At 32.5% G+C, this 282,475-nt stretch overlaps 8 protein-coding genes and 3 long non-coding RNA genes across 17 annotated transcripts; 5 read left to right on the top strand and 6 right to left on the bottom strand.

Annotated features, from left to right (window-relative positions):
- Positions 1-4,415: 4,415 nt before the first annotated feature.
- Positions 4,416-27,325, bottom strand: LOC127731185 (proteasome activator complex subunit 3-like). The gene is made up of 10 exons (XM_052240133.1): positions 27,213-27,325; positions 21,166-21,198; positions 19,107-19,169; positions 17,026-17,118; positions 15,232-15,292; positions 13,785-13,897; positions 12,988-13,056; positions 10,795-10,917; positions 7,587-7,673; positions 4,416-6,428 (listed from the first exon to the last, which is right to left on the bottom strand). The coding sequence occupies exons 1-10, from the start codon at positions 27,264-27,266 to the stop codon at positions 6,345-6,347; spliced, it is 780 nt and encodes a 259-aa protein (XP_052096093.1). The 5' UTR covers positions 27,267-27,325; the 3' UTR covers positions 4,416-6,344.
- Positions 27,326-27,372: 47 nt separating this feature from the next.
- On the top strand, positions 27,373-63,564 carry LOC127731183 (natural resistance-associated macrophage protein 2-like). 2 transcript variants are annotated; one of them, XM_052240130.1, is made up of 15 exons: positions 27,373-27,491; positions 30,307-30,498; positions 32,339-32,461; positions 32,959-33,124; positions 35,716-35,776; positions 36,483-36,621; positions 39,992-40,147; positions 41,438-41,596; positions 42,272-42,319; positions 43,700-43,732; positions 44,131-44,250; positions 45,127-45,350; positions 49,873-50,029; positions 51,494-51,544; positions 60,162-63,564. In XM_052240130.1, exons 2-15 carry the CDS (start codon positions 30,325-30,327, stop codon positions 60,282-60,284), a joined length of 1,734 nt encoding a protein of 577 aa, XP_052096090.1. In that variant the 5' UTR covers positions 27,373-27,491; positions 30,307-30,324; the 3' UTR covers positions 60,285-63,564. The 2 variants fall into 2 exon arrangements, with proteins under 2 accessions (XP_052096090.1, XP_052096091.1); XM_052240131.1 differs by lacking the exon at positions 60,162-63,564 and adding an exon at positions 53,597-55,477.
- Positions 33,163-33,831, bottom strand: LOC127731184 (uncharacterized). The gene is made up of 3 exons (XR_007995547.1): positions 33,764-33,831; positions 33,686-33,724; positions 33,163-33,491 (listed from the first exon to the last, which is right to left on the bottom strand). It is a non-coding gene; the product is annotated as an uncharacterized LOC127731184 (long non-coding RNA).
- A 2,315-nt stretch (positions 63,565-65,879) lies between the features above and the next one.
- Positions 65,880-118,436, bottom strand: LOC127731181 (ATP-citrate synthase-like). Of its 2 annotated transcripts, XM_052240125.1 has the most exons (30): positions 118,035-118,193; positions 108,619-108,774; positions 106,296-106,418; positions 101,685-101,747; positions 100,814-100,912; positions 100,271-100,362; positions 97,773-97,852; positions 97,356-97,486; positions 96,442-96,560; positions 95,206-95,342; positions 94,750-94,811; positions 93,977-94,094; positions 92,005-92,150; positions 89,526-89,555; positions 87,986-88,227; positions 86,425-86,477; positions 85,508-85,623; positions 79,593-79,697; positions 78,582-78,673; positions 78,154-78,258; positions 75,861-75,942; positions 75,088-75,326; positions 74,446-74,539; positions 74,069-74,223; positions 72,979-73,129; positions 71,601-71,744; positions 71,102-71,215; positions 70,661-70,743; positions 69,497-69,573; positions 65,880-68,881 (listed from the first exon to the last, which is right to left on the bottom strand). In XM_052240125.1, exons 2-30 carry the CDS (start codon positions 108,763-108,765, stop codon positions 68,763-68,765), a joined length of 3,318 nt encoding a protein of 1,105 aa, XP_052096085.1. In that variant the 5' UTR covers positions 108,766-108,774; positions 118,035-118,193; the 3' UTR covers positions 65,880-68,762. The 2 variants fall into 2 exon arrangements, with proteins under 2 accessions (XP_052096085.1, XP_052096086.1); XM_052240126.1 differs by lacking the exons at positions 89,526-89,555; positions 118,035-118,193 and adding an exon at positions 118,349-118,436.
- Positions 118,437-131,244: 12,808 nt separating this feature from the next.
- On the top strand, positions 131,245-140,357 carry LOC127731182 (heat shock 70 kDa protein 12B-like). Of its 3 annotated transcripts, none has more exons than XM_052240127.1 (5): positions 131,245-131,282; positions 136,004-136,361; positions 136,782-137,009; positions 138,041-138,197; positions 139,196-140,357. In XM_052240127.1, exons 2-5 carry the CDS (start codon positions 136,026-136,028, stop codon positions 140,266-140,268), a joined length of 1,794 nt encoding a protein of 597 aa, XP_052096087.1. In that variant the 5' UTR covers positions 131,245-131,282; positions 136,004-136,025; the 3' UTR covers positions 140,269-140,357. The 3 variants fall into 3 exon arrangements, with proteins under 3 accessions (XP_052096087.1, XP_052096088.1, XP_052096089.1); XM_052240128.1 differs by lacking the exon at positions 131,245-131,282 and adding an exon at positions 131,310-131,364; XM_052240129.1 differs by lacking the exon at positions 131,245-131,282 and having other exon boundaries at positions 135,972-136,361; positions 139,179-139,321.
- A 10,560-nt stretch (positions 140,358-150,917) lies between these two features.
- LOC127728844 (perlucin-like protein) lies at positions 150,918-156,809 on the top strand. Its single transcript, XM_052236440.1, has 5 exons — positions 150,918-151,150; positions 152,826-152,920; positions 154,532-154,613; positions 155,099-155,310; positions 156,722-156,809. Exons 1-5 carry the CDS (start codon positions 150,970-150,972, stop codon positions 156,728-156,730), a joined length of 579 nt encoding a protein of 192 aa, XP_052092400.1. The 5' UTR covers positions 150,918-150,969; the 3' UTR covers positions 156,731-156,809.
- A 6,748-nt stretch (positions 156,810-163,557) lies between these two features.
- On the bottom strand, positions 163,558-189,464 carry LOC127731180 (heparan-alpha-glucosaminide N-acetyltransferase-like). The gene is made up of 17 exons (XM_052240123.1): positions 189,290-189,464; positions 183,158-183,318; positions 182,224-182,357; positions 181,599-181,714; positions 181,021-181,090; positions 179,682-179,754; positions 179,258-179,385; positions 178,597-178,704; positions 177,360-177,508; positions 174,681-174,793; positions 172,340-172,461; positions 170,854-170,980; positions 169,214-169,300; positions 167,302-167,376; positions 165,790-165,860; positions 164,733-164,845; positions 163,558-163,871 (listed from the first exon to the last, which is right to left on the bottom strand). Exons 1-17 carry the CDS (start codon positions 189,315-189,317, stop codon positions 163,696-163,698), a joined length of 1,851 nt encoding a protein of 616 aa, XP_052096083.1. The 5' UTR covers positions 189,318-189,464; the 3' UTR covers positions 163,558-163,695.
- A 23,577-nt stretch (positions 189,465-213,041) lies between these two features.
- On the bottom strand, positions 213,042-215,400 carry LOC127731178 (uncharacterized). Its single transcript, XM_052240122.1, has 2 exons — positions 214,312-215,400; positions 213,042-213,418 (listed from the first exon to the last, which is right to left on the bottom strand). The coding sequence occupies exon 1, from the start codon at positions 215,386-215,388 to the stop codon at positions 214,318-214,320; it is 1,071 nt and encodes a 356-aa protein (XP_052096082.1). The 5' UTR covers positions 215,389-215,400; the 3' UTR covers positions 213,042-213,418; positions 214,312-214,317.
- Positions 215,401-223,326: 7,926 nt separating this feature from the next.
- On the top strand, positions 223,327-238,092 carry LOC127731179 (uncharacterized). 3 transcript variants are annotated; one of them, XR_007995544.1, is made up of 2 exons: positions 223,327-223,424; positions 237,122-238,092. It is a non-coding gene; the product is annotated as an uncharacterized LOC127731179 (long non-coding RNA). The 3 variants fall into 3 exon arrangements; XR_007995545.1 differs by lacking the exon at positions 223,327-223,424 and adding an exon at positions 223,992-224,054; XR_007995546.1 differs by lacking the exon at positions 223,327-223,424 and adding an exon at positions 229,781-229,865.
- Positions 238,093-263,592: 25,500 nt separating this feature from the next.
- On the top strand, positions 263,593-266,053 carry LOC127731176 (frizzled-5-like). The gene is made up of 2 exons (XM_052240121.1): positions 263,593-263,823; positions 264,876-266,053. The coding sequence occupies exons 1-2, from the start codon at positions 263,654-263,656 to the stop codon at positions 265,552-265,554; spliced, it is 849 nt and encodes a 282-aa protein (XP_052096081.1). The 5' UTR covers positions 263,593-263,653; the 3' UTR covers positions 265,555-266,053.
- Positions 266,054-270,332: 4,279 nt separating this feature from the next.
- On the bottom strand, positions 270,333-271,272 carry LOC127731175 (uncharacterized). Its single transcript, XR_007995543.1, has 2 exons — positions 271,003-271,272; positions 270,333-270,802 (listed from the first exon to the last, which is right to left on the bottom strand). It is a non-coding gene; the product is annotated as an uncharacterized LOC127731175 (long non-coding RNA).
- Positions 271,273-282,475: the final 11,203 nt, after the last annotated feature.

The following is a 282,475-nucleotide window of genomic DNA, read 5'->3' as shown; positions in this document are numbered from 1 at the left end:
TATTTAAATTGTTTATTCTTCATTTAATAGTTGTGAATACAAATTGCATGCAAAACAGAACATTTCTGATGTCTCCCTTTAAGTTGTGATGGGACAATCATTTGGGACAAAGAAAAAGTCCACAAAAGTAGTACTTGGAAAAGATAGATAAAAGTGTATGGGTAAATATTATCATTTATCGCACCGCAGGTAAATTATCACGTTGTGATTGGTTTAACGCCTTCACGTGGTGACCCCCTATGGATCCGTAGGGGGTTAGTAAATTTCATAGGGGGTACATGACGTCAGGTCTACTGTTAATGGTGACGTCATCTATTAATGTTGTTGTGTTTCATTGTTTATTTTTCTACAAAACACAGCAGAAAAAGTCCCGCGTGCGATAAATTCGTTATACGGTTCACTTCTGACTCCCTACGGACCATAGAGGGTGAATAAAATCCATAGGAGATTTGGCCTTCGGCCTCACCCCCTATGGATTTTACTAACCCTCTATGGATCCGTAGGGGGTCAGTAGCAAACCATATAACTTATAATGTATTCTCTATCAAGGGAGGTAACCCATTAATAAAGGAAAGGGTGTTTATAAATTGTATTAAATGTGAAATCTCTTTTAAATATTGAAATAGATACTTAAATTCTAAAATATTGATTTAATTTGAATTGTTTAACATTTGTTGATACATTTCATATATAAAGTTTCAGTAAGAAAGGAATTTGAATTAAAGCAAGCTTTGTTTTGGTTTCATAGAAATAATAATTTATTAAATTTTTTTTTTTCAGTATTTCTTTGATTTTGAAAACTTATAAAAAAGTACATTGAGCTTAAACTGAGATTAGATAAACAAACTAGTTTAGAACAATAACAACGTTATATAAGGTAGAAACATTAAGTTTTATACATACTGTGATATATATTGTCACTATCTAGACTTATTTTTATCAATAATAAAATTAAATGCTGGTCCCAAAGCTATACTAAAAAGATTGCTACATAAATTATATACTTTGAGAGTCTAGAATGTGTCTTGTTGAAGGAATTCTGCTTATTAAAATACATGAAAAATTATAAACAGACTTGTTGTATAATGGCATGATTATCATCTCATTGTAATAACAATAGAAAACACTAGCAAAGTATTCACAGATTCAAACAGGTTGTTCAAAAATCACATCATTTGACCATCTTTTTTGTTATAAGTTTTCTTGCAAGTTGTCTTTCATTTTGAATTGTTACAGTACCCCTTTAAAAAATGTGACCAAACTAGAATAGAACTGCTCATTTTATGAGTTACCTATTCTTAGATGACTATGGGAGCTCGAAATTCAGTAAAAACAATTACCGTTTCCTCGTGATACTAGCTGTTTGATTTTAGTTACATTTTTTGGCTCTTTAACAATATGTAAAAAACTGCTTTTGTGACATAAAATGTATAACCTTAAGGGATAGTATTTGCTTGTACTTGCTGTGCTTCAAGTTTGCTCTATATGGTATGCCTATGCATAACTATTTGGTTATTTTTGGCACTCCAAGTTACATTGGCACAATACATTTTTACATTCCTCTTTTTCTGTGAAATGCATTTTGGACAAAACTGAGTTAAGAATTAAATACTTTTTAACATTAATTTCATAACAAATGTTGATGAATATTCAAAGTATGAAACACAAATGATGAGGAGATAATTAAAAGGTTAAAGTACAATTATTATGGACAGATACAATGTATTACTGGGTCATAGTTCACCTTTTTAATGGTCATCTTATGATGCTGTTAATGATTAATTAGATAAATAGGCTTCATTTTTTCTTTGTCATGTTATCAATCACTATCTTGTGGTTAACCATTTAATCATTACAATCATGATTAAGCTGTGATTGTATGTTCATCTGTTTCCAGTGTTTAATCATGTATAATCACCTTAATCATTAAAGATTGTATGTTCTGGATTGTATGCCTCCTGAATTCCATGTCCATTGCTTCAATAGACAAATGAGTTATATGTTATGAATGCAGAAGTGCAATGCATAAGATAAAAAATAAAAATATTTATCAAATTGTGTTTATGATTTTAAAGAGAGGAATGACAAGTACAATGTATTTTCATAGTACATTGTAATATCAAAATAAGGAGATGGTGTATGATGGCCATTTGAGACATTGATTCACAGACATCCTAAGAACAATGATGTAAACAACTACAGGCCACCCTTGTATGGCTTACAAAACCAGTAAAGAATAGTAAGCTATAAAAGGCCATGGGAAGCTAAATGTGAAACAATTCAAAAGGGAAACCAAATGGCCCGATTTAAACTCAAACAATAATACAGGCAGCAACAAACAACTACATGACTACAGACTCCCAACTTGGGACAGGCCCATGCATAATGTGGTAAGGTGTTACATTGTGTTTATAATATCTTTGTGATTGCACAACCCTCCCCTTACTTGGGACAGGCCCATGGATAATGTGGGAAGGTGTGACATTGTGTTTATAATATCTTTGTGATTGCACAACCCTCCCCTTACTTGGGACAGGCCCATGGATAATGTGGCAAGGTGTTACATTGTGTTTATAATATCTTTGTGATTGCACAACCCTCCCCTTACTTGGGACAGGCCCATGGATAATGTGGCAAGGTGTTACATTATGTTTATAATATCTGTGATTACACAACCCTCCCCAAATTGGGACAGGCCCATGCATAATGTGGCAAGGTGTTACATTATGTTTATAATATCTTTGTGATTACACAACCCTCCCCCAACTTGGGACAGGCCCATGCATAATGTGGCAAGGTGTTACATTATGTTTATAATATCTTTGTGATTGCACAACCCTCCCCTTACTTGGGACAGTGATGTAAAAACACAACATAACACACTATATTGATCAGGGTTGTGTTCAATATCGTAGCGGCTACATAGGGCTACGTAGATTTATGACTATTGACCGTGTAGCTAGCCTAGCTGCTACATAGATATTGATAGCAGCTTGGCTAGCTACTCGTTCAATAGTCATAAATCTACGTAGCACTACGTAGCCGCTACGATATTGAACGCAACCCAGAAAGGGTTTGACTCATCAGATCAGTACTTAGCACAAAAAACAATGAAATAATAAAAAGACAAAAGCCAGCAACCTTTAACTGTAAATTGACAAAAAAATAAATGGGAGAATGTGTCCATGGGATATGCATATAACATTATAAAGGGACATAACTCAAGAGCGGGAACAACGATGTCACCCAAATTTGAACCTGATCAGAGTTTTGTGGTAATAAGCATTGTGTATAAGTTTCATAACATTCGGTTGTGGTAAACTGAAGTTAGAGAACTGTTTTTTTTTAATTTTTAAATGACTGTTAAGGCATACTCAAGTTATTGTGTGGCTGTAAATTCTTTTTTGTTCCTTTTGATATTCCAATTATGGAGATCAACATGACCAACACCAGGTCTGGACCTGTAGCTCCATGCAATTGAATGAAGTAATACCGGAGCATAACTTTAATATTTCCCTTTAACTGATGCCAAGAAAACTTTTGACAAAAATTTTTCTTGCAAAATGAATTTTAAAATTTCAAACTATTCGCAAAAAGGAAGTGCCTACATGAGAGATGTAAAAATTGCTTACTCGCTACAACTCAATATTATGAGACTGCAGACCAAATACCAAATATCAAATTATTCCCGTCAATAGGAGCCGAAAAAACTCTGACAAAAATTTTCCTTGTACAATGAGTGTTGAAATTTGGACAAAAATCTTCCCTTGTACAATGAGTGTTGTAATTTGGACAAAAATCTTCCCTTGTACAATGAGTGTTGTAAAATTTCAAACTATCGGAAAATAGGAAAAGGATATAAACAGCAGATGTAAAAATTGCTTACTCACTACAACTCAACGTTATTATGATGTAGACCAAACATTAAATCATTCCCTCCAATAGAAGCCAAGAAAACTATGAAGAAAATTTTCCGTGATTGTAAAATTTCACACTATAGGCAAACAGGAAGTGGACGCATGGCAGATGTTAAAATTGAATACTCGCTACAACTCAACATTATAAAGCTGCAGACCAAATATTACATCATTCCCTTTCATAGATGCTAAGAAAAATTTGAGGAAAGTTTTCTTTTGGACGGATAGAGTCGAGCGGTTACTAGACCAGCTTCTGCCTTTCGGTGATGGAGGTAAAAAATGGGAGGCCTGATGCTAAAAAAAATAAAGCTTAATCACTGACATGTGTTTGGGCTTAGTGGTAACCTGATCAGTGTTTGTCTTTTGTGATATTTAGAAGTCTTTTCTTCCCAACTGAATTAGGTGATCAGGGTTTTTTTTGTGTTGTTGGGTTGCTGTCTCACTGACACATACTCAGTATAGTATATAAACTATTTATTTCTAGGTATCATCAACTTCATTTTTTGCAACAATTTTATTGGTATAACATAATGAACTATAAACAAGATGACAGCCTGGTAGATGAAAATGATAATATCAAGCAATGGACTGAAAATGTATACAACACAAATAAAAATTTCTGTCATAGCACTAAAAACTTTAAAATACAGTGTGTTTTACAGATATAAAAAGATAATTCCCTCATTGAAAAACTTCATACAGCAGATAATGTTGATACCGTTGAAGAGATAATGTCACGGTTACAGAATGTAACTTATAACATTTGATAAATTCATTTGGAAGACTAAAACTGTGTCCAGTATACAGTAAGACTAATTTTTATCATGAAATGAAATATTCAAAACATCAAGCAAATCTAGTATATCTGGAAACATACAAGATAATGGCACTTAGAGGATTAAATGAAATGATGGAGCTTAGACAATGACTTCATACATAGGTTTTTGGGGAGGTTAAAGTTGTAGCCTTTCTCACATTTGTCTAATCCATTTAATAAATGTTATACAGAAGATAAATGCAATCAGGCCAAAATGGCAGTTACTGGTTTGTTTTACACCATAAATCATACAGGTATTAAAAGTTTGATACAGGTAACTGTACTATAGATTTACCAGAACTTTACCTGAACAATCTTTATTTAAACATATTTATTTAAAAAAAACTCTTGTATCTGACTAGAATTGAATACCAGAACAAAAATTGATAAATTACACTTATACAGTATCATTAAATCTGTTGTCTCTATTTTTCTTAGTTTAATTCAAAGTGTATTTTTTCCCTAAAACTGATTTAGAATATGTTTAAGTTATTACTGTTTATTTTTTTATTATTGTATTAAAACACATTCATCTTTAAAGATCTTTTTTAATATATAAGTATGCCAAAAATAATATCAGTTAACCTCTTCCTCTGCATTTAAATGATTAAATGAATTTATAGAAACAAAATGAACAAATTATTTCTATTTTAAACTGACCCTGAAATTCTTGAAAATGTGTAATATCAGATTATTGTATGAATTAATGCTATTTAATTATACTCTTATTTTTTACCAACAAAATTTTTAAAGAATTCTGAAAAAATTGATTAAAACATATATTGCTTTTTAAATTTTGTATATTTGTTCAATTTATATGAGTATAAACTAACAAATTTATGTGTTACCATGGCAATTACCAATGAAATAATGATACTTGTTTCTGTACACTATGTTACACATATACACTTAATGCTGGATTGATATGAAAATGTCACAAATTAAATGCATCCTTTCAATCAGAGGCTACAGTTACAATCATTATCAACATTCTCAAACTTGCTCCCAAACGTTAAATGCTAAAATCTAAGACTGACAATTATAAATAATTTTGACATGCTTTAATGAAACATTTCAAAACCTTTATTGAAATTTCAAGTCATTTGGAACTATATATTTATGTCTTCCAAGTTTTATGTATTTGAAACTGGAATAAATTTGGCCAGTGCAAAATGCTGATTAGTTTCAACAGTGAATTTTTTTCTCATACCGATTTCTTAAATTTCTTGTGGGTTAGATATTCAATACACGCAATTTGTTTTTTTCAAGTATACCACAAGGTCTAAAATGACACATGCATATAAATGCTATTTTTTGTTTGTTGTATCCTTAAAGTTACTGAAAAGTTAAAAGTTTATTTTTAACTAGTGTTTTCTTTATTCCCAGATGTTCATTTGTTTCTATTTTCAAACTTATTTCTGTTTCTATTTTCAAACTAAAAATCTTTGAACATGAATGTTTACCTTCAATTTCACTTTAATAGCACTTTATTTGCATTTTTTTTTTTTCAAATTCTGTCTGGATGTTTTTAAATAAGATATTTTCATAAAATTAACAACAACAATTTATCTGTAGAAAAATGTCCTGCACCAATCTAAATCAATAAATATTTAGTACAAGTTTTGGTGTGCATTGGCAGATCTTGGTTTCTTGATCTTTTCCATATTCTTCAATATAATATCATGTAGACTTGCCTAAAAGAAAAGAATATTCATGTACTGTAAATTCAGAAATTATTGCAAATTCATCTTTTCCTGAAATCACAATAATTAATCTCGCATATTTGTTCATTCTTCAAAATTCACAATAACTAGATATCATTGAGATGGGAGCCATCTCTGTGGGCCCCGCTGTGAATAATGTGTGGTAAAAAATTTGTATCTTTATCATTGGACATGGGGTTGTCAACTGAAACCAAAGTTTTTGACCTTGACCTTTGACCTAAGAAGTTGTACATAAATTATGACACACCCTCTGGTGTTGGTTTATATACATGTCAAGTATAAAGCGGACACGATCTTTACCATAGGACATGGGGTTGTCAACTAAAACCAAAGTTTTTAACCTTGACCTTTGACCTAGGAAGTTGTACATACATAATGACACACCCTCTGGTGTTGGTTAATATACATGTCAAGTATAAACTTTGAAATCATAACGGTTCTCTAGATATAGAGAGGACACAATTTGTTATGGACGGACAGACGGTACGACGGACAGACTGATCACTATAGGGCGTCCGCCATTCGGCGGGGCCCTAATAAATGCATGCATAATTTCTGTATTGCAGACATATTTTCCCCATCATTTTTTTTTCCATATCTGCCTTGTGTTTATTGTAAACTGTCGGCCAATTAGCTGAAGGTACCTATATGTGACACAACTGACACACTGGATGGATCAAGAAAAGTTATGTTCCAATTCTTCATTTCCAAAGTACATACAGTTTCCAATGTTAGAATTTTGGGCAAATGGAGACAACTCTCAAGTAGGACTGACTGTCTTACCAGTGAAAACTTAAGGAGCATTCTTTGAATTTTCATTCCATAACCACCTTTTTATCCAACCCCTCTTTATTATAAATGAATAATGGAACTTAAAATATCAAAATTATTGTCAGATTTAGCACGTCCTCAGTCTAGTGCCACTTAGTTTATATAGACAATGACCACACCTAAATAGGAGTTATTTCCCTTTGCAAAAAATTCTTAACTAGAAACAGTTGGTTTTTTGAAAATGAGCTATTACTACACTTGATTTTGAATGTTGAAGGACAACAAACAAACACAGAACAAAGTTATAGAAACTGGACCACATGAGCAGGAAAACACTTTTACTTAAGTAATACTTACGTAATGGTTACGTAATTCACAGGAAATGAGACGTATGCTTATAAATTCCTTCTCATCCAGCTCTCTTACTGATTGTCTGTAATCATCCTAAAAAAAACAAGAAGAAAATTATCAATGAAACCAATATACTTATCACATGAATTAACAAGAATGTGTCCATAGTACACCGATGCCCCACTCACACTATCATTTTCTATGTTCAGTGGACCGTGAAATTGGGGTCAAAACTCTAATTTGGCATTAAAATTAGAAAGATCATATCATAGGGAACATGTGTACTAAGTTTCAAGTTGATTAGACTTCAACTTCATCAAAAACTACCTTGACCAAAAACTTTAACCTGAAGCAGGACAGACGGACAGACGAACGAACGAACAGATGCACAGACCAGGAAACATAATGCCCCTTCTACTATCGTAGGTGGGGCATAAAAAGTTTCAAGTATAAAATTTTCTAACATGAATAATAAAATGCTCCGCTGGGCGCAGCTTGATACGACCGCAGAGGTCGAACCCTGAACAGTTGGGGCAAGTATGGACACAACATTCAAGCTTGATACAGCACTGAATTTGGATTGTGATTAAATATTTGACACAGCATAGGTTTCTGACAAAGAATGAATGTGGTCTAAGAACTTAAAAAAATTTAATTTACCTATTCAAACCATATCATTATTATTTGCTTTTATATATAAATCAGAAATAACCAATTTAAAATGGAAAATTTTAAAGAAAAAAAAAAGAAAACCCCCCCCCCCCCCCCCCCCCAATTTTTTGAACCCCCTTATGATTCATCACCCCCAAACTCAATCCCAGCCTTCCCTTTGTGTTATGGTACCTTGCAGTACAATTTCAGAGAGATCCATACACTTGAACACAAGTTATTGTCTGGAAACTAGAAAAATGCTTGTTTTTTTGCCCCTTTTTGGCCCCAAATTCCTAAATGTTTAGGGCAATTACCCCCAAACTCAAACCCAGCTTTCCCTTTGTGATATGGAACCTTGTAGTACAATTTCATAAAGATCCATACACTTACACATAAGTTATTGTCCTGAAACTAGAAAAATGCTTGATTTTTGCCCCTTTTTGGCCCCTGATTCCTAAAATTTTGAGGCAATTACCCCCAAAATCAATCCCAGCCTTCCCTTTGTGGTATGGTACCTTGCAGTACAATTTCAGAGAGATCCATACACTTGAACACAAGTTATTGTCTGGAAACTAAAAAAATGCTTATTTTTGGCCCCTTTTTTGGCCCCTAATTCCTTAAATTTTGAGGCAATTACCCACAAAATCAATCCCAGCATTCCCTTTGTGATATGGAACCTTGTGGTACAATGTCAGAGAGATCCATACACTAACACACAAGTTATGTCTGGAAGTTACAAAAATGCTTATTTATGGCCCCTTTTTGGCCCCTAATTCCTTAACTGTTGGTATCATAACCCCCAAAATCAATCCCAACCTTCCTTTTGTGGTATTGAACCTTATGGTACAATTTCATAGAGATCCATTCACTTAAACTAAAGTTAGAGTGCGAAAACCAATGTGTCTTCGGACGACGACGCCAACGTCATACCAATATACACCGCTTTTTTGCTGTTGTATAAAAATGGTATACGTCATTTTGAGACAACAACCCAATGACACAATAAGGTCAACAGGTTGTCTAAAATCCTATCAATCACCCTCTAAATCTATATCAATTAAATTTGGTATGATTTTATTTCTGTTTAATAGCATCCTTTTATAAATCCTTTTTGAAATGGATAAGTTCTGGAAGGACTCATCTTAGTATCTCTTCCAAGACTTTTTGCTACCATTTTCTAAGGTCCACAATATTGTAATAAAATAAGTTTTTGAATACAGGAGCCAGCGATTTTGCTAGCGCTCGTCATTTTCGTCATTTACGAAACAGTTTTCAAAATGACGAAAGTATTCCAAATCAATTTCGTCACTTGAATTTGGATAGTGTAAAAATATTTCGCATTAAAATACTATAATTCTACCTGTCTTATTGTTTCTGACAAGTTTATGACCCTCAGCTATTATAAGTTGTGATTACAGATAATCCGCTTATCGCCATTGGATGGGTCACTAATCCGTTAATTATTTATCAACCTCATAATTGATCATCATATTATTTTCCCCAGTAAAATCAGTCAGTCGGCATTTCAATTTCAATATTTATCAAACGAGCACAATTTGCAGTTCGTTTGTTGTAGTTTCGTCTTTTGAAGAAAATTGTTTTCCCTAGGACAGCATTTTAATTTCAATATTTCTCAAACGATCACAATTTGCAGTTCGCTTGTCGTAGTTTCATCAAATGAACGTATTTTCGTCATATTTGATTATAACTTTTAATCAAAAACTTTTCGACAATTTCGATTAAAAAGATAGAACTTTATTCATAACATTCAGAAATGTTTTCACGAGTCAGACAGGTGCTGCCTTTACGATGAACTGCGCATGCGCGAAAGTATTCTTATGAATTTAAAGACACTAAAACGTAAAATACGAAATAATTAAGTATCAAACTAATTGAGAGAGACAAATATAGTTCTTATTTAACAAATTTAATTTAAAAAATGATAATTTCCTGCCTTTTTTAAACAAGAACCAATCCGTAGATGAATCCGGATTAATTCTGAATTTATTATCCACTTTTCACTTCCCGTTTTCATTTCATTTGGAAATTGAAAGTAAACGTGATCTAATCATGATAAATTTACAATTTAAAGTCATTAGAATTGTTCCAATAAGGATTTGTACAAATCCTTGGTTCCAACTTTATAGAATTGATTCTAAATATCGCTTTAAAACGCTTTTTAAGGATAATGAGTATGAATAATGCTTTGAAATAGTCATTACAAGTTCATTTATGCTGTGATTCCTGGTTAAAAAAAAATGGATCCCAACTTTTGTTGATTAGGAATGTACCCTGAAACTATCTGAAGTGAAATTATGAACTAGATTTCTAGATCTTATATCCTAATCTTCGTATTAAAGTGCCACATCAGTCAAATCATGCAGTAACTGCCTAGTATGCCTAAGTCCTTCAAAGTCTGACAAAGATGTAAAGATAGAAATATACATCCTAGGTCCCTTGCTGCTACCCAAAATAAGATTGATTTTCATACTGCGCAAAAGTGACTAAAGCCCTCAAAACCCTAGCTTAAACCCTGAGGAGCACCATGGTTTACAATACTTACAAGGTGAGGATACTTTGCTACTTTAGATACTAATTTAGCTCTAGTTATATAATATCTAGAGATTTGGTCTAAATATGATGCTGCCTCACTTTCTACTTGTCTAGCTTCACCAAGAGTGTCTTCCTAAAATACAAATAATGTTCATGACACAATCAAGATAATAATTATCTGGTCATTTCAAGGAAAAAAAATAAACTGTTATCACACAGATATGTCTCTCCTTTTTGTAGTTTTGATATTGCAAATATTGAAATTAAAATAGCAATACTTTAACATGTAAGTTATGCAAATATTCAAAGTTGATGAACCATGACTGAAGGTACATGGCTAAACAATCTCCATGGAACGAGATGTGCCAATGCTAATACAACTGCATACCAAATACCATTGACTTATTATAAGTCGTTTCCTTTAAACAAACCTAAACACAAACATTAACTTGTAAACTATGTAAAAGTTTCAAAGTCAATGAACCATGGTCAGGGGTGGGGCTATATAATCTCCATGGAAACGATACTTGCAAATGTCAATTCATTTGCATACCAAATATCATTGACTTAACATTAGCAGTTCATCTTAAACTGATCTAATCACAAACTAATACATGTAAACTAAGCAAAAGTTTCAAAGTCAATAGACCATGACTGAGGGGGCGGGGCCAAATATTTTCCATGGAAATGAGATGTGCTAATGCTTATACAACTGAACACCAATTAACATTGGCCTACCACTAATGGTTTCCCTTGAACTGACCTAATCACAAACTAATACATGTTAACTTAGCAAAATTTTCAAAGTCTATAGACCATGACTAAGGGGGCAGAGCCAAATAATCTCCATGGAAATGAGATATGCCAATGCTTATACAACTGCATACCAAATATCATTGACCTACCACTAGTGGTTCCCCATAAATTGACCTAATCACAAACTAATACATGTAAACTATGAAAAGTTTCAAAGTCAATAGACCTTAACTGAGGGGGCGGGGCCAAATAATCTCCATGGTAATGAGATGTGCCAATGCTAATACAACTGCATACCAAATATCATTGACCTACCACTAGTGGTTCACCATGAACTAGACCTAATCACAAACTAATACATTGATAACGCCGACATCGGAAACCGCATACCTATGTCTCGCTTTTTGACTCCGTCAAGGCGAGACAAAAAAATAAGATAGGTAATATTTTTTTTACTAGAAATGACATTGTGAATATTAATAAACTGTTGACATAGAGATATGTCTTGCTTGTATGTTATTTTGAAAGTAAAATGTAAATTATGATATTCAAATGGCAATACTTTAACATGTAAGCTTCATAAAACATTCAAAATAGATGAACCATAACTGAAGGCACGGGGCCAAAAAATCTCTGTGGAAATGAGAAATGCCAATGCCTTCATGACTATGTCATGGCCAGACAAAAACTAATACAATTTTTAAAGGAACCATGAGACATATTTTGAGTAAACATGACAATTCTAAGAAGATGTTTTTTAGCCCACTCTTAACTTTCATAATAATGTTCAAGAGATCAAAACCATTGGTGGAAAGATTGGCAGAGTTTTGTGCATAATTTAAAATCACATTTTAGTCTTCTATTATTGTGGTGGACAAAAAATAGATATAGATCCATTGCATTTAATTGTGTTATTGCAGTTCTTTAGAAATGTAATATTTTTTTACTAAATAAAAGGAGTTGAATGTGTGTAAATGTCAGTTGATCAATAAATTTTCTTTAAAATTTCTTTTAAATTGCAATTTAATATTTCTAAGAAATCATGTTCACATCTGAAAGTTTTTTTGAAACAGATGAAATTTCCAAATATAGATTCATCAAATAAATGTAGTTTCTGGTTATTCAACCGGAGATTATTAAAATAAAGAGACTTAGGATTAAGATCTTTGTCCCAAAAATATTTACCTTTTAGAGGGTACAGAAGACTCAAGGGAGCTAATTCTTTTAAAATCAGCAGAACGTTTAAAACACATACTATTAGTAAGGAGAAATAAGGCTTCTCAATGATCAAAATTAGTGTTTGTCAAACTGCTATATATCCAATGAAACTATTCCTGTGAATTGTGTGGTTCAAATTTCTTGCAATTTTTTTATTTTTGTCAACAGGTCAAAGAAGATATTTACAACAATAGTTAAAACTATATTGACAGGCAACTAGTTAACATACCTGCACAGATACACCAAAATTGTTACCATCTTCTATCTTCGGTATCAAGAGTGTAATCCACATCTTCAACTAAAATACAAAATGTAAATCAAATATATTTCACCTTGTTTTCACTGTTTTTCTTTTCAGCTTAAATAGATTTTTTTCTAGTAGTTTAGAATGAAGACCTTTAAATATTTCTAAGTTAGCATCAAATATAAATCAAGCAACTTATTTTTAAATTCTTAATTGCTGATCTTTTTATTTGTCTGGTAATGCCAAATATATATGCTTTTAAAATAACCTCAGAACAGATAAATCAATTTGTTAATTCTTTTAGTGTTTCCAAAAAGTTTTTTCTGGAAAATTTTAAAATATTATAGAATAAAGAAAGTAACTTCCCCTGGTAGAAAATAGGGACTCAAGGATTAGCTGCTTCTAGTCAATTAGCACTGAATATTTGTTTTTTTTTCATTTTAGAATCAATTATGACATGTTTTACTTGCAAATAAACCTCAATTAAAAAGATCTGAACTTTTGTATATTTAGACATATAATAAAACTTTTTTAATTTCTCACTTTTGATGTGCTTTACTGTGAATCAAGGATGTACCCAAGCAAGGATACAAACTTGATTAAAATCATTAATGGGCCAAGTTCATAATTCGTAAAATAAGTTTTGGGATAAGCAATTCAATATCTTAAAATTGTAAAAGTTGTTTCCTTAAATGTTGCAATAAACTGTCAATGAAAAAAAAACACTGTTCAAACATGGTACACACTGCAATTGGTCAGTGTATTGTAGTGGAAGAACTTACAATATTAGCATGGTCAATGAGTTCCTGTATATAAGGCTTTATTTTATCTGCTAACACTGCTAATTTCTTATTACAAGGAACTGGACCATTTGGTAAAATCTGAACTTTTGTACCTAAAATAATTAAATTATTCTTCATGAAATCATTAATGAGAAAAAATATAAAAAGACATCTTATATACTTTAGTGTCCTAAAATGGATTTTAGTCTGGTGGTCAAAATCTTTGGAAAAATTAAAGCGTATTATCATAAAGGTATCTTTTGGCATATGGTGATTCCTGATATTGTGTTTCCCCATCAGGATTTCCACGACAGAAGGGTAAGACTGAGTTCAAGGAAGCTGCTGGAGCAAGGATTTTTAATGGTCAAATTATAAGGTGTTAAATCGTGGCATATGATTATTTTCTATGCATGAATAATAAACTGTGAAAGTTAACAATTTTTAACTTGTTGTTCTTTCTTATGTTCAGTAAATCATCTTCACTATAAACCACAAGACACAAGGCACCAGAAAACTGGTCTTGGCAATAAAATATTCTTTACAAGTCCTTAAAACAGAAACTTAAAATGCTGTCTTTTCAGGCTTTTATATGATTGCCCATTTTTTATTTTTAAAGTTGACTGTGCTATCTACTTTTGTTCAAATTAATAACTAAAATAAAAATGTAAATCCCACATACAATTTGATATATTTTTTGATATAGTCTTGGGCTTTTGGATAGTGGTCCTTAACAGCATTTCCAAATTTCAAATGAGATGTTGAGTCTTACTCAACTTGTTGTGCAGAAACCAAACATTTAACAATTTTCCTCATATGGGGTTGTAATCTTTTTTGGGGCCCTTTATAGCTTGCTGTTCGGTGTGAATCTGTTTTGAAGGCTGTACTTTGACCTATAATGGTTTACTTTTACAAATTGTGATCTGGATGGAGAGTTGTCTCATTGGCACTCATACCACATCTTCTTAGATCTATAATGGTTTACTTTTACAAATTGTGACTTGGATGGAGAGTTGTCTCATTGGCACTCATACCACATCTTCTTATATCTATTAATCTGGAAAGACAAAAGTGAAATAGTTCATTTGTGAACTAAATCTTTGTAAAGTGGTCTTTAACAATTCATCATTTAAAATGATTTAGTTGAGAGTTCCTCTAGATAGGGACATCATTGAAACAACTAGACAACATTGAGATGGGAGCCATTTCTGTGGGCCCCTCTAACCTTGAACTTTGACCTAGGAAGTTGTACAAACATTATGACACACCCTCTGGTGTTGGTTAATATACATGTCAAGTATAAAGTATGAAATTATAACAGTTCTCTAGATATAGAGGACACAATTAGTTACGGACGGATGGAGAGACTGATCACTATAGGTCAACCCGCCACTAGGAGGGGCCCTAATTATGTTTTAAATAAATGGTTTCAGTTAGAGGACCACATTACCTGCTATATCTTCTACTTTATCATCATTATTGTGTTCTAACTTCTTCCTTTTACGTTCAGGCTGATAAAGAAAAACAATGGAATATACGATAAAAAATAAATGACATTATCTCTCCTGCTTAGTCATTACATGACTTTGTAATTTTAAACTAAACAGTTCTCGCATAAAAAGATAATTTTGCACAAAAATGCAATTACAAGTAGGATATTGTTATAAAGTATATATGATTTTACTCTTTTATGCATCTATAAATTAGTTCAGGTCAAAAGGTCAAAGTTAAATTGACCTAATCTGACTGATAAATCACCTTCCTGTAATGCATCTGCACACTTAGTCAGACTCACTTTGGTTAACCTAAGTTCTCTGGAGAACTGTTATTTCCCAAACACAAATAATTATCAGACGGGTCAAGGTCAGAGTGACCGGACTTTGGTATATATGACACCCCACACAATGATGCCACTGCATTTCAAGTTTGGTTAATTTAAGTTTAAGGGTACAAATGATATGAGCCAGACACAAATTTGACAAGGATTTACCTTATAATAGGGGTCAAGGTCAGAGTGACCAGACTTTGGTATTTTATACTACCCCAGGCTCTGATGCATCTGCATACCAAGTTTGATCAACCTAAGTTCAATGGTACAAAAGTAATGCACAAGACATGAAGCGTGACGGATGGACAAATGATATTGATATCTTGCCTTTCATTTCAAATTTTTAAGCCTAATACTTTATAGATTTTTATTTATATAAGAACTATAAATGTAAGTTTGTTTATTCAAAATTTGTGTCGATAGTCTTAACCATTTTCATTTAGGGCCAAATTAATTGTGAACAAGCGTTCTGCGAGTATTGAATGGCAATACATAGTCCCCTACCGGTTAAAAATTCCTTGTATTGGAACAAAATTCTAACTTGATCTATAACTTGTCATGGTGTAAACTATATAACAAATATCAAGTCAATATCTTCAAGCATGATGAAAAAAAGTGTTGAAAACTGATTATCTCAGTGAATTTTCTAAGTCCAAGGACCTAACTCTGCACAAAATCATCAGACCAGAACAAAATTCAAACTTGAACTGTAACTTGTCATGATAAAACTATATACTAATTATCAAATCAATATCTTCAAGAATGACAAAAAAAGTGCGGAAAACTGATTATTTTAGTGAATTTTCTAAGTCAAAGGACCATAACTCTGCACAAAATCATCAGACCGGAACAAAATTCGAACTTGATCTGTAACTTGTCATGATAAAACAATACACCAAATATCAAATCAATATCTTTAAGCATGAAGAAAAAAAGTGTGGAAAACTGATTTGCCGGACTGACGGATGAAAAGACAGACAGACGGAGTGCAAACCTAAAGTCCCCTTCGACTAACTCGGTAGGGGACTAAAAATAGATGGTAGTTATAACATAGAGCCAGCATTGGCTGTCTGAAAAAAATGCACCCTAAGTAAGGACAGACACATTCTCTAAAATGTAAAAGAACCCCTGCAATAACTGGTGGGTCTGTTTGTGACCTTTCACAATGCTAAATTTCTTCACCAACCCAAATTACTTTCTTTTTCACCAATTCTAATATTCATTTTTTACCCTCAATTCCTGTTATCCCACTTTGAAGTATCAAACTAATGTTCACACTTACACTTTGAAAATGCATGAAACACTAGGTTTTAAACAAACAAGAAATGGCAGCTCCTATCAGTCTGTGTATAAAATTGTATGGACATCTAGTTATGCCTTTTTAATTGTAAAGATTGTAACAATAGCATTGCATACCTCTGATGTATCATTATTGTAGAACAAAACTGGATCAGGAACAGGTATATTCAAATCTGTGTGGTAATTAGAAGCTTCTGATACATGTAACGACTATAAACAGAAATCAAATATTACAAATCAAGATGGATAACAGCGGATTTGTATAAATTGTATGGCAGCTACATGTTTGATAAACATATCCACTGTTTGAAGCCTGTACTTTATTTGACATATATATATATATATATATATATATATATATATATACAACTCGTCTTATGGATAAATCTGTTGTAGAGTTGTCACTGGTTCAGACGTACTTATTATATATATATATATATAAGTTATATATCATTAAGATTAGTTAATTTCAGTATGGCCCACAAAAATAATTGTTATCTGCCTCCCAACGACCATCCCTATGTTTGAAGGCCAACACTAAAACATTTTATTGTCATGCACAAAAGAAAAAAGAATTTTATGTCATTAGAGTAACTTATTTAGATTTGTAATGAAATTAACCAAAATAGAGTGAAAAAGTTGTCATTACATTGGAAATGGCAAGAAAACCATATCGCATGCACACATTACCAGATGTGTAAACCAGGATTGTCACCTGTTGTAAATATATAACCAGTTGTCCATCTGTACAGTATTAAGATGAAATAAGGGATGAATATCTATTATGATCAGAAACATGAATAAATACGGTTTAATTATCAGACCTTATGCAAATGTTCAAGTTATAATGGTCTGGTGACAGTTATCGTGCTTTGGTTTTTATTGTCTACGAATATAGTCCCTAGTGTGGACAGTGTACTACTTACAAATGTTTTTCATACACCTTCCACATTCAACTCTCTATATTTTATGCATAAAATATTGATGGGGAGAAATTTCATGTAAAATAAATTTTGGTCATTTATTTCAAGGTAAAGTAGTGATTTGGTCCAGTTGAAAAAGGTCAAACATGAGTATGTCTGAAGCTGTCGAACTGAATTATAGACCCCTCAACCTCAAATTGTCCATATTTTGAGTGAGAGCTGTTAAACTTTTCTATAAATTTGATTTAATTTGTCCCAAAGTAATACACCACACTGTAAAAATATTATTGAGAAAAAAGTAAAATCACAAAAATACTGAACTCCGAGGAAAATTCAAAAAGGAAAGTCCCCAATCAAATGGCAAAATCAAAAGTTAAAACACATCAAACAAAAGAGCTGGTGCAATTTTTTCAATTTGCATTTATTGTTCTGAAGAAATGCACTACAAAATAACTGTGTTCTCCAGTCTATTGTTAATAACTTACCTTATGTAAACATTAAAGTTCTAATGTCAATATCAGACCTGATGTAAACATTAAAGTTCTAATGTCAATATCAGACCTGATGTAAATATTCAAGTTCTAATGTCATTATCAGACCTGATGTAAATGTTCAAGTTCTAATGTCAATATCAGACCTGATGATAATGTTCAAGTTCTAATAATCAATATCAGACCTGATGTAAATGTTCAAGTTCTAATGTCAATATCAGACCTGATGATAATGTTCAAGTTCTAATGTCAATATCAGACCTGATGTAAATGTTCAAGTTCTAATGTCAATATCAGACCAGATGTAAATGTGCAAGTTCTAATGTCAATATCTGACCTGATGTAAATGTTAAAGTTCTAATGTCAATATCTGACCTAATGTAAATGTTCAAGTTCCAATGTCAATATCAGACCTGATGATAATGTTCAAGTTCTAATGTCAATATCAGACCTGATGTAAATGTTCAAGTTCTAATGTCAATATCAGACCTAATGATAATGATCAAGTTCTAATGTCAGTAACAGACCTGATGTAAATGCTCAAGTTCTAATCTCAATATCAGACCTGATGATGTTCAAGCTCTAATGTCAATATCAGATCTGATGTAAATGTTCAAGTTCTAATGTCAATATCAGACCTAACGTAAATGTTTAAGCACCAATGTCAATATCAGACCTGATGTAAATGTTAAAGTTCTTGTGTCAATATCTGCCCTGATTCAAATGCCAAATATATGATGTAAACTATGAATGTAATTAAAAGGTTCTAATATTAATTTCTCACCTGATATAAATCTTCAAGTTCTAATATTTTACTTGGGAAGACATGATGTACAAGATGATCTCCCTAAAACATATAAAGTTATTACGTAATATAAGCAAACATATTTATATACAATTTTTAAATGATTTGTTTTTTGCTAACTCATTTATACAATAGTTCTTGTATAGTTACAATAGCCTTAAACTGATTTCATATAAGATAGATTTTTATATATTTTTTATGGCTCCAGCTAATCAGCTCTCCCAACAAATGGAATTTTCTACCAAGGTAGGTCAAAATCAGGGTTTTACCAGATATTCTGGGTAATATGAATCCAGAATGCAGGTTGAAAAGTTGTCTAATTGGCAATCATACCACACCTTCTTATTCTTATATTGAATCTTTAAGAGTTACAAATGCAATACATAAAAGATATATATGATACATAAAGTTATAATTTATAAGTTGACTTGCAGTAATGTTTCTCTTACACATACGTACATATTGCATAAAAAAAATCTCATTTTGCACCATGGACCTCATTTGGACCCAAAATCTCATGGCTGGTCACATATAGTGCCCCATATTACTTATTTTTACCATAGTGCTTTACTTATTTCCTTATGCAATGCATGTATACATTTGATTCATTAATAATATAAATTATGTTTGCAATAAAAGAAAATTAAATCATATATTGGTGTATTTACATCATAATCATTTAGAAACTGATGAATTATCAAGACACTTTTTTAATGTTGTGTTTGTGTTACCTTATATTCGGTAAAAAGCTCTCAAGAGCTTATGTTTGTATTGTTATATGTGAACCTAATCAAAATAAAACTTTCGTATTCGTATTAGACTCTCCATGTCAATCTGCATAAAATATGTATATTTAGCAAAAAACAATGAAACAACAATATTTCTTTACTACTTTGTGTAAAAAAATAACCTTTAAAAATAATATTCCCCATTATTAACCATTTCAAGGAGTATTACAAAGCCTGGGAATACTTTCCCAACCCTGTTTTCTACACATGAACATTTCACATTTCAACTTTCATAGTCATGATAGTATTTTTGTTTAAAACATGAAAAAACGAACTATCAGATACCTGTAGTGTAAATCGAGTGTATATCAACATCTACGCTTTTAGTTTTAGAAGTTAGATGCAATGCAGCATGATATTTTTATTATAAGTAATTGGATTTGAACTACCTTTCAGTAACTGTGAGTACTCTTAGATCTACCTGTATACTTTTGAGTCTTTTGTGTTTTTGTGTTTTTGCTGTGTATCGATGTGATGAATTATGCCCTTTTCGACAGATTTATAAACTTTGATCTTATGTTGTGCTGTTCCACCACTGTCACTGTTTAGGGGAGGGTTGGGCGCCCACAAACATGTTTAACCTGCTGCATTTGTTTGCACCTGTCCTAAAGTCAGGAATCTGATGTTCAGTAGTTGTCGTTTGTTGATGCGGTTCATAAGTGTTTCTCGTTTCTCATTTTTTATATAGATTAGACCGTTGGTTTTCCCGTTTGAATGGTTTTACACTAGTAATTTTTGGAGCCCTTTATAGCTTACTGTTCGGTGTGAGCCAAGGCTCTGTGTTGAAGACCGTACTTTGACCTATAATGGTTTACTTTTTTAAATTTTGACTTGGATGGAGAGTTGTCTCATTGGCACTCATACCACATCTTCTTATATCTATTAACCCCACCACATGCTGTATACATGTGCCTGTCCCTAGCCATGCAATTTTGTGGATGTCGTTTGATGCTGTATATCATATTTCTTTTTTATATAATCTAGGCAGTTAGTGTTTTTGCTTGAATTGTTTTATATTTGTTATTTCAGGGCCTTTTAAAGCTTGCTGTGCGGTGTGGATTTAGCTCATTGTTGAAGGCTTTCTACCTGATCATACCTATACATACTATAGTTCTACGTCATTTGGTCTCATTGACAATCACACCACATTTTCTTATTTTGATCATATGATTATTGGACAGTAGATTATACTATGAACTAATATTCTCTTAATGTTTTGCTTTTGGACAATTCTTTCCTTCTGTACTCACATCTGTTTTAAATTTTTCCTTAAAATCTTCAACCTACAAAAAAAAAACCATACATTATATATATTGACAAACTCTCATCACATGGAAATAGCATTTTTATAAGGATTAATACATGTACCTGATAAACTCTTCCAAATACATTCAGTCATTTTGTAATTGAATGGAAAGGAAACCTTAAAAGGATTATTTCAGCAAATATATTTACATCTGTTTTCATAAGAAATGATGATTATTTATATGAATGTAGCTGAGTAATCAGTAATACATGTATATTTAATTGGATTTCTTTAAAAGCAAATTGTTTTCAACGTACAAATGTAATGACAATGAAATTTAATTTACACCTAACAGCTGAACAAGGGGTGTTGATTACACTTTTTGCAGTAAATGTTTAGGAATAATTGCTGCTCAAACAGTTTAAAGCAAGCATTAAAATATTAAACAAATAAATGGAGAATGTGTCCACGGTACACCGATGATGCCCCCACTTGCATATAATGTTATAAAGGGACATAACTCGAGAACTGTAAAAGTGATACCACCAGAATTCCAAATTTTGTCTGTGTTTTATGGTAATAAGCATTGTGTATAAGTTTCTTAACATTTGGTAGAGGCAAACTAAATTAGAGAACAGAAACGAAAAAAGTGGCATAACTCAAGAAGGATCAAAGTGACATCACCCATATTCGAACTTGATCTGAGTTTTGTGGTAATAAGCATTGTGTATAAGTTTCATACCATTTGCTTGAGGCAAACTTAAGTTATAGAACATAAACAAAAAATTAAGCAATTTTTCCATTAATGAAGGGCATAACTCAAGAACGGAAAAAGTGATGCAAACCCAAATTCAAACTGGTTATGCATTTTGTGATAATGAGCATTGTGTATAAGTTTCATAACATTTGGTTGAGGCAAACTTAAGTTAGAGAACAGAAACTAATTTTGGGACGTACGTTCGTACGGAAGGACAGACAAGGGTACCATTTAATGCCCCCTCCGCCGCGACGGAGGCATATAAAACAAAATACTTTTTTATTAGTTTTGGAAACATAAAACAAATAATCTTTCTCTACGGCTGCAAATCAATCACAGACCCTCAAACAAGTAGTTACATGATGTTTTGAATGATCAGTGCACCACTAGCATGACTAGACAGGGAATAAGCTTTACAGGGGCCCAGTAGCCAATGCTACTGAAAATTTGGCTGGGCCCCTAACATTTTACAGAATATTCCCATATGGTCAATAAAAATTATTCACCTTTTGTCAGTTGGCCCCTGGAGTGAAATTTTAAAGCTTATTCCCTGCTAGAATCATGTAAATACTGTAAGGATATTCAAAAATCAGTATCATAAATTCATATTGATCTGTTACAAGCTAGAGTTGAGATTGATCTGCTTTCTTGTCATGCAGGCAATTATGTTATACAAACAGATAAAAAAAGAATTTTATGGCTTCTTTAACTTGTTGTACTGCATTTTATTTCATAGATTTTCTTTTCTAGCAAAACAATTCTTGTCACAGCTTTGAAAACATTTGTTTAGTCATATATTTCTCTCTATTCCAATGCTTCATATCCCTAAATCTATACTACTAAAATAATGAGGTCCAATTTGTTAGCCGGCATAACGTAAAAAACGACGATTCAAAGCATTCAACTTTATATATCACCAATATAGGACAATGGTGTTGTTTAAAAATTACACCATTCCAGGCCCTTTTGTTTTCCACATAATTGATATTACCAACAATGAACCAGTTCCGGGTTGAATCCAATAGCGATACCAATAGTATATGTCACATGCAGTTTCTGGTTGTAGCTACCTGTTACCTTCTGTAAATCCCTCATTTATCAGGAGAACCTGGAATTCTTCCAGTACTTGTTTATATCTATGTTACATTATAGTACACTATTTAATAAGTCTGTTTTCTTCCATCTCAATACACGTACCACTATTAATTTTGGTTAATTAGTTAAAAAATTAAATTTAGTTTATAGTAAGTTTTATTGTAGTAAGAAAATCAGGACAGGTTCAAACAGAAGGATTTTGAAAACAGAGAAAACTGCACTTTACAATCAGCATGACTTTATCAGATGACACTATGAATACTAAAAATCAAGGCTGAAAATAAGGAATAGGTACTTTAATTCAGTCACGGTCCGCAATGTCGTGGGTGTGTTCTAGTATTACACTTAAAATGACTTTACAATAGGGACTTACTTTTTTTATTTACTAATATTTTGCAACCGTCATCTTCATGAATCAAAACTAGATGTGCAGTGAAATGAACAATAGGCAGTGAAATCATATTTTTTGTACTTATGGAAAAACCTAATCCGGAAACTCAGAGTCAGAATTTAAGCAGTACCGGGTTGTAGTCACAGCTATTTTAGAAGTGAAAGATGGCAAGGCCTAAATTAATATATTGTTTGTTTCCCCAATCCCGACCCTGCCAAGCCAGGTGTGGGTAGGTAGGTAGGGTATTTTTCCAAAAGGCTTGAACATTGAGAATTAAATTACTTCTAATTAAACAAATTTTTAGATGTTTGACTGCATCATTTTTCTGTTAAAGTCGATTATAAATTAAATATATTATATATAAAGAAATATTTAACATTTGTTCATGTCTCTTTTCTTGTTATTGGTCCGAGTACACAGTTATTTCGTAGTGCATTTCTTTTAGACAATAAATGAAAATAAAAAAAATTCCCACCTGCGCTTTCTCAATAATATTTTTACAGTGTGTTGTACTACTTTTGGGACAAATTATATCAAAATTATAGAAAACTTCATCGGCTCTAACTCAAAATATGGACAATTTTATGTTAAGGGGGTCTTCAAATCTTTTGACAGCTTCCGAAGTGCTAATTTTTAACATTTTTCAGCTGGACCAAATCACTACTTTACTTTAAAATTCATGACCCAAATTTTTTTAAAGTGTCATTTCACCCCCCTACTTGCTATTTGAGTCATAAAACATGGAGAAATAAATTTGGAAGGGGTATAAAAAAATTGGCAAGTAACACACTGTCCACACTAGGGACTATATTCGTGGACAACGAAAATCAAAGGACGACAACTGTGTACTCGAACCTAATAGGGTAGAAAAAGTTGACCAATCTTAATGAAACTTGGTATGACCAAAGCTTAATAAATTATAACACTGCTTACAAAGTTTCATGGCAATAGAATATATATTATAGACAAAAAGACTAATTCTATATTCAACTTTGCGTGTTAAATTTAGACGTTAAAATTGAAAAATTTCAACTATCAACATTTGGGGCTTAAAAAATTAAAATATTGCAAAAAAGTACTTTTGAAATGCCTTAATATATAATATATTATGTATTAAGAGCAATTGAGTACTCATTTGATTTATCAGACTTATCATATTTATTAAAAAGTCAAATTTATATGAGCCTGTGCCTAAAAATGGAGGTTTTCCAATGAAGGGAGGCCTTACATGAAGATGTAATATTTTCCAGCAATTTTAAATTTGTTAAGCTTTTTGGTTATAAATAATCCTTTTATATGTATTTAATGTACTTTAAATGGAAAGAAAACTCACAAATAACATATCATATTAGTTTAAAAGGGTCTTAGGCCAAGTGAGACTGAAAATAATTTAGGGTCAATTTAGGCCGTAGCACATATTTACATTTAAAAATGCATATTGAAGCTAAAGGAAATAAAAATTTGTGTCTTTTCTATCATTTCTATACTCAGGTGACATGATACAATAAATCTGAGCACAAAAAGACTCTTGCATTCAACTTTTTTTGCAGACAGTATGGTCTGATACAAAGATTTTTCACTTTTTAGTGAAAAACATGCATGCAATTTTAGTCTCAACAGGCTTATATTTGAACCACTTGCTATCCTACAGAAGAAAAGAAAGATATTATGTGAAATGAAACAGGTACAGAAGACATTGTAAAGTGCTTTTTATACAAATTTAGTGAGGTCTTTATTATGGACTTCAACTTTTATGTTCCAAGCTCCTCACATTTAACTTGATCCAAACAGGGCGTTAGATGAGGGTCATATATACAACACATTTTGCACATATTGTCTGAAATAATCTTCTTTTCTGTAGATTCAGAGTTCACAAATGAGTAATACAACTGGATTGAAGCATAGAAACACAAATATTGACACATAAAAACCTGTCAGATAGAAAGTCAGAATGCCACTTATGCATCAAAATTGAAAAAGCTATGAAATGCTTATTTTGACCATAATATGCCCAAATTGGTCATTTTTGAAGAAATTCTATCAAATAAAAGTTTAAATCCTTTAGTTTTATGCTATTTGACAAATTGACACCATCAAATCATTCAGGGAAGTTGCCAAAGTACAGATTCTATATTTCCTGATTTCACCTCTTAGGTCCGAGTACACAGTTATTTCGTAGTGCATTTCTTTTAGACAATAAATGAAAATTTAAAAAATCCCACCTGCGCTTTCTCAATAATATTTTTACAGTGTGTTGTACTACTTTTGGGACAAATTATATCAAAATTATAGAAAACTTCATCAGCTCTAACTCAAAATATGGACAATTTTATGTTAAGGGGGTCTTCAAATCTTTTGACAGCTTCCGAAGTGCTAATTTTTAACATTTTTCAGCTGGACCAAATCACTACTTTACTTTAAAATTCATGACCCAAATTTTTTTAAAGTGTCATTTCACCCCCCTACTTGCTATTTGAGTCATAAAACATGGAGAAATAAATTTGGAAGGGGTATAAAAAAAATTGGCAAGTAACACACTGTCCACACTAGGGATTATATTCGTGGACAACGAAAATCAAAGGACGACAACTGTGTACTCGGACCTAATATGGTACAACTATTTTATAAAAGAAGAAAACAAATTATTTGAGGTGTCCAGTGGTGGTTTGCAGAGTTGTAGTGTTATAGACTCTCCTTTTCTGTTCGATGTAGATATTTGTTCTCTTAACCTTATTATTTGTTGAATTAATAACTTAAATATTATATTTAGGTCACATTTATAACAATAAGAGTTAGAAAAAATAAATTTTTTGGGTGTTCGAACTTCGGTGGTGTTCGGCGGTGTTCGGCAGGTCAGGAATAACCACCAATTGGTGGATTATACCTCAATTGACGTATAATCCACCAATTGACATATAATGGTATAGACCAATTGAAGTATAGTTCTTTGTATTTCAAAACAAACTATACAACCAAAATGGAGCATTGTTTTCTTATAACCATATTATGGTATGAAAACATGTCAAACATTCCTAGTTAAGTATAGTGACATAACATATTGCATTTAATCAATAATTGTATTTGCAGTTTCTTCTATTGTTATCTTGTCAATTCTTGATTGGTAAATTTTCCACTAATCACCGGTCAATGGACATCAATACTGTCTTCAGTCATGTGATTTTGAGTACAACTCACCAGGTGAATGGAGCTCTTTGTTAATACTTGACTTTCATTATTAAAAGTCAATCATGGCCAATAGTACAGATGTTTTAACAAAAGAATTGTTATACACATGCATTCTCAAGAGATGCAGCAGGCTTTGACAAAACTAAAACTTTAGGAGGATTCAATAATGGTTATAAAATAGGTTGCAAGTTGCAAAATGATGCTCCTATCCCAGACTAGCGTTTTATTACAAAAAACTTGCATTATACGTCAATTGGTCTATACCAATATATGTCAATTGGTGGATTATACGTCAATTGAGGTATAGTCCACCAATTGGTGGTTATTCCTGACCTGTTCGGTGGTGAAAAGACCTAACGAATCATTTTTACTAGAATAAAAAATTTCAACTTGATCTTTGGAAAAAAACAACATAGTCAGATTGAGTGGGAACTTTGGAATAAAGTGGTGGTATGGGTCATAAGTAGCAAGAAAGTAATCTTTCCCTAAACATGATGGATATTCAATAGACAATAAGCTTCAGATGTTCAGTTTATAGACAGAAATTGTAAGAATTTGGTCACACTATCGACCTATTTGACCAAATATCACAAAATATTGAAGGTTCTCGAAGGGATACAACCTTTTTGTCCAATTCTTCTCTTTGTTTTGCCGATTTTTTACCATCTGTTGGCATTTTCTTCTGGAAAATATGTTTTCTGAGCGCCCAATGCGGTCCAGATGAGTTTCTGACCCTTTTAATCTTCTCTGTAAAAGATTTAATCAAGGGGAGGTAATTATTATATCACAGATCAGGTGCCCGTCTGCACGTTCAAAGGTAGATCCTGTATTCAACTGGCACTGTAACCAAGTAAAAATCTCAACGAAATGTAATATAGTCATTTAATATTCAGCTTTTAAGGTATTGTTATGTTTTAATATCATTACAAGACAAATTACAAAATGTCTCCATCTATATTATGTATTTTTAATATTTTGAGTGTCGTGTCATGACTGTCAGTCATAGACATTAGTTGTTGACACTTCACTTCAGTTCATCGGGTTTAAACGGAGTCTATTTGTCATTAATTTATTAATAGTTTTTGAAACACGTGGAACGTTATTTTCATTAAATTTTGACTTATTATTTCATTTGTGTGTGTGTAGCATTTTTATTGTTAACAATACAACACACAGGCACTTGAGAATGCAATGATAAAGGGACCACTATTACCAGCTATCACTACACAATACAATTTTTCTACAGATTGCCATTAAACGAATTAGTTTTGTACAGCAGAGAATTTTTTAAGTGATTGTAATTGTTCTAAAGTAAAATTGTAATTAATTACATTTCTAAAGCATGTATTAAATTTAAGTAATCGTAATTAATTACATTTCTAAGTAATTGTAATTATGTAATTAATTACATTTCTAAAGTAATTGTAAATAATCATGTTTCTAAAATGGAAAATGTTATTTTATTTAAATTGAAGCTTTTTGCAATGTAATTGATTGGTAATTAATTACTTTGATTGTAATTGACCCATGCAATGCCTGAAAGGTATACTTACGGTGTCAGCCTTTCAGCTTCAAATATATATTCCTTGAATGCTAATCAAAACCTCTATAACAAGAGGTTTAATAAAGGCATACTTTTAATTATGCAAAGCTTCTAAAACCTTTACACCCAAAACCTCATGATGAGACTGACCCTCATGAATATATTTCATCATACAGTAAAACCAATTTAATTGAAATAGATGAATAAATCATTGAGAAAATGTACAAGAAGTTTTGTAAGTTTGCTTTTGATGTAATGGAATATTTGTAATATTGAGTATGAAGTGTACTTGGGAGACAACCGATGCTTTATTTTGTCATTCTACAATGGACCTATTTATCAAATTTTAAGATTTTTGTTGAGCCTGCGACTTTTGTCGCAAAAGCGAGACATAGCGATCCTACATTCCGTCTGCGGCGGCATCCACAAATATTCACTCTGTGGTTAAAGTTTTTGAAATTTTAATAACTTTCTTAAACTATCCTGGATTTCTAACCAAACTTGGACAGAAGCTTGTTTATGATCATAAGATAGTATCCAGAAGTAAATTTTGAAAAAAATAAATCCTGTTTTTCCATATTTTACTTATAAATGGACTTAGTTTTTCTGCCAGTTAACATTACATTCACTCTGTGGTTAAAGTTTTTAAAATTTTAATAACTTTCTTAAACTATCCTAGATTTGTACCAAACTTAGACAGAAGCTTGTTTATGATCATAAGCTAGTATCTAGAATGAAATTTTGTAAAAATATATTTTCCTGTTTTTCCGTATATTACTTATAAATGGACTTAGTTTTCCTTCCAGTTAACATTACATACAGTCTGTAGTTAAAGTTTTTAAAACATTTATTAGATTCATAAACCATTCTGGATTTTTACCAAACTTGGACAGAAGCTTCTTACAATCAAAAGATAGTATCTATAACAAAATTTTTAATAATTTTTTCCCCATTTTTGTTGAGCCTGTGACTAACAGCAAAAGTAGGCTAGACACTGGGTTCCACAGATGTAATACTGTGAATAGGGGAGGACATACATTGTTCTCTTGTAATCGATGTAATACTGTGAATAGGGTAGGACAGACATTGTTCTCTTGTTGCAGATGTAATACTGTGAATAGGATAGGACATACATTGTTCTCTTGTTACAGATGTTATACTGTGAATAGGGGAGGACATACGATGTTCTCTTGTTGCAGATGTAATACTGTTAGTAAGGGGGGACAGACATTGTTCTCTTGTTACAGATGTGATACTGTGAATAGGGGAGGACAAACATTGTTTTCTTGTAACAGATGTAACACTGAATAGGGGAGGACATACATTGTTCTCTTGTTGCAGATGTAATACTGTGAATAGGGTAGGACAGACATTGTTCTCTTGTTGCAGATGTAATACTGTGAATAGGGTAGGACATACATTGTACATTGTTCTCTTGTTGCAGATGTAATACTGTGAATAGGGGAGGACATACATTGTTCTCTTGTTGCAGATGTAATACTGTTAGTAAGGGGGGACAGACATTGTTCTCTTGTTACAGATGTGATACTGTGAATAGGGGAGGACAAACATTGTTCTCTTGTTACAGATGTTACAATACTGTGAATAGGGGGGGACAAACATTGTTCTCTTGTTGCAGATGTGATACTGTGAATAGAGGAGGACATACATTGTTTTCTTGTTGCAGATGTAATACTGTGAATAGGGTAGGACATACATTGTTCTCTTGTTGCAGATGTAATACTGTGAATAGGGTAGGACAGACATTGTTCTCTTGTTACAGATGTAATACTGTGAATAGTGTAGGACATACATTGTTCTCTTGTTACAGATGTAATATTGTGAGTAGGGTAGTACAGACATTGTTCTCTTGTTACAGATGTAATACTGTGAATAGGGGAGGACAGACATTGTTCTCTTGTTACAGATGTAATACTGTGAATAGGGTAGGACAGACATTGTTTTCTTGTTGCAGATGTAATATTGTGAGAAGAGGAGGACATACATTGTTCTCTTGTTACAGATGTGATACTGTGAATAGGGGAGGACATACATTGTTCTCTTGTTACAGATGTGATACTGTGAATAGGGGAGGACTTAAATTGTTGTTGCAGATGTAATACAGAAAGGGATGACATACATTGTTTTTGAAAGTCTATCTTTCTAATTGCAGATCTGATGTAATATATAGATGATGGCAGATTCATCAGATGTGATTGATAATGATCCTGGAAATGAAGGTGTGATGGAGAAGAATGATTCTGGTAATGGAGATGTTCAACAGGATGGACAAGAGGAGAAACAATTTACTTCTGTGGCATCCACATATTTTGACCAGAAAATCCAAATACCTGATGTTCCTCAGGTAAATGTGCAGACAACAGATATTTGAATAAACATTCAATCACTAGCAGTCATTGACTTAAATCTAAAGGCAATCAATAAAAATCTGTTGATATAAAAATATGGATGTGGTATGATTTTCAATGAGACTACTATCCACTAAAGTTCAAATAAAGTGGATGTAAGCAATTATAGGCACCGCACAGCCTTCAACAATGAGAAAGACCCATACTGTTTAGATGGCTATAAAAGGCCCTGACATGAAAAATATGAAACAATTCAATTGAGAAAACTAACGGCATAATTTATAACAAAACAATTTACAAAAAACAAATATTACAAGACATGAACCAACGACAACCACTAAACTACAGGCTCCTGACTTGGGACAGGCACATAAAGAATGTGGTGGGGTTAAACATGTTTGTGAGCGCTCAACCTGATACTTTTTGAATATTTTTGTTGTATGTCCTGTATGTATAAAATAAATTGATTTTAAGTGTTTTGCTATTAATTTCTAAAGTGTTAACACTGTTATTTTAAAGACTGAATGTTTCTATTTTTTCAGATTACAGCAATTGTGTTTTATATATATATATATATATATAGAAGTCTATAAAAAGGACCAACCAGCAAATTTACTATGTACCGGATCATCTAGAATAGACGATACTGTGCAGATAAGGAAAAAATTATATAAGTCTCTAGACTTATATATATATATATATATATATATATATATATATATATATATATATATATATATACAACTCGTCTAAACATCAGCCCAACAATGTTAGATCTGTAAATTTGCTTGCGAAAGCAAATTTACAGATCTAACATTGTTGGGCTGATGTTTAGATGAGTTGTATATACAGAATGTACACAGCCATGTATCACCATCACTGCTGGTGATCCGATGGATAAATCTGTTGTAGAGTTGTCACTGGTTCAGACGTACTTATAATTTTTGCACCTCATGTTTGCGGTATACTATCTTTTCCGCAATTTATTGTTTTCTGTTTGGTATTAAATTAATATAATTAAGATCCATTGTGTTACATCTGTGATCCGTTTATTTGGCAATCGCCATGGCAGTCAGCAGGGTTTAAGTACATCCGTTGTTCGACCTGCCAGTCAAATGCGTTTTGTTAAAATATACTTTTTCTCTTTTTTGGTCTTTTGGAAAATGTTGTTTGTGCTGTATTTAGACCCCTCTAGAAAGAAATTTGTTTTGCATGCACATGTATAAAAATTGCGGTTTTTATCCAACGCAATCATAGGTTTGAATGTTGTTTTCAATTTAGACTTGTTTATATATATATATATATATATATATATATATATATATATATATATATATATATATATATATATATGTTCATTAAAAACATTTGATTGATTTTTATTTTATGCATTATGTACTTTGCATATTCAAGATGACATATTTCAAAATAATGATATTTGAAAACAAAGTTATTTTAAGTAGGATATAAGTCGTGTTCACACTGATATTTCAAATGAAAGATAGTTTTGAATCCTGCAGGGCTCATACTGTAGATCATTTCTATCGTGGGTACACATTTTCATGAATCGAATAGACCTTTTCTTCCATTCTGAATAGTATGTCAAGCTTTTAACATATTGACATTCATAAACATGTGATGGCAGTTCTTTGGCTGCCACTAATAATGTGGAGTGGTAGGGATGAGCCGCTGGCATAGGGCACTTTTTTTGCAGACATGTTTTAGCTAGAGAAAGTTGTTGGCTTTCACAAGGCCTGGTTTCCTTATGAGTATAGCATACCTTGACACCAGGATAGAAAATTATCACCTAATATTTTGTATGCTTTTATTTTGCAGACCCGTTTTAGCTTTAGAAAGTTGTGGGCTTTCACAGGGCCTGGTTTCTTAATGAGTATAGCATACCTTGACCCTGGAAATATAGAATCAGATTTACAAGCTGGTTCTGTTGCTAGATTTAAAGTAAGTTTTATGATAATCCCCCCCCCCCCCCCAGATGGTCATATTATCTTTATGATAATATATAAGTTCTGCTAGGAAGACACAGATTGTTTGTTATAATACACAAGTACCAGTTTACCTTATAGTTGTTTGGCTACTAGGCCACCTTTGAAAATTGATCTGTCTTGATGAAAAGTTTGAAATTAAATGGTTTTTTGAATTTTTCATATATGTATAAAAAATAATTCAAAGAAGCTATCTTTTGCTCAAATATTCATCATGAACTTTGAAGGATCAGCAAATAATAGATAGACACCTTAATATGTACATTGACCATCTTTCAACACTTAATGAATCATTTAAATTTGCAAGGATCTTCATTTTATTTTCTTTTACAAATTAAAACCCTTTAAAATTGTGAATTTTATTTTTATGGTCTTAAACCTGTATGCATACTTTACAAGTAATTTTTTGAAATAAACATATTTGATTCTTCAAGATGTTTCTTTTTTTTATAGTTGTTATGGGTGCTAATGTCTGCCACATTTCTAGGACTGTTGATGCAACGACTTTCTGCCAGATTAGGAGTTGTGTCAGGTTTCCACTTGGCAGAAATTTGCTATAAAAGATATGGGAAAGTTCCTCGTATCATCTTATGGATAATGATAGAAATAGCTATTATAGGTAAACTTTTATATTATATTATTGCTATAAGATGGATTTCAAGCAATCTTATGACCTACACCACCAGTTCAAGGCTTTCAAGCAATCTTATGACCTACACCACCAGTTCAAGGCTTTCAAGCAATCTTATGACCTACACCACCAGTTCAAGGCTTTCAAGCAATCTTATGACCTACACCACCAGTTCAAGGCTTTCAAGCAATCTTATGACCTACACTACCAGTCCAAGGCTTTCAAGCAATCTTATGACCTACACCACCAGTTCAAGGCTTTCAAGCAATCTTATGACCTACACCACCAGTTCAAGGCTTTCAAGCAATCTTATGACCTACACTACCAGTCCAAGGCTTTCAAGCAATCTTATGACCTACACCACCAGTTCAAGGCTTTAAAGCAATCTTATGACCTACACCACCAGTTCAAGGCTTTCAAGCAATCTTATGACCTACACACCAGTTCAAGGCTTTCAAGCAATCTTATGACCTACACTACCAGTTCAAGGCCTTCAAGCAATCTTATGACCTACACCACCAGTTCAAGGCTTTCAAGCAATCTTATGACCTACACTACCAGTCCAAGGCTTTCAAGCAATCTTATGACCTACACCACCAGTTCAAGGCTTTCAAGCAATCTTATGACCTACACTACCAGTCCAAGGCTTTCAAGCAATCTTATGACCTACACCACCAGTTCAAGGCTTTCAAGCAATCTTATAACCTACACCACCAGTTCAAGGCTTTCAAGCAATCTTATGACCTACACCACCAGTTCAAGGCTTTCAAGCAATCTTATGACCTACACTACCAGTTCAAGGCCTTCAAGCAATCTTATGACCTATACTACCAGTCCAAGGCTTTCAAGCCATCTTATGACTTACACTACCAGTTCAAGGCTTTCAAGCAATCTTATGACCCACACTACCAGTTCAAAATCTCTTACAGCAACTGTTTTATGCTTTATGCTTTATATTGTTGATTGAAAGGGAAATAAGCTGAGGACCACCTCCAGGTGCGGAATTTTCTCGCTGCATTGAAGACCCATTGGTGGCCTTCAGCTGTTGTCTGTTCCTTGGTCGGGTTGTTGTCTCTTTGACATATTCCCCATTTCCATTCTCAATTTTATTATTAAGTGGTATCTTCATGTCTTTAGATAACAACAAAAGCATTCTTTGATTATTTTTAAATCAAGACCCCAGACAGAAGATATTGAATAATTTCCCTTCAAACAAATTATATCACCTGCAGGTAACAGGTTGAAGAATTAACTTTCCAAAATCAGGAGATTTTAGTTATTCAGTGGAAAAATGGATTACCTGTACATAAAAATTTAAGGAGAATTTAAGTTTTTTGTGTTTAAAGGTAGAAATATATTGTTTTTTCAAAATTTTGGACATATAGATATAAGAAGATGTGGTATGAGTGCCAATGAGACAACTCTCCATCCAAGTAAAAATTTATAAAAGTAAACCATTATAGGTCACAGTACGGTCTTCAACACGGAGCCTTGGCTCACACCGAACAGTAAGCTATAAAGGGCCCCAAAAAATTACTAGTGTAAAACCATTCAAACGGGAAAACCAACGGTCTAATCTATATAAAAAACGAGAAACGAGAAACACTTATGAACCACATCAACAAACGGCAACTACTGAACATCAGATTCCTGACTTAGGACAGGTGCAAACAAATGCAGCGGGTTTAAACGTTTTAATGGTACCAAACCTTCACCCTTTTTCCTGAAACAATAGTGTAACATCACAACATAGAAAGACACACTATAAAATATCAACTGAATGTATATATGTAATGTATATCTTGAATTGTTTTACATTTTGTCATGTCAGAGCCTTTTTTATAAATATTTAGGAGAAAATGAGTAAACCGTAAAGTTGAATGTTGTTGCAAAGTTTAAATTGCATGATTTCTGGTTCAAAACATGTTAGCGAGGTTTTATTTTTTCTTGTCTTCACATCATTGTAATAGAAGAACAAAGGATAATGGGTATCCATCCATGACACAAAATCAGTACATGCACAGCAAAAAACACACAAAATGCAAAGGAACAGCACTTTTATTGCTGTTCTTCATCTCAGTGTCACAGTGAGGCCTTCAACATGGAGCAAAAAAAAAAAAAAATCTCTCACATCACTGCAAGTTGAAGACGGCCCCTAGCACAGGTTGGAATAGGATTCTTTGCAAAATAATTCGGATAGACTTTGTAAGATGTAACACCACCAAATCGGGCCTGGTCAAAATAGAACATACTGGAAAGTAGTACATATTTAAAACAAAAAGGTGAAGGACTGGTGATCGTTGTTGAATACATATTGACTGATAATTTTGAATAATAAAAATTCTAAAATTGAGGGCATATATTGCCCTTCTTTAAAGAAAAAAAATATGCAAGGGTATTTTTTCCTTATTTTATTGTGAAATTAGAGAGAAAAAAAACCCTTGAAGTTCCCCACTTTACAGTACATATATATGATAAATGATAAAAAGAGATGTTTACCTCATATTGTCTAATGTCATTTATTCAACAATTTGGAACCACAGAAAATTTTAAACTGCTTCATTATTTATTTATTTTAGGTTCTGATATGCAAGAGGTTATAGGAACAGCCATCGCATTTTATTTACTGTCTAATGGAAAGTAAGTTATACCGTTTACATTTGTACATCACTGTCAAAGCATATGAATCATACTGAATCATTCCATCAGAATATTTAATGAATGTTTGAATACTTTTGTCTCACTTAATGTCAGTGAATAGTTTTACTCCACCAACATTTGTTTCATCATCAATGACAGGTTTACATTTCTTACCAATGATTATTTTCTTCAAAAAAGTTTATGGAGGACTATTTAGAGTATCTCTGGTGTACACATCCATGTCTATATCTGCATATGAGTGCACAGCACCATTCAGTTCCATGAAAATAAGGGTCAATCATTACTATATTAAAGAAGTTAAAGGAAAAGAAAGGTAAATCATTACTGTATAAAAGAAAGAGTATAGGTCCAATTATGTTACACTGAGGAACCCCAAAATGAATATCTCTTGAAATCATTTCTACATTATCTTTTATTACTTTTTGCAATCTTTCTGACAGATATAAAGTGAACCATTGCATCAAGTCAAAAAATAATCTTAATAGTAATACTAATGGTTTATCATATGAAACATTGTCAAAGGCTTTTTTTAAATCAAGAAATACCAAAGATACCCTTGGACATGTTGGATGGTGTTGGCTGTTTATTTTTTGGGGCCTTTTTACATTTTGATGCTTTGAAACATTATTGTTGCAAAGATAAATTTGTATTAAATTGTTATCATGAATAACGTTTTTAATTTTAGAATACCATTGTATGCTGGTGTATTGATCACAATTTTTGACACTTTTACGTTCCTGTTTTTGGACAAATTTGGTTTACGTAAATTAGAATTCTTCTTCACATTCCTCATCACAGTGATGGCAGTAACATTTGGTTATGAGGTATGAAGCAAAAATATTGTACATATATAGTAAAAATTTACTTTTTCACTTTTTTGGTCTTTTGAAAATGACTAAATTGAAAACAACGTTCAAACTTATGATTGCGTTGGATAAAAACCGCAATTTTTATACGTATGCATGCAAAAAAAATTTCTTGGTAGAGGGGTCTAAATACAGCATAAACAACATTTTCCAAAATACCAAAAAAGTGAAAAAGTATATTTAAACAAAACGCATTTGACTATTAGGTCGAACAACAGATGTTCTTAAACCCTGCTGACTGCCATTGGCGATTGCCAAATAAACGGATCACAAGATGTAACAATATGGATCTTTATTATTAATTTAATACCAAACAGAAAACAATAAACTTGCAGAAAAGATGGTATACCGCAAACATGAGATGCAAAAATTTGTACACCATATCCGGATTTCGACAATTAATGTCTCTTCAGTGATGTTAGGAATCGAAACGGTATTTAGAAGGCTATATAATTTACCTCAATTTAGGATAGACTCTTGAATTTTGAAGAGTTGAAATAGGATGAACGGATCATATAAACCGTATATATTGCCATATAAGGCAAATATAATATAAGCCCAAACGAAAAAATATGAATAAGTCTAAATTGAAAACAACGTTCAAACCTATGATTGCGTTGGATAAAAACCGCAATTTTTATATATATATATTATATGGCCTTCCAAATACCGTTTCGATTCCTAACATCACTGAAGAGACATTAATTGTCGAAATCCGGATATGGTGTACAAATTTTTGCACCTCATGTTTGCGGTATACCATCTTTTCCGCAAGTTTTTTGTTTTGTATTTGGTATTAGATTAAAATTAAGATCCATTTTGTTACATCTGTGATCTGTTTATTTGGCAATCGCCATGGCAGTCAGCAGGGTTTAAGAACATCTGTTGTTCGACCTGCTAGTCAAATGCGTTTTGTTAAAATATACTTTTTTACTTTTTGGTCTTTTGGTAAATGTTGTTGTGCTGTATTTAGACCCCTCTACCAAGAAATTTATTTTGCATGCACACGTATAAAAATTGCGGTTTTTATCCAACGCAATCATAGGTTTGAACGATGTTTTCAATTTAGACTTGTTTATATTTTTTCGTTTGGGCTTGTATTATATTTGCCTTCGGGTTTATATGATCCGTTCATCCTATTTCGACTCTTCAAAATTCAAGAGTCAATCCCAAATTGAGGTAAATTATATGGCCTTCCAAATACCGTTTCGATTCCTAACATCACTGAAGAGACATTAATTGTCGAAATCCGGATATGGTGTACAAATTTTTGCACCTCATGTTTGCGGTATACCATCTTTTCCGCAAGTTTTTTGTTTTGTATTTGGTATTAGATTAAAATTAAGATCCATTTTGTTACATCTGTGATCTGTTTATTTGGCAATCGCCATGGCAGTCAGCAGGGTTTAAGAACATCCGTTGTTCGACCTGCTAGTCAAATGCATTTTGTTAAAATATACTTTTTCACTTTTTGGTCTTTTGGTAAATGTTGTTGTGCTGTATTTAGACCCCTCTACCAAGAAATTTGTTTTGCATGCACATGTATAAAAATTGCGGTTTTTATCCAACGCAATCATAGGTTTGAACGTTGATTTCAATTTAGACTTGGGTATATATATATATATATATATACATAAAGATAATCAGCGAATTGGATTATTACAGCTTGGTTGCCAGTTATTAGATATAAAAGGTGGTATGGATGAATTTAGCAAAGTAAATGCAATGCATAGTAAGTGAGGAACTATATTTTGACATATGAAATGATTGTAAGGTGTACACGTCCTTCTGGGAGGGTTCATATGAGCTTGATCTCATTTTCATGCCTCATTTGTCAATAATGAGTTTTTTGTGGTCAATTCCATATCTCTGATACTATAAGCAATAGCTCACATATATTTGGCATATGGAATGATTGTCAGGTATACATTTCCATCATGCAGAGTTTATCTGACCTCATTTTCATGGTTCATTGGTTAATAATAATTGTGGCTAGTTCATGTTTCTCAGATACTTTAAGCAAAAGGTCAACAATATTTGGTGCATGGAATGATTGTAAGGTTAACATGTATGTCTGGCAGGGTCCTTCTGACCTTGACCTAATTTTCATGGTTCATTTGTCAGTCTTAAGTTTTTGTGGTTAGGTCTTTTTCTCAGATATAATAAGCAATAGTTTAACTATATTTGGTGTATGGACATATTGTGATATGGATCATCAATAATGTGTTAAGTTTAAGTGATACTTGTAGAAAAACCTATATCATAAAGACATTCAACATAAGTGAAGCAAGCAAGCCATATTAGTGTACAAGTGTGTACTCTTAGTGTTGTTGGGTTGCTGCATCATTGAAATGCACTCCACATCTTCCTTCGTATATTTCTGAATGTTTTATATATTGTTGATATATAACATATATATTGTTGATATATAACATATATATTGTTGATATATAACATATATATTGTTGATATATAACATATATATTGTTCATATATAACATATATATTGTATGTTAGTATATGTGGGCTGTGTCAAAAGATTTTGAAAAAAAACAAACAAAACATCAATTCAATTTTTATCTTGCTTGAACAACTACATTACCACTATATATGTAAATGTCCATCACTGATATACAGAATACAGTATACATATGTAACTTACATTTTTCTGTAAGGTAGATCAGGTATTTTTTTCTTAACATCCATTCTGGGGATTTGCAAAAATACTCTTTTGGTTTAGAAATATTTTACCAAGTATCATTCAACAGACAAAAGTAACATATAAAACTTCAAATTTCAAGATTAAACGATCAAAAAATTAAGTGACATTAAGTGTATTTAAAATTTCAGAACAAAAAATCCTTTTAAAATCAAGGGCAAATAATTACATTGAAATTGATAGGACAATTTATGTTTTTTTTATTTTTCCAGAAAATAAGGCCCATGACCCCTATTTTTATTTGATTTTTCGAAAGTATCTATGAAAAGCAATTCTCTCGTCGAATTTAAACCAATTCTATCGTTTAATGTTTCCTCAATAAGGAAAAATTGAATATTCCCTATATAACCCTTATAAAATAACTGTGATTTCCTTAATTTCAAAATTTCAATGCATTTTAACAAAAAAACAAGGTCGTTAATCGTGACCCCAGTTTTTATATTGTAATTTGAGAGTACATTGCCCCATAAGTCTTTTACAGAAGTTAAAGAAAAATCTATTGTCAAACATTTAGACACCCCAGCTATCTTAACAGTATAAATCATAGTGAAAAACCTTGGATTATAAAAGGTTGTTAATGCTATAACTTGTTATTAATTTCTATTACAGTATGTTGTTGTCGCTCCAGACCAGCCTTCACTATTAAAGGGACTTTTTGTACCAGGCTGTGCAGATTGTGGACCCAAACAAATTTTACAAGCTGTAGGAATAATTGGTGCTATTATCATGCCACATAATATATATCTTCATTCTGCTCTTGTCAAGGTAGGTTTAAGTTGTACATAATTACAGGTAAACATAACTTCAATTTTCTGCATGTCCACTTAGATAAATTTCCAACACAATTTTGATATCATGTCTATATAACATATGGTCAGGGCTGTCAGATATGTTATTTAAAATAAAAAATTGTTTTGCAATACCAAATTTTGTGATTGTAAATTTTGGGAATTTGAAAAAATAAAAAAATGAAACATTCATCTTAATCAAAAACACCTACTTTAAATATCATGAACTTGTACTCACTGATATATTTCATAAGTAAATGATTTATCTTTGAGTTAACAAAAAATCATTTTGGCTCTTTTTCGGCCTATAAATCTTCTGTGATTTTCCATAGTATTTTGAAAACAATACAATGTATACACTTTGCACATGTTTCTTAAACATTTTGATACATTTGTAAAACAGTATCATAAAAATAAGGAGATGTGGAATGATTGTCAATGAGACAATTTTTCAAAAGTTCAGAAGACATAAGCAGTTATAGGTCACAGCTCAGTACAACAATGAGAATAACCCATACTGTATGGTCAGCTATAAAAGGCCTTGACCTGAAAAATAGGAAACTATTCAAAAGAGAAAACTTGTAACCTAATTTATAACAATTCAATATACAAAAAACAATTATGACAAACATGAACCATCAGCAACCGCTAAATTAAAGGCTCCTGACTTGGGACAGGCACATAAAGAATGTGGCAGGGTTAAACATGTTTCTGATCGCTCGACATTCCCCTAACCTGGGACTGTGGTGTAACAGCACAACATAAGAAAAAATGTAATAATCCATTGCAAATCGCAAAAACTCGGTAGATCGGTAAGAAGCACAACATGATTAAATCAAGTTCTCCCAGACTTAAGCATCAATCAGTACACATCCAAATGGATTTAGTGTAAAGATGTCATAAACAATCTAAATGAATGACCTAGTGCCAAAATATAGGTAAACAGCTATATAGATAGAATGTAAGATCACAAGTACTCATAACTGTACATCTATTTTTAGTGATGTTTGAATTTTTCAAAAACAATGTTTAAAGATTATGCTAAGGTGTCAAATTGATAAACTTGAAGAAAATTAGTTTTTCATGGGATCAATGAGTTTACATGGATCTTATCTTTACAGGCTCTATAAACAACATCAACTTAAAAAATTAGGAAGTTATGTCCTGTTTTTAATAAGAATTCTACAGGTATAGTCTACATTTCACTCAAAATGATTAAAGTATTCAATAAGGAATGCCTGATTATTTTAAACTGTTATAATTTCAGTCTCGAGATGTAGATAGAACAAAGAAAGAAGAAGTGAGTGAAGCCAACAAATATTTCTTTATAGAAGCAGCCATCGCCTTACTGGTCTCATTTATCATTAATGTCTTTGTTACATCAGTTTTTGCTGAAGGTTTCTATGGCCGTCGTCCTGAAGATATAGTAAGTATGGGTTGTCTCACTTACTTTAACGCAAGAAACTTGATTTGAAAACTTTAGAGTTGAGTCTTATTTGAACATTTTTACATGAATAAGTTCATTTGAGTGAAATTTATTGGAGTGTAAATGTTAGTTGTAAACCAACAGCCTGCTTTTCCAAATTAGTGTAGTTATAATGACAGAAAATAGTGTTTTTCTTAAGAAATATGTTTGTTGTTTGAAAAATAAGTCTAAAGTGTATAACTGATTTTAAAATCTGTACAATTGTATGCTCGCATTGAGTGTTTTTTGTCTTAAAATCTTTTTAAATGAATGGTATAGCTTTTAATAATATCATAATTTTCTGTGATGAATAGCAAAACACAAATAAATTTCAAACTTTAGATTAGAATTTTGTGCAGAAATTTTCTTATTTTTCTAATTTAAATTTATCATATATATATATATCCAAACAAATTTTTACAGAATGGAATATGAAATATAGGCATAATTTCACAGGTAACATTAAATTTACTTATAAACAATGATAGTTTTAGAATTATTATTATGATTTATGCACACAGGCAAAAGGTCCATGAGTCATTTGTCAAAGTTACCCCTGTAAGTTAAATAAAAGGATATGAAAAATATAATACACTAATAGATACAAGATTAATAAACTTTTTTTTTCACTTTCAGTACAATAAATGTTTGGCAGAAGGGAATCCTTATGCACATTTATTTAATGTAAGTATGAGCAATGATATTAGTTTGGTATTTGTCTTACTTACAAAAAAAGTTAATCCTTTTCAAATTTTAATTTGCTGTTTCTCATGACGAAATGGAAGTCAAGATTTATATTAAGGATGTTGCTGTTTGGGAGTTATGGTCCTTGATTGATTGGAAAACAGAACTTTATGTTAATTCCATGTGATAACTTGAATTTTAAATGTTAAGGTTTTTTTGCTTAAGGATGTATTCCTCTGACATTTCAGTCTCGTTGAAATTTCGTTCTGAAAATATTTCCAAAACATGTGATACAAGTGGAAAATATCAATGAATTTAAAAAATATTATAATCAAACTTAACTCTATGAAAAAATTGTGTATTTACAATGAGTAGTTTTTGAGTAATAAAATTTTCAAATTTTATAACCAATCAAGTCAGTCTCATTAGCCAAAATGTTGAGAAAATAGGTGAGGGGTACAAGAAATGATTTTGCCAGAAACATGTACATCCCATATCATTTTTTTTCTTTTTCAAATTTCTTAGATATGTATTTTTTCAATCATTTATAACAAAGAAGTTGAAATAAAAAAAGAGAAAAATCCCAAATTTACAAAATTGACAGCATGGTAAATTTGACACGAAAAAGCAACAAAATTTTATAGAACTTTCTTATATTAACACCTACCTATAGTTTTTTAAGTTAAATTTATTCAGATTGGTGATTGTGAAACTGATTTTTTTCATAATAATAGCCCAAAAAAAGGTAAAAATTGATGAAAAATGAGAAAATCATCAACATTGGGTACTTTCGAATGGCCGTAGCAAAAAAAGAAGTGCACCACCATATGATTTTTTCTTCACCAATTATTTTTTTACAGTCATATAAACCCGAAAATCAGGTTAAGAAAAAAAGTTTAATTCTAGAAATGTTTGGCTCCTCAGAGGTGTACATCCTTAAGTTAGTTTGATAGGAACTACATATGATAGACAATGATAATTTCAGTTATCAGTACATATCAGTTTGACAATCATTTTGACAGGCTGCCCTCTATGTCATGGTTCAGCAACTTTGAATTAATTAGCAATGTTGCTGTCCATTGAAGACATATCTCTGTGTCAAGAGTTTATTTTATCTAATATCATTAAGTTTATATCAGTAAAAAAGAGAAGTGTCTAGTGTTGAAAGGTGAAAGGTCAGGGATTAATATAAAAATAAGAAGATGATATGACTGACAATGAGACAGCTATCCACCAAAGACCAAATGACAAGGATGTAACTAGCCACCCTATTGTTTCCGTTGTGTCCTTAATTTCAAACTAATTTAGATAGATTAGTTGTAGATTATACAATATAAGATGAAATTTCCAGTGTATAAAATATGTTTCCTCCATTTGCAGGTAACAGAGGTGAATGTTGATATTTATAGAGGGGTATGTATAAATTATTATCTTTACCATTTACAATTATCGAATCACATTTCTCTCTACAATATTTTTAGTACTCAATAAAAGCAAAGGTTTAGAAAAATAAATTTTAAAAGTATTAGCGTATACTTACTAAGGATTCAACTGTTAAAAAAATATTCCTTTAGGCTGTCATTTGGCAGAATTTGTGAACACCATGATAAAAAATATTTTCTTCATCCAAGAAAATTGATAGATTGAAACCAGGAAGCGAAATACTTGTGGTAATACCAATTTTTGAGACTTTGAAAAGGTGCAATCATGAATGAGGGTACCCTTCAAAAGTTAAAAAATTTAATCAATGAAAATTTAAACCAACAAAAATTTGTACATATATACAGTCAAAGACTTTTTCTTGATTTTAGGGTGTGTTTTTGGGATGTCAGTTTGGGATAGCAGCAATGTATATATGGGCAGTAGGAATTTTAGCAGCAGGCCAAAGTTCTACCATGACAGGAACCTATACAGGACAGTTTGTCATGGAGGTAAGATTAGTATACAGACATTAAAAGAAGACAGAATTGTTTTGTTGTTGTGGTTACTACCATAATTCACTTGATTGAACTGATCATAGTACAAGTTATATTGATTATTTATAGGCCGTTTTGGTATTATAGCTTCTTATGTATTTGAACAACAATGGCTTGCTAAATATTTTGTTCTGAACCTTATACAGATGAAAATCTGTATATTTTTAATTCTTTTTAATGTTTTTGATGCTTCCTAAAAAACTTACTCATCATCAAAATTTAAGTACTTACAACAAATAGGGGTTAAAATTTGTACGGTACCAATGACAATCTCCATGATGAAAAATAATTATTCACTTCAATAGCATGAAACTTTTCCCAATAATTTTCAAACAGTTTTCTGTCTACAACAGCTGTTGCTTGTGTGGAATTAAATGTTGTCATAACAAAGTTGAGCAATTGCTTAAAATTTTGAAGGTTTTGTTTGTGGTTTTTTTAAAAGTTATATAAACTTGATAAAATGGTTATATGGCCACTTCCTTCTCTCTGTTTGTTCTTAAAACCTTTTTGTCACATTTTTTTTCATCAACTACAAATCAGACTACTTGATAATTGCTCAGTCTTTAGTTTTCTATGTTGTGTTTTGTGTATTGTTGTTTGTCTGTTTGTCTTTTTCTTTTTTAGCCATCTCTTTTCAGTTTATTTTCGACTTGTGAGTTTGAATATCCCTTTGGTATCTTTCACTTCTCCACTTAAGACCAAAGGTTATTTTTTGTTATGACAAATTCTGAAAAAAATTTCCCTTTGGTATCTTTCACCTCTCCACTTAAGACCAAAGGTTATTTTTTATTATGACAAATTCTTAAAAATGTCTTATGTATTTATTTACAGGGTTTCCTTAATTTAAAATGGAAAAGATGGCAGAGAGTTTTATTAACCAGAACTATAGCCATTGCTCCAACGATATTTATATCTATATACGAGGGTATAGAACAACTAAGTGGTATGAATGATCTCCTCAATGTATTGATGAGTCTACAGTTACCATTCGCACTGATACCAATCTTAGCTTTCACAAGTTCTACTGATATCATGGGAGATTTTAAAAATGGGATGTAAGTATTAAGAGGTGAAAATGCTGGTAATTAAAATAAAACTTTTATGATGGTAAATATTTTATATAGACACTTCAATAAGATAAACAAATTACAGAATATACAAGTCAGACAACAGAACAATAAAACTATGATGATATACACCTAACAAATTACAGAAAGTAAAATGGAGTATTTGAAACACTTATAGGGCAACTTTGCACTTAATTGTCAACAAATCACCTATATATATTTTTCAGTATTCTATATTAGAAATATGTGTTTTATACACCTTCATGTCATGTAACTATTTTGTTTAGTGGAAATTTGAGTGACAAGATAATATTTCATTTTCATATAAAAGAGGATATGCACTAACAGAACTATTTCGCTAAAAATGATGTATTGCAAAATTATGTGATATAGGGGAAATTCGCCTAATTGCGGACACTTTTTCAAATCCGGAAGTTTGGATACCGTCGAGGCCAATTGCGGACATACTGGTGGTGGCATTTGACAGGAGAGGATAGAGGGGTATCAAATGGACTATTTCCCGCGTTTTCAGGTCTCCTCTCTTGATTTGTAGATTGCAAACTCTTAAAACCCGCGGAAATGCCGAGTAGGGTAAATGCGGACAGGGGGAGTTAAAATACTGACACCTTGTCGTCAAATTGCGGACACTTATTTTTAAACATTTCTTGCTATTCAAAACGCAGGTATTATGCATATATAACATCAATTCTCATGAATACCCCTCAGGAATACCCTTTCAGTGCATCTTAAAGCATGTTTGAGAATGTTTTTCTCGCATTAACTGGTAATACATGTGGAAAGGTGAGAAAAAATAAGATTAAAAAAGTTCATTAAATATCCTATACCACACCAATTATTAAATGATATAAGATGGTACTGACAACTTCCATCGGGATATTGTCTTCCAAGATGCATGCGTGCATATATACGAGATATAGTTGTGATAACTTTCAATTTCAAATCGTATGGCATTCATTGTAATGTGTTTTAATGTCCTAATCACTTAAAAATCCGTAGCCCTCACTCAAGAGCATAAGATGCCTTGAGGCGAGATTTTTTTATTTGCATTTTCCGATACTTATAAGATAATTTTATTAAGGCCCCGCCGAATGGCTGACGCCCTATAGTGATCAGTCTGTCCGTCCGTCCATCCGTCCGTAACAAATTGTGTCCGCTCTATATCTAGAGAACCGTTATGATTTCAAAGTTTATATTGACATGTATATTAACCAACACCAGAGGGTGTGTCATAATTTATGTACAACTTCCTAGGTCAAAGGTCAAGGTCAAAAACTTTGGTTTCAGCTGACAACCCCATGTCCAATGATATACACATTTTTTACCACACATTATTCACAGCGGGGCCCACAGAGATGGCTCCCATCTCAATGATATCTAGTTTATCCTCGGGTTTCTATGTACTCTTTGACAAACATGATTTTTTGCGGCCCATCCAACACCATGAACATCTGAAAACAGTTTATGGGATGGGTAAAAAGACTTAATTTTTAAGAATTGTTAAATCAAAAATGGGAAAACGCAAGGTGTGAGGGAACATGCAAATTTTGTAAATTGGAATGTTAAAAAAAAAATAAGAATATAGAAAAATAGACACCAAAAATTTTAAGGAATTATGGAAAAGTCAGTATTACGTTTAGTTTTATATGTATTGTCTATCATTTGTTGTTTCTAATGTATTGTTCTTTTGTTGGGCAATGTATGACAAATATATGTTGAAGAACCTAGCCCGTAATTATAAATTATGTAATTCATTGACCGCTCCCGACATGTGTAACTTCAAAGTATAGTTTAGCGGCAATCGATGTCTTTCAAAATTACTGCACTTTTCTTGTATCCCTGGTGCTTTCGACTTGAGAACTGTCGTACACAAGCATCGCACAAGTTGGCACTCCGAGGCGGGTAGGGAGCAAAAAGGTGAACTTTGGTTTATTTTTATCAATAGTACCGCTTAAGTCGACGCTAGGGGCCGTCTTGACCTTGTAGGATATGAATGATTCATTTATTGTTGAAGACCCTACTTCAACTGTCAAGATGAAGAACAGGAATAAAAGCCCTGTTCATTGATAACTTTTTATTTTTTTCTATGTATTGTGTGCGATTTTGTCCCATGTACATTTACTCTATATCCTTTATTTTCTTTTATGAATACTGACCCATGTCACTCCTCAATGAAGGGTCTTGCTGGCTTAAGTCCAATATCTCGAAAATATAAAGTAAACAAAAAAATGAAAGGGAGCTTCCCCTAATGTTACTAAGTGTTGTGCTAAAATTTCTTTTAAAATCTGTCGGAGTAAATTTGAGTTATCCTACGACATAGAAAGTGTAGACGGACGGATGAAAAGACGGGCAGAGTGATTACTATAATAGGGCACCCGCCAAAAGTCGACAGGCCATAATAAAGACGTAGTGCTGGAGATTGTGGTCACGCATGATGATACGCTATTGGCGTTCGTTGCATTTCGTCACATATACTTTTTTCTATATAATGCCTGTTCTCTGACCAATAATGACATCAGATTTTATCCGACTGGCGAAAGGATACCAGCGTGTGTAGAACATGCATGCCTAGTTCTGTGCCTTAGATGAAATGTCTAAAACACAACAGGTTAACGTCGTTCACATGAGAAAATTACCGAACCAAATATGGAAGATGCAGGTGATAGAGTTTCACCCGAGGAGGAGGATGAGGACGAGGAAGAGCTTATCAAAACTTTTTAGATATTAAATAGTTACATTTGAATTGTTATATGATTACAAAGCTTTTAGTTTATGATTATTTCATAACTAAAGAAAATAAGTTTTTGATTACCAAAGCAAATATTTAATGATTATGTGATTATTCTGGCAAAAATTTGGTGATTATGCGATTACTGGTATCTCCCCATGAGGGGCCTCGTTTGTTTTTTCGATTTGCCACAGACGGATGGACAAACAGACAGACAGACGACTGGATGCACAAAGTCGTTACTGTTGGACGCTCAGTCTAAAGAGGTCTTTAAAACCAATGTATTAGTTACATTATTTCTATCATGTTTTGAAAAGTTTTATGAAAACATTTCTTTCAAAAGAATATTCGTGATATCAATAATTTCATCTGTTTCTTCCGCAGTACGAATGTCCAACTCTTTACCTCTTATACTTGATTTTCTAGCAATAAACACAATGCTGCTGAATTCATTTCCCTTATCACTTTTCGCATAGTAGTATTGATACATATTCATGTTTTGATAAACGTATTAATTTCATAAATAAATAGCCAATAACATCATTGTCAAATAGCCACTCGTCTACGAGACATTGTTGCAATTTCATTCGGGTGATTGTTTTCTGTACATTTTATTTCATTCCATTTGCTTTCGCAAAATGTCCTAAACATGTAGACATTCTGTAAAGAAAGAGAAATAGATTGGCTTGCCATCCCGGGGATGACGTTTACAGTTTTTGACCTATTGAAGATGTGTGCAAGTTGCCAACTGGAGTGGAAATCAGACTTGTAAACGCATTATGTTCGTAATATGCAAAATGAAAGCAAATCAAATAAACCCAAATCAAAACTTTATTGATATAAATGTACCGGATTGAAACTAGTAATGCTAGATTATAAGAGAGTTTTGTTTATTTCCGTCATCATGGTATGGATATATGCACCACTGCACGTGTTAGTTGTTCAAAATATCTTGTGTCCGCATTTCGGCTATCATATTTTTTTCGGTGGTGAAAATGCGGACACTTGCTTATTCCTGTTTTGTAATCAAAATTTAGACAAATCAGTAAAAATCATTAAAAGAAATGTTTCCTTGCATAAAATACGCAATGCCTATCGCTTTTCAACACATAAATTGCCATTCTTACATGAGCAACTGTGTATTGAATGTGACACGCTGACTTTGGACCTTTTTCAAAATTTTCCGGTTTTCAAACTTGTTGACATAAGCTATTTATAGCATGCAATTTCAATCACATGACATAAAAAGTAAATCGTAAGCAATAGACATAATAACTTTATTGCAACAAAAAAGAGATTCAATTGTAAACAAAACACCTTATTTCTTACATATCTATTTTATTTCAATTTTTCATAATTTTATTGAAAAGTGAGATATTCGTTTTCCGTCCGCATATCGGCGCTGTCCGCAATTAGGCGATTTTCCCCTATATTTAAAAATAATTAAAAGGTATATGCAATGTTTAAACTGAAAGGTCTGTTTAATATTCTGAATATTCACTATGATGCCAAGGATGAAAGAAGACATAAATTTATTTTTTGTTCTTTTGGTGCATATTTGTAAATGATAAAAATCAATACATGCAAAATGAAGTAAATATTTGTATGAGAGGTGTTATACATACAGACAAGCATCTTGGTAAAGTATGAAAATTATTTCCTTTGATCTATATAACTTGTGGAATAATGAATGTTATATCTTGTATTTTAGAAGCAGATGTAGAAGGAATTATTTTGTATGACCTATATCTTTAAATTTTGTAGAGTAATGAAGATAATATCTGGTGTTTTAGCAGCAGTTGTAATAGGAATTAATATGTATTTTGTGGCAGTCTATATACAACAGTTACCCAACCATTGGGCTATATACCTGGGTGTAGCTGTACTTATTTTCTTCTACTTTGCATTTGTTTTGTATCTGGTGAGTAATCTAATATATCTTTTAACTTCGTTTTATGGGTTAGTTTCATTGCTTGAAAAACAATGATGTGTACTACAATATAAAAATGAGGAGATGTGGTATGATTGCCAGTGAGACTACTATCCACGAGTTAAAATGAAGTGGTAGTCAGCAATTATAGGCCACTGTACAGCCTTCAACAATTAGAAGATTAAAAGCCTGATATTAAAAATGTAAAACAATTCAAATGAGATTAATTTATAACCAAACAATTTACTAAAAACAAGTATGACCGACATGAACCAATGACAACCACTGAACTACAGGCTCCCGACTTGGGACAGGCACATAAAGGATGTGGGGGGTTGAGTATGTTTGTGAGCACTCAGCCCTCCCCCCAACCTGGGACAGTGGTGTAACAGTACAACATAAGAACAAACTAAAAATCAGTAGCAATTGGCTCAACTCAAAATATTGTTAGGAGGCACAAAAACAACTAACATAAAAACAATAGACACAAAACACCAAAATAAGAAAAATGGCAGTTATTGAAAGCTACTTTAAAGCCAATTACAACTTATCAATATATCATGTTCTCCCAGATTATAGTATCAATCCGTACACAACCAACTGATTTAGTGGAAAGATGTCAAAAACAGTCTTGAGAAACGCATGACCTTGGGCATTACCAAAATATAAGTAAACAGTATCAACAGGATGTGGGAAATTAAGTTATGTTTTAATTTTTCAAAAACAAATCAATCTTAGAATGGATAAAAACAATATTTTAAGATTTTATTACTGTGTTAAATAGATAACCTTTAAAAATAAGTTTATTCAAAGGATCAAGTTAGATGTGATATCCTGTTTTTAATAAGAATTCTACAACCAAACTTTCTAACCAAATCTTTGTATCTATGATAGAATTTGGTAAAGGTTTTAATTAATTTATAGTTACAAATTAACTGACTTAATAATTTACCAGCTATACATATATAAGTTGAATAGAAATCATACAAGCATATTTATTATGGAAAACTCATTTAACATGATTTGTTGATAGTTTGAATCTGAAACTGTTTAAATATAAGTCTTTCCCAAACTTTCTGAATAATGCTCTTGTTTTGGTTGATTGATTGGTTTTTAGTGCCACTTTCAGCACTGTTGGCTATTTCATGGTGGTCAGTTTTTATTGGTGGAGGAATCCAGAGTGCTTGGAGAGAACCACCAACCTTCAGTAGGAAAAATTACAATCCTAGTCAATTAAGATTAGAGTTGAACATGCCTAGCATGTGCAAGACTCAAACTCACAACCTCAGTGTTGACAGGTTTAGTGAAACAGTAGTTAAACTATTAGACCACCGAAGCCATTTATTCATTTGATTTCATTGTCTGAAGCATGTGTAGGGATAGTTGTCTCATTGACAATCATGCTACATCACCTTATTATTATATAAAACATTTGTATTACTATTATTATTTCAGGTATGGCATTGTTTAGTTACTATGGAAATAGAAATATTTTCCAGAATACCAGTAAGTATATAGAACATCACATAAAAGTTTTGATAGATCACAGATTAATGTACACGGTAAAGGTTTAACATATTAACAGGAACACTGAAATTTATAGTCAAATTAATATTCCTGGGAGTTCTTATTTGCATGTATTATATCATTTAGTTTCAATATTTGTCCTAGTAGATAGAATGACCAACATTTGATTTGGTAAACTGGGAGAATGGTAGCAGATATGGTTCTTTTCTGTATAAACTATTGTCATTTAATTATGTTTCATTTGGGGTGTAGATGCATTGTTTTTACAATAGAAAAAATATGCTGTATCTCATTCAGTGATCTTTTAAGATATATAATAGTGATAAAAATAAACAAAAGCCTCAAAAGAGAGCTGAAATTAAAGAGAGCATTTGAGTCTTTAAGCTATAATGTTCGTGAAAAACCTTCAACTACATGGCTCCTGTTATATGATCTTGTGTGAGAAATTGCAATAAACTTTGTTAGAAAATGAAATAAATATATCATTATCACTTCTGTGCAGACATTCTGTTATTAGACCATACATTGCAATATAAAAATGATTTATGGAGCATTAAACATTGAACAAAAGGGGGAGGTGAGCACCTGACAAGTCATGTGATATTGTTGCTGACAAGTAAAAACAAACAAGTTCAAAAGATTCAATAATATACAGGAGCCCCATAAGGTAACACTTGCTTCAGAAAATGATAGTTGATGTTTCTCTCCATAGAAATTTATAACTGTGCAAGTAAATATGAAGTTTTTTGCTTTGCTGTATTAACTAGTGATTAAGTACTGTCAAATCCAATGAGGCTTTTGTTTTTTCAATGCAACAAAGGATAATTGGCCAACAATCTTGAAACTTACCATTTTTAACCAGGGTTTTCTTAAGTAAATCTAGTTATAGGGCTGTACGGTGGATAGCAGGATGTTAGGATAAGAGGCGATAAGTCTCCAGTACTAGTTGTTTCCATGCAATAACTAATAAACCCTTCAACCAATGCTTTTCAAATTTTATTTATTTTATTTAGTTGTTACTGATGATCGCGATCGACAAAAAGGAGTTTAAGTATGATATTGGAGTTGTGGTCTTTGATTGATTGGAGAATGGCACTTTATGCCATTTCCATGCATAAACTAAGAACTGTTTTATGCTTGCCCAATCTTTAAAATGTTGTTTCTTATGTTAAACAAAATGGAGGTTAAGTTCAATAATTGATTTTCACTTTTGCCGTTCAGGAGTTCTGAACAATTCAACCATTTCTTATTAAATGTTAATATGTTGTTGCTGATGACAAAATACAGGTCACATTCAATGTTGGCAATATTTAGTGATTCAGGAGTTATGGTCCTTGACTAATTTGAAAATGACACTTTATATTGTTTCATTTCAGTAACTTATAAACCATTCAACCAATTATTTTCAAATTTTAATATTTTGTAACTGATGACAAAAGTGAATTTGATTTCACCGTACCTTCCCTCCTATACAGTTCAGCAATAGTTACCTCCACATACAGAAAAAACTTGGTCTGCTCTCATTTTGACAGCTCATTTCTTGTTTTTTAATTTAAATATGACAGTATATTTTGTGTTTCTATTTTAGAGATATATTTTGCCTGTACATTCAGTTTATCAATTGTTTAAGGGTTACTGTCACCTTTAAGTATTATTCTAACATGACTGATCATAAATAAGTTAGCTATCTTGCATCCCATGCCTATGCATTGTTTTCTGTCCATTTTGTACTGTGCCATGAGTTTTATTTAAACAGAAACTATAGATCATTTGGTATTTGAATCTTTCTCATCTTGTTATTGTTTATTCTTTTCCTTTAAACCAATCATAAGCATTTTATGTTTTCTGAATGGTACTGATAGTTTTATGTATATGTTGACTTGAAAAGCTTGGAGAAGTCCATTGATTAAAGTATCACTACCAGGAACTTCAGTATTGTTTTCATAGAATATTGAAATCCCTTATAATCCTTCACTCTTCCAAACACCCCTGCAAATAACCTTACCGTGTTATACCTTTTCTATCCTACAGCTACTGCGCAGATTTTATCCAAGATACCAACTCCTCATCTCAGAATCTAATTCAGATCTGCAATATTCTACATTTTGATATTATCTATGACTCTTTATTAACCCAAGAAGATACAAGGAAGATACCAGTACTCTACATGTGATACACTGTTTTAGAATGGTTCTAAGATGCATGGCTATACTTTTGAATTTGACATTTTGTCTGATACAACTGTGCAAAGAAGATCTTCTAAAGATCCAAGAAAATACCAATGTTTTATCTTGTGATATTTTCTGTGACCTTACAATAGGATGACCTTTAGAGGATCCAAAGACCCAAAGATGATATTTTACATGTGATATTTCTCTAGCATTACAATAAGATGACATTTTACATGTGATATTTCTCTAGCATTACAATAAGATGACATTTTACATGTGATATTTCTCTAGCATTACAATAAGATGACATTTTACATGTGATATTTCTCTAGCATTACAATAAGATGACATTTTACATGTGATATTTCTCTAGCATTACAATAAGATGACATTTTACATGTGATATTTCTCTGGCATTACAATAAGATGACCTTTTAAGGATCTAAAGATCAAAAGAAGATTTTTTCAAGAGAAAATAAAAAAATACATGGCTTTTAAAAAAATTGATGCCAGTGTGGAACATAAGATGAGGGCTATTCCATTAAAATGTATGTGGGAGGGTAGGACGGGACTTTCAAAATATCCCTACAACCAAGAACAATTTTTTAGATAATTTTGCATAATAGTGGTAATAGACGCATACCGAAAAAAGACCCATGACCCACATTCGATAATTAAACTTCCCTTCCTACCCTCCCACATACATTTTAATGGAATAGCCCAGGCATACAATTGTGCTTTGCTCTTTTTTTTTATCTCATTTGAAAGCACACTTTTGTAATACTATATGTTGACATGACGGCAATAAAACTCATAGAAGAAATATATTTGAAATGCATGTAACATTTTTTGTCAGGCATTCTCAAGTTTAATTAGTTACTTAAGTAGTTATTTTTTTACATTATTTTTTTTTAAGTATTAAAATGCTGAAGACTAACAAGAATAATTATGACCAAATAAAGCAAAAACTTAGACTGTTCTGCATAATTCAATACCTAGTTTGTTAAAATCTAACCATAAATGCCGCCAAATTATTTTTTTGAAAATATGTGTTTTTATATAAAATATATAGCAAAATAGCAAAGGTAAGAAATACATAAGTCCACGCACTTTACATTTGTTTTGAATTCAGCTATTTTGGTGGTGTTTGTTTGTTTTCAATTTAATATAATATGTATTTAAGGAATGACTGTAATATTTTTTCTGTCTATGAAGAAATAACATCAAAAATGTGGTGCACACTGAATAGCTCGTGTAGCGGGTTATTTAAAAGTGCACCACATTTTTTAGGTTATTTCGAATAGACAGAAAAAATATTACAGTCATTCCTTATAATTTAATTCTAAAAAGGAGTAAATCATGATAAAAACGTTGATGACGTCACGGTCACATGACAAAATTATGTCTATGAGCTGATAGACAAAACACTTTCAGCCAATCAGAAGACGTGTTACATCCAAAATTAAATTATTTTGAAATAATAGAAATTATGAGAATACAATTGTTTTAAATACAACTATGGTATTTATCTGAATTATGCATGACATATATGTATCTATTTATACTCCTGGTGGATACCAGTTTTACTTATATTGTGTCATTTAATGATCATATAAAGATTGTAATGCTATGATATTTATTTATATTATATATTTATATTTATTAAATAGTAATCAAAATTGACAACAACACTTCGAATGGTCTGCAACTTTATTTACTATGGTCTACATGTTTCACCTGCAAGGCAGGCATCATATTTATTAAAATGTAATATTTATATTTATTAAAATGTAATATTTATATTTATTAAAATGTAATATTGATATTGAAAAGTACAAATAATTAAGCAGCTGAACAGGTTTTGGTTTGTTTTCAGACTGAAATGTTGAGATCAGCAGTGTAAAATGATATTTGTGAAGATTTTAGATTTTTGATTTAATCTGAAGATATCCTAGAAGCATGTTTCTTGTGAAAAATATGGAAGTTATTCTATGCACATGAGCAAATCTATATAATAACACAATATGAACTATTAGTTCTATAAAATGAATTTAAGTGCTATTACTTTTGGTGAACTGTTTGATATCAATATTTGAGGGAATGGTCTCTTCTTTGTGACTTTTGTTTTGAACATCTTCAGCAGGGTATACTAATTTGTAGAGTGCACCTATTGTTATTAAGAATTATTTTAAGAGTAGTTGCAACAAAATTAGATGCTAAGTTATTAGTTTTCAATATGTAAATGTGTCTTCATATAAATCAGTGTTCTAGCTAGTGTAATATCATGTACTACACCCACATAGAAAGTGCTGTTTGTCACAATGCCCTGCCTTTTTGACAAGATAGTTTCTATTCTCAAACTGAAGTTCTTAAAAGCTTTTCCCCAACATATCAGTTGTTGTCAACTTATGTAATCAAAATACACGACAGAATTGTTCAAAACCATGTTCAATTATTGTCAGTTTGTTCATTGACAACAACATTTTGCGTAATGTATAACTGAATTCAGTGCAGACATTGTATTATCCAGGTTATGACCATCAACATTGACTCTACTGGGTTTGAGGAGATTTTATAGGTAAACATTCATCCAGAATGTTCAGAGTCAAACGTTAAGAACGGTGTATACAGGTAAATGCATGCCACTGTCTTAGTTGTTGTATTTTTCTCAGTTTTAGATTTAGAAGACAATATTTTATTCATGAATGATGTATGTACCATGTTTTAGTCCCAGATATTTCATGCATTAATAAAGTCATGCATGTTATTTGTGGCATTGAAAAGTCCTTTTCAAAACCTAGCTAGAACACTAAATTTAACAAATGTATAGAACTCTCAATGTGTATTAATGATATTTTTATTTGGAAAATTTTATAGACTGAGTGCAATACATATAGACACACTAAGTCATATTTATATACTTCCAAGCTTTGTTTTATACGTGTATATTTATCAGATCTGCTTTTTTGTATTGACATATTTTTGACAGCTTGTACTTTATTTTTGCAGTTACAGGTTTTATACATTTTATGTAATAATTTGTGATCGTTTTCATTGACAGAACTTTATTTTATTCTCTAAGCTATTCACATCTTCAGCTTAAATTGTGCAAGCTAAAAGGTTTCAAAATTTTTATTTTTATATTCCCCTTTTCAAGTAGAGAGGAGCTTTCAATCTGCAATGAATGTACAGAATGAATATTTATAAGTAACAAATGAATTTCAACTCTTAATATGCCAAAAAAGACATTTTGGTGAAAGTTGACAAAATTGTCTTTTTTCAACCCCATTTAGGCCTCTAGCACAAGGTTGGACAAACTAAATATTCAAGGTAATTTGTTATAACAAACAAAAATAAAAGATCTTTTTTGTCAACGATCGAGCTTCAGTGTATATGTTTCCAGTCCTAAAACTCAATGGAAATTGAACCTGTTTTCATTGAATGTTTGGCAAAATCAAATATTGTGCTAATTGTGACGTCATGAAAAGAATGCTTATATGTAAGTTTTCAACAAAAGATCTGTTACCTATGTGTTATAGCTATGACCCATTGTGATAATGGTTAATAAATCTTAATTTGAAATTTTAGTTACAAATTGGGGCCATTTTGGGTCCTCATTGAACCTACTTCTTTTGGCCTTTTTCATTAAAATATTTTATTTTTTCACTTTGCATTTAAAAAAATTACTTTCACTTCAATTGTTACACCCTGTAAGAATAAACATAAAAGGCTTCCTTTAATTTTGACAATTTTATCTATTTAAGCTTTTGCAATTCATTGGTATTTTTGTTGTGCCTCAACGAAGTCAGGAAGGCAAGACTTAGGTGTTCAGTGTCAAGCGATTTTAACAATATATTAGTTTTTCAATCTGGTCAGTTTAAGGGGATCCATTTGTGGTATGTCAATGATATTTGGTATGCAGTTGTATGTATTTGCATTGGCAAATCTCATTTCAATGGAGATTCTTTGGCACTGTCCCCTCAGTATATTGACTTTGAAACTTTGCATAGTTTACATTTAAAAGCTTGTGATTAGGTCAGTTTAATAGGAACCACTAATGGTTAGTCAATTATATTTGGTATGCAGTTGTATTAGCATTTGCACATCTTATATCCACAGAGACTATTAAGGCCATCCCCACCAGTCCTTGATTTGAATGTTTTGCACAATTTACATGTTGAAGTATCGCCATTTTAATTTCAATATTTTCATTATACTATTAAAGTTACATGCATGTGAGACATATCACCAATATCTGTTAACTGTACTAAAAGGGGATATCCTGATATTTAAAAAAAAGAAATTATGCACGAGTCCAGAAAAAATGTGCTCATGTGTGTTTGTAGGTATGTGTTAGTGAGTTGTCTTCAATGTGCATTTTTCTTTTTGCTGAATGTGTTGGATGTACCGATATATGAAATGTTTTAAAGGTAGAAAATTTAGTATTTGGATGATAAACCGAAACTGATGGGGAATTGTAGATATTATAAAGTTATTTAAATGTAAAGGTCATTTCACATTTAATGTTGGATAAGCATATCATATACTCATAACGCATGTGATTATTGTTGTCCTGTTATTTTTTAGACTGTTAGATTGTTACCTTCATTTTCATATTATGTGACATTCTACTGGTGAATGCTTTGAAGCCAAAATAAACGTCTTTCATTGCTATTTGTCAATCTTTATAGTCTTTAGTCTATATTATAGCTCTCCAAGTTTTTTTTTATCACAATCTTTCTCCAGCTAGGGTTCCAGTGATGTGTTTGATATACTGTGTTTAAGCTACTGAAATTCCAGTGTTATTTATTTGAAACAAAAAATTGATATTTAGAAATACATCATATCCCATCTGCTGTAAATGACACCTTTCTCCAAAGAAAAAAAGACAAGAGGATGAACATCTACCCCTTTCTTCAACAATGAGGTTCATATAGTAAGATAATCTATTATAAGGTACTGGAAAATAAAATGAAAAATAATAACTGTTAATGACGTCTTTACACTAAATCCATTGGATGTTAGATGTGTACTGATTGATATTTTAGTCTTAGATACATGATTTGTTTTTATTAGTTGTTATTGGTATGAACTAGCTGTCAGTAACTGTGAGTACTCTCAGATCTGTACTTTGTGTCTTTTTTGTTGTTATGGATGAGGGATGGATAAATAACCTGCAACGTCTGGTCTGTGTTTATGTTTGATGATTTTCTGCTTTGTATCTGATGAGTTAAGCCTTTTTCAACTGATTTTTATAGTTTGTTATTATGTTGTGCTGTTACACCACTGTCCCAAGTTAGGGGAGGGTTGAGCACTCACAAACATGTGCCTGTAACAAGTCAGGAGCCTGTAGGTCAGTGGTTGTCATTGGTTCATGTCGGTCATATTTGTTTTTCGTAAATTGTTTTGTTATAAATTAGGCCGTTAGTTTGAATTGTTTCATATTTTTCATGCCTGAGCCTTTTATAGCCAACTATACCGTTTGAGTTTTTCTCATTGTTGAAGGCCGTACAGTTGCCTATAATCGCTTACATCCACTTTATTTGAACTTTGGTGGATAGTTGTCTCATTGGCAATCATACCTCATCTCCTTATTTTTATATGAACAAAAAACCAAACAATAAAACATTACGCCAACAACACTTGACTAAGACATGAATATACCTGAAGTATATGGTGAGGTTATACAAGTTCAATGAATGTTCAGTCTGTCATCAATTTTGGATAGTGGTGAAACAGCATAACAATGGTTATCGCACTTTCATATGTTATTTGGGGATGGCTGCCAAAAGTTACCTAGCAATAACTTATGAAGTGTTCAACCAATGCTTTTCAAATTTTAATACGTTGATACTGATGACAAAATGGAGGTTGAGTTTGATATTCACCATTTTACAGTTCAGGAGTTATGGTCCTTGATATATTAGAATATGGGATTTTATGTCGTTTCTATGCAATTACTTTTGAACCACTCAACCAATGCTTTTCAAATTTTGATGTTATCACTGATGACAAAATGGAGGTGAAGTTTTATATGAACAATTTTCCCTTACAAAAATAGATCTCTTTCCCTTAAATAATTTACCTCCTGGGGTACTGTTTGGCCTAATAAATACAGTACCTTGTCTGAATAGAATGGTAAAGTTAAATTTGTAATGCCTCATGCAGGGAGAGTACCACACTCTGTAAGTGATAGAACCCATGCAATAACTCTTCAGGGTTCCATTGATGACCATTTATACAGTAAGATTTCTGTTCCTACCCATTGTACTCTATTGTTTACCATGGCAATCTTCATTTGTAAATTTCCCTCCCTACATTCTTGATTGACCCTCTTTGCAGAACCTGAATATATAAAGGTGGTTGCCACTGTAAGCAAACAAGAATCAATGAATTACTCTTAATATAACATTTTTGTGTTTCAGTGTCCATCATTCTTGAGAACAGTACCAAATGATACATATGAAGAATTCCAAGATGAAGTGGACTTTGAACTTAGTGGGGAGCGAGAGTTGAATATACAGGAATCAAATAATTATAACCAGTGATCTTTAAATATTATACCACATATCTGTCAAAAGTCTGGAATTCTAGGTACTATATAACAGTACAAACTATTCAACTGATGATTTAGTGTCTTTGATGCTAATTTTACTTACTGTCTTTTTGTTGTATTTCACATAAAAAGTACATAAACATTGTCATGAAATTAAATTGTCGGTGATGACATACTTTAGAATCTTCACTGTTAACATAGTTACAGCTCTGATGTTGACTTTAAGATAAGTACAATTTGTATAAATTTAATGCTGAGGTTTAAAGAAGATAAATAAATTGAAATTAAAAGCTATAATGGTTTTGCACTCTTGTGTGAATTGTAAGTACAATACTCGAATAAATTTTATGTCTTTTAAGCAATTTGTATTACTGCTTTCTTCATAAATATTTTAATATTGTTGCATACATTTATATTTTTTTTATCAAAAGAATTTTTTCATACTCAATATCTTTGTGATTTATTTAAAAAAAAAATATTTTACACTATTTGATATGAAGTCTTAAGGGGATATTCACCAGTTTCATGGCTACCGTTTATTTTCTCAAAACTAAAACACAAATACTTTTATAAATGTTTCTTTTTTTTAGTGATAGAATATATGTATACAAATATGAAAAAAAAATATGACAATGTGTGAATCAATCATTGTAATTGATCAACAAATATATACTGTTGGTAAAATTGATAAAAGCCAGAATTACTTACAAGTTATATTTTTGTTAAAAAGAAACTTGGATAAAACTGGTAGATATGTCCTTAACACAGCAATATTACTTAAGTCTTTTAAATTATGTTGTACAACTTTATACATTTTTATATTTATGAGTTTTAATGCAGCAAGATCAATTATAACATGATTATCTTTTTTTCAAAATGTTACATTCAATAATTGTTTAGTAAGTGGATTTATAAAAGGTGTTTAATACTGTCCTGTGCATTCACTTAATCTGTTTTAATCTTTATTGAATGATTTGCTTTTGTATAAGGCAAACTAGTGGGAACCATTGGATGGTAAAAAGTTGTATTAGATATTTAATGGTAAGGGGTAGAAAATAAAGGACATTAGACACTTTGATGCAACAAGTATAATGTTATTGCTTGCAACACTTAGGGAGCTGCCATTTGATTTTTATGGGGGGGGGGGAGGTTGGGCTAGGTTGAAAATTTTGTCCTGCATTTTTTTTTAGTTGTAATCTCTGTCCTGCCTTTTTATTTTTCACTCTATTCGGTCCTGCCTTTTTTTTTAGTTTATCCTGACTTTTTTTTACATAAATTGTCATCTTGCCTTTTTTTTTTGGCAAAGTGTCTCATCCTGCCTTTTTTTTTTACTCAAAACTCTGGTCCTTCCTATTTTTTTCAAATTTCATCCTAGCACCCCAATAAAAATCAAATGGTAGCTCCCTTAGGCATTAGTTACATTGACAACAATTGATACCACTACAAGTTTTAGAAAACTTTCTATTGCTGAAGATGAAGAAACTTACAGAATTGAAGACTATCGATGGTCTTCCAAAGGAAAGGGTGTTTCTTAGCTACAATCTCATGAAAGGGCAATAGACTTGAGATGAGATGTAGCCGAGAAACATCCTAGAGTTTGAAAGACCATTGATAATCTGTTTATCGCTATTTTCCTAGACAATGCCAGTGGCGGATCCAGAAATTTTCATAAGTGGGGGCCCACTGACTGTCTAAGAGGGGGCCCGCTCCGGTCATGCTTCAGTGATCCTCTATATAATCAACCAAATTTTTCCCCCCTAAATCCGCCTCTGAACGCCAATTACATAGGCTCATGACATTATATTTTCTCTTTCTCTTGACTAAGAAAAAAATACGTTGTTGGTAACGGGCCTTAGATACTTGCAATAATTTTCTATTTAAAGTGAGTAACACAATATGAAAAATTATCACAAAAAAAGATCAATGAAAAAATACACAAAATAGCAATAATACATATTCTCTGTATATATACCTTGAGCCATGACAGATCTATATATCTAGCAATGCTAGACTTTCTTTTAATATTCAAGTGCTTTTAGTAGAATGTTTAAAGTTTTATAGAAAATGAAACACCAAGACTTACCAATTTTGCATATAGATGCCTCTATAAGGGCTCATATAAGTTACTTTTGACATTGACCTTATTTTTACAATTGACTTAGCCATGGTATTTTATTATAAATTCTATTAGTTTTAATTGTAAGGCACCTGGATTTGGTCTGTGTTTGTAAGGTGGCAGATTGACATGTTATACATGTTATTCTTTAAGCAATGGAACATTTGTACGAACTAGGGACTGTAATCACTAAAACATTACATTATGAATACAAGTGACATTACAGAGGATTATGAATACAAGTGACATTACAGGGGATTATGAATACAAGTGACATTACAGAGGATTATGAATACAAGTGACATTACAGAGGATTATGAATACAAGTGACATTACAGGGGATTATGAATACAAGTGACATTACAGAGGATTATGAATACAAGTGACATTACAGAGGATTATGAATACAAGTGACATTACAGAGGATTTTGAATACAAGTGACATTACAGAGAATTATGAATATACATGACATCACAATTCAATTCAATATTTTATTTAAGTCTCATCTATAAAAAAATATACAGTACATCATATAACAATAAATCGTGTCGCTTTTTAGATGAGTTTTGGGGAGAAATATTGGAAAAATTCAGATTGGTAAACAGTGACTTTTACTGAGATAGCTTTATCAGTGGAGTTATCGTTAACACTGAGTGCAATAGTGTTGTTGAATAAAAAAAAATGTTAAACCGGACCCTATTTTTTCCCCAATTAATTTATTCACATATATTTTGATGATTGTATTAGTTTTTCAAAAGTTTTATCTTAGACAAATATATGTATATCCAACTAAATGATTTAGAGAGGCAAGTTTGTGTGTCCACACTTATTACACATCAACAAAAACTATCAATAACTAAGCATCAGTAGATTTAGGTGGTGGAAACATGAAATCTAGTTATCATGATCTTCTGTTGTCAAGAGGTCTTCATTTTCTTAATTCTTTTCATAAAATATCAAACTATATATACTTAAATATATTTAATTTTGAAATCAATGGGATAAATTTCTGAAACTGTGGCATTTTAATTCCTACTTTTAATATATATTTACAAGTAAACTGTCTTTACTTTTATAACTGTTATGTTATACTATATTCATAAATGTTACTTGTTAAAATATTTATAAAAAATAAAATTATATTTTGTTTTGGTATATCCAAAATTTGTTATGCATTGTCCTATCAATATCTAGCCCAGGAAACTTGAAGACTACATGGAATTACTGCTCTTGGACTTGTGCAATTGTATAATTGCAAAATTATTCCTATGTCCTGTTGTGTCTGCAGAATGAATTTAGGGATAAAGTTGAATGCTGGTTTGAAATAATTCTACATTTAATTGATCAGCTTTGATGAAACAGAAAATTATAGGACTTGACTCACTTGAGGTATCTGTACTGTGCAGCATGACCAATTTTCCCTGAATTTGATCAAGGTGGAGCGGTGGACATAGATATACTGGGTGTCCGTCAGGTCTTGTAAGCATTCTCACATGTACAATTCCTGCAACATTTTTATGAAATTTATATAAATTCTACAGGAAATTGAATTGTTAGCACTCTCAAGCCTACATTTTTTGTCATATTTTTATGAAATTTATATCAAATGTTTAGGTATATGAAGAATGTCTTTGGAGGAGTTAAAAAATCAGTGCTGATCCAGTATTATTACAGGAAATGTGTCACTTTGAAATGTAATTTATATTGAACATTGCATAAACCAATTATAGCAGCCCCATTGCTTATAGTATCTGATAAATAGACCAAACAGGAAAAAAGTTAACATTGTCCATGAACCATGAAAAAACGGTCAAGGTCAGATGAAACCTGCCAGATATATACACCTACATCATTCCATACACCAAAAACAGCTGATCTAATGCTTATAGTATCTGAGAAATAGAGCAACCCTAAAAAACTTAACATTGACCAAAGAACCATGAAAATGAGGTCCAAGTCGGATGAATATGCCAGTCGGACATGTACACCTTAGAATCATTCTATTCACTAAGAATAGTTGACCTATTGCTTATGGTATCTGAGATATAGACATGTCCATAAAAGTTTAGCTTTATTTTTTCTTCTTTTACAGATGAACAATAAGGCAATTCAGTTAATTCACCAATGGTGCTTATGTAATTTTTGTGTATTCGTTGAGTTTGCCATGTGGTATTTTGAACAATTTAATATCACTGATGGTTGAGTTTGTACTACCAGAGCTTGTTTCCAAGTTATCTTTCCTTGTTATGTAATGCACTGCATGGTTGCCTTTGTTTTATCCTAGTTATCTGTTCTGTAAATTGAAACCAAACTAAATATTATTGTGGTACACATATGTACATTTAAGGTTCTATAATCTGTCGATATCTATATTTTGGCATTGCACAAGGTCATGTTTTTCTTAGACTGTTAATTACATCTTTACACTAAATCTATTGGATGTGTAGTGATTGATATTTTAGTCTTAGACACATGACTTTTATTAGGTGTTATTGGCTTTGAACTAGCTTTCAGTAACTGTGGGTACTCCAAGATCTGTATTTTGAGTCTTTTGTGTTTTTTGTTAGGATTATTTGTATCGATCCAAAATCATTAAGCCTTTTTCAACTGATTATTATAGTTTGTACTTAAGTTGTACTGTTACACCACTGTCCCAGGTTAGGGGGAGGGTTTGGCACCAGCAAACATGTTTAACCCCATCACATTCTGTATGTGCCTGTCTCGAGTTAGGAGCCTGTATAGTTGTGGTTTGTTGCTGTATATCATATTGTTTTTTGTTCATTGTTTTCTTCATAAGTCAGGCAGTCAGTTTTCTCATTTGAATTGTTTACATTTGTCTTTTCAGGGCCTTTTATAGCTAACTATGTGGTTTTGGTTTTGCTCATTGTTGAGGGCCGTTCAGTGACCTATAGTTGTTAACTTCTATGTCATTTGGTCTCTGGTGGAGAGTTGTCTCACTTGCAATCATACCAATTCTTCTTATTTCATATTGTTTTGTGATTCACTGCATAGTTGCCTTTGGTTTGTCTGAGTTATCTGTTCTTGTTTTGTGATTCACTGCATGATCGCCCTGTGTTTTCTGAGTTTTCCAAATCTTATTATCCTTTTGATTTCTGATGTTAATCAGTCTTTTCCAGGTGATAACACTTTATATATATGGTAATATTATTTTGTCTATGATAAAAAGTATCCATGTTTTTTCAACTCTTAGGCACGGACCATTTGATTTTCTAGGGGAGGGGAGCTGGGTTTTAAAAAAAAAGAATAATCTGGCCTATTCAGCAAGTATGCAATGTATGATGTAAATTTGAAAAAAAAATTTTTTTTCTTGCTTTGGATAGACTGAAAAAAATTAATCTGGCTTGATATAAATCCCCCCACCCATCCCCCAAATCAAATGAGTCCATGCCTTATGTATACATTCCTGAGAAGAAGACAAAGGCTAATAGAAATTAAGCTATAAAATGAAGCCCACTGTTGTATATTTTATTTAAACCCAATATACAGGGTCAACCACACTAATACATCTTGTATAAATATTTGATTTCACTGAAACCTTAACAACATAACTTCTACAAAACAGAGACATTAACAGATTGTACATTTCTAATACATGAGACAAAATCTATAAAGACAATGAATGTGATTACAAAGTCTATCTCTAAAACATCTTTTCACACACCTATCTACCAGTAGATATGTTTTATTCAAAACTTCAATTTGTGATTTATTAGGAAATCCATGGACATTAGTGGCATAAATATCTTAGTTTATTAAGATGTATTATATATTGATTGTTATATAGGCAGCAATTTTATCAACATCAATAGTATAATCTAAATAAGTTATCACAGTTATGGCACACTTTAATGGTTTAAACACATTTAGGCCTAAACATCATATGATATTGCATTTGATGACCTCAGTCAACACTTTTATGTTAAAGGTCATGGACAATTGTGAATAAAGTAAAATGCATAAGTTAGTACATGTATATGTTCGAGATAATAAAACAGTATCAAAACAATATATCAAAACAGAGAACAGCATTTATTACTTATTGTTCAAATTAACTTGCTTTGTAATACCTACGACTCATTTTGGAGGACGATCAAGGACTTGTAATATGTCATTTAATTACCAAGAAAACAATTCACAATTAAATCAGTGAACATCACCAATGCATTATATGTATGGGAGATAGGTCAGGTACTTTAGTAAAGTATAAAGACTTCTCTAATAAACATATAGGTTCTGTATAAAATATTGGCAATATTTAATTTGATGATTTTGTTTAACTACAAAATAATCAACTACAGTTAACTCTCATTGTCTCGAACTCGATTGACTCGAAATTTCGGATGAGTCGAAGTTTTCCCATGGTCCCGAACTTTGTTCCATATAAATGTATGTATTTCGACTCCTGATGAGTCGAAATTAGATGAGTCGAAATTTCGGTTGCCTCGAACTAAATTTACGGTCCCAAGGTTAACAAAAGCCTTCAAAATTCATTATTTATCTCGAACTAATACACATAAGTCAAAACATGACCTCGGGGATTTAAATGGATTGAGCAGTTAATCTGACAATACACGTGTAATTAGATTTCCGGTCACTGACCACTGTATTGATTTATGACATTCTGTATCCACGAGTGTTTACCTAAGATTATCTTTGATCACCATGATGAATAATTAGTGATACTTTATTATAGTTTATGAAAAATTATTCAAAATGTTTTAAAAACAATTAACTGTAATCATACACTAATGAGCTTTGTTGTGTATAAAGTATGAAGTGTATAAAATATGACTTCCGTTGTTGATCAACTCAAAACTCCTCAATCGGCGTCTTTAATCTTTTTGTATTATCTCTTGCAGAAAAAGATTGAAATAAAAGAAAATGAAAACAAATCTAAATTTTCTAAATCTCTTGTATACGAGAATGAAGAATTTTGTCAACTTTAAATAACGTTTATATCGATTGAAAATTACTCTTTCCGCTCATAAACCACCAGACAAAATTGTAACTGGACAAAGAAATAAATAAAAGACCATAACATACAGATACATCGATCTGAGACCAGAATATCGATCCCCAACCCATATTCATTCGGATTTATTTTAGCTTTACCAAGCTAAGCAAGAGTTGTGTCCCTTGGTCTGTCAAACTTCCGGTTTTCGTTTGAGTCGAACTACGGCTATCTCGAAACATTTCTCTGGTCCGGCAGACTTCAGATTACGAGAGTCGACTGTATATGATAAACCTTATATATAGATTATATCACTACATCATAAGCGGTACTATATTTCTCCACAAAAAAGTTAAATTTTCATATTTAAAACATTAACATTAAAGGATTGATGAGCTTTTCAAATATTAAAAATTTAACTTTCAGGTGTAGAGAAATATCATAATGCACGAGATTTAATGGTGGAATCTGCTCTTGGACAATACTTAGACAAATTTTATCGTTATTATTCAATGATCTGTAAATAGATGTGTTCTTTATATGTGACGTCAACAGGCATGGTAGCCTTTTCCATGACGTCACAATTGGATATTCAGAGGAAAGCAAGAAAATTTTGGAATTTTGATCAATGAAGAACCGAGATCAAATGATCCACACGTCGATTATAAAAAAAAATTTAAACTATTGAGAAAAGTATAAATTGGTTAGAGAAAAAAATGAAAAACTGTTTTTGTTCATATGGACTACAACATATATTATGCTATGATTTGCCCTTATATCCATGTGACATTTACAAGTTAATTACAACCTTATATAAGACTAAAAGACTTCTGTGTCACATAATTGCATTAAGTACAAACAAATTTGCATAGTATAACTATTAATGAATCAAATTAGTTATTTATTGATGGATTATCTTACGTTATCACAACTTGGTTTGGGAAATCTTACTTGATATATTGAAATAATAAAGAATAACAAAAAGCACTAAACAAAATAAAATTAAAACAAATCAGGACTGGAGATCACTTCTGAATGTATAATTATACCTTATTTTATTATGAATCAACATAAATTAGAAATATGAGGAATGTTACCATTGTAATTACATGTTTGATATAAAATAAATTATGAGATTCTCAGTACACTATAAATCTCTATTATCTTATACTGCTTAGTATACACTGAATATTCCAGTTTTATTCATCATTTATCAAGCCCTCACAAAAAATCTTAAAACTGGCATAATTCATTTAACATTTATAATAACGTATATTCTTATTCTTCTGGTATAATAGACAGTAACAATTAAAATAAAACCTCATTGTACAAAATAAAAATAAAGAGACAAGTATAATCTAAGTAATGTTTGATAAGATAATTAAACATTGTCTGTGTCAGTGCCCATCAGTCCTGTTGTTTCAGGCATGATGTATGATATGTCGTCCCAGGGATGTCTGTATAAACCTTGCTTTAATCTCTTTTGATCCAAGAAATGACCTGAAACAGATTGTATTTATAGATACCAATTCATTCAATTTAAAATTATCTATACAAGCAGATTTAAATTTTAAGCCATCTCTAAGAACAACCATTTTACACCTTTTGGCAACACTACCCCAGTGAAGGTTTGGATCTGGTGCAGTGGTTGACCATCCTTTAGTGTGATTGACCAACTTTAACAAGAACTAAATTATTTAGTACTCACCGAAGGCCTTCAAGGCCTTGAGCCTTCCATACAAGACCTATTATGGTAGTCAAGGACTTGAACCTTCCAAATGAGACCTAATATGGTAGTCAAGGCCTTGAGCCTTCCAAATGAGACCTATTATGGTAGTCAAGGCCTTGAGCCTTCCATACGAGACCTATTATGTTGGTCAAGGCCTTGAGCCTTCCATACGAGACCTATTATGGTAGTCAAGGCCTTGAGCCTTCCATACGAGACCTATTATGGTAGTCTAGGCCTTGAGCCTTCCATACGAGACCTATTATGGTAGTCAAGGCCTTGAGCCTTCCATACAAGACCTATTATGGTAGTCAAGGATGTAAATTACCCCAATCATATTGTATCGTGTGTTATGTCCAATCAAATGAAATTTAAAAAGTAATGCATACCTATAAAGCCCATGCTTCTTCCTAATACAAATAATCCATTCAAAGCTCCTATATCTACAAAGTCTTTAGATTCCTCTCTGTAAATAAAAGATTTATAATCAGATTTAAATAAAAAACTTCAGCAAAAGAAACAAGAGGCTCTAAAAATGTGTCGTCATCAATGACCACTTATAAACATTATAGACTAGTAATCAATTACTTAATTATTTTCTTTTATCTCATATTACTAATAATTTTTTTTAGTATACATTTTATTTATATCTACTATAATTTTTTTCAAAAAACACAAAAAAAATTGGTAAAAATCCTTATTCAAGTGCAATAACTAACTCCTGGAAGAAGTGGACTGCCAATTTCCACATGGTTGACCTATTTTTAGATGTTGTCTTGTTGATCATTTTTGATTTGAGATTGTGTCTCATTTGGTTCCAATTGGCCCAGTAGTTTCATAGAAATATTTTGTAGAAGTTAACAGACTATGATGGATGCAAAGTGATGGCAAAAGCTCACACTGGCTCCTTGGACAAGGACTGCTAAAAAGAAGTGTAAAACAGATTTAAACAAGAGGTTGCACATGATGTTGTGCAAAGTCTACCCCCACTCATTGTAACAAAATGATGAAAACTTCCAAAATAATTCGCCTGTAAAGCAGTCTCAACTAGTTAACAGATCCACATAGGCTATTTGTATAAGACCATCAGAAATCATTAAAAATCTAGATATATGATGATGATGGATGACTGCTTAACGTCCAATGGCAAATGAATATGCATATTCAGGACGAGAACATGTGTAATATGAATATTTACCCTGCTTTGTACTAGACCGACACTCAGAGCCGGATATACAACATGCTAGTTCACAAGGTAACAGTCCGCAGGAAGACATGTTACCTTACCCGGACACATTATTCTGACTCCGAGCCGACCAGTCTTTGCTCTTACTCCTTATTGCCGTGTGCTTAGCAGAGAAGCAGCAAATACCAAATTTAAAGTCTTCGGTTTGAACCAGCCGGGGTTCGAACCCACGACCTCCTGCACTCGAGGCGAACACGCTACCATGAGACCACCGAGGCAGTTCTAGATATAAGAAGTTAAGCTAATAAAATAGCAAAGACCACTACAAAACCACCAACCAATACCCCTAGTAATATGATTAAGTTACCTTGTAAAACAGCCACAATTATTTAACAGATCTACAAATGCTACTCCTATGAATCCATCAACATTCAGTATCAAGTTGGGTTTCTGAATATAAATAATACACATGGTGTATCACTGTTGGAAAGAAATATTATATCACAAAAAATACAACAATGTTAACATATGTCAATGTGTAAATAAAATGTCTATATATTATAATAAACAAATTTGTATGTTAATCAGCTTTTCACAGTAGTACTAATTGTAAGTGTAATGGCATCAACCTTTTTCATAATCTATGACTGTCAAGGAATATTACTTGTCTTGAACTAACAAAAATAAATTTGACTTTTATTTACATAACAATGTGTTAACATATTTCTGTTTTTAATGAAATAATTTGATGTTTACAAATGCATACTCTGGGTTTATTGTCCTCTAACTGAAAATAGTGTATACCTACCTTTGATGTAGTTATTTTCTCTACTTCACTGGCATAATCTAGAAGAGGTGTTGATGGAAAATTCTTCTGTGCATAATCTCTTAATATCACAACTCTCTTGTCTGGATTATTGATCTATAAATATTAATTCATTCATGTATCTAGGGGCACTATGACCAGTATTCTTGATATTGTAAGTTCAGAAATTAATGTGAAAAATGCAACTGGATGAACTGGACAATAATTAAAATCTTCACTTTAATGTACAAAATTGGCATTAAATCATCTTGCATAATCTTCAGTTGTTCCAAATTGGCAATCATAAATGTCCATTAAATTCTGAAAAGGCAGTACTGAATTGAAAAACTACATCTGAGATTCAATAACAATAAAGCATATTTGTTTCTTTTCATTCTGTCATTCTTTTAAAAAAGTTTACGAAAAAATTAAAAGCAAAGGTAGACATAGTTTTATTTTACATTAATTTGTTGCTTAAAATTTCACTGTAACTTATACTTACAGATTTGACTCTATGTCCTATACCCATTATAAGTTTTCCTTCTTTCCTCATCTGGTTGACAAACTCCATTGGAATAAGTTTACTTTCATATGCATCACTAAACTGTTTGGCTGCTGCATCTAATGCACCTCCAAATCGATCTCCCTATAAAGTAAAATATATCATGCACTACCAAATCTATCTCCCTATAAAGTAAAATATATCATCTAATGCACCTCTAAATCTATCTCCCTATAAAGTAAAATATGTCATCTAATGGACCTCCAAATCTATCTCCCTATAAAGTAAAATATATCATCTATTGCACCTCCAAATCTATCTCCCTATAAAGTAAAATATATTATCTATTGCACCTCCAAATCTATCTCCCTATAAAGTAAAATATATCATCTATTGCACCTCCAAATCTATCTCCCTATAAAGTAAAATATATTATCTATTGCACCTCCAAATCTATCTCCCTATAAAGTAAAATATATTATCTATTGCACCTCCAAATCTATCTCCCTATAAAGTAAAATATATCATCTAATACACCTCCAAATCTATCTCCCTATAAAGTAAAATATATCATCTAATGCACCTCCAAATCTATCTCCCTATAAAGTAAAATATAACATCTAATACATCTCCAAATCTATCTCCCTATAAAGTAAAATATAACATCTAATACATCTCCAAATCTATCTCCCTATAAAGTAAAATATATCATCTAATACACCTCCAAATCTAAAATATATCATCTAATACACCTCCAAATCTATCTCCCTATAAAGTAAAATATATCATCTAATGCACCTCCAAATCAATCTCCCTATAAAGTAAAATATATCATCTAATACACCTCCAAATCTAAAATATATCATCTAATGCACCTCCAAATCTAAAATATATCATCTATTGCACTCCAAATCTATCTCTCTATAAAGTAAAATATATCATCTAATGGACCTCCAAATCTATCTCCCTATAAAGTAAAATATATCATCTAATGCACCTTCAAATCTATCTTCCTATAAAGTAAAAGATACTGTATATCGCTATACTTTTGGTCCTTTATGATTTATCAGCTCTTCAATGTTAGTATTAGATTTCTGATTTCAAAAGTGTTGGCCCAAAGCATCACTGAAGAGACATTAATTGTCAAAATTGGCACAAGCTGGTTCAGTAAAATAGGTAACGTAAATGTTAGTATCTAAAAGATCTTAAATCTTACATGTCATGTTTTAACAATCATTTAAAGCACTTCTATATTGATATACATGTAAAGGTAACATAAGTTAATACCAAATATGATGTTTGATTTCAATGCAATGATCTAAATTTCCTCTCATCACTTTAAACTTCAAATGCAGATCTTTTCTATTGTCAAACTTACAATTGTCAACAATCCAGATGCCAGACTGGAAACAAGGTCTTTACCAGCTCGAGCACATACAATGGTATTATGGGCACCAGATACAGCAGGACCATGATCAGCTGTTACCATCAGACACATCTCTATAAACTTTGTAGCATATCGTGGAAGTCTGTGACACAAATAAAAACTAACAGTTAATATACTTTTGCCAGAAGCAAACCAATGTATCATTAGAGGACAAAATTTTCTATAGAAGAATAGAAGAAGAATATTTTTTGTTCCAATTAAGGGCCCTTGATGGGCAGCATGATATTTATACGCACAAAATAATACACTGTGATTTTGTAACAAAATACACAATTTTTTTTTTTACATTGAAATGAAACATTAAATGTTCATAAAGTTATAAAGCTACATATATTTCTTCATCTTAAATAAAGCATGTACATTTTATTCTAGGCAGGACCAGAACCATAAATCATTACAATAATCATCATTATTAAGTATTTTAATATAAGTTTTGTCTAACATCTAGACATTTAATAAATATATATCTATATAAACCTGAACCAACGTATGAATGAAAACAAGGTAAATTTAACCAATCTTTTATTGATGTTGACCTCATCACAAAAGGCCCCTGGAAGCAACTTTTTTAAAGATTTGTCTTATTTCTAATAACATCCTGAAGTAACATTTATGTCAACTTCGGGCAAAAGGAGCATAACTACCTACATCAAACTAGAACATATCTGTATGCAATCTTTGGCAATACTGAAACCCATATTAACTCATTCACTATGTTTGTATAAAATGTAAGTCATACCAGTGTGAAAATAGGTCACGGTTGTCTACTTTAATTATGGATTTAATGGTTTAAGATCAACAGCATTGTACAACAAAATGAAACTATCTGTAACAGCTTCAAGGAAAATTCAAGGGCAAACTCATGCACATGCTAGTTGAGGCTGACCTCAAAGTCCAAGAAAACTCAAAAATAATGTCAAAGAAATATATTTTTTCCATCTAAATAAGAATTTGAAATGTGATTTAAGTGCATTATTTGGATAGCTCCTTATATTTTTTTTCAAATTTTTTGTTTACTTGCCTTCTCTGGAACCAAAGCAGACTCAACACCCCACCAATACCCATGTCTTCTTTAAATATATCTGTTATAGGTATCCCAGCATACAACAGTTCCTGTCCTCTCTCGTCACATATACTTGTCATAAAAGATGCTGGCTTTCTAATTAATCCTAATTCCTAAAAAATATATATATATATAGTCTTTACCTGACTGAATATGCAATATTTTGATTGATTGATTGATTAATGGATGCTAAATGTCCAGTACCAAATATTACATGTATGGTAGGGGTTGTATATTTATTGTCAATAGACACACTATATGCTTACACTTGCAATTGTATAGTCAAAAGAAACTGTATTGTGATATTACTGTCTATAAAGATAATATATTCTTACCCTTGCCCAGGTAAAATCCATAGGTACTGTAGGAGGGGGCACCTCTTCCTGTGGGACTATAACACCATCATTAACCAACTTCTTGTATAAATCACTGTAATAAAATAATAAACCTATTACAATCCTATGCTTAAGAATGTGAACTTTTATCTACATATTGCCTTTCTAAAGCTATTTCTAATCTCAAAGAGTCTCTATTTAAAACAAAGTCTGGCTTGAAATACTTGACATATTCATTTTGTTTGACATATGATTTGTTTGCAAAAGGTACTTAATAATGGTTTGTACAAGAAATGAACAACAACACTTCAATTAAAGACACATGGATAGCCTTCATTTGATGAAAAGCAACAAATTATTTCCCTTTGTGATTTATATTGTTGGGAAAGACATATGCTGTAGAACACATATTTTAACAATGATCAATAAATCAAATATCCTGTCGTAAAGCGGTTATTTTTTGTCCTATCTTAAGGTTTTGTTGATTTTTTTTATTTCAGAGAATTCGCAGTTGATGACAGATTATTGATAGCCTTTATTAAATCTATTTACTACTTTAGACTCTTGAAAATTCTGAGCTAGACATATTATCTCCTTTATTCAGATTTAAGAGAAGACTGGCTTTAATATACAGGTACCCACCCAATCAATTGTCCTAATTCATCAAAGCTAGTTGGTACATGACATCCTACTTCTTTTAAAGCTTTGTTTTTCTCCACAGCAGTCTCTGCCTCAGCATTAGCACAAGCCCCAGCGTGACCAAACTGTACCTCTGATGTAAACATTTTAGCACATGTTCCTATACACCATGCTACTATAGGTTTAGTTATCTGACCATCTTTGATAGCCTGGATAATCCTATATTCCTCTGTTCCACCAACCTAGCAATTAATAATTCCATGTTGTAAGAGCTTTATAAATCAGACTTTTTTTCAAAATAAGACCATCTGATTTATCAGGATTAGACCATTTGATTTTTTTCAGGATTAAACAGTCTTCATTTTTCTGCTGTAGCTACTAATATCTGATCAGACTGACACATAATGGCTGTTTGTAGGTTTAAACTAAATTGACTGGTCTCACTTTCAATTTCAAAGTTTTAGGATTTGTATATGTCTCGATATTTTTGTTATCCGTAAGTATTGTTAGTGGGATATCTCATTGATGTTAAGCCCATATTTCCTTCACTTCACATGTGATAATGGTGTTGCTGGGATGATGTCTCATTAATGCATCCCCCAAATATCCTTTTGTCCATATTGAATGTTAGCCCCAAAAAATCAATTGACTATTCAAAATGTTTATTAGCATTTTCAAATGATAACTGAAATAAGCATAAAAACAACAGAAAATATTTGGAGGAAAAGTGAAATTAAATGAGATGGTTTTAGACATTCTATAATCTACTGACTTACCTCCCCTAAAACAACGATCATTTTGACATCTGCTTCGTTCTGGTATCTCATGATATGGTCCAAAAATACAGTTCCTGGATATCTGTAAACATATCAAACAAGAAAAAAATGCTGTAAATTATTGCATATTTTTATTTATGTGATAAACATGACTTTCAGATTCAATAAGTCAAAAACTATTATTTTAATTCTATTCATGATAAAATGAGATTAATTCTATTCATGATTAAATGAGACGACACGGTATATGTCATTGAAACGGTAATCCAAAGACTCAATCAATCAAAAGACATGAATAGTCAAAAAGAAACTCAGATATAACTGATGCACATTCCTTAATTTGACATTTCAACCACTTTTTTTATAGGCATCAATAAATGCAGACATTACTTTCTGAATTGAAAATTTCATATGGTATTGTACACAGAAAAGCTCAGCAAAATACAGTATGAACAGAGACAAGATTATTGGGGTAATTTACATTGTAACAGATTTCATATTCTTTAATATTAGTTTTACAGTTACACAATAAAATGCTCCGCTGGGCGCAGCTTGATACGACCGCAGAGGTCGAACCCTGAACAGTTGGGGCAAGTATGGACACAACATTCAAGCTTGATACAGCTCTGAATTTGAATTGTGATTAAATATTTGACACAGCATAGGTTTCTGACACAGAATGAATGTGGTATAAGAACTTAAAATTTTTTAATTTACCTATTATGGTCCAATATCCAAAATCTAAATACATGGTTAGATTCAGCATATCAAAGAATCCAAAGAATTCAATTTTTGATGAAATCAAACAAAGTTTAATTTAAACCCTATTGACCTCAATGTGGACCAATTTGATAACGGGGCCCACAAATCAAAATACATGGTTAGATTCAGCATATCAAAGAACCCCATATATTCAATTTTTGTTGAAATCAAACAAAGTTGAATTTTGGACCCCAACTTGGACCAACTTGAAAACTGGGCCCAAGAACCCCAAGAATTCAATTTTTGTTAAAATCAAACTAAGTTTAATTTTGGACCCTTTGGACCTTAATGTCGACCAATTTGAAAACTGGACCCAAAATTAAAAATCTAAATACACAGTCAGATTCGGCATAACAAATAAATAAATGTGGTCAAAGATTTTACAAATCTAATGCGCCATACTGTGCAATTAAAGATTACTTCTTGAAATTTTTCAATATTTGAAATTTAAAAAAAAAAATAATTGAAGAATAATTCTTTTTAATTTCTGAAATCTGAAATGAGAAAAAATTGACCCCCACAATTTCTTTTTACCCCCCCCCCCCCAATTTTTCGGGGGTTTCCCTCATGATATGGTCATAATCTCAATTCAAATTTCCAATGCAATTTGCAACCATAATTACCCATTTAAATTTACCATAGTGTTAACTTAATCTATTTTATAATAGAATTTTAAATATGGTGTCAAATCTTTCATATGGATTTTTTTGTAAAAAAAAAAAGATGCAACATTTGCAGATATTTTTACTGGTCTTCCTTTATAAATATGCATTTCTTTAAACATAATTTAAAAGCAGTGTAAGGGAAGTAATCAAAACATTGTATTTGGATTACCTCCCTTAAACTGTTTTATATTGTCTTAATTGTTCATTAACCATAACTTTATACATAATTTAAAAGCAGTGTAAGGGAGGTAATTCAAATGATGTATTTGATTTATCTCCCTTACACTGCTTTAAATTATGCTTTGTACTAAAGTATTTGTCCATTAACCAGGACAACCTTGTTTTTCCCCCTTTTTTGCCCCTGATTCCTAAACGGTTTGAGCGATAAGCCCCCAAAGCAAATCCTAACCATCCCTTTGTGGTATGGAAACTTGTGATATAATTTCAGAGAGATCCATACACCGTTCCACAAGTTATTGTCTGGAAACTAGAAAATGCTTATTTTTGGCCTCTTTTTGGCCCTAATTCCTTAACTGTTTGTACCATAACCCCCAAAATCAATCCCAACCTTCCTTTTGTGGTATTTAACCTTATGGCTAAAATTTCATAGAGATCCATTCACTTAAACTAAAGTTATAGTGCGAAAACCCATGTGTCTTCGGACGACGACGACGACGACGCCAACGTCATACCAATATACGATATAAAAACCTTTTATTTCACCATCTATTGACAATTATTAGTTCTAAAACCAACCAGATTCGCAATTAATCTAAAATAGCCTTCAAGGTATCTTAAACAATTGCCCTATGACTTTATCTCCTAGCTTTACTTGTCATATTTTCCTATAAATATACATGAATTACCTATCTCCACCAATGGCTACACCTTCAAACACACCATTCGTATTGAGTGATATAATGTTGTTTAACTCGTTGGACATTCCTCCAGACCTCGAAACATACGAAACACTAAAAATACAAAAATCTTATTCAGTACAGATTGTAAGGGTTTACTTACTTTTAAAAATTAATTTAATTTTGAAGACCAGACAAAAAAAAGTACAAAACTGTCTCACCTCTAAAGCTTTACTTTTACCAGAATGCATCAATATATAATATTTATTCATTATTAAAACGGGAAACCATGTAAAGTATTATTTTCATAACTAATTTTCATTGCTGGTTCATGTGGTCATTTTTGCATTGAGTCAAACAGATAATCACTTCTATCATCAATTTATATAGAAACTCATTGACTTCAATAAGTGAAATGTAGTTTTGTTTAAACCTACCTGCCAGGTCTGTAAAGTTTAGAAGCAAGGATATTGTCCAACATCCCTCCTGTATTACCAATCTTAAAACATCCAGGCTTTACACCACCAACCTGTGGAATAAATCAAAAAATCTGAATTAAAATGGAACACAAGGTTTAGCAGAAAAATAAAAAATCAAAAGCAGACTGTAAACATGTGGTTTTTACTTAAAGAATAAATAAATACTGTAAATTCAGAAATTATTGCGATGTTTTTATTATTGCGAAAAATGCGACAGTGTTATAATCGCAATAATTTAAACTCGCATTTTGAAATTTTTTATTTGAATTAAACAGGATTTTTCTCAATATCGCAAAAATTAAAATCGCATTTAAGTCTAAAATGACAAAATCGCAATAATAAATACACGCAATAATTTCTGAATTTACAGTAAAGTAGAAAATGGGGTCAAAGTCACCCTCAAACTGGTGCTATATTCAAATGTATCCTTACATGCTTAATATACAATTGACATCTAAAGTTATTTGAATAAAAAAAAGAAAATACTACAAACAAAAAAACAATGATATTTGTAAAATCAGCAGCAATTACGGTGTTAAAAATAAGGATTGGGACAAAATGTTTTCAATGTTTGTGAATCCCAAAAACATACTTAAATAACAAATATAAAGACAATATCTCAAAGTCTGTTAAAAACATCTTAGAAAACAGAAGGAAAGATGGACCTATAGCTCTTTCAGTTTTGTCAGTATGGGACTACTATTTTACCATTTGAAGACCAATGATTGGCAGAGCTATTCTCACAACAAATATAAAAACTCTGTTATGTAAAGTTGTTCTGTAGATTCATTTATTTTCTTTGATTACTTCATTTTTAATTTTGTTGATTTGTCAATCTGTATACAAGCCTTTAGAAAATGTGTACTTCACTGAAAACTTAAATTCATGGTAAACCTAAAATGAATTCAACGAAAAATTGGTATCCAGCAAATAACAATGATCCCCAATACATCTACATTGATAACTTACAGTTGCAGGACCAATGATAGAAACACCTTTCTCGTCAGCAATCTTGATTAACTGTCTTGTAAGATTCTCAGGAATACCTTCAGCAATAATTGCTATTGTTTTAATCTGTAATGATAATGTTAACTCATAGCAATACTAATATGTTGACAAGTGAAAATGTTAATTTAGAATAAAAATAATTTATATAAATGTGTAAATTGAAAATTAAATTAGCCCTAGTATGTTTTTGCTTTCTATAGATCTGATCCGCCACTGTCCCAGAAAAGGGTGAGGGTTTGGGCGCACACAAACACAATTAACCCTGCCTGTCCCAAGTCAGGAGCATGTAATTCAGTGGTTGTCGTTTGTTGCTGTATATCACATCATCATATTTGTTTTTCGTTTATTGTTTTGTATATAAATCAGGCCCTTAGTTTAATCTTTTGAATTGTTTTACATTTGTCATTTCTGGGCCTTCAATAGCGTGCTATGCAGTATGGGTTTTGGTCATGTTGAAGGTCGTATCATGTCCTAAAGTTGACAACTTCTGTGTCTTTTGGTTTCTTGTGGAGAGTTGCCCTCATTGGCAATTATACCACATCTTCAAATTTTTTATAGTCCTAAAATACACATGATAATAAATGGGGAATGTGAACATGGGACACAGATGATGCCCCTGCTTGCATATTATATAAAGTTATAAATGGACATAACTGAAGAACGGTAAAAGTGACGCTATCCAAATTTGTACTTGATCTGAGTTTTGTGGTAATAGGTATTGTGTATAAGTTTCATAACATTTGGTTGAGGCAAACTTAAGTAAGAGAATGGAAAACGAAAATATTCAGCAATTTTTCCATTTGTAAAGGGGCATAACACTAGAACAATAAAAGTGACACCACCAAAAATTCAAACTTAATCTGTATTTTGTTGTAATAAGCATCGTGTATAAGTTTCATAACATTTGGTTGAGGCTAACTTAAGTTAGAGAAAGAAAACGAAAAAATTCAGCAATTTCTTCATTTGTAAAGGGGCATAACTCTAGAACGGTTAAAGTGACACCACCAAAATTCAAATTTAATCTGTATTTTGTTGTAATAAGCATTGTGTATAAGTTCCATAACATTTGGTTGAGGCAAACTAAAGTGAGAACAGAAACGAAAAATTCATCAGTTTTTCCATTAGTGAAGGGGCATTACTCTAGAAGTTAAAGTGACACCACCAAAATTCAAACTTGATCTGTGTTTTTTTTTTGGTAATAAGCATTGTGTATAAGTTTCATAACATTTGGTTGAGGCAAACTAAAGTAAGTGAACAGAAACGAAAAATTCAGAAATTTTTCCATTTGTAAAGGGGCATTACTCTAGAACGGTTAAAGTGACACCACCAAAATTCAAACTTGATCCGTGTTTTGTGGTAATAAGCATTGTGTATAAGTTTCATAACATTTGGTAGAGGCAAACTAAAGTTAGAGAACGGAAACTAAAAATTCAGCAATTTTCCATTTGTAAAGGGGCATTACTCTAGAACAGTTAAAGTGACACCACCAAAATCACAAATGATCTTTGTTTTGTGGTAATAAGCATTGTGTATAAGTTTCATAACATTTGGTTGAAACAAACTAAAGTTAGAGAATGGAAACGAAAAATTCAGCAGTTTTTCCATTTGTAAAGGGGCATAACTCTAGAACGGTTAAAGTGACACCACCAAAATTCAAATCTGATCTGTGTTTTGTGGTAATATGCATTGTGTATAAGTTTCATAACATTTAGTTGAAGCAAAATAAAGTTAGAGAATGGAAACCAACTTTGGGTTGTACGGACGTACAGACGAACATGGGTAAAACTTAATGCCCCCTCTAGTATGGCGGGGGCATATTTAAATAAATGTGGATAGTGTCCACATGTGGACACAGATGATGCCCCCACTTGCATATCATATAGTTATAAAGGGACATAACTGAAGAACGGTAAAAGTGATGCTACCCAAATTTGAACTTGATCTGAGTTTTGTGGTAATAAGCATTGTGTGTAAGTCTCATAACATTTGGTTGAGGCTTACTTAAGTAGAGAACAGAAACTAAAAATTCAGCAATTTTTTATTTGTAAACACGCATAACTCTAGAACGGTTGTGTATAAGTTTTATAACATTTGGTTGAGACAAACTAAAGTTAGAGAACGGAAACGACATAGTTTCCACAGTGCTGTCATAAGCAGATCTTAACTTACCTGAGGATATGACATAGTTTCCAGTGCTGTCATAGGCAGATCTTAACTCACCTGAGGATATGATATAGTTTCCACAGTGCTGTCATAGACAGATCTTAACTCACCTGTGGATATGACATAGTTTCCAGTGCTGTCATAGGCAGATCTTAACTAACCCGTGGATATGACATAGTTTCCACAGTGCTGTCATAGGCAGATCTTAACTTACCTGTGGATATGACATAGTTTCCACAGTGCTGTCATAGGCAGATCTTAACTCACCTGAGGATATGACATAGTTTCCACAGTGCTGTCATAGGCAGATCTTAACTCACCTGAGGATATGACATAGTTTCCACAGTGCTGTCATAGACAGATCTTAACTCACCTGAGGATATGACATATTTTCCACAGTGCTGTCATAGGCAGATCTTAACTCACCTGAGGATATGACATAGTTTCCACAGTACTGTCATAGGCAGATCTTAACTTACCTGTGGATATGACATAGGTTCCACAGTTCTGTCATAGGCAGATCTTAACTCACCTGTGGTTATGACATAGTTTCCACAGTGTTGTCATAGGCAGATCTTAACTCACCTGTGGATATGACATAGTTTCCACAGTACTGTCATAGACAGATCTTAACTCACCTGAGGATATGACATAGTTTCCACAGTGCTCTAAACTTACCTGTGGATATGACATAGTTTCCACAGTGCTGTCATTGGCAGATCTTAACTCACCTGAGGATATGACATAGTTTCCACAGTGCTGTCATAGACAGATCTTAACTCACCTGAGGATATGACATAGTTTCCACAGTGCTGTCATAGGCAGATCTTAACTCACCTGAGGATATGACATAGTTTCCACAGTACTGTCATAGGCAGATCTTAACTTACCTGTGGATATGACATAGTTTCCACAGTACTGTCATAGGCAGATCTTAACTCACCTGTGGTTATGACATAGTTTCCACAGTGCTGTCATAGGCAGATCTTAACTTACCTGAGGATATGACATAGTTTCCACAGTGCTGTCATAGGCAGATCTTAACTCACCTGAGGATATGACATAGTTTACATAGTGCTGTCATAGACAGATCTTAACTAACCCGTGGATATGACATAGTTTCCACAGTGCTGTCATAGGCAGATCTTAACTTACCTGTGGATATGACATAGTTTCCACAGTGCTGTCATAGGCAGATCTTAACTCACCTGAGGATATGACATAGTTTCCACAGTGCTGTCATAGGCAGATCTTAACTCACCTGAGGATATGACATAGTTTCCACAGTGCTGTCATAGACAGATCTCAACTCACCTGAGGATATGACATAGTTTCCACAGTGCTGTCATAGGCAGATCTTAACTCACCTGAGGATATGACATAGTTTCCACAGTACTGTCATAGGCAGATCTTAACTTACCTGTGGATATGACATAGTTTCCACAGTTCTGTCATAGGCAGATATTAACTCACCTGTGGTTATGACATAGTTTCCACAGTGCTGTCATAGGCAGATCTTAACTCACCTGTGGATATGACATAGTTTCCACAGCGCTGTCATAGACAGATCTTAACTCACCTGAGGATATGACATAGTTTCCACAGTGCTCTAAACTTACCTGTGGATATGACATAGTTTCCACAGTGCTGTCATTGGCAGATCTTAACTCACCTGAGGATATGACATAGTTTCCACAGTGCTGTCATAGACAGATCTTAACTCACCTGAGGATATGACATAGTTTCCACAGTGCTGTCATAGGCAGATCTTAACTCACCTGAGGATATGACATAGTTTCCACAGTGCTGTCATAGACAGATCTTAACTCACCTGAGGATATGACATAGTTACCACAGTGCTGTCATAGGCAGATCTTAACTCACCTGAGGATATGACATAGTTTCCACAGTGCTGTCATAGACAGATCTTAACTCACCTGAGGATATGACATAGTTTCCACAGTGCTGTCATAGGCAGATCTTAACTAACCCGTGGATATGACATAGTTTCCACAGTGCTGTCATAGGCAGATCTTAACTTACCTGTGGATATGACATAGTTTCCACAGTGCTGTCATAGGCAGATCTTAACTTACCTGTGGATATGACATAGTTTCCACAGTGCTGTCATAGGCAGATCTTAACTCACCTGAGGATATGACATAGTTTCCACAGTGCTGTCATAGGCAGATCTTAACTCACCTGAGGATATGACATAGTTTCCACAGTGCTGTCATAGACAGATCTAAACTCACCTGAGGATATGACATAGTTTCCACAGTACTGTCATAGGCAGATCTTAACTTACCTGTGGATATGACATAGTTTCCACAGTGCTGTCATAGGCAGATCTTAACTCACCTGAGGATATGACATAGTTTCCACAGTGCTGTCATAGGCAGATCTTAACTCACCTGAGGATATGACATAGTTTCCACAGTGCTGTCATAGACAGATCTTAACTCACCTGAGGATATGACATAGTTTCCACAGTGCTGTCATAGGCAGATCTTAACTCACCTGAGGATATGACATAGTTTCCACAGTACTGTCATAGGCAGATCTTAACTTACCTGTGGATATGACATAGTTTCCACAGTTCTGTCATAGGCAGATATTAACTCACCTGTGGTTATGACATAGTTTCCACAGTGCTGTCATAGGCAGATCTTAACTCACCTGTGGATATGACATAGTTTCCACAGTGCTGTCATAGACAGATCTTAACTCACCTGAGGATATGACATAGTTTCCACAGTGCTCTAAACTTACCTGTGGATATGACATAGTTTCCACAGTGCTGTCATTGGCAGATCTTAACTCACCTGAGGATATGACATAGTTTCCACAGTGCTGTCATAGACAGATCTTAACTCACCTGAGGATATGACATAGTTTCCACAGTGCTGTCATAGACAGATCTTAACTCACCTGAGGATATGACATAGTTTCCACAGTGCTGTCATAGACAGATCTTAACTCACCTGAGGATATGACATAGTTTCCACAGTGCTGTCATAGGCAGATCTTAACTCACCTGAGGATATGACATAGTTTCCACAGTACTGTCATAGGCAGATCTTAACTTACCTGTGGATATGACATAGTTTCCACAGTTCTGTCATAGGCAGATATTAACTCACCTGTGGTTATGACATAGTTTCCACAGTGCTGTCATAGGCAGATCTTAACTCACCTGTGGATATGACATAGTTTCCACAGTGCTGTCATAGACAGATCTTAACTCACCTGAGGATATGACATAGTTTCCACAGTGCTCTAAACCTACCTGTGGATATGACATAGTTTCCACAGTGCTGTCATTGGCAGATCTTAACTCACCTGAGGATATGACATAGTTTCCACAGTGCTGTCATAGACAGATCTTAACTCACCTGAGGATATGACATAGTTTCCACAGTGCTGTCATAGACAGATCTTAACTCACCTGAGCATATGACATAGTTTCCACAGTACTGTCATAGGCAGATCTTAACTTACCTGTGGATATGACATAGTTTCCATAGTACTGTCATAGGCAGATCTTAACTCACCTGTGGTTATGACATAGTTTCCACAGTGCTGTCATAGGCAGATCTTAACTTACCTGATGATATGACATAGTTTCCACAGTACTGTCATAGGCAGATCTTAACTCACCTGAGGATATGACATAGTTTCCACAGTGCTGTCATAGACAGATCTTAACTCACCTGTGGATATGACATAGTTTCCACTGTGCTGTCATAGGCAGATCTTAACGAAGCAAAACTGACTAATACATCTGCAGTGGGGTGCTTCCCCATGGCATCACCCATACTCTTATATACTGCAATAAATAAACCCATTTGTATATTAGTATAAAAATAATCTAAATTTGTCTTCACATATGATAGATAATTGTCTCATTGACAATTATACCACACCTCCTCATTTTTATATTAAATGTATCTTTACATATTTTTGAAAGCATTTTTAACACTATATACATTCAATTGTGTTTCACATTTTTTCATGTTTGGGCCTTTTATAGCTGACTTTACTGTTCAAGTTTTGCTTAGTGTTGAAGGGCTTACTGTGACCTAGAGTTGCTTAAGTCTGCTTCATTTGGACTCTGTTGGATAGTTGTCTCATTTGACACCATACTACATCTCCTTACTCTATAAAGAACATTGATAAGTGTCCTTGTTTGTTAGATGGACTATTAGATAAATGTTACTTTTTTCATAACCTGCTGAACAGGTAACAAAAAGGATGTCTGAAAAAAACTACTCTATTTAGTAAGTACACAGTAAAATTTAAGTCTGAGTCCATGCTATTCCATTAAAATGGATGTAAGAGGGTTAACGTTTGAACAGAAGTTTTTAGACATGTGTCATTTATTAGTGTATATGTTCATTTGTTTTATTCCAAATTACACAAAAAATTGTGTGTTGGCTGTTGCCTTGAAAGTCCTTTCCTATCTCCCATTTTACTGGAATAGTAATTCCAATTGTCCAGATTTTGGGGAATATAACTATGTCATGCCTTTGCACATAAAAGATTAATTGAAAAGTGCATTTCATTACATTAAAAGTTGTCATTAAGTCAATCCAGAAATTTAAATGCTAGTACTACAACTAGTATTTACCTGGTATCAATATTTCTTTATGTCCCCAATAAAACTTCTGTTTGTGATCACCACTGAAATTAAATAAAACTCATTTTTTACTGAGTGATTTAATATTACAAATAAATCATGTAAAGCATTTGTATTAGAATGGTATATGAAATAATTCAATGTAACATGATTAAAAGATTTATTTTTACTTCAAAATAATGTCTACTCCTTCATTTGTGTCAACAGTTAAATACATTGAAAATTAAAGAAGTGGATTTTGTTTAATAGTATAAGGAAAGATTTTCTATGTTGCAAAGGGGAGTGACTCTGAAATTAACCAAATATGAATTGAATGAGACTATAGGAGATCATGCATTCTGAAGGTTTTGTGATGAACAAGCATATTTCTTTAGTAACAAAAGGCAGTTATGCTGAAAAAATTATACAATACAGCAGTTTAAAACAAATCAGTTATGGAGTAAATATAGAGAAAGCTGATACAAACATTTATAATTATTGCTGAACACCTTGATCTACAATAGTCATGCTAAAACATACGATTTTTTGAAAATACCATGAGAGTAAAACATACCTGCCAACTTTTGCAGTGTTTTTTGTGTGCCCTGTTTTGTATTGTAGAAAAAGTGTGATATCTTTTTTTTTTTAATAGTATACTGATGACGAGCTTATAAGCCCATTTGCATGATTCTTGGACTTATATTATTGTGTAGAAAAGATGAACATATAGCTAGAATACAAGGAAATATTTTCTTGTGTAGGAATATTAAAGTGACTGTTGACTTTTCCAATTTAAAAATATGCACACAGAAGGACATCTATCTAGATTCCTTTTGAAAAATAAAAGATAGTACATTGTACTTTAAATGATTTGATAATTTAATAACAAAAATGACAACACTGTATGATCTGTTACAATAAGTGTAATGTCCATAAGCTACTATTTATCTGTTTATTATGTTTATGGTAGCACTGAATCTTTGTATTTTGTCAATCAGCCATGGGTTTCTTCTCAAGGTGTGCAACAACCTTCATGCAGATGAAAATTCACGATTTTTACAATTCTGACATACAGACAGAGGAATACAACTCAAAAGTTCCAAACAAGTTCAAATTTTTGCATGTTTGGCATGCCCAATAATCATGAGAAACACCAACTTTGATTGGCTTATTAACGTAATAATGAGAAACACAGACTTTGATTGGCTCCCTTGGGAAAAGTTCAAAATCAGGAACAATATTTCTTTTCATGTATAATTTCACAAAATCGTGTTTTAGGGCTTTTTTTTACAATCACCATTGTGTAGTTCACGTCTAAATTGTGAAAGTTGGCATGTACTGTGGATTCATTATTATTCGTTGGATACCAATTTTCGTGGATTTCATGGGTTCAGGAGAACCACAAATTTAAATGTTCAACGAATTACAAGTTTTCTGAAGGAATGTATGCAGACTTAGTAAAAACAACGAAATCAAATATCCACGAAAATGCTAGTTTTCCTCAATCCACGAAAATTGGTACCCACGAGTATGCAAAAACTGGAACATATTATATGAGAATTTGAATACATACGTGAAAGGATAAATCATAGCAACAACAGAGGGATCTTTCCTGGAACAGACATAATCAAAATCTAACATTCCTTGGACTGCTCTCTGTTGCATTCCCCATATAATACATTTTGTTCTGTTTGTAAACAATGTTGTGGTTGCTCTGATACCCAACTGATCACCAGTAACTACTTGTGACAGGGAACTAGTCTTTGAGCTGGTTCTTACTTCAGATAATGATTCTCTTCTACTGGAACTTGGTGACTATAAGAAACACATGAATCCTATGTTACTATAACACATCACACACATAGTATTATTTCAGGTCAAGTCAACACGGATGTTTCACATTTATACTAAGACAAAAGGTAAAATGTTGATGTTGTGAGATAACATAATTGCTTTCACACAAGTAATTTTATATCTTGTACAGTGTAACTTCAGAAATTATTGTCATATTTTCTATTAAAACACAAAATGTTTTGGAACAATAGAAAGGTGAGGTGCATTTTCCATAACATCATTTACTAAATTTTATTTTCTAACAAAAATTTCTAATAATCTATCACACCAGATAAATCATACACAAAATATTCTCATTCAGAGAATTGGTTACTGGTTACTGATAGCAAAAATTTAATCAAACTAGTTTAGACTCTTCTCTGATTGATTTATTTAGAGCTTAACATATTGTATGGACAACGGAATATATAAAAATAAGGAGATGTGGTATGATTGCCAATAAGACAACTATCCACCAAAGTTCAAACAAAGTGGATGTAAGCAATTATAGGCAACCGTACGGCCTTCAACAATGAGAAAAACCCATACTGTATAGTCGGTTATAAAATATGACTTTTTTTTCTTTTTCATTCATGTTTTTTTGGGTTGCGATCTAATTGGGAAATAGTCCACAACTCCTTTTATGTATATTATGCTATATGATGGAAGAGATCCTACTGTTTAATGTAAAATTTATAAGAAATGAAAATGATACTGAAGATGAAAGGTGTTTTTACACATATTTACAGACTACAACAAAACAAACATGCTAAGACTTTCATGTGACAAGCATCCAATATAAAACTGACTTCACTGTCATCAGATCACAAGGTCAGGTTGTAACAGACAAGGTCATGCTTGATACACTCAGATTTTACACAACAAAATGAAGAAAAGAAGATTTCAGATACAATTTTCATTCTGACATATAGTGGTTTTATAATAACAAGTATTTACAATGTACAACATTATATAAATCAAATAACACATCCTTGAAATTTTGGACTATAATTTATATACAGCATTGAATCTGAATAATCATAGTTTGAAACAAACAGTAAAAAACATAAAATGATTCAGCATGGTTCAGCAAATTAAATACATTCAAAAAGTTTCAACTGAAATGGGTTTTTTATAAAGGCATTTGCTTTAACTTTGACAACTATTCAATATTGGTAGTATAAATGATACAGAAAGCTGACATAGATGTAAAATATCTATAAATAAAGTAAACTGACAACATTCCCACTCAGACAAGTAAACAATATACACAGACATACCGAACTCATACTACTATTAATCCTCGGTGTCTGAAACAGTTTCAAATTTCAAATTATAACTTTCTCTGTGTAATGTAAATATTAAGCTTCAACCTTTTTTAGACTTTGAAGTCACAATTTACACAAGGTATATATACACAATTTACACCAAATTTTTTTATTTGAGAATAAGCTGCAAATTCTCAAATAATCAAACTAATTTAATATTAAAATATTTATAAATAAACAGCTGCGCCATGAGCACATGATACACTTTTTCAATAGATATAAACCAGTCACCAAAGTTTAATGAAACTGCTCAAGGCATTTTTGAGTAATTGTCCAAAAACTGGAAATTCCCCTTTTCTAATGAATAAGACCCCATAAAACGTAAAATCTAAATTTTATTGAATTTGAAAGGGAGCTCACATCAATAGATATAAACAATTCACCAAAGCTTCATGAAAACTGTTCAAAGCATTTTTGAGTTATTGTCTGAAAACTGGAAAATCCCCCTTTTTTAATAAATAAAATCCCGTAACTCGGAAACGTAAAATCTAAAATTTATAAAAAACTAAAGGGGGCTCACATCAATAGATATAAACAATTCAACAAAGTTTCATGAATACTGTTCAAAGCATTTTTGAGTTATTGTCTGAAAACTGGAAAATCCCCCTTTTTTAATAAATAAAACCCTGTAACTCATAAAAAAAGTAAAATCTAAAATTTATAAAAAACTAAAGGGAGCTCACATCAATAGATATAAACAATTCACCAAAGTTTCATGAAAACTGTTCAAAGCATTTTTTAGTTATTGTCCGAAAACTGGAAAATCCCCCTTTTTTAATGAATAAAACACCATAACTCGGAAACGTAAAATCCAAAATTTATAAAAATCGAAAGGGAGCTCACGTCAATAGATATAAACAATTCACTAAAGTTTCATGCAAATTGATTAAAGCATTTTTGAGTTATTGTCTGACATGTTGACGACGGACGGACAACGGTATACCATAATACGTCTCGTAAACAGGCGTATAAAAATGATAATAAGCCAGAAAAATTTTTTATATGGAAAATTTGTTGTGTGGACTAAAAAGACTTAACTATAATTATGTTAACTATGTGTGTATCCTATGATGTTGACAGGTAACTGCGTTAGTTTTGTGTATCATGTGAGCTTAACGCCGAACTATAACCATTTACTTTGTGTATCATGTGATCTAAACTCCTAACTAAAACTGCTAATTTGTGTAAAGTCTGATCTTAACTCCAAACTTTAATCATTAATGTTGTGAATCGTGTGATTTTAAATGCCAGACTTTAACAATTTAAACCTTTAATTTTGTGTATCTTGGGATCTAACCCCATTATGAACTTGTATCATGTAATTTTGATTCCTAAACACAACTGTTAAATATGTGCATCTTATGTTCCTGACATTTAAGTGTTAATCAAGTGCATTTTACGTTTCTGACACTTTAAAACTGTTAATTTTGTGTATCTAATTCTATCTTTTAGTGACACTATATCTTAACACTTCATTGTAACTGTAAATCATGTGTATATTGTGTTCCTAACACTTAACTGTTAACCATGTGTATCTTGCTGTTCTGACATTAATTTTTTGAATCTCCTTTCATCATGTGTATCCTTATCTTGTTAATTTTGTGTATCTACTTCTATGGTTTAGTGACAATAAATATTTACACTTCATTGTAACTGTTAAGCATGTGTATTTTTGTGTATCTACTTCAATATTTTAGTAACACTATATGACTGTTAGTAATGCATTGCTGTTGTACAATACAGAATATAAAATGGAGATAGTCACAATACCATTTATTTACCTGAACTACCTGAAACATGTCAAAATATCATAAGTGGTAATTGTACTGTTATCATATCTATTATATAAAAGTTTGTCATAGTTGGTATGCCTATCCAAGGCTTTCTCTTAACAACAAAAAATGACTTTATATCCTTGGCATTTTGTTAATGTAACTTGTAAACACAGGAACTCTCTATCTATTGGAAAGTATACACAGACGTCCTGCTGAATGGGTCCCTTTATTGATACTTAAAATGTATCAATTGGTTGCAATTTCACCTAGGTAAAATGTCAATGGGTCAGTAATTTTCCTCTTTTGATTAGATTTTTGTATAAATGCTGTTTAATTGCTTTAAATACAAGTAAGATGTCAAAAATTGTATATGTGATAATTGAGAAATATGTGAATGAGTTATGATTTAGCCAAGAAATCTTTTCATGGGTCATAATTAGCAGGACTTAAATAAGTGTTTTTCAAATCCCAGCTGCAAGTCTGTACCCAAAATTCTATTTTAATATATCAGTTAAAACTTGCACTGTTAGAATCAGATAAACTTCATCAATAAATAAAATAATATTTATGTATTGATGGAAAAGCCTGTCAAAAGCTATTGATCAATAAAAAAGATCACAATCAAACTGAATTTATCTGTATATGTATATACTAACCCCTCCTGTTGGCAATAAGAAGTTTGCTGTAGTGTGCATTTGTTTTGGTGATTGTGGAATTTCTTTCTTCCCTAATGCCATACTGACTATCGATGTCATGTGAGTCTCAGGTCCAAATACATGGATTGGCACCCCTAAGGTGTTACCTTATAAAAAAACAAAAAATATTACCCAGAGTCCTCAGGAGTCATACAATAATACAAAATATGTCCTCTTCAAAAAATGCATGCATCATAGAGAGGAAGAGAATTATTTATCATATCTATATAAAAATCTTTTTATAAACATTAATCTCTCTATGGAATCATAAACCTAACTAAAAAACACACATTTAAACTTTCTTGTTTAATTATAATAAGAGTCGGTTACTACAGTCGAACCTCGTTGTGTCGAAGTCGAAGGGACCGGACCAAAGTATTCGACTCATCCGAGGTTCGACTCATCCGAGGTTGAGTGTGTCGTCATAAATTTGGAATGCATGAAATACGGTATGAGATTTGTGTAAACTAGATACAATGAACAGTGTGCCTTTTTTTCGATATGACACTTTATGATTGTGTAATCAATTTCCATTTTCGGTCCTTCGTATTAATTAAACAGATACAAATCATGCACAAATAAAATCAATAGTCTACACAAATATTTACAAAGGTCAGTCACTATAAATTACGAAATCACTCGCGGCACAAAATAAGTTCTGAACGGTCTCTGATGAGGTGTGCTTTACATTAAATTATCATGAATTTATTATAATTGTCCTAATCCTTTTATTTTTTGTAATTAATGAGTTTTAAATCTAATGATTCATTTATTCTCGGATTGGGTCATTTAAATTCGTTTCGTTTTTATCTCAGGTAAAAAATGTTCAACACACTAACATTCCGCTTGAAAGATCAACAAAGGTGTTAATTAGCGGTCACCATAAACATGTCATTTTAACTGTTATACAAACAAGTATGTTTACTCAGCTTTAATCTCTTTTGAAAATGATTAGGTGACATAAGAAATACATCCGATTTGAATTTTGATCATTAGGTCTGAATCTTTCGAAAATTCTTGGTTTAGTACTTCGAGACATCGGGGTCAATTTACATTAATTTTACTTCAACGGGACTATAAAATTTACTCGACTTAACCGAGTATTCGAATCAACCTAGTTCGACTCATCAGAGGTTATTATGCATTGATCAAACGGGAATTTTACCGGGACCGAGAAATTACTTAGACTCATCCGAGTTTTAGACCCAACCGAGTTCGACACAACGATGTTCAACTGTACTTTTTATACATCTTTTGTACGCCAGTCAGTTTGCTGGGCCTTGAGCTGTAGTTCCAGGGGCAGAAGACTAACCCTTTGTGAGTAGCTGACAAAATTACAAAACAAAAGTACATGTAGAACATCTGTTCCAATTACTACAGTGGAGACAGGCTTAGTACACCATGAACAAACTGTCTAAATCACCTATTACCAGTATTAAATATAAAAATAAGAAGATGTGGTTAGATTGCCAAAGAGACAACTCTCCACAAGAGACCAAATGACACAGAAATTAACAAATATAGGTCACCATACGGCCTTCAACAATGAGCAAAACCCATACTGCATAGTCAGCTATAAGAGGCCCCAAAATGACAAATGTAAAACAATTCAAACGAGAAAACTAACGGCCTAATTTATGTACAAAATAATGAACGAAAAAAAATAAATATGATACATAGCAACAAACGACAACCACTGACAAAACATTCTTTAGACATGTGTCAAGTTCTTATTACACCTGGATCTCAGTTATCTTATTTTTTTCTGTGGAGTGAATAATATATTAGATATCAGTTAACATCATGTGTGTTACCTTATGATCAGACCTTATCTAAATCATATGTATGCTTCTAATGGATGTGTACTTCTTCTTGATATTCATTTTTATATTAACTTGTCCTATATTTTACTCAATCTATAAACAAAAATTACCTAATTCTCTCATTATTCTTAATCCCTCTTGGTAATTAGGTCCTGCCCTTCTAACATATATAGCGACCTTTCCTTCTATTAACTTCTGTTGGTATTCTCTCAAAGCTCTAACAATACCCTACAACAAAGTCAAAGCATCATAGAATGTATAGAATGTTATATACAATGATATATATACTTTGACACTCTTAATTTGAAGTATTATAATTTGAACATGTAAGTATACATATATTGATTCTTCATTATGTCTATCAAATTTTGACTGCACTTGTATGTACACAAAATTGCATTTATCTGGAAACTGAAATTTCCCTTGAAAATTGTCAATGGTAGATATTTTTATAAGACATAAATGATTAATTAAAGCACATGACAGCAATGATCTGAAAACCAGCAAGTTTGGAAATATTTTCAAAATTTGATAATGGCCATTTCAATACAGAATGGATGGATGCATTCTAGTATTGTTTGTATTAAAACTCGAAATTTTCCACTAGTAAATATTTTCTATTGTAGTAAAAAGCTATCTATTAAGAAAACATTAATTGTACCATTGTTACAAGATACTTTTTATCTCAGATATTTAAACCTATCACCTACTTAACATCACAAACTATTAAACAAAAATATGTTCGTACATCAACAATGACATTTTAGTCCAATCAGAGAACAGATAGGCAACAACGCCCACTCAGTTACAATAGTTTAGCATCATTTAGATCAATGGGAGACAATTCAAAGTTATTATCCACTGTGTCGGAAAAATGATTTACCTTAAAGGTGGCTGCTACATTGGTAAAGTTTGCTATTCCTCCTCCTACTATCAATATTTTACCTGTAATAGAAGTAATAAATATCATATACACAGCAAATCTATATTGTCATTAGACCAAGTTCTGTGTAAGTATATTCATATATTGTTGTTTGCAAAGTGTTAATATCTATACTAACAAAGTTAAACCCAGTAAGGGCACAACATCAAAAGATCAATGTAGGATAAATAGTTTGGGGGTGGGGGTCAAACATGATGCAAATTTTGTTATCCTACATTGATTTTTTTGGAGTTATAGAAACACAGGTAATCAATATTTTCCAAATTATGTTACAAGAGGGTCCAGGAAAAATCTATGTGAATTCAGTTTTTTATCCTACATTGAACTTTTGATGTGGTCCCTAACATGCCAGCGTATTCATATGTTTGCTTGCTAAGTGTTAATATCTATACTAACCATCAGGATGGATCTGTTCTGTCATAAGACCAAGTAACGTATTAGCATATTCATATGTTTGTTGTTCACTGGGTGCACCTGAATATTCTCCATAGTTTGCTAACTCTGATGTTCCTCCAAGATCACAAATTGTATCACTGAAATTAAATATTGAAAGTATAAAATATAAAAAAAAGAAGATGTGGTAAGATTGCCAATGAGACAACTCTCCACCAGAGACCAAAAGACGTAGAATGGCATCAAATTTTCTCAAATCAAAAACATACAGATTAAATGTAAATCATTTATTCATAACCTGTTTTTTAGGGGCTGAATCAATCAATGAAACCTGTCTTCCTGCTGGTGCCTTTCCTTTGTTAGCTGACTTTCATTTTAGTCACTGTCCAGACTTACTGAGCTCATGCGCAATCTATCACCAACAAAGGTTAATACGAATTCAAATTAGGTTGAATTATTGACTTGCAAGTCAATAATACATCAACAATGTTCTTGAGCATGTTTTGACAAAATTGAACAACAAATGAGGTTGAATTGTTGACTTGAAGTCAATAATACATCAACAATGTTCTTGAGCATGTTTTGACAAAATTGAACAACAAATGAGGTTGAATTATGACTTGCAAGTCAATAATACATCAACAATGTTCTTGAGCATGTTTTGACAAAATTGAACAGGATGACTGCTAATAGTGAAATATTTTTTCAATATTCTGCTTTTATCAATGTTTGAAACAGAAACAAAATTATATTTTAATTTTTTGTCTAAATTGTAGCTAATGCCCTTTTAACATGTCATTAATGATTTAATATGGATGGAAATAGGATTTTCAAATGATGGTGCATTGCAGTTTTATTTAAATTATATTTATTTCATATTCTCCAGAAAAGGGCATTGAAAATGTGTTTCTTCAGCAAATTAAGAAACTAATTTTATAAAAATGTGGGTTTAGTCTTCATTGCAAAATATACACATTCTGTTTTCAACTATATAAAAACAAGAAGATGTGGTATGATTGTCAATGAGAAAACTCTCCACCAGAGACCAAATGACGTAGAAGTTAACAAATTAACCCAAACTTTTCAGTTCATATGTGCATATGTACACAGACATGAGATTTATTGGGAACTATTTTCAGTGTGTATAGATTTAGTAGCTTATCTGGAAATTTCCTGTTTGGGAGGCCGGTGCCTTAGGAAAGAATTGGAGCAATAGTTCCAGTCTTTTCAAAAACTTACGCATAAATAACTGATGCTCCACCACCAGCAACCATTGTCCAGATCCTTCCAGATTTATTCAGAATTGTTAATTTTAATGACGCTCCACTTTTGGCATCTAACTCAGCTATATAGGCCTCCTATAAAATAAACAAAACTTATATATTGATGCACCAATTTTGGCCTCTAACTCAGCAATATAAGGACGCAGATGGACAAAACAATGTTTACCAGAATAAAATACGGGGGAGTAATCATTAATAGGACAACCAGAAATGCAGTCTTCTATTTAGTTGTCCTGTTAAACTACCTAATTCATCTTTGAAATCTCATTATTGTACCTTACCTCAGACAGTGCATACGAATCTATACCTCTTAGTTAACATTATATAAATAACACATAGCTGAGAGGGTGATAGAGCAGATTGTTACCCCGAGAAAACATTGTCAACTGAGGCGAAGCCAAGGTTGACAATGTCTTTTCGAGGGGTAACAATCAGCTCTATCACCCTCTCAGATATGTGTTATTTAATTTATTATACTGAATGTTCTGTTATTACTGTCGATTAAATTTCAAATTCAAAGTAATAAACTATGACGTCTTGTACATAACAACCATCCGTATTTAATAAAGTGCACACTTGATCAAGCGTCTCCGTGAAGGGTAATAGAGTATTTGCCATAGGATAGAGTCGTATTTAATAAAGCGCACACTTGATCAAGCGTCTCCATGAAGTGTAATAGAGTATTTACCATAGAATATAGGAAACTAACACCCTCGTAGAAGCCAATCAAAATATTGCATTTTTACGTGAAGTATAATAAATTAAAGTAGTGCATTACTTCAAAAGGTTGAAATTCTATTTCTCCTCATTACTTTAAAAATATTTCATTGTTTCAACAAATCAATTACATTTTTAATGTTGTAAGCTTACCTCAGGAAGTGCATCTCTACCAAAAGGAGGAGGGAATTCTACCTCTCCCCATTTTGCTTTACATAAATATTCTGCACACTGGTCAATTTTAGCTGCTAAGTCTAAAATGTAGATCTTTCCTCCGGTGAATACTGAAAAAAAAAATTAAAAATCTATGCTTAAAATACTAATTTAAACCCTGCAACATGTCCATGAGCTTGTCAATGTCAGGAATCTGATGTGTGGTTGTACTCAGCAATATTTTAATGTTTCTTCCCCTCTAGGGGTATGGTGGTGAAAGCAGTCCTTTGGTGTTCTTTGTTATGCTGATTCACAACTTTTCTTGAATTTGGACTATTTAGAGCTTTAATTGTATAAAAAAACAGATGACATAAATCAAAAATTAAACCCTTCCCTAGATTGATATAATAATCTTACCGAGTGGATTTATTTCTAAGTAAGTAAAATGTAGATCTCTATATGTTGTGTATAATGAGAGGATGAACTTTATCAAACATCTAAAAATAAAGGAAAAGACTGTATTATTCATTTCTTTAAACGAATTCAATAGTTGAATAAATCTTCATTATTACATTTTACCATTTTAAAACAGAAACTTTCGATGAGTCTTAAAATTCACCATTTACTATTTCTCATCAGGCATCTGATAACCATAGTATTATTCTAAATATCAACACAATATGATCAATTCTCTACATATGTTTACACTATATACACTATTTTACAATTCACTCATTATTTATTGTTCCAGAAGTTTGCTCTATAGATCCAACTTTATCTAAAACAAATTGTTACTTAATTGCTTACGACCTGTCTTTTCAGCAATTAGATGCATATGGCTTATTATGGCATGGTTTATAGCTGTTAACAAGGGTCCGGAAACGGTCATATATGCCAGACATGACCGATTTGGAAACTGAAAAGACCGAAATGATTTATTGGGATTTAGGTCTTTTTTTTTTTTTTTACAGAAATAATTTCGGTCATTTCATTGAGATCAGGGTTTTATCGGTCGCCATTTTGAACTTATTTTTGTTTTCAGGTCATCAAGAAAAATAGATTTGTTTGAGACAAAATAAAATTTTTATTGATTTGTGTTAGTGATTTAATAATATTTATCATTAGTCTGTTGTTTATTCTATAATGTAAGTGAAAACAATGTACAGGACTCTGTCGAGTCACACCGTGGGGTAAGTCTGGGTTCAAGCCACTAGGTTTGTTTACATAGTAATTATCACCACTTGAGGATAGTAATCAATGTCCAGGAAGTTTGAATTCGGCTTGGGTGTCGTTATTGTCTTGATTAAAGCCATAAAGGCCATGTACACAAATCTCACCTGTAAACACCTGTTAAGCAATAAAAACAATATGGCGATTTGCTGTGCATCAAATTTAACGTTTTAACCATTCTGACCTAGATTTTCCCAAAAAGATATTATTTTATTCATTAAAGAAGTCAAATAACACTGTTGACTCGAGAATCTGTCCATTTTTATCCAAATAAAACATATAATCCATTTATAATCGATCAGCTGATTTGGTCAACGTTTGTTAAATATAGATTTATGTTTACTGAGTTTGCGCATGGAAAATGGGGATCAAAATGATGATCTTATTTGAAAGATCGATTTTACTGTTAACTTTTCGGTAGGAAATGGCAGATAAAGATATTAATAGATTTACAAAAGTGGTAAAGCGTATAATTTATAGGAATGCAGAATTAAAAAAAAATGTTTAAAAAAGGAATTAAAACTAAATAACGTAATTTAGATTTGAAGCCATACAGCCTATTTAAGAAATATACTCAGCGAATGAACAATCTCGATCCCTTTTTGTTTTTTTTGCACTTCCGATTTTTTGAAACCATCTTACTCACAGAATGTAATGGGCGTTATCCTTTCTTTTATTTTCCTGGCTAAACTTCCGATTTTTACCCAAGTGAAGCCATACATCTCTCTGGACTGTATTACAATGCAATTGTTTTTCATTGAACTGTTGTAATTGTGTACAAACTTCTGTTCAGATAAATTATTTATTTATTTAAAATCATGAATTTTATTATTAAATTCAATTGTTATCACTATACCAGACTTGAGTTATTTATTCAAAGAAAAGTTGAATCATAGTTTCCCCTTTTTGATCCTCTTATCGTAAACCAGGTGAATACACATTATCTTGTTGTGTATTAGGTAATCACTTACACTCATCCAAACAGCAGCAATTTGAACAATACAAACGATATCTTGTACATGCAATAAGAAACTCAACACAGTTTATTAATTGGTTTACATAACTTTATTTCAAAATGATGAAACATGCCGTAATTATTCCTCTTTTAATTTATGCAAATTTAAAGGGTTATGCATACGACCTCAGTGATGCAATACACAACAACAAAACGTCTCCTCGTGTAGTTTCTAACTCAGAGACATCACTGTTACTGTTAGATCAGGGTACAGTTACACTTGTTTGACCCAATACTTCACAAAAAAGGACTTTACTTGTCCATGTGCAAGACTTGTCACCCTCAGAAAAATGCATTATTGTGCATCACGATATTATTACATCACAAAAAAAAATGACCGAAATGACTTGGGAAAATTTCCGGATCCTTGGCTGTTAATCGTATTTGTTTTTTGTTAATTGCTATGTACATAAATCAGGCTGTTGGTTTTCTTGTTTGAATTGTTTGAATTGTTTCACATTTGTCATTTCATGCCTTTTATAGCTTGGAATGCAGTATGGGTTTTACTCATTGTTGAAGGCTGTACGGTGACCTATAGTTGTTAATTTCTGTGTCATTTGGTCTCTTGTGGAGAGTTGTCTCATTGGCAATCATACCACATTTTCTTAGTTTTATATTAACAGTAGTAATATAGCCCTTAACGTTTAGGATGCCTTGAAATTATACTCACTCTTTACTGTTATCTGGAGCATTGGTCAGTAACGTAGATCTAATTTTATCCTCTGTCAGATCGCTTCCTACTGGTACTTCTAACTTAACAGCCTGTTGTAAAAATATCTCTCATGAAAGCTCTCAAAGTTAACTTAACATTCTCCTAATAAAGCTCTTAAGTTAAACTTTCTACATAATCTTTGGTATGCTTTATTTTCTCATACAATCATGCATACCTGTACATTAATATGAAATCTTTTTTGTGTGCAGTCAGATTATTCATGCTCAATCGTACCTTAAAGCTCTTTTGCATATATACTGTGTTAAACAATCATGCTCATATTTAATATCGTGTGGTTTTCTGTGTTATCGGTTTGCTATCCTATTGACCTTTAAACCTCATCTCCTTTTGTTCACATTAATCTGAGAGATTTACTTGTCTTGGAATTATGAATGACCTTGAATTTTTCTTTAATCTCAACATGATCTAATTTCCACTGAAATAAGTGATAAGCCATGACAGTTTTTAATATTTTTCTTACCTAATTTTAGTACCACTCACCTTGGCATCAACATCACCAATATCAATTCCTCCTTCGTGGTGAAATAAAATGGTGTCTGCTGTACGGTGGGAATAGATACATATATAGAACTCTTCATTCTGTAAAACACAGGTAAATAAGATACAGTTCAAGTATCTGATGCTCAATAATGGAGCCTTTAAAGCCACATGGCATGTTTTAAGTGAGGAAGACCAAGGGTTAACGTATATACGACTATGACCTATTCACGGCAAAATCTGCTATAAAATATATAGAGGCACTGCTATAAAATACATTCAAATACATTAAAAAAACAGGAACATAAGTCTTAATACACTTTTAGAATAAAACCCTAAAAAATTATAAGGTTTCAAACTCTGCTATAACAAATACACACATAGTGGTATTATAGTCTAATGTGCCATTGATTGCAATGTCTATTTTCATTTGACAATGTAATTTATTCAGCAAGTTTAATCTGAACCTATTTGCTAGAATATTACTACCAGTCTGAAGTTCTTTGAGCAGACAAAATTAAGCCTTCCCAATACAAGGGTAAGAATGCCATACATTTAACACAAGCTTTCTCACACCTGTGTTTCTTTATGTAACACGTTTCGCCCTGTGTTCTTGCCACAAGTGTAAAATATGTATGTCTACAGAATATGAAAACATTGTAGTGTATTTGAACAACTGAAAATGTAAATATTTTTTGCAAAGGAAATATTTTTGTTATGGTTGCATATTAGCATGTTTACTGAAAAACAGAAATATTCACAGAAATATTATAATTGATGTTGGCAATTTATTAGGTGACATTTTTACCTGTTGATGTTGTACAAATGGTGACATTTTTACCTGTTGATGTTGTACAAATGGTGACATTTTTACCTGTTGATGTTGTACAAATGGTTCTATGATGAAGTTCTTTAGCCTTCCTTTGCATGCTCCTATCTATAAAGAAAAATTAAATTAAAATTACAAAATGAAATATAAACTTATTTTTCTATATACAAGACAAAACTGATAATGAACAAGAATGATACATGTACTATGCAGCAGCTGAGTCTCCTTAAAGTATTGAACCTTACAACATGATAATTTAAGAACCTTTAGTCAGCCAGCTCACATATCCCACACTCTCACATATAAAGTTGAGTATATGGGTCATTTTTTGTGTGTACATTATTGTGTATTCTTGATCAATGAATATTGTACAATAAATGTACACAGAAAATCATTTTGAAATTTACGGTACCCAATCACACAAAGCTTTCAAAAGCAATGCTATTAAGCCTCATTTTATAATCGTAAGTACTAAGAAATTCCACACTGACCGACATCCAAATGTAGAAATGGAAAAGACAATGTTTTGCTGTGGGGAATGAAAGACAAACTATTCCGTTAAAAATATAAGTTTTAGGTGCATAACTAGGTAGGTGTTATATTTGGTGTACATTATGTATCTTAATTGTTTAAAGACTTGTGTACATTATGTATCTTAATTGTTTAAAGACTTGGTGTACATTATGTATCTTAATTGTTTAAAGACTTGTGTACATTATGTATCTTAATTGTTTAAAGACTTGTGTACATTAGGTTTTCTTAATTGTTTAAAGACTTGTGTACATTAGGTATTCTTATTTTGTATGAAAATAAGACGATGTTGTATGATCTCCACCAGAGACAAAATGACATAAGTTAGCAACTATGTTACTTTTACAATCATTATGTACAGTAACCTTACTTTGATTGATCTAATGCTTAAATTATAGAAAAGTACTTAATTTTTGTGAAAACCAATGATATTGTGAAATATCAAACATTAATTTCATTACATGTAAGGCCTTAAGAAATCTCAGTGTAATTAAAAATTGCTGTTAAGATGCCAACCAATATTCTAGAAAGATAAGTTGAAGATGATGTGAACTTTAATCTTATGTCTCTGGTCCAGTAATTACAAACAAAACTTAAGCATATAAATCATCCTTGTTAAACTGTAATAACCAGTATGGTGCAAAATCAATGGTATCAGAAACAAACCTAACTGCTTGTATCGGAAATGTAAAATATGTCTTTAATTTTATATTGAACCAATTATAGATTTTTGGAAGAAAGGAACAAATCTTTGGCTTCATTAACTGGATCAATGTCTGTAGGTTTGTCACTTAAGTTAGCTGTAATGGGAATGTCTGATAAGTTCTATACTAGTCGTTACAGGATTAATCAATACACTTTACTTTTCCTTCACTGCTTCAAATCTTGTTACAATCCTTAATAGTTGTTTTTATTTTGAATAAAAAGGAAAATCCAATATAATTTGTATATTTAAAACTGTAAAAAATCACAGAAACAACAACACTATTCAAAATTTTCTAATTTACTTTCCTTTTTTCACTTTCAAACCATAAATTCTTTATTTTTTTACATCTCAAGGAACTCATAAGAACCTAGACATGAAACAAAATATGTTTGGTACTGAACAACTAAAACCACGGCAGCCATTAATGATAAAAGTGAATTCCATTTGGCGATATCAATCTTAACAAGATTTATTTTTTCTGAAGGTATATAATTTGTTGACCAAATACTATTATATCTAAGATGCATTGAACCCTTTAACTACAGTATGAGCATGCAAAAGTGAAACTCAAACTCTTAAAAACATTTGACTGATCTTGAATTATAATCATAAAATAATGAACCTAGATAAAATGCCAATTTTTCTTAGGAACAACACAACCTATTTGTATCTTTGACATAAATTTCTTATTAAATATAACCATTATATTACAATATATTATAAAAATCAAACCTTTGTATTACAAAAAAAAAAACTGGAAATAAGGAGGATTAGACAGGTGCTGTGAAATGGACTCAAGTGTGTAATATTTAAATTCCAGCTTCTGAATTGATCATGTATAGAAATCAATGTCAGTTGTGAGAGAATCAAACAAGGAAAGAAGTTGACATCTCTTCAGTTAGTCATTAAACCATTATTTAAACAAATTGATGTTCTTATATAATATTTAAATCAATCTGTTTAATCAATACCATAAGTGGCAACTAATCATTCAAACACAGAAAACACATGCTCCACAAATTACACATACTCAACATAAATATTCTAGACTTAAATGTTGAAGTCTGTATAATGTAGATGTCTTTTGGGGTTTGTTTTATTTAGCTGCTGTCTCATTGATGTAAATCTGCATGTCCTTTTCTATATTGGCCCTTTTATCATCCCTGGATCTATATGAGCCATCAGCTTTTGCCTTGGGCCGATATGGGATTCTTGGTCATGTTATAATCTATAATTATGCTATGATAATTTCCAATGATCAACAATCAATTAAAGTATAAAATGTTATCAGTTATGGATTTTAGTTTACCTCCCTTTAAATATATGATTGGTGGATGGCTGTTTATGTCCAGTGGCAGATTAAATGCATATTTACGAAAGGAACATGTTAATGTGATATGAATGTAAATGTGCTAGTTCCCAAGATATTAGACCAGAGTCAGACATGTCACCCTACCAGGACTCATTATTCTGATCAAAGCTGACCAGTCTTTGCTTTTACTGGTACTTAGTGAAGGCAGCATATACCAATTTTTAAGTCTTTGATTTGATCAGGCCAGGTATCAAACCCACCACCTCCCCCATTTGGAGTGGTGCTCTACCACAAGACTAATAAAGCAGTTCCTTTAAATGTAAGGAATACCTTAAACAACCCTTAAAATAACCATTTTTTATGTTTAAAGTATACACACTTAAGTATTACAAAAGGGAAAGTCTCTTACTAAATTCTTATATGAATTTATGCGCATAAGGCCTTTTCAAGAAAAAAATCCCTAAACGTGTCGGAAATCCACTTGATTTTATAAACATAGGTGGAAAGTCAATTTTCATCATTCCAAAATAAAAACTGAGTTCTGTTGGGAAACTGTTGAAATTATAATTGTAAAATAAGAGAAGCATAACCTAATGTGGTATGAAATATATTTTTCAAGTTTCATTTCTTTCCTATTTAAAGGGGATTAACTTCTCCATATACCCTGTGAAATCTATTTTTATTGCCATGGGAAGACTTAAACAAATGTATTTTCATAAAGCTACTCTAAGACGATGGCTTCCCTGGCTATTATGACACGAGGGAGATCTTCATATTGAATATCAATAAAAACTTGTCTGTACTTATGTTATGTCTTTATTTTATTCACTTACACCATGTGCACAGTTTTGTTCATGTTTTGATAATTTTTTCATCATAAAAAAATCAAAATTTGCAAATTTTCGGCATTAAACAGATGAAATTCTCAAATTTCAACTTTTTGACCCAAAATCGTAATTTTTTTAGCCAAAACGGCAAAAGTTTGAAAAATTTAACGAGGTTGTACAAATTCCTTACACCGAACGATGTCCATTCCAAGTGTTTTTGTACATAAAATGGCATTATGTCAAAAAAGTATACTAGTCTGACTTCAATTCTTCCATATTCTTTCAAAAAAATGTTTCCTTATTTCAAATTCTAGTAAAATCTGTAAATTTCATCTGATTTTGACACAGTTTTCAACAAATTGAAGCGCCATGTTTACACTTTCATCCGTGTATTAAACAAAGAAAGATAACTTGTGTTTGCAATGTGTTTTAGCGTGAAATGTACAAGAGGTATTCCAATCCCAGTAAACTGGGACTAGTCGTCAGCTGTCTGAAGCGTGAATCCCGATAAACCGTAATTCTTATTATTGCGATTATAAACCAGTCGCATTATTAGCACTAATAAAAACCTTGCAATAATTTCTGAATTTACAGTATATGCTTTGCTTTAAACAATATGAAAATACTACAAATAGCATTAGAACTGAAGACATGCTAGTCTAATGTAATATTTGTAATGTTTTTGCCTTACATGAAATTCTTTGCCTAGCTTGTTGCCTTACATGAAATTCTTTGCCTAGCTTGTTGCCTTACATGAAATTCTTTGCCTAGCTTGTTGCCTTACATGAAATTCTATGCCTAGCTTGTTGCCTTACATGAAATTCTTTGCCTAGCTTGTTGCCTTACATGAAATTATTTGCCTAGCTTGTTACCTTACATGAAATTCTTTGCCAAGCTTGTTGCCTTACATGAAATTCATTACCTAGCTTGTTGCCTTACATGAAATTCTTTGCCTAGCTTGTTGCCTTACATGAAATTCTTTGCCTAGCTTGTTGCCTTACATGAAATTCTTTGCCTAGCTTGTTGCCTTACATGAAATTCTTTGCCTAGCTTGTTGCCTTACATGAAATTCATTACCTAGCTTGTTGCCTTACATGAAATTCTTTGCCTAGCTTGTTGCCTTACATGAAATTCTTTGCCTAGCTTGTTGCCTTACATGAAATTCTTTGCCTAGCTTGTTGCCTTACATGAAATTCTTTGCCTAGCTTGTTGCCTTACATGAAATTCATTACCTAGCTTGTTGCCTTACATGAAATTCTTTGCCTAGCTTGTTGCCTTACATGAAATTCTTTGCCTAGTTTGTTTCCTAACCATTCTTTGATTGCGTTGAAATCAGCTCCTGCTTTAATCAAACCAAGCTTCCCTCTTCTCTTTATCAATTGATCTGGTTTACATACAAGTTTCTGAAAAAGTTATTTTTCCTTTATCACAAAAACACATTATAATAATGATAATAAATAATAAACTGTTAACACAGAGATATGTCTCCCCTTTTTGTAATTTTGATAATGCAAATGTTGAAATTAAAATAGCAATACTTTAACATGTAAGTTATGCAAATATTGAAAGTCAATGAACCATGACTGAAGGTACATGGCTTAACAATCTCCATGGAAATGAGATGTGCCAATGCTAATACAACTGCATACCAAATACCATCAAAAGTTGTTCCCTTTAAACAAACCTAAACACAAACATTAACTTGTAAACTATGTAAAAGTTTCAAAGTCAATGAACCATAATGAGGGGGTGGGGCTATATAATCTCCATGGAAATGAGACTTGCAAATTCCAATTAATTTATATACCTAATATCATTGACTTAACATTAGCGGTTCATCTTAAATTGATCTAATCACAAACTAATACATGTATTTACTAAGCAAAAAGTTAAGTCAATAGACCATGACTGAGGGGGCAGGGCAATATATTCTCCAAGGAAATGAGATGGGCTAATGCTAATACAACTGCATACCAATTAACATTGACCTACCACTAGTGGTTCCCCATAAACTAACCTAATCACAAACTAATTCATGTAAACTAAGCAAAAGTCAAAAGTCAATAGACCATGACTGAAGGGGCGGGGCCAAATAATCTACATGGAAATGAGATGTGACAATGCTAATATAACTGCATACCAAATATCATTGACCTACCACTAGTGGTTCACCATAAACTGACCTAATCCTTATCACAAACTAATACATTGTTGACGCTGCCACCGGAAAACAGCATACCAATGTCTCGCTTTTTGACTCCGACAAGGCGAGACAAAAATGTAAACAAAATTGCTAAAACAAAATATCTGTTTTCTGGTTAGTATTTTTTCTTTGAAAATATTTGTACTAATGAAATACAAATAAATCAAAAAGCAATCTGATCCCTCACAAATAATCTGATATCAGGATGTGTCAACAATGTCTTAAAATACAAAACAATCAAAGAAAAGCTAGTATTTTCTTGGTTCTTTAAATGACCTTCTGTTTTAAAGTGACCTACTTAAGGGCATACACATTATTATACAAAAGAAATGCTACATTTATTCTTCAAGAATTTTTGACACAGAGTCAATTTGAAAATATATATATAAATATATTGCATGTATGAATGCACATTTGAATAAATATACGGTCATGACATAATTTTTTATTGGAGACATTTCAGTTTTATTTTGGTGTTAGAAGTACAATGAAACATAAATTTTGATTTTATAATACAAAAGATTTTTTCAAAGGAAAAAAGATAATTTCATGAGAATTTTGTGAAGTGTTTCTTTGATTATAAACCCATAATTACCCAACTGACATTAAATCCAAATTATTATTATGAGATTATGCAGTTATAGGTGACAGAAAACAGTAGACTACTTTCTTGTTTCTAAATATACATGTATACAAGAAGAAAAATCACTATTGATGCAATTCTGACAAAACAATATTTATAGAGAAAAGTGGAGGTCCATGTGTTTTGTTTAAGCTAATTGCAAAAAACTTAGTTTGCAAATGCTGGAGATTCCTTTACATATTTTGCCACTATTATACAATATGACAGTATAGTCTTATGCAACAAATTTATGTAAGCTTTCCAGCCATTCATGACAAAGTCACAAATACAAATCACTACAATTTATCATGTTAATTAAAATTTAATGATAGAAAGGTAACCACCAACTTAATTTGCATTGAGTAACATGCCCTGTGGTAGATTTCATCTGCTTACATAAATGGTATGTTGTCATCATTCAAAATTATACAATTGGAGATGATAATGGCAGTGATTATTTTTTTACATTTTGTATGTCTGTTATTAACAAAGTGAGAGAAAAAAAAAAAAATTACTTTCGGAAGTGTTAATATCTGCCCCTGCTACTTGATGTTCACTTAGTATATTTTAATATTCAAATTCTGTATGACTGTGAACTTTTACAGTTCATCTGTAAAAATATAACAATTTCAAAATACACAAGTAAACAGACAGAGAATGTTCATGTTATAACATTGTTTTTGATTTTAAATGTAGTAAAACTGTACTTTTATAAATGTTTTTTCTACTCAAAAGTTCAATACGTATAAAAACACTTTAGACATAAATATCCACAGACCTCTGATTCTAGCCATGAATGTTGTGATTTCAGGGATTCGATGTCAGTATCTTCTTTAACTATAGCAAACTTGTTCTTAACTGATCCATTCAGGAATTTGTTGAGTAGGTCCTTCCCCTTGGCTTCACTAATAGCTTTGGCAGACATACTTTACTGCTGTAAAATAATGGGCTTGTTAGTTAAACCACCTCAAAAAAGATATATTTCAAATTCAAAACTCAACTTAAAATGTTTTACAGTTCCTGGTATCAACTGTACTATTATACAGCATTTGTATAACATTTAAATAGAATATTGAGATATACTTGATTTATTCTTGGAAGTAGTATAAATAAACTGTTGACACAGAAATATTTCTGGTCTGTCAGCATAAAATTCAGAAAAAGACAATCTGATGGACAGCAACATTGATAATTAAATCAAAGTCGCTGGACCATGAACTAGTGGGCAGGTCCTCGAAATGGTCAACAAACTGAGATGTTCAGACAGTAATGTAACTTTATAGAAAATATTGTTGTCTACTGTAAGGAGTTCCTATTAAACTAACTTAAGCAGAAAACTTGTTATTATTGAAAATTGCTAATTAAATCAAAGTCACTGGACCATGACCTAGGGGGCAGGGCCTCAAAATAGTTGTCAAATTGATATGTACTATTAGTAATGCAACTTTATAGAAAGTATCATTGATCTATCAAAAGTTGTTCCTTTCATATTAACTGAAGCAGAAATCTTAACATTGAAAATTGGTATGAACTGATCGTAATGTAACTTTATACAAAATATCATTGAACTATAGATCATAAGTAGTTTTTATCAAACTAACTTAAGCAGAAAACTTAAAATTGAGAATTGAAGATCTTTTGACGCAGGTGAGACAAAAATAAAGGCAAAATATACACTGAAGGCCCCACCATTAATTATTACTGTTTATATCCAAATTGCTTTGTCTTTTCACAATACATGTACCAACATTGCCAATTGGCTAAAATCAATTTTTCCTTGTAGTTGCAATCAACTTGTCAAAAGTTTTAGCCCATTGCTAGTGAAAAGTTATAAGAATGAAGCAAGTGCAGTGTGATCAAAATGTCCAACTATTCAATTATAATGATAGCAGTCAACATCAGGAACACTACTTTGAAAACATTATGACTTGGATAGAAAAACTTCTTAAAAAAAAATGAAAACGACACTATATATGCTATATAAATTTTATGCATTTGAAGAGCTTGTAATTCTAATATTTTTTCTGTAATAATTACTGAAGAAATGCAATCAATAGCAGATACTTTAACAGAAAAGTTAACAATATGTAATCTACATATCTATTGATAACACTACCAAAGATTGGCTCACCTACATTATTTTTTCTCAAATTTTTAACTCGTCTCAAATAAATTTCAGTTTTTTTTTTCTGAACACATTAATAGTTTCATTATAACAATTTCAACAATATTTAGAACAAATTACTTTAAAACAGTCATTTTGATGGAATTTTTCAACCAAGTCATTTTGATTTTGACTATCTGTTCAGTTGAATCAATATATCTTAACAAAATAGTCAATCACAATAAGAATATTTTAGTTAACCCTACACTTGTATCATACCAACAACAGGGCTAAAAGCTGTTAAGTTTCCATTCCCAAGAGAAAAATGTGGTTGTCTGATATCCACACTGACATTAATATTGTGGAATCAGTCAAAATACATCATGTACAGTGTAAGCAGTTATTTTAATAAAATTTAACAAGACTTAGGGACATTCAAGTTTAGTTATGTAAAAAGCATGCTATTTCAAATATTTTTATTATGTTGGATTGCTGTCTCATACAAGGTTAGCCACTGAAGGTATCTGATGTGGAATAAGAGCGTTCAACCCTCCCCCACAATTATATATAGTCTGCTTCAAGTTTGCCCAGTGCTAACAGAAATATTTTTTGAAAAAGTTAATTGAAAGACAATGGACATCAATTGATGACAATGGCTCATTCTGACTTTTAGTCAATGTGAATTGTTAAAAAAACATTGCACACCATAAGCACTTGGTATGTTAATAAAACATTGTTATCAGAATATGTTACAGACAGAAATCTGAGTTTTCTTCATGGAAATAAATCAATTCCTAAATCAATATGTAACTGACATCCATATTTGTATATTGCAACATCCAATCAGTCCAAACACAGATTAATATTTTACACCAACCAATATCACAGTATATTTTTAAAAGTCAGATATCAAAAATTAAAGAAATTACCTAATGAACATAGTCAATGACTTTTGCTAAAATGTTATATTTTTTTAGTTTTAAATTCAAACTTTTAAAAACAAAATATGAAAAAAGATGTAAAATCTTCCTTTAGAACTATACTTTACAAATTACCTTTGACTTTACTTGTACCAACCTATACTTTCTGTTATATAGATATAAAACCTGAGAGTGTCTTACCTACACCTATCTGTGATGGTTATCACGAAAGTACATGTAGACGTTGAACATCTATATATCATGTCTGGTCAGGGACACTTACATTTTTATTGTTATTTAACCTTGTCAAACAACCAATGCATGATAATTAATGCATCAATCTGTTCGTCCAGAAATACTACCATGGTTTGATAAATTTGTCAAGTGATAAAGAAATATAACTTTACTTATATCTTGCCTTTTCAGATAGTTTTATTTGAAATAAAAACAAAATACCCAAGTGTGCATGTATATTTTTGAAAATAAGTTTTCTTCTTTATCAAAAGTTCAAACAACTGTCAGTACTGATAACTAAATCTATTTAGTAATTAAAGCAAATAAGTAATAAAACTTTGGTAAACAAGCTTTTAGTGTTAATTGTTAAAAGAAATCCCAAGATTTCAAAAGTTGCTTCATGTCTAGTTGTAGATATTTCATTGAGAACAGATTCAGGACAAAAAAGGGATTATAGGAAAAGAATGATTAACATGATTAAAATTATGACTTCAGTATAAAAGTAAAAAGTCTTTATTTACACTTTTTGATCATTTGTAATTATTTGATAATGTTTTAAATAGTTTTTAAACTTAAAGTCATCACAAAGCTTTTTTTTTACTTACTAACTTAAGAAAACAATATACTTATAACATGAGTAAAGATTGTATGATATGTAGTATGATAAAACAGGACAAACAATGCATGATATCAATAACAAGAATCAGAATACATTTAAATAACAAAGAATTATAAAGAAAAGCATGTCACTAATTCATGCATCACTTTAGAGCTACTTAAAAACATAATTAGAGGTATAGATCACTTCATACCTGTCTGTAAGAGTTGGTGGAAATCCTAACAAAAACCCTACATAAGAGTTAGACTGCACAGTTAATCAGAAGGTCACTTCACACTTAACAAATAGGTTAGGGATCAATACAGGAAATCAATCTTACTATCTCATTGATCTATAAACAGCTGCTGGAGAATAGCAATCAGCTGATAAAGTTCAATATCTAGATCATTAATGAGGTTCTACAAATCCTATGGGTGGGTCTGTAATCATCATTTGCTAAGGATCAATCTTTATAACCTTGGGCTGCTATTTATAAATGATATACATGTAGTCAAAAATTTTCACAATAAAAATTCAAAACCCCTGAGAATACTAAATTTCGATATATAGCTATAGGAAGTCTTTTGTTTGCTGATGACCTTATCATATTATCAAATTACTGTTATGGTCTAAGAAAACAAAAAATAATGATCATCCAGCAAAGAACTACAAAACTGGATCCATATATACTATAATAGTAAGGTTCAACAATGAAAAAATAAATAATGTTACAGAATATAAATTTCTCACTAAATATTTTTGAAGGCGAGTGCAGGGACTAGTCATTTTTGGCCATGGCGAGTCCAACAGTGAGAAGAAGATGACATTTTATTGCTATTTATCTTATACTTGGCATTAATATGATATTTTTGCATATGTGTAACAAGCGGAAGTAAACTAGCCATAAATTCACATCCAGGCTGATAACCCATATCAGAGGCCTCTCGTGAAAATAACCTGTTACAGTACCTCTCGCACAAGTTACTTCCGATAATTTGGTGTCATCTGTTTACAACTAATATCTGACACACAAAGGCATGACAGAGGGTGATTGGTTTGTTAATGTTGCAACTGTGCTATTAGAGCAGTCAAATTGCATTGACGGTCTATTCATATGTATCCCGCGATGGTGGTAAGTCGTGCACTTAAGGCCATTTTTTATTTTATTTTTCTGTAGACTTAACTTTGTTTTTTTATTACTGTGTATTGTCAAGCTTGGTTACTCATAATTGTTTCTCAGTCACTGAATGTACAATGTTGTTCCATACTGCAGCAGCTGACCCGGTTTGTTTACATTCAAATTCTAATGGCTTCAAAACCAAGTGACACATTGAATCGTTATATCCAATCAAATTGCTCTACTGTCAATTAGGTGATTTTTTAGTACAAGGCAATTATATTATTTGTTTGTATGATATTGCTTTGAAATAGTTTGCAATAAATTGGGGGTTTATTCAATAGGAAATCTCTTTATTAGCCATGAAATTTGATATCAATGGAATTTTATATGAATATTTACTTATGGTCAGAATATCGATCTCTTTATATTGAACCAATTTTTTTTTTTATGAAAAATATATGTATATTGTTTTTTAATGACCTACTCTATATTCATGAACCAAAATATGGCATGATTATCGTTTGTTTCCCAAGGTTTTTCTTTCAATTTGGATGGGTTTTTTTCGCGGGAAAATCGCGTAAGACGTAAGGTGCTTGCCATTTTGAAATTCTTAAAAATACGATTTGCTTGGCCTGTTTGGTCTGCCATTAAGATTGATGACGCTAAATGGAATGTAAACAAAGCAATGGAGGCCGGAAGAGGGGATTTCTGAAGTTCTGGAATGTTTATAGGCATTCGGAAGTCAGGTTTGAAACGGCCATTAGAAAATTGGCATTTTTGTACAATACTTTAAAATAACAATGAAAACATATCTTTAGAAATGTTTGTTTATTTAGAAGAGTAGAAAAAATGTATTCTGCACTAATTTTGTACGCTGGCATTAGCGTAGTGACGTCAATGCGGAGTTTTCCCGTGTGATAAGTACAATAACAAAATCCGAACGAACCAACATTATGACCGATTATAGACTACGGTAGGATATATATAGTCACTCACTGTAAATCGCCTTGTTTATGACGTTGAAAATGTGTTTCTGTCCAGTTTTTTTATGACGTCAAAACAGAATATAGGTTCCCAGAAATTTTATAACATTCGCATCAAATTGATACATGTTACTTGCCTCATGAAAAAAAAACAATTTGTCGAAAGTATATGATAAAAAGATTAATATATGTCCCTTTCCATTTCGGCCCGGGTATCATCCCTCAACTAACGTCTCATGCTGATATGGGGGTCTTGGGATGATACCTGGACCGGTATGGAAAAGACCATGCATTTGCTATATAATTCATATGTCAGGCCTTGTGACAAAATAGAGCAATGAAATGATATCAAATTAAGAGTATTTTTAAAGTTTTCTTATAAAATGATGATGTAGATGTGCTCAGTTGATACAACATTTTACAATCTTGAAACATCTTTGTCTCATCAGTTTTGAAAACGACGAGTCCAGACAGATTTTCATGAGCCATAGTGAGAACCAGAATATCATTCTTATTATAAAGCAACAAACAGATTTAAATCCCAAAACAAACCTATAAATAATTTCCAATATATGGACAAGATTCCTTTCGAAAAGGTTCATGTTAATTGCTGTACATATATTCTAGGTACCAAAAAGACATCTTTTAATTTAGGGGTTAAAGCTGAACTTGGCTTTCCCACCAGCAGTAAGCTACACCTGATGGAAATTTCATATTTTGCAGATTAAAAAAATATCCAAAAGCATTTTGAATAAAATCTATAAATCTAGTATAAAAATAATCTTAAAATATGTATTTTTACTGAAAGGAAACTTATGTGTTTGCTTAAATTTTTTACAATAGATTTGATGTGAAGTGAAATAAAATTGGACCTTCTAAGAATAAGGGAGGACCTTTCAATTTTTCTGGTCAAAGGTCCTGGACCTTCTATTGCCTAAAGTAAATTTGAACTCCTAAAGGATCTTATACAATGTAAATGGTCCACTTTAAATTTGAAAGATTCAACACAAGAAATATTGATATACAAAAATGAGTTTGCTGTCATAATAAGAAAGAAGTTTTAAAACTTAAAGACGTGGTTGAAATCATCCCTTTGTAAATTTTACGAGTTGGTTGACCGTTATGGAATAACGGTTTCACAAATGATATCGGATATGTTCCTTATGTTGTAATTACAACCCACTTCCTTTTTCACCACGAATGTGACTTACCGGATTTGTAATAACATGAGCAACACGACGGCTGCCACATGTGGAGCAGGATCTGCTTACCCTTCCGGAGCACCTGAGATCACCCCCCGTTTTTTGGTTGGGTTCGTGTTGCTTAGTCTTTAGTTTTCTATGTGTCTTGTGTACTATTATTTGTCTGTTTGTCTTTTTATTTTTTAGCCATGGCGTTGTCAGTTTATTTTCGATCTATGAGTTTGACTGTCCCTCTGGTATCTTTCACCCCTCTTTTGGAATGAGAATATTTCAAGCAAATTTTATTCAGAACTACAATGTACTAGGGGAAAAAGTAAACAGTTTAAAAAAAACAACAAACTTTTTCTTTATAAAAGCATTAAAGTTAAACAAGTCAAAGAATTCTATCTTAGATATCCAAATTTTGAAAATAGATGTTTATTTACAAAAATAGAAATCAGCCATCACAACTTACTTATGGAAAAGGGCAAATATCCAAATATACCTTGAAACCAGAGATCATGTCTAACCTGTAAAACCATAGATGAAAACCACTTTCTCCTTTACTGTCAAAATTGCTTATGTTATTACGTCTCAGTAAGTTAAACAATTGTTCAATGATGCCATTTACACTGATTGACCTCACGGGGTCTGGACTTGTGTCACTGAATTTAATAGATTGAGGTAAAATTGAGAATGGAAATGGGGAATGTGTCAAAGAGACAACAACACGACCATAGAGCAGACAACAGCCGAAGGCCACCAATGGGTCTTCAATGCAGCGAGAAACTCCCGCACTCGGAGGCGACCTTCAGCTGGCCCCTAAACAAATATGTATAACATTTATACTGGAGCATAACTGATCCTTTCCTTTCACTAAAGCCAAGTAAAATTTGGCAAACATTTTCTTTGAACAATGATTGTTGTATAATTTCAAACTACAAATGTATAGGCGAACAGGAAGTGGATACATGCAGATGTAAAAATTGCTTACTCACTACAACTCGTATCCTTATTTGACTGCCATTGTATGTATGTACTAAGATCCCTCCGTGAATGGAGCACCCTCCATTGCTGCGAGGGTACAGTGGAATCCGTGTACACTCCCTATCAGGATTAATGGAGATGTGTCACTTACTTATTAGGACACCAGGAAGTCTGTTATTATGGTGGAAGAAGCTGAAGTACTCAGAGGGAACCACTGTGCTTCTCGGAGGGGAACAGACAAACCGAATAGATATCTATAGATTGATCTCCATGTCAAAGTGGGGGACCACTTTGACCAACAGAGGCCCCCAAAGTTCCCATTCTAGTTTACACTCCGGTCTGGGTACCAGAGGCAGTGATGTGTGTGGGAGGGTGAAAATCACCCTACTAATTTACTGAAATTTCCAGCGCCCCCAGTCAGGTTCTTACTTGGGACCTTCTGCATTTTAGCCTCAGTCTTAACCACTATGCCACAAACCCACCTTACCGGCCATCACAGATGTTCCTGTAAAATTTAGTAACATCATTAGAGAAAATGTCTGACACATCAATGCAAAAGAGATTGTTGTATGCCCACCACACATCATTAGTTCAAGTGTCACAAAATCTCGAGTCAAGTGTAAAAGATCCAAAAATAGTAATAAGGTCTCTTCTGTCTTTCTACAGATATTCATTTCTTTGGGTCTCACTAATTAGCGACAAGAAGCGTCAAGAAGCGACAAGAAGCGACAAGAAGCGTCAAGAAGCGACAAGAAGCGACAAGAAGCGTCAAGAAGCGACAAGAAGAATAAATTTAGCGACAAGAAGACTATTTAGCAACAAGAAAACTTAAAAAAATTATTATTAAAATCAAGGACGTATAACTTTACGTCCTTGTTAAAATAAATATATTTAAAAAAATATGCATTGACATTTTTATTTTAATATACGGGCAGTTATGAAGTGCTTTTCATTTTTTTTATACTGATAGTTGAAGAAATTAAACATTTTTAAAGAAGAAAGGGATTGCATAGTTTTATTAGATAAAATATGTTTAAGATCATGTATGTTCTGTTTTCAGCCAAGACAAAGGTATGAATAAATGGGTCAAGATAACACTTGGTGGTTTGCCTGTGGTCTGAACAATTTCTTTCAAAAAAGGATGTTTGGCAGAATTAATATTGATGACAGTTTGCATATATATCATCAGCAATATTTTGTTTGTTTAAAGGATTTTTTTTTTATTATTTATATAATACTTTACGTGCTAAACATATTTTGAGTCACATGGCTGATGTTCAGAGTCAAAGTTATTAACAACAAAAAATTTGACTGATTTACCAGCTTCTATCTCTGGTCTAACATGCGATTTAGTTATTTTAGCGTTACCATGCTTGTTACCTATTTTAATAGGATAGGTACCTATGTATTCTGTTATTGCTTTATCATGGTTTCAAGAGATTGGCCAGGAATTTCGAACCAACTGATTCTTTTCTTGTAAGAATTACTTCTTTTCATAGAAACATTATGACGCTTAAGGATGAACAAATTATAATCATGATTGGAGTAGAGGACGTGTGTCCCTTCGGCCTTGTTGTATTGCTACAATAACATCCAATTAACACCTATAACTTTGTACACGCGTCAGACTATACAATTACACCCGCCAGAATATACAATCATTGTAAATAGTGAACACCTGTTGAAAACTCAACATTGTCTTTAATTACTTTTAATCTTCAATCAACTTTAAACTATGCATACATATGATAAATATCATTTTATAAGTCAATACACAAAACAAAATATTCACGTTTTAATAACATTTTTTTTTCTGGACATTGATTCATGGATAATGCATTTCGCATGCAGTCAGTTTATTATATTTTAGACAAAGAGAGTGTTTAAAAATTTATAAAAATAAATATATAATTGTTTTAATGATAATTTTTTTAAGTTTTCTTGTCGCTAAATAGTCTTCTTGTCGCTAAAATTCTTCTTGTCGCTAATTAGTGAGACCAATTTCTTCTACATTAAAAAATAATGCATGCGACTTCTAAAATTAAAGTTGAAATAGCAATACCTCACCCGTATGACTTGAATATCTTGTTATTAACGTAAACAAATTACTCCAAATATATTAATAAAGAAAACTGCAAATTAGTTAATACTTCCAATCTTTAGCAAGGTATGATCATACGATATCACACCACCCGGCATTCGTGCGTCGCCAACAACGCGCCGGAAGTGCAAATTTGTCCAAATTACAGGGGTTTTATGGAGTTCTCGGAATTAAACATGCCGATTTCATGCATCATTTACCTTTCAGATACTTTATATCGTTCCGGTATCAACTGTCAAAGAAAAATATCATAAACAAGTCAAGTAAATTACCACATTACCTTCAGTGGAAACCGGAAGTTATTTGATAAATTGGTGCCGGTGATAACTGAATAAAAGACCTAAAAGGAATTCTGCTCAATTATTTTTCATTGTCGCTGATCATATTTTCAGGTGACTAAATCAAGGGTTAAAAAGGAGGGGGGAAACCAAATTTACTTAATAAATTAATCTGTTTAATTTAGGCTATGCTAAGTCTGGTACATAATAGAGGATCTGTATGGGGTGGCCATGGGGTGGAGTAAATTTGGGGGGGGGGGGGGTCCTTTATTTTTGTGGCAGTTAGAATTATTATGTCATTGTTATTTCCCTTGTTTAAAACTATAAACTTCATATTTCTTTATTTAATAATTTACATGAAGCTTATTCAGTACATATTTGTTAAATTGAATAGATATTGATATTTTGAAATCATTGGTTAAAGATATTTATTCATATTCTAAAGTTTAATATTTGCATCGTCGCAGAACCTTTAATTACCTTCTTCGGAAAACTTATATATTTTAGATAACTGATTTGAAATTATTGTGTTGACTCGTCTGAGGACTGACGTTCAGTCCAACCTAGGAAAGCCGTGCTTTCCAATCACCCTTTAAGGTTAGTGCATCTGCCATATGCCTTCTTAATACGGGTAAATATTGAAGTCATTGAATGCTCCATTTCTCTACTGCTGGTTCTACATAATAAAAGTTGTAATTGTTGATTAAATTATATATTGATTTCACTGTTTTTGGTTTTCATTTACATAGATATTATATAGCGCTTTTACATTTGGCATTCATCGTCTCCGTATAAATCAGTTCACAAACTAGAATAAGCTGTGGTCCGCATACCCGAATCTCCAGCAGAATTGTTCCTGCTACATTTTGGTCCCGCGAGGCGGATGTGGAATTTTAAAGCAACTTTTCTGGTTTGTAACTGAACTAAATTATTTATAAGAAATGGAGCAGACATTTGAGTACTTGTAATTGGATATGACAGTCCTAAGCAGACCAGTTTTGAAGAGTTGGGCCGATAGTTGTTCCTGGGACATTTTATTTTCATAGTTTGATTCATTTTGTAAATGTATATTTAGTTATGATTAGGTTTGAAGAAAAACCTTGTTTGTTTGATGGTGTCAGCATTGATGTTACAGATTATTTTGTTCATTTTGAGACAGTTTCTCTTTGGAATCAGTGGAATGAATTTGAGATGGCATGTCAGTTAATAATGAATTTGAGGGGTGATGCTCAAACTATTTTACGTTTCTTAAAAAGGCCACAGTTGTATGATTATGACTGCTTGAAAAATGTTCTCATTCAGAGGTTCAATCCTAAGGAGAGGGTGGCATATTTTAAATTTCAGCTGCGAGTTTGTAGTTTGAAGGAAAGTGAAACCATTTCTGAATTTGGTCAGCGTTTTAAGATACTAGCACATAAGGCTTATCCTGATAATTTTTCAGATTTAGTTGTGTATTTTACTGACTTATTTACATCATGTTTGAATATTGAGATGGCTAAATTTGTCACTTTTAAGCACCCTCATAGTTTAGATGAGGCTTTATCACTAGCTATTGAATATGAAGCTTTTCATTTTACTGGTGATCCAGAGACTATTGATGAGTCAGAAAGTTCAGTTTGTTGTAATACTGTTCATAACAGTTTTGAAATTTTAATGAATATATTGAGGAGGCGACTGAGATCACGTAGGAAACGTAAACCTAAGAAATGTTTTAAATGTCACCAGTTAGGTCATATCAGATCTAAGTGCCCAAATATGTCTCTTAGAGTCCATGCTAGAGATGAAAGGTCTGCAGATAGTCAAGTGAAATTCTCAAAAATAGAAGGGATATTAAAGAACAATTTGAATCACAATTTTTGTAGTTCAGATTGTGTTACCTTTGTTTAATTTTTGTTTTTACATTGTGTTGTATATATACAGTTTTACTTTAGATTTATTTCAATGTATACTCAGAGGTGTCATACGCCTCAATTTTGGCTGTTTGGTTTTTCTTTTTCCAAGGGAGGGATGCCGTGCATCTCAACTTGTTATATTTTTCATTTTTATTATTACTTGAATAATGGCTGATCTTCTGTGTAGTTTGAAGTGTAGACTGTTAGCTAGTTTTAGTAGGAATTGGTTTGTTTATGAGTTGTTGCTCATTTGTCTGGATTGTAATCTCTAGCTAAATATTTAGTATTTAGAGAGTTTATAGAAGTCCGACCTCTTGACTTTTATTAGTTATGGCAGAAACCAATAGAGTGAAAGTTAAGCTTCAAGTTAGAAACACTTCTAGCTCATACAGATGCATCGATCCATTATCTAGTACCTTGCGCAAAATTTGGGCATCGTCTATTTTATTTTGAGAACCTTGCTATAACAGTTGGGCATCGTCCAACTTTATTTTGAGAACCTTGCATATAGATGGACCCGATCCAACTCCGGTGGTACACCATTTGTGCTACCGTTATCAACAACGCTGGAATGCAGTAATAGGACCCGGTGGTACACGTCAAATGTGCCACTGTGAGATCAACAGTGGTGGAGATTACCTGGTACAACTTAAATTACAAGTCTATGTCTGCTGTGCAGATCAGAAACAGTATATTTTGTTCAGCTGAATGGTGCTTTCAATCGGTGGCACAACGTCTGTGTTACCGTTATCAACAACGTTGGAGTGCAGTAATAGAACCCGGTGGTACACGTCAAATGTGCCACTGTGAGATAAAAATTGGTGGACATTGCCTGGTATAACTTTTCATGGATTTCAACATTAGATGTGCCGTTACAATATATGCCGTACCACTGAGTATGAAGCCTGCTTACCAAGAAGACTTAAAGTCGCGTCCGTTAACAGATGAACCTGATTCTGATTCTGATGTGTGTTTGTGTATGTGTTATACAGTGACATTTATTTCTAAGTGATATTATTACATGTGTTTGAAAGACATTTAATCTGGTGAACATTGATAGACTTTTGTTAAATTTAAATTTTCAAATGTTATTTCATTTACATTTGTTTTCGAAGGGAGGAGGAGGGTATCAGACTGGTGTTGTGGTCTCCTTGAACAGTCTCATTGTTTAACTTTAACTGATATATATTAGATTTAATGTTTAATAATTACAAATTATTCATATTTATTTTACATGACATTTGCATTTTGCGTGTTTAGTGTGGCAGATACATCAATTTGTTAGACATTTCAGTTTGCAGACTTTATTTATGAAATTTATCGTTTGTCTTAGGGGGGAGGAATGTGGCAGTTAGGATTATTATGTCATTGTTATTTCCCTTGTTTAAAACTATAAATTTCATATTTCTTTATTTAATAATTTACATGAAGCTTATTCAGTACATGTTTGTTAAATTGAATAGATATTGATATTTTGAAATCATTGGTTAAAGATATTTATTCATATTCTAAAGTTTAATATTTGCATCGTCGCAGAACTTTTAATTACCTTCTTCGGAAAACTTATATATTTTAGATAATTGATTTGAAATTATTATGTTGAATCGTCTGAGGACTGACGTTCAGTCCAACCTAGGAAAGCCGTGCTTTCCAATCACCCTTTAAGGTTAGTGCATCTGCCATATGCCTTCTTAATACGGGTAAATATTGAAGTCATTGAATGCTCCATTTCTCTACTGCTGGTTCTACATAATAAAAGTTGTAATTGTTGATTAAATTATATATTGATTTCACTGTTTTTGGTTTTCATTTACATAGATATTATATAGCGCTTTTACATTTGGCATCCATCGTCTCCGTATAAATCAGTTCACAAACTAGAATAAGCTGTGGTCCGCATACCCGAATCTCAAGCAGAATTGTTCCTGCTACATTTTTTTTTCTTATTGTTTTTAAAAACTTTTTAGATCATTTTTCACCGTTTTTTATCTTGACCCTTATTGTGTATTCTTTATGTTTCAGAACCCCATTATTCTCTATTTTTATTGCCTATTTTTCTCTATTCTTTATATTTTTTGCCCCTTTATTCACCGTGACCACTTTTTGGCTACTATTCTTTGTCCTGTATATCCCACCAAGGCCCTAATAATCTTCTTCTTCTTCTTGATAAGACATTAGTTAGACTATCTTCAGTTTAAACATTTGTTCTTGTTATAATAAAACTCAAGTTTTGTGTGCTTTTTAAATCGGCCAAAATGTAAACATTAAAATCTCACGAGTTAAAACATTGGCATTTACCTATTACTCAACATGTTAAAAAAGCATGAAGGTCACTTCTTATATATATGTATTATGTTTCTGATAGCACATATGCTATTGCATAGTTTGTAGATACTATTTATTTTTCTTCCTCCTTTCTTTTTTAACATGATAATTAAGCTCACTTGATGTGCAATGCATAAAACCAATCTCTGCCTATTCTTTCTGAAGCAACCAAAATGAGATATAGGTATGCGAGTGTTGGTGCTGCAAGTCAATCGACCTTCAGTAGGTCCCCTCTTGATGACATGGTTATAAATGATCTGGTTGTCCGTCATTATCTGTTGTATTATGCTGTGGTGAGTATTTCGCACGTTACCTAGTCTTTTGCAAGTAACTAGGACATTTTTGTAATCTTCAGGACCTCCCTTACATAACTTACATCCAGCCGACTTTGGTTTTATCGAAACTGGAAACAACACTTCGGGTTTTATAAGTCCCTGTGAGTACTCTTAGATTTTCTTAATCCTTTACTGATATCTCTTTTGTGGTCTCTGACACTGCTCCAACACATATTTGGTTTCCGAAAGTTCCAATTGTTTGTTTCCGTATTTTCAAGCTTAGATTGAGTTTCATCTATTTTAGTCCATCTCATTCCAGGTTGTGTCGATCATATCGTGAGTTTTTTTTTTTTTTTTTTTCTCGATTGTTCTGGGATTAAATATAAAATTCATGTGCTGCATGCAATTCATAGGACCTGTCCTGCAGTGCACAGAAGAAATGCAATGAATTGTCATATAAAGTTGAGCTAAATCTATATATATGAACTAATACAAAGATAAGAAGATGTGGCATAATTGCTAATGAGACCACTCTCCACCAGAGACCAAATGACATAGAAGTTAACAACTATAGGTCTCCGTTCGGCTTTCAACAATGAGTGAATCCCATACCACATTGTCAGCTATTAAAGGCTCCGAAATGACAAATGTTAGACAATTCAAACGAGAAAACAGTTATTGTCTTTATCATGCAATTGATTTTGTTCTTTGTTCTTGCTTTGAAAGACAGAAAAACTCACATTAATTGCATTTATTTTCGTTTTAAAATATATTAGTTTCTATTTATTTTACCTTTGAGGCGTAGTAATATTACAAAAAAATCACATAATCAATCTTTTACGCCGAAAAGAACCTCGCACGGTCAACAATAATACATCGCTAAAAGTAAATAATTATTTATTATAACATAACAACTAATTTCAACAGTAAAAACAAATAACAAAACATTGTCCAATTTAAAAAAAAATGTATGATTTGTCGTACGCTTCAGAATTTTGAACTGAATAAATGCAACAGTAGTATAATATACTGTCCAAAAGTCATAAATCGATTAAGAGAAAACAAATCCGGGTTACAAACTAAAACCGAGGGAAACATCAACTATAAGAGGAAAACAAAGGAACAACAGAAACACTGAAGTGCAACAAAAACAAACGCCAACATACATAGAAACGAACTATTTGATAACAACTGCCATGTTCCTGACTTGGTACAGTCTCGGGTACAGGACATTTTAAGAAAAAAATGTTGGGTTGAACCTTGTTTTATGGCTAGCCAAACCTCCCGCTTATATTTCAATGTTAAAAATGCCTCTAAAATGACAACATTACGTGACAGGAATACATTACAACTAAACGCAAGAACACACAGGACAGGACATCAAATAATATAATAGTACATTACAACATGTAATCCGACACCTCCCATTTACACCACAATAGAATTATGAACTGTGGGTCACACGAATGTATCAACTCCACAACAAGTGACGTCACAGGTAAATTTCTAAAAATAGAATATAAAATTGTAATGGTGTTATTTTTATGTATTTTCTAACCATTACAAGAATATTAATGTAGAATTGTGTTAGTAACAGTTTAATTATTTGTAAATTGTGAACTGTGCGTCACATGAATGTATCAACGCCACAAAAAGTGACGTCACAGGTAAATTTCTAAAAATAGAATATAAAATTGAGATTAAGTTTGTAATTGTGTTATTTTTATGTATTTTATAACCGGTTTTTCTTCTAAAGACTTTATATAACTGCTCATTTAATAATCTGTGTTTTATGACTATAACAAGATTTATCAATCTTTCACTGAACATGCTGAATTTGACATTGTTGCATGGTTAATTTTGTGTGTTACTAAGTACACATCCAAGTTTTGAATTTGAAGAGTGGCACCGTAGAAAATGGAGTTAATCCTGCTGTTCATGTTTGTCTGTTTGCAGAAAATGGGTTTATTTCATATTGCTCTAAAGAAATGCTTGAAAACAAACAGAACGTAAATTAAGCTATAGTTCACACAAGGTCAAGCAATACACTGCAATACACATTCTGAGGTCACGGAGGTTCATACAACACTCGTCAACAGCAATACACAAACGTAGTCCGGCAGTGGGCGGAGCTTTAAAGCGATATCTGTATAGTAAAGGCTATAGAGATATCTGTTGGGCTGTTAATGTATGATAAGACACCCAATTGCAGGATAAAATCAAGATACTGCATCTAATGTGTACCCCTTAGTAAATCGACACACATCTAAGATAATGTAGATACTTTAATATCTAATAAAAAAGATGAAAAAGATACTAAAGGGATAATCAAACTCATAAATTGAACAAAAAACTGACAATGCCATGGCGAAAAACGAAAAACGACGAAAAGAGAAACAAACTTACAGTAGACAAACAACAACATAAAAAACTAAGGGCTGAGGAACACGAACCCCGCCAAAAACCGGGGGTAATCTCATGTGGTCCGGAAGGGTAAGCAGATTCTGCTCTACATTTGACACCCGTCGTGTTACTCCTATAAAATACGTTGGTAAGTTATATCACATGATTAAACATCACACAATAGTGGATTGGTAATCAGCTGTTATCTAAACTCTAAGACATCACGAAATTCTTATCTCATCAGTGGGACATCAGTCATGTTAAAGTTTCTAAACCCAAAACTTGATCGAATGTGAAATTTTGAAATTGAAACATGTTTTGCATGACAAAGTATAGACGAGACTGTTACCGGATTAAACAACAAAAAGATTGAAAAATTGAAAAGCACAAAAACAACATTTATAACTAGAGCTAAAGCAAGACAAATCACTTTAAAACAAAACTAGGGTGATCTCAGGTGCTCCGGAAGGACGGGATTGTTGTGACGATAATTGGAACATATATCCGTCGTCATTTGTGAAACAGATATTCCATAACGGTCAACCAAATCGTGTATGAGGGCGTTCGTAATAAATGTTGTATTCTGAGTTTATGATATGTTGTCCGTGTCAATCAACACACAGCCAATACAATACCGATACTGTATCTAATAAATGCTGTCCTTATCAATCGATGAATATTTAAGATAATATAGATACTGTTTCTAATAAATGTTGTCCGTGTCAATCGACATTTGGCAAAGACAATTGATACTGTATCTTATTATTGTTGTCCGTGTCAATTAACAATTTGCCAGGACGTTCTTGATACTGTATCTTCTTATTGTTGTCCGTTTCAATTAACAATTTGCAAGGACGTTCTTGATACTGTATCTTCTTATTGTTGTCCGTGTCAATCGATATTTGCCAAGACCTTCTTGATACTGTATCTTATTATTTGTGTCCGTGCAAGATAACAAATAAACTGTATCTAATATAGCACGTACGTGACATGACAATCGACGCACTGCCAAGGGCTAGGCAACACAAACAGTTATCTTGATCTTGATAGGTATACGGCGATACATCCAAGGATATTAATACACCGCGCGTGCGTCAAGTAATCTACTTAAATGGGCCCCCTTACAATTTCACTGAAGGTTTTAGCTGGTTCTTCTGCTGTCTGAAGATGGTTGGAATCTCTTACCCCAATTAGTCGCCCAGTTACCAAGAGTGTCTATATCTTTCTGTAGTTCTGCACAGTCATCTTCATTTTTTATTTCTATTTAGCATACACAGTCGTCTGCGAACAGCCTTATTCCCGATTTTACATTTTCTGCTGTGTCGTTGATATGGACTAGAAATAGAATGGGACCGAGAACCGTTCCTTGAGGTACTCCTGATAGGACTGTTGATGTTTTGGACTTAATCCCATTCTCTACCACGCACTGAGATCTTGTAGATAGGAAGGCGTTAATCCAATTCAAGATGTTTTTCGGCACACCATATTTGTGAAGTTTACTTTTTAATAGCTCGTGCGGTACGATGTAAAATGCTTTTTTCAAAATCGAAAATAAATATATCAGTTTGTTTCCTTTTGTCAATGGCAGTTGCCCAGTCGTGTATCACGTTAATGAGTTGGGTTTCACAGCTGTGTCTTCTTCTAAATGCATGTTGTCGGCTATTTAGGATGCTGTGACCTTCAAAGTGCTGCATTAGGTTCGAGCAAATGACATGTTCTAGTAGTTTGCCAGTGATACATGTTAGGGATACTGGTCTGTAATTACTTGGGATGGTTCTGTCGTTCTTCTTGAATAACGGGCATATATTAGTACTTTTCCATTCATCTGGGATGGTTCCTCTGTTGGTGGATAGTTGGAAAAGTGAGCCATTACCTCTGATATGTTAGGTGCCAATTCTTTCAGTACTCTGGGGTGTATACCATCAGGACCCATCGCTTTCGACGCATTAACGTTTTTAAGTATCTTCTCCTCTCCTATGGTTGTTACTGTGATGTTCCTCATTTTGTCTTGAGGAGTTTGGTATGGAATGGATTCATATTCTGTCTTGGTATTAACGCGTGTAAACTGTGTATTCAATGCCTCCGCTTTCTGTTGGTCTGTATCGGCGGTCTTACTATCTTGAGTCTTAAGTGGTGGTATTCCCTGTTTGTCTGCCTTCTGATTGTTCATATATTTCCAAAATGGTTTAGAATCCTGTTTTATATCGCCTATTAAAGTGTTGACGTAGTTGTTGTGGGCTGTTTCAATTTCCTTGTTAATTGTGCGTCTTAATTCTTGCCATTTTCGTTTTATTCTCACGCTGTTGTTTTTTGTTTTTTATAGTTGGCGTGTGTTCTGTTCTTTCGTTTTATCATGGCCTTGATGTTATTATTTATTCATGGTATTCACTCTTATCATATTGCCCGTGCAATTGCCAATCGACGCATTGCCAGGACAACACAACAAATCGACACCGCCAATCGACGCGTTACCAGCACAAACAGCCAACAGAATAGATACTGTGTCTAATGCATCATGTATGTAACAATCAACACACTTCCAAGACAACACACACTGTATCTAATAAATCATGTATGTGGCAATCAACACATCCCCAAGACAACACACACTGTATCTAATAAATCATGTATGTGACAATCAATGCACCCCCAAGACAACACACACTGTATCTAATAAATCATGTATGTGACAATCAACACACTTCCAAGACAAGACACACTGTATCTAATAAATCATGTGTGTGACAATCAACACACCTCCAAGACAACACACACTGTATCTAATAAATCATGTGTGTGACAATCAATGCACCTCCAAGACAACACACACTGTATCTAATAAATCATGTGTGTGACAATCAACACACCTCCAAGACAACACACACTGTATCTAATAAATCATGTGTGTGACAAGCAACACACCTCCAAGACAACACACACTGTATCTAATAAATCATGTGTGTGACAATCAATGCACCCCCAAGACAACACACACTGTATCTAATAAATCATGTATGTGACAATCAACGCACCTTCAAGACAACACGCACTGTATCTAATAAATCATGTGTGTTACAATCAACACACCTTCAAGACAACACACACTGTATCTAATAAAGCATGTATGTTACAATCAACACACCTCCAAGACAACACATACTGTATCTAATAAATAATGTGTGTGACAATCAATGCACCCCAAAGACAACACACAATGTATCTAATAAATCATGTATGTGACAGTCAACACACCTTCAAGACAACACACACTGTATCTAATAAATCATGTGGGTGACAATCAATGCACCCCCAAGACAACACACACTGTATCTAATAAATCATATATGTGACAATCAACACACCTCCAAGACAACACACACTGTATCTAATAAATCATGTATGTGACAATCAACACACCTTTAAGACAACACACACTGTATCTAATAAATCATGTGTGTGACAATCAACACACCTCCAAGACAACACACACTGTATCTAATTAATCATGTATGTGACAATCAACACACTTCCAAGACAACACACACTGTATCTAATAAATCATGTGTGTGACAATCAACACACCTCCAAGACAACACACACTGTATCTAATAAATCATGTGTGTGACAATCAACACACCTCCAAGACAACACACACTGTATCTAATAAATCATGTGTGTGACAATCAACACACCTCCAAGACAACACACACTGTATCTAATAAATCATGTATGTGACAATCAACACACTTCCAAGACAACACACACTGTATCTAATAAATCATGTATGTGACAATCAACACACCTTCAAGACATCACACACTGTATCTAATAAATCATGTGTGTGACAATCAACACACCTTCAAGACATCACACACTGTATCTAATAAATCATGTGTGTGACAATCAACACAACTTCAAGACAATTCACACTGTATCTAATAAATCATGTATGTGACAATCAACACACCGCCAAGACAACACACACTGCATCTAATAAATCATGTATGTGACAATTTACACACCCCCAAGACAACACACACTGTATCTAATAAATCATGTATGTGACAATCAACACACCTCCAAGACAACACATACTGTATCTAATAAATCATGTGTGTGACAATCAACACACCGCCAAGACAACACACACTGTATCTAATAAATCATGTATGTGACAATCAACACACCTTCAAGACAACACACACTGTATCTAATAAATCATGTGTGTGAAAATCAACACACCGCCAAGACAACACACACTGCATCTAATAAATCATGTATGTGACAATCAACACACTTCCAAGACAACACACACTGTATCTAATAAATCATGAATGTGACAATCGACACACCTCCAAGACAACACACACTGTATCTAATAAATCACGTATGTGACAATCAACACACCTCCAAGACAACACACACTGTATCTAATAAATCATGTATGTGACAATCAACACACCTTCAAGACAACACACACTGTATCTAATAAATCATGTGGGTGACAATCAATGCACCCCCAAGACAACACACACTGTATCTAATAAATCATGTATGTGACAATCAATGCACCCCCAAGACAACACACACTGCATCTAATAAATCACGTATGTGACAATCAACACACCTCCAAGACAACACGCACTGTATCTAATGCATCATGTGTGTGACAATCAACACACACCAAGACAACACACACTGTATCTAATAAATAATGTGTGTGACAATCAACACACCCCCAAGACATCACACACTGTATCTAATGCATCATGTATGTGACAATCAACACACTTCCAAGACAACACACACTGTATCTAATAAATCATGTTCATACCAACAATCAGGATTCTACTTCGTCAAAATTATCTCCCCATTACGCCGCCCAATTTTTATTTCGTAAAAAAATGGAAGCCATTGTAGTGATGACGCGCTGTCAATTTAGCTCTTGAAACCCGATCAGTTTATCCACATAGCACCATTACAATCCTTATTTGCTAGATGTATCGTAAAAGACAAATGTATCTACTTTCTATTGAGCATCATTTAATGTATCTTTATGCATTTGGTCAACTTAAAACTATTGTCTGATCGGTTGTCAGGGGGAATTTTCGAAAGTTCAAAAATATTTAAAAATATTCTATTTAATATTTATATACCCTAGATAACACACACAAAAAATGAAGTTTTTTTTAAGTTATGCATTTTTAAGATCCACTTGTTAAGTCTGTCGTCAAGTACTTTTAGTAAAAATTTGTAATTCGAACACACCTACTCTGTTGTTATGACTCATTAGAAAGATATTTCACTTGACCAATATATTTCATTTCTTAGTACTGTAAGTTTTTAATGTTATTATATCAACATATAGCCTAAAAATATATAAAAAATAATAGAATCTGAAGCGAGATGTTGTATCAAATATTTTTCTTTACGAATTCAAGACAGAATAGTCAACTCAAATATGCTTGAACATAAAAAGGTGTACTCGACTTTCTCTTTTCGATGAAATTATTGCCCATTTTTGGGATTTTTTCCAAAAATTACTATCGCCGGGGGCAGAGATGAAAATTAATGCTATAAAAAGATCAATCTATTATCAATCTTTGGATTTTTTTTCGGCGGAATTTAATATGCGGAAAAGATCCACATGTATTTGCACCTATCCCAATCAACTGTTTTGTGAAAATGTGTCTATAATTTAAAAGTTTACAAATATCTCGAAGCTTCATACCATAATTTAAGTAAAAACACATATATAAGATGCATAAAATCCTAACTTATGCAAATTCATTAAATTTGTAAAGCTCATAGAAACAGATGTAAACAATTCAAATTTACCAACTTGGCCTTTTTTACCTTCTCTAACAAAGAGATCAATTTCTTTTGTTTAATTTCAACTGGGTTTCCGCCTGCAACCGACGACGAAGATATTCAAAGATTTATTGGTATTTATTTAGTGAACTACTTACTTTTCTCTCAAAGGGGGATAATTCTTAAAGGTAAAAAATATAAAAATGAAGGAAGTAAATCCTTTCACTCAGGTATTTTGATGTTGTTATGATTTTTAATTAACTTTTTGCATGACGTTATTCTCCAAGACCTAACTTGTGTGTACCGTTTCAGGTAAGGGTTAGATGAGGACATTAAATAAATTAAAAATATGTTCTTTCCAGATAACAAGTGGTCGGCTTTCGTTTTTATTACATTGGTAGATATCGTGTTAAAAAAAGAGAGGCGAAATATCAAAGGGACATTCAGACTCATAAGTCGAAAATAAACTGACAACGTCAGTGCCAAAAAAAAAATAATAAAAAAGACAAAATGTCAAACAACAGTATACAAAACACAACATAGAAAACTAAAGACTGAACAACACGAACCCCACCACAAACAGATGGTAATCTCAGATGCTCCGGAAGGGTAAACAGATTCTGCTCCATATGTAACACCCGTCGTGTTGCTCGTGATAGTCTAATTCGGTAGGTCACATTTGGGGAAAAGGAGGACGGGATTGTGGTTACGACGATTGGAACATATCCGTTGTCATCCGTGAAACAGATATTCCATAACGTTCAACCAACTCGAGATGGCGTCCGTAACATGTTAAACATGATAAACCATTGAAAGTATTCAGAGTTTGATTTTTTTTATACAGCATACTAATACTCATTGATAATTTCAACAATTGTTATACGATACGTGTTTCTGCAATAACGTTCATCATGTTCACTAAAGATCCCATATTTGAAAGCCAACTACTTCAAACGTTATGGTGCATTAAAAATGAAAGTGGGCAGATCCAGCCATTTTTAAAGGGAGGGTTCCAACCACATGTCCCCGTTCAAAAGCATTGATCGTCAAAAAAGGGGGTTCCAACCCCCGGACCCCCCCCCCCCTTTTGGATCCGCCACTGATGACAGAACTTGATGGGGGTATGCGATCTTTTCTTTATGGTACAATTATTTATGAACTGAAAGTTTTCAACCAAGCTATAACAATATAAAAAAGGCTGTGGATAACATTTACAAATATCCGTGTCTTTCTTTGTGCTGGAATTAAAATCTATCATATCTTATCTAATCTTTCTTTTTCACACAATTTCGTCACATTTAGAAGGTAAGATTACGAAAAACTGAGGAGAAAAAAAACTGTTGCTTCTTTTTCCTTTGGAATTTCGGTGGATACATTTCTCATTGGTAATCATACAACATCTCAACTCCTTATTTTTATTCTGCTTCCCAAGTAATGTTTTATTTCCTATTTTTGTAAATTGAAAGTTTCATCATAAAGCAATATATATTTATTCATATTTAGGAAATATTGAAATGTTTTATGTGTATTATGAAAATTTCCACTTTAATTGAAAAGCAATATGAAATTGCGGACTACGTTTTACGCACTAGTAAGGTTCAAACGCAGCGTTGTGTGCAGAAACCAACTTGTCAGTGAAATAGTTAAAACCAACAAAACGATTAGTTCAAGATAACGTAGTTGGAAACCGAAATGAAAAACGATATTTGATGAGTTTTTTCTAAACTATGTTTCGACTCAGGGCAATTAAGTGCTTGACAAATTGTACATACATCTGTCTATTGTTGAAGACCTCTAGATATATTAGTACATACACCTGTCTATTGTTGAAGACCTCTAGATATATTAGTACATACACCTGTCTATTGTTGAAGACCTCTAGATATATAAGTAAATACACCTGTCTATTGTTGAAGACCTCTAGATATATTTGTACATACACCTGTCTATTGTTTGAAGACCTCTAGTTATATTGTATATACACCTGTCTATTGTTGAAGACCTCTAGATATATTTGTACATACATCTGTCTATTGTTGAAGATCTCTAGATATATTAGTACATACACCTGTCTATTGTTGAAGATCTCTAGATATATTAGTACATACACCTGTCTATTGTTGAAGACCTCTAGATATATTTGTACATACACCTGTCTATTGTTTGAAGACCTCTACATATATTGTATATACACCTGTCTATTGTTGAAGACCTCTAGATATATTTGTACATACACCTGTTTATTGTTGAAGATCTCTAGATATATTAGTATATACACCTGTCTATTGTTGAAGACCTCTAGATATTTACAGTATATACACCTGTCTATTGTTGAAGACCTCTAGATATGTTTGTACATACACCTGTCTATTGTTTGAAGACCTCTAGATATATTGTATATACACCTGTCTATTGTTGAAGACCTCTAGATATATTTGTACATACACCTGTCTATTGTTGAAGACCTCTAGACATATTTGTACATACACCTGTCTATTGTTGAAGATCTCTAGATATATTAGTATATACACCTGTCTATTGTTGAAGACCTCTAGATATTTACAGTATATACACCTGTCTATTGTGAAGACCTCTTGATATTTACAGTACATACACCTGTCTATTGTTGAAGATCTCTAGATATATTAGTACATACACCTGTCTATTGTTGAAGATCTCTAGATATATTTGTACATACACCTGTCTATTGTTGAAGATCTCTAGATATATTGTATATACACCTGCCTATTGTTGAAGACCTCTAGATATTTACAGTATATACACCTGTCTATTGTTGAAGACCTCTTGATATATTGTACATACACCTGTCTATTGTTGAAGACCTCTAGATATATTAATACATACACCTGTCTATTATTGAAGACCTCTAGATATATTGTACATACACCTGTCTATTATTGTAGACCTCTAAATATATTAGTACATACACCTGTCTATTGTTGAAACCTCTAGATGGATATATTAGTACATACGCCTGTCTATTGTTGAAGACAACTAGATATATTCGTATATACACCTGCCTATTGTTGAAGACCTCTAGATATATTAGTACATACACCTGTCTATTGTTGAAGACCTCTAGATATATTGTACATACACCTGTCTATTGTTGAAGACAACTAGATATATTCGTATATACACCTGCCTATTGTTGAAGGCCTCTAGATATATTAGTACATACACCTGTCTATTGTTGAAGACCTCTTGATATATTGTACATACACCTGTCTATTATTGAAGACCTCCTTATACATTAGTACATACACCTGTCCATTGTTGAAGACCTCTAGATATTTACAGTATATACACCTGTCTATTGTTGAAACCTATAGATAGATATATTAGTACATACACCTGTCTATTGTTGAAGACCTCTAGATATATTGTACATACACCTGTCTATTGTTGAAGACCTCTAGATATATTGTACATACACCTGTCTATTGTTGAAGACCTCTAGATATTTACAGTATATACACCTGTCTATTGTTGAAACCTCTAGATAGATATATTAGTACATACACCTGTCTATTGTTGAAGACAACTAGATATATTCGTATATACACCTGCCTATTGTTGAAGACCTCTAGATATATTAGTACATACACCTGTCTATTATTGAAGACCTCTAGATATATTGTACATACACCTGTCTATTATTGAAGACCTCTAAATATATTAGTACATACACCTGTCTATTGTTGAAACCTCTAGATAGATTTATTAGTACATACACCTGTCTTTTATTGAAGACCTCTAGATATATTGTACATACACCTGTTTATTATTGAAGACCTCTAAATATATATTAGTACATATACCTGTCCTTTGTTGAAGACCTCTAGATGTATTAGTATATACACCTGTCTATTATCGAAGACCTCTAGATGTATTAGTACATACACCTGTCTATTGTTGAATACCTCAGATATGTTTGCCTTTCTGTCTTGGGGTTGCTGTCTTATGGAAGTCTACCAAACGTCACCTATCATTCATATTTCATATATAATTTATATCATTCCATTGTTAATAGGTATAAGAAGAAGTGGTATGAGTGCCAATGAGACAACTCTCCATCCAAGTCACAAATTGTTAAAGTAAACCATTATAGGTCAAAGTGCGGCCTTCAACACGGATCCTTGGCTCACACCGAACAGCAAGCTATAAAGGGCTCAAAAAATGACTAGTGTAAACCCATTCAAACAGGAAAACCAACGGTCTAATCTATTTAAAAAAACGAGAAACGAGAAACACTGATGAAGCACATCAACAAACGACAACCACTTGACATCAAGTTCCTGACTTAGGACAGGTGCAAACAAATGCAGCGGGTTTAAACGTTTTAATAGCCGCCAACATTCACCCTACCTGAAACAGTAGTGTAACATCACAACATAGAAAGACACACTATAAAATATCAATTGAAATGGCTTAACTCAATCAAAAGACATATTAACAAAAACAAGCGAACAGGTAAATATAAATAATTTTGTTGTAAGGTATACACGGAGTACGGAAATAATTTTTAAAAAATAAATAATTTTGTTGTTCCTAGTACGAGAACAAAAGTGAAAATTTATCGTCATACTAAACACTTATCAAAGGTGGTATATATTAAAAATAGTGAGACGAGATATAACACTAAATAAGTAAACATTAAATAACAAAAGTACATTACAAATTGTATCAGCAGGTCAAATTAACACGAAAGTACGATTTGAGAGTACTCGCAGTTACTGAAAGCTAGTTAAAAGCCTAAAACAATTAATAATAAAAAAATCATGCATCAGAGACTAAAATCAACTATTAAAAACACATCCCAGGGATTTAGTGTTTTAACGTCATGGACAGTCAAAGAAGACATGACTTGTGACATATAACATGTTTTATAGTGTTTTGTAGTGAACTATCTTGATTTCATCTATTGCAGAATTTATGTTTTTTAAGTTGATATGGGGAGAAAACAAAATGCTTTAGTTGTTGTAGCCATTGATTTCGGAACTACATATTCTGGATATGCTTATTCATTTCGGGATGAATACAAGAAAGATCACACGAAGATATACAGTAACGAAAACTGGCAGTCAGGAGACGGACTAATAACAGCAAAAACACCAACTGCTATATTGTTTGATGAGGATGGAAACCTTGATAGTTTTGGATACGATGCGGAGAGGACATATTCCGAGCTCCTAGAAGGTGGAGACGACGAAGGATACAGTTATTTCTCAAAGTTTAAGATGAAGTTGTTTCAAGATGAGTCCGCTCTACATCACCCAGTATTAAGGGTTAGTGTTAAAGTGATTGTTTGATTGAATACTGCTGTTTTACTTAAATTTCTGTGACAATTTTATATTTTCATTGTTTGCCTCTTTAGTTGATAGAATGAATTACTGTTTATATTTACACAAAAGGGAATGAATGTGATAGAAAAACAAAGGATATTGGGTATCCATCCATGACACAAAATCAGTACATGCACATCAAAAACCACAACAAAAAAGCAAAGGAGACGTGTTAAGGAGCAAATTTATTTTACCAGAACCAATTCGAAAACAAGACTTAATCCTTATGTACTGTTATATTATAGTATGATTGTCATACAGACCGAATGACAAAGATGTGAACAATAACAGATCAGCGCACGGCCTTCAACAATGGGCAAAATCCATATCGTGTAGTAAGCTATAAAACATGCTTTTTTATAGAGAAAAAATAGAATATCAAGAGACCTCATACTAGAAGACGTTACCGGTAAAGGGATGAAAGCGCTTAAAGTTTTCTCGGAGTCAATTCGATATTTGAAAGACCATTTTCTGCAGTCCTGCAAAGTAGCTAATTTCAAATTGAATGAAGGTGATATTCACTGGGTATTAACAGTGCCTGCGATTTGGAAAGACAATGCAAAACAATTCATGAGGGAAGCTGCAAAGGAGGTAAAAGATATATTTAAACACATAATTTGAAAATAAAAATTTATGTTGTATTATACGATCCTATGGTTTAGACGCTACAAGTATTTGATAATTCATCTACAAACTAATAAACCTGATTATTTTTTTTACTAAATTTACACAATCCGTGTGTGTTTTTTCCTCACAGTTAATAAATTCAAAATAAGGAGATGTGGTATTATTGACAATGAACCAACTGTCCAACATAGCCTTACTGACGTGAATTTAAGCAATTTTACGTACGGTCCATAAATAAATGCCAATTTTCGTGTTCTGTTAAGGTTCGAGCAGTATCATTTTCAAAAATTAAGGTATCTATATATTCCTTATTATTCGTCTTGAATTTATATCGCCGATCAGCGGGATATGAATTCAGACTGTTGAGATATCTACACCAACTTGCATTGTTTTACATTTGTCATTTCGGGGCCTTTTATAGCTGACTATGCGGTATGGGATTTGCTCACTGGGACAGTGGTGCAACAGTACAACCATAAGAACAAAGTATAAAAATCAGTTGAAAAAGGCTTAACTCGTCTTATCGATACAAAGGAAACACAACTAACAAAAACACAGACCGGAAGTGGCATGGTATTTAACATCTTTCAGAAAAAAACAACACAAAGTACAGATATCTGAGAGAACTGTTTTCGTCCGATTGATACACTTGTATAGTAATTTCTGTCAGCAAAAGTTGAGTGCGCTAAAGAGTAAATAGTTTTTCATTTTGAGTTCATTAAAAAAATCAAATGTAAGTTTAAGCATTCTTCAACTGTCTATCATGATTTTTTTTTCGTTTATTGTTTTATGATAAATTAGGCTGTTGGATTTTCGTTTGAATTATTTCATATTTTGTCATATCTGAGCCTTTTATAGATGACTATACCGTATGGATTTTCTGATTGTTGAAGGCCGTACGATTATCTATAATTGCTTAAATCCGCTTCATTTGGACTCTGTTATATGGTTGTCTCATTGGTAATCATACCACATCTCTTTACATTACATTTAAGGCTGGTTTACATGAAGACCTCTTAACTCTTGCTTATGAACCGGAAGCGGCCGCCATTTATTGTAAAGAGGCAACTGTGCAGAGGAAAGAAGGCACAGAGGGATGTAGTCTTCAATCTTTTGAACCAGGTCACCAGTTCTTGGTTCTAGACTGTGGAGGTATTTATTTGTTTGATTAAACTATTCTAAATTAGCGTGACTTCTTAGAATCATCTAGCTTTAGATAGCTTTTACCTTTTTTAGAAAAATTTTTGCTACCTAAGGTAGATGGTTCTAGTCGAGTACTCCAGCTTCCTCTGCCAATAAAAACTGACATCATTAATATAGGCTAGATCGCTGACACTGGCGTTTAACATCAATACACAAACAAACACACCTTTTTCTACACATAATATAAAGTGCGATTTACTAACTTTTTCAATTACTTGTAAGCAGATCGATGTGTAGTTCACAACAAGATTAAAAGCGACGCAATCCTTTGCATTCCTACTTACAAAAAATACCCATTTCTGCAGCCAAAATGGGTTGCTGAAAATAACGTATGATAAGAGTCGTGGTAAAATACTCGATATACCAGTATACAACACCACTATCTCAAATCGATGTCACGATGCGTGCAGTGTTTTGTAATATTGGGTTTCAATATAACAATCGAAATAATTGACAAAGCCGTAACTAGGCATATTATTTTAGTGAGGCAAAATTGATGCCGAGCGGAGTGAGGCGAAATTTTCGGCAGGGGTCTGGGATAAATGGTGTAAAATCCTGCATTTTGGGCATTTACAGAGAACTTGACATCGTTGAGACAAGCTGTCCGGAGTTTTTTTATTTTTGGACAGTTTCAGTGTCGAAATTTTAGTTAGGTAATTGCCTCACTTGCCTCAATGGTAGTTACACCCTTGTAATTGTCCCTTGGTTTGATTTATAAGTTATTGACTTTATGAATTGCAAAATCCGCGTTGATTCACTTTCAATTGATACACTTCGTGTAGGTTACTTTCGTTTCGTTATATTTTTTATTTTATATATCCCGAAAGCAGAACATTTTTCTGTATCTACAATATGATGATAAGCCAATTCCCATATGTCAGTAACCCTTATTTACAACGATCTTATTGTATAATGCCAAAGAGAGTGTAGTTGTCTGATAATTGCAGGTGGAACCATCGATGTGACGACATATGAAGTACAAAATGATTCTGACCTTAAAGAACTAAGCGAACCAAGCGGAGGACCCTGGGGTGGAACTTATGTTGATCTAGAGTATGAAATTTTTTTAAGGGATTTATTCGGTAAGGATGTATGGGAAACGTACGTTAAGAAATTCCCAGAAGATATCTTAGAAATCAAAAGAAAGTTTGAAGCAAAGAAAAGAGGAATCAAAGAATCACAAAAAACAAAAACAACTATTCCATATCCAGCATCTTTATTTCGCACATACACTGATATCCGCAAATCTGACTCCATACAAGAAGACCTAAAGAAATCAGTTCACGGCAAAACTGTCACTGTATCGAATGAAAAGCTGCGATATGAGCCGAAAATCATAAAACAATTCTTTGTTAACTCAATCGAATCGATAATTTCACATGTAAGAGATCTTTTAGCAACAACAACGCGACAGAGAAGACATATAGGCTCTATATTAATGGTAGGAGGGTTTTCTGATTCCCCAATATTAGTTGAACGGGTAAAAAAGGAATTTTCAAATCTTGAAATTATTAGTCCGCAAGATGCAGTTTTAGCTGTACTAAAAGGAGCTGTTATGTTTGGACATAATCCAGAACTAATAAGTGAGCGCATTTGTCCACGAACATATGGCATAACGGTAAACATGCCATACGACGACAGGAGACATCCAGCAATGCTGAAATCTATTATTGAAGGACGAGCAATCTGCAGCGACATATTCAAAACAATGGCGAGGAAAGGTGACCCTCTCACAGTTGGCAAAACTACGTATACGATGGTGTGTAGTCCGACAAGATCAACTGACACCGAAGCGACGGTCGAAGTGTATGAATCTGAAAACGTAAATCCAATATACACCATCGACAAAGGCGTTAATCGTTTAGGAATATTAACTATCCCTATTCCGGACGTTGAGAGAGGTAAGAGTAGGCGTATAAAAGTACAAATGCATTTTGGATACACAGAGCTACAGGTTACAGCATCGGAGGAACACACAAACCGGAAAACTGAAGCTACTTTTGAATGCCTAATGAAATAAAGTAGACTTTATTAATGTTACAAGACGTTGAGGGTAGGAAGATTTGTTCCTGAAAATTTACCATCCTTGGTACTAAAATTATCTTAAAACTAGAGGCTCTCAAGAGCCTGTGTCGCTCACCTGATTCTACTTTGGTTTTGGAAATCATGTAAAAATAGATTAAAATCATAACAGATACCCTAATAATGAGTGAGGCCAAATTTGGTTTAATATTGGTCCTGTAATTTAATAAAAAATCCTGGTGGCCATCTTGAACAGTAAATCGGCAACAAAGTAGCAACACTTAATCAGCACCTCATAAGAAACATTTATGCCATGTTTTGGTTTCATTCCATTCAGTGCACCTCTAGAAGAAGCATTTGTATGTATTTCCCATAGGGTCTTATGTTAAAGGAAGTCCCCCCATTGGTGGCCATCATGGATGAAGGATCAGCTTCAAAGTAACAAAACTTAGTCAGCACCTCATAAGGAACATTCATGCCATGTTTGTTTTCAATCCATTCAGTATGTGGTTCTCTAAAAGAAGTCATTTGTATGTATTGTCCATAGGGTCCTTTGTTAAACATTGCCCCCATCTGGCAGCCATCATGGATGAAGGATCAGCTTCAAAGTAACAACACTTGGTCAGCACCTCAAAAGGAACATGCATGCCATGTTTGGTTTCATTCCATTCAATGGTTCTCTAAAAGAAAACATTTGTACGTATTTCTCATAGGGTCCTATGTTTAACTAAGTCCTCCGCTGGCGGCCATCTTAGATTATGGATCTGCTTCATAGTAACAACACTTGGTCAGCACCTCATAAGGAACATTCATGCCATGTTTGGTTTCATTGCATTTAGTGGTTCTCTAAAAGAAGACATTTTTATGTATTTCCCATAGGGTCCTATGTTAAACTAAGTCCCCCGCTGGCTGCCATCTTGGATGATGGATCAGCTTCAAAGTAACAACACTTGGTCAGCACCTCATAAGGAACATTCTTGCCATGTTTGGTTTCATTCCATTCAGTGGTTCTCTAAAAGAAGACGTTTGTATGTATTTCCCATGGGGTCCCATGTTAAACTAAGTCCCCCGCTGGCGGCCATCTTGGATTATGGATCGGCTTCAAAGTAACAACACTCGGTCAGCACCTCATAAGGAACATTCATGCCATGTTTGGTTTCATTCCATTCAGTGGTTCTCTAAAAGAAGACATTTGTATGTATTTCTCATAGGGTCCCATGTTAAGCTAAGTCCCCTGCAGGCGGCCATCTTGGATTATGGATCGGCTTCAAAGTAACAACACTCGGTCAGCACCTCATAAGGAACATTCATGCCATGTTTGGTTTCATTCCATTCAGTGGTTCTCTAAAAGAAGACATTTGTATGTATTTCCTATAGGGTCCAATGTTAAACTAAGTCCCCTGCTGGCGGCCATCTTGGATTATGGATCAGCTTCATAGTAACAACACTTGGTCAGCACCTCATAAGGAACATTCATGCCATGTTTGGTTTCATTCCATTCAGTGGTTCTCTAAAAGAAGACATTTGTATGTATTTCCCATAGGGTCCCATGTTAAACTAAGTCCCCCGCTGGCGGCCATCTTGGATTATGGATCGGCTTCAAAGTAACAACACTCAGTCAGCACATCATAAGGAACATTCATGCCATGTTTGGTTTCATTCCATTTAGTGGTTCTCTAAAAGAAGACATTTGTATGTATTTCTCATAGGGTCCCATGTTAAACTAAGTCCCCTGCAGGCGGCCATCTTGGATTATGGATCGGCTTCAAAGTAACAACACTCGGTCAGCACCTCATAAGGAACATTCATGCCATGTTTGGTTTCATTCCATTCAGTGGTTCTCTAAAAGAAGACATTTGTATGTATTTCCTATAGGGTCCAATGTTAAACTAAGTCCCCTGCTGGCGGCCATCTTGGATTATGGATCAGCTTCATAGTAACAACACTTGGTCAGCACCTCATAAGGAACATTCATGCCATGTTTGGTTTCATTCCATTCAGTGGTTCTCTAAAAGAAGACATTTGTATGTATTTCCCATAGGGTCCCATGTTAAACTAAGTCCCCCGCTGGCGGCCATCTTGGATTATGGATCGGCTTCAAAGTAACAACACTCAGTCAGCACCTCATAAGGAACATTCATGCCATGTTTGGTTTCATTCCATTCAGTGGTTCTCTAAAAGAAGACATTTGTATGTATTTCCTATAGGGTCCAATGTTAAACTAAGTCCCCTGCTGGCGGCCATCTTGGATTATGGATCAGCTTCAAAGTAACAACACTTGGTCAGCACCTCATAAGGAACATTCATGCCATGTTTGGTTTCATTCCATTCAGTGGTTCTCTAAAAGAAGACATTTGTATGTATTTCCCATAGGGTCCCATGTTAAACTAAGTCCCCCGCTGGCGGCCATCTTGGATTATGGATCGGCTTCAAAGTAACAACACTCAGTCAGCACCTCATAAGGAACATTCATGCCATGTTTGGTTTCATTCCATTCAGTAGTTCTCTAAAAGAAGACGTTTGTATGTATTTCCCATAGGGTCCCATGTTAAACTAAGTCCCCCCTGGCGGCCATCTTGGATTAGGGATCCGCTTCAAAGTAACAACACTTGGTCAGCACCTCATAAGGAACATTCATACCATGTTTGGTTTCATTCCATTCAGTGGTTCTCTAAAAGAAGACATTTGTATGTATTTCCCATAGGGTCCTATGTTAAACTAAGTCCCCAGCTGGCGGCCATCTTGGATTATGGATCAGCTTCAAAGTAACAACACTCGGTCAGCACCTCATAAGAAACATTCATGCCATGTTTGGTTTCATTCCATTCAGTGGTTCTCTAAAAGAAGACATTTGTATGTATTTCCCATAGGGTCCCATGTTAAACTAAGTCCCCTGCAGGCGGCCATCTTGGATTATGGATCGGCTTCAAAGTAACAACACTCGGTCAGCACCTCATAAGGAACATTCATGCCATGTTTGGTTTTATTCCATTCAGTAGTTCTCTAAAAGAAGACATTTGTATGTATTTCCCATAGGGTCCCAGGTTAAACTAAGTCCCCCGCTGGCGGCCATCTTGGATTATGGATCGGCTTCAAAGTAACAACACTTGGTCAGCACCTCATAAGGAACATTCATATCATGTTTGGTTTCATTCCATTCAGTGGTTCTCTAAAAGAAGACATTTGTATGTATTTCCCATAGGGTCCTATGTTAAACTAAGTCCCCAGCTGGCGGCCATCTTGGATTATGGATCAGCTTCAAAGTAACAACACTCGGTCAGCACCTCATAAGAAACATTCATGCCATGTTTGGTTTCATTCCATTCAGTGGTTCTCTAAAAGAAGACATTTGTATGTATTTCCCATAGGGTCCTAGGTTAAACTAAGTCCCCCGCTGGCGGCCATCTTGGATGATGGATCCGCTACAAAGTAACAACACTTGGTCAGCACCTCATAAGGAACATTCATGCCATGTTTGGTTTCATTCCATTTAGTGGTTCTCTAGAAGAAGTTCAAAATGTAAAAAGTTAACGCCGACGACGGACGACGCCGGACGACGACGGACGACGGACGACGGACGCCAAGTGATGAGAAAAGCTCACTTGGCCCTTCGGGCCAGGTGAGCTAAAAATGAACAAAAAAATAATTAAGTTTAATGCCAGGACATTTTGTTATTTCTATATATACATATTTCAAATGTTCATTTTTTGAACATAGTGATGATATTTATAGTTGACTCTTCCGTTAATAAATTTTGAAATTATAAAGAAACTAAGGTTTCAACTCCCTCAGGCAAAGTTGACCTTAGATGGATTTGGCTATTTTTTAGGTCCTTTTTGGTCATACATCTCATCAACTGTTTCAGTTCTTATACATCTTTGGCTTTCAAATATTCGGCTTTGAGCATTCCTGATGAAGGTAAATCCAGAAAAGCGCTTCGGACGCATGAAATTTATAACGTATTGTTTTCATTGTTTTGCTGTTGATATACCAAGAAGATAAGGCCGTGTTTGATTTTTAAGTACGTTCTTTTATACAGATAAGAGTTAATTCTCTGGGAATACTGTTGAGGTCTAACAGAATTTGAAGCCCTCTCAATTAAAAAAAACCTTACAAGCTGTATTTCATACTAAATCAAGTAATTGCAGCAATCTGTATTTATATCACTACCACTTAGTGAATTCAGCAATCTGTGAACCTTTTTAATAGATTCAGTATAAAGGGAATAATCAGACGGCCTCGATTATAAATTTAACATTTTCGGCACGAAACCAGATTAAAATATTCGGCGAACTTATGAATAAAAAAAAACCATTTCGGGTATACGTTATTGAAACAACAACTCAATGACAAGAGAGGCGAAAGATACCAAAAGGACATTCAAACTCATAAGTCGAAAATAAACAGACAACGTCAGGGCAAAAAAACGAAAAAGACCAAAAGACAAACAACAGTATACAAAACACAACATAGAAAACTAACTGATGTGCAACACGAACCCCACCAAAAACCGGGGGTGATCTCAGGTGCGCCTTGAGACTTGCATGAATATATTTTATTTGCGGAGAAAATATACGATTATCATGTAGTTGGGTCGTACTACATGAATGAATGAAATTCAATATTATCTATTTGAGTGCCTAACAGATCTTGACTTTAACAGTAGGCCTTCCGTCGTTTGGAATTAAATGCTATTGATTACATGTACTTTCAGTATTGTATGTTGTCAATTTTTCCAGCAATCAATATGCATACATATGAGTTGGCATATTTTGTTGCCTTTCAAATAATTCAAATGAATTTAGCTTTTGAATCTACCTCGGAATGCAGTAAACCTTTCTGGTTATCGAATCAAATATATGTGTGAGAGTATGCCAGACTTTCAGGAAGCAGGAACCCCTTGCCATGGGTGTCTGTTTAAATTAAAGTAAAGATACAATGATACACGCGACACGACATTAAGATATAACATTGGAACATAAATGACGGTCGATTATCACACAAGTGGGATATTTGGCGCTTGTAAAATCTGGCCAAAACTTCTTTCCAAAGTGTCTATATCAAGTCCTGGCTATGAGAGTTTATTGGCAATTGTGCACACGAGGATTGTTTCTGGAGATTTTCCAATACCAAGAAGTATATATTTGAAAACTTATTATTTTGAATATTCATTGAACTTTGGTAAGTTTATCACTCCCTAATAATTACTTTTCATAGAAGTTTCATGCGATCCACTAGTCAAGTTTGATTGGTCGATGAATTCCAAAAGAAGCATTCAATTCTTAATTGATTTTTTAAATGTATATAAATCAAGACAATCACAATGTGTTTGAATTAAAATGAGTCTGTGGTTTGCAACATTTATAATCATACAGAAACAAACAAACAAACTAAGTTTTAAAGAAAACTACTGGCCTAACTCTTGATCTATGATAGTCTATGGATGACGTTACTAGCTACAAGTCTTCTTACACTGTAATAACAGCCCCTGACTTACGAGGATATATCATACAGTAATTCCCAAATTTAATTTATGTATAGAAATATGATACAGAAAATAACATAAACGAAACGTTTTTGTTGGGTTCAAGTTCAAGTACACTTTTTTTAATACTATTTCTTTTTATAAAGATCTACGGCATCCATGAACATTTGCACATTGCTTTATATTTTCTTTGGAACTCGTTTTCACATCAGCTCTGTCTATTATACAAACAAATCATTTGAGTTTATGCTCAGACACGTTATTTTTAAAGGTGTGAACTGCAATGTTACGAGTGATAAAATTCAAGTTACTGTTTTAGCTACTAATTTGTACTAAATTTGCTGCAAAAGGATTTTCGAATATCCGACGACATGAGGATAATAACAATGAAATCACTAGCACTGTTTATAATGCGAAGAATATCACCACTGTCCCCAATAAGCCATGCTGTGTACGATCTTAAATTACTTAGTCCAAGCTCGGGGAAAAACCTTGCAATGATCAGTAAAATGGAATTTGGTAAAAATGCTAGTATGTTCCAAGCACAGAGAACGAGGAATAGTTTGCAAAGCTTGACCTGTAAATGCTTTCGGTCACTTATCAATGCTGAATTTACAGCTTTTATTGCGCCCATGTTTTTTCTACTTTGAAACATGCCGCGTATTATGAGCACGTTCATGACACAAAACATGATAATCTGGACAGGTCCGGTGAAAAGTCGTTGGCAAAATACCACTGTATCCATTATCTTCTTATTGGCTACATAAAAGTCCGTTCTTACAGCTCCATAAACACTTGTATTGGCGTTCTGAATATCCATGAATTTAATATTAATTGGTTTTGCTACATTAGCAAATATACCAATCAGAAATGCAATGGAAACAAATGTACGAGGGAATCTGACGGTTAAAGCTGATTTGAGATGAAATGGATAAGTTATTGCAATGAATCTTTCCACGGAAAGAATGCATACAATATTAATAGCCGTACAGCGAAATGTAAACGACACTAACGCTCCACTCCAATGACTCAGTTCAATTGCATGTTTCCGCAGACTTTCTGATGTGGTGTAATGTTCGATTATAGTTCCTGCAGAAACGAACAGGTCTGATATCAAACTTAATATGTCAGCGACAACCATAGCAAACATGTAAATAAAAGACGAATTCAGGCTTCTTTGTTTAAATAAAACTGTTCCAGCGACCGTGTTTCCCGCTATTCCAGCTAAACAAAGTGGCGGTAAGACATACGCGTTCTGTATATATTTTACGTAATCTATTACGTCATTCATACGGTTCACATTTTTTCCATTGCCATTGATCTCTATTAGTTCATTATTTGAATCATTGGCTAAGGAAATTGTGACATCTTCCGAGCTCAGATTTATAGTGATAGTTGAAGATGGAAAGTATATGTCCGTTGACGCAGTCTGTACTGTAGTGAGTTCTGAATGAGTTTTGTCCTCGATAATCATACTTGTTAAACCATTGACCAATGAGTGATTGTTTTGATTGGACGGAAACTGGTTTGTTGTTTCAGGGAACAAATTGTTTTCTTGTGTTCGAACCAAGCCTGTTTTCAGTACACATATTAGAATAAAAGCTAGCATTGTAACCTGTAAATAGATAAAGATTGTTTCCCTTTTAATTTGAATTCTTTACCATAAGAGTAACAAACAGACACAACGTTCGATATAGTAACACAAAAACAAATGCTAATCCAAATATTAGATTGGAATTGGTAAAACCCATAGAATTTGAAAGAATATCTTTTCAAGGTTTCGCCGGAGGAACAAACATATTACCGATTCATTAATAAACTTACAAAACGGCAAATATTTGACGGAAATGACTACAGTTATTAATTTTCTTTTGATATTATTTTTGCTCATTTTTGCAATAAAGTGCATTGTTAATTGATTGTTATGCAAACATAACTCTTTTACATCATTAATACGACTTCAGTAGTTTCTTTGTTTGTCAAATTAGTGTATTTTCTGTGGGATTTCTTGATGAAAAAGAAATCAAACAATATGGTTGATGTAGATTGATCAAACATTCATTTGATTAAATACAGCACAATGTTTGTTTGTTGCTTATATCTCATAAACAGCACAGAAATGAAAAACAATGTTTAAAGTACAGTCAGATATTAAATATCATTACTTCTTTCATTAGATATTTCTGCCATGTCAATAAATGATCTCCGCAACCTTTCTAGTGATTAATGATACATTTTACATAATAGACTTCGAAAATTGAATATCTTACTGGTATATTTAATGAGTTTTTACTGGTATTCTATTCAATAAAATGACCGTAGCTGTTATAAAAAAATATACAAAATATGTCAAAATGAATGTCAAGCAAGCATATCTTCTTTTTAATTATTTTCAGACATTACTATAAGTTGATCCCTAGCTTTGAACAAAACTAATCACGGGGTATACGCCAGTGAGACCCCCCCCCCCCAAAAAAAAAAAGGATGTACATTGTAAAAAGTTCACTTCACTTAATGACGTCTTTACACTACATCCGTTGATTGTACTGATTGATACTTAAGTCATAAATCCATTACGAAGATACAAATCAAAGTAAAAACCAAACAAAAGTGAGGGATCGTGAGATGAAACACTGACGTCATCGTATCATTCAACCAATGCGTTCAAACGAGACTGTGTTGTCGTTGGTATGTCGAGTAAACATGACATTTATCGACTTCCTTAGACTATCGTATCCTTTGTGTGATATAATTACAATACTGAAAAGTATTTTTTTTTCTAGAACTTGAGGGGATTCTCTATCCCATTTTTAAAATAAAATAAAATAACTACTATGTAAGGGAACATACATAACCAATACATTTGTTTGCATAACAGATGATTTCTCATTCAGTATAAAAAAAAGAAGAATATTAACACTGCAAATATCTATCTGAATCCTATAATAGCGCGTTTCTACTCTCCCTTAATTCACCTGGTAGTTCATTTTAATTCTAGCAGAAACTTTATTTACAGAATGTAAGCCAAAATATGATTAATATTCAACATGATGACAAGTCTTTATTATAAGACATATTTTCTTATTAGTTTGAAGTAAAAAGTAAAATGACAAAAATACCGAACTCCAAGGAAAATTCAAAACGGAAAGTCCTGTATCAAATGGCAAAATCAAAAGGTCACACACATCAAACGAATAAATACAAATAAATGTAAAGTAAAATGATGAAGAATAAAAATATGATTCTTACCCCTAAAACTTCGGCTGTCAATGAAACACATGAGATTTCAATTAGGAAAAACTAGCTATATAATTATTTATCATCATAAATGATATATAAATATACACGGAGAAAATGTAGTGATGTTTTAATGGACAGAGAGGAAATAAACTGATGTCTGTCTTGGAGTCTTTCATTGATGACGCTTGCTATACAAACAAGTAATTTCCTATTGTAGTCATGAAGCTTTAAACTTACATGGATGATCAAAGGGAACAATAAGTCTTATTTGTAAGAAATGTATTAGTGTCAGGAAACAAATATAACCAAAATACTGAATTCCATGATAAATTCAAAAAGGGGAAGTCCATAAAAAGTGACAAAATCAAACGTTAGATTTTAATGATGCTGAGACTTAATCAGCAGTAAATATACAGAAATGAGCCCATTTTAGAATTATAATACTCGTCAGCACAGGATTGCTGACTGCAACGCAAACGAAAAGCTCAAAAGAACTGACAGTCATGTTGTTTTCTTGCTATCTTGCTACGGAACACTTTTAGAAGAAATCATCTTTGAATTAGCCATCTGCCAAGATTCGTTATGATGGAAAACTATTTTCAGAAAAAAAAACCGATTCAGTCACTTTATGATATGTTATTGTACACTCGGTGACATAAAGAATGCTCTTCAGTGTCCTGTGTCATTGATGTTTACCTAACATCTTCTTTGTCATAGTATGTCGGTCAAACAATATATATGATAGAAAAAATGTTAGTATTCAACATTAATTGAGACGATGGCAAATCTTTTCAATATTTCAAAATTTATCAAATATTTATAAAAAGTTACAGTTAGACCTTGAAATTTGGCTGGTGGCGACCAAATACGCATGTATTTTACCTTAAATAAAAAGCAAAGCTCTCTGGATAAAGAGAAATTAAACTATTTGTATCCATTCGTTTGGAATCAAAGTTTAAATTAGCAATACAGTTTGATTTATGCTTTAAAAACTATTTAGTTGGTAACGCAGTTATACCTAAAATATAATTTTCAGGTTTTCCAAATAAGATTTTCTATCAGAGCATATTTGAAAGACTTAAGATAGGGATATAAGCAAAAACCAATTTAAGAAACAACAAAAATGTACTTTTGCTTGTATATGATAAGTAATAAACATACTTAGTTACGTAAATGAAGGTAAGATCAAAGTTAATTTACCTGAACAATTACGACAATATTGTTATGATAAAAACAATTCTCGGAATTATGTCCAACTCTTAAAAAATAAACAACGTTAAAAAAACCAAAACAAAAACAGGGGGAGTGTTGCCAAAAAAAAAATATATAAAGGGATAATATTTTAATAAAAACATAGAATATCATTTCTAGCAACAGAATACACTGAAACGGTAAGCTTACTTAATAAATAATTTGATTTATATAAAATAATGAAATAAACAGAATGAATATAGAAGAAAATATAAAAACCAAGATTACGTCAACCTGTTCTTTGCTTAAAAATGCGGGTAATATGTTTCTTTTTGAATAATGTTGCAGAATGCATTCCCATTTAGATTTTGTAATCAACGCGGAACCTCCAAGTAACAAAAACATTTTAAAAGATATGACATAAGACAACTAATGTTGGGATTCCTGATTTGGAACCGTATTAATTTATGACAGGGTTAAATGAGCTTTTTCGGATCTCAGCTCTCTTCTGTTTATCTCGACCAGTGGACGAACAAAAGATGCATTAAAAAGCGTACAAACCAGTAAAGGCAGACCACTTAACATTTCTGTTAAATTTTGTACAAATACCAAATATCCTCTGCGCTTTTTTCAATGTAATAAAATATCAAGTAAAACGATGAATAAAAGAGAATTAAAAAAGTATCATACAAATGTTATTTAATTGTGAATAAATAATAATGTTTTTTTTTTCACTTTATAAATACATTTTAGAATACCTTGCAATCATTCTAGATAAGTGACATGGATTCTACAGCAATTCTAACAGTAGTGTTGTGTGCACTATTTTCGCTTGCCGCCAGTCAATGTATTTCAAAAGAAGATGAAACAGTGTTTGATAATTTACAATCCAAATTGACAACATCAGAAAATAATCTCGTACAAGTAAGAGTACAACTCACTTCACTGGAAAATAAATTGAAAAGTAAGTAAAGAACATTCAGATAGAATATAGCAATGCTTAAGTGGGGAGTAAAAAGTCTCATTTTATTTTGAAGAATGATCAATATTATGATATTTTGTAAACAAATGATAAAAACACGGGCAAAATTTATCTGTTTGTAACAAGCTCATAATTTATCATCATTTATTTTTGTGTAAACAACAACGAATGACGTATACATTTATATCTATTTATGAATAAATGAACTAATTAATAATATTTGAATACTCATGCCAAAAAAAGAAATGAAGAGTATCACCTCAAGATTTAAAATATATACCGTCTTTAAAAAATAAATAAATTTCATCATCATATGGAGTCCAGCCAACAGGGTATTGTGAGCTCTGACGCGACATACGAAATTTTCAAAAATGTTTTTTTTTTTCATATATGTATGAATGAAAAATAATGTTGACTACGTATGAAAACTCATCAAAGATACCAGTCTTGTAATTTTAGCATGTAAGAAAAAAGTAAAATCACAAAAATACTGAACTCCGAGGAAAATTCAAAAAGGAAAGTCCCTAATCAAATGGCAAAATCAAAAGCTCAAACACATCGAACGAATGGATAACAACTGTCATATTCCTTACTTGGTACAGGCATTTTCTTATGTAGAAAATGATGGATTGAACCTGGTTTTATAGCTAGCTAAACCTCTCATTTGTATGACAGTCGCATCAAATTCCATTATATTGACAACGATGCGTGAACAAAACAAACAGACACAATAGGTAAAAATGTCAAAAATAGGCGTACAGCAGTCAACATTGTGTTATCATCTTAATCACTATAAAAACAAACAAATGTAACGAAGAAGCACAAAAAGGCATACATCAAATGTATAAAGAATAAGACGCGCTCTTTGTCTACACGAGACTCTTCAGTGTCGCTCGACTCAAAACAGTTAAAAGGTCAAATATAAAACGAAGTTGTAGAGCATTAACATAAAAAATTCCGAAAAATTGTCCCACAGTGAGAACAATTTATATCATACAGATTAGACATATTAAGTAGTAAGAGTATTGATATTACAAAGACATGGATAACGAAAGAAATACCGTAGTGGATATATGTTGAAGGTCGTACGGTGACCTTCAGTTGCTTACATCCACGTCACTTGGATTATGCCTGGTGGTTAATTGTCTAGTTTCCAATCATACCACAACTCCTTATTTTTATATTTATACAATTTATTGCCGACTAAAGATTTCTCTCTAGAAAAGTTAGAATATGATATAATGAAGCAATTCACGATGACTTGCGCGGTAGATGCATGATAATTAACAATAGAACATTTAAATCATCACGCTTGTAACAGATCCTTATTTTTAGTCGTACATCAGTGTCTAGACAAACCATGAGATAGAAATACTTTTTCCGTGGATTTGCATGGCGAACGGTGCATGCGGAGCAGGAGAAGCTTACCGGGTCGACGCACTTGGTCTCGCTCCTTTTGGAGTTCATGCTATTCCCTCCGTTTTTATTTACCTGAATTTGTATTTTGTTAATGGATTTATGAGATTTGAACATCTTTAACTGCAGTTGCCTCTAATTTATCATATAATTCAATATTTTAATGGACATATAGTGTTTTTGTATTCACTTTTAGAATTTTCAGTTAAGAGTAAAACGGAATTTTGTTTTTCATATACAGAAAAGACAGCTCCCACATGTGAACCAGGATGGCTCAGTTACCAAGGAAGTTGTTACTTTTTCAGTAAGAATACAGACACTTGGATAAATGCTGAGGTAAACACATCAAACGCTAAATTGACATACTTGTTTTCAATTGAGTAGGGTACATTTACTTTTTATTTCTGTACAACGAAAAAGATTTCAAATTATATAAAAAAATTAATTATTTTCAAAGAATTGTTACACAGATGTAGAGCATACTTATGTAAAAAGATATTCCAAATGTTTCACAAATATCAGCTCGCAACGTTGAATACCCATTGGTGTCCTTGGGCTGATTTTCTGCTCTTTGGTCGGAAACAATAAATGTATGCCTGTTAAAAGGATTAAAAATTCGAAGAAAGCGAAATTTTGTGAAAATGTCTAAAATTTCGACCTATTTATCTCTAAAAGTAGCGTATGCAGGTTTGTTTTAATTAAAAATTTGAATTGTCGAGGTGATGAATTATAGTTTGTATACAAAAAAATCAGCCTGTGATCAAAACTGTATCAAATGCATCTAAGCCCCAGTCCGTGGACAGTGGAAATGGGAGAAAAACCATGAATATTCTGGTAGAAGACATTTTACCATATTAGAGGATGTAATAAACGATCGTTCATGTCAAAAGTCGAAACATCAAGAGTTTCAAGTACATTGAGTTTATTGCTTTAACATTAAATGAGCAATCCATGTCAAATCCATATTGAATGCTTTATCAACCCTCAACCAATATAATTTTCGGAGGAGACATACAATTGGAAAAAAACTAAAGTCTTCTGTTTAAATATATGATACGTGAACTCGGGGCTTAAGTTTCTGTGCAGGGCGTTAAACAACATCTAGAAAGATAGAAGTTTTTGTGCCGTCCAACTTACTGCATTGGTTGCTATGTAAAACGTGCTCTTACTACGGCTGCACCAGAGACACATTTAGATAATAAATATATCTTCAGTGATGCCCGAGGCCAAACTATTAAGAATTACCTCAATAAACATTGATTTCAACTGTACAAAAATTAAAAAAGTCCCATCTGTATGCCTAATGAACAGTTTTTTTTCCATTTTTCATTTTTAAATTCGTCATAAATATGGATGAAATATTTGCAACTGTGACAAACATTGAGATTTGCATTGTATACATGTCTTGATTCCTTCATGCCTTGATCATCCTTCAGTACGACACTTCTGTATATGCAATTTAACGAGGTCAGCATTTTTTATTTTCGTCTTTAAACTCATTAACTCTTTTATTCCCCGGAAATTGTGTCCCAAATACGTCTGCATTGATGTCATTGAATAGCGGTCTTCATTCATTTTTGTCTTTGGAGCCTAGTAGAAACACGACTTCATCATTGAATTAGCCAAAGACGTTACTGTCGTCACAAAGGATATAATAGAGCTTCGAGTTGTTAGACGTTTTGGCGTCTCAAAGTGGACACATGTCGGCGGATAACAATTGTTTGACATGTTTGAGAGAGGAAAAAATCGGACACGTTTAAGTAAGGCAATTAATTGGACACGTTTAGAGGATGTAAAATTGAACACGTTAGTGCGATTTGTATTTTAAGGACACGTTTTGTCGAAATGGACACGTTTTGTGGTAGGGATACGTTTGAAAGTGTTACATATATGTTGAATATTTGTGTGTGTGTTTATTTCAAATCTTAATAACAATGTACTTTTCAGCGTGAATGTAGACAGAAGTCAAGTAATCTGGTAAAAATTGAAAGTGCCACCGAAAATATTTGGCTGAAACAAAAGTCTAAAGGTTTGTAGAGGACATATAAGAAAGTTACTAATCTCTGGAATGTTACATGTGCTACTTTTTTCTGTTTGGTGTTTGTTTTTAATTTCTAATAGAAAAAATCATTCAAGGAAAAGAAATGATAATAATAATTATTATGATAAGCTGAATAACAAACGTATTATTGGTAAAAAATCTGATATTTCATTTATGTTTCTATTCTTAGTTAGTTTAGTTTTTAATGATTATCGATACATTTCAAAGTACATGGCTAGTACAAAATGTAATATTTCAAATATCAAAAAAGAAAGAAGAATAATTTCCCTCTAACAACTCTCAACGAAATTATAGATTCCGTGCATTTAGATATTAGAAATATAGCTAATAAATGAAATTTGATTTTAGTAACTGCTTAATTAATCAACTAGCGCATTCAGGTTGATTTTATTCATAAAAGTAACGGACTTATCTATGGGAAGAAATAATGATAACGATGCTTTTATTTGCAGCAACAAATAAACAAAGATGGATAGGCGCACGTGAGGTTAATGGACAATGGGAATGGGTGTCCGATTTAACTCCACTGACCTTTACTTCATGGGCTGGAAATGAACCAAACAGTGCAAAGGAAAACTGTGGCCATATTGATAAGGGAAAATCATACAACTGGAATGATCATAAATGTGCCAAGCGTTTTAACTTCATTTGTGAAAAAGCAGCTGTAAGTTTAAATAGAGAAAACAAACTAGACTCATTAAATATACACGATCCCCTTAGACTTATCGACATGAGAATACGGAACACTTTGATTTATTACGTTTGTGTGTTTTATCCGTATGTCACGTCTTGAGTTTAAGACTATACATAATATTAAACTCAAGACGTGACATACGGATAAAACACACAAAACGTAATAAATCAAAGTGTTCTGTATTCTCACGAAAATCGAGTAACAATTCTTATGTATATACATTATATAACGTTAATAACAATTCTTATGTATAAACACTGAATTAAGTTACGGTGAAATATCAGGAATTCTCTAGAAGCTGTAATAACAATCCAAATTTCTACAAAAAAGTATTCACAAAAATAGCGAACTCCAAGGTAAATCAAAAAAAGGGAAAGTACATAATACCTGACAAAACCAAATGCTCGACTATATCAACCAAAAAATAACTAATTTGATATATATTTTTCTATATTTTTTTATATTGCAATTATATGTTTATGGAAAATAAAGAAATATTTTCGTACTTCGTTGTATTAATAAATAGAAATAATTAAGGAAATGAACATTTTCCAACTAAAATATTTATAGAAGAGAATTTGCGATTTCAAATATAAGTCAACGGCTATCTTAAAAAATTATTAAAAAACTAAGATTCTAACTCATTCAGGCTACATTATATTTTTGCCTTTCCCAAATGAGGGGCATGCTATTCAGTAGTTGGATTCTGTCTATATATATTATAGCTCCTCATATAGTACTTACACCTCTTTAGTATTCAAACTTTGAGTTTTGAGTGTTCCTCATCTAGGTTATACAGAAAACGCTTCGGACTCGCTGAAACTATTAAGTGTTCTTTTCATTTTCTAGCACTATGTCGATACCGCTACTGGTGGACTGATTATCCACAATGGTATAAGAAGTTCAGTAGTCAGTACCTCGATAATGCAATGATTTTTAACTTACCTATATGTTTAATTCTCTAAATTTATGTGTTACAAAACTAAGGCTCCATTGCCCCCCAGACAAACTTGACTTTATGGAATTTTGATATCCTTTTCGTCAAATATCTCAAGTGTTCAAGTGTTCATACATCGGCTTTAAAATTTCCTGGGGTTTTGTTTTTCCTAATGAAAGATAATCCAGAAAACGCTTTGAACGCACCAAATGAATAAATTGTTATTAATGTTGTTAAGCTGCAATTTAAAAATAAAATTAATGGATTTAACAAATTTGTCAATGAAATAGGAACTGTTCGTTGCTATTCCCAAATGAAATGAATGGATTTAATTAATTTCTTAATGAAATAGCAAATGTTGGTTGAATCCATTCAATGCTGCCCCAAATAAGGTCAAACTCTTTGCAGTTAATACAATAACATATTTGTATTGTTCTATTTCAGGGACAATAATACGAATTTCTACAATCAACACCAACTTTGTCCCTGAATCAACATGAAATTCATACCTCAGCAAAGAAAAATAACCAATTTGATATATATTTTTCTATATTTTTTATATTGCAATTATATATTTATGGAAAATAAAGAAATATTTTCGTATTTTGTTGTATTAATAAATAGAAATGAAATGAATATTTTCCAATTAAAATATTTATAGAAGAGAATTTGCCCTTTCGTTTATAATTTGAAAGTGAGTGAGGCAAAAAATAACAAAAGGGCGATCAAAACAAACTAACAATACCATGACAAAAATGAAAAACGACCAAAAGACAAACACCATTATAAAAACAAACACAACATAGAAACCTAAAGACTAAGCAAATTGATCCCCACCAAAACCGGGGATGATCTCCGGTCCTCCAGTATGTGACATTCGTCATGTTGCTCATGTAGGTACACACCCGGTGTTAAGTCTAATACTGTAAGTCACATTCGAAAAAAAAGAGCAGGATTGTGGTAACAACAGTTGGAACATATCGGTCGTCATCTGTGAAACTGAATTCAATCACAGTCAACCAACTCATGATATATCGGAAGGGACAATTCCAACTTCACCACTTGAACTATTGTTTAAAAGCTTCCTTGGAGTTCGGTATTTTTGTTCTTATTTTTGTTACCAGCAGCAATGTTCTATCAAGGAAATCATGATAGGAATACTCTGGAATATCGTATCATCTGGGAAGTATATATACTCCATATGCAGGCGCTATTGGAATGTTGCTGTACAAGTGGTAGGTTTACCTAGCTAATAAAACCAGGTTTAACCCATCATCTTCTTTGAAAATGCGTTTACCAAGTCAGAAATATGACAGTTGTTTTCCTTTCGTTCAGTTGTTTGTTAAAGTTTTGATTTTGTCAGTTTGTATGGACTTCCTCTTTTTGAACTTACCTTGGAATTAGGTATTTTTGTTATACCTTTTTGCTACATAGAAATGGATAGTTCACAATCGGGAAACTGAAATAATTTTTTTTGTCGTAAAGCTTTGTTTGTTCTAAACCGACCATCATTGTCAATTTCTAGATGAAAGTCAAGATATGAAGCAGAGTCAACTGTATACGTTGTATTCTTTATCTCAATTTCGATGTGTTCAAATGTGTCGTATGAACTAAGCTAAGGAACGAGTCGACAAGAAAAGGAGCATAGTTAGTTCACTTTGGAACGCCGATTGTTTGTTCAAAAAAACGTCCTCTAAGCATAACAAATATGTTGTCAATCAAGAAATCAAGTATCTTGATAATATCAGTCAAGTCAGTTTAATATCATCAGAATAATTCTGATAATAAATGTTTTTCATGTTTGGTTTTGATTTCCATAAATCTATTTTTCGACCAAAGTCTGTATTAAGAGACAAAGAAGCTGTGAGATGTCAGTCCTCTATTAACGATAAAAAATGAACACTCGGGTTATCCTACGTACAAAAACGTAACTGTTGATAAGAATGAAATCTTGATAAACCACAAGTCCTTCATGGTCTCATTCAATATTTCAATTAACAACAAATCTGAGGACTTATTTGTTTATTGAATACCTAAACTTCATATAGCTCCGTACAAACAACGGTTCATTGCCGGCTCATCTGCATGCTCCACCAAGGAGCTGTCAGCAAGATTTACATTTTTTCTTTTCCCCAGTGAAAGAGGGATTGCAGAAATATTGTGATACTGTATACTCGCGTAGTGACATTAACCATACGTGGATTCTTAAGAAAACAAAAGAACTTTGGGAAATTTTAAATCTCGGTCATTCTCCGAAATAAATTGTTTCAAAACCTTCGATTTCCAACCCTTTACACCTCTATACCACATGAAAAATTGAAAACCCGTCTACAAGTAATAATCCACAATGCTTTCTTTTATAATAGTGGTACCACACGCTATAAACTCATTGTTTTGGGATATAATTGGGCAGATTTTGTAAAAAAAAAAAAAAAAAAAATAGCCCCAAAATTAAACATACTACACCGAAGAACAAGTGATCGGTATACTGGAGTTTCTCAATCACAACATATTTGTTGAATTTGGAGGTACATTTTTCTAGCAGGTTGTCGGCTTTCCTATGGGAACCAACTGTGCACTTCTCCTGGCCGACCTTTTCTTATTTTCAAACGAGTCGGAGTTCCTTCAGACACTTCTTAAAGAACAAGAAGATCAAAGTTAGATAATTTAATTACACATACAGGTATATTGATGATCTTCTGTCCATTAATAATCCAAAAAGTAAAATAACAAGGAAAATTCAAAACGGAAAGTCCCTCATCAAATGGCAAAATCAAAATCTCAAACACATCAAACGAATCCAATTAATATATCCTCATGACTAGAGATTAAAAAAAACAACAGATACAGATTCCTCCGTCTCATTTCAAGACATATACCTCGAATTTGACTACAGCGGTCATCTCAGTACCACAATCTATGACACACATTTCTCCTCACCTTAGCAGCAATATACCAACCTCACACGTTATTAATACGATATTCAAAAGCTTGCAGCTGCTACTTAGACTCTGTAAAACGTCACCGGTGTGTGAGCAAAAAATGAATGAGCCAGTGTTTTGTCAAAGAACGTCTCGTCCTTTTTCTCAAAAAGTTCATTGGAAAGTTCCAAGACCTGATAGATAAATGTTCAATGTCTACTTCACGAATAATACAAAATGGTCTTGGTCGTATGACGTTTGACGTGTCGTTGTTTTTGCGCATTTTGCTATCGGGTTTTTGGCTCCTGGTGCAGGTAGGTCTAGAGGTGCGATTCGAACGCAAGAGATTTTACAGTGTTGTTTTCATTCTGTTTACCCTTTTATTGTATTTTGCTTAATTCGTACTTTATCGGGAAAGTGTATACTAGTACGGCATTACTGTATTTACTATCAGTTACAAAACCTTTTTTTTGTTGGCGTCTTTGTCAGATTTAATATGAACTACAATAACTTTTTGTCGGCGTCTTTGTCAAATTTGTTTGTATGTTTGTTTGAATTTTTTGATACAAATGTAGCATTTTGATAATATCATCTTCAGTGTATTTTCTGATAGGGTCAGTGTGGTTCTTCACAAAATAAGAATTATTATAACCCAAAACAAGAAATTTATATCTACGATTCCCATTTTTATAGACAAAGCTCTGTTTAATGAGATGGTGAAGTCGATCTTTCAATTGAGCATTAGGAATTACAGTGTAAAGTGTAGAAAAATCAAGTCTTAATTTTGCTGCAAAATTGCAGAGATTGTGGTATAAGATTTAGCAGTAGATCTTTTAAGAATCTACATCTGATTGACACCACTGGTTGAATAATTACAATATTTTTGAAGGCCATCTTTTACTGTAGAAAGAATAGTAGTCAGCACTTTAGAAAGATGTTTAGTCGAACATCTTGATGATCCAGCTATGTATCGTTCTTTATAAGGAGTTTTGTGAAGTTTTGGTCTCCAGTATAATGACGGTAGATTTTTTTTTCGTTTTCTTTGATTTTTATACCAAACGAAAGAAGGACAGATTTGTGATTTTCTAAAATTTCATCCTTTGTAAATGATGTAAAAGAATATGTAGGATTACCACTTTTGCTGTTTATTCCATGCTCTTTTGCGAGACATTCCAAGTAATGGTTTTTACATATGAAGACAATATTATTGGAGGCTTTATCTGCTAGAACAACGATAGATTTGTCATGCAAAAAGGATAAATCATCCACAACCTCCTGGTTCTTGAATGGGTAAGAAACCGTAGTGCTCATAGTACATCGTAGTTTCTGAATGCGCTTCTGAAGGCATGATCGGATAGCTTTGATCCATCCAGACAAAGTGTCAGTTCTGGTTCATCTGGCTCGCGCTTTACCCGATTTGTACTTACATAAGCAACACGACGGGTGCCACACGTGGAGCTGAATCTTCTTACCTTTCCGGAGTACCCGAGAGCAACCTCGGTTTTTGGTGGGGTTCGTGTTGCTTAGTTTTAGTTTACTTTGTTGTGTTTTGTGTACTGTCTGTTTTTTCGTCGTTTTCGTTTTTTGCCATGTCATTGCCAGTTTGTTTTCAACCTATGAGTTTGAATATCCCTTTGTTTCTTTCGCCTCTCTTTTTTTAAATAACGCTAACCGAAACATTTTGGTGTAGGGGTATTTTGGCGGTTTTTACAAAAACAGTAGTGGTTTTAGTGTGTCAAAATTTTTGAACTATGTGTCCATATCGTATAGTGATTTAGCCTACTGACTATCAATTCATTGTTGATTTAGCTGTTGGTGTCCAGTTTGGACAAAAACCGGTATGTTCATGACAAGGGCTAATTAATCTTAAAATATTGTATTAAATATAATCATACGATGAGGGTAGATTATTTGAAATTATCATTATATATATTGTTATAGGTCTTGTTATAGTAATATATTCATGTAATCAAGTAAAAAGTAAAATCACAAAAATACTGAACTCCGAGGAAAATGCAAAACGGAAAGTTCCTAATCAAATGTCAAAATCAAATGTTGAAACACTCAAACGAATGGACAACAACTGTCATATTCCTGACTTGGTACAGGCATTTTCAAATGTAGAAAATGGTGGGTTGAACCTGGTTTTATAGCGCTAAACCTCCCACTTGTATGACAGTCGCATCAAATTCCATTATATTTACAACGATGCGTGAACAAAACAGACATAATAGGTAACATTGTCAAAATATGTGTACAACAGTCATCACTGTGTCACAATCTCAAAACAAACAAACATTTAACAAAGAAGCACAAAAAGCATCTATCAAATTTAACAACCACATTCATTGCTTGTTTATAAATGTATTATAAATCAACCCATAAAGGATTAAAATATTTAAAGTCCTGTGACTGCATTCATATCTGCTCTTAGCTCTTAGTGTAGAGTCGCGTGTTTGACGCCAGAAAATGTAAACGTCACACAGGAAGAAATATAAAATAATTTTGTCGTTCAAAGTATTTTCAAAAATTATAATTTCACATGGGGAATGGTGGTATACAGGTTTGAAAAATCAAAAGTTTTTGTTAGAACTAATTTCAGAAAAAGACCGAGATTTAAAATTAGCCAGAAGTTCTTTAGAATTTTTGAGAATCTACATATGGTTAATACCACTACGCGAGTAAAATAATTTTGTCGTTCAAAGTATTTTCAAAATTATAATAGAACAATAACATAATGGTATTATAATAGAACAATAACAAAATGGTGGGATCTTTAAAAGTACAGAGCCACGTCATATGTACCAAAGAAACACATAAAGTCACACGTACAAAACACACCAGCAAAAATGAAAGATAATACAAACACATCGACGGGATGTATAAGTACCGAGCCACGTCAAATGGATATCACAGAAAACAGACCAAACAGTAAAGGTAATATTAATAATAGAACAAAGACAAATAAAAGAACAATATAACACGTTATCAAGATGATAAGCAACGTCAGTATGCAGAATCTATACATCAAGACCATCATGTATTATTTGTGAAGTTGATACGGAATATTTATCAACAAGGTCTTGGTACCTTCCGATGAACTTTTTTAGAAAAAGGACGAGACGTTCTTTGACATACCCCTGGTTCATCAGCTTTCTGTTTAGACACTGGTGACGTTTTACAAAGTCTGAGTAGGAGCTTCAAGCTCTTGAATATCGAATAAGTTGGGAAATGTATATCCCATATGCAGGTGAAGCTGGTATATTGCTACTAAGGTGGGGGAAATTGATAATTTCCAAATTAAAATCGTCTCGTTTGTCATAGATTCTGGTACTCAGATGACTGTGTATGTCAAATTCGAGGTATAAGTCTAAAAATGAGGCGGAGGAAGCCGTGTCTGTTGTTTCTTTAATTTCTAGTTCTGGGGAATATATTAATGGAACCCAATCAGAAAAGTTCGGATTGGAAATGGAAAGAACATCATCAATATATCTGAAAGTGAAATTAAATATCTGGCTTCTTTGATCTTCTTGTTTTTGACAAGTGTCTGAAGGAACTCCGATTCATATGAAAAGGGACCATTAATAAGAGCTGTTATACCATGAAATATACTAGTATTTTATAATTAGTGCAACTGTTATTTTTGTCATCAAATTAAATAATATTTCGTAATTTTATATCTGATAATAATGATACGAATTTTTACACTTAATTGTCAATATTCTATTTTTGTGGGTTTAATTTTGGTACTTTCATATTAGACACCAATTATAACAAAACATGACGACATCAAATATATCATCATCAACAAAACATGTTTCTTTTTAGATTTGGAAATATTTTTTCGTATGTAGTTTCATAATAACACGCACTGAAAGTTAGGCAAGAAACAATTAATCAATCATAACAACACATTCCAGATTCTCTAATGATGTATGATACATCTTACATAAGGGCTGCCTGTACATGAAGTCACAAACTATTTATGGATTATATTCATTCCATTGTGCATGACACTATTCATTCGACAAGGACTAACAGAATTGCCAAAACCTTACTTAGGTCAACTACAGACGTAACAAAAATATAATAAAAAAGAATGAAAGGTAATGATAACTTTACCAACATCTTATGATACCAAAGGGACATTCAAACTACTCATAAGTTGAAAACAAACCAACAATGCCATGGCAAAATACCAAAAAAATACCAAAAGACAAACAACATTAAACAAAACACAACATAGAAAACTACAGACCGAGCATCACCAACCCCCAGGTGCTACCGAAGGGTAAGTAAATTTTGCTCCTGCTTATATCTTCCTACATGAACAATTTCATATAAAAATCAAATCAAATCAAAAGTAAATAATTTTATTTATGTAAATATTAATAAAAGAAAGACACCAACTATACATGATCAAAGTTCTGCAAATATCATCAATAGAATGTACTGTCTTTTTAAAATTGGTTGTTGTCCAACATATCATGTAGCTGTTTAGAGTGCAACAAATATTTTCTTCTTGAACATTACATACGCAAGCACAACGTAAATTGCCGTATCCCAAACTGCCTTCAATAGAAGACTTAAGTGATCATCATGGATCTTCCAGCTGACCGGGAAAAATCTGTAGAAAATGTCATGGCAACAGTAAACCACTATTGAATTCATTCCTGAAATATTAATTCGATACATTAGTCAGTCAGATTTTCTGATGTTATTTGTATTAAGTGGTGTCACGTATAAATATGTAATTACAGATACTTAAAATAAGTAAATACATGAAATATTGAAAATTGAATATGTATTAATTACAGGCAGAGATGACAGTCAAGTTCTTACTGACAACAACATAAACGGTCCACAAAACAATACAATAAAAATTAAAAGAATGAACATCACGATGTCCTGAAACCAAAAACTGTTTTTTGTAAACAATTGTTCCATTGCATATAGTGAATAATTCATTTAAAAACCTGACAAAAAGTCATGAAAGTAACAAAAATCACGTGACTCCTGACAAAGAACTATCTACGTTTATCGGTTTTTAATAAATTTATCATATGTTTCATATATTCGGGATAGATCATTAAACTCCTTCTCATGATTTCTTCTTACCCTGTCAATCCTACCCGGAATAATAATATGGATCTTCTTCCAATAATTTCTTATATTCATATCATATCTACCGAGAAAGATAAACAAATCTCTTCCCAAAATTTCCTTCTAATCGATTCATACCCACTAGAATTGATAAATTCCTCTCCTTCCCTTGAATTTCCTCTATTCGTTTCATACATACTGGCATAGATATGTTGATGTTCTTCTCATAGTTTTGTATAATCGTATCATACTTACCAAGATGTTGTTCTTATAGTTTCCTGTAATCTTATCATACCTACTGGGATGGTCTTTTCATAGTTTCCTCTAATCGTATCATACCTATCGGGATGTTCTTCCCATTATTTCCTCTAATCGTATTACACCTACTGGGATGTTCTTTTCATATTTTCCTTTAATTGTATCATACCTACCGGGATAGATAAATGGATCTCCTTCCCATATTTTTAAGATGTCTATTGCAACGTACATTGCTGATAATAACAGAAAGGCAAAGGATGCTGTGACTAAGATAAAGGATATTGACCTTGAAAAAATTAAAACGTTCAATCAGATATGGACAAAACGATAGATTATGAAGCTAAACACTTTGTCATCCAAATAAGTACTAATGTTTATCAACAACATGACAAGATGATCTTTCAAGGTCAAGTATTTTTTGGAACTGGATTTTTGTCAATGATATGACCACCCGAAGGATAAATATCTTGATGTTGTAATAACGCTGCTAGTTTCATTTTTTTTTTTTGGAATCGAAAGTACCAAGACCTTAACGATAAATATTCAGTGTCAAATACACAAATAATACAGGATGATCTTGGTTGCAGAATTTAAGTGTTGACATTGTGAATCCTTTTAATATTTTTAATCTTTTTACTATTATGTCTCTTTTTATCGTATGACTCTTGACCTGGCTTGGTATTTGAATATTCGGCTTTCGGATTTTTGGTTTTTGGTTTTGGGTGTTCCTGATGCGAACGGCTTCAGAGGGGCGTTTCGAATTTTTGAAAGCTTTATAGTGCTATTTTCATTTTGTGTATCTCGTATTTATATTTTACTTGTTTATTTATTTAATTTGTTTTTCATTGGAAAAGCATTTATATAAACTCATCATAGATACCAGGCTTACTATTTTGTACGCTAGACTCATGATCGTCTACAAAAGAGACCCATCACGAATCAGAAAAGATAAAAAGTACGAAGTTGAAGAGCATTGAGGACCCGAAATTTAGAAAGGTTTTGATAAAGGCAGCTAAGGTAAGCTAGTCCTGGGTTAGAAAATCCTTAGTATTTCGAAAAGTACTAAGTTTTGTTAACTGTTAATTTATATTTATGACTATATCAATGAAAATTCATGTCAAGACAGAAGTGATGACTACTACTGATATATGTCATTATGTTTTACTATATAATTACAATGACTGAAATCTTACAGCTACAGCAGAAAAATGGTATGTTCAAATTACTTACCAAAGATTTTTATTTAGAGGAATCCATCCATCATTTTGCGACCCTTTGCATAACACGCCACCGACAACTCCCTGTCAAAAAGTCAGGATAACAATTAAATTCAAATTTTCATATTATTTGAATTAGTTTTAAAGCTAGACATCTTGGTGGTGTTAAAAATGGTGGATTTCAAACAGTCACAAAACGTGAACAATAAAAAAAAAACTAATTATACATTTCATTTTTTGTTAGCACTTGAAATCTATCCCGGTTTTTGATGGGGTTTGTGTTGCTTAGTCATTAGTTTTCTATGTTGTGTGTTGTTTGCTATTGTTTGTGTTTTGGTCTTTTTGCGTTGCTAGTTTATTGCCAATGAGACAACTCTCCACCAGAGACCAAATGACATAGAAGTTAACAACTATAGGTCATCGTACGGCCTTAACAATGAGCAAAACCCATACCGCATAGTCAGCTATAAAAGGCCCCGAAATGACAAATGTAAAACAATTGAAAAGATAAAAATAACTGCCTGGTTTGTGTTAAAACAATGAACGAAATACAAATATGATACACAGAAACAAATGACAAACACTGAATTACATGCTCCTGACTTGGGACATCTACATACAGAATGTGGCGGGGTTAAACATGTTAGCGGGCGCCCAACTCTCCCATAACCTGGGACAGTGGTGTAACAATACAACATATGAACAAACTATCAAAATCAGTTGAAAAGAGCTTAACTCATCAGATCGATACAAAGCAGAAAAACAAGTAACAAAAACACAGACCGGACGTTGCAGGGTATTTATACATCCCCTACAACAAAAAAGACACAAAGTACAGATCTTAGAGTCCTCGCAGATGCTGACAGGTAGTTCAAGACCAATAACAAGTTATGAAAAAATCATGTATCTAAGACTAAAGTATCAATCAGGACACATTCAACATCCTATGGATTTTGTGTAAAGAAGTCATTAACAGTCAAGGAAAAATGAGTTTGAATGCTCCTTTAGAATCTTTCGCCTCTCTTTGTTAAGTTAGAGATAGTACTTGCAAAATATTCTGCAAAGTGAATTGTAAAAACAAACGCTTTGTAACTTCTGCAATGTAAGTGTGCGGTTTGCACCATTTTGATGAGTCAGAAGAACATTCATTTCACAAGTGTATGATTGACAACCGAAGTTTAAATGACTGTCAATAAGATGACACAACAGTTTACCGATGTTCAAACTCGAACTGTTCACACCTTTGTCTTTCGGTCTATTGATAGTTGTTCCATTGGAAACCATACCACATTTCCTTACTACTATATCGTTAATCCATTTGGTATATTCAAATTAAAAGAATTCATGAGGGAATTGATAATACATCTAACCGGCCCCCTTTTTGGTTTGTCCCTCCGCCCCGATTATTTCAAATAATCATTGACCTACAAATTGACGCCGTCTCTCTCTCTCTCTCTCTCTCTCTCTCTCTCTCTCTCTCTCTCTCTCTCTCTCTCTCTTTTACATAACACGAATTTTTACTTACTGTTAATATACCCCAGATAACCCATCTAATGATTCTTTCTTTATGCGATTGAAAACAAATCAATATTCTGCCAGACTGAAATATAAATGTTTGAATAATAGCTGTCCGTTATTCATTTATTTTTATGACTACTTGACAAGTTTATTTATTCAATTTTATCTAGAAATATAAAAGCCGATTGTTTGTTTAACTTTAAACATGATAACTTTCATTTATAAGTTAAAAAATAATAGCAAATCCAAGAATGCGTTACAAGGAAGTCAACAAACCGAAGGGCCATTGAAAGTCGATATCCGACCCCGACAAAATCCAGATAAGCATTAAAAGTGCAGAAATCTTATCCGTCCAACAAAAAAGACCAACACAAAATAAGCTTTAAGACATCAGAAATCGAATTTGTCTGAAATCGTCTAATATTTCAACGTTGACCAGAGAACAATTTCACATATTTGAAAGAGAAAAAATCAAACAGGATCAGCTTAGCATCACCCAAGCATCACTACTACGGCCAAAGATTGGTTTACCTAGGTATTCAACCTGCGTAATAGTACAGTCCCTGCTACAACTAGTGCAGCTAGTATCCCAGATCTTTAGAAAATTAACGCAAAAACAGTCCATAATAAATGCGAAAATTTGTCAAGAAGACCTTATGTTGGAAAAGTGTTGACCAAGGTAAACCGAGGTGCACATATTCGTTGGTGTCATACATTGAAAGTTTGGTCTCCAAAGATATGATGAACGAACCCGCGTATACTGCTGGCTTCGTCTTGCTCCTGTCTACATATAGAAATTGGATTTCGCGGTGGAAACGTCAAAATGTGGGCAGCAATATTCTGCAACTGCATAACAAAAATAATGCTTGTCCAAGGAACATATAACGGATCAACGTTCTAGGGACGATATTTTTCAGTCACATATGCACAACTTAACTGACTGACAGAGGGGGAGTTTTAGCAGGACGATATCCGGCCCATACAGCAATTGTAGCTTAAGTAGGAAGAAGATTAATGTATTGCAATAGCCCTCAAAGTCGATGGATTGGAATCCCATAGATCATCTTTGGAACTAATTTGATTGACTCGTCCGCAAACGCGAACCCCAATCTTCATCATTCGAACAGCCCATTCAAGCGTTGCAAAATTAAAGGAAGAGAATACCACAGGGCAAAATTATACATTTGATCCGACTAAGGCCAGGAGATGCAGAATAGTGTTAACTGTATGTGGTAGTCACAAAAGATATCGACTTTAACATAACTGAAAATTGACCCCATTTATCATGTTTGCTTGTTTTGTTATCTTCTTCAAATCATTTTTGTTCGAAAGTTTTGCTCAATATTCAAAAGCATTACTGTATAACATCGATTTGAAGTACACGATAAAATTGAGAAAAACCCATTATGCGATTTAAATAAAAATGATAGCACCTTGTTTCTCATACAAAACCAAAAGAAAGGACTTTTAGTCTAGTTATTATCATATCAAATAATTGTAAAAATGACAGAGTTTTTTTCGGAAGTATTTTTTTTTTGCGTACTTCGGTACTGTAAAAAAACAAATTATTGTGAACCAACGGTTTTCATCTGGATTATCTGCAAAAAATTAATACTTCGTGTACTAGTATTGAAAAATATTTTATGGTATATGTATTATATAGTTTCAAGATAAAAAAAAGTTTGTTTGTTTAGGTTATCTTGTTAGAGGTTTATTGTCGAAATGAAAGCTACTCACCCAAACAGCTATACTTCTGTTTCAAGTGCACTTTTTTCATAGAAGACAATGAAAAAATTCTTTTGTTGTAGTAATATATGTAAATGAAACATTATATGTTAAATATTTGTATTATACAACATATATATGGTTTTCTGGAAAACTTAGTCCTGTTTTCGTCAATGAACATCGTATTATCTTACCTGTAAACCCAAAAAACAAAGAAATATTGATGTCAAAGTTCCCAGAATTCCTTCAGGATCATGTGGTGCGGTTGTTTGGTATATCTTCTGTAAACATTTGAAAACATCATTACATGTGTCTTTAAATTACTTTGTGGGATAGTATATGTGTTTTACAGGAAAAAAGAAACAAAGCGGGAAGTATTTTTTTCATAAAAGTCCAACGAAAACAGTGTTTAATATAATTGTTTGAATTTCTCTCTATATCAATATTTACATTAACCAAGAACAGAACAATACAGGTATCACCTTAGGAGTTTGGTGACCATAGACGTGATTTTTGCCAAGCAGTAACACATCTATGTATTGTGCTGTCCCTGTTGTGCCGTTATAGTACTGTGAATCAATTTATTTTCGTTTGTATCAATTTTCGCGGGTTGTAGAAAACTTGAATTTTCGTGGATATTTGATTTCGTGGTTTTGCCGATCTCTGCATACAAAGCCTATAGAAAATTTGTAAAGCGTTACACATTTAAAATCGTGGTTTACCTGTACCCACGAAATCAACGAAAATTGGTATCCAACGAACAATTATGAATCCACAGTATTTACCTTAGTAGTTGTTTGGTGACATGAGTTTTACCAAGCCCTTACATATCGATGTAGTGTGCTATCCCTGCTGTACAGTAATTGTATTTACCTTAGGAGTTGGATAGCCATAGACATAAGTTTTACCAAGCCCTTACACATAGACAAGACAAGACAAGACAAGACAATTTATTACAAATAAGGCACACGTATGGTGCTACACGAGGATAACAATTATACATTAACAATTAAATATATACTTATACATTTACAAGCAAGACACACAATAAATAAATAAGTGATATCATACAATAAAATTGAAATATATCATATTTGGTTGATTTGTTTGCAAAATTCTTAATTGCAACGTGGATATGAAGTTATTGTCACATGCTATGAATTATGAAAATATTTTTTTCAATATGTCTTAGAAATACATAGATGTACTGGGCTGCTCCAAGTGTACGGTTATAGTATTTACCTTAGGAGTTGGATAGCCATAGACATAAGTTTTACCAAGCCCTTACACATAGATGTACTGGGCTGCTCCAAGTGTACGGTTATAGTATTTACATTAGTAGTTGTATAGACATTTGTTTTACCATGATATTACATATCGATGTACTGTGCTGTCCTTTCTGCACATTTATTGCATTTACCTTAGGAGATGGATGGCCATGAGTTTTACCAGGCACTTACACATTTATGTACTGTGTTGCCCCTGCTGTACCGTTATATTATCTACCTTAGGAGTTGGACTGCCATAGATATGATTTTCACCAAGCAGCACCACCTTTATGTATTTATGTATTATGCTACCCCTGCTGAACAGTTACAGCATTTACATTAGGAGTTGAATGGCAGTAGATATGATTTATTTCCACCAACAACTATCACCTCATTGTATTGTGCTGCTCCTGTTGTACAATTATCGCATTCACCTCCCTCGTGTTATCCACCAGGTTCAATATATCCACTGTATATATAACAACAATGAAGTTCTTACCTTAGTAGTTTACGCACTAACACATCAATGTACTGTGTTGCCCCTGCTGAACAGTTATAGTATTTACCTTAGGAGTTGGATTGCCATAAATATGATTTTTACCAAGCACAAACACATCTATATATTGTGCTGCCCCTGCTGTACAGTTGTAGTATTTACCGCCTTCATGTAATCCACCAGGTCCAATATAACCACTGTATAAATACAAAACTTCATGATATGTGAGCTCCATTTGTGACTACTATTATAGGATACTTTCTAGTTTATCGAAAAAAAAATTCTTCTTCAAATTCGTTAATTAAGTATAACTGTTACTTTCCTTCAGCTTTTGAAGGTGTCTGGTAAAGGCAAGTCGCTTATTTTTTTACTATTATATGATATCTGACGACAGGTGATCTGCATGCATGGTTGGAGATGCGTATCTTGTAGACGCATCTGGTCTTTCTGCCATTCGAGTTCATACGATAACAATTATTTTTACATCCATCCTTGTATGAACATGGAAATACTCATCAAATTTGCACATATTTTTATCTCTATATGTGCCTTTGTTGTTAAGATGTCTTGGTGTATACCATCTCTTCTTGTCATTATATTACATATCTATTATTTTACACATGGGGTTGTGTTTGTTTCTTCACTAAAACTATTTGTTTAGGTATCGTATAAACATTCTTTGTATTATTTCCCTTTTCATACACTTATGATAAAAAGATTTGTTAACGTCAGATATATGTTTATTTGTTTTGGAGAAGATATTAGGAAGTTGTCTTTTGGAAAATATAATACGTTTAAAAACTCTGCTTTTTCGTAAAGTTTAGTTCTCAACCTAATCTCATTGGCAATTTCAAAATGAAAGGCAAGATATGAAACAGACTTAATTGTATCTGTGGTATACGTTATTTCAATTTCAATGGAATAGATGCAGTCAACATAGTCACCCAAACTTAACTTAATAGTGATGAACATCGTATATGTCACATGTAAAACAGGTTCTGTGTACCCTTCCGGAGCATATGGGATCACCTCGGTTTTTGATAGTGTTCGTGTTAATCATTTTTTATTTTTCTATGTTCTGTTTTTGTGGACTTGTTTGTTTTTTTTCGTGATTATTCGTTTTTGCTATGGCGTTGTCAGTCGACTTATGAATTTTTAATGTCCCTTGATATCTTTTGCCTCTTTTGCTATATAGCAGTACGTGCAGATACAGTTTTAAATTTTGTATCTTGTACCAGGTATACCAAATAATCGTGTAATGTGTATAGAAATCTATTTTATACGCTTTTATCAAATTTTGAATAAAAAAAGTATATGAATATGAAGATGTGGTATGATTCCCACCATTTTGTTTTTGTGCTCTCCAAAGTTTTTTTCTTTTGGTTTCAAAACATTTTATATCGTGTGTGCCAGATGAAGTTTATTCAAGAAACTTTGTCAGTGTAGATTGTAAACGCTTTTATCAAGCTTTAATTGGAGAAGAGTATTCATCGTTTGTATTTGTTTGGGTATTTCTAAATAGCCAATAAATACAATAATAATAATATCACACAAACGTTGGACATCCTGGAAATTCTAGCTTGAATGTGAGTCCAAGATAAGCCGCAAGAATACCAAGAGAAATAATCCATTGAGGTGCCAAAGATATGATATCATTAAGTGGAGCACAGCCTCTTTCCTAAAATACATACAAAATTATAGCCATACACAACAAATATAAAATTGGATGAATTGAATCTTATTAAATCATTATTCAAAGTAACTATGAATGATGTATATAAATAAACGAGGAGTTAAAGCGATTTCGGATATATTGTTGCTATGACTATGAACGGGGTCTATAGTTATATCTTCTAGTTGGCATGGCAGTATATCCTGGCCCAAAGGGATAATGATAGCATTTTGAGAATTTTCACCACTTTCTAACACTGCCCAAAATTCTGCCAAAAAATCTCAAAAATTCATTTTCACCTGTATGTAAAATTATTTCATATTTTTCAACACCTGATTCATCCCTCAGTTTGGGAGTGTATGTTTAGTAGATACTGTATTTTTTGTCCAATCATACTGTGCAGATACATTGACTTAAGTAGGGTACACAAAAGAGCAACCTAAATTCCGGAATGTAAATACTACCGTGCCACCTTAACAAAGACATCACAAACTTGAAACCAGTCATGACAGCTATGATGGATAGACTTCTTACTAGGAAACGTATTACAATAAAGAATATAAGTCTGCACTTATTTCTTACCAAAAAAAAAAAAATAAAAGATTATACCCCTACCCCAGCTGGCAGATTTTCACTTATCTTACCACTTTTACTTAAGGAGTGAACAAAAACCAAATATATAATTTCTAAAATCAGCACAGAAGTAAAACATGGTGATTCAGGAGGAATTATTGGATTGCCAACTCTATTTCTACTTAATCTGAATGAAAGAAACAGTATAAGTACCAAATCATGAAAAAAGATAGTAAAGTCCATTCCACATTTTACAGCATGGCTTACATTCCTTTAATCATTTCAAGATTATGTAGGCAACATCACAAGATTCTTTAGATGGCAGTAAACTATTATTCTAAAATCTTTTTAACAATACATGTACTAGAATATATCTCTAAGTTGGCTGTTTGTCTCTTTCTCATGTATGCATTAAGTTAAATTATGTCCCCTTACATAATCAATTTTCCTTTTTTGTGCTTTTCAGGATCAAAGAATCAAAACAATTAATGACATTTGCATAGAAAATAAATAAACTCTCTAATCTATCTGACAAACATTGATAATCACATTCTTTGTCCAACAAAATTGTCTCTATCAATGTAAAGAAACCCCTAATGCTAACTCTATTTCAGCTAAATATGGGGCTAATTGAATAAGTAAGGACCCCTTAACCACTAACTGGTCCCAAAAAAGCTCATACTGGTGTCATGTTACCACAAAACTACAAATTAAACCTGAAGAAAACTAGTATAGCTGTACTTGTGTCGAAAAAAAATAAAAAATCATGCACTTTATTAATTTCGGTGAAAATTACAGGATATACAGGCAACTAAAATATGTCGCAATTCCAGTGGTTGCACATGTGTCAGACACTGCGAAAAGTTAAAGCGAGCATTTATAATTAAAAATCTATTACCAGTTACATTAAATTTATAAAGTTCTACTTTCTAGTTAAATTTTGACATTATTACCCACAGATCACGCAAAATTTGCTGAATCAGCAATTTTCACTCCCAGTGGTGGAATTTAAGGGCTGTTCTTATTCTAGTTGCCCTAAATCAACTTTTTATTGACAAACTTACAAATTGAATAAGTAAAAAAAAATACATTAATTAATTTAGTGTACATCATATATATACCAGTTAAGGTGGCACGGTAGTATTTCCTGGCCCATAGGGATAATGATAGCCTTTTTAGAATTTTCACCACTTTCTAACACTGCCCAAAATTCTACATACACAGTTAATTGAAGTACTTTCATTATAATATTCAAAAATTAATTTGAATATGTATGATGACCGTTTACTTTTTTTGCTATCTTTATAAACCTAAGGCCACTAGTGCTTTTATGTCTTTTGTCATGTAGTGAATACAAAATTTAAAAAAATTCTCAAAAATTCATTTTCACCTGTATGTAAAATTATTTCATATTTTTCAACACCTGATTCGTCCCTCAGTTTTGGAAAGTATGTTCAGTAGATACTGTATTTTTTGTCCAATCATACTGTTCAGATACATTGACTTAAGTAGGGTACACAAAAGAGCAACCTAAATTCCGGAATGTAAATACTACCGTGCCACCTCTAAGGTTTAAACCAAAGAACGGTATGATTGTATTAGAAAATTGCTTTACTTCAACTTTAAATGCTAATTAATATAATTTGTCTTACCTTTGGAATATTGTAATTTCTTATAAATATTAGCTCAATGATAGCTAAAACAAGGTACGTAAGACTAAATCTTTGTAATACACCGGGTATCCGGATATGTTCTAAGTCAACAGCTACAAAAAACAACACGTTATAAATTCCATGCGACCAAAGCGCTACAAAAATGCCTTTCATGAAATCCTCCACATATATGGCTGAAAGAGAATACATTTTAGAAAATAATATACTTTTCTCGTTTGAATTGTTTTATCATTGTCATTTCGATGCCTTTTATAGCTGATTATGCGGTATGGTTTTTGCTCATTGTTGAAGGCCGTACGGTGACCTATAGTTGTTAATTTCTGTGTCATTTGGTCTCTTGTAGAGAGTTGTCTCATTGGCAATCATACTACATCTTCTTATTTTTATATTAATGACTTTTAAAAGCCTTTTTGGGTACACCTAATTTTTGAACTCGAGTGTACCTATTATTGTATTTTTCAGTGCGCATGGTGCGTTATATTCACTACAACTGGATGACGGTATGTAAGGCACTAATTCTCACGGTATTTAATCCTCCAGGTAGTCGGTGCGTCGGTAAAGCTATGTTCATTTTGTCTCTACCTCCACAATAAATTCTGCAAACTCATGTTGTAATTAACAATGAAGGTCAATTATGAACAAAACTTTAAGACAAAAGAGATTATTTCAGCTTCCCTATTGTGATCTTTCCATATCTATGCAGCAGCATTCCAAGAGCGCCTGCATTTTGAGTATACATCTCTTAGTTGATATTCCACAGCTTGCTTTTCCTGTCATGATTTCCTCCTTGTGAGTTGCTGCTTACAAGGACGCTATAAGACCAAGAGTTCCAAGTGGTGAAGATTAATCCTCCCTTCGAAAATTTTACGATTGCCATCACGAGTTGGGTGACCGTTATGGAATATCTGTTTCACAGATGTCGACGGATATGTTATAATTGTCGTAATAAACAGTGATAGCATTGGAGGATAACACCAATCACTATAAGATAAGATAAGATAAGATAAGAATTTTATTAATCTAATCAAGAACCCATAAAGGGCATCATTTACAACAATATTAAGCACAATATGATTGGAAAAAAGAAAAACTATATCCTAATATAATACTATCATATATTGGACAGGATCAGAGCCTAACACATCATGTGTCTTACATAACATTAACAATAATTGCATAATAATTTTATATATTTTGTATCCACCTGGATCTTATTTCTAAACACTTAATTATATAATTGCCTAGGCACATAAGAGTTGGTAAATGCTCATTTGTGAACAGCCAGAAATATTTTTTATCCTTGGGCAATTCTTTAAAATTATTACAAAAACTGTTTACTTTATCCCATAATAATTTTCTCTGTTCGTTATATAAAGGACAACTTACTGTGAAATGGGTCTCATCTTCAATAGAATTTGATCCATGTGATAGGCAGTGATGACATAGACGCTGACTTCTCTCTATGTATTTTTTACTATACCTATCTTTCTCAATTTTAAGATCATGTGCACTTATTCTCAATTTACATATAGCACTTCTTATATTAAAATCTTTAATTGATAAATAAGCCTCCTTTACGAAGTCAGTCTTGAGGTTGAAATAATTTTCTAATTTACTATTACCTTGTGATAAGGTATCAGATCTTTTGACCCCCCAAAATGTTTTAAAACTGTTACAAAGTTTACATTTTACAAATTTAATTAATCTATTGAGCTTTGTATTCAAATTTTGTATATCAAGTGATTGAAGGACATATCTCATAGATGAATACCAACAATTAATGTTTCCTGCATCTAAAAGTTTATTACAAACATAAGCATCATAAAGTAACCCATCGTCCAATTTGTTAAGCCTGTGTACATATTTTACCATAGATATAATGACAGAAAAATAAAGAGGAAATCTTGCAACCTCTGATAACACTGCCAAATTTGAGGCTTTTTTATTTACACCAAGAATATATTTTAGATACCTGAAATGTGATTTTTCAAAATAATCATTTATGTAAATTAATTCAAATAGATAATCACTTTTTTTCTTGCAAGCAGCAGAGTTAATCTTAAAGGTACCCCAGATTTCACTACAATATAATAAAATTGGTTTTATTGTGTGATCATATAAATGGATTGCAGTATCAATACTTGGATTACAAGCTGACATGGATTTTTGTAGTTTAAATTTTGCCTTTAAGGACTTTTTGAATAGCTCTTCTTTCCCCTGCTGAAAAAGACCACTGGAAGTAAAGACTATCCCTAAATATTTATATCTGTTAACACATTCTATAGCCTCATTATCTAAACAAAGTGATTCCTTCAAAAATTTTCCAGGCTTGTTAAAAATTAAAACTTTTGTTTTGGACAAGTTAACATCTAGACACCAATCAATACAATAAGTTTGCAGGTTATCAAGTCGGGTTTGCAGACCCTGTTTAGTGTTTGATAATATAATAATGTCACTATATTTTATGTATTAAGAAAAATGTCACGTCGACGTCGTTCTCAATAAGTCTTTTGGTTGTTTTTCTTGGATTATTGTCGTCACAATGACGTAGACCTCACATCTTCATTTATTCATATCAATTATGAGGCTATATACTTACGGCCCCAGTTAGTGTTGAGAACAATAGCAAAGACATCGATCATGAAGCTATGTACTTACGGCCCCAGTTTGTGTTGAGAATAATACCAAAGGCAAACAAAAGCGCAGATCGTTTGATTATTTTCAGTAATATCTGACATTTTGTATTATTTCTTCTGATCATTCCTTTAAATGAAAAATTCATTGATGTTCCCATAATGAAAATAAACCTGAAAATATAGCATAAAAAACATAGAGTATAATGCAGTATTATTATGTCTCATTAAAACATAGTTCGAAATCGTCAATGCTGGAGACTTTTTATGATGAAAAGTCTGCATATTCAAATTTTGAATCTTGGTATTTACAGATTATTTTTTTTTATTACATGACTAGTGCTGAAAAGATATATACGTTTATCTAATAGATTATAGATTCCAATAGAAAGGTAGATAACTGGATGGATGAAATACACGAATTAACACATGTTGTCAAATATCATCTAAGAAATGTAGACTAGGTTTATAGGTGCTTATTCTAACACACAAACCCATCATGATACTTCTAAAAATATGTAAATGCAAGATTTGTTATCGTTTATCAAACTTGTAAAATATTCTTATAATTATGTTATGTATCTAATAGCTACATAAATAGCTAAATTATAAATTATCTTTAATACAAAACTGTGAGATCTCCAAATCTTACATGCAAACATATGAATCAATGATACAATTAAATGTATATACTTGAAAAAAAAAAATACTGCAGCTATCAAAAGGTCATGAAAAAGATAAAGAAAATCCAATCTCATGATCAAAAGAACGACGATAATCGTCAGGTAAATAAAATGAACAAAACAAGAATGAGCTGTAAAAGGTAAATGAAAAAAAAAAATTTTTTTTGTCACATCATCATCTATCAAATTGACAGTATTGTATCAAAATAAACAATAGTTATTGGAAACTTTTAGAAAAGTAAAACATCAAATAACACAGAATCATCATACATATGCATAGCAAAAAACTCATCAAGGAAACGGCTTATAATTTGATACACCAGACGAACGTTTCGTCTTCATTAAAGTCATCAATGGCGTTCGAAACACATCAATTCAGGTACCGAATCTAAATCGAAGTTGAAGAAAATTCAACCCGAAAATTCAGTAACGTTGTGCCAAAAAAGGCCAGGGCAATCTAAACCTTAATGTTTCGAATAATTCAACGTTTTATTATCAATGATATTGCATGTCAACACAAAAGTGCTGACTGCTAGGCTGGCCTGGTTTAATCCTCGGCAGTGTCATCGATGAACGTACCAAGGAAATACTAAGTCGGCCACTGTTAGTCCATTCCATGATGGGTGGTCAAAGAACCAGTACCCTCCTCCGCCATAGTTCACAAATATCATTACTACCAAGCTTAATCTAAAAAAAATATTTATAACTCATTTTTCACAAATATCATTACTACCAGGCTTTATCCGAAATGTTAATATATCATATGTATTTTGACTCCTGTCAAATAATTTTTTATATGAAAATTGATTAATATATATATTCTACCACTGCATCGAGCAGTTCACTTTTCAAATTTGATGCTTGCCGAGCTTTTTAGATATTTACAATTTCACTATTGAGAGTGGTGGACAAATATACTATTGCACGAGATTTGGTAGTGGAATATGTTTCTCTAATGATTTGTAGACGATATGAAAACAAACTTTATCTTGTTTTCCAATGGTTACCGATTTGCTGTTACAATTCCAGACTTTGAGGAAAGCAAGAAAATATGACATAATCATTGAATTTGACCAATGAAAATGAGTAGTCAATCAAATGACACGTTGAAAAAAAATCAACCTGTCGTGAAAGAATTAAAAGAACTTTTTACAATAAACTTTGAAAGAAAGTATTTATTTTCGAAAAGTTATTCTCATTTTTAATTTTTTAATATCAAAAACACGAATGTGTGAAGTACCCTCTAAATGTGTCTAAGGATTTCAATCGAGTTCTCCTATGATCTTTTGTGGACGGAGATTCTTCCGGTTGTATTTCTACTCCAGTTGTTTGACCTTTTTCTTGATCCTGACTCTTTGTGTGATGACTCTGTAATTGGAATAATGTCACAAAAAGGATTTGACTGATAGTTAAGAAGCAAGAACATTCTAAAAACTTATATATATTTTTATATTCTATATTTAAGGAAATGGGCGTAAAGATTATCACCCTCTTCATTAGCCATTATTGCCTCTGATTACATAATCAATTTTTTTTAAAAAGTACAGAATATAAGTGTTGAAAATGAATGACCAGAGTGTAAACTCTTTGTTTGTCTATTACCAATCAATAGATAATAGTATAATTATATGTACAGACACAACAACAAATGTTGGCTGCCTTACCGATAGCTTTAGATCCTTCTTTGATTTTGTTGATGGCTCTGTTACTTGAAAAGAAGAACTTTTCCTAATTTTTCTAGAGGAATACAAATGTAAGGTAAATGATATCAGTACAGCAAGGATTACATTTAAATAAAATACAAGTATAAATGTATAAATGGAATGCCAAAATCACTCTTGAATATATAATGCAAAAAAGTATAGACTTGCACACCATTGGATTTAAATGATCATAAATCAAACTTAACAATATAATAAACTCACAGGACATATATGATTTAAACTTTATAATTGAAATTGTACTTCTCTGGTATGTTGAGATATTGAAGCGAACCTAACAAATACACTCATCATAGATACCAGGCTAAAGATTTTGTACGCCAGACGCCCGTTTCATCTACAAAAGACTCAACAGTGACACTCGAATCAATAACGATAAAAAGGCCAAATAAAGTACGAAGTTGAAGAGCTTTGAAGACCAAATATTCCTTAAGGTTTTGCCAAATACACTTAAGGTAATTTATTCAACAAAATGCCAGTTCAGAATGGCCACCAGCGTACATTTAATTTTTTGAGTAATTCAGTCATGCATAAGACGATGTGTAGGCGTCATAATAACTAAAATAATTCAAAGAAGTTAAGACGTATTTTGTTACATCATCATTATATTTCAACCTTGTGATCATTTCATCCATACAAACACAAATATTTAGTGTATACATCAATTATTATCAAAAGTCGAATGACTGCTCCCAGTTCAAAGTACGGTTGGTATGGTATTAAATCGGGAAACTTCTATTAAACCGTCATTTGAGAACAAAACATGACGAAAAAAGAGATTAAAGTTTTTTAATCGTGAACTTTCCATTTCTATGTAAAACCATTCTTTCGTCGCCTGGCTATGTAGTATATATTTGATAGATTTCCTTGATAGAGGATTGTGCTTACTAAGAAACTTTTGAACAAAGGGTTCCGAATGTTAAAGTATAAACTTAAAGATTGCTTTTAAGGATTAGTTATTACTTGTTTAACGTACAGAGGCACATATAGTATGCATATTCATTAAATTCATTGTTTAACGACTTTAGTCACCTTTAATTACACTGAACAAATACTACTAAGGTAAGTTCTCTATGAACTTGATAAACATTTCATTATCCGACTAATTTAACACTATATACCAAAGTTGATGTACACAGGTGATATAAAGACCTGAATTGCAACGACGCTGAAATGTCTGACTGAGTGCACGTGACCAGGAGACTACAGAGATGTTAAAATATTGTCCAATAAGACAGTAAATAAATATCACAGTTTAAAGTGATAATATTTGTATGCTTACCCAAATACGATTTTTGCTAAAACGATAACAAGTGGCAAGGCACATAGAACCAGGAATACGTAAAGAATTGCTAAAAAGGCAAATACAAAATGATTGAAAAATGCATCTGCAAGGTTTATGTTCTAAAGTTTTTAAAAGTCATAATTAAGATATGAAATGAAAATTGCTTGTTTGAGTTCGTTTGTATTCTATATGAGTATGATTACTCTTTCTAATGGAGGTTTGTTTGAGTGTGCGGATAGATGAATCCTTGCTTGTTTGTGATATTTCATCCGAAAGCATTGGAAGATATGGTTATCCAGTACAGTGATTTGCATGTTCGATTAGTTGATCAATTGTTACTTCTTTAAAGTTCTTGTATGTTCGAATTTTAACAGAAAAAGAATGATTCCATAATAGTAGTACTTATGTATATGTTTGCATCCAAGCAGGTTAAAGGGGGTTATTGATGACCCAAGTTTGTATACGTCTCTATTTTAGACAGTATGGAATGATACTTGAATCAAATTTCTAAACGAAGTAAGTGGTGGCTATGAAATTTATATTTAAAATACTAATTTTAAAATAATTATACGTACGCATTTCAGCAGGTAATGGATGATTAATAAGGAGAACTTCACATTCTTCTGATTTGTATGTTTCATAATCTACAAAAACCCAGTAATTGCCTCCTTCCCTAAATTTCTGATGAAACCTACATTAAATCAGTATCTCTATATTTATTGTTAGAACGCTGTGACACATACTTTTTATTTACATGTGTATAATCTAACAAAAGTATTCAGTTCAACCTTACATATCAAACATACAGCACATCTTCATTGTTATCTTTTTATATAAAAAAACAATGTGATTTTAAAGACGAAAACAGTTAACACAGATTTACTCATATTTCATATGTTCATCGACATGTCCGTGTCATAACAAAGCTTTCCAAATTGTTGTTCCCGTAAACACAACAAATAAACAAACTCATGATAGATACCAGCTTAATATTTGGACGCCAGACGCGCGTTTCGTCTAAAAAAATACTCATCAGTGACGCTCGATTCAAAAAAGTTAAAATACCAACTGAAATGCATGAAATAAAAAGAATAACACGAAGATAAAAAAAAAAGAGAAAGGCTTCATTTTAAATGTTATGTATCATCGACTTAAATATTACGAAAAATACAGACCTCAGTATAAAGAAACACTTATTACCTGCAAAACTCCTCCTCCGTGTTGGTACCAGGGTGTTTTCGTTTTAAGGCAATAGTAGTTCCGAAAGTAGTATTAACTGGTAAAGTCATTTGGGAAGCCATACCTTGTATTGTTGTCACGTGAACAAATGGACACTGTAAGTAATGGCAAGAATTTTTACTTTCATAATTTTGCCAGCTACTTCAATATGGTTTTATTCAATATTTCCTTTTTACATTTACATATAAATATTTAGTTTAAAATGATCAGTTTATACTGATTGGTAAAAAGTTAAGCATAAAATCAATAGTTATCTCATTTGGTATCTTATGCATCTTTTTTTTATATCATATTACTTTTATTAGCCCTTTAGAATAAAACGTTTGTAAAAAGGCACGACCGTGAAAAAAAAGAAGATGGGTTTCAGAAGCAAATGTTAAAACACGGGTAAATAGTAGTTTCTTAAGAATAACAACAGATGCAACTATTAAGTTCAATCTTTTGATGAAAAAAACACACACCTGGTTCATACACGTTGATTAGACAATAAAGTAATAAGTAATTTCCAGCATTCGATATTGTGTCAGTATACTATACTGTTTACTAACCTTCTGACATTCGTCGTTGCGTGATTATAATTGGACAATAGAGTTATAATAACCTTCCAGTATTCGTCGTTGAGTGGGTATAACTGGACAATATATTAACAATGTTGCATTCAAGCATTCATTGTTAAGTGAGTATAAATGGACAATAGATTAATAAATGCATTCAAGCATTCATCGTTGGGTGAGTATAAATGGAAAATGAAATTATAGTATATATGTATGACAATAGAGTTATGATTACCTCCTAGAATTCATCGTTGAATATGTATGATCGGACAATAGAGTTATAATCACTTTCAAGCATTAATCATTAAATAGGAATAACTAGACACTACAGTTATAATTACCTTCCAGCATTGATCATTAAGTGCGTATAACTTGATAATAAAGTTTGAGGAGACATTGATGGTTAACCATCCTTCGTCCAACCCATGTTCCGGAAAATCATTACTGTGCCGTTCCGCATAACGTATATGATGGTCAGCGTTTATTCGAGTCACAACTACAACTAGAAACAATAGTAGTTTACCGATGGTCAAATACCACAATCAATAGAGACAATTCAAATCAATGTAAAACAACTGAGGGAGCCGCCTGCTCTAAATGTAGCGAGACAGTGTGCGACCCTAATGGTTAACGTCTCTTGCTATCTATTCATCACCTGCCATGCAAGTCCACACTCAGCCAAAATGTCACCATCGGGAATAGAAACACAACCAGTGAATTTACAGATCAGTAGACTATTTTAGTATCTTTAGATCTTAGATCGCGAAAACATGCTGGTAGTGATCAAGTTGGCACACCGACACATCGTATCGATCAACAATTTCGTGATAGTGACCGTGACGATTATATAGTGTCGATTTAAGTCGTTCGTCATCATTTGTTGTAGCAGTTTTAATGTACGAAGCACACTCCTCTTCATGAAGTCCGTAAACTATGAACATGCACGTGTTTACAAAGATATGTAAATGCCATACGATAGAGCAGAGGGAATGTTATTGATGAGAAGTGGGAAGTTGACAATTTTTAATGTTGAATTAATCCCGTTTTTCATGAATTCTGGGTTCATTTCGTCGGTCCGTGTCAATATCGAGAAAACGAATTCAAGATATGAAGCAGACCTCTACTTTTGATAGTATCCTTAATCTCAATACAAGTTCACTGTGATATATGAAATGTAAAAATGTAAGCATTAACTGAAATGTGGTTACTGAGTGACAGAACATCATCAATATATCCAGTGAAATTAAAGAACTTCGCGAGATTCTTTTCTTTTTGTCTTTTAGAAAGATATGTATGCATTCTGCGTCATGATGAGTACAAAAACCTAATCAACCGGTAGTGGTGCACAATTATTACCCATTGGAATACGTGGAAACGTTTGGTATCTAGATTCTATTAAAACATATTTACTATTGAAACTATTGAAAAACAAAGATTTGTCAACTCCCTCAGTCAAGGTTGACCTTAGATGGATTTGACTATTATTTTTTAGGGCATGTTTGGTCATATAGGTCTTCAGCTGTGTTGGTTCTTATACATCATTGGCTTTCATATATTTGTCTTTGCGCGTTCCTGATGAAGATAAATCCAGAAAAGAGCTTCGGACGTGCTGGTACATTACTTAGTGAAATATGATCCCGAAAAATCAATCGAGCTCAGATTTAAGGACTTTAGTTATACCTGTATAATCCTAACTATTACTGCACATATAAACAGCTAGACTGAGCGTAACATGATAATAGATTTGATACGACAACGAATCGGGCCAAAAAGTGATGGCTGATAAATCAATTCAATGAAATAAAACAAAAGTTAGGAAATAGACCATTAAAAACAGAATCAAAATGTACTGCAGCAAAAATCAAAATCAATATGTTATGAGTGGTGCAATGGAAAAATTGAGGAGTATCAAGTTGAAAACAAAACGATAGGTTTTACTTTGATTTACTATACATGAACCGTTTGGTAGAAATAACTGCAGGGAATGTTAGTCCTCCCAAAGAGTTATTTCGCCATAAATCAATTAAATACTTTTGACCTGTTCAAGTTTCAATGTGTACATTCTATCAATTCACATTATGATGAAACACTTCTTCATATAAAGTCAAATTTCATATCACCCATGCACCGTTGACCTCAAATGTTATTTGGATAACAGTATCGGTCAGCTATCCTCCATGTATAGTAAGGAGTAAGATCAAAGATGAGTTATTCTTTAGTCAAAATATCCCGAATGAAGAAAAAACAGAAATTCCTTTTCTTGTTGAACAATATACACCAACGTCTCAAATATCAATTTATCAGAATAAAAGTTCACTAAAAATACATAGATGTTTATACATGAATGTTTATAAAACTTCTTTATCACAAATATTTGTTATAATTTTGGAAGTATGCATCATATCACATGATTTTTGAAAGGGATGTCCCTACCACCCTATTATAGTGAGAAATTTCATAAAGGCATTAAGCAAAATTCTTATACGGTTTCATTCAATTACTACTTCAACACGGCTATGAGAAATAACAACTGACATAATCATGTGGCAGTTTCTACGATCATCGGATAAATTTTTTTTCTAAATTTTGTTAGTTATATTGACATATTTTATTACATAGTTCCCTCGTGTAACTTTTTGTCCCTCTGATCATCGTTGTTTTGTCAATCTTGGAGACATTTACTGTTAGGTGTAACAGGACGTTTGACGGCTGATATCTGTCCTGTAGGGTATGCTTTCTCATGTTACTTGGGAATTTACTAAAGGATGTGACTGGACGTATGACGGGTGAAGTAGAGGATGCTTTGTCATGTTCCTTAAGGATTCACTATTGGGTGTGACTGGACGGGCATTGTTTGCGTACTACAAGATTTAGAAATAAGGGGATGTGTTCTCGTTCTGTTTGGAATGTTATTTTCATTATGTCTTAACTGTGTGATTATAAAAACCTGAATTTATGTTTCAACCGACGTCGTTATATAATGGTATGGATGGGGTTGTTGAAGGCCATACGGTTGCCTATAATTGCTTACATCCACTTCATTTGAACTTTGGTGGATTGTTGTCTCATTGGCAATCAAACCACATCTCCTTATCTTTATATTTTAGAGGTATGGATGTGGTTTTTATAATAGACTATTACGAGCCAAAAATTTAAGAACTATAGAGAATAATGGAAAGATTAAATATAAAAACAAAAAGAAATTAATGGGCAGAAATAAAGAATTGGGAAAACTGGCCTAAACAATTAAGAATACAGAAATGAAAAATTCCGATAGTTTGTAATTTCCAGTAACTGATTTATAGGGTAAAATGTTATTTAAATGTTTCTGTACATTTTTGTCATGTGGACAACTAACTTAAGACATTGCACAAATTGACGGTTTTCGTCACTGTTAAGGACATATGTATTATATCTAATGCGGTTTAGACCAGGCATGATTCCTGCATCAATAGATCAGTAATTTGAGCACGTTCACTGTGAACATTCGTGAGATGATCCGATACTATCACAAAAGTAAATAATCCTGGAATGTATTTAATGTACCTATATGAAGTCAATACTCTCGTAAGGGTCTGTAATTGCTTCAAATGTCATTTTTTCAACAACAAAAATCAGGATTGATAGTGGATATTTATTTTCTCTAATAAATTGTTTGCCAGCTTGTCTAGACTCTGGCGAGTATGACACAAGTAAAAGACATTAATTGAAGACCTTCTATTGACCTCTAGATGTCTCTTTATTGTTAGATTATGTTTCTTTCTAAAAGACAATTAGCCCATATTATACAATGCATAAACAGACAAACTATGCATTTTGTTGTATTTACTTGTCATGTCACTATTCATTCTTTTAGTCCAAAGTTCATTTTAGCTCACCTGGCTTAAAGGGCCAGTGCAAGCTTTTTCCATCACTTGGCGTCTGTCGTCTGTCGTTGTCGTCATCGTCGCCTGTCGTCTGTCGTCCTCGTCATCGTCGCCTGTCATTGTCGTCGTCTGTCCATTAACTTTTACAAAAATCTTCCCCTCTGCAACAACTGGGCTAATTTGAACCAAACTTGGCCACAATCATCATTGGAGTATCTTTTTTAAAAAATATGTCAGTTGAACACGCCTGCCGACCAACATGGCCGACATGGCTAAAAATAGAACACAGGGATAAAACGCAAATTGTGTGGCTTTTATCTTGAAAACCGCTATAGAGAAAATCTGACAGGGGCAAACATGTTTAGCATAATGAGATATTTCTAATGTCTATTGACATCAAAACTGTCAGACAACTATTTGCAGTTCGAGTTTTTGCCTTAATTGATGAATTTTACCATTTTTGTTTGCCCATTATCTCGAAATCTATAATAGATAGACAGAAACTTTCTATAGCAAAAATTATCAGCAAGACAAGATCTACAAATAAGTCAACATAATCGAAATTGTCAGTCGACACCTTATTAAAGTTATGGCCCTTTAATGACGATTTTTCCCAACTTTTTGAGTTTTTGCCAAGTATCTTGAAAACTACAATAAATAGATAGAAACTATAAATGGCCAGCAACACAAGATCTACTAATATGTCAAACAAGGCTGAAATCGTAAGTTGACTCCTTATTGAAGTTATTGCCCTTTAATGATAATTTTTCCCATTTTTTTTGCATTTTTGCCTATTATCTTGAAAACTATGATAGATAGATAGAAATTTTAAAAGCACAAATGATCAGCAAGACAAGATCTACAAACCAGTCATTATAACCGAAGTCGTTGGTCGACGCCTTATTGAAGTTATTACCTTTAAGTGATGATTTTACCCAATTTTTCATTTTTGCCTATTATCTTGAAACTTATAATAGATGAACAGAAACTTTGAAAAAGAAAAATGATCAGCAAGATAAGATCGACATGACTGAAATTGTCAGTTAATAACAGAGTTATTCCCCTTTAATGATGATTTTTACTAAAAATTGGCCATTGTTGAAGATGCAGGTGAGCGACACTTGCTCTTTAGAGCCTCTGTATTAAAATAGAAGTGCATTTGCATCCATTTGAATATAATAGTAAATTATGATACAATTTATCTTGCATAAACATTAATTTATGTAAAGATCATTGTGAAAAACAACTGTATACGCCTCTTTATGCATTTACCTGAAAATATACATCAATTTGATGACATATTATCATTCGGTGTAAGCATGTTAACTTATGTACCTTGATAATAAGTCTTCAGACAAATGAAAGTCACTTGAAATTTATTGTTTTCCATGATTTTATGCAAATTGATGTAAAAAAGACAAGGGCATGGTACTTCAGTGGGACAGTTGACCTTTTATTTATTTGTACTTGCAACAGTCGAATGCGTTTTGACTACAGGCATTTGAGGTATATATGTAGTTCAATTCGTTAAACAAATTAACGATCCATAACAGATTGGTACTTGCATTGCAAATAATGTATGTTAGGATTTCATTGCATTAGTATAGAATAAGGAGATGTAGTATGACTGACAATGAGACAAATAATCAACAGAGTCCGAAAACGAGGATCTAAGCAATAATAAGTCACCGTATGGCCGTTAACAAAGTGAAATAACAAAACCGCATAGTCAGCTACAAAACGGCTCGACATGACAAAATGTCAAACAATTCAAACGAAAAAAAAATAACCAACGGATTGATTTATGACAAAACAATAAACGAAAAAACAGATATAGCAACCAACGGCAACAACTAAATTACAGGCTCCAGACTTGGGAAATTCAAATACAGTGTATGGCATGGTTAAACACGCGTTTGATCGTTGAACCCTACCTATAACCTGGGACAATGGTGTAACAGCACAACAAACGAACAATCTGAAAAATTAGTTTGTTGAAAATGGTTTGATTGATATTTTGACTGATACTGCACAATGAAAATGACGGACCCAATTTGACTGCACCCGATGCCCATTTTGACAATGTCTCTTCAGTGATGCTCGAGGCCAATATATTTGAAAATCTAAAACTTACAAAAATGGACAAAAAGTATAGCCAAAGCAGGACAAGGAATCGAAGTTTTGGATGAGGGAGATACATTCAATAATTTTAAATAATTTTTAATATTTTGTTATATCACATTTCAATAACAAAAATTATCGCATTGGCTACTAAGCTGGTGATACCCTCGGAGACTTAAAGTTCACAAGCAGAGGTAAAAAAAAGTCTGAATTTAACGATTTAAGAAAAACTTGTTCTGTGTATTTTGTTTTTGTTCAGTAAGGAAGTATTTATATATTGTGAAATTAGAGGTAATGCTACGTTTGGATCAGAACAGATAAGAGTTATTTATTTCATTTGATGAAGACTTTATAAAATAAAATGGTTATCATTTTTACATTTTTATTAACATCTCATACCACGAAAAAAATATATATCTGACTAGAAATGAAAAAACATAGTACATCAAAATACGCAATATATAACAATAAATAAAAGATACTTACAATATAACATATAAATCAAAACAAGCATAACTGGACTAATATCACACAAAAACTACGTAGTATTCAGGTATATTTGTTGATATCAAATATATCTTATACCGTAAATTACTGCATCTTAAAATACATAAAGTCTGTTTCACTAAAGTAACGGTAATTACAACAACGTAGATATGTGGCTTTTGATGTAAGATATATAACGTTTACATGTATCTAATATATAAAGTTGATGGGTTATCTTAATTGTTTAAAATGTGATTCAAATGCATTAAACATGTTTTGTGTTTTAAAATATAATGTACCACAAGTAGAATTTTATTTGTAAGTATAGACAGCACTTCAAATGTTACTATTTATGATAAGAAGAAATGATAAGGATTATTCCAATTCTACTGAATAATCAGGCTCTTTGGACGACATAACAAATATGTTTACACTAGTATAACCTATTTGTTATGTCGTCCAAAGAGATTATGCAGTAGAATTGGAATAATCCACTTTGTTTCTTCTTATCATAGATAGTAACAACGGAAGTGCTGTCTATACTTACAAATAAAATTCTACATATGGAACATTATATTTCAAAACACAAAGCATGTTTGATGCATTTGAATCACATTTTAAGCAATTAAGATAACCCATCAACTTTATACATTAGAACATCATCTGTTATAGTGATGAAGGATAGGGAGGTTGTCTGAATGATCGCAGTTAAAGATATAAAAGATAGCGTCTCCTACAACGGAACGTTTACCTTCTGCCTTGGCATTTAGAAAAACAATGAAATTATTTAAAAACATTACCATAAAGAGGACATCGATTAATACAACTGCAATAAATGACACTATTTAATCAATAAAAATTTCTTGATACAATGTATATCATTATGTTCATATATAAAATTCTATGAGTATTAATTCACAATAATCATATGTCACTTTTATTAGGCTATTTTGGTCTGATTACTTGTATTCATTTTAGTATGTATTGTTTTCAACAACTATTCCATACTTAAACGTTCATGGATAAATTATTGTCATATATTGCACATTACCTTTTGTTGTATACTACTTGTTTGGATTTTGTCCAACTTTACTTATATAGATAAGACTACACCTTCTAAGAGTCATATAAGTTACGGTTTTTACGATTGCAGACTTCATACTATTATCCATAAACTATTATGTCCTGCCTTTTTAAAGTGAAGTCTTTTTTCTTATTATCTCCCAAACATAGGCCTGAAACGAAAAAAAAATCCAGTTATAACTTGAAATTAGCTTTTATAAATGGAGAACGTATTCGGCACATACACCTTCGTCAATAAAACTATGATATGTGCACACAAGACCATATAGTTAAACAAATTGACGGTGCTCTAGTATAAGAAGACTAATGACCACAATGACGTTTTTAGCATATCGACATTGGTCAAAAGTGAATTCTATAGTGAAAGTTCATTGCAACAAGTACGAAAGTTAAAAAGCAGTGTTCATACATATAAACTTCTGCTTTTACAACATAATTAGAGATAAAATATAAACAGTTTCCACACTATTCTATTATTACTTAAAATAGTTAGCTTTCAGGTAAAATCAGTAGGAGATGACTTCCCAATTGTGTTAAATTGTCTGAAACAGATCAGGTAACTTTAATATAGGAGGAAATTTAGAAAAACAGAAAATCATCTTTTGATATTCAAAACGTCTGTATTAGAGATTGCTCTTTTCTGTATAGAGGGATAGTGGGTAAGTTGAACATTTCAGATGCATTGAACATGCCTGACTTTCAATATACATCGTTAGTTTTCCTATTTATGCGTTCAAGAGAGAGAGGCGAAAGATACCAAAGGGACATTCAAACTTATAAGTCGAAAATAAACTGACAACGCCATGATAAACGTTGAAATAAGAAAGCTTAATTTAAAAATCTTGGTTACATTGTGATAATTAAACGACTTGTGATGGTGACATGAAACCATCAAAGTGATGAGACAAGCGATTAAATCTGCTTTAAGAACGGAACACATTGGGAACGACAACTCCAATAATCTGAGAGATATTTACTCTGTTGACCGACTCAGGATGCTTAACATAAAATCTCATTCAATTCCAATTTGAATCCGCCTCGTGTTTAGACTTTTACCTCGAATTTGCCATAAGCGGTCATCTCAGTACCAGAAACAATGACAAACGTAACAATTTTAATTTTGAAATTATAAATTCCCCCCACCTTAGAAGTAATATACCAACTTCACCTGCACACGGGATAAACATTTCCCAAATCATACGGTATTCAAGAACTTGCAGCTGCTACTCAGACTTTATAAAACGTCAACAGTGTCTGAGCAGAAAGTTGATAAACCAGGGTTATGTCAAAGAACGTCTCGTCCTTTTTCTAAAAGAGTTCATCGGAAGATACCAAGACCTTGATGATAAATATTCCGTATCAACTTCACAAATAATGCATGATGGTCTTGAAGTATAGATTCTAGAAATGACGTTGTTTTTCACCTAAATTACATGTTATATGTTCTTTGTATATTTTTAACCTTTACTGTTTAGTCAATTTTTGGTAATATCATTTTGGCGAGGCTCGGTATTTATACATCCCGCCATTGTTTTATTGTGCTATGATCATTTTTAGTATTCTTGTCTCTGCTTATGTGCTTTGTCTATTGAGTGTCTATATGCCATTTTGTTTTTCTTTGTTGAGATAGCGGTTTGTGTTTATAGTTATTAAGATTATAACACAATTTTGACTACTGTACCCCAATTTTTGACATTTTTACCTATTATGTCTGGTTTTTTTTGCTCACACATTGTTGTCATTATAATGGAATTCTATGCGACCGTTTTACATGTGAGAGGTTTAGCTAGCTATAAAACCAGGTTTAATTCACCATTTTCTACATAAGGAAATGTCTGTAACAAGTCAGGAATATGGCAGTTGTTTTTCATTCGTTTGATATGTTTGAGCTTTTGATTTTGCCATTTGATAAGGGACTTTCCGTTTTGAATTTTCCTTGGAGTTTTACTTTATTTAATACAATCCTATTGGCGGAATTGTTTCTGAATGAGCTAGTCGCTCTGAAAATGATGCCTATATGTTAAAAAAGTCCTAAATGTTCTGTCTTATTGACATATAACCAAAAATTTGTATAGATAGTGTAAACATATACATTCGTCTTGTCTGTATCAATATCGAATACACTGTGAGTGATTATTTCGTAAAAGAGTTCTCAACAAATGGTCATCAGTATGTCTTTTGAAGCACGTTTATGTCCAACCTTTTAAAATGTGTGTCCATGGTTTTCACTAGTCTATCGCATATCTCCTTATATTCACGATAACAAAATGACAAGAATAGCAAGCATCGGTATCAAACAAATGCATACATTTATGATTGAAAGTACCCTTATTTTTGTATTGTATTATATACTTACATAAACCTCTGCATCATCTGGTACTCGGTCCATACTTCATTATACTCTATCATTATATCACGGAAATCGTTCATAGATTCTCTAATAAATTTTGGATATTTCTTCCGTTTTCTTTTCTGTTTTTTATTCTTTTTCAGCTTTTTTGTTTTGTCCTCATTTATTTGATTTTGAGAAGTAGATTTTGTTTTTGCTGTTTTTGTAGTTTCAAACTGCATAGTTGTAGATGACAATGGTATTTGTTTTGAAACTAAAGGCGCAATCGTTGATTTAGGTGTTGTATTTTTTAATTCTGGTGGTTTCGATTTATTTTCTTTCGGCTTATACAAGGCATCTAAAATCATACTGAAAAATATAGTTATATCACTTTAGAAATCTCCAGTCATACACAAGCAAAGGACATATTTAGAGGCAATGAAAGTCATATATATTTGAATTTTATTTGGCCTTTTTAACTTTTTCGATTCGAGTGTCACTGATGAGTCTTCTGTAGTGTTTAAAATGAGACTTAGAAACGTTGTGAAGGATTTTGACAGGATGTTACATTTGAAGTCACGTTTTTAAGGGGTTTTACAGGAGGTTAGATAGGTGGTGAAGAATATCACACTTTTGTTTAAAAATTTCACTGCTTATTGGATCTTCCTATCTCAAATTTATTTTGAACGGGATATATGGCGAATGTACCCCTGAAGGAAATCTATCTTTAAAGTTCATATAAACATCAAAGGTTAAAACCTAGCAGTTAGCGATACGTTTGGAAGCAATCAACACCGTTGAAAAAATAAGGTTCGCAGAAAAATGTTTTGTATATGTAACTTTACATAGTTTATAAAGTTGGTACTGGTTAAATAAGACATAAATCAATAGTTAGAGACAAATATATCCTACTTGGTCCTACTTCTTTACACAATTCCATTCCATATTTATAAAATACAACTTCGCATGAACATCAAGATTGTAAATGACAAACATGAGTTGATATAGACGGGGCACTTGTCTTCGGAAGCGATGCCTTAAGAAGTGTACTAGCGAAAATATGCTAATATTGTATTTCATTTATACCGATATAAGACTTCCCTCCCCTGCCTTTTCAAATTTCTGGACTCGCCACATGGCAAATGTCTGCACAATCATCATTTTGGTCACATTTTTTGTTATTGCCTGCAAAATGAGGCTTAATATTTTTTTTCATCTTGTCTTGATACAGTGACAATTACTACAAAAGAGATGATTTCAGCTTCCCAATTGTGAACTTTCCATTTCTTTGTAGCAACACATTCCAGCAGCGCCTGCATACGGAGTAATTATCTCCTAGTTGATACGATATTCCAGGGCTTGTATTTCCTTTCATGATTTCCTTGATAGAGGGTTGCTGCTCCCAAGTAAGCTATTAAACCAAGAGTTCAAAGTGGTGAAGTTGAAATCATCCCTTCGTAAATATTACGGACGCTAGCTATCACGAGTTGGTTGACCGTTATGGAATATCTGTTCCAATTGTCGTAAATATAATCCCGTCCCCTTTTTCCCGAATGTGGCCTACCAAATTAGACTTATCACCGGGCTTGTACTTACATGAGCAACACACCGAGTGCCACATGTGGATCAGGATCTGCTTACCCTTCTGGAACACCTGAGATCATCCCCAGTTTTTGGTGGGGTTTGTGGTGCTCAGTGTTTAGTTTTCTATGTTGTGTTTTGTGTACTGTTGTTTGTCTGTTCGTCTTTTAATATTTTAGCCATGGCGTTGTCAGTTTATTTTGACTTATGAGTTTGAAGGTCCCTTTGGTATCTTTCGCCTCTCTTTTGCGACTCTTTGGTGACTAGTCAAATAAAAGTCTCATGCATAAAAGGCTTGTGAAATTTACAAAATATACCTGAGTAAAGGCATTTATGTGTCACTCCACTATAATCCTGTAAAACTGTGTAATACATGTATTTATAGTCAGTAATTATTTGTTGGGTTTCTGACTAGAAAAGAAACTTACTTTAGCTGATTGGTGCCTATTTGTCCTGGCGATAATAGAATTAATAGAAGAATATTTCTCACTTCCTTTATAATGGATCCAAGATCTTTTAACGTTTTATCTAGTTGTATATTTTCGGAATGTTTTCTGCTTTTGATGGTTGCCTCTGTTGAAGTTTTCAATGTTACATCGTTTACATGTTCATTCGTTAAAACACCGTCAAAACCGGTTGAATTCACAAACGCATCCTTTGCCTCGAGTGGCAACATATTTTGATAATATACAAGTTCTCTGTAATGTTTGTATAGCTCTAATATCACAAGCATTTCTCTCTCTTTACATTTCAAATCTCCGGTCTTGCCTTCAAAGAATAAAATAATTAAAATGAGATGACAAAGTTTTCCTTAGCACATCAGATACCAAAAATATAACATAATTAGTTTAAGAAATGTATAAACAAAAAAGGAGGAAGTGGTTGTCATTGTGCTTTTCCTACTTGATATATCTTATAACTAGATTGTGCGTCATCTATGAGTTTTGTATTTTAAAGCTATAGATACGGAATCACGCTCTAAGGACATAACTTGTTTTCTTAGAGAATATTGACTCTTTGCCACCAATGATGGCTAGCTGAAAGCTGTATATGCGAAGAAAAGTGTACACAGATAAATATACGATCTGGTCGGTAAGTTCTTCCGGCCTTTTAACGTAATTAATTAAACCATTATTTTTTTTCTTTTCTATCAAAAATATCTTAAAGATTTGAATCAATATTCATATATTGACAAAGGAATACAGGTTGGATGTATAGGCGACAACATTCCCAAGATATCCACTTTATTTTTTACGGACGCCATCTTGATTCGGCTGACCCGTATGAATTATCTGTGTCACCGACATTTACGGATATGTTTCACTTATAGTCGCTATATATCCCGTCATTTATTTCTCCATTATGACATCACCGTATGCAACTTATCACCAAATTTTTATTTGCCATAAGCCACAGATAAGATGAGATAATATAAATGTTATTAGTGTTAACATAAGTGGCACTCGTAGATTTTCACCGATAATTGTTTCAAACTTTTTTAAATGTTTACTTATCATGTTTTGCTGATTTAATCCAAAGGGTACTTACAACAGAATACCGGTACAATTAACACCAACAATAAAAACCATAGTTTACAATCCATACTGTAAAAAAGAAAATTATATATTATATTATTATAACAAAAAAACTTTAAAGGGGCATTAGCTACGAGATATAAAAAAATTAAATATGATTTTTTTTTCCAATTATTAATGAAAGTGAAATAGTGAAATGATAATTCGCTTTTAGCAGCCAATTTTGTTCAATTTTGTCAAAATAAGCAAAGAAACAGTCCTGATGAATTATTCACTTGCAAGTGAATAATTATTATTCAACCTCATTGAATCCGTATTCATGTGACATTCAATTTAACCCCTTAGCTGGAGATGGATTACGCATGTATTCAGCTATAAAAAGGAAAATAATATCAACATTGAAAGTGAAACAAGGATGAACCATTTGGTTGACTGATTCGATCCACAAACAAATCATTCTTATACAGGTAAAAAGGATGATAAACATACTTTTTATCCTACAATATGAAATCAATCAGACCTAGAAAAATCCAATTGCACTTGGTCAATATCTATTTATATTTATGTTTACATCGCGTTATATGACCGTTGGCAGTCCTCGGAGGTCATCTCGATGGTAAATTAGATGACATTTAGACAAAAATACACACGAAATGTTGATACATATTATCGAGTCCATGTTTTGTTAATTGTTTATTTTAGACTTTTTTTAATTTGGATAGTCGTTTTAGTATGTTATAAATCAAATATGAGAATGTGTGTCAAATCGGTGAACATGAATTTGACGGGCGCATTACATTTGCGCCAATTTTTACAAAATCCAATCTTTCATTTGCGCCACAAGGTTATATATCATTTGCGCCAAAAAATAAAAACTACATTTGCGCCATTTCACAGGTAACTAACGGAAAAGATTAAATATTCATTGTTATATCGTGAATTAGAATATAGCAAAGTGCTCTAGACCAATGAAATTGTAGGATTTGATGTTTCTTAATTGTGAAGAATGAATGAAATCATGTTCTTAGTAAGGGATTATCCTATTGTTTAGGCCTACTTACAGTTCAAAAGTTTCTATAAATGAGTTACAAATGCCCACGAAGCACATTTATTAGCTTGAAAGAATCTGTGATTAAAACTGACTAAAAGTTGAATATTGAAACAAACAAAAAAATCAAAATAAGATGATGTTTACTGGTGCAGTAACATTGATACCGTTAACGTTATTATGAGAATATTAATAACTTCAAATTACTAAAAAAAAAAAAAAAAAACAATATCAAAGCAATGCAAAAAAACAAAAACAAAAAAGTTTTAGAATTAAATAAAACCTAATTCTTTAGCTTGTACTCTTTCAAAAACTCAGATTACTGGATGCACGGTTGGTGAGAATAGTAATTTCCAATATTCTGATAAAATTAAAAAAAAAAAGGAATTGAGTTTAACTTTTTAATATATTTTAAACTTTTAAATGCCATGTATTTGAACATTTCCCTGACATAATGAAGTAGACAAGTATTTGATGTAAAGGACTGGACTAAAATATTGGCTGTAAAATAAAATTTAGTTGTAACTCAAATTTTGAATTTATTGATTTGAACTGGAAACAAGCAAAAAGATAATTCCTCGCTAAAATATTACATGATTTACATTCATACTCACAATCAGGAAACATTTCTTACCATTTCATTGTACTGTTGTGTCATCTAATGTCTAACAAACAATCTATTATATTTTCCAAAATTATAAGAAAGTCCTTACATCACTAAGTCTAGGTTAGTCTATGGAAAGGAATATACTATGAAATTTAGAGCGAGGGGCTTGCCCCGAGCTCTTAATTTCATAGTTTATACCTTTTCATAGACTATCCAATTTAGCACATATTTACAACTCGAGTAATCTTTTAATTGGTCTATTGATAGTTTATTTTGGCTGACTACTTGTATCACAGGTGTTTGTAAAACGGGGCTCATTAACGAAGAATTGTAAATCTACTCACTAGTATCATTGTAAAATATGTGATTTCAAAAGGCCCTTGACTCCAGAATGAAAAGATGGTAGCTGCTGGTGTAAGTATGTGTATTGATATAAAGCGGTGTTTTACTATACATGTTCTTCTTACATGGTAAGATGACCAAATAAATTGACCAAAAGCAGGCAATAATTAAATTGCAGTGGAAGCTTTACATGTTTTGAAAACATTTTTTAATTTCACCGTAAAACTAAAGCTATAATAAATTTGAAACATATAGATAGTTTGTCCCCATAGATATAGTCTAGCAGATAGGAATTAAAAAGCAACTACCAATAGATCAGAGATTATAGGTTTTGTGTTTTATTTTCTTTTTTATTATTTGAAAGTAAAAACTAAAAGATTTATCAGAATATATATATATATATATATAGGTGGCACATTATCTTCAGACATAATTTTTTCAATTCATGACATCGTCCTGAACATGCATGAAATATTTGCCACTGGAAATTAAGCAACCAATAATCAATAAATCAATCAATTCATGACGAAATAGATCACCTTCCTTAAGAAAGTTTAAAAAATTATCACCAAGTTGCTTTAATTTCCCTTCACAAGGTTTCATAGTACCCTTTTTGTGTACAAAGTAATTGCATGGATGATACATTATCATAATTTTAAGATATCGTTGTACTCTAATCAAGGTATAAAGAACCATATGTATTACCCTTTATTTAAATGAAAGAAATTTGCAATTATCAAAAACATTTTTTAGATCCAAAGATTTTAATAGCAGGATATTTAAAAATCAACGTGAAAACTAATTACAAACGATTTAATTTAATTTGGAACACAGCATTTTATTTCAAAATAGCAGATGGCAATTTTTGTTTTAAATATCTTGATTACGATACAATGAAATCTTACCCTTGTGGTCATTCATGCGTAGTTACTTAGTACACGGGAAAAGTATGTACTATGAAAATTAGAAGGCAAATATAAGCAATTTGATTGGACGAGAAGTTGTAAGTATGTGCTAAAACTAATCCTTAAATGAAATGCCTAAAAAGGAAGTCATGCATTAATTACAAACATTGCACTAACAATGAAACTAATTCTTAAATACAACCAATCAAGAAGTCATTTGAGCCTTGAGCACTTTACAATATTCTAAGTTTGTAAGAGAATGATAATCCCTTACATATACTAAGATTTGTGTTAGAGTATCCCTCCTGGGTAACTAAGTGAGTACATACTCATTTCTACTCATGATGACTGATTTCTGATGAATATGTTTTATTATGCAAAAAAAAATGTGTTTTAAAATTATTATTCAAAGTCTCTTTTGAATAAAACTATTTTTTATACTATTTACCTGTATTTACCTGTATTATTGGCGCAAATGAAATGTTTTATTTTGGTGCAAATGAAATATGGTTTGTGGCGCAAATGAAAGATTTTTTTGGCGCAAATGAAATGTCAATTGGCGCAAAAGCAAAGCACCGAATAAGACAGCTAATGCCCCTTTAATTATCAAACAAACAAACAAACAAAACTGTCAGCTGCCATCAGGTTTCCATACCATATACATAAAAAACCAACTTAATCAAATAGCTGGTATAAATAAAGCTTATTGAAATAATTAGTACGTGATAGATTGGATAATTGTACGTTGTATATTACATGTATGCATTTGGAAAGATACCAAGGATGTAAAAATAGCTTCAGGGTTACCTCTGGTGTTGACTATATATGACAGGTTTCTTTTATTGATAAACATTTCATTCTATTACAAAGTACTTATTTGATCCAATAAAACAAACATAATGACCTGGCTAAGATGTAATGCTTCATTTTTTTGTATTTAAAAATCGTTCTTGAAGTTTTGCACTGGTTCAATGCTTCTGTACAGAATTTCGAACATTTCTATATATTTTTTACCAAGGTGAAAACGTTTTTTTATAGCGTTTATAATTGTCCTTTGATGTATTGCAGTTCTTTCTAAAAAATCTCAATGACAACGAATGATTTAGAATTTTTAATGACAAATATTCTGTCTGTCTGTAGACTATTTCCTGCATGCAGGAAGGGGGGGATGCTATTCATCAATAAAACAACGAAAAACATCATGTGGGAAAAGAAAAGATATGGTGTAATTCTTCATCTTTTTATATTACGTGGCCATCGTCAACTGGTAGACTATCCTGCCAATTTTTCTGAGTCTGCATGATTAAAAAAAAAATTCAACAAACAATTTATATACAGGTACTAATTCATGGCACAAAACTATCACAGATACTTGAAAAATTCAAAGGAACGGAAAGAGCTTTCATTGCTGTTATTTGTCCAAAATGACGTAGACGTTAGAACTATGGGAAATATCCTGACAACAAAGATATGTATGAGATTAAGCCCTCTTACTTTGATAAAATGGTTAGTCAACAGTATTAGATGATATTTTTGTACCATACATATGTATATGTATGTATCAATTCTTTATTTTCGTATCTCTAACATATTTAAATAGTTTTTCAGTCTTTTTTAGAATTCATAATATCACAGCTTCGTGTATGTTTATTGAGTTTCTGGCAATGTTGTATATCTGAATATGTGATCAAAAATCAAGAGAAGACAGAACAGTTAAATAATATAAGGATGAGACACACAACGATCCAAAAATATACTACACAGAAAACCAAAGATTGGGACAACGATCCCAAAATAGACTACACAGAAAACCAAAGATTGGGACAACGATCCAAAAATATACTACACAGAAAACCAAAGATTGGGACAACGATCCAAAAATATACTACACAGAAAACCAAAGATTGGGTAAGAATGGTAAGTATCTCCTGTTCCACTAGTTATTAATTTCAAAGCAAGGCTGGAGTTATTTATTTCAAAGTAAGGCTAGATATTGTATTTTGGGTAAATTTGTGCAAATTTTAAGTATTTATAAAACAAACAAAAATAAAAATACTGGAAACGGTAAATGAATAAACACATACGAAAATAAAATGAAATAAAAAAAGTAAGAAAGACGTTCTCATACGAAACATTTTATTGAATGAAAGGCAATATATTGTCTTTATAGTCGAATCAAAACATTTCACGTGTGTAAAGATTAAAAGTCATCAACAGCAACGTGTAGCATATGGCATGGTATTGGTTGCAAAAATTTGATATTTTTCATTTAAATGCAATATTTCTTATTTAATTGGTATATTTCTTCATTTAAATGTTGATTTTATAGATACATTTGAATTTATTGACAAACCCACATCTTCTGAGTTTTGCTATGTTATAGAAAATAAAAGTATGGAAACAAAACGTGTCTCTTGGTGCGGTTTTTATATCTACCTTAAAACTATTACGCGTCCTTAAGAAAAGTAAATATTTGAAACATGCTGCTGAATATGGACCTATATGAACATCATAAAAATATTTTTTGAAACTTACATAGCCTGGAGTTTGTAATCCTAGAAAATTCCAAATCAAAATAAATTCCTTTCCCATTAAGACTATGAGTTAGTTGATCATTAGTTTTGGTTATATATATATATGATATATATAAAGGTGAAAGTTCCACTTAATAAAACAATAGAGAAAGTCATTGGCAGATGAATATTTAGCAACAATGTATGTTTTTATTATATTGTTTATTTCATGTGACAGATTTACTTTCTTATTACTATTACAGACTATTTAGTATGATATTTTGGTTACATAAATGTCGTAGTTTAAGATGCTAATAAAATTACGTTTTTTTTTCTATCTATGGGATTTTTTTTCTTACTCTTTTCCTCTTATTAAGTGTAAAACTGCAGATAAATAATTTCTCTTTTAGAGAGAAAGTAGTTGTACTTTTTTTTATTTTTTTTAACGCAACTTTTAAAGATGTTGAATGAAATACTTTATAAGACAACATGATGTGATGTATTATTAGAACTATTGTATATTGAAATGTAAACAGTGTAAAATGACAATAAAGAGCAGCATGCATTGTAAACAAAAAAATATTTTCAGTAAAATTAAAAATGTGAAAGTTTTATATACCAGTACACTGTATGCAACAACGGGTCAGCTATATTTTAGGTTGCGTTTTCGGCAACTTTATTTCATTTCTAGTAATCTTTTCTGTATGTTTTAGTTTTGTGTCTTACTCAGTAACAAAAAGGAAACTCAAGGGAAACCAAAAGCCAGAAAGTAATATAAACAACACCATAACCCAAAAACTTTTTTACTTTAAGATATAATCATTCACTGCGAGATATAATCATTCACTGCGAGATATAATCATTCACTGCGAGATTAACATTGCCCTTTGGCTGTGAGAAGACGAAACAAAGACGGTTGACATACTTGGAAAGCCTCCGTGTTACGAATGATTCCGACAACAGAAATAGGCCTGTTATACACCATTTTGTAGATAATTTAATGTTAATTTACGACATAATAAGTTTCAGTGGGATAGACAGAATCAAAATATAACGGAAGTTCGCGACCGGGTGACATTTCTCAAATATACGAGTTAGGTACCTTGTGTTATATAAAGTATATAGGTATTTTTTTCAGAGACAAGTACCTGTGGTATATTAAATTACATTTAATGACATAATCGTGTAATTATGTATAGCTTTTACAATTTTGTGGTTTTATACACATTGATTGATCGTACTATGATTTAATATCCCTTCCTACTGATGGTGTGTAACGTCTTCATTAACAATTGATATCTATCTTTGAGGCTGATATCGTTTTCCCTATTGATAATAATGACTTGCCATTTAAGTTACATTAACAACAAATTTGAACATCCAAACAACAACTGTGGATTTTAAAAATAAATAAAAGGGACTGAAGTTAAGTTATCATGCAGTTCAGAAAAGTATTACATTTACAGTTTTTTTTCCTGGTTTGATTAAACTTCGTGTCATGTTGTACAGATTATGAAAAAGGTATGCCGAAACTGAATAAGAATCCTTTATTTTTGCAATCATTTCATTTAAAAAGAAATGTATTTTCTATTAAAAAATATTCATTATTTTACCAGAGTACTATTTTTTCTTAATCAACCAAAATGTTTTTGAACTCATATGTGGTATAAATTGCTCAAAACTTGAAAACCAGTCCCATTTTTAAATCTGATCGTAGAATTTAACACAAAACGATGACTCTAAACTATGATCTTTTACTACAAACGCGATATTTCATCTTTAATATTTCTAGATTAGAAGTATACCTAGACATTGTTTATTTACCACAAAATATCATTTATACAGACTAGGAAAATGCGAGTGTTATCTAATTTGTCTCAATTTCATTTGACTTTTATATACAGCCTTTCATATCATACTCATTCAAACTGATTATCCTATCAAATTAAACTGATAACTTACAAGCGATTGTTTCGTGTATACTTAAATCAAATAAATTATGAAATATATGAGCACATCGTAATTTTCTTATCTTGAGAGATCTTAAAGTATCCTTCCATTGGTTCACTGTATACTCTAATTATCCTCATGGAAAAGTTTGCTTGATATCATTTCACGATAATAAATATTTAATAAATAAATGGATTCTATCAGCTTAGCAGGAAAATATCTAGCTGTTAATCTTTAAACTTGTTGTAAGCCTCGCTAGTCGGTAAACAATGTATAAAATGGTTATTCTATCCGTTCGTCTGTTCATTTTCCCTTCGCACTTTGTATCAGTACGGTAACTACCCCGAAACCACAGAATGGATTTCTTTTCAACTTTCATAAAGTTCCTATTCCTAGTAGTAATATTTAATACCCCCTTATTTGGGACGATCTCATTTCATAACGAATCTCTTTGTTATATATGTAGCACGGCTTTTACGAATGTCAATCAATTAGTGGCGCGCTTATAATGCTTTGCACAAAAAGTCTCTTATTTCCCGAAAATGCACACATATATGGCATGTTTTAATTATTGTTGTGAGATTTATATTGAAGAGGACAAACCCGATCTCGATAGCGATAAATGTGTTATTGAATAGTATTCCCTCCCCAAAAATTCTGGTGGGAGGTAGATGCAAAATCTTATTCGATGCATAGGACATGTAGTTTTTAAGGAATTAAACGTTGTGATAGGAAAGAAGCATTTTTAAACCAATTGTGCAGGTATTCTTTCTTTTCAAGCAACACGAAAAAGATCCATAAATTGTTGGATTGGTTGTTGATTGCGTAATTCCAGGAACAAATATTTGAAGCTTGCTCAATTCACGAAGATAGACCTTTGTTAAATGGAAGAAATGACTGAACATCCAGTGACCTATATTTTTTGGAACGAGGACATGGTTGTCTCCCTTTTACAATATGTTTAGATATGTGCGACCTACTTATCTGTATTGAGGTTTTGGTATTTGGTAATTTAAAATAATTTGATAAAGAAATTTATCAATATCGCCACCTCGTAAAGATGTTTATAGACTACGCTATTTCTTTTTGTATCTCCACTGAGGCATTCATTTGCCTGAAATTTACGGAACCATGCATACATTTAGGGTTATGATTAGATGTGACCTGTGGATGGGTTGCGTATGAGTTACTTTGAAGCCCCTGTTCCTCACTCCCCCTCCGAATTTTGTTTGAAAATTTGTTGTGCATCCTATTTAAATTGATAGGGAAATTTTATGGTTATTGACCTTACATTTTATTTAATTTTTTCATTATTTACTAGTCCAAGGAGGCGGCGCCAGACAGTCGGCAATAACAACTTCTGAGATGGAAGTTATAGTAATGGTCTAAGCTCCTCCCATTCTTTGCTTTTCCTTCAACGAGCGGTCAACGGCGGGATTGGATAGTGCAATAACTAACAAATCATTCAGTTAATGCACTCTTCTAAAAAATAAAACAGAAATGAAAGTACTCAAAGATCATAGGAAAGATTACCATTAATGTTAAAATGTTTACTTGTTGCACCCCATACTTATTAACCCGACTTTATTTACTTGAAGTTAATCTTGCAGACTAATAAGACACGACCCCTTAGAATCAGGGGGTACAAAATAGGATCGAAAAAAACTGAAAGCAAAACATCATCATTTACAATTTCAAAGTGCCTTGGGTTTACCAATCTCCAGTAAATATCAGACGGCAGTAGAGTGGAAATGCAAACCTGTCCGCAACCTGACTGCACTGGGTGTGTATATACAAAATTGTTACATATACAATTTATTTATAGATGGCCGTTATTGCCTTTTAAATTATTTTCGTTATTTTCATTGGCATTCGTCTACCGTGAAGAGAAAAAAAGGGGAGGAGGGGGTAACTTTATTCTTGTAAAGCATACTTTATGCCTCTTTTTAAGGTACCATATTGTGTCTCCCTAATACCGGTCTCTGGAATGGGTTTCGGTCGTCTCACTATGAATATCGTCCAAAGTGACAAGATTTGCGATGGTTTGTGTTTTGTGAAAATAGGGATTCTATCACTGAATAACGAATTTTGTGAAAAGAACGTATATTGGGCAATGACACGAAGACAGTATGAAATTACTCAATGCAACAAATGATATAGACATCCAAAGAATGTATGGCCATGTGTGTACAATAACCCACCACCTCCACCAAAAAAAAAAAAAAAAAAAATAACAAACCCCAGGTACGATTCGGACGCATCAGGTACGTATAGTTAGACAATATACGTATAGTGTCTTGAAATATGAAATTTATTTGTATGAGGCTAAGAAACGGGGGGAAATGCGAGGTTTACCGAGCATTTCCCCTTGTTTCGTGCCGAATACAAATAAATTTCATATTTCAAGACACTATATACGTATATTGTCTTTATACTGAAATCGATAAAAAACATAAAAAAAAATAAAATACGTAACACATTTATTGTTAAAAAAAAAGTGTTTGGAATTTCCCTCTTGGGGTACCATTGTTGGGTATTTCCCTATAAGCGTAGTAACTCATAAAGTCCAGGCGATAAGACATTGGCATTTTTAGGAATTAGAAAGAGAAAATAAACTAATTTAATAATATTTATTAAACATGGTTTGTAAATTACGAATTTCAAGACATAACAAGTTTAAATTTACAAAAGTTTGACAATTGTTACTACACGTTGTCATGGTTGTAACGTGACATTGTTGATGAAATACAGTAGTTCCGGTAAGTAGGCGTGGCTAATAGGTTAGTTGAGCAAACTCCGAAACAGCGGTTACGTCCTCCTTACTGACGCTACGTTGACTTTATATAGTTTAGCGAAGCAACGTCACCACTGTTTCGGAGTTTGGTTAGTTGAGGTCATTGACGTATAAAGCTAACGTTTATACGTATAGCTTTATCTGTATAGTAAAATAGGTGATTGCAGTATAATGTTGTTTTCATTTTGTTTACCTTTGTATTTATATTTCATCAATTTGAACTTTATCGGGAAAGTATATCTGTTATTATTAACGTCAACGTATCTGATACGATTGGATACGTTTCGAATTGACCGACCTCTATTAATATAATAGATAGATTCTGCAAGATTTTCTAGCAGGAATGAAGGCCGGCACATTTTATACACGAAAAACATAAGATAACTTGAACATAGTTATAATATTTAATGACGAGAGAATAAATTGTTTGACAAATATGTAAAGCATTTACAACCATGATTTGAAGGATTATTCCGTTGGACCTTATTTGATACATAACATTAAACGATATACTGCTTCATAACGTGTGTGGTAAAATTTGTTGATTGACATGCAAGGCTTTTCTGAATGAATTAATCTACAAAGCGAGAACACTTTCCACTTTCATCAGCTAAGAGACGGCTAGCTTTTTTCGAAAAGCTATTACTTGTTCTAATAAGAAAATCACATTGTATCTTCCGTGATGCAACCCGGGACCTCTGTGTTCCAAGTCAGCGCTCTAATCAACTCAGCTAAAAATGTACTTCCCTAGTTCAAGCGCTTACGGCTGGCTATCTACTACTGAAGGGAAGTAATCCCGATACAATTAACAGCAAAAGACCTCCGAGAAGAAAGAGATGTTAAGATCCCCGAACCGTGTTTTCCTTGGGTACATTAGAAATTTACCTTATGGTTAATGTGATTCGTCTACAGTGAAATGTGATTCGCTTACAGTGAAATGTGATACGCCTACAGTGAAATGTGATTCGCCTACAGTGAAATGTTGAAAACTTGTTAAAGATAATTCATTGATATCAAATTATCATGGGAATCGTGATTTAAATTCAAATGACTATTTCATAATGAATAATTGAGCATTGATTATCTGAAATGAAGCTGTTATCCTACCAACTTTTAGTTTGTGTGAAGTATTAGTACTATGGATTCATACATAAGAATAATAGAAACCATGCAATATGATAATAGAGATATGAAAAATATGACTCAAATGACTTGTTAAATCTGATAATTGTAACTTCGTAAACGATATTTTGTGATGGAATATTTTATCTACCAGTTTCCTATAGATAAGCACACATATCTACTGGATGTACTCACCGTAGGATGTATCATTTCGTATGTATCTATCATGTTTAACATTGCAACATTTTTAATTTTGAGTCGCAAAAACTTGGTTTCACCTGCAACAATACTTATGCAGGGCTTAGCTGTAGCTGATTGTATAACAACATTTGCGTCTTATGGACTTGAACCTTTGTTTCATTCACAGTATGAATGCCAGTATGAAATAGATTGTGATTGTCAAATATGTGATTTGCCATACCCCTTCTGTTCTTTAGCTGTACATTTGTCGATATCATCCATGACATTCCATACCATAGCCTACATGATGACTACAAGCCTGGGGATGCAAAAAGTTTTAGCAATACAATATCCATTTTGGACAAAATATAATCTGACTAAAAGAAAAACTATTATTTGGTGCGTTTTAACTTTTTTATTGCCAATTATAATTAGTTTTCCTCGCCATTTTGCAATCAATTTCCAAAATGGAGAATATTTTGAGGGCAAGTGCGAAATGATAATGGCGTCCTCCGGTGTGTTGGAATACACGTCAATATATTACATCTTGATCCAGACATTAATACTAGCATGCTGTTGTCTCATTATGATAATGTCAACAATATTCATTAGCTATAAACTGATCAACAACCAATTCCGAGGTCGGATGACAGAACAGAGAACACAGGAAAGAAGATCTGTCATAATGATTGTTATCGTCCTCTTGGTGTTTCTTTTATCTGAAGTTCCACAACTTATTTTATATTTATGGTTTTGTGTGAAATATATAGCAGGTGATTTTATAATCAACACTATTGACAATTCGGATGTATCTATATCGCTAGTGGTTAACTGTCAACGTGTTCTCACAGGGATAATTGTAAAGTATACAGATTTAGTAAATGGTTCCTATTGGCACAGATTTATGACATTTGCATTTTTGGTGGAAGGTATCCGAATTTTTATTTTATTGGGATGTCTATCAAATTTTATAGTTTACATTACCATGAGCAGAAAAATAAGAAAAGAAATACTGTCTCTCTTCAAGAAACCAACAAATCATCAAAACGGACATAATTTTTCTTGCCAAGAAACCAATATAACAGACTAGACATGCCCAATATCTGTTCGATATCATATACATAATATCTGACTTTTTCAGAGTTTGTTCCACATTAATTCAATGATAATGCTTAAGGAAACTTCTGCATCAGATTCTGGATCTGTGTAAAAGTTAAACTATAAAAGTTGATTATGTGGACTGCTACGTGTTTACCTAAGAGCTACGAAAGGGATATTCAAACTTGAAACTTTTGTAATTTTATCTTCTCGCAAAATTTCATTTGTATTAACCTTGAATGATTGCCATACAACTTACATGTTTGTTGTTTTATTTCCTTGATTAACTGCCACTGTCAATGTTAAATGCTTTCTTGAGAATTATGACTATCTCTCAACATTTATCCCACCACTAGATGCATGATGCATACTTTTTTGCACCTTAATTTCGATTTGGATCCTAAATTGATGTTTAAATTAGTATATTTGTTTTGTCTCCACTCTAAGTTTAAGCATATGCTGTAAGTGTTTGTGTGATGTCTATCAAATGACCATTGACTAAGTCAATTTATCTTTGTGGGGATAATTATTTAATGAAAAAGATGAGAAAATATTTTGTGGTATTTATAGACGACATTATAAGATTTTGTAACATAGCTGATGTTAATACAAGATAAGTGGGTGTGGTATGATTGCCAAGGAAACAACTATCCACCAGACACCAAACGAAGCGGATAAAGGCAGCGTTGTACATGCATAGTATGCCGTAAAGTGATTGGTCTTCTGATGGGGCTTAATTTGCCCCGTTGATTGCAGTTTTGTTTTTGACTTTTATGAATTGCCGTTAATAGCTTTACTACATTAGTACTTAACAAACAACACCTCCGGAGGTCCTGAGAAACAGCATTACCGATACTTTAGTGTTTGAGTGATATATAACCTAAGCAGAATATGCTTAACCTTCCGGAGCACCTGAGATCACATCCGATTTTTGGTGGGGTTCGTGTTGCTCAGTATTTAGTTTTCTATGTTGTGTTTTCTATACTGTTGTAGCTCTAGCTTTTGGTAGTTTTTCTTTTTTTGCCATGGCATTGTCAGTTTATTTACGACTAATGATTTTGAGTGTCCCTTTTGGTATCTTTCGCCTCTCTTTTATGATTAATACTATAGACACACTTTTACTGTATTTATTAATGATGATGGAACATGTTTTATATTGGAGTTATCTCTCTTTGCTTGAAAAATATTAAAAGAAGAAAGAAAAAATATCCGACAAAAGTGAAGATTTAAGTCCTCAATGTTTTACCTTTTAGAGTAAGTAAATCTACATGACCTTCGTACGACTTACACATGTCGCATGTGTCTCATTTGTCAGAGGTTGGGTCTGCCTCAAAATAGCATTATATATTAACTTTTCAGTCGGAATTGTTAGGCTAACGATTACCATTTGTTTCCTTTATGAATTGTCCTCCAGTAGATTGGAGCAAAATAGTAACCCAAATCAAAAATTTCAAGTTGATTGAAAGGTATACTAAAGTCTCTGTAAAATTTAAAATAACTATATTGTATGTAACATGTTCATCTCTGAACGACAACCATTCTTTGATACGTTATATCATTGTTTTACATCTTTGTCTTTGTTCTCTTTATTCAGGTATTCTAGAGCTCATTCTTATGTTTGTATGTTTCCGATGAACTTCTTTTTCATACGCCACCGATCGAAATGGAAATTTAGATCTAAAAAGACAATAGTTTACCCCGCAACATGTACATCTACCTGTTCTGTATATCTTTTTTAGTGTTGTTGTTTTTATTTTGTTCTTTTGAATTAAGTAGAAAAATATTGGCAGATCGTTGATAATCTCTGTGCTGTAAAGAGCGTATGTTGACATTAAGAAGCCCTTTAGCCATTCTGTTGTTGTGTTGATGTCTCATTGACGTTTATCCAATATCAAAATTCATATTATTTATACTTATATTTTTATATTTTTCAGGTTTATACGTTCATGTAAATATAGATATGTCATTATATTTTTATGGTAAAATACCATGTTTTCCTTAAATTAATTACAGAACCTTAAATTTAAAGTGTATTTAAGCACGGTAGGTGTAGTGTCCGGCTAGGATCGTGGTTTTTCGAGTGATTTGATCGGATTTTTTTTCAAGTGTGACCACTTTTTTCGAGTGAATATGATCAAAAATGTAAACAAACAGACTTCCTTTCTGACTAGACGTGATATAGAAGCTTGAGTTTAATTTACAAGGTTATTCAAGGTATGTTAGTATTTGAGATAAAAAGATATTATCAATTCGACATTATTTTTCGTTAAAAAAGTTAAATTTAGCCTTACAATGCTTTATTCCAAAATACAGAATAAAGCCATTTTTATACACATACCAATGCAAATGTCGTAGGAAATGCATACATGGAATCTATATATTCTTAGAAATGCAGACTCTTTACAAAAATTCTTGATATTGCATTGAAAACGACATTTTGAGACTAAATTCATTTCTATATGTCCGGGTTTTTTCGAGAACAGTCTGGGTATTTTCGAGTGCGTCTGTGTTTTATCGAGTGATCATACAAATTGCCTATAGCTTAACATGTTATGTGTCAGTGTATTTACGTTTAAAAATAATAAAAGAAGGTTCAAATTTAGTTACTGTTCAAGGCACGAAACCAATGCATTCATCAGTTTGATAATGGTGTACTAACACTTACATATTATAAACAAGTATCGTTCATTTGTATATATTATTGTTTGTCATATCTTATAAATTACATGTACAGTGTATATTCGTGATGTCAACAATCCAATGTAAGCATAGACAATTTGGATTGAGACTAACATACATATAGTGTATTGTTAATTATATAATTATGAAATTTAATTCAAATTTTATTGTCAATGGTAATAAAAATGGGGCGGATTAAGTGTGTGTGTGGTTTTTTTTTTATAAATGGATTTTTTTGTGGGGCGGGGGCAGGCCTCTTTTAGTAGAATATTTTTTATTACATAGCAATTTTCTGATTCTTCACTGCTTACCAGTAGGTTTCCTACTCCTTTTTAAAAACTCCGGGGTTCACCTCAAAAAATATTATTAACTGTAAAAACAAAAGTAGCATGAAATGAAGTTGAAAAGATTATGAGTCCCCTGCACTATGTTCTATATTTTATAAAGGATCCAGTAATTTCTAATTTAACGCTGGAAAGTTGTGGTAGAACGTTTTCCGAACAGAAAATTTGCATTAAATTGAAAAAGGTTAATTTTGATCAACGTAGTAATATGTTTTGGTGAGTTATTGGGAATATTTGATATTGTCCTTCACTTAATTACAGTTATAAACTAGAATAAGTCATTTTTTAAAGTCACGATCGGTACAACAAGTGTAGCAGAATCTGCTCATGAGTAACACGATCGGTACAACAAGAGTAGCAGAATCTGCCCATGAGTAACACGATCGGTACAACAAGTGTAGCAGAATCTGCCCATGAGTAACACGATCAATATAACAAGTGGAGCAGAGTCTGCCCATGAGTAACACGATCAGTATAACAAGTGGAGCAGAATATGCCCATAAGTAACACGATCAGTATAACAAGTGGAGCAGAATCTGTCCATGAGTAACACGATCGTTACAACAAGTGGAGAAGAATCTGCACATGAGTAAAACGTTCGGTACAATCTGCACATAAGTAACACGATCGGTACAACAAGTGTAGCAGAATCTGCCAATGAGTAACACGATCAGTACAACAAGTGTAGCAGAATATGCCCATGAGTAACACGATCAGTACAACAAGAGGAGAAGAATCTGCACATAAGTAAAACGTTCGGTACAACAAGTGTAGCAGAATCTGCCCATGAGAACACGATCGGTACAACACATGTAGCAGAATCTGCCTATGAGTAACACGATCAGTACAACAAGTGTAGCAGAATCTGCCCATGAGTAACACGATCAGTACAACAAGTGGAGCAGAATCTCCCCATAAGTAACACAATCGGTACAACAAGTGGAGCAGAATATCCCCATGAGTAACACGATCGGTACAACAAGTGGAGCAGAATCTGCCAAGCCTTCCGAGGTATATGAGTCCAATACTATTTCTTAAAGGGGTTCGTGTTGTTCTTGTTAATTTAGTTGTTTGGCATTTTGTGATATTGTTTGTAAATGTCTGTGCTGCTTCTGTATGTAATTTGTCTTTGTTTATATCTTCACAATCTTGTCCAAAATATGTACATGTATAGACAATTTATAAATTTGGAATGTCTATAGGGTTCAACAGCGCCTGCATACGGAGTATACATCTCCCAGTTGATACAATATTCCAGGGCTTGTATTTCCAATCAGGATTTCCTTGATAGAGGGTTGCTGCTTACAAAGCTATCAAACCAAGAGTTCCAAGTGGTGAAGTTGAAATCATCCCTTCGTATTTTACGTAGTGTTTCCCCTATCACACAAAAAGGGCATCGTAACTTAATTGAAAAAGGGCATCTAGAGCGCGCAAAAATTTATAAAAAGGGTACCTAGAGTGTATGAAAAATTAACAAAAGGGCACCTACAGTATGGCTAGTATAAGATGCAGACTTTCCTTTTTTCAAATATGACAAATTTTCAGCACCAAGTTTAATGCACAAGTCTATTTGTGGTGAAAATATAGTAGTATAAGGCAAACTGTGTTTTATCGGAAAAAATAAAACTTTTTGGGCATCAACTAAAGCTTGAGATTCTTTATTGTTCAATTCATTGACAGTTTCAGTATAACTATCTTGATCACTCAATTCCATTGAAACTGCAGTTCTGTGCATTGTGGACAACTCATGATTTTTAATGACGTCTTGACGCATTGAAACACAACCACTTTTGTTCCAAGTGGTACTTCCATTTGTTCCACTTCTGACAAAGGGAGCAGTACATAGTTTCGAATTCAATGTCATCATCAGTTTGCTCATTCTTGCAGTATAGCCAGGGCCTATTAGATTTAAAGCTTTCTTTAAAATTTGTTGTGTGGGATGAATTGTGTCGTGTTCTATGACGTGTGGGTGTATTGACTAGTTGACATGAAGTTACAGGACCACTGTCTTCTGTTGATCTGAAAAAATAATATTACAATAAGTGAAATGAAAAAGAGCTTGCTTATCACAAGTTATGATTATGTTTATATTCAGATTGTACTGTTTGTGTCATTATGTCATGTTTGTGTGTCGGCTAAAAGCTCTACAAAGCTTTTGTTATTTTTACCGATTTTAATTTAAATACAATTTCTATGTTTATGTCTATGTACTTACATTCTCACTTCTGGGATTTCTGTCTCAGTTACTTCATCGATTAAATTACGGACGCCATCACGAGTTGGTTGACCGTTATGGAATATCCGTTTCACAGATGATAGCGGTCGGATATGTTCCAATTGTCGTAACTACAATCCAGTCCCTTTTTTCTCCCCGAATGTGACCCACCGAATTAGACTTTATACCGGGTTTGTACTAACACGAGCAACACGACGGTGCCACATGTGGAGCAGGATCTACTTACCCTTCCGGAGCACCTGAGATCACCTCCAGTTTTTGGTGGGGTTCGTTTTGCTCAGTCTTTAGTTTTCTATGTTGTGTTTTGTGTACTGTTCTTTGCCTGTTGGTCTTTTTCTTTTTTAGCCATGGCGTTGTCAGTTTATTTTCGACTTATGAGTTTGAATGTCCCTTTGGTCTATTTCGCCTCTCTTTTATGAAGCATTAACTGATTTCAACGGAACGGGTTTATATGGTGGGGTTATAGTTTAAACTGCCGACCCATCCAAAAATGTATTCTCCCCGGTTTTTTTGTCGGGACTCGTGTTTCCCGTGTTAGTCTTTTGTGCAGTAATTTGTGAACTGTTTATTCGTTTTTCTTAGATTCCATCTCCCTTCTTTGTATACGTTTTCACGTGTTGATTTCTATAGCTATTGACTTTGTGGTAAAAAGAGTGTTAAAATTATATAACATTACTATTTTTCAATAATTTAAATGCTTTAATGGAAGCCACAGAACATCTTGTGGCCACTGGTCAGAATGTATTGCACTAAGATCTCTCTCTTCTGTTTCGAACATCTTAAATGGTTTAAATTTCCATTCAGTCATAAAAGATTTGATTATTTCAGCTGACTGTCGCTTTACATGCCACGCCCACTCCATTATTATACCATGCACATCTAGTCGTTTGAAGAATTCTTTTCCACCTAAAAGCACCCTGTGTTCGTGACCCTCGACATCAAGTTTAACAAATACTTTTTTAAACTTATGTATCTGTGGAAGGTATAAAATGTCATCTAATGTGACGGAATTTTCTTTGACCGTGTTATTACTAAAATATCCATTGTATTGTTTCTTCATTTTGTCCCATATTCCATCAGAATTAACATGTATAGATCCGAAATCATTGTTTTTTGCACTGTATCGGAACTGCCGTTGTCCATGCGTATCGGACAAAATATTATGAATCAATGTTATTCGCGATCCAATATTTAAATAATGGGCAGACGCACACACGTGTTCGATGTTTGATTTTGCAGCGTCAATTGCAATCGAGTCACGCCCGATTAATGCTGCAGCTATAGAATGCTGTCCAATATTTGTTCCAATATCGATTAAATTTAAATGTGGATTTAGTTTCAACTCATATAATATTCTGTTTATTGTCTTCCCTTCAAAAGCACCTGTTCTGTTGATTATAGATGATATTCCATCGTCTAAAGAGTGTGTAAATATTTTCACGCTTCCAGCATTTGATGTATACTTAATCAAAGGGAAATCACTCTTATTTAGGAACATTTTGTATGGTTTACACAGTTTAGATAATTTCCAGCTATTGTCAATAAACGTAAAATCAAGTGGAATATTATTTTGCACTCGTTCTTTGTACAGTTGTCTTAACGTCGATTTCACTGAAAAATCTGTTAATTGTTTATTATTTCTACCTTCATAAAGTAATATATGATATCGCGTCCAGTATAGTAGGCTACACGCTATCAAAATCACACAAGAAAGTTTCACTAACAGTTTCGTCCATCCCAGATTGTAAGGCATTCTCTGAAATAAACGAAAACAAACATTTAAGTATTAATTAACCTCATAATGTGATTTTATATGTCTATTCCCATATATGATAACCTAACTAAATCAATCCAATCTGAAAGGTACTTACTTTCCATAAATTGCACAATGGTATAGTATCATTTGATATATTCTTCTACTCTCTGGTTTATCATATAAACTTTATAAAAAAGATCCGACAAAAACAATGAGAGAAACAGAAATAGTAAATGTAAAAACAAGGCAAGCATTACTGACAGAAGTTTAGAACTTAACTTTATATGCACGAATAAGTAAATAAATGTAATAGGAATATCCAAAGGGGTTTTTGAGTATCATACATATGTCTTGATTTGCAAATTTTCTTTTGAAGGCGACCACCACTTCCTCGTGATTGCAATGTCTATCTTTACATATTATAGGATAACATAATTTAAATAAACATGACAATATAAAATACCTGTCACATTTATCTCATTAGATTAAGTTTGTATAAATACTTTTCTCAAAAGATAGATGGTATGTAATACCCCATATATGATAACACTGCTGACCCATTTGTGGTGTTCATCGGCTAGGCAAGACACTATATTATTAACGATTATTTACTTGTATGGCGTTAGAATAAAAAGGAGATGTGTGGTTAAAGTCACGAGGCTGTCAACCTCCATATAAAATAGACATATAAAGGTCTTGTTGATTTACTAGACCTTTGTAAGGAAGCCATTATATATAGTCTTGTGTCAAACGTTTTTCTTATTCATTGAGATTTGTCTGTGAATATACATATGCATAACAGCAAAGAACAGTCAAAGATATCATTATAAATTGTGTGATAATAATATATCATCCAATCCTACAACATTCACGTTATATTATCTATTCTCCAAACCTGCATCATTAGCTAACACGTCCAACTTCTTTAATCGCAATGATGCAACTCCAAAGTAGCATTAGTCTAGAAGTTTTTATTTTCCTTAGAAACTTCATTAAAATATATTTTCCAATAGAACTATACCTTTCCGAACAGATTGATTAATGAAGTCTAATATAATCGAATGGATACGATTTATAGCACCGTTTAAAGAAAATATTGATACTGCACTTATCCTGTATATATCACAGTGCATGGATGGATTATCTATGATACTTCCATGATTTGAATTACCAAAACTATGGCTTATAAGATAACACTACTGACCCATTTGCGGTAATAAATCTATTGATCAGTTCGTAGTTGTATAATATTTGTGTCTTTATCAGTATATCGAGACTTTGGTCCGTTGACACCAGTTTGCATGTGTCAAACGGTGTATTTGTCAATTCCCGGACTATAACGTTACCTTTATCGTCAACACACATAAAGTCTTTTCCACCTAAACATCATGTGTTCGTGACCCTCAACATCAACTTCCTATCAAATTGGCTATCTAGACCACATGCCATAAAACTAAAACACATAATAATAGCATGCACAGTGCACAACAACCCGGACGACCAATAATTTGAACAAGGAAATATTAAAAAAAAAAACCGCCACATTATTTTGTCAAAATGTGCTCATTACCATGATTTCTACGGGATGCTTAGAGAGCATTATAACTAGGAACGCTAGCACAAAATAAGTTCTAAAGGGGAAAATAAAAAATAAAACGAAATCAATGGAATATAAAAAAAATCATAAGTCATCTATCATAAAAGACAAATAGTCTACAAACCACTACACAAAAAGTAGAGACTGAGCAAACCGGAAGTAGTGAATTGTTTTATCGTTATAAAAGGACAGAGTTGGGCAAGGTTATGTTCATTTATATTTGCCTCTATTCCGCAATCCTTAATTGCTATGTTTATGACAACACTGAGCGGGATCTTTGCTTGTCATGAGAAAGAGTATGCCATTCAACAGGCAGTGGGTGCCCATTTTACCATACTGGCGCTCCTAAACACACTTTCTGATTATTAAATGTAAAGACATTTGTATACATATATAAAACTTTATTTCTGGAGAAATCCATCAGTATGCAAACTTATGCAATTGTTATCTGTTTGTTATATTAATGAACTTTATAATATTGGGTAGTATTAACATATTATCGAAAGCGTTCTTAGATGGTAATAGTGTATACCATACTCCAATTCAGTTTATTTGAATAAAAATACTGCTTAAACTATAACATACTACAAGAATGTATTTATCAATATCATACTTCAAGATAGTATTAAATTGTTTTATATGTACCATGCTTCAAAATTGTTTTAAATCGTATGAAGACTACAATAATAATTATTGTACCGATACCTATATAAAAATAAGGAGATGTGGTATGATAGCTAATGAGACAACTATCCACCAGGAGATGTGGTATGATAGCTAATGAGACAACTATCCACCAGGAGATGTGGTATGATAGCTAATGAGACAACTATCCACCAGGAGATGTGGTATGGTAGCTAATGAGACAACTATCCACCAGGAGATGTGGTATGATAGCTAATGAGACAACTATCCACCAGGAGATGTGGTATGATAGCTAATGAGACAACTATCCACCAGGAGATGTGGTATGATAGCTAATGAGACAACTATCCACCAGGAGATGTGGTATGATAGCTAATGAGACAACTATCCACCAGGAGATGTGGTATGGTAGCTAATGAGACAACTATCCACCAGGAGATGTGGTATGATAGCTAATGAGACAACTATCCACCAGGAGATGTGGTATGATAGCTAATGAGACAACTATCCACCAGGAGATGTGGTATGATAGCTAATGAGACAACTATCCACCAGGAGATGTGGTATGATAGCTAATGAGACAACTATCCACCAGGAGATGTGGTATGATAGCTAATGAGACAACTATCCACCAAAGTTCAAATGAAGTGGATGTAAGCAATTATAGGCAACCTTCAACTGTTTTGCTTTTGGAATAAAGATTATTATTCCTGATGTGGTTTGTGTTTATAAAACTTGAGTTTTCTATTTATTGAGTGTTGTCTTTCTGTCGTTTATCGAGTCATAGTGCAATGCCCCCCCTTCCCCCTGTTTAATTCTTACATATTGAATAGTTTCTATTGTCCAAGTTTGTCATATTACGAAACAAATGATAAGTGGGAGTTGAAGTATTAGACATATTGATTTATGTGTTACTACATTTAGTACATGTTAATCACCTTTTTTAGTAAAATAGTAAAATCAAGGGCTATGCACAACATACCATGTCATTGTTGTAATGATATTACACCGAAGCGAAGAAATCATTGTGGTTTTTACAAATAAATGTTAATGCTTGACACAATACTAATCTTGAAAATATGAACGACTATCCGATCTAACGACACAATTAATTGTAAAGGGGCTTTTCAAGTCCTAACTGCATTTTGGGGATATTTTCAACCATGCTTTTTGTCATAGACTCATCTATGTTTATATTTAAGCCACTAAGAATATTTGCCTGTTAATATTATATTTAACTGTTATGCTTTTTTACTTTTATGCTTATGGATCTGGTCTGGCTATGGTTTAAGATCTTAGAACTTAGTTGATTATATTCGTCTTTATATATGATTATCAAAATTATTGTGCCAATTATTAAAATCATTGTAATAAATTACTTTGCTCTTCATTGGCCCTTTAATTGGAATAAAAAAATATTCTTATTTATGGTTAACGTTGATATACATCACAAACGTTCTCTGTTGATGACTATCTATTTGATCGACCGTTGATCGTACTGACAATAAAAACTATATCCACATATACTTCTTTATAAGTTCATTCTTTGTCAAAATGATGTTTGGAATTTCTGTTTAATACAAATTATTGAATATTTTATACGTATAGGTATCATATTGGATATCGTTCACTACATGACAGGCTAGACCAGATTGTTGCAAGAATATTTTAACATTTATAATGAACAATTGCAATTCCATATAAAGACAGACACAAGACAATTACTCGGTAATTTTATTTGTACAGTTACAGTTTTTAAAATGAAAAAATAAAATAATTAATTATTTAACTAATGAATAAATAAATAAATAAATAAATGACGTACGTATTAGGATATAATTGTTGATTCAGCTATATTTCAATACTACACATATTCTTACCGTTGTTATATCCAGGTGATACATATTTAACTAGTGACATAGGTTAATGTTCACAACCTGTCTAACAAGAAGACATATTATTTTACATAACATTACGGCAAACAATAACTTTGAATAATAAACCCATAGGACTTCAACATAACAACCTATTCCTCTAACAAAAAAGTTGATGGCATATATGAGCATTTATAGAAAGCCACTGTAATTTTCTGAAGCGTTTTGTATAATTGCAATTCAAGTTAAAGACAAACAAAAGAAAATAACACGGAATATGTGTTTTAGAATACAGATCAGTTTGTAAAGTAGAAAAAATAATAATTTAACAAACAAATACTTAAATAAATAGATAAGTAAACTAATTAATTGATAAATTAGTCAATAAATAATCAAAATAAATAGATAAATAACTTAAATATAGTAGGTATTTGGCTATAACGGTTGATTCAAGTATATTACAATACTACAAATATTCTTACCGTTAATAATATGTCCAGGGATATATGAACTGATTGATAAATATTTGACCTGTGACACAGGTTAAGGTTCACAACCTGTTTCTTATGGACAAATATGTATATTATCATACAAACTGGTTACTTCAAAAACCCTTAAACAGAGATGCGGACTCGATGTAAATGAGACTTTAACTCCAGGACACAAACAACTAACAAAGATATATAGAGGTCAACTTACAGTCTTAAAAGATAGTCGGAATTATACAATATTTCAAACACTAAAAGGATAAAGTATACATGAATAAATTATCAGAGACTACTAAAATTTGCTATCGGCATTCATTTCCTAAAAAAAATATAGCAGTCGGATATTAACGAACACAACCTCTTGGACAATAAAAGAAAACACTCAAATATTAACGAAAACAACGACTGGGACAATAAATCAACTCTGACATGAATAAAAACATCCGCCGTTGACCGACACAGATAAATGGTGCCGGGTTGAAACAGTCCTCATATCCCATCCCTTGTATAACGATAAAGTTAGAAAGAAGAGTGCACTTGTGTTAAGACGATTTTAGACGACCCTTTATTTTTTTCAGTTGAAAAATTTGAAATAAAACTCTTTTTTTCAAGAATGGACATTTTCAAATTACATGAATTAATCAAACCTTTCTTGTGTGTTTTTAAAACTGAAAAAACAATGCTTTGGTATATGCAATATTCAGGTTTCACCATAAGGAAAGCTTTTCACATAAAATTTAAAAATAAACTATTGGACGATCACGATGAGGACGTGGCGCAACGAATGTTCGCTCCCTCGAGATTTGGATTTTTGTAAGCCAAACGGAAACATTTCTTACAACACTGTGGTCTCGGAATTACAAGAAAGGCCCCGTTATATTTTGTATAATTGTATCTCTTTTCCTTAGCTCTTTTGATTATATCTTGATCTTTTTCATATATAGTCATACGTATAATAGTTAGATTAGAGTCTTGTTTAATCTTTCCTGATAACAAAACAAAAAACAAACACAAAAAAGATTCAAAATGCTGACAAAAGTTTAATAGTTTTAATGGATCAGATGGACTGAAAAAATCTAAATGCTGTTAATAACTTCTGTATAAAAAAAGTTCGTATATCAATTTTGTGTGTTGGATTTGAATTTTCAGTATTAGTATTAGCTTAACTTTTGCATAGAATCATGCACTGCCGTCCGTGTTTATATATTGTGTTTCTTTAGCTACTGTTAAACAATTTTGGTTGTGAAAGTAAACAATTCATAATTTTCTTTTGGTACCAGTATTATTTTGAAAAAGTCCGTTATGATATGAAAGTCATGATATTAGGAATGATTACAAATGAGACATCTATAACCACCAAAGACATCAGGACAAGGCTATAAACTACGGGTCGTCGTACTGCCTTCAAAAATAGTTTTGTATATATGATCTTCTCCAGTTTTTGTTTGGGTTCGTGCTCCTCAGACTTTAGTATTCTATTGTTTGTGTGTACTGTTAATTGTCTTTCGGTCAGTTTTCGTGTTTTGCCATGGCATTGTCAGTGTGTTTTCGACTTGTGAGTTTGACTATCCCTAAGGTATCTTTCGTCTCTCTTTTATGTATGCAAGACTGTCCTTCGTGTAATACAATGTGAAACAATTAGAATGAGAAAGTTCACGACATGTTAAGCTTTTAGCATTGAAGGATCGAAAAACAAACATGACAAACAAAGGGTTATAACGACAACCACTTGGCCAAAGGCTTCTTCCTGACTTTGGAAAAGTTCAGTATATTTTTGTAGGCGCTGATCCCCTCTTCTAACCTTGAACTGTCGGTGTCGTGTACCAGTATAACATTAGAACAAATAGCAAAAAAATATTTGAAAAAAGTTTGACTTGTCAGAATTGGACTAAGCACAAAAAAAACCTAACACAATGACAAAAGACAAAAAGTAAATAAAAAAATAAAGGATATGTTATTCAAAACACGATCTTAACTAAAAATAGAACATGTTTTCAAACACTGAATTGACAACAAAGTGGGACGCATGAACAATTAAGACAGAGTATGAAAATTGTATGCTATGATCAAGTATTAGAATGATAAATAAAAAATTCAGGGTATGATTTGGCTTTTCGCAGAAATTGTTTTAAAAGACATTGTCGAAATTATTAATAACTTTAATATTTTGGTATTTTTAATATTAATGAAGTCAACATATGTTTACACCAACAGCTAATGGGTAAGTTTCTCAAGAAATATGTTGGTTAAAATCCCGGGGGGAGGATTAATGACTATCCTATCGGGTATAACTGTGCCGACAGCACTTGCCAAATCATACCCTGTTCTAACCAGAAAACATTGAAAAACATACCCTGTTCTAAACAGAAATATTGAAAAACATACCCTGTTCTAGACACGCTCAGAAAATGTATACCCTGTTCTAGACCCGGTTTCTAGACTGCATCTTAAACAGTTAAATAAGCGATCCTGTTCTAGACAAATACTGCCTGTTCTCACCAGCAGGGCATGAAAAAGCGACTCTGTTCTAACCAGCAGGACATGAAAAAGGGACCCTGTTCTAACCAGCAGGGCATGGAAAAGCGACCCTGTTTTGCGGCACACTCGTACCACTAAAAATATAGGGAGTTACCCCCCCCCCCCGGGGTTAAAAAAGTGCATTCAAAAACAGATATTCCAGAATTCGACCGACTTTATCTGCCGAGCTAGCCTCCTAAATTTGAACAAACAGTTTTTATTGAATATATTTACAGAAATCAAACTGTGATATCAATTACCGAACGATTTGCAATCTGTAACAAACCACATTGTGAAAATCAGTAAAAATACAATGGTTTTACTACAAAAAGTCACCAGTAATTTCAAGTACCTGCCACTTTTATACGCACAAACGTCACACACAGCACCAGTTTTGATGACGTCATTCGGATAAACGTTACAATTTGAAAATAAAATAACAATTGTTTTTTTTTACTGTCAACCATGTGAACGAATTTCACTAAGTAAATTTAATAAATAAAGGCATGTATAGTTTATAATTGGAGTATAGCTTGTGTAAAAATTTGCACGTTACTTCTAAAAAAATTGTTTTCAACCAGGAAAATTCAATATATATTTGTGACTTTTAGGGTTATTCTTGCATAACAGAACAAAGTCAGTTATTTTTCTTCAAACCTGTTATAGTTTCGGCAGTAAAATGATGTTTTTTATATACATTTTTATTGGTTTGTGGGTTCTGCTAAAAAGCGACAAAAATGTCGTTTTGGCGTGCTAGCGGTTTTGGCGCCGAAAGGGTTAAGATTGCTGTGAATAATATAGTTTCTTAAATACTTACATTGTACAGTATGACGTAGTGGCAGGACAAAATTGTTGAGGTCAAGTCAGTCTCTCCGGACAATATGCTATTCGTTGTTGTTTGTTTGTACGCAGGTAGGTTAATGCACTGATTTTTGGATGATAGCATCGCAATCTAAATCTGACGTCATTTTCTAAACTATTCGACACGTAATTGGCTAGAGCGTTCCGTCGACGTCAAATAAAGGCAACAGTAGTATACCGCTGTTCGATTTTCATAAATCGATTGAGATAAAAACAAATCCGGGTTACAAACTAAAACTGAGGGAAACACATCAAATATAAGAGGAGAACTACGACACAACAGAAACACAACATTAAAATGTAACACACACAGAAAAGAACTATAATGTAACAATGGCCATTTTCCTGACTTGGTACAGGACATTTTAAGAAAAAAATGGTGGGTTGAACCTGGTTTTGTGGCTAGCCAAACCTCCCGCTTTTATGGCAATGTTAAATATAACATTAAAATGACAACATTACATGACAGGACTACAATACAAATAAATGGGAGAACATAAAGGACAGAGAAACATACGAATAATAGCTAACAAAAGGTACCTTGTTTAAAATTTAATACGCAAGACGCGTCAAGTATGAGCTTGTCACGAACAACTGATCATGCGCCTTATTATGATAGAAATCAGTGTCAACAGTCCAACAAATACACGTTAATAAAAGTATGTTGCTTATATATTTGAGGTAAGTTTGTTTTAAATTATTTAAGCCTTCTACTGCCGAGGATCGTTGATATTCATTTCATTGATGATTGAGTCTCGATTGGGTATGAATGTAGAGAAAGCCACAGTGTTTATTTAAAAACGGGGTTATTTGTCACACGCCTCGCTGTCAACATGACGAGGGCAGTCTGTATAGACAAACTTTCTATGAGTATTGTACCCGCTTATAAACAATCATATCTTTATTGGCCATTGGCTAAGAAACTTTACGATGCAGTCCGGTATATCCGCCCACATAAGGCTTTGATCGTATGTATTTCTGCTTAATTATATACAAATTGTATCAAATTTAATATAAATCGATTCACTGACAAATCAACTTTGAGTAGTTTATCTCATTTTCCGAAAATATCTGAAATAAATTTTAAAATCAACAAAACAAGTGGGTCATCTGTGTTTTTATCGGAAATGTGTTTGTCCGGTAAATCCGCCCATGTGCAGTAAATATGTATGGAGGGCCAGTTTATCACATATTTATGAAAGGAAAAGGTGATCTATTAATAGACCACTTATGAAGGGATTCCAGACAATCAAAAAAAAAATTTCAAGTCAGAAACGAGTTTTGTAAGCAATAATATGATTATCGTTAGCTTTAGGGACTGTATTATATATATCACTAGATATTTTCGTAATAAAGGATTTTTCTTTAAAATTTGACATGCAGTGATGATAAGTACAGTTCCTATGAATAAAATAGCAGACGAAATATTCACGGAAGTGATAATAACGGAAGAAGAAGGGAGTGGGCGGGTTTACCGGACGGGAGGAATTACCGGACACTAACTGTATGTCGACATTTTGCAGACTGACCTGACATGCACAGATGCTGGTCCAATATTTTGACCCCCCCCCCCTCCCCCCTTTTCACCCTCTCCCCTTAATTCGCCTCTTATGCATGTCATGATTCGAATTTTATGTTGGAGGCAAACACTTAAACATTTTTTAAAGATCTATTACAAGTTTATTTGAGCATCAATCTTCAGATTGCCCATGCAAAATCATTTCCTTATCAGGTTTTTATTCCAATGTATAATATATTACACAACCAAAAAATAGAAAAGACAAAAAAATATATGCATACATGGCACTGTGCATGCAATCATACTAATCATGCTAATGGCTTGCCTGCATTTAATAAAATTGCTTAGGCAGGCACATGCGATGTTAAGATATGTTAGAACTATTATTCATTATCATGGCCATAATTGATAAAAAAAACTTTTCATTTATGGTTTTAAATTTGATAGTCATCATACTATCATTTTAAATCATCCCTTTTTATCTACATTTAAATTTTGTCTTTATTCATTTGTTCTTTTTTTTTCTTATGTTTATAGTCATTAGATTATATAAAATGTTTATTTGTAATATTGATTCACTATAAAAATTTGTATCAACCATAAACTGCCAATAGAATGTGGGAGGTGGTCTAATATCACAAGAGAAAATCGGACATGCCCTTTATGCGAAGATGGTGATATTGGTGATGAATACCATTATCTCCTCAAATGCAACTTTTTTACAACAGAAAGTAATAAATATTTAGTTAAAAAGTTCACAAACCATTGTAATATTTTTAAGTTAAGGGAACTTATGAATGTATCAAAACAGTCAAAGCTTAGAAATTTGTGCAATTTAATTAGAATTATAAGCGATGAAGTGGATTCTCTCAATTAACTTTCTCCCTCCTCCGTCATATTTTAATGTCTTCCATTTAATATACACCGCACATTTTTAACATGTAAACATACTCATGTATTTCTATTGTATTGTTTATTTCCTCAACAGATGTACCTTTGTAATATTGTATAATGTCTATGTTCTTCTGTGTACCTTTGTATTTACAACGGTTTATCAGAATAAAGTATATATATCTGAAGTCTATGTTTCTTTGTGAAGATCTTTTCAGATTTTGACAAGCATCTTTTAAAACTATTTACATCAATCTTAATTATGTTTATTTCCAACCTGGTGTGTATAAAATTTAGTTTGAAACCTTTCAGTAATTATTGTTACTTCTTTTGCAGATTTTTATAATGTATGAGTCTTGCTGGGGGTCTTTCAGTTCTGTTATTTTTTTTTATACCATTTTCTCTATTTCTCTATTTTGCTTGTTATTCTCTATTCTCTATACTTTAAAACTCCATTTTTCTTTTTTATTATTGGTTCTTTTTTATTCTTTAATTTTTTAGCCCATTATTCTGCACATTTTGCCCACAAGGATTATTATCTATTCTGTTGACACCGTCCAGACCCTCATATGTTAGGTGTATATATAACTTTTCTGATGTATTAAGTTACATCACTAAGTATTGATAAATTCGTATTAATTAATAACAAATTGGTAAAGCATTATGATGGGTAAATATCAGTTAAAGTAAGCTGTAGTTAAAAACTTTTTGTACTTTTACAGAAAACTCATAAGGCCAAATAAAAATATATGTTTAGTTCCAGTTACCCTACCTACCCTACTTTTTAGTCTTAATAATAGCCTACCCTAAAGATTTTTTTGTCATTTTTCATTAATCTCTGTTAAAGTCAGAATGTTGCTCCCAGAGACTCAATGTAAAAAAAAAACATAAGATAACCAAAATTCCCCACCTACTTACCATAACTTTTTTTTAGATGTAACTGGAACCACACATACTATTTTATTTGGCCTAAATCAAAAGTTCATTTCAAATCGATGAAGAACTTTTTTTCAAGTTTACTTTTAATTCCATAATGATTTAGGAATACAAAATTTTGACTGAATTTTTCTATTTGTATCATAACATGAATACCTAATTCAGATAATAACTACTGGACACGTTTAAATCATGCAATCGTAATGGGATTACAGGTCAATGAGAGGATGGTTATTACGGGCGATTTGAACTCTGACTTACTTACAGCGCACAACAACAAACTGATTGACACATTAAATTTATTCCATCTAACCAATGTAATTGAGTTACCTACTAGAATAACGGACCATAGTAGCACTCTGCTAGATCCGATTATAATAAGTGACTCTATGACATGTTCCTTTTCTAATGTTCTAAATACCCCATCCGCTATTATTGATCATGATGCACCTATTGCATTTCTCGAATGTCCAATGTCCGATTTTAAATCTTTTAAAAGAGAAATATGGCTTTATGATAGGGCTGATAAATCAAAATTTGCGGAGAAGTTAGATGAAATAGACTGGAACACAGTGCTTCCGGACACTAAATACACCAACGAGTTGTGTGAAATATTTACAATAGAATTTCTGAAAATAGCTAAAGAGTGTATCCCTACTAAACGAATAACTGTCTGTAAGACATAACGACAAACACTCACTGGTTCAATAACGACATATGACGAGAAATTCGAATTCGAGACCGATTAAGAAAAAAGGCAGTTAAATCCAAGATTGAAAATGATATTTTGAGGTACAAGCAACAGAGAAATAAAGTAAATAATATGAAAATAAATGTGGATAGTGTCCATTTGTGGACACAGATGATGCCCCCGCTTGCATATCATATAGTTATAAAGGGACATAACTGATGAACGGTAAAAGTGACGCTACCCAAATTTGAACTTGATCTGAGTTTTGTGGTAATAAGCATTGTGTGTAAGTCTCATAACATTTGGTTGAGGCTAATTTAAGAGAACAGAAACTAAAAATTCTGCAATTTTTCTATTTGTAAACATGCATAACTCTAGAACGGTTGTGTATAAGTTTTATAACATTTGGTTGAGACACACTAAAAAATTCAGCAATTTTTATGTTTATAAAGGGACATAACTCAAGAATGGTAAAAGTGTCGCCACCAAATTTCGTACTTAATCTGTATTATGTAGTAATAAGCATTGTGTATAAGTTTCATAACATTTGGTTGAGGCAAACTAAAGTTAGAAAACTGAAACAAAAAATTTTTACTTGATCTTAGTTTTGTGGTGATGAATATTGTGTATAGGTTTCGTAATGTTTGGTTGGGGCAAACTTAAGTTACAGAATGGAAACTAAAAATTTTGCAATCTTTCGATTTATAAAGGGCATAACTCAATAATGGTTAAAGTGACACTACCCAAATTCAACTTGATCTGTGTTTTATCAGTGGAAGTCAAAATTAAACATTACATTGTATATTCAACTATAATCATGGACAAAGGAAGATAACTCCAATTTTAAAAATTACTTGATATTTAGAAGAAAATATAAATACAAATTTAGCAATTTTTCTATTTATAAAGGGGCATAACTCTAGAACGGTTAAAGTGACGCCGCCGAAATTCAAACTTGATCTGTGTTTTGTGGTAATAAGCATTGTGTATAAGTTTTATAACATTTGGTTGAGGCAAACTTAAGTTAGAGAACGGAAACTAAAAATTTTGCAATTTTTCCATTTATAAAGGGGCATAACTCTAGAACGATTGAAGTGACGCCACCAAAATTCAAACTTGATCTGTGTTTTGTGGTAGTAAGCATTGTGTATAAGGTTCATAACATTTGTTGAGGCAAACTTAAGTTAGAGAACGGAAACTAAAAATTTTGCAATTTTTCCATTTATAAAGGTGCATAACTCTAGAACGGTTAAAGTGACACCACCAAAATTCAAACTTGATCTGTGTTTTGTGGTAATAGGCATTGTGTATAAGTTTCATAACATTTGGTTGAGGCAAACTTAAGTTACAGAACGGAAACTCAAAATTTTGCAATTTTTCGTTTATAAAGGGGCATAACTCTAGAAACATACCCTGTTCTAGACACGCTCAGAAAATGTATACCCTGTTCTAGACCCGGTTTCTAGAGTGCATCTTAAACAGTTAAATAAGCGATCCTGTTCTAGACAAATACTGCCTGTTCTCACCAGCAGGGCATGAAAAAGCGACTCTGTTCTAACCAGCAGGACATGAAAAAGGGACCCTGTTCTAACCAGCAGGGCATGGAAAAGCGACCCTGTTTTGCGGCACACTCGTGCCACTAAAAATATAGGAAGTAACCCCCCCCCCGGGGGTTAAAAAAGTGCATTCAAAAACAGATATTCCAGAATTCGACCGACTTTATCTGCCGAGCTAGCCTCCTAAATTTGAACAAACAGTTTTTATTGAATATATTTACAGAAATCAAACTGTGATATCAATTACCGAACGATTTGCAATCTGTAACACACCACATTGTGAAAATCAGTAAAAATACAATGGTTTTACTACAAAAAGTCACCAGTAATTTCAAGTACCTGCCACTTTTATACGCACAAACGTCACACACAGCACCAGTTTTGATGACGTCATTCGGATAAACGTTACAATTTGAAAATAAAATAACAATTGTTTTTTTTTACTGTCAACCATGTGAACGAATTTCACTAAGTAAATTTAATAAATAAAGGCATGTATAGTTTATAATTGGAGTATAGCTTGTGTAAAAATTTGCACGTTACTTCTAAAAAAATTGTTTTCAACCAGGAAAATTCAATATATATTTGTGACTTTTAGGGTTATTCTTGCATAACAGAACAAAGTCAGTTATTTTTCTTCAAACCTGTTATAGTTTCGGCAGTAAAATGATGTTTTTTATATACATTTTTATTGGTTTGTGGGTTCTGCTAAAAAGCGACAAAAATGTCGTTTTGGCGTGCTAGCGGTTTTGGCGCCGAAAGGGTTAAGATTGCTGTGAATAATATAGTTTCTTAAATACTTACATTGTACAGTATGACGTAGTGGCAGGACAAAATTGTTGAGGTCAAGTCAGTCTCTCCGGACAATATGCTATTCGTTGTTGTTTGTTTGTACGCAGGTAGGTTAATGCACTGATTTTCGATGATAGCATCGCAATCTAAATCTGACGTCATTTTCTAAACTATTCGACACGTAATTGGCTAGAGCGTTCCGTCGACGTCAAATAAAGGCAACAGTAGTATACCGCTGTTCGATTTTCATAAATCGATTGAGAAAAAAACAAATCCGGGTTACAAACTAAAACTGAGGGAAACACATCAAATATAAGAGGAGAACTACGACACAACAGAAACACAACATTAAAATGTAACACACACAGAAAAGAACTATAATGTAACAATGGCCATTTTCCTGACTTGGTACAGGACATTTTAAGAAAAAAATGGTGGGTTGAACCTGGTTTTGTGGCTAGCCAAACCTCCCGCTTTTATGGCAATGTTAAATATAACATTAAAATGACAACATTACATGACAAGACTACAATACAAATAAATGGGAGAACATAAAGGACAGAGAAACATACGAATAATAGCTAACAAAAGGTACCTTGTTTAAAATTTAATACGCAAGACGCGTCAAGTATGAGCTTGTCACGAACAACTGATCATGCGCCTTATTATGATAGAAATCAGTGGCAACAGTCCAACAAATACACGTTAATAAAAGTATGTTGCTTATATATTTGAGGTAAGTTTGTTTTAAATTATTTAAGCCTTCTACTGCCGAGGATCGTTGATATTCATTTCATTGATGATTGAGTCTCGATTGGGTATGAATGTAGAGAAAGCCACAGTGTTTATTTAAAAACGGGGTTATTTGTCACACGCCTCGCTGTCAACATGACGAGGGCAGTCTGTATAGACAAACTTTCTATGAGTATTGTACCCGCTTATAAACAATCATATCTTTATTGGCCATTGGCTAAGAAACTTTACGATGCAGTCCGGTATATCCGCCCACATAAGGCTTTGATCGTATGTATTTCTGCTTAATTATATACAAATTGTATCAAATTTAATATAAATCGATTCACTGACAAATCAACTTTTAGTAGTTTATCTCATTTTCCGAAAATATCTGAAATAAATTTTAAAATCAACAAAAAAAGTGGGTCATCTGTGTTTTTACCGGAAATGTGTTTGTCCGGTAAATCCGCCCGTGCAGTAAATATGTATAGAGGGCCAGTTTATCACATATTTATGAAAGGAAAAGGTGATCTATTAATAGACCACTTATGAAGGGATTCCAGACAATCAAAAAAAAAAATTTCAAGTCAGAAACGAGTTTTGTAAGCAATAATATGATTATCGTTAGCTTTAGGGACTGTATTATATATATCACTAGATATTTTCGTAATAAAGGATTTTTCTTTAAAATTTGACATGCAGTGATGATAAGTACAGTTCCTATGAATAAAATAGCAGACGAAATATTCACGGAAGTGACAATAACGGAAGAAGAAGGGAGTGGGCGGGTTTACCGGACGGGAGGAATTACCGGACACTAACTGTATGTCGACATTTTGCAGACTGACCTGACATGCACAGATGCTGGTCCAATATTTTGACCCCCCCCCCCCTCCCCCCTTTTCACCCTCTCCCCTTAATTCGCCTCTTATGCATGTCATGATTCGAATTTTATGTTGGAGGCAAACACTTAAACATTTTTTAAAGATCTATTACAAGTTTATTTGAGCATCAATCTTCAGATTGCCCATGCAAAATCATTTCCTTATCAGGTTTTTATTCCAATGTATAATATATTACACAACCAAAAAATAGAAAAGACAAAAATATATGCATACATGGCACTGTGCATGCAATCATACTAATCATGCTAATGGCTTGCCTGCATTTAATAAAATTGCTTAGGCAGGCACATGCGATGTTAAGATATGTTAGAACTATTATTCATTATCATGGCCATAATTGATAAAAAACACTTTTCATTTATGGTTTTAAATTTGATAGTCATCATACTATCATTTTAAATCATCCCTTTTTATCTACATTTAAATTTTGTCTTTATTCATTTGTTCTTTTTTTTTCTTATGTTTATAGTCATTAGATTATATAAAATGTTTATTTGTAATATTGATTCACTATAAAAATTTGTATCAACCATAAACTGCCAATAGAATGTGGGAGGTGGTCTAATATCACAAGAGAAAATCGGACATGCCCTTTATGCGAAGATGGTGATATTGGTGATGAATACCATTATCTCCTCAAATGCAACTTTTTTACAACAGAAAGTAATAAATATTTAGTTAAAAAGTTCACAAACCATTGTAATATTCTTAAGTTAAGGGAACTTATGAATGTATCAAAACAGTCAAAGCTTAGAAATTTGTGCAATTTAATTAGAATTATAAGCGATGAAGTGGATTCCCTCAATTAACTTTCTCCCTCTTAATAGCCTACCCTAAAGATTTTTTTGTCATTTTTCATTAATCTCTGTTAAAGTCAGAATGTTGCTCCCAGAGACTCAATGTAAAAATAAAACATAAGATAACCAAAATTCCCCACCTACTTACCATAACTTTTTTTTAGATGTAACTGGAACCACACATACTATTTTATTTGGCCTAAATCAAAAGTTCATTTCAAATCGATGAAGAACTTTTTTTCAAGTTTACTTTTAATTCCATAATGATTTAGGAATACAAAATTTTGACTGAATTTTTCTATTTTTATCATAACATGAATACCTAATTCAGATAATAACTACTGGACACGTTTAAATCATGCAATCGTAATGGGATTACAGGTCAATGAGAGGATGGTTATTACGGGCGATTTGAACTCTGACTTACCTACAGCGCACAACAACAAACTGATTGACACATTAAATTTATTCCATCTAACCAATGTAATTGAGTTACCTACTAGAATAACGGACCATAGTAGCACTCTGCTAGATCCGATTATAATAAGTGACTCTATGACATGTTCCTTTTCTAATGTTCTAAATACCCCATCCGCTATTATTGATCATGATGCACCTATTGCATTTCTCGAATGTCCAATGTCCGATTTTAAATCTTTTAAAAGAGAAATATGGCTTTATGATAGGGCTGATAAATCAAAATTTGCGGAGAAGTTAGATGAAATAGACTGGAACACAGTGCTTCCGGACACTAAATACACCAACGAGTTGTGTGAAATATTTACAATAGAATTTCTGAAAATAGCTAAAGAGTGTATCCCTACTAAACGAATAACTGTCTGTAAGACATAACGACAAACACTCACTGGTTCAATAACGACATATGACGAGAAATTCGAATTCGAGACCGATTAAGAAAAAAGGCAGTTAAATCCAAGATTGAAAATGATATTTTGAGGTACAAGCAACAGAGAAATAAAGTAAATAATATGAAAATAAATGTGGATAGTGTCCATTTGTGGACACAGATGATGCCCCCGCTTGCATATCATATAGTTATAAAGGGACATAACTGATGAACGGTAAAAGTGACGCTACCCAAATTTGAACTTGATCTGAGTTTTGTGGTAATAAGCATTGTGTGTAAGTCTCATAACATTTGGTTGAGGCTAATTTAAGAGAACAGAAACTAAAAATTCTGCAATTTTTCTATTTGTAAACATGCATAACTCTAGAACGGTTGTGTATAAGTTTTATAACATTTGGTTGAGACACACTAAAAAATTCAGCAATTTTTATGTTTATAAAGGGACATAACTCAAGAATGGTAAAAGTGTCGCCACCAAATTTCGTACTTAATCTGTATTATGTAGTAATAAGCATTGTGTATAAGTTTCATAACATTTGGTTGAGGCAAACTAAAGTTAGAAAACTGAAACAAAAAATTTTTACTTGATCTTAGTTTTGTGGTGATGAATATTGTGTATAGGTTTCGTAATGTTTGGTTGGGGCAAACTTAAGTTACAGAATGACAACTAAAAATTTTGCAATCTTTCGATTTATAAAGGGCATAACTCAATAATGGTTAAAGTGACACTACCCAAATTCAACTTGATCTGTGTTTTATCAGTGGAAGTCAAAATTAAACATTACATTGTATATTCAACTATAATGGACAAAGGAAGATAACTCCAATTTTAAAAATTACTTGATATTTAGAAGAAAATATAAATACAAATTTAGCAATTTTTCTATTTATAAAGGGGCATAACTCTAGAACGGTTAAAGTGACGCCACCGAAATTCAAACTTGATCTGTGTTTTGTGGTAATAAGCATTGTGTATAAGTTTTATAACATTTGGTTGAGGCAAACTTAAGTTAGAGAACGGAAACTAAAAATTTTGCAATTTTTCCATTTATAAAGGGGCATAACTCTAGAACGGTTAAAGTGACGCCACCAAAATTCAAACTTGATCTGTGTTTTGTGGTAGTAAGCATTTAGTATAAGGTTCATAACATTTGTTGAGGCAAACTTAAGTTAGAGAACGGAAACTAAAAATTTTGCAATTTTTCCATTTATAAAGGTGCATAACTCTAGAACGGTTAAAGTGACACCACCAAAATTCAAACTTGATCTGTGTTTTGTGGTAATAGGCATTGTGTATAAGTTTTATAACATTTGGTTGAGGCAAACTTAAGTTACAGAACGGAAACTAAAAATTTTGCAATTTTTCGTTTATAAAGGGGCATAACTCTAGAACATTTAAAGTGACGCCACCAAAATTTAAACCTGATCTGTGTTTTGTGGTAATAAGCATTGTGTATAAGTTTCATAACATTTGATTGAGGCAAACTTAAGTTAGAGAACGGAAAATAAATATTTTGCAATTTTTCCGTTTATAAAGGGCATAACTCTAGAACGTTTAAAGTGACGCCACCAAAATTCAAACTTGATCTGTGTTTTGTAGTAATAAGCATTGGGTATGAGTTTAAATATATTTGGTTGAGGCAAACTTAAGTTAGAGAACGGAAACTAAAAATTTTGCAATTTTTCCATTTATAAAGGGACATAACTCTAGAACGTATAAAGTGACACCATTAAAAATTTAAACTTGATCAGTATTTTGTGGTAATAAGCATTGTGTATAAGTTTCATAACATTTGGTTGAGGCAAACTTAAGTTAGAGAACGGAAACCAATTTTGGGACGTACGTACGTACAGACGGACAAGGGTAAAACTTAATGCCCCCACCGCTACGGCGGGGGCATAAAAATAGCCAAAGAAAAGTTTGAAACAAATTTGGACAGTATTATACTAGAAAACTCTCCGAACTCAAAAACGTCTTGGAAACTTATGAAAATGTTGATTAAATCAAATAAAAATTCGGTAAACATACCCCCTCTCCAAAATATTATAAATGATAATGGACTAAATGATGTCATATATGAAGATGAGGAAAAATGCAGCTTATTAAACAAATATTTCAGTATGATTTCAAAACTTGATGAAGAAAATGTAAATTTACCCGAATTTAAAACAAAAACTGATAGTAAATTTTCGGAAATCAAAATAAATACACAAGAAATCATAGATATATTATCCAGAAATTAGATCCAAACAAGGCACCAGGCCCTGATGTGATCAGCCATAAAATGCTTAAGTTGTGTCCGGAAAAGGTTGCAGTTCCGCTAAACATTATATTCAATAAATCTTTACGAGAAGGCAAATATCCAACCAGTTGGAAGATAGCTAATTCAATACCTATTTTCAAAATGGGGGATTCATCCTTGCCTTCAAATTACAGACCAATTTCTCTTATTAGTTGTGTTGGAAAGTAATGGAAAGAGTTGTTTTAAGCACTTGTATAACCATCTACACGCTAACAAATTAATTTGTGAATATCAATCCGGATTTCTTCCCAAAAATTCAACTGTCCATCAACTTTTAGAAATATACAACTGCATCTTCTAAAAACTCTCTGGAAAAAAAAAAGAAATAAACTGTTTTGTATTCTGTGATTTCTCTAAAGCGTTTGACAAAGTTTGTCATAGAGGTCTTATTCACAACCTGAAAGCCTATGGGATTGGTGGAACCTTATAACAGTGGTTTGAAGATTATCTGCATGACAGGAAACAAAGAGTAGTACTGCATAATTCGTCCTCCTCCTTTTGTAATGTGTCAGCAGGTGTACCCCCAGGGATCTGTTTTGGGCCCTCTTCTCTTTGTTTTATATATTAATGATATTGCTGATAAGCTTACATCGCTGTGTAGGCTATTTGCAGAATACACTTCATTCAGTTATTCCGGTAGCGATGGTGAACAGATTAAATCTGTGATCGACCGCGACCTGAAAGAGATGGATGTTTGGTCAACTAAATGGCTTATGTCATTTAATCCTGATAAAACAGAAATTATGATATTTTCAAATATCGAGATACCAGATCTCAACTTTTCCCTAAATGATAAAACTATCCCTATAAATACATCGCATAAGCACCTGGGAGTTACCTTTAGTTGTGGCGCAAAATGGAACAATCATATTGAAAGTATAATTACAAGTGTACAGAAGCACCTTAATGTTCTGCGTAAACTTAAATATCGACTGTCTCGTAATAATTTAGAAAAAATTTATCTAGTTTTTATTAGACCCATTTTTTAATATGCCACGGAAGTGTGGGATAATTGTGGGATATGTTATTCAAATAAATTAGAAAACTTGCAATTGGAAGCCGCAATGATTGTAACAGGTCTACCAATCTTCACTAAAACTGATACTCTGTACTCTGAGGTTGTCTGGGAATCTTTATATGAAAGACGAAGAAGAAGAAAATTACAGATGTTTTATAATATGAATAAAAACATGCACCTGAGTACCTGTGTAATCTTGTAATTTAGTTTGCCCAAAATACACTACATGTAGAGAAATTTTACTTAACAATCTTAATTGGCTTACTGAAAATTTTTATTATTGATACTAAACTATTAACTTGCGAAGACCTTGAACTTTCGAATGAACAAAATCTCCTAATTTTCAAACATGTTCAAGATTTTATTAAAAGGTCTAACAGATTTCTAGTATCTTCATAAAATATCATTGCTACCGCCACGGATGATCATCACCATCAAACCGAAGTCATCATCACAGAAAATATGCTTGCTTCTTTTTCTTTTCATCCTTTTCCATTCTTCTTGTTCCTTTCTTCTTTTTATTTATAGTTCGTATAATATTTAATGAATTTGTTCGCTTTACATGCATGCTCATAATTTTATTATTGTATATATACTTGTATTGTAATATGGAGAAGACTTCATAAGTATGATTTACTTTTGTCTCATCCCTTTTGCTGATATTTAGCAAATAAAATATGTTTAAACTAAACCAATAACTTTAAAATGCCATTGAATGTTTACATATTTTTTTTCAGTACATGTATTAAGATGACTTGGAGGCAAACTGAAATTGGAAAAAGTAATCAGAAAAAAAGAGTAACCACTTGTTTCCTTTGAAGATCAACACACACAAGGTGTCAGACAATTTATAACCATATATTGAGATAGTTTTAGACCTATGCATGAAAAGAAAGTGAAATGAATGTTTTAAAGATAAAAGCTTGAGAACATATAACTAAACTATAACAGTGCTTAATATGAAATAACCCATGCCATGTCACATGTGACTTTTGGAATGAAGCAATTTTCAGTATGACAACAAAAGGAAGAATTACATGACTGTTCAAACTGACTCTGGATCATTGATGACAAAGAAAAGTATTAAATCAAAGGAAATGACTGTGCACTTCTTTCTTGTGAGATCAACACATAAAAGGAAATGTTCACATCATTATTCATAATATGCCAGTTATTGAGAAAATTTTGAATCTATACACAAACAGTGAAATAAGTGAGAATCATAATTCAAACATCACATTTGGAAGGCTGGTAACTGCATGTGCTAACTGGTATATATTGTAATTCACAATATATTACATGTGTATAGGAATATTCGTTGCATGTGACATGTCAAAAGGACTTGAGTATCATTCATTTATAAAGATGGCATTGGCACCCCGTTTATATTTATTGATCTCTTTAAAACTTGGCATATTTATTTTTGGAAAGCTCATAAATACCAAGATTGCTGTTTCTTGTTTTTAAAATGAACATAACACTTTTAAAATTGACAAAGAAGTTGGATTTTGGTGTAGGCATGGTTAGATTGTATGTCACTTCTGTTAATTTTTATTAGAAAAGGCCATATTTAAAAAAAGAAACAGCTGTTACAGGAAAGATAACATCTTTATCCACCAAATACAAAGTTTGGATGATTTAAGGGTGTTCAAATTTATTTCTGGGTATGAAAGTTTTTGACGAAAATTAAAAATAATTTCAAATTTTATTGATTTTTTTATGAATAGATAGCCGATTTACTGTAGAACAGCATTTACCTACTTGGCTAAGACAGTTTTTCGGAGCAGTCGGATGTTTGTCTGAGTAATTGGAATGGCCTGTTTTACTATCAATTTGTTCAAAGTGATTTCTGCTAACCTTTTGAAGTATTATGTCCTGGCATTTAGAGTTTCACATTTAATAATACAGAAAGTGAATCAACACTGTATCGAACCTCTTCTTTGCCGATATCTCTTTTCAATTTGATATAATATTTGATCTGGATTTTTGTCTTATATTTTTCGCTTTATTACACTTACATGCAATTTTCAGTACGAACTAGAGGCTCGTCTGACTCAACAAGAACACGTATCACTCATTTAACACAAGTTAACCCTTTGGTTTTAATGCTTTCCAACGTTTAAAATTTGACTTTTAAATATTTTTTTTGAATATCTAAATCATTCGTCATAAATTCTACACAATATGCCCTCATCGTCCTGTCTAACCTACAATCTTTTCATTAATGCTGAAATGAAATCTATAATCAAGAGATTTTGTCTTAACTTTGTAGGTCATACTTCATTGAAAACTTTACATTCGAATGTTGGATACAGAATGAACTGGTACTTTTTCCTGGCTTTGATGATCTAAGTAATAAAATTATTTGGATTTAGAACTTGTCAGTAGTTTAATTCTTTAACAAACGTTTCTTTTACTGTTTAACTGTTTATTCAAAATACACTCAGACGCAGATTTCCTGCGTAACAGGAGCGACAAATACACATAAATTTACACATAACTCCCTAATACCTGTCAATAAAGGACGACATATTTATTAAAGATTGGAAAAATAATGTTTTTGACCACAGTAATTCATCGAGAACTGAGAATATGTCTCCAACTACTGTAAACAACTATTGCTGACGATGTTGGTTTCTCATATGTACAGGGTAACTGGTCTATATATATATCTTTATTTCTCAATAAACCATTTACATTGGAATGGTACAGAGAACACATAATATTACTAACAAATCAACAAATCAACATGTATGAGAGAGATGTCAGCCCGGATCACACAACCCTTTATTAACAATTTTAATAAATTTGCAGAGTTTCGAAAGTATCGATTTTCTTTTGCAGGTCATAAGATTACTAAATTTAAGTGTATTTGGACGTTTTGAAAATTTTTCTTGAATAAATAAATTTCGGATGTTGGCAAATTTCCTGCATGACATAATGTAATGAAATTCGTCACCAATTTCATTCAAGTCGCATAATGTGCAGATTCTTTTTTCATGTTGGATATTTTGCCATCTTCAGCAAAAAGCATCTTACAAAACTTTAAGTGAACCCTTTCAAAGATATCGTCGTTACCTGTTCCCCATATTTCGCAACCGTACAAAAGAGCGGGCACGGCCATTTTATCAAATAGGTCTAACTGTATTTAATAGACAAATTGTGTAATCTTCCTAACTTTAAAACCTCAAACATGGCTTTTAGATTTCTTCTTTTGATTTTTTGGCATTACGGTCATAAAACTTATAATCGTGCTCGAAATTTTTAAGACTGTAAGACTAGAATAAGTTTTTTATGGTTTCTAATGAATCCATACAGAAATTACGTTATAATTTGCTTTGTATAACTTGAATTTTTTAAAGAAAGAAATTAACAATACAAGAGGAACCTTAGTGTCATTGATGTAGCATTTAGCGGCAGTGTTAACAACTATTAGTGCAATAAAATATCTGAAGTTAGAAAAAAAGAAATTCATTTGCCCCTAATATCTGTGAGCGATTATATCTAAATCTAAATTTCGTTGAAATCCTAACACAAAAAAATGTGCATTCCAAACCTTATATATAAATATTTCTAATGACTTATAAATGACATATACATGTCTCAAGGTACTTGAATAAATGATGATTGATTGTCTACATACTTAAATATACTATACATTTAGTATAGACAAACAACATGAATCGCAAGGTAAATAATCTGCAAGATATTTTAAAGAATAGTTCCATTTTCTTTAACGCAACATAGTAATCATGAGCCAGAATACCACCAATACGACACATTCATCGACGGATTCAAACGTATTAACAGATATATTGATAACAGTTATCCGTTTAATGGAAAGTATGGTTACAATTGAACAAAAATTCAAAAATAACGATCGTTTTTTCAAAAAAACTTACTGATATAGAAAGGATCGTAAATTTACGAAATACAAAAATTGAGAACAGCGTGGAAGGTATGAGTTCTGTAGTTGATGGTGTCATCGATCGTTGTAAAGAAAACAGAGAAGAAATAGATGAAATGAAAGATGAATTGTTGAAAATTGAGGCAGATAAAAATAAGCCGAACATATCAAACAACTCGGAAAAAAATAAACGCCTAGAAGAGCATATAGTTGATCTTCAGTGTAGGTCTATGAAAAATAACCTGATATTTTCCGGCCTAGACTATCAAAGAGAAGAACAAGTTGAGGAAAAGCTTAGAATATTTTTGTATTATGAACTTAAAATGGTTAAAAAAAAAAGGAATTCGGAAATAGTCACAGATTTGGAAAACCAGGACTAAATGGCGTAAGACCGATCGTAGCACGCTTTATCTATCGGAAAGATCTCGAAACAGTTCTAAATAGAGCATATTATCTAAAACGGAAACCATTCGGTATCAAGGAGAAGTTCCCAGCCGAAGTCGAGGCAAGACGCAAGAACTTATATCCCGTTATGAAGAACGCGAGGCAAGACGGGAAACGAGTGAACCTAGCTAGAGATAAATTATACATCGACGGAAAAGAGTTCATTGCTGAACCGGAAAATGCAGTGACAGTATTAACAAACACATTCAGCAAAGCCCACCTATACTATCAAGACCAGGAAAAAGAACAAGAAGAGACTAAGAGTGTGATCAAGTCAAAATTACTGATACCAGATTTTGAAGTTTTAATAACGTCACATGATATCTTATTTCTTTCTAGAAACAAAACAAGACAAATTAGATATATTAAATATACCAAATGGCTATAATTATATTTCAAAATATAGAAATAAGTTTCGTAGAAAATCTGGTGGTATAACTGTAGTTTTTTAAAAAGAGTTTGAAAACTACTTAAAATTTCCTAAAACAGATTCTGATTATTTACAATGGGTTAAATTTTCTAGAGATCTTTTTAAAGATGAGTTTTTGCTAGGATGTGTATAAGAATAAGAATAAGAATAAGAATAAGAATTTTATTAATCTAATCAAGAACCCATAAAGGGCATCATTTACAACAATATTAAGCACAATATGATTGGAAAAAAGAAAAACTATATCCTAATATAATACTATCATATATTGGACAGGATCAGAGCCTAACACATCATGTGTCTTACATAACATTAACAATAATTGCATAATAATTTTATATATTTTGTATCCACCTGGATCTTATTTCTAAACACTTAATTATATAATTGCCTAGGCACATAAGAGTTGGTAAATGCTCATTTGTGAACAGCCAGAAATATTTTTTATCCTTGGGTAATTCTTTAAAATTATTACAAAAACTGTTTACTTTATCCCATAATAATTTTCTCTGTTCGTTATATAAAGGACAACTTACTGTGAAATGGGTCTCATCTTCAATAGAATTTGATCCATGTGATAGGCAGTGATGACATAGACGCTGACTTCTCTCTATGTATTTTTTACTATACCTATATATACCCCAAGATAATTAAAAAAATCATCCATATATGCCTTCTCTGAAGTTGAAAACGAATTAATTTCTTTATTAGATAATGATAACAGATATGCACTGGTTGGGAATTTCAATGCCAAAACCGCTGATTTTCCAGAATTTTGTAGTCCCGATGATAACTTTTTACAGATTATGAACATTTTAAAATAGTGATGAAGAAATTTTGAAATATTTCTTGACCATAGTAATATTTTTAAGAAAGGACTATCATTGTACAGATATACACAGTGTAAATTTAGACCTAACACTTTTGGACATAGACTTTTGGAACTGTGTAAGAAGTCTAATTTATACATTGCAAATTCTAGAGTGGACAGTAACAAATATATAGGAAATGTTACTTGCAATGATACAAGTGTTGTGGATTACTTGCTTTTATCATCTAATATGTTTTCTAATATAAGTATGTTTAAAGTAGAGGATGTTAATCCCCTGTTTTCAGATGTTCACTGTCAGTTAAGTTTCTCACTCATGGTTGATATAGTTGTTAATGAAAAAAATGACATCGTTACACAAAACCAAAATATAAGATGGAATAGTAATAAGAAAACAGAATTTATGGAATACGTAAGATAGAAACTACGTTGGATGAGTTGCTCTTAAAAGAAAATATATAACAGTCTGATATTGATACAGTTGTGAATAATTTGTGTGATATATTTAAAACAATGATCTGTTAATGTATTTGGTATGACATGTAAAAATTCTCAATATAGACAAACCTTGGTATAATACAAAAAAAGTAAAATCACAAAAATACTGAACTCCTAGGAAAATTCAATCGGAAAGTCCCTAATCACATGGCAAAATTAAATGACAAAACACATCAAACGAATGGACAACAACTGTCATATTCCTGACTTGGTACAGGCATTTTCAAATGTAGAAAATGGTGGATTGAACCTGGTTTTATAGCGCTAAACCTCTCACTTGTACGACAGTCTCATCAAATTCCGTTATATTTACAACGATGCGTGAACAAAACAGACATAATAAATAAAATAGTCAAAATATGGGTACAGCAGTCATCACTGTGTTACAATATCAAAACAAACAATCATTTACAAAAAAGCACAAAAGCATCTATCAAATTAAAAACCACATTCATTTTTCATACGTCAGAAAATGTAAACGTCACATAAGAAGAAATTTTGTCGTTCAATGTTTATTCAAAACAATTTTATAATTTCACATGGGGAATGTTGGTATACAGGGTTAAAAAATCAAAAGTTATGTTAGAATTAATTTCAGAAATAGACCGAGATTTAAAATTGTCCAGAAGTTCTTTAGAATTTTTAAGAATCCACATATGGTTAATACCACTACGCTAGTAAAATAAATTTGTCGTTTGTCGTTCAAAGTATTTTCAAATTTATAATAGAACAATAACATAATGACATATAATAGAACAATAACATAATGACGGGATCTTTTAAAGTACAGAGTCACGTTATAAGAACCACAGAAACACAAAAAGTCGCATATACAAAACACACCAGCAAAAATGAAAGATAATACAAACACATTGACGGGATGTATAAGTACCGAGCCACGTCAAATGGATATCACAGAAAACTAACCAAACAGTAAAAGTAATATTAATAATAGAACAAAGACAAATGAAAGAACAATATATAACACGTTGTTAAGATGATAAACAACGTCAGTACGCAGAATCTATACTTCAAGACCATCATGTATTATTTGTGAAGTTGATACAAAATGTGCATCTAAAAGAAATATTTTTTCACAGAGCCAAAAGAAAATATGGGCATTTAAAAAGTCAGCTTAATAAAACCTCAATGAAGAAGGCAAGTAGAGAGTGCAAAAGAGAGATGAACAAGCACTTTCAAGATTATCAGATGAAAACTGTTTTTACTCTGAGACAAAAATCTAAGACTGATCCTAACGGCTTATGGAAAATATTAAACGATATTGACAAATCCAAGTCTAGTTATAATGACAAGGATACTAGTACTTTGGATACTTTTTATGAATATCTTAAAAATCTAAGTGAAGATGTTGATCGGGATGCAGAACTTGATATTGATTTTGATAAAATTCCTCCAGAGGATATTGAGAATATTCTAAATTCGTCAATTACAGAGGACGAAATTCTGGCTGTTGTGAAAAATCTTAAAACCAATAAAGCTTCTGGGTATGATAATATTGTAAACGAATTATATTAAAAATACTGTTCATTTTATGCCAATATATTGTAAACTGTTTAATATAATATTGATTCCGGAAAAATACCAAACTCGTGGTCAGAAGGTATTATCCTACCAATTTTTTTTAAAATAAAGGTAATATATATGATCCAAGTTCATATAGAACTTTCACATTAGTGTCTTGTTTGAGTAAGACTTTCACTGCTGTCTTGAATGAAAGACTAAGTAAATTGTCAGATGAGATACCATTAATAACAGAAGCTCAAACAGGTTTTAGAAAAGGTTATAGCACAACTGATAATATTTTCACTTTCTATGCTTTAATTTCTATCCATCAGTCACTTGGCAAAAAAATATACTGTACCTTTGTTGATTTCTCGAGGACTTTCGATACAATATCTAGAGCCTCATTTTGGATTAAGTTACAAAAAGCAAATATAACTGGCAAAATGTTCAAAGTACTGCATAGTTTATATGATAATGTTAAATCTTGTGTTAAAAGCAGTCAAGAATGTTCTGCATTCTTTATGTGCGACATAGGAGTAAGACAAGGAGAGAATCTGTCTCCTTTCCTATTTGCACATTATTTAAATGACCTAGAAGATTTCTTTATTCAAAATGATAATTGCAGTAATTGCTGTTTAGAAAAAGTTGAAAGTCTTTGTTTTGATAATCTTGATATTCATGTCAAAATATTTGCATTGCTTTATGCTGATGACACCATAATTCTTGCAGAAACGCCGGAGTCTTTACAAAATGCTTTGGGTATTTTTGAAGCCTATTGTACGAAATGGAAGTTGAAAGTGAACTTAAATAAAACGAAAGTTGTAATTTTTTGCAAGAGAAAATCCAAACATAACCCAACCTTTAAACTTTTTGGCCATGATCTAGACAAAGAAGATTCTTACTCTTATTTAGGAGTAACTTTAAGTTACAATGGTTCTTTTGTTAAAGCCAAGAAAACAATAGTCGAGCAAGCACAAAAACACTATTTAGTTTATATAGAAAAATACGAAACATATCATTATCTGTTGATATTCAGATTAGTTTATTCGATACCCTCATACTTCCCATCCTGACTTATGGGTTTGAGGTGTGGGGGTTCGAAAACATTCAGATGGTTGAAAAAATTCACTTACAATTCTTTAGAAACGTACTTAGGTTAAGAACAACTACGCCTAATTTCATGTCTTATGGTGAATTTGGCAGAGCTCCAATCGAAGTAGCTGTTAATTTAAAAATAGTTAGTTTTTGGAACAAACTTGTTGTCAATCAAAACAAATTAGGCAGTGTATTATATAGAGAAATGACTAAGCTTAGTCAATCAGGAAATCTTAGCTTTAATTGGATCAATCATTTAAATAGATATAAGAAGATGTGGTATGAGTGCCAATGAGACAACTCTCCATCCAAGTCAAAATTTATAAAAGTAAACCATTATAGGACAAAGTACGGTCTTCAACTCGGAGCCTTGGCTCACACCGAACAGTAAGCTATAAAGGGCCCCAAAAATTACTAGTGTAAAACCATTCAAACGGGAAAACCAACGGTCTAATTTATATAAAAAACAAGAAACGAGAAACACTTATGAACCACATCAACAAACGACAACTACTGAACATCAGATTCCTGACTTAGGACAGGTGCAAACAATTGCAGCGGGTTTAAACGTTTTAATGGTACCAAACCTTCACCCTTATCTGAAACAATAGTGTAACATCACAACATAGAAAGACACACTATAAAATATCAATTGAAATGGATTAACTCAATCAAAAGACATATTAACACCAGTGAACATACACTGAACAAATAAATTTTATCTATGACACAATTTAAATACAAAATAAATAAACTAAGGGAAGAATAATTAAAGTAACATGTTATACCGCTGTGAAATGTTAAACAGTTTAAGAAAATCAATATGCTTGAACAAAAATATCAGCCATTTTCAGTTACTTATAACACAGGTAAATGAAAATAATTGTGTTGCTAGGTATACGTGTACAGTTCAAATGGAGAAAGGAAATATTTTTACAAAATAAATAATTTTGATGTTCATAGTACGAAGAAGTGAAAATTTATAGTAATACCAAACACTTATCAAAGCTGGTATATAGACCAGATATAACCCTGAATAACATTAAATAACAAAAAAGCATTACAATTAGTATCAACAGGTCAAATAAACAAGAAAGTACGATTTGAGAGTACTCGCAGTTACTGACAGCTAGTTAAAAGCCAAAAACAATTGATAATAAAAATCATGCATCAGAGACTAAAATCAACTAAAACACATCCCAGGGATTAAGTATTTTAACGTCATAAACAGTCAAAGAAGACATGACTTGTGCAATGCCAAAAATAAATGTATCGACAGGCAGTAGGATAGTTAGGAGTTAACCTCTTTATAGATCAAAATGAACGTGTGTGTGTCTTTATACATCCCGTTTGAAAAGAATACAAATTTAGTTCTGTTTTAATTTGCTGATGACAAAATCGATATTAGTGCCAATGTAAAATATATTCAACGATCTAATTAGAACATTGGTAAGATAACCTTTACTAATAAGTTTGTTTAAAGGTTCGATGAGTTTACACGGATCACATAGTGATTTCCGCACTTTAAGTACAATATTACCGTAAATTTAGGATGTGAAATACCGTTTTTAATCAGTTTTCTACAGGTACAGCCAAATTTACTAATCAAATCTTTGTATCTATGAAAGAATTTAGTAAAAGTTTTACGTAATTTATGGTAACGAAATCCCTGACTTGATAATTTGCCAGTGATGCATTGATTACGTTCGTTAAAATTTATGACATCACTACACACACGGGCATAACGAACGAGTTGGGATATACAAACACCGTATGATGGAGCCAAAGGAACATCGCCGTCTAAAAAAGGAAAATTAACAATAGGGAATGAAAAGTCGTCTCTTTTGTCGTAAATTTTAGTATGGAGTTTTCCTTTAGAGATTGAAATGTCCAAATCTAGAAAAGGACAACTACTGCTGTTTATGTTAGATAGACTATTTTTAATAACACGGGACTTAGCTATGTATGGACTCAGCAATTCCCAGTTCATTCAGTCCAATTAAAAGTTACTGTAAAACAAAGGCTCATAGATCAGTTTATCCAAAAATGGTATACTAGTAGTCAAATAGAAAATTCATCAAGAGGAAAATTTTATAGTCAATTTAAATTAGAACTAAATCTAGAAAACTACCTTCTAAAATTATTTCCAAGAGAACGACAATTACTAACAAAACTGAGGTGTTGTAATTTAAAAATACCCATAGAAACGGGAAGATGGACAAATAATCCAAAAAAGAAAGAATATGCCACTTATGTCATATAGGAATTGGCACTGAATTTCATTACCTTTTTGAGTGTCAGTTTCCGACAGTCGTAGACATACGAAATAAACATATTCCTATTTACTTTACTAGATATTCATGTTATCAAAAAATAATAGGCTTATTATAACTATGTAATGTAAAAGTTTTAAAACAGTTATCAATGTTTATTAGTAAACTTATAAACATTTTGTAAATTGATTGTATAATAATGTATTTGTTTTTTTCTTTTTCATATCCACCATTTTATTTTGTATTGTTTGTATATATGTAAATATTGTATTCCTCTTGTTACACGTATGTAATGTGTCTGAGTGATCAAATAAAGTTGTAAAGTTGTTAAGTAAGTAACTTTGTAAATTTGTATTTGTTTCTGCGTGCTCATTAGGTTCGGGGACACAGTTATCGCCCCTTGATTTTCGTTTACTTTTTAAGAATTGTTATAAATCTGATGCATCAAATGAGTGATCAGCTGCTTTCAAAGATGCTACATTTTTGCGCCTGTCCCAAGTCAGGAGCCTCTAGCCTTTGTTAGTCTTGTATTATTTTTAATTTTAGTTTCTTGTGTACAATTTGGAGTTTAGTATGGCGTTCATTATCACTGAACTAGTATATATATTTGTTTAGGGGCCAGCTGAAGGACGCCTCCGGGTGCGGGAATTTCTCGCTGCATTGAAGACCTGTTGGTGACCTTCTGCTGTTGTCTGTTCTATGGTCGGGTTGTTGTCTCTTTGACGCATTCCCCATTTCCATTCTCAATTTTATACATTATATATTAAGACATTTAAAAAGTGTTTTTTTTTTCAATAATTAAATTTTGTAGGCCCAAATCTTGATATTTGATTTAAACGTAAAAAATAAACACACAAAGATCAAATATAAGAATGACCATAAATATAAATAAGAAGATGTGGTATGAGTGCCAATGAGACAACTATACATTCAAGTCACAATGTGTAAAAAGTAAACAATTATAGGTCAAAATACGGCCTTCAACACGGAGCCTTGGCTCACACCGAAAGTGTATAATATATATACTATTGCCATGAAACTTGGTAAACTGTCTTATAATATACACTTCAAAAGTACACGAATATGCACTTTTTTTTATAATACAATGATAAAACATTAAGATCTTTTTGAGAAATACTTTTTATAAAGAAACCCTGTTTTACAATATAATTGTTCACCAATTAAAATATTATTTTGAGAGGTAATAGAAACTTTAACAATATGCCGATGAGCATTTTATTGTTATAATAAGAGGAGTAACTCTTGATTTTCAGTTTTGGTGTGTGTAAAGAATACTTATTTACTTAATTTCTGTGTCATTTGGTCTCTTGTGGAGAGTTGTCTCATTGGCAATCATACCACATCTTCTTTTTTATAATTATTATATTTGAACTGAATTACGGCCTCAATTTACTGAAACTCTATTTTATAACAAGCAACTAATATGAACAAATGTTTATCATGTTAAAGTGAATATGGGGTTTGTCCTATTCACTTTTTATTGTAAATAGATATTTGTAAATACCATTTTATCAAATGAAAAAAAAAATCCCTTATCTTAGATCATGCCAAGTTTTATTAAAATTGGTCAAGTTTTTTTAGGTCCGTGGAGACAGTTATCGTCCTTTGATTTTCGTTGTCCCTAGTGTGGACAGTGTATAACTTGCAATTTGTTTTCATACACCTTCCAAATTTATTTCTTTATACATTTATCTTATGTATAAATTAGAAAGTAGGGGAGGAGGGGATGAAATAACATGTAAAAAAAATTTGGGGCATGAATTTTTAAGTTAAGTATTCATTTGATCCAGTTTGAAAAGGTCAAATATTAGTATGTCTGAAAATTTCAAACTGAATTAAAGACCTCCTTAACATAAAATTGTCCATATTATGAGTTAGAGCCAATAGACTTTTCCATAATTTTGATATAATTTGTCCCAAAAGTAGTTCACTACACGGTAAAAATCTTTTTTGGATAGAGAAGGTGCGATTTTTTAATTTGCATTTTTTTCTTAAAGAAATGCACTACGAAAAAAAATATTTTCTCGAGCCATAAGTAGTCTGAATTTTCCACTATTATAGTTGTATCATTTTAAATACAGGTGTTAATATTTGATTTATAACTTGTACATGTAACATGGAGAGATCTTTAACGGTTATACCTGTTGCTCAATCCCTTTCATATCTTAATGAATGAAATATGTTTAAAATAAAAAAGAAAACATGCACAGCAATATACGTCGAGATCCTATACCACAAAAACTTGTTACTCAAAGTCTATAAGTATCTATAATAGAAAGAGTAGAACACAATGTATCCAATTTTCACAGAAATCGACCAGCACCCTCCTCTAATAGTTTTAAGAACTTTGCAGAATAATGATAAAAATCGGTTCAGGCAATCTTGACTTATCCTGTTAGGAGTGCTGTATCTTTTCTTTTAATCGGCAGGATCCAACCAACAGCTGAGTAACTTTATCATATTTTGACCCTGCATTCCAAATTATGTAATATTTATAAAATATGTTTTATTTGAAGTTATCATATCTTTTTTAAAGACTATTTAACTACTAGTATTTAGTTCGTTATGTTTAACGATTATTCTGGCTCGTGACTTGCAAGTTTATACATGTAGGAGTCACCGATGACACGGTTCTGATGATGATAGGAGTCACAGATGACACGGTTCTGTTGATGATAGGAGTCACAGATGACACGGTTCTGTTGATGATAGGAGTCACAGATGACACGGTTCTGTTGATGATAGGAGTCACCGATGACACGGTTCTGTTGATGATAGCAGTCACAGATGACACGGTTTTGTTGATGATAGGAGTCACAGATGACACGGTTCTGTTGATGATAGGAGTCACAGATGACACGGTTCTGTTGATGATAGGAGTCACAGATGACACGGTTCTGTTGATGATAGGAGTCACAGATGACACGGTTCTGTTGATGATAGGAGTCACCGATGACACGGTCCTGTTGATGATAGGAGTCACAGATGACACGGTTCTGTTGATGATAGGAGTCACAGATGACACGGTCCTGTTGATGATAGGAGTCACAGATGACACGGTTCTGTTGATGATAGGAGTCACAGATGACACGGTTCTGTTGATGATAGGAGTCACCGATGACACGGTCCTGTTGATGATAGGAGTCACAGATGACACGGTTCTGTTGATGATTTTGTTATCCTTTCCTTGTTTATGGCTTTTGATCAAATTTTACTGCTTACTTTGAGCAATACGTTTTGTTGTACTATACTTAGTTTTCTACCACGACTCCTAAGCCACTCGACCTTATTTTGTGACACTGTTTAAGAATCTTTCTCAAATGACGCACATTTGCATTTCATTTCTCCATCCGAATGCTTCTTGGCGCTTTATTTTGCAAACTATAGACGTTGTCATATGTGCACACTAAAGTACATATTTGTAACCCCTTCTCATAAACACATTTTTAATAGATATTTGTTGAAACTTTCTTAATATCTTCAACAGATAATTCTATTTTGAACATTTACTTTGAATTTTGATCCAAACTACTTTAGGGGTCTTATAAAAAAAAACAGCGACATTGCCATTGCTTAATCTGGGGTACTCAATTGTGCATTGGTAAATCCCTCTAAAATTTAAAATCCTTATAAAAATTTTGATAATTAAATTACGAATAAAAAATATTGAGACAAGTTACTTTGCATATTCATAATATAAAGGTTCGAAGTCAAAGGGAAGAAACGAAGTAGAAAATAAGAAAATAACTTACTTGAGTTTATCCTTTCTACAACTATTTTGACTGACTATGTTATTTACCAGGTTTTAATATAGATTTCTCCATCAAACATTTTCATGTCTTTTAGCTTACATAATCTGTGATAACTTAATGAATTATTAATATACAAATACATTTTTAGGTAAATATTGATTAAATGATCGCGTGCAAACAAATAAACGATCAAATTGCTTTCAGAAAAATAGATGAAAATTAGGATATAAACAATCAAAATCGTTTTACCTTTGATTTTAATCCATTTTGTCTGCCTCATATAACGTCATTTTAATGCTGTTAACCGATTGGTTAATCAAGTGATACACGATAATCCTGCATGATAATATGAACGTTTAATTGAAGTTCTTAAATTAAGAAGGAATATAATAAATCCTAATTAAACTTATCAAATTATTTATACGAATGATAATAAATGATGGATTGATGATTGCTTGCTTAACATCCAGTGACAAATATTTCATACATGTTCAAGGCGATAACTAATTTAACAAAACAATAAGATTTGCAAGATAGGGGTCGACTGGGATGAACGGTGCATTTTGGACTGTCACTGGACAATGAGGGTATGTAGGATAAGGACAGAAATTTTGCTTCGTACCAGGCCATTGGATTGAACGTCCCAATTCCGACCGAACATGACTGCGTATTTATACATTACGCACAACCAAACGGACACACAACTTTAGTAATGGTTATACTACCATAACGGGTGAAGTACTAGGGATGACCACATTTCTATACTCCAAGTCAACTCTGGAGGTATTCTTATAATAAGTTCATGTAAGACGACATGATTTTTATGTGAGGAGTTTTCCTCACTGATACCTCTACAGAGTACCTCTATAACACAAAGTTAAATTGATAATATCTTTAGAATTATAATTTCCAACGGTTCGATAGTATAGCGGGAAATTACTGTAATAACGGTACTAGTGAGCACTATTGATATTGGTACTTCGTATGTACACGTATATATACATATCACGTGATATTGATATTTAGCGGGAATATTTCCCTTGTTGGTCACTTCTAGCCAAGTATCAGACTGGACAACAGTGAAACATTTTCATTTGTATTGTTATTCTAATTTGTATTTAGTAGGAATTAGATATTTTACTAAAGAGTAATTTAAGTTATTACTTGTTACATATAGATAGTATACTAGAACACACCCGCGAAATCGCGGGCATTTAGTGCGTGGTTGAAAGTATGTGAACTGTTGTAGGATGAATTTTCGTAAAAGATTTTATGACTGAAGAATTTCAGGAAAGATATCAAAAGTCTTAGCCTGCGGGTACCATGGTGACAGGACAATATTTTTTTTAGCCCTCACCCTTTTTCCCAATCCGTTATTTTTTGTTTTCTGTTTTTCTGCACACTATAAACATACATATACTAAAAGTAAAGTGTATTTGCTATTTATTATCAACTCCAAGTTTACTATCCACTGCAGTCGCTGATATATTATATAGAGACTCTATCAATTCCAAGTTTACTATCCACGACAGTCACTGATATATTATATAGAGACTCTCTATATAATATATCAGTGACCGCCGTGGATAGTAAACTTGGAATTGATAGTAAATAGCGAATACACTTTATTCATAGTATATGAATGATCATAGTATACAGAAAAACGTGAAAATAATTGTCCTGTCCCCCAAGTACTTATGAAAATTGTGTGCAATTTTAAACAGTCCTAAACGTAAGTCTTGTCTATGACTTAAACAATATCGGGACGTCTTTATTTTCGTTTTCCTCTCAAAATCTAACCCAAACTGAATAATCATAAGCGAAGATGTCAAATGCGACTATGCATGGTACCTATAGGACACAGAGGCATAATGATTAATTTGTTGTGGAAGGAAGAGAAGCAACACACAAAATGAGGTCTTCTCATTTAATAGTATAGAATAGATACACCCGCGAAATCGCGGGCATTTATAGCGTGGTTGAAAGTATGTAAACTGTTTTAGGATGAATTTTTGTAAAAGATTTTATAACTGGAGAATTTCAGGAAAGGTATCAAAAGTCATATGTACTTGGGGACAGGACAATATTTTTTTGCCCTCCCCTTTTTTTTTCCAAAATCCGTTATTTTTTGTTTTCTATTAATTTCAATTATTTTCGCGTTTTTCTGTATACTATGAACATACATATACTATAAATAAAGTGTACTTGCTATTTGACAGGCAATTTTTTTTTTAGCCCTCCCCCTTTTTTCCAAAATCCGTTATTTTTTGTTTTCTATTAATTTCAATTATTTTCGCGTTTTTCTGTATAGTATGAACATACATATACTATAAATAAAGTGTATTTTCTATTTACTATCACTTCCAAGTTTACGGCGGTCACTGATATATTGTATAGAATATATTAGTGACCGCCGTGAATAGTAAACTTGAAATTGATAGTAAATAGCAAATACACTTTATTTATAGTATATGTATATTCATAGTATACAAAAATACTTGTCCTGTCCCCAAGTACCTATGGAAATTATGTGTAATTTTAAACAGTCCTAAACGGAAGTCTTGTCTATGACTTAAAAGTCCGTCCAATGACGGAAACAATATCCGGACGCCTTTATTTTCGTTTTCCTCCCAAAATAACCCAAACGGAATAATCATAAGCGAGGGTGACAAATGCGACTATGTATGTTACATATATAACACAGAGGCATGGTGATTAATTCATTGTGGAAGGAAGAGAAGCGACACACAAAATGAGGTCTTCTCATTTAATAGTATAGATTTACTTTATATACAGTCCAAGTATAACTCTCGAGACGGTCTTCCGAGCATTTGGGTTTGGACACAGGTTTCCCACATTTTCCACTTTATTTAAAATTTAGTCTCTTGACTGCAGTTTAAATGGAGTTTGACCGAGGTAACTCGTTTTTGTTGGTTTTTCCTGGCCGGCGGGATCGTTGATGACAGAACAAAATATGTTTGAGCACAATTTACTAATTATTCTATTAAACTCTTTAATGAAAGTGAATTTATTATGCATTGATACTCATGCTTTATGTATATTGTGTTTATCAATTATATTTATATTAATAAAATATGGGTCCGCCAGTATTGCTGTGCTATCGGCTATATATAGTATTTTGTATTTATTGAGATGCCTAGAAATAGTTATTAGTAAAGTTGATACGTATAAATACTACATGGATAAATTTTCGATATTCATATGTAGTTCATTGAGATCAAAATAAATACCATCCAAGGGTATCTAAGGGAAATATTGTCATATTTGGTTTTCTTTCGACCGGCAGTAAAACCTTTGTCAAAGTTGGGCGTCCATTTCATCTGTGCGGAATGTATTAATATGTAGCCACGTCCGGTCAGAATGGGGACATTAAGTTCTCTGCATATTAAGAATCATAGCAAAAACTCTTTCAGTGGTCCGTATATGGCCTGTTGCTGAAGGCTAAATTTCTGTCCCTACCCAATATACCCTCCTTTTCCAGTGGCATTCCAAATTTCCCGCTCATCATCCCGGTCGAGACCCTATTGTAGGACCTTCCTATTGTATTTATTGTTCAACTTGATCTCGTCCTGAACACTCATCAACTATTTGCCACTTGACGTAAAGCAAACAACAATCATCAATCGATCAAAAGTAATACAATATTAAACCAACACACCGTCCAATTAAGGGCATAATTTCAGGAGGTTAGGAAACAGTGGCATTCTTTGATATGATATCATTGGATATTAAATAATAAAATATTACATGATTGCCAATGAAACAACTATCAAACCAATGACGTACAAGGTAGCAACTATAGGTCACCGTACGGCCTTCAACAATGAGGAACAAGCCCATACCGTATAGTTAGCTGTAACAGGCACCGACATGCCAAAATGTGAAACAATTCAACTGATTAATGACAAAACTATAAACTAAAAACAGGTAAAACAGACAGCAACCAACAACAAACACTGAATTTGGACAGGCACATACAGTGAGAAAAGCATGCGACCTTAAGCGTAACATTTTATAGCTAACAATACAGTATAGGTTTTTCTCATTGTTCACGGCCGTACGGTGATCCAAAGTTGCCTAAAACCAAGTTGGTTTTTTATTTAATCTTTTTTTTTAAAATTCAACATATATTTACACATAATTATATAACATATTACAGAAGAAGAATATTCACAAAACAATGGTTAAATGTATCAGGTCATATATCATCAACACAATAATCAAATATTGAATGCAATGACACCTTCAGTCTCTTGCACAAGCATATTGTCCTTTAAAAAGTGTTTTTCAAAAATATTTCTCATGCATCTTACACCACACAAATATTCATACAAGTAAGTTATATAATGTTTTAAAGTGTATTTAGATAGTCTAATAAGATCAACATTACTGTTCATATTTTTAAGTAAATTGTGCACATAATTTAAAGAATTGTTTCTTATTTTTAATGCATCTCTATTTGTATAAATAATAACATTCAATAATATTTTGTGGATTTAAAAGTTTAGAAACTGAAAAATAATTATTATGTGAATCTTTCAAATCTAAACCCTTAGATTGGAAAAAAGTTTGCCTTATATCTTTATATTTATGATTCAGATTCAATATTTTATTTTAGTCTCACCACATACAAACATAAAATGAGATTCACATAAATAAACATAAAACATTAAAACATTTGCATTGTATGCACCAATCTTAAAAAGATTCATGAGAGACTTTTAAGACACAATATATACATATAAACATATTTTTACACATTTACATTCAAAATTTACAGTATACATTTATACTAAACATGCTAAATGAAAGTAAAACATTTGTTTTTTTAAGAACTGGTGAAATAAAATACTGTTTCTTCTTAATAAAATATTGTTGCAGGTTTCGGCAACTATAGCAGCAACATTGTCATTATCAAAAATATAAATTTTTCGCTACCTGATAATAGGTTAAAACATTCATTAAAATATATAGCTTCATTCATCATGATTTGTCTTAAATCTACATATAAAGGGCATTTTAAAATGACATGAAGTCCATCTTCAATAATAGAGCTACAGTTAAATTATGTCCTCTCGTGGACTTCTTTTTCGTCACACCTTCCAGTTTCTATATTTAGTGGAGCTACCCCACATCTAAATCTAGCAAAAGCACTTCTGTTTTTATGAACAGATTGAAAACATATTATTGATATTGATTAAATACAATATTGCGTGCAGTTTATGCGAGTTTATACAACTATTTCAAATAATTTTCAGTACAATAGTTATTTTTAAACAATTTGTAAGTCCTCAATTTACTTCCCTCTGCATATGCAGCAACTCTTGTACACCAGTTTGACTTAAATTTATTCAATACATCTTCCTCAATTCTTTTAATACAATTTTTGTTCAATACATTTAGTTCAAAATTACAATATTGCTCATAATTATACAATTTTAACATCTCTATAACTCTGAAGCTCCAGTTCTTAATTTTAGTATTACACTTTCGTATGGACGACTTAAAAATTTTAAAATTTATCCTGTGTTGGTCCATTATGGAACACCTAGCCCAATGTCTCAAGACACTTGCCCATTGTTTAACGCATGGTGGTTTCCAGCCCAAATCACCAGCTATGGCATCATTTGGTGTGTATTTGCCAACTCCCATGAAAAATCTCAAGGCCCTGTTTTGGACTGCATTTATGCAGGAAAAGTCCCTGGTTCCCCAAATACCTGCACCATAACTAATAACTTACCATACCGTTGTATCGTACAGTTTTAAAAAAAATTTGTGCTGGAAACCACCATGTGTTTTACTCTTCACAATTAACAATCCCAATGCTCTACTGGCTGACTTTGCTACTGCCTCAGCCATTAACTGATAATCTAAAAATTCAGTCAGTAGTGAGCCTAAGTATTGATAACTTTTTACACATTCTATAACATTACCACCAATAGAAAAAATACATTTAGTTTGTAAAACAGCTGGATTTCTAAAATGTATGATCTTAGATTTATTTATATTAATTGTCAGCTCGTTATTGAGACACCATGTATTAAGCACATTCAACATATTTTGTAAATCTTCTTTGTTCTCGGCCATTAAAATAACATCATCAGCATATAACAATATAGCTAAATTTTCTTCATCTATGTTAATACCAATATTCAAAGCATTAATATCATCAACCAAATTAACTATATATATATTAAACATTATAGATGATAAAACACAACCTTGTTTCAACCCAGAATCAGCATTAAACCATTCAGTCATATTACCATTTACAAGTACACTACATTCTACATTAGAGTATAAAGCTTTTAAAGAGTACATAAACTTTGAACTTATACCTAAATTTTCCAGTTTGTTAAACAAAAAAACTCATATGCCTTCTTAAAGTCTATAAAAGCTACATATGTTGATAATTTACATTTTTTCCTGGTTTCTATTATTGATGTTATAGTGCTTATATGATCAATTGTACTTTTGCCTTTCATAAAACCATTTTGCTCATCGTTAATTATCTCCCTTTCATCTAACCATTTGACTAATCTTTCATTTAAAATACTACAATACAGCTAGAGTTATACCCCTATAAGATAAAGGATCTCTAGGATCTGATGTAGAACATTTTGGTATTGGGGTTATAATTCCCTTATTCCACATATTTGGTACATTACCAGAAATGAAACATAAGTTAAATAATTTATGTAAAATAGAAATAATAGAAATATTCTTGCATAACTCAGCTTGAATAAGGTCAATACCTGCACTTTTACATTTTTTTGCATTCATTACAACTTTATGAACCTCATCAATGGTAATTTCCTTATCTAAATCAATACAAATAATGTTTACTTTAATATTACAATTTTCAACCTTATTACTCTCTGCATTTACATTTGGGTTCAATAAATTGTGAAAACTGCTTTTCCATTTACTTAAAATAGTTTCTAAATTGTTAGTTATAGTTCCATCATCTAAAGTAACTTCATTCGGAATATGCATCTGTCTCTCTTTACCTTTACCAATTTGACCAATTCTACGCCAAAACTGATTTGGATCATTGTCACTAAAAATAACCAGCTCTTCCTGGCAGCGGTACCAATATTGACGCTTATATTTTTGTGTAAGCTTGTCAAAGTCTTTGCGTTTATCAACAAAGTGTTTGCGTAATTGTTGTTTTGAGCTACCCTGTTTACAAGTTACATAGTCTCTTTCTTCCGTGCAAACATTGTTCCATTTATTTGTTAGTTCGTCATTCCACCATGGTTTTTTAATTCGTCTTTTTCGATTGTTTGTACTGTTCAGAACTTTGACCTTAGATTCTAATTTATCATTCATTTCAGAGTGTAAAATTTCAACAAAGTTATCATATAATTTATCAACTTCAAATTGTCTTCCTTTAGAAAACTGTATATTATTTATACACATATTAATTTTATTCAATATATCTTTATTTGCCATCCAATCATTTGGGATATTTTTCACATCATATGAAACATATGTATTCTTTTGTTGGCTCATATTATTGTGAGCATTATGTGATAAATTATTAGAATTAATTTCATTTATCATATCAACATTGGTTTTAAATTCCCAACATAATACAGAATGATCAGGTATATGATTTGGACTAAAAGAACCTGGCCGTGCACTTTTATTACATAAAACACTTGCTCTTATAACTTTGAAATTTTTATAATGACACAAACTTTCATATGGAACAACACAGTAATCGACAACTGATGATCCTTTAGTAGAAACATATGTGAAATCATCATGGTTAGGATATCGCCCATTTAAAACACAACAATTCACAGTTGATAAAAATTAACAAAATATTTCACCATAGCTGTTGGCTGTAAAATCGGTAATATTACGCTCAATTAGTTGGTCTATACCCATAAAATTCCATCCTCCGAGTCATTTTCTATTGTTACTTTAAGCAACTTTAATAGTTCCTTTTTGATTAAGATGCCTACTCCTCCCGAACTGGTTTTTGCACGTACATGTATCTGTTTGCGGTTGTTTCCGAGCCATATATAATTATTCATACATATATCATTGTCATTTATCAAGTGCGTTTCGGCTATGCCGATTATATGTAAATCAAGTTCATTGATACATTCTTCAATTTAAATATTTTTTTCATTGTTAATATAGCGAGTCCATCCATTGATGTTCCAAAACCCACATGTGTACTTATAAGGTCGGTTATTGCTATGGAAACCACCTCGTCTTCGTATATGTCCTCTTTCATATCCATTATTCATACCTCTTTTGTTGGTATTTCCATGAAAAGATCCACTATTACCTTTTTAATTGTCATTATGCTGTGTTCGCATTGAGTCGTCTCTATATTTTGGTGGAGTTTGGTTTTGTAGAGGAGTGATTTTTCCTCCGACTGTTCTATATTCTTTGTCCTTACCTATTGCACGGTGTATAGTTCTGTTATTAAAATCTAACATTCTTTTTTCACGAGGTATATTGTTTTCTATATATACATCTCTGTGTTTATTAGAGTTTCTTAACACTGCTTTTGCTTTTAGTATCGCCCTTTTATTGTCTAGATTGTCAACTTCTACAAAAATTATATCAGGTTTTCTTGTAAATTTCCATATCCCTATGCAGACTCACCTTTCGAACTGACTTATTTATATTTACATTTGTCAGTTTTAGCCCGTCCTTGATCAAGGTTTCTACTTTCGCTTTTAACACTGCGCCGAAGTCACATGCATTTTCTCTGGGATCAACTGCTAGATTCTTTGTTACAATATTATGAGTCTGTGAGCTCTAATCTTTGTCCTTAGTATTTCTATTATTTGATATAATTTCTGCATATGATTTATCAAGTTTTTTTAAAGTTGTCCTTTAATGAATCTATTTCAGAACGTACTTCGTCCCTGACTTTGCTTACATCCCCTTTCACTCTGTCTGTTATTACCGTGTTCAATTTTGCTCTTAATTTTCTTTTTACGACTCTCAATGTCAGTAATTCTTTTCTCTAATCTGAATACAACGTTGTTTAAGCTGTCTGATAATTTGCTTATCATGCTGATTAGAATATTGTCTCTGTGTGTTTCAAGAGGGGGGTCATTTTCACCTCGACTTTTTTTACGAAGAGTGTCAATCTCATCATCATTTTCAGATAGTTGTCTTTTACGGGGAGTATGGTCAATGCTTTTATGGTGCACTTATGCTTGTGTAGCAGTAATGTGTATACATTGCTCCTCGTGTTCAATTTTATCATGTACGGGTCTAAGGGGGTTTACCGCCATTACTTCTTTTACGTATTCTGTGGCGAAATTTGTTCTAAGCAGATCAGCCACCTCTATTAACTCAGGATTTGTGTAACCGAGTCTACTCCAATGCATTATACTTTATATCAAATTCGTATTATAGTCAAAGTATAAATTTTAAACTCAAATACTTTGTAAACAACAGGAGCTTAAATTTTTCCAGCCACCATTACCAAGGGCAGACAAATTATGACAAATTATGACAAGATATCATAAAATGTTCTTCTGTTTCTACTTCAGTGCAGAATTAGCAAAAACGTTCTTCTCTTTGAATTTTGGGTTTATTATATCTACCCCGTTCTTTATTTAAACAATAAGCACTGATACGTAGTTGTGTAATTTTACTTTTTATATTTTTGGTAAGATTGGTTTCCAGATAGAAGGGAACAAAATTTGGAACAAATATATTACTGAAAAGCATCAGTTTACTGTCCAAAGCCCCAAATTAGATTTTTTTGTAGTTGTGAGTCAGATTGCTGATTATAATATCTTATTAGACTATTTTTAAAAACACTATTATCTGTCAAATCTTTGGTATCAAGGCTAAGTACTTTGGAATTTTATTTGGGGTAGAAAACCAGCATTTGGAGTTTTCTTCAGATAATTCTTGATCTGCAGTAAACGCACTATATAATATTTTATATAATATTCTGTCTCTATTTATTATGACATGATATTGACAAAATTTAACATTTACACCCTTGAAAGATCCATCTAAACCAAACATGTTGCACACACGTATGAAATTCGAGTAATTCAGAGCTTAAAATAAAAATAAATGATTGATATTTGAAATGCCTGTACCAAGTCAGGAATATGACAGTTGTTTGATGTATTAGAGCTTTTGATTTTGCCATTTGATAAAGGACTTTCCGTTTTGAATTTTCCTTGGAGTTCGGTATTTTTGTTATTTTATTTTTTCTATTTCCCTTTCACATACATCACATACATTGTAATTAATAAGTTTCATAGTCATTAGTTTAGAATTAGTAAACATACAATGATGTGCTATTTTGAAATCAAGATCTATTAGTAAAGATGGTTTTCAGTAAAAATGACATTATTCCACACTTTACAAAGTTCATGATCTTGAATCTCAAAAACTTCAGTCCACTTTTTATTGCAAACAGGATACTGAAAATGTTTACTAGTAAGTAATAAAAACAATTCTTTTGTTGAACACATTGATAACTCTGACAATTTGTCTTTGGAAACAACATAAATATTTATATTTCTCCTATGAACATCTTTATGATTAGTTTCAGTTCATTCTCATTACTTTTAAAATATCATATCTTTTTACAGTCATTTGGAATATGTTAGATAGCTGTCTCGTTGGCAATCATACCACATTTCCTTATTTAATACAAACAAAATACGGACAAAAATGCAATTAGCAGCCGAAGCTACCTTTGTTAGCTTCCTGCAGTAGCAAGGACATTTTGACCCTGCATTCAAATTTTTCTGCTGTTTGAATGTCTCACTCTATGACCGATAAATCTTCTCATTTGAATTGAGACAGTACGTTTGAATGTCTCACTAGTTGACCGCTGTTTGAACTAGTTTATATTATTATGTTTATAATCAAAAGCAGTTCAAGTAGTGACGGAAGTATCAAACTCAAGAGGCATTTACATGTATAATGAACGTTTGTGCGATATGAATATTTATCCAGTTAGTATAACCATAATAATGAAAGATTCAACAGATCTTTACAAAGTGTGGGTAATTTTTTTTTCAAAAACAGTGTTCGAACTCAGTAATGTATAAACATTCCTAACAAACAACCCATAAAAAGCAAGAACCCATTTAAAAATGTATTGGTATCCCATCAATAGGGTATCCCATCAATAGGGTATCCCATCAATAGGGATTGCTGGTATCCCATCAATAGGGATTGCTGGTAGTGGTAATGATTGGAACCTGTAATGCAGAAAACAATATTGCTTATTCCTTTAGATTTCTTTTACTTCAGGGAGTCCTTCGTAAATGTTTCTGTCTTAGTTCGTACCAGTTGTCATGGTGTAAATTTCTGTGACTTTATTTCATAATTTTTCAATACTGTTTTTTGTTGTTATAATCTTTCTCAAATCCATATGTCGTAATCTACTTGAAGTTCAATTAGTAAAATAGAACTTAAAGAGTCAATGTCATTTTGAGATAACGGATTAAGCTTAATTAGTACTTGTGAATAGACCAAATTTGTCAAATGTATATTAATTAGTGTCATTTTATATTCGAGCAATTCAACATTTGTTATAAAAAGAGACATTAAGAAAATACAGTCAGTGAGGATTTCCGAACGATAGAATACGGACCCCGTATTGCTACATTTAAGGACTTTCTAGCGGACTGTGCCGTTGTTGTTGTTTTATGGACTTCCATATGTAACTTTGTTTTATGTAATTGTATTGATTTAGTTTGGATTCAACAATAGAACATTGAAAGTACAACCTGTGATTTTCTTATTTATTCAAATCTACCGCTAGTTCCCCCGTGTTGTAAAATTACAATACGTCAATATATCTGTTGAAAACTCAACCAATGCAACATGTTTTTCTGTTTTCTTATAACTGATGTGTCATCCATCTGAAATCTTTTATAGACAGCTAACTATGTGTCAGCCTTTCGAATGCCTCCACATACAGGAACATATATTTTCAGGAAGATAAAATCGTAATATACATACTTGTTTAAAAATTCCTGTTAAAACGAAGACTACATATAATAGCATATGAAAATTGACAAACATATAATTGTCCTCATCGGTATGAAGTCTTGTATTTGTTCCCTTTTGTTTAGTTGTATTGTTATTTTTGTTATAGTTGGGTTTTTTAAAAGGGGAGGGGAGTTACTTTCACAGTAAGTTCTTCATAACATCTTTTCTTATTATCATGTAGAAGCAAGTATTTTCTAACTAAAAGATCATGAAGTGGCCTACTATTATCTCGTATGTGTCTAGACAACATCACTGCGGTAAGAAAAATGTATGTAGTCATATTAATACCAAAGTAAATTTGATTGTCAAGAGGTGTTTTAGTACACAAAAATTATGTCATGTAATTTGGACCTTTAAGAGGCTATCATAATTTTATTCATTTCCGATTTAACCTCTTAAGAGCCACTTTAGATATAAACAGATATTTAGCATATAACAGATTCTTCTTTCACAAAGGTTCATCAAAATGGCGTTAACGGCAATCCTACTAACATTGTTATTGTTTGTTTTTAAATCTGGTGCCGCTGATGATTCCTGTGAAGAAATTATGGTTCCAATGTGTCGTGGTCTTATCGGATATACTCATACACAGTTGCCAAATCGTTTAGGTCATAAACACCAAAGACAAGTTTACAGGTAAACAATTAATATAGATTACATAAAGAATTTATTTTTCTCATTTTCTTGACAATGTTTCAAGGCTTTATTACAATATCTCTAAATGCTTGGTAGGTGCGCTAATTTTATCATTGAATTTCAATAGTAAAGTAGTAAAAGGAAATGGTTCATATATAAAGCGAGGACAATTATTTCAAATCAAGTAGATAGATGTTCTTTTCTATTGTACATAACTTATGAATAGCTTAACGACAGAAAACCAAATTTGTAAAAACTTCAGATATTTATTTCAGTTTAACTTGTTTATGATGTTGTATTTGATGAACTTTTTATATAAAAAAACATTTATTATTTAAAGAGAGGAGAGGATACCAGCAGGACATTCAAACTCACAAGTCGAAAATAAACTGACAACGCCATGGCTAAAAAGAAAAAGACCATCAAACAACAGTACACAAAACACAACATAGAAAACTAAAGACTGAGCAACACGAAAATCACCAAAAACTGTGGGTGATCTCAGGTGCGCCGGAAGGGTAATCCTGCTCCACATGTGGTACCCGTTGTGTTGCTCATGTTGTTACAAACCCGGTGATAAGTCTAATTCGGTAGGTCACATGGGGAAAAGAAGACGGGATTGTAGTTACGACAATTGGAACATAGTCGTTGTCATCTGTGAAACGGATATTCCATAACGGTCAACCAACTCGTTATGGCGCGATTTCAACTTCACCACTTAGAACTCTTGGTTTAATAGCTTTCCTGTGAGCAGCAATCCTTTATCAAGGAAACCATGATAGTAGATACAAGCCCTGGAATATCGTATCAACTGGGAGATATATACTCCGTATGTAGGTGCTGCTGGAATGTACAACATAGAAAATTGGAGTTCACAATTTGGAAGCTAAAATCATCTATTTTGTCGTAAAGTTTTGTTTCAACCGACCATCATTGTCAATTTCTAGATTTAAGTCAAGATATGAGGTACAATAGTTTTTCTCTACAATCCATTTTCCTCTAGGCTAATTGTTTATTGTATACTACCCGTATCCTTTAATGCTTTATTTTAGGTTTCTGGAACCGATTTGGCCTTTTATGGACAGAGGGTGTTCTAACAATTTGAGATTGTTTGCTTGTGGACTTACAGTACCAAAATGTACCACTAAAGGAAATACAACAAAAATAGAATTGCCATGTAAAGAAACTTGCTTTTATTCCAAGAAAGCATGTAGTAAAGATATGAAAAGTCTCGGAATGAAATGGCCCAGAAAACTAAAATGCAAAGGACTCAAACGAAAGAAGCAAAAGAAATGTTTGAAGCCATACCCTAGACTGAAGAAAAAAAGGCGACCTATATACGCTTATTGTCAGAAGAATACCTTTCCAATGTGCCAGAATTTGACCTTTGATATCGGTACCTTACCAAACATGTTTCATCAAAGCCGGGAAACAGAAATCTTGAAGGAACTTGAACAATATCAGAGACTAGCTGACTCACAGTGTCATGATGATCTGTGGTTTTTGATTTGTGGAGTATTTAGGCCGTATTGCATCGCCAGCAACCCGTTTACTCTGCCTTGCCGGGAACTATGCGAGGAAGTTCGAGGTCAATGTGAGGCGACGTATAGAAAGTTGTATGGTGGTCTCCGATGGCCTGCTAAACTACAGTGTCATAGATATCCGCCTGCTTCATCGCAACATACTTGTGTTATCCCTAAAGACACAGCTTTGATCAAAATTAATAATTGAATTTAAACAATAACAGCGTAACAGCTTTGTCCTCTTTAAATTTGATAAATAAAATAGTGTAAGTAACAGGGGGATGTCATCGGAATGTGTTTCAGGTGACAACGATATTGAATACTATGTGTTCAAATTATATTGTATTATAGTTTCTTACTATATCGATTGTAATAAAAAAAAAGTTAATGTTTAAGTCTTATCATGGCAACTTACTTTTAGTCTGGTCTTTATACGGCGCTGAATGATTTGAATGTAATAAATAAGACTGTCAATTGGTTTTTTTTCAGTTTTTAAAGCTCCCCCAGGAAAATATCAATTCTTGACACTTTTCATGTATGGTAAAAAGTTGCACATATATTTTTTTTGTTAATATTCAAATTATATATTGATTATTGGTAGGCCTAGTGGTCCTTGGACTTTTTCTTAAATTAGACTGTCCTATGTATTTTACAAATTTGCTATGCAATAAATCAATATTTACCGTATTTTAAATTTTGCTATGATACTTCTTTGGCTTTTATTATAAAGAATATTTACCGTATTTTTATTGGCAAACTAAAAACAATGTATCCATGTAACAGAGATGTGAAAATGAGCCCCAAGTCTTGATTAACTAAACTCTTTGTCATAGTTTTAGTAAGCCTGATTGCAGACACACAATCATTACGCAAACATGAAAAACAAAAGCAAAAACAAAGAAAAGAAAAAAAAACAAAAACAAAAACAAAAAAGAATAGAAAAAACCCAAATAATTTGCGCTTTTATTGCTGTTCTATACCTCAAAGTAACATGTACGCCCTTAAGATTGAGGCAAATATATGAATACAGAGATACAGTATGACTCCTCAGATTAAACCTTAATTTAAGTGAAGCTTTCAGCATCGACCAACAACGCTCATCGCAATGCAAATCTAAGACGACCTCTCACGTTGTTTTGAGCGGGGAAACAAAATATAATGTGATGATGTCAATATCACACATAATAGAAGTGATCTGAAGAATAAATACGGCATAACTGTAAAAATAGATGATCATATATCTCAAGCACGTGGAAAGTTATCACGGCTTCCACGCATTCGGAGAGAAGAACTATGTAATATAATGAAACAGAAATGATGTGGTGTATCATTTCTCGAGACAAGTTTAAAATTGGTTTATGTACAAACCACTGTTGGGCTACTTAGTTACTTGAATACCAAGATTTAAAGGTAACGTCTTTTATCGATATGTCTGTTTTAACTGATAACATAGTAACTAATGTAACGGGGTATTTTCTTGGTAAATACAACAGACGATGACGTTAGGGTTCTTTCCTTTTTATTACACAATATTTAGACCCTAAAACATATAACAACAAATAATAAATATTCACATTAAAAGACAGTACATGTAACATATGGGCAAAGGGGAATACCTACAATTCATACTTATTCCTTTAAATATCTATATACTCAAATAAGCCCTTTAAGCACAAAAATCTAACTTTTTAGTTAACTTTCCAATACAATATTCATATGTATCTCATAATAATAAATAATTATATACATCTCAAATCTCTTAATGAGTTGTCCATTTTATAAATAGATTTGTACACAAAGTATACAAATTATGACAAACATGAATATATCACACAAACTACACTTTACATAAACAGATAATTACTTAAATAAAACATAGACAGCACAGACATTACAAGTAAACAACATAGAACACAATGCTTACCATGTGGTACATAGGTCAGTTATCTCAGATGGTGCCATTAAAACAAAATACATATATGGTTTGGCGATATCTGGCCACAGCTTTTATTCATAATATAGATTCATATGATATATATATATATATAGATAGATAGATGTATATGTAGATGTAGATAGATATATGGTTGGTTACCCGAAGATAATATGGCAAACTTGCAGATAGATAGATAGATATATATGAAAATGTAAAGATGCACCGTGGGATACACTGGTGCTTTAAATTTAGAAAACACCGTGGGATACACAAGTGTAGTCTGTATTATCCAAAAACCTAAAATTTCATAGTTAACATTAAGATTCTATGCAGCGAATTCTGCCACATTGACGGAGGAAAACAGAGACTCTGTCAACCGCCATAAAAAGGGCGGTTCGCTGCAAAGCTGTGAACCAGATAACTATAGATAGATAGATAGATATTTTATTTAAAGTACAACTTGGTACATATATATGTTAAATAATCAATATGGTGTTTTGTGAACAACTGTTCAAAAACATATTTACCTACACAGATAAAAATACTAACCAAAACTACACCAAACCATAAGATAATTGATTGTATTTGCATATCATAAAATATAGTATATTATAGTATATTATTAAATAAATATTCAAGATGTTTAACAATTCATTTCATAAGCATGTTGGTTAAGGGTGACAAGAGAGAACCATCAAGTTGAAAAATTTCTGATCTGATCGAAAATCATGATATTGTAAGTAGCAACCCTGACAGCTAATTATAAAGGCAATAATATAGTTGTATATTCTAGATCTATAGCAACACAAGTCCATGCTTTGCAATAACCTGGTCAAATTTGAGACCATACTACTTAAGAATTGATGAACCGCATAATCCATCTGATCATGTTCTTCATCTCATTGTGCAAAAATCCCACTCTAGAACTACCTGTGTCATTACCTGCTACATGTTTTATTAAGAAATATGGTGGATCCTCATAGTTTCATTGTTCTGAGTTGACTTTTAACATGCTTGACAATCATGCCACCACAAAGATTCATTTCAATGCCTAGACCTAAGTCAACCCCACCTGGAGGATGTCGGTCTGCTACAAAAACATACTTACTATTGAGGATTCTACTATCCAAACATTATAGCTATATAAAGATTATGTCTTCATTATATGAAATATCTAACACCATCCCTCCATTGGGGGTTTAGTATCATACCATCATAAAATATATTAGAGGAACATAACCCGCATCATACCAGCAACTGGTTTAAGAATAAATGAGTTTATGTCCGATGCAAAGACTGTGCAAGTGAATCAATATTAAAGCCAAAAATGCCAATTTTTTTTTTTTTTTTTTTTGCAGGCAACAGTTTTCCTTCTTCATAAGTTTGCTTTAATGTTTTGTTAGCTTTTGAGGTAAACCTGACATTTTGTGCTTTGTAAAGAATATAACCATAAAAGGATGGGAAATACCTGAATGTGTAAGATGTCTATGTTGAAGTGAATTTCTTATAATGTAATAAACTGCCCATAAAACAAGACAAGAATAACTGGATCAACTCAGGCAAATGCATTTTTTAAAGAATGACTATGAGGACCTGTATACTAGAGTCTAAATCCATGTAAGAAGAAACAAACATTTAGTATAACAGCAGCAACCACTCTCTGTCTCGTCTTGGGTTTGAACTAGGTTGCCCAAATGAAAACTTATTTCCATTTGAGGTCTAGGTGACCTGAAACTTGGATTATCATAAGAAGGCCTAGATTATGCAAAGTAAACATGGTAAATGCTCCTGTTATGACAACCGACAAGTTATAATAGGATGACCTGCATCACACAAAAAAAAAAAAAAAAAAACAACAACAAAAAACAAACAAGCTGCTTAACAACATCTAGGTACCCACGTAATTAAAAGCATAACATTTCAAATTAGTCCCAGTGTTCATGTTAACTGAAGTTCAACCTGTACTATAATTTTCATTTATAAATTTCAACCATAATTTGGAATCAACTGTAGCCTAGGAACCAGTAGGGCCAATGGTTTTATGTAAATGAAATTGCTCGTCATAATGCTTCCAGCCTAAATTAACAAAGCTTGGCACCTAAACGTACAGAGTACGATACTCATATGCTTGAGCAACTCCTAGAATCTTCCGGGATGAAGATTACAATAAATTCTAGTATATATATTAATTAAAGCTGTTGTCGACACCTAAATACTAAAGATTTTTAACTGGTTTGGAGCAGACTGCAAGACAAGCTGTAAATAATTACTTAATTTGTACTAGTTTTGCTAATATTACATGTACATAGATATAGGAAGATGTGGTATGAGTGCCAATGAGACAACTCTCCATCCAAATAACAATTTATAAAAGTAAACCATTATAGGTCAAGGTACGGCCTTCAACGAGGAGCCTTGGCTCACACCGAACAACAAACTATATAGGGCCCCAAAATTACTAGTGTAAAACCATTCAAACCATACATACATGTATATATCCTCGCTTACTGCGTCTGACACAATTTACACAAAACTCTATAATAGTCTCATTTTAAAAGTTGTTTACAAGATAAAACCATTTTGGCCCCTATTTTCCCTTAAATATATAAAAAAATAAAAATAAAAAATAATAAAAATTTCCCACACAGCTGAGACTGGTTGATAGGGTTTGGGCAAACAGAAATATTTGCAGTCTGTCCTAAAATAGTGATCAATAAGTATTCACCTCTATAAATTTGTCCTTTATATTTGTGGTACTTTATTGCAATATCTGTATTCATGCAGTACATGCATATCTGATTTGGAATATTCAGATTATTATCAAGATAAATAATATTATTACATTAGTCAATAGTGTTCTGCATTACAAATCATATGTTACAAATCATATGATAATATACAAAACAACATTTAAAAGTTTCACATGTAATATATTTATATATATATAATTATAATAATAATATATAATTGTAACCTTATAATTAAGAATTGTTTCTTATTTCTAACGAATGGAATGATGCGGCATCCCATATAAAAATAACACATTCAGGAATATTTTGTGGATTTAAGTTTAGAAACTGAGAAATAATCATTACACAAATCTACATCTAAACCATAAGATTGGAAAAAAGTTGCCTTATATCTTTATACATATGTTTGTTATTTGTTAGAATCACATGTACACGTAGGGGTTTAACTTAAAAGTAATATACTGTTTTTGTAAATCTGACGATTACCTGGTAAATTATCAAATGGAACATACTGATGCAGAGCTCTGGGGGTTTGCATAAATGACGTCTGATGATGATCCGATGTACAAATGTATGTGACCTAAAGGAGTTGAGTTAGTGGCGTGATGAGTCGTGAATCCCGTCCAGTCTGGTGACCCATCTGTAAAAACTGTGCACGTCATTGTCTGATTGTTGTCTATGTCTCTGGTCCAATTGTTACAACCCTTGTGGTGTTCTGTAGCCAAGCAAGGTCTCACTTTTCGCTTTCCAACTGATCTTCCCAACATGTGCTACAACTCAACAAAAGGTAAATATTAGTTCCAAAAAAAAATTAAAATTAGTATATATTATTTATTAATTCTTAAATCCACAGTCAGTTGATAGTGACATAGTGTAATATTTGTATATAATTATGTTATTACAATAATTCAAGCTGTGGCCTGTTGATGACATTATGTCTAAATTTGTGATTTATCTGAACTACTCATACCATATCGACCTAGTCTAGGCTAGAGAGTAGTAGCAACTATGCATGTCACTGTGATGACTGATGTTGACAGACTCGACACTGACAGTTTTCAGTAACAAGTGTGTAGGTACACGCAAAATTTATAGGAGGATATATATACATATAATGATATATGTATGCTAAACTCCACCAGCAAGCTAACATTTAGACATGACAATTTTTGGCTACTGCTTGTAACTCCGTGCAGGGTCTGTGTGCAAGATTTCCAAGATTTTTGTTTATTTGTATCGAAAGTTGAACTTCCGGTTACGCACCTGGGTCCTTTCGCCCCAAAGGGTACGTCCCTTTGCACCTTTGTACGTCCATATCCTTTCATGGAATATTTGCTGTATATCAATATGTGCTATGAAAGATCTAGGTACACATTCCCGATGTATACCCTTTTAAGGAAAATTTAATGATAATTCGGGAGTTCATCAGATAACGCCTGCCCCATAACACATAAACACTATACTATAGACACGTTACTAACCTGGATGGTCTGTTAGTGTTACAGCGCAAATACAATTTGTTAAGCTAAACCATAGGCACTAGACGATCTGTCAATACTCAATTTCAATAGTAATAAGATATGGACAAAAAGTAATATTAAAAAAAAAAATTAAACTCGTCGTCATATATATATATGAGTACCTATCGGTATCAGGCAGACTATACATGCATCTAATTTGATGTAGAATACAATGACGAAATCATTATTATAATCTGCAAATCTTAGGACAATATTGCATCTAATTACTCATATTTGTAAAAATTAAATATTTTTTTAAAAATGAAAACGAATAATGGGACCAATCTCTTTCAGTCTTTGCATGTGCTCTCCACGTGGCGATGAAATTCCTGATGGAATGGTTAAAAAATGACGATCGATAAAATGAATTCTTTCTAAGATTACCTCTAATAAACATTAGAAGCATGAGGCAGGTTATAACAATACAATACAAACACTACTTTGCCATTACAAGATACTACTTTTCAATTTTTTCAATTTTACCGCTAACGAAATTTAAACAGCTTGCTTGCTGCGATGAAATTCTGTAAAGGACTTAATTACGTCACAGAATATAACGTCACTCATGTTAGGTAAATCTAAAACATGAAACACAATCCGTCAGTGGCAACAGCGATAACTGAATTTAAGTCTATAAATAATTTACTTAAATTCCATTAGTTGGAAAACATCACATTGCTGTGTATATAAAATCTGAGCACTACTCATATGACAAGGTATTAATCCATATCCTGAATAAATAAAAATATAACATTCATAAGTCCAATGACGGGACTATTTCACCAATTAGATAAAATACACAACTACATTTAAAATATGTAGTTTCAGAGTTCTGTATTATTCAAATACCAAATTTATCTATCTATTACTTTTAATATAACTTTATAATATTTAAAGTACTAGAATGTTTTATATTTAAATGTTTAATATGACTCTGTGTTATTATTTAATGATTTAATCTTTTACTCTTTCATGCTCCAAATATTCCTTCATTCAATACATACATTCAATCATTTCACAAAGTATTAAAATAGCATACTATTAGTTTGTTAATTAGAAATAAGGTAAATCAACTGACCTGAATATAAAAATATTAAAAATCCAAGAATATGAAGTATAATATATATATAAGAAATCAATTTATCAAGCAGGTTATTTTTCACCACTGCATTTCAATATGTCTGCAGTATCAATCTCCAGAAACAAAGGAAAACCTATAGTAAGGTATAAGGCCTAAAGATTGACCAATCAAAAGGTTAGAATTTTCCCTCCAAAATAATATGAAAGAAAAGAGGTTCACCAAAGGGAAAAGAGAATATACTAGAAATAGAAACAATGAGTAACTAAACTATCAAACACTGCAATAAAATTAATAATCAACAATATCATATTTAATATATATCAATCAAATATGACTTTGCACACTAAATTTCTTCAATATTCAAGATGGGAATAATTAAACTGTAAAAGAAGTGAGTCAACCGGACTGGAGGGAAGGTTTTGCCAATTTTTTTTGGTGAACTGTGAGTATGGTATATTCTTCGTTAAGGTATATCCTAAATCTAATCCAATTTCCCATTCAGGTTTGACGTTGTTGCGTATTAATACAGCTTACAGCCAAAAGACCCTCTACCTCTACTCGTCCATTTTTACGGCTGGACGAGGTCACACAATCACCATTGGAAGATATACGAAATGACACTAACGTACGGACATACTTAGTTCACTGTGACTTTGAGATGAAGAACAGCAATAAAAGCGCTATTTCTTTGCTTATTGTGTGTTTTTGCTGTGCATGTACTGATTTTGTGTCATGGATAGATACCCCATATCCCATATATACCACTACTGCGACTAATTGTGTAATGTGTCGCTAACGTACGGACATACTTAGTTACCACTACTGCGACTACACTGTGCAAGGTGTCGCTAACGTACATACATACTTAGTTACCACTACTGCGACTACACTGTGCAAGGTGTCGCTAACGCACCGACATACATAGTTACCACTACTGCGACTACACTGTGCAAGGTGTCGCTAACGTACGGATATATTAGTAACCATTACTGCGACTACACTGTGCAAGGTGTCGCTAACGTACGGAGATACTTAGTAACCACTACTGCGACTACACTGCAAGGTGTCGCTAGCGTACGGAGATACTTAGTAACCACTACTGCGACTACACTTTGCAAGGTGTCGCTAACATATATATTAATCGAGATTCTTTATCCCTGCAATGACCTTTTAAAGCGATACTATTTTTTTTATTACATCTGATTATCTTTTAGTTTATATATGCTTGATATTGTTTTGAGTTCTTTGACTCTTCAAAAACAAATCATTAAAGATTAGGTTTTTAAAGTAAGTATTCTATTTTGCAGTTTATCTATGTACTATACAATTTCTGGCAATTAATGGTAGATTAAAGGTTTTTCATAAGGCCTAGTGTTGAGAAATTATTATCAAGGTAAATAGAAGGTTATGGAGTGAATTAACTTTAATTTCCATATGTTTTTTATTCTCATCACCAAACACATAGGTAAATACTCGTCCCTTTTGGGATTCTGAGTCCGGAGCGATTTTCTGAATTGGCCGCCTCAGAATCCCTTATCAAGCCCTATCAAGTCTATTCGGGAAAATTTTTGCCAACTACCTCACCTCGAACCGGCGCTTTTAAACCTACAGCACCATTTCGTACACACGAAGCAGGTAATAATTGATAAGAATGGCATATCAGCCTTTCAGAATTCGTTAAAATATTGAAAATTCAGATCGATTGGAACAAACAATAACATCCCCACAATTTACAAACTAAACACAAAAATTTAGGGTGTTTATCATTCAGAGCTAGCAGTGCGGTGTATATTGCATTTACCTTGTCCGTAATTCCGTTCGTCCATTCGTTTGTCCAACAACCATTTGTTCACACTTTTGTACTGAACAAATATTCAAAATTATATAATACAACTAGAAAAAACCCGGCTTGAGGACTACTTGAAATGTTAATGGTGATACACAGCTTGGGTTCGTGTTTCTTAAACTGTTTTCAGCACTGGTGCATTATGTTGATAGCTTTGATTAGTTTGTTAGATCTTCTTCCATAGGAGTTGGAATGTCCAATTAGTAGCTTATGTCTCGGTGTTACACAGGTGCTCCTAGAACGGAGGAAAAATAACTCAGAGAAGAAGACAACCTAGAACACAGATGATTAAAACATTTCTCAGTGGTGCTAGTTTGTAGTTTTTTTTTTTTCGAAAGGTGCGAGTCAAGTTTATTTGGGATTTAGTTAATTAAGCTACGCTAATGTGGTAGAGTGGAATTTAGAATATTTTTGTAATTGTAAATTTGTATTTATTGATCAAATTTATTGGAATAAAATGATTTTCATACTGTTGATATTATTAGTTACAAATTGAATGGTATTTAATTTGTTCAGTCTGAATACTGTTATACTGACCAGTTTACCTGTTTGTCTATGTTACCTTGATTTCTGTAATAGTTATACACCGAGGGATAGGTGTGTCTGGATAAGAAACCCCGTCGGCCGGAGGCCGGAGGGGTTTCTTATCCAGACACGCCGTATCCCGAGGTGTATACCTAACTTACACCCCATTCTAAACCCTATATTTGTTAACATTGATTATTAAATAAAAAAAAAAACGATAGCATATTTATTGACAATATCAAACCATGATTTATAAGAATATTTTTTTTTATTACATGAAACCCCACTAGTAACCTTTCTTTGGTCATCTTCGTTCAAACTTTGACAAGTGAGTATATTTTACAAATGTCAAAGTTGTTTTGCATATTCCCGTTAAATCCATGTGCTAGTATGGATCAGCAGGTCAAGGTTGACTGTTTCGTGTATTCTTATTACAAACAAAACATACATCATGCTCCTGGTATGCAGTTGTCAATATGGACGGGTATAAGACGGACGACATTTTGTGCCAAGCGTTGGGTTTGGTAGAAGAGACTAAAGATAAAGGCAATAATATAACCCAAAGTAGTTACCTGTGTCAGTTTAATAAAGGTAATCATAACTGTATTTTATATCTTACGATTTTATCAAAAACAAAAGCCCCCCTCTTCTCGAAAATAAACAAACATTCATATTCGAACATACTAAGGGATAGGTGTGTCTGCATTAGAAACCCGACTACCAGACTCGCTCAACATACAATATTTAATATAGAGATAAAGGAACTCCCTTTTTGGGGCAATCAGGGGCTGATCCAGCCGGGGGTTCCCAACTCAAGAGAAAAAAGGGGGGGGGGGGGTCCAACCATTCAAATGCATTGATCTTTTAAATAAAATTCGGGTCCAACCCGCGGAAACCCCAACCCCGTATCGGCCACTGGGTAACCGGGGGGGGGGGGGGGGGGGGGGGGGGGTTGGGGGTTCCGGGAGTTATAATCCCCATTTTTTTTTAAAGATCAATGCTTTAGAATAGAGACATATGACTGGGATAAAAAAAAATTACCTTCAAGCAAAAGAGTATTTAAAGGATTATTTTTGTATTCCATATAGATGCTTATTGGAATTTCCTAAAATGTGGTGTTTTTTTTAATATCATGAAACAATTTGTAGTGAACACTATTAGTACTTTCTTATGTTCGTGCTATTTAAAAAATAATCAACTTCTATTGTTACGAATAACAATGGACTTTGTTTGCGGGATGTAGAAGCAGGGGTTTCCAGAAACCCCGCTCGTCACACCCTGTGGTCAAGTATTAGATACAATACAAAGGTAACAAAGAAACAGGCCGGTAACAACCGTTGTCGGATAGTTTTTCTGCACGAGAAGTCAGGTGAAGGTCCGAGGCGATAGCCGAGGACCTTGACCTGACTACAAGTGCAGAAAAACTATACGGCAGTTTGTTTCCGGCCTGTTTTTTGTTACCTTTGTTTTGTATCTGACTTGTACGACGTTTCAAGAAAGTAGTAGTACATTTTGCATTTAGAAGTGGTAGCAAAATTAAACAGATTAGAAACTTAAATGGCCATATACCAGTTAATGTAAGTTACAGTTTAAACAAACTTTTTTTTCACTTCCCTTTAGCTGAGAGGTTTTTCTCAAGAAATTCAAGAATCTAATAATTTTATAAAAAAAGAACCATGTCAAGTAAAAGATGAATGTCGTACACATTTGAGACTTTTAAATGCAGCTGCGCAAGTAAGTAATGTGTGAAAAAGATTTAAGAGGTAAGCAAGCTAACATTTGATTTTTATTTGGGGACAAACGGAAAAGGGGGGGGGGGGTTAAAATAAATTTATCTAAACAGGCTGGATCCTTTTTTATGTTGAAAAAATGCAGGATGTGCCATTCCATTCCCCTTTAAAAAATACTAAAAATCGTACGTTTGCTCCCAAATATATAAATTCAATATTTAGGAATTCAATATATATGAATTCAATATCAAAATAAATGTATAAAAAGAATGAATTTCCTATTTCATTAGTAAATGAAATGTTATGAAATAATGGATTTTGTCTTGTTATTAGATATATATAGGCATATATTTTGGATTTAAAAAAAAATCATGCTTATAGGTTTTTATATGTCTCTAATAGTGTTGATCATGATTAAACACGTGTCACAATATAATCCAATCGCAGCTTACCGTCCAAAATTGGTGACATAAGTTGAATGATTTTCTTCAAGATTTGCTGCCTATTTGAACATGTATTACACGGACACTTTTTATCTATAGGATCAATCGTGCATTGGTGAGTTGATAGGAATTTTATCTTTTGATTAGATTTGATTTTTTTTATATATATTTCTTGTCTTTTTTATTGAAATGTGAACGTCGGTACCAGCATTTCTCTACTTTCAGCATTGTCCAGAATACTATTCATGTCCATATATTGAAGAAGAAAAAAATTACATTTACGGACCGACCATTTAGCTTCAAAAGGGGGGTATGTTTTCTTCTGAGTAAGAAAATTATTTAGTTTTTCAACGCTATCATCCAAATATTTTTTTTCGAAATTAGCACTATTATAAACGGTATTCAGAAAATCAGGAATCAGAACATTATTTTGTCATCTGATTGACCACAATATATTTTTTCTCATAAAATTGGGGATCAGACTATTTTTTTTAGGAAAAACCATAACCCCCACTTTTGAAGTTAAATGGTCAATCCCTTAGTGTACTGATATGAATAGTAAAATACTGGAATTGTTTAAAAAAAAATATAGTTATTAATACCAACGTAAATATTTTAATAAAAAAGACAGGAAATATGTCGGTGAAACAAAGAGTTCAAATCTAATTGAAATTTAAAGTGCCCTTGAACTCACTGATCATGCACGAGTGATTCTATTCATAAAAAGTGTCCGTGTAACAACTAAAAAGTGTCCGTGTATCATCTAAAAAGTGTCCGTGTAACACCCGTTAATGTACTGTTTTTCTATAGCTCTGCTGGGGGCAAAGTCGTACAAAATCCATTGTTATTCGTAACAATAGATCTATTTAATTTACACTTGTTTCAGAAATAGAAACTATGAAGTATAACAATAGAACTGGGGTGTAAGTAATAGTTATACACCGATGGATAGGTGTGTCTGGATAAGAAACCCAGACGGCTGGAGGCCGGAGGGGTTTCTTATCCAGACACGCCGTATCCGAGGTGTATAACTAACTTACACCCGATGCTAAACCCTATATTTGTTAACATTGATTATTAAAAGAAAAAGAACGTATTATATTTATAAAAATATTTAATGACAATATCAAACCATGATTTATAAGAATTTTTTTTTTTACATGAAACCCCACTAGTGACCTTACTTTGGCTATCTTCGTACAAACTTTGACAAGTGAGTAGATTTTACAAATGTCAAAGTTGCTGTTTTGCATATTCCTGTTAAATTCATGTGCTAATATGGATCAGCTTGTCAGGGTTGACCGTTTCGTGCATTCTTATTACAAAAAAAACATCATGCTCCTTGTATGCAGTTGTCAATATGGACGGGTCTTAGACGGACGACATTTTGAATCACGCGTTGGATTTGGTAGAAGAGAATAAAGATAAAGGCAATATTATAACCCAAAGTACTTACCTGTATCAGTTTAATGAAGGTAATCATAAATGTATTTTATATGTTACGGTTTTATATATAAAAAAAAAGCCCCCCCCCCTTTCTCAAGAATAAACAAACATTCATATTCGACATACTGAGGGATAGGTGTGTTTGGATTAGAAACCCGACGACCGGACACCCTCAACATACAAAAATACAGATGGAATTTTTTTTATTCAAAATAGATGCTTAATATTTTTTTCGCTATTGGAATTTCCTAAAATGTTTTTTTTTTAATATCTTGAAACAACTTGTAGTGAACACTATTAGTAATTTCTTATGTTCATGCTATTTATAAAGAAAAATCAATTTCTATTGTTATGAATAACAATGGACTGTGTTTTCGGGATGTAGAAGCAGGGGTTTCCAGAAACCCCGCTCGTCACACCCTGTGGTCAAAATCCATTGTTATTCGTAACAATAGATCTATTCAATCTACACATGTTTCAGAAATAGAAACTATAACAATAGAACTGGGGTGTAAATATTTAGAATCTTAATTAAGGCTATATTTCTTTATGGATAGTGATTTTGGTCACATGTTCTTTTTGGAGGGAAATTTCTATTGTTCTGGACACTCTCATTTCAACTGTCTTACTGAGCAGTTATATTTCATAATACTGGAGTTTGTTAAATTGATAGTTATATATTGCTGTAGTTACTGCAAATCTTTGGGAATCTAAATTATTACTTTACAGTGTGACAGAATATAAGTTCCCCCATAATATTTGTTCCAAAGAACTTTTAGCATATAACAAAAGTTCCATTGGGAACTTTCCTTATATAATATTTAATCCAATGCTATAAGAAAATTTCCTTCACAAAGGATAAAATATTACATAAGGAAAGTTCCCAATGGAACTTTTGTTATATGCTAAATGTTCTTTGGAATAAATATTATGGACAATGTTTTGTATAATAAAAGTTCCAGGAATATTTGTTATATTATAAAAGTTCTCAGAAAAATTTGTTATATTATAAAAAGTTCCAGGAATATTTGTTATATTATAAAAGTTCTAGGGATACTTGTTCTATTATAAAAGTTCCAGGCATATTGGAATATTGACTATATAATAAATGTTCCAGGAAAAGTTATCATGGTAATTAGATAATTAAAGTTCTAGAAATATTTATTATATGATCAAAGTTCTAGGAATATATACTACAATACCCATAATTATTTTCAGCTACAAATGTATGGAAGTAAATTTCCAATAATAAAATAACAGGCATTTTCATCTGAAATTTGTGGCTAACTTCATGCTTGACCAAAGTATAAGCTAAAGTTTCTTCATTGGTACAGACTAACGGACCATTTAGTTAAGTTAGTCACAGACAGTGGAGCATGCAGTAATGAAATATTAAAAATATATATTCTTACCTTGTTTAGAATAAGAGCGATCGTTTAAATGTGTAAAAAAAACTGTTTTATTCCTCAGACTCCATTCTTCATGTTCTTTTTATGTAATACATGTACAGGTAAATGTCATGTGAGGTGAACATTAATTAAGATGTAATCAGGTGTAAAAAATAAAATGACACTCTTTTTTTAAAGGAACAAATATCATGAAACCATATGACGTTTTAGTTCCAGGAAAATATCTTATGAGGGTGGAAATAATATTATGTAATGTTTGTTCCCAAGAACTTTTATTATCCATAGTTTTGTTCCAGGGGGAACAAGTATTATGCGGAACAAAATATGTTCACAACAGGTCGATTGTATATACTTTTCTCACATTATTTTAATAGTCTTAACAAATCTTAGTCAAAAAATTTACTAAATTTTATCATCGGTACAAGGACATCATTCGTAAATATAAATCAACATGCAGACATCTTATACGTTCAGGTGTTTCACATCCAATATTTTATGGTAATATTCTTTACAAAGCACAAAAATGTCGGCATTCACCTCAAAAGCTAACCAAACCTTTAAACAGACTTATTCGGAAGGGATATAGTTACGATACTGTTGTCAGGTCATTAAGGATTGCATATTTTGGTATTAATATTGATTCACTCATAGGGTCTGTGCGTCGTAAATAAACACATTTATTCTAAAACAAGTTGTTGGCATGATACGGGTTATGTTCTTTTCATATATTTTATGATGGTATGATACTAAACCCCTAACGGGAGGGAGTGAACCTGATTTTCATATGATGAAGACATAATCTTTCAATCAGTTTAATTGAGGTCTGGAGCTGGCATGTCAGTAACTGCTAGTACTCCTTTGTTAATTTATGTATCATTGTCATTTTGCTTAGTTTCTTTTGTTACCTATTCTGACATCGGACTCGGACTTCTTTTAAACTGAGTTTTACTGTGCGTATTGCTATGTGTTTCTTTATTCTACATTGGCTAGAGGTATAGGGGGAGGGTTGAGATCTCACAAAACATGTTTAAGCCCGCCGCATTTTTGCGCATGTCCCAAGTCAGGAGCCTCTGGCCTTAATTTTCTTATTTTACTTTTTATTTTATTTTTATTTTATAATTGTGTTTTGTAGGGTCTTTATATGAGACTACTGTTATTTTGTTGAAGTCCTAAGACCTTTAATAAAGAATCCTTACAATATTTACAACCGAGTGCTGTTATAATGATGCCTATTTCCACCCGGTTTCACTAATTAAAGCAATTACTATATAATACTTCAGACGATCGTCGGCTCGGAGACAAACCGGCTAAAAAATTTTGGTCTCCAAATTTAATAGTATAGATTTAAATCCCGACGGAATTTCTCTTAGTGAAGCCTCTTATTAGTAATTCAGTGAACGATACAGTTAGGAACACACTGAATGACTGTTGTGGTTTGAAAGAACTTGGTTGCCTGTTGAAATGCATATGTGCTATAGCAGAGGAGACCTAATTGACAACTTTTTAAAGACAAAACAGATTGACAAAAATTGTCAGACATAGTTTTAAAAAAAATGGTATACTAATTCAACTACCATATATATATGAAATTGGGATTTTAAATAATTTAAAACTTGTATAATTTAGTCCTTTATAATAAAACTTGAAATAGAGGAGAGATTCATTCCAAGGTACAGTAAAAAAAAACAACTAGAGTTACCTTTCTTCTAACACAGAAATGGCATACACAAGTTGAACAGACTACCATTTAACGTCAAGCGGGAAACATTATCTGCATATTGATTGATTGATTGGTTGATTGATTGATTGGTTGATTGATTGATTGGTGTTTAACGCCACTTTCAGCACTATTGTGCTATTTCGTGGCGGTCAGTTTGTATTGGTTGGGGAAGCCGGAGTGCCCGGAGGGAATCACCGACCTTCGGTAGGAAAACTAACAATCCTAGTTAATTGAGATTGGAGTCGAGCGCCTGCTACGTTCGGGATTCGAACTCACAACTTCAGTGTTGACATGCTAGTGATACAGATGTTCGACTACTTAGACGACTCGGCGACCGAGGCCCCTAACTGCTTATTCAGGACAAAAACTTGTTAATGTTAAATCTCCTTATTTCTACATTATATGTACATGAATATTAATCGTTACTTTTTCCATCGAAATCGAAACTGATTGATTGATTAATTATTGTTTATGATATTTTGTCCACGTTCAGGACGAGAACAAATTTGCAAAAAAAAATCCAATGTGTAGGTTCTGTAAAAATAAATCGAATAGAATAAAAGGCGGGAAATTATTCTGCCACCAGAAAAAGAGTGTTGCAGGATTTGGACAGAAATTTTGCCTTGCATAACGTATCATCCTCCTGACATAATCTGTGACTACTATGTGTTATAGTAGTCTCAACACTAAAATGATTATTTTATTGCATGTTTTTTTTATCAA

This window comes from Mytilus californianus, unplaced genomic scaffold, assembly GCF_021869535.1.
Source record: "Mytilus californianus isolate M0D057914Y unplaced genomic scaffold, xbMytCali1.0.p SCAF_2, whole genome shotgun sequence".
In the NCBI taxonomy this organism is placed as follows: Eukaryota; Metazoa; Mollusca; class Bivalvia; order Mytilida; family Mytilidae; genus Mytilus; species Mytilus californianus.
Note: the sequence above shows the minus strand (reverse complement) of the source record. Positions and strands in the feature narration are given on the sequence as shown.

Coding starts and splice junctions, on each gene's coding strand:
- LOC127731185 (XM_052240133.1), bottom strand. CDS start 27,266: ATGCCAACAGATGGTAAAAAATCGGCAAAACAAAGAGAAGAATTGGAC. Junction 21,199..27,212: donor GAGAAGAATTGGACAAAAAG/GTTGTATCCCTT, acceptor TTTTTTTTGTAG/GTTGAAGATTTTAAGGAAAA. Junction 6,429..7,586: donor GTGAATTACGTAACCATTAC/GTAAGTATTACT, acceptor CTTTTCTTTTAG/GCAAGTCTACATGATATTAT.
- LOC127731183 (XM_052240130.1), top strand. CDS start 30,325: ATGATGGCAGATTCATCAGATGTGATTGATAATGATCCTGGAAATGAA. Junction 36,622..39,991: donor CAGTAACATTTGGTTATGAG/GTATGAAGCAAA, acceptor TTTCTATTACAG/TATGTTGTTGTCGCTCCAGA. Junction 43,733..44,130: donor ATGTTGATATTTATAGAGGG/GTATGTATAAAT, acceptor TCTTGATTTTAG/GGTGTGTTTTTGGGATGTCA.
- LOC127731181 (XM_052240125.1), bottom strand. CDS start 108,765: ATGTCTGCCAAAGCTATTAGTGAAGCCAAGGGGAAGGACCTACTCAAC. Junction 74,540..75,087: donor GAATTAGGACAATTGATTGG/GTGGGTACCTGT, acceptor ATTTTATTACAG/TGATTTATACAAGAAGTTGG. Junction 70,744..71,101: donor AGAAAATAACTACATCAAAG/GTAGGTATACAC, acceptor ATTTATATTCAG/AAACCCAACTTGATACTGAA.
- LOC127731182 (XM_052240127.1), top strand. CDS start 136,026: ATGGGGAGAAAACAAAATGCTTTAGTTGTTGTAGCCATTGATTTCGGA. Junction 136,362..136,781: donor TACATCACCCAGTATTAAGG/GTTAGTGTTAAA, acceptor GCTTTTTTATAG/AGAAAAAATAGAATATCAAG. Junction 138,198..139,195: donor CTTGGTTCTAGACTGTGGAG/GTATTTATTTGT, acceptor TGATAATTGCAG/GTGGAACCATCGATGTGACG.
- LOC127728844 (XM_052236440.1), top strand. CDS start 150,970: ATGGATTCTACAGCAATTCTAACAGTAGTGTTGTGTGCACTATTTTCG. Junction 152,921..154,531: donor ACACTTGGATAAATGCTGAG/GTAAACACATCA, acceptor TGTACTTTTCAG/CGTGAATGTAGACAGAAGTC. Junction 154,614..155,098: donor GCTGAAACAAAAGTCTAAAG/GTTTGTAGAGGA, acceptor TTTTATTTGCAG/CAACAAATAAACAAAGATGG.
- LOC127731180 (XM_052240123.1), bottom strand. CDS start 189,317: ATGCTTGTTTTGATTTATATGTTATATT. Junction 177,509..178,596: donor GCCGACTTAGTATTTCCTTG/GTACGTTCATCG, acceptor CTATATTTTCAG/GTTTATTTTCATTATGGGAA. Junction 172,462..174,680: donor GAAATTACAATATTCCAAAG/GTAAGACAAATT, acceptor TATGTATTTTAG/GAAAGAGGCTGTGCTCCACT.
- LOC127731178 (XM_052240122.1), bottom strand. CDS start 215,388: ATGCCTTACAATCTGGGATGGACGAAACTGTTAGTGAAACTTTCTTGT.
- LOC127731176 (XM_052240121.1), top strand. CDS start 263,654: ATGGCGTTAACGGCAATCCTACTAACATTGTTATTGTTTGTTTTTAAA. Junction 263,824..264,875: donor CACCAAAGACAAGTTTACAG/GTAAACAATTAA, acceptor GCTTTATTTTAG/GTTTCTGGAACCGATTTGGC.